Source organism: Tamandua tetradactyla, chromosome 16, assembly GCF_023851605.1.
Source record: "Tamandua tetradactyla isolate mTamTet1 chromosome 16, mTamTet1.pri, whole genome shotgun sequence".
Lineage (NCBI taxonomy): Eukaryota > Metazoa > Chordata > Mammalia > Pilosa > Myrmecophagidae > Tamandua > Tamandua tetradactyla.
The window spans coordinates 3,810,426-4,054,566 of record NC_135342.1 but is presented as its reverse complement, the minus strand read 5'-3'; the positions used below and the strand labels follow the sequence as shown (position 1 = coordinate 4,054,566).

Here is a 244,141-nt window from a genome sequence, read left to right as displayed (position 1 = left end):
GTCTCTGTTCTTGCCTGAGCTGGGCCCTCCCGACAGGCGGTGCGGGCCATTGTGTCTGCGTTGATGGTGGATGTGGGCCTTGTGCTCGGCCTTGTGAAGCCCATGTCCGCTGGACACACTTTCCCTCCTGCTGGGGCAGTTTCTCCTGTCATTCTTGACTGCTGGATTTGTTCCTTCAGCCCAGATTCAGCAGCAGAACTCAGAGCTTGTGCTGGGGTGGGGACGTATATGTCAGGAAGTTTCGTTGTTGCTGGTTTTGCCTAGGAGCTGCGTTCGGGTCTGGGTACTGCGGGATAGACAGGGTCAGCCCATCGAGTCAGGAGCCCGGAGCAGGCCCTGAGCCACCTGGTCCTGAGGGGAGATGTGCTTCCTCCCACGACGCGCCACCTCCCTGTGCCAACCCTGAGAGCCCCGCCTCTCCGTTGAGCAGGGTGGCTGTGTCACCCGTGGGACATAGCATCCTCGAGGGGCTGTGGCCTCCCAGCCTGCGAGACAGCCACGGGGATGGCTGCCCCCAAGGGCAGGATAGCAGACGTCCACGTGGGGAAACCGTGGTTGGATTCCCTGACGCTCGCTGTGACTGCCCCTAACTCACTCGACATCAGTGTTGTCCTGCTGTCCCGAGACTGGCCTGGCCGCCTCCTGCAGACAAGGCTCGTATTGGAGGGTTGTAGGGAGCTGGGTGGGCAGAAGTGTCGGCAGTACAGCCCCTTAGAAGAGGACAAGGGCCTGGGGTGCCGGGACTGCGTCTGGGGCCCACTGGTCCAAGGGTGCAGGCCCGCACGTGCCTCATGGCAGACGCTGAGGCTCTTGTTTGTGCTGCATCTCTATTTTTTTCCTTAGAGCGTCAGAGGAGTGCACAGTGTACCAGGGACCTCGGCTTTCCTCCTGTCCCTTCCCCAGGTATTACAGTCACCACTGCTCTCTGGGAGCTGACATCTGAGAGCTACCCCCCAGGTCAGCCCTTACGCCAGCGCCTGGTTTGTCACGCCCTGCCAGAACTGAATGTTAAGTTAATGGATTCACTTGTTAACAGCTCATTTATTCATCCTCACTCAGTGAATTTCACCAATACAGGAGTAAACATCCTGAGGCCCACGAGTGAGGTGTGGTGTGGGGCGTTTCCCTCCTGGGCGGCTTTGTCCACCTTTGGACTCCGCTTAGGCGTGGGGAGCTGGCAGCGCAGGGTCTGTCACCAAGTGGATTGCTCCAGGGGAGGAGGCCTGGACCTGGGTCTGGGAGCTCTTCTGGTTGACCCAGGCTGCTGCTTGGGACCTCCAGCACAAACCCTGAGCACGTTTTCTCAGCCTCTGACCTTCGCACTCTCAACAGTTTACTCGCGTTGTAGACAAGCCCTCTCATTCACTTTCTTACACACACACTCTGTCAGACCTCTCTCACGTGCGTGCTCTAGAAATTCTGCTCGGCGTACGTTCTTAGACCTGCAGGCTCGTAAATGTGCACACGCTTTGGAGTTGATGCCTCATCGCTGCATGTGTACCCTTAGTCTCAGATTTCCTTCTAGTGTAGTCCTTCCCGGCTCCACATGCCTCGCCTAGCTGAAGGGAATCCCTCCGACACAGTCACCTAATGCTCTTCTTACTTGGGGCTTGACAAACTGGGGGCCTGCAGGCCACCCCTCTGGTTTGTAAATAAAGTTCTACTGGAACCCAGCCACGCTTGTTTCTTTACGCATTGTTTGTGGGTGCTTGCTAGCTGCAAAGGCCAGAGGGAGTGATTGTGACAGGCTCTGTGGCCACAGTCCAAGAGTATTTACTCTCAGGCTCCTTAAGCAAAAGTTTGCTGAACCCTGCAACTCCTTGTACTTGGCGGGACTGCTAGTGCCTGCACCCACGCCACCTTGAAGGCAGTGGGGGCCCACCCCTAGGACAGCACGCCCTGCCTCTCCAAGATACTCCCCGCTGAGCAGCTGCTCTGGCCTGCCATTTTGTAATTGCTATCTGTATTCTACTTTCAGGGGTAATATTTTAATTTTTCCTTTGGTCACGTTTTCATTGTTCTTTTTTAGTTTGCGTATTTATAATTCCAAAAGTACTATCTAATGATTCTTCCTTAAATCCAGTTTTTTTTTTTTTTCTCTTGTATGCTGTATGGCGAGGGTCACATTTCATTCTTTTTCCATGTGACTATCCCCTTTATTGCAGCACTATTTGCTGAATTTTTTGTTTGTTTTTCATTTTGTTTGTTTGTTTAGGGGAAGTGCATGGGCCAGGAATCAAACCCAGGCCTCCTGCATGGCTGGTGAGAATCTACCACTGAATAGCCCTTGCATCCCTTTAAATCCAATTTTTAAAAACGTTTTATGGTGGTTACATGTATTTAACTCAAACTTTGCCATTTTAACCACTTTCAAGTGTTCAGTTGAGCAGTATTGCATTCACACATTGTGCTACGCTCACCTCCATCCATTACCAAAAATTTCCATCACCCAGACAGAAACTGCCTTGTAAGCAGAGACTCCCCATTCCTACTCCAACCCCCCACCTCCCGATCCTTGGTAATCTGTATCCACTTCCTGTCTCTGAATTTCCTTGTTCTAGGTATTTCATGGAAGGGAAATCACACAGTATGTGTCCTTTTGTGTCTGGCTTATTTCACTAAACATGATGTCTTCAGGGCTCACCCAGGTCCTGGCCTGTATCAGAACTTCCTTCTTCCCAGCTGAGTGATGTCTCACTGTATACGCCTCATTTTGTTCATCCCATCCTCTGTAGGTGGACTCTGGGGTGCTCTTATCTTTTGGCAATTGTGAATGATGCAGTCGACATTGGTGTGCACATGTTTGCCAGAGTCCCTGATTTCCCTGTTCTAGGCATTTACCTGAAAGTGGGATTGCTGGGTCATATCGTAATTTTTGGTTATACTTTCAGAGGAGCCGCCAAACTGTTTCCACAGCAGCTGCCCCATTTTTCATTCCCACCAATAATGTACAAGGCTTAGAAGTTCTCTCATCGCAGACACTTTTTTTTAAAAAAAATTAGTAACCATTCTTGTGGGTACGAAGTGGTATATCATGGTTTTGATTTGCATTTTTTTGACAATCAATGAATAAGAACATCTTTTCATATACTTAATAGGGTTTGTGTGTTTTCTTTAAATTCAAGTTTAAAAAAAATTTTTTAAACATAATGATAGACACACACAAACATTCTAACCACTGACAATAAATAAGAACATCTTTTCATGTACTTAATAGGGTTTGTGTGTCTTCCTTAAATACAAGTTTTTAAAAATTTTTTAAACATGACAGATACAAACATTCTTACCATATGATCATTCAGTCTACATATATAGTCAGTGGTTCACAGTATCATCACATAGTTCTGTATTTATCATCATCATCATTTCTTAGAACATTTGTATCAATTCAGAAAAAGAAATAAACAAAAAAATTCATACATACCATATCCCTTACCCCTCCCTTTCATTGACCACTAGCATTTCAATCTACCAAATTTTTAAATACAAGGTTTAACAGACATTTGCAAACACACAAACTGTAGACGACAGTAATATAGCTCCTCTCTCCCCAGGCCTGAACACCTCACCTAGTTGAAATATGGAGCCAACCTTGTTTCTGTCCGTGTCCCCTTTGTAGTCTCCTCCTTTGGAGCATTTCTTTTAAATGAAAAATTTATTTTTAAATTATTTTTGGTAGGTTTATTGAGGTACGGTTTACATATACTAAAATTTACTCTTTAGTGTTTAGTTCCATATGTTTTGGCAAAAGCATACTGTTGGGTAACCACCCGCATAATCAACATAGAACAGTTTCATTACCTCCCAAAACTTCCCTGTGCACTTTTATAGTCCACTTCTCCCCTCACCCCCTCACCACTGATGCATTTCCTGTCCCTAGACTTCCTCTTCCAGAAAGTGTCTGTCACATTCAGATTTAGTGTGTAGGTAGCCTTTTGGGTCGGATACGTCATAGTCAGTATAATGTTTGAGATTCCTCCATGTCATTGCATGCATCAAGAGTTTGTTTCTCTTTATCGCCAAGTCTTCCACCGTCTGATGTGCTCTCTCCCTTTATATACCAGTTGAAGGACATTTAAATTGTTTCTAATTTTTGTGACATAAAGAAAGCTGTAAACATTTGTGGACTTTTGTGTGTGTGTATATAGGATTTCACAAGACCTCGGGTTTAAGATTTTAAAAAAAATTGATTGTTTTAATCATTTTTAAGTATATAATTCAGTGGGATTAATTACACTCACAATATTGTGCTACCACCACCACTATCCATTACCAAAACTTGTCACCCCAAAAGGAAACTCGTGCACTTTAAGCAATAACTTGCATTACCTCCTCCTGTAGCCACGGAGAAACTATTTTCAGTCTCTAAAATTGCTTATTTTAGATAGGTCATATAAGTGTAATCATACAATATCGTCCTTTTTGTATCTGGCTTAATTTGCTTTGCATACTATTTTCAAGGTGCGTCCATGCTGAGGCACATATTGTGTTCTTTGAAGCACAAAAGTTTATTTTGATAAGTCCAGTGTGTATTTTTTCTCGTGTTGCTCATGTTTCTGGTGTCATATCTAAGGATCCTTTGCCAAATCCAAGGTCATGAAGTGTGATTCTCTATTTTATACTCTGGCTTGAACAGTTTTTACTTACGTGGTGTGAGATGAGGGTCTAACTTCCTTTTGCATCTGGCTGTCCTCTTGACCCAGCACCACTTGGAGAGACGGAATGGCGTGGGCGTGGCACCCTGGCTTCCCTAAATCGCCCGTGGCTGTCGGGGCTCCCCCCGAGCTCTGACTTCTGTACCGTGGGTCCGAATGCCCACCCTGTGCTCGCGCAGGTCTTCCTCACTGCGATGCCGGAGTGAGCTTGAAATCCGGAAGTGTAAGTCTCCAAAATCGTACTTCATTTTCAAGATGGTTTGGTTTTACATGTGGATTTGAGTGTTGGCTTCTCCATTTCTGAAGAGAAAAAGGCCATTGGAAATTTGATAGGAATTGCAATGAGCCTGTAAATTGCTTTGGGTACTGCGACTTCTTTTTTTTTTTTTTGCATGGGCAGGCACGGGGAATTGAACCCGGGTCTCCCGCATGACAGGTAAGAACTCTGCTCACTGAGCTACTGTGGCCTGCCCTCTTTTATTTTTTTTTTAAGGGATGATTGTTTAATTATTTTAGAGGAGTCAAAATTCAGTGTAAGTATTGGTATCTTGGTGTCCAAAAGCAAGCATTTTACCATCTGCCTTTAATTTCATTCAGTTTTGTTGATGGTTAATTAAAAAACTGACTTAATCAATGTTGTCTTCAAACACTATCACAATGTTACTTTGAAGCTTTGTATGGTGGCACCAACCATTGGATTTTCTCCTCGGCTCTTGTTCCCTCCCTTTCTAAATTGGTCTTGACAAACCAGAGTTCCCATTTGTCTGGAGCCTCCAGCGACTGCTGATGTTCTTTCTGCCTCTCTCCTGACACTTGTTTTGCATTTTATTTCAGAAAGATTCTAGAGTAAACCCATTACCACAATATTGCTTTGACTCCCCAGTTCTCTTTTGGTTATTATTTGTATGGAATTTTATTCCGTTCTTTCACTTCCAAACTGTTTGTGTCTTTGAATCTAAAGTGAGTCTCTTGTAGACAGTGTGTATTTGGATCACGCTTCTTTCCCACTCTGCCGACGACCACTGTTTGATTGGAAAGTCGATTTCTAGGTAAACAGTTGCTTACACCTCAGGACTTGTACTTGGCGTTTTGCTGTGTTTTGGTGTGCCGACATCTTTGCCCCTCATGCCCTCCGTGCTGCCCACGGTAGAGCCTTCTGGGCTCCCACTTACCTCCCTGGCCCTCAAATGTGCCCAATGGTTCCTGTGGAGCCGCCCGTAGCCTCGTAGACCTCCAGCAGTTGGGTCCAGATCGACACCATTGACCTTCAGTGACCTGCAAAGGCTCGGCCCCTGCACCTTCTGTGGACCCCTGTACTGGTCTGCATCCCATATGTAGGCGCTGACCGAGGGAAAGGTTTGACCACTAAGGGGAGTGAGCACACAAGCCACTTTACAGTAAGCGGTCTGACAGGCTTGCGTGAGAGGAGGTCACTCACAGCCGGATGCTTCTCTGAGGCCACCCGAAGGGAAACAGGGCAGGGGAGCTCCTGAATTCCTGAAGGAGAGGAGAGAAGAAAGGGGGTGGGGTGCATGTGTATCAGGGTGTGACGGGAGCCTCTGACCCGGAGCTATCAGGGTGCAGCTCGCCCAGCGAGAGCAGATGTGGGCGTTTGGTGGGACACAAAGCAGGTTAACTCCTTGCCTAAAAATGGCAGGGTGGGGCTGTTTTTAAAACGGCTCGATGTATAAGAATTTGAGTTTGGCACCTGCAGGCTTTTCTGAAATGCCCAGGCAGATGTGAGGAAGTAAAGGACCCAGAGGACCAGGGCACAGGGGCTCCTTGCCTCCTTCAGAAGACTCCCCTTCCTGTCGGTACTGCCATGCCACATCTCCAAGCAGCCTGTGTCCTTTGCCAGAGTTTTATAAACACTTGTTTTGTGAATTTGTCTTTTAAATCATGGAAGAATCAGAGGACTTACAAACCAAAGATTCTGGGTTTCATATTTACCTTTGTAGTTATTATTATCTGAGTCTTTTATTTCATCGTTTGTCTTCCAGTTACTGTCTACTGTCCTTTATTTCAGCCTGGAGGACAGCAGGTTTCCCTCAGTCAGTTTCTTTATTAGAGAAGTTGTGAGTTTACCAAATCATCATGAGTAAACTATGGGATTCCCATATACCACTCTATATTAACACCCTGCATCCGTGTGAAACATTTGTTATAATTGATGATAGCACTTTTTATAATTGTACAATGAGCCATAGTCCATCTTTGGACTTACTCTGTAGTGTAGTTCCATGGATTTAAAAATTTTTAGTGTTACCATTTCTACAAAAATGAGATACAAAAAGCCCCTACCATTTCCCCCTTTAATATTCAGTTATGTATTTCAGTGCAGTTAATTGCATTCACACTGTCCCACCATCACCAAAACACTTCCCTCATTCCAAAAAGGTGCGCTGTACCTTTCAAGCTCCAACTTCCCATTCCTTGTCCCCACCCCCTCCACTGGTAACTTTTATTCTAGATTCTGACTCTAACTTTCTGATTCTAATTGTTTTAAATCAGTGAGATCATTCAGTATTTGTCCTTTTTGTGTCTGGCTTATTTCACTTAACATGATATCTTCAAGATTCAACCATCTTGTCACATGCATGAGGACTTCATTCCTTTTTATGGCTGAATAATATTCCACTGTATGTATAGACCACATTTCATTTATCTGTTTATTGTTTGATGGATGCTTGGGTTGCTTCCATCTTTTGACAGCTGTGTGTAAATGGACATTGGTGTGCAAATATCTGTTTGAAACCCTGCTTTCAATTATTTTGCATAAAAAAAAACCTAGTTTTTAAATTTATTTCTTTTTCCTTAGCTAGTGTTGAAAAGAGTTTTACTGCTACTGAGAAAGTTAAATATACATTTGCTCTATGGCCCCACAAATTCATATATGTTTACTCAGAAGATATAAAAAAAATTGACATGTGGAAATTTGTCCATGAATGTTCATAGCCATGTTTCTCAAAATAGCTTCAAGGTGGAAAGCACCTAAATGTCCATCAACTTGTAACTAGAAAAGAAAAAGTGGTATTTATGTATGATGGAATACTACTTGACAGTAAAGTGGAATTAAGTATGAATACCAGAAACAATATAGATGAATCTTTAAAATATATGAAGTGAGACTAGTAACAGAAAACATTACATACGATTTCATTTATGTGAAATTCTAGAAAAGGCATAACTAGTGACAGAAAACATTAGTTATAGATTATGGCTTCAATTGGGTGGAGATTGCAAAGAACTTTGTCACGTTTTACTGCATCAATTGATATCATTGTATAGTTTTTTATTTTTAGCCTGTTGATCTAGTCAATTACATTGAATGATTTTCTAATGTTGAACCAGCCTTCTTGTCACTGGATAAAACCCGTCTGTTCAGAACGTATTATCTCTTTATATATATATTCCTTAATCAGTCTTCTGTATATTGTGTTAAGGGAGTTTGCGCCTATGTTCATGAAAGATGTTGGTCTGTACTTCTCTTTAATGCCTTTCTGTGTTTTTGGCATTAGGGTTGCTGAATGTATGGGTATAATGTTCATGATATTCAAAGGTAACTTTCACTGTAGATCTGTGTAAAGCTCCCTGGTGATTTGTATCTTTGCTTTTCTTGGTCAGTCTGGTAAGAGGTTCCTCATTTTTGATTTGCATTTCCCTAATAGCCAGGGAAGTTGAACATCTTTTCATGTGCCTTTTGGCCATTTGTATTTCCTCTTCTGAGAAGTGTCTGTTCAAGTCTTTTGCCCGTTTTGTAATTGGGTTGTCTGTCTTTTTGTTGTTGAGTTGAACAATCTATGTATTCTGGATTCTAGACTTATATTTGATATATTGTTTCCAAATATTGTCTCCCATTGTGTAGGCTGTCTTTTTACTTTCTTAACAAAGTTCTTTGATGGCACAAAAGTGTTTAATTTTTTTTAAAGTTTTTTTATTAATTAAAAAAAATTAACAAAACATTAGGATATCATTCCATTCTACATATACCATCAGTAATTCTTAATACCATCACATAGTTGCATATTCATCATTTCTTAGTACATTTGCATTGATTTAGAAAAAGAAATAAAAAGACAACAGGAAAAGAAATAGAATGATAATAGAGAAAAAAAAGATTATACATACCATACCCCTTACCCCTTGCTTTCATTTACCACTAGCATTTCAAACTGATTTTATTTTAACATTTGTTCCCCCTATTATTTATTTTTATTCTGTATGTTCTACTCTTCTGTTGATATAGTAGCTAAAAGGAGCATCAGACACAAGGTTTTCACATTCATAGAGTCTCACTGTGAAAGCTATATCATTGTTCAATCATCATCAAGAAACATGGCTACTGGAACACAGCTCTACATTTTCAGGCAGTTCCCTCCAGCCTCTCCACTACATCTTGAACAACAAGGTGATATCTACTTAATGCATGAGAATAACCTCCAGGATAACCTCTCAACTCTGTTTGGAATCTCTCAGCCATTGACACTTAGTCTCATTTCACTCTTCCCCCTTTGGTCGAGAAGGTTCTCTCAATCCCTTGATGTTAATTCTCAGCTCATTCTAGGGTTTTTCTCAGTCCTTTGATGCTGAGTCTCAGCTCATTCCAGGATCTTTGTCCCACGTTGCCAGGGAGGTCCACTCCCCTAGGAGTCATGTCCCATGCAGAGAGGGGGAGGGTAAGTGTTTAATTTTTGAGGAGTTCCCATTTCTTTCTTTCTTTCTTCAGTGCTCGTGCTTTGGGTGTAAGGTCTAGGAAACCGCCTCCTATTATAAGATTTATAAGATATTTCCCTACATTTTCTTCTAACAGTTTTATGGTCTTAGATCTAATGTTTAAGTCTTTGATCGATTTTGAGTTAACTTTTGTATGGGGTGTGAGATATGGATCCTCTTTCATTCTTTTGCATTTGGATATCCAGTTCTCTAGGCACTGTTTATTTAGGAGACTGTTCTGTCCCAGGTGAGTTGGTTTGTCTGCCTTATGAAAGATCAATTGTCCATAGATGAGAGGGTCTGTATCTGAACACTCTATTCGATTCCATTGGTCAGTATATCTATCTTTATGCCAGTACCATGCTGTTTTTTTTTTATTTTTTATTAATTAAAGAAAAAAAAGAAATTAACACAACATTTAGAAATCATTCCATTCTACATATGCAATCAGTAATTCTTAACATCATCACATAGATGCATGATCATCATTTCTTAGTACATTTGCATCGATTTAGGAAAAGAACTAGCAAAACAACAGAAAAAGATATAGAATGTTAATATATAGAAAAAAAATAATAAAAAGACACAAACGAACAAAAAAAAACTATAGCTCAGATGCAGCTTCATTCAGTGTTTTAACATAATTACATTACAATTAGGTAGTATTGTGCTGTCCATTTTTGAGTTTTTGTATCTAGTCCTGTTGCACAGTCTGTATCCCTTCAGCTCCAATTACCCATTATCTTACCCTGTTTCTAACTCCTGCTGGTCTCTGTTACCAATGACATATTCCAAGTTTATTCTCGAATGTCAGTTCACATCAGTGGGACCATATGGTATTTGTCCTTTAGTTTTTGGCTAGACTCACTCAGCATAATGTTCTCTATGTCCCTCCATGTTATTACATGCTTCATAAGTTTATTCTGTCTTAAAGCTGCATAATATTCCATCGTATGTATATACCACAGTTTGTTTAGCCACTCTTCTGTTGATGGACATTTTGGCTGTTTCCATCTCTTTGCAATTGTAAATAATGCTGCTATAAACATTGGTGTGCAAATGTCCGTTTGTGTCTTTGCCCTTAAGTCTTTTGAGTAGATACCTAGCAATGGTATTGCTGGGTCATATGGCAATTCTATATTCAGTTTTTTGAGGAACCGCCAAACTGTCTTCCACAGTGGTTGCACGATTTGACATTCCCATCAACAGTGGATAAGTGTGCCTCTTTCTCCGCATCCTCTCCAGCACTTGTCATTTTCTGTTTTGTTGATAATGGCCATTCTGGTGGGTGTGAAATGATATCTCATTGTGGTTTTGATTTGCATTTCTCTAATGGCCAGGGACATTTAGCATCTCTTCATGTGCCTTTTGGCCATTTGTATTTCCTCTTCTGAGAGGTGTCTGTTCAAGTCTTTTTCCCATTTTGTAATTGGGTTGGCTGTCTTTTTGTTGTTGAGTTGAACAATCTCTTTATAAATTCTGGATACTAGACCTTTATCTGATATGTCGTTTCCAAATATTGTCTCCCATTGTGTAGGCTGTCTTTCTACTTTCTTGATGAAGTTCTTTGATGCACAAAAGTGTTTAATTTTGAGGAGCTCCCATTTATTTATTTCTTTCTTCAGTGCTCTTGCTTTAGGTTTAAGGTCCATATAACCGCCTCCAATTGTAAGTTTCATAAGATATCTCCCTACATTTTCCTCTAACTGTTTTATGAGTACCATGCTGTTTTGACCACTGTAGCTTCATGATATGCCTTAAAGTCAGGTAACGTGAGGTCTCCAACTTTATTTTTCTTTCTCAGGATACTTTTAGCTATTCGGGACACCCTGCCCCTCCAGATAAATTTGGTTATTGGTTTTTCTATTTCTGAAAAGTAAGTTTTTGGGATTTTAGTTGATATTGCATTGAATCTGTAAATCAATTTAGATAGAATTGACATCTTAACTATATTTAGTCTTCTAATCCGTGAACACAGTATGCCCTTCCATTTATTTGGGTCTTCTGTGATTTCTTTTGGCAATTTCTTGTAGTTTTCTTTATATAGGTCTTTTGTATCTTTAGTTAAGTTTATTCCTAAATATTTTATTCTTTTGGTTGCAATTGTATATGGAATTTTTTTCTTGATTTCCCCCTCAGAATGTTCATTATTAGTGTATAGAAATACTGCAGATTTTTCAGTGTTGATCTTGTAACCTGCCACTTTGCTGTAGTCATTTATTAGCTGTATTAGTTTTGCTATGGATTTTTCAGGGTTTTTAACATACAGTATCATATCATCTGCAAACAGTGAGAGTTTTACTTCTTCCTTTCCAATTTTGATGCTTGTATTTCTTTTTCTTGTCTAATTGCTCTGGCTAGAACTTCCAACACAGTGTTGAATAACAGTGGTGATAATGGACATTTTGTCTTGTTCCTGATCTTAGGGGGAAAGTTTTCAGTTTTTTCCCATTGAGGATGATGTTAGCTGTGGGTTTTTCATATATTCCCCTTATCATGTTGAGGAAGTTCCCTTCTATTCCTATCCTTTGAAGTGTTTTCAACAAGAAATGATGTTGAATTTTGTCAAATGCCTTTTCCGCATCAATTGAGATGATCATGTGATTTTTATGCTTTGATTTGTTGATATGGTGTATTACATTAATTGATTTTCTTATGTTGAACCATCCTTGCATACCTGGGATGAATCCTACTTAGTCATGGTGTATAATTTTTTTAATGTGCTGCTGGATTTGATTTGCAAGAATTTTGTTGAGGATTTTTGCATCTATATTCATTAGAGAGATTGGCCTGTAGTTTTCTTTTCTTGTAATATCTTTATCTGGCTTTGGTATGAGGGTGATGTTGGCTTTGTAGAATGAGTTAAGTAGCTTTCCCTCCACTTCAATTTTTTTGAAGAGTTTGAGCAGGATTGGTACTAATTCTTTCTGGAATGTTTTGTAGAATTCACATGTGAAGCCATCTCATCCTGGACTTTTCTTTTTGGGGAGCTTCTTAATGATTGATTCAGTTTCTTTGCTTGTGATTGGTTTGTTGAGGTCATCTATTTCTTCTCAAGTCAGTGTTGGTTGTTGTGTGTTAGATTCAGTTGTCAACTTGGCCAGGTGAGCATACCTAGTCTTGTTGCTGCGGACATAAGCCAACGGTACGTGAACCTCATCTGTTGCCAATTACATCTGCAGTCAGCTAGGAGGCGTGTCTGCTGCAATGAGTGATGTTTGACTTAATTGGTTGGTGCTTAAATGAGATATTGCAATGTAGCACTGCTAGGCAGCTTGGCATTCCTCATCTCAGCACTTGCAGCTCAGCCCAGGCCCTTGGAGATGCAGAAAGAAGTCACCCCGGGGAAAGTTGTTGGAACCCAGGGGCCTGGAGAGAAGACCAGCAGAGACCATCTTGTGCCTTCCACGTAAGAAAGAACCTCAGTGGAAAGTTAGCTGCCTTTCCTCTGAAGAACCAACAAAATAAATCCCCTTTTTTAAAAAGCCAATCCGAGACAAGAAGCAGAGGAAGACATAAGAGAGGAGGAAGAAAGAAAAAAGGGAGAAAGGGGAAAGGAAAGAAGGGGGCATGAGTTGATATCTGTTCACAGTTGATGCAGCCAAGGATAAATTATTGGCATCTTTTCAGAGATCAGTTGAAAACCCAGCACACCTAACACGACACAAGTTTCTGTGGCCCCTTCAAGTGTTTTCTGAATTATTAACCATCCATAAAAAAAAAAAAAAAAAAAAAAAAAGCCAATCCGTCTCTGGTGTGTTGCATTCCAGTAGCTAGCAAACTAGAACAGTTGTTTTTTCCTTTCTTAGGAAGTTGTCCGTTTCATCTACATTGTCTAGTTTATTAGCATAAAGTTGTTCAAAGAGTCCTCTCATTACTTCCTTTATTTCTGTGGGGTCAGAGGTTATGTCTCCTCTTCCATTTCTGATTTTATTTATTTGCATCCTTTCTCTTCTTCTTTTTGTCAACCTCTGTAAGGATCCATCAATCTTACTGATTTTCTCATAGAACCAACTTCTGGTTTTGATGATTTTCTCGATTGTTTTCATGTTCTCAGTTTCATTTATTTCTGCTCTAATCTTCATTATTTCTTCCCTTTTGCTTGCTTTGGGGTTAATTTGCTGTTCTTTCTCTAGTTCTTCCCAGTGGACAGTTAATTCCTCGATTTTTGCCCTTTCTTCTTTTTTGATATGGGCATTTAGGACAATAAATTTCCCTCTTAGCACTGCCTTTGCTGCATCCCATAAATTTTGATATGTTGTGTTTTCATTTTCATTTTCCTCAGGATATTTACTGATTTCTCTAGCAATTTCTTCCTTGACTCACTGATTGTTTAAGAGTGTATTGTTTGAGCCTCCACGTATTTGTGAATTTTCTGGCCCTCTACCTATTATTGATTTCCACCTTCATTCTTTTATGATCTGAAAAAGTGGTTTTATGATTTCAATCTTTCAAAATTTTTTGAGACCAGCTTTGTGACCCAGCACATGGTCTATCCTTGAGAATGATCCATGAGCACTTGAGAAAAAGGTGTATCCTGCTGTTGTGGGGTGTAATGTCCTATAAATGTCTATTAAGTCTAGCTCATTTATTGTATTATTCAAATTCTCTGTTTCTTTATTGATCCTCTGTCTAGATGTTCTGTCCGTTGATGAGAGTGAGGAATTGAAGTCTCCAACTATTATGGTAGATGTGTCTATTTCTTTTTTCAGTATTTTCAGTGTTTACCTCATGTATTTTGGGGCATTCTGGCTCAGTGCATAAATATTTATGGTTGTTATGTCTTCTTGTTGAATTGTTCCTTTTATTAATACATAGTGTCCTTTGTCTCTTTTAACTGTTTTACATTTGAAGTCTAGTTTGTTGGATATTAGTATCGTTATTTGCATGGAATATCTTTTCTGATTGTTATTTGCATGGAATATCTTTTCCCAACCTTTTGCCTTCAACCTATGTTTATTCTTGAGTCTAAGATGCGTTTCCTGTACACAACATATAGATGTGTCCTGTTTTTAAATCCATTCTGCCAGTCTATGTCTTTTGATTGGGGAGTTTAATCCATTAACATTTAGTGTTATTACTGCACGGGTAGTACTTTTTTCTACTATTTTGACTTTTGGATTTTATATGTAATATCTAATTTTTCTTCTTTTTATCTTTACTGATGGTCTTCATTTCTATACTCTTCTCCACACCTTTCTCTTCTGTCTTTTCTTATCTGTCTCTAGTGCTCCCTTTAGTATTTCTTGCAGAGCTGGTCTCTTGGTCACAAATTCTCAGTGATTTTTTGTCTGAAAATGTTTTAATTTCTCCCTCATTTTTGAAGGTCAATTTTGCTGGATATAGAATTCTTGGTTGGCGGTTTTTTTCTTTTAATAATTTAAATATATCATCCCATTGTCTTCTCGCTTCCATGTTTTCTGCTGAGAAATCTACGGTCTTATTGGGCTTCCCTTGTATGTGATGGGTTGCTTTTCTCTTGCTGCTTTCAAGATTCTCTCTTTCTCTTTGACCTCTGACATTGTGATTAGTTAGTGTCTTGGAGTACATCTATTTGGATCTATTCTCTTTGGGGTATGCTGTACTTCTTGGATCTGTAATTTTAAGTCTTTCATAAGAGTTGGGAAATATTCAGTGAGAATTTCCTCCATTAGTTTTTCTCCTCCTTTCCCCTTCTCCTTCTGGAACACCCACAACATGTATATTCATGTGCTTCATATTGTCATTCAATTCCCTGAGCCCCTGCTCATATTTTTCCATTTTTTTCCCTATATATATTTTTTTCTTGTCGGATTTCAGATGTTCCGTCTTCCAGTTCACTAATCCTATCTTATGCCTCACAAAATCTACCATTGTAGGTTTCCATTGGTTTGTTCATCTCTTCTACCTTGCCTTTCATTCCTATAAGTTCTGTGATTTGTTTTTTCAGACTTTCGATTTCTTCTTTTTGTTCATTCCTTGCCTTCTTCATATCCTTCCTCAGTTCATTGATTTGATTTTTGATGAGGCTTTCCATGTCTGTTTGAACATTCTGAATTAATTGTTTCAGCTCCTATATGTCATTTGAATTGTTGGTTTGTTCCTTTGACTGGGCCATATCTTCAGTTTTCCTAGTATGATTCATTATTTTTTGCTGGCATCTAGGCATTTAAATACCTTAATTAATTTATTCTGGAGATTGTTTTCACTTTTTTTTTCCCTAGGAATTTCTTGCTGGATGACTTTGTTGTCTATCTGTTCTTTGACATTCAGTTTGGCTTATTCTAGACCTCTAGCTGAGGTTTTGTTTAATAGATCAGAATTTTTCAGTTCTTGTTGTTTTGCTTCTTGCCCTGCTTGTATGGTGCCTTTCCCTCATCCCTTAGGAGGGTCTACTTAGGTATTGTAGACCCCAGTAAGATTTTCCCAGACCAAACTGGTCTCCTATCAGGAGGAAAGAGTCATCTATGTCAGTTTTCCCTGAGGGTGAGACCCAACAGGTTGAAAGACTTTCCTGTGAAGTCTCTGGACTCTCTTTTTCTTATTCTGTCCAGTATGTGGTGCTTTTCTGCCTGTGGGTCCCACCAGCACAAGGTGTTGTGGTACCTTTAACGTTAGCAGACTCTCCCTGCTGAGGGCATGGTGGAGACAGAGGAGAGATTATAGGCTGGCTTTAATAGCTTCCCTTTTCCAGACCCTGGGGTCTGAATTCCATGAGGGAGTGATCCACCTGGGGCAGTGGAGCCCAAGAGGGCTTGCAGCGGTATCCAAAAAATAATCAATCTGTAGAAACATAGCCACACAAGAGAAAAAGAAAAATCCTTTTCAGAGCAGGATCCCGGTCCTCAGGTTTGCCAATCAAGTGCTTAAGTTGGCACGTTGCTCTGTGTATCTTCAGGTCCTGTGTGCCTCCTCCTTTCCTGCAGGCCCAGACCTTTTCAGATCCAAAAAAAACCTGTTTTGTTTTTCTTTTTTCCGTTTCTGTCAGCCCTGCCCCCTCTGCACCAGGGCAAAAACCAGGGACCTCTGCTTTTACTCGAGGTTCAGCTGAGCTGGGGGCCTGTTTTTAGTAGTCAGAATTTGTTAAATAATTCCACAATTGGTGTTTGGTTGTGCTGAGCCCCTGCTGCTAGTAAAGTCTCTTTCCTTTCCCCTCTGGGAAGCAGCCTGTGGGGTAGGGGTGCCGGCCACTGTGGCTTGGGGGACTCATGGTTCTGGGGGGCTCACAGCCAGTCCAGCTGGTCAAGACTGGGGTACGCTGTGTGTCCGGTCACTGACGTGGCCCCAGCAGTTGTTCTGTACTGTTCCTGATTATTTACTAGCTGCTCTGGAGGACGAACTAAATCCCACTCCTCTCTAAGCCGCCATCTTGTATCGGACCAGGAGTTATTGAATTCTGAAATTCTGGTTGGAATGAGGACAGGGTCCATCATTCAGCTTTAAGTTGAGGTGTGGAAGGGTCCAGACTGGGTTCTCCAGTAGGGGGGCACCAGAGATGAATGAGGCTTTGCTGAATTAAAATGTGCCTAAAGTGTAAAATATGCCTGGGTTTTGAAGATTTAATAAGAAAATGAATGTAAAATCTTTCATTAAAGACTTTAAAAATTGATCACATGCTGACATGATGATATTTTAGATGTGAAAATTACGATCACCTGTTTTTTAAACTGACACCATGTGGCTACTGGAAAAGTTACACTTCCATGTGTGGGTCACACTGCATTTCTCTCGGGCATCGTTGGTCTAGACTTAGAGATGCTCCAACCCCCCGGCTGGTCCAGCCCAACTGTGGTAAAAACCCTTAAGAATGTCTGAGAGATTGAAGAGGTCAACAGTGGAAACTCTGTTCACCTCTGGTAAAGCATCCCAGATTGGGGTTGATTACAGAAAATGAGAAATACTCACTTCCACCTGAGACTGAGATCTAGATTCTGCATACTGCTCCTGGGCAGGGGGCCCGAGTGTCCCTAAGGTACACCCTGTACCTGGCCTTGAGTTGGCAGAATTAATAATTTCTCCATTCACTGGACCTTGTTTTCTCTGGCTTCATAGAAATCTGAGAAGTGAGAAAAAAAAAAAAGAAATTACAGAAGTCTAGACTCACCTCTTCTTAGGTTGGTTTTCCTCTGGCGTCCACCTGCCGCCAGTGACGGCTCAGGTCTGGAGAGAGATGGCCCCTCACAGGGCTCTTATATGGAGGGCACCTCCCTCACTCCACATCCTGCTGCTCCTCCTTAATTCTATCGCGTGTTGATCTAATCCTGGCAGAAAAGAGAGTTTTCTGAAAATACAGAGGTACCACAAAACAAATTGTTTTATCCTGAGGATTTTTTCCCTTTTAATATAAACAAAACATTGCTGTATTAGCACTCTAGGTTAGATATGGAATGTTATATCTCTTTTTTTAATTCAACATAAGAACAAATAAACCAAACGTTCTTACCTTTTGATCATTCTATTCTTGATATTTAATCAGTAACTCACAATATTATTACAGTTGTATATTCATTATCATGATCATTTCTTAGAACACTTTCATCAATTCAGAAAAAGAAATAAAAAAGACAGAAAAAAATTCATACATACCATACCCTTTACCCCTCCCTTTCATTTTCACTAGCATTTCAAGCTACTAAATTTATTTTAACTGAATGTTATATCTCTTGATAAGATTTAGAATTAGGGCATAAATTTTTTTTTTTTTTTTTTTTTTTTTTTTTTTTTTTTTTTAGAGAGAGGGAGGAAGGGAAGGAAAGACAGAGAAGGAAGGAAGGATGGAAGGGAGGAAGAAAGGGAAACATCTTTAAACATTTTCTTGTTTTATTATATTTTGTTTGTTTGTTTGTTTTTTACATGGGCTGGGGCCGGGAATCGAACCGGGGTCCTCCGGCATGGCAGGCAAGCACTCTTGCCCGCTGAGCCACCGCGGCCCGCCCTAGGGCATAAATTTTTAATACCAAATATTTGGCATCAGTATTAATCTTTATGAAATAAATGGAGGTAGTTTCAAATACTTTTCTTTCCCCAAGGTAAAACCGCATGTTCAGATGAAGGAAATTAATTAAACCTACTCAGAAGTTCTTTCTAAAATCACACTCGCTAGTCCATAGTCACATCTTCAAAAGGGCTTTTTCTCTGATGGCTGAAGTCCAAGTTTAGAACTTTAGCGAATCCCCCTTCAATGGACCCTCAAGAACCAGCCAGCTAGTCAAGGGGTTGCTTTTCCTGAGTTACAAAATTAAAAGTCAAAGACGTTTCTTATCATCTTACAATTTCCTTTATGTGACATGTTATAAAAATGATATATTTCCTTCAAACATTTTTGTTCTCTTCATAAAGGATTCCATATGGTGTTAGATGACTCAGAGGTGGTCATGATTTCTGGAGGGAAAATGAAGAGTAGGGAGAGCGTGACACAGGGAGTGAGGGGGCAGGCTAGGAAACATTTAGGTGATTAAATTATTTCATTTCCATGGCTGACATTTGCTGGGTTTTGCTGGGTACTCTCATTGTTTCAAATCCAAAGCACAGGGAGTTAAGTACTCTTGTTTCATGAAGGTGAACTAAAAGCAGCACAACTCTAGAAATTGTGACCCATTTGACAGCGTTTCATAGTCAGGTCCTGTGTCCTGTACCCTGGATGGCTGTGTGGAAGAACGTGCTCCACAGATGAGATGGCCAGAGTCTGCACTGGACGTCAGCCCAGGGATACGCCATACCTTCCCCTTCCAGTCCTCGGGTAACATCATCAGGTGGGTCACCAGCAGCCCCAGTGCACAGAGCCAGCTGCCACCAGCAATGGAGGGGCTGGGGGTGGGCAAGGAGGACAGCAGGCATGGCCTGTGCCCACCTCATGGATTTGGGTTATTAAATTGCCTAATTTTTTGAATTATGGATTTACCAAAGAATCACTGTGGTTGAAAGTTGGCCTTTTTTAGTCTGTTATTATGTACATATGATGTTATTTTTTAAAAAAGCTTTTTATTTTGAAATAATTTCAAACTTACAAGGCAGCTGCAAAAACAATATAAACCCATAAAGACAATTTCCACAAAGTCCTCTTCCAGATACCCAGTTCCACCAAACTTTAACATTCTTTATTTTTATTTTTATTTTTTTTAATGGCTCACAATTCTTTATTTCAGTTAAAGTCAACTGTACTCATTACAACCATGTAATTTATCATAGCTCAGAGAGTCATCCACTAGACATTTTGTTGTCATTAGACACTAAAAATGAGGAAGAGACCAGAGGTGTTTAGAATGGGCTAAGAGGAGGAGAAAAGGCTCTCAGGGGGAACACGAGGCCCTGCCCATCCAATTACAGGAAATGAGTAACCAGATCAGATCTCACTTAAACATCAGCCTCCCCAAAGGTTTTCAGAAAAAGGCCCATAACAATTATTCACTGGACAAAAAAACCGTCGTTCTTTCTAGAAGAGATCTCCTTGACACGAAAGACCCTATTTAGGGAGCAGCTATACATAGCACCATGACAGAGCTGGGATCACTACCACCCGGCAACAATTAACATGTTACTGAGGACAAAGCAATCTCTAGGGCAAGCTCTTGTTCACAGACGTGTGTTGTTTTATGGCGCAAAAATGGTATAGACAGTTCTCACGTACATGTCATCGGGGGGTGGCTTCTTCTTGCTGCCGGGTTCGAGGAATTTCTTAATTGTAGGGACCTTACTTACTTTCACGGTGAACTCCTGGAGGTGAGGAAATGCAGAGAGGATATTAGGAACTTTCTCTTCTAGAGCCAAGATGGTTTGGAGTAGAATCACATCTGCAAGACTCAGCTGGTTACCAACAAGAAAGGTTTGTCCATGATCTTTTAAAATCTTTTCAAACACAGGAAAGTACCTAATGACAGCCTTCTGGGTCATGCTGACCACTTCCTTTTGTTGATCATCTGGTTTTAAGAAAGGATGCATGATAATCAGTTCCAGCAGATCGAGCGTCCCCTCTACATACATGTCAATCCATTCTGCAACTTCAGCAACTGTTCTTTTGTTTCTAAAAATTCTTCATCAAACTCGACTCCAGCGGCAGCTAAAGCCCATCTGACGGATTCCATCCGGCCTCTTCCGTTGGGATAGTGGAGCTTGGGCTTCGCTGCCATGATCGCTTTTCAGGCTTTCTGGAGTTGGCTCGCAAAGCCCAGAGCTACACAAAGCGCACCGCCTGCACTCTGCAGCCAGGCGCGAGCAGGGGCGGCTAGAAGCCGCTAGAGGTAGGCCAACATTCTTTATTTTCATAATAGTCTTTAAAAAAAGATTATCCCAAATCTGTTACATTTTTAACTTTTTTTATTGTATAGTATAACATATATACAAACAAAGAAATGAAAAAGCAATGGTTTTCAAAGCACTCTTCAACAAGTAGTTACAGGACAGATCTGAGAGTTTGCCATACAATCTTCTCAGATTTTTCCTTCTAGCTGCTCCAGAATGTAGGAGGCTACAAGGCTTAAATATTTTTTTAATCATCACAATTGACTTTTTTTTTGCTTGTTTTTATTTTAATTAAAAAATAGCATATGTACAAAAAGAAACCAATAAATTTCAAAGCATAGCACCACAATTATTTGTAGAACATATTTCAGAGTTTGACATGGGTTAAAATTCCACAATTTTAGGTTCTTCTACCTGCTCTAAGATACTAGAGACCAAAAAAGATACGTTTAATGCTTCAGCATTTATATTCATTTGTTAAATCCTGTAACTCCACCATCACCTTTATCTTTCCATCCCTCTCTTTAGGGATGCTTGGGCTATGGCAGTTCCTAATTTTTCATGTTGGAAGGGTCTGTCACTGATATGGGGTAGGGAGATGAAACTATCTGATGTTCTGGAGAGACTGGGCTAGGTTTCAGGACTTATCTGGATCAAGGACCCTTCTGGAGGTTGTAGGTTTCTGGGAAGTTACTCTAGTGCCTGGAACCCTTGTGGAATCTTACATATTGCCCTAGATGTCCTTTAGGATTGGCTGGGATGGTCCTGGTTGGGAGTCGGCAGGTTATGATAGGTAGCAAGGTCTACCTGAAGCTTGTGTAAGAGCAACCTCCAGAGTAGCCTCTCGACCCTATTTGAACTCTCTCTGCCAATGATACTTTATTAGTTACACTTCTTTCCCCCTTTTGGTCAGGCTTTAATTGTTGATCCCACAGTGCCAGGGCTGGATTCATCCCTGGGAGTCATCTCCCACATTGTCAGGGAGACTTTCACCCCTGGATGTCATGTCTGGCATAGGGGGGAGGGCAATGATTTCACGTGCAGAGTTGGGCTTAGAGAGACTGAAGCCACATCTGAGCAATAGCAGAGGTCCTCCAGAAGTAACTCTTAGGCATGTTTATAGGTAGTCTAAGCTTCTCCGCTACCTATATAAGCTTCACAAGAGTAAGCCTCATGATCGAGGGCATGGCCTATTGATTTGGGTGTCCCTGAAGTTTGACACAGTATCAGGGGATTCCCTAATGGTAAGGTTTAACAGTTGCATATTCTTTCTCCCATCCCTCTTGGGACTTTGCGAATACTTTTTGATTATCTGCTTAATATACTCTAGGATGTATCCAGACATTACAATAATCTATATAGGATTAAAGGGCCTCTTTCTTATTCTGTGCTCCCTGAGTTACAGTTGTTCAAATGAACTGTACAAATGGGTTGAGTTAGATTATGCACTACAGAAAATTTCCGTTCCAGACCAAATAAACCTTTGTTACTTTGGTCTCAAACAGTATGTGTGCTTCTGAAATATAGGCACTGTCTTCCTCCCTGCTGTATTCTGAATTACCTTAACCCCAACCTGATTGGCTTCGTTCTTATCTCTAAATATCAAATTAAGTATATATATGTATATTTATGTATACATTATATATATATATATCTTACTGCCTTTCAAAATCCAGAAATAATAACCACCACTCTGGACTTAATATGTCTACAAAAAAAGCTTACAGTCCAGGCCCCTGTTCTCTTATAAGCATTTTCTAAAGGAGACCACACCATTGCTGTTCTTTTGTTTCTGGCTTATTTTGCCTCACGAAGTGTCCTGTGTGTTCATTCACACCCTTGCATGCCTCATGACTTTGTTCATTTTTTTTTTTTGCATGGGCAGGACCAGCAATCGAACCCGGGTCTCTGGCTTGGCAGGTGAGAACTCTACCTGCTGAGCCACCCCCGACTTTGTTCCTTTTTGTAGCAGCACAACCTTTATTCATAAGTATACACCATCGTTCACCAATCTACTTCTCCATCAGTGCATCCTTCAGCCACCTGCATTCATCGGGCATCATGTAGAGGGCCCAAAGTCCACAGTCCATCAACATTCTCAATTTTACATAATTTCTTTGTTCCCAAGAGAAAGAAAACCAATAAACACACCCTCGTGAAACAGGAAATCTGAACCTCCTCTTAACTCTTGTCCCTCCCCCCATCATTTCCCTCTGCTGTAGCTGTGGTAGTGCTCATGGTTTCTTTTTGAACACAGCCCATAGCATGTAATAGCAGTTTTCCCCCTGCACCCTGGACGTGAACTCTCTTTGTACGTGAATCATATCTTTGAAGTAATACTTGCAAGAACTAATTCATATTTCTAGTGTTAATCAGTGGAATACATAGGCCTGTACAACCCCTTTCAGTCTTATTCATCCTCAATATGATAATGTTACCTACAGACTCACTAGAAAATCACCTTTGCTCCTATCCCCTTACATTGGAGTTCAACCTCATTAGCTAACAGTTCACGCATCTCAAGCTTCTATGTATCTCTGAGTCCCCTATATTCTGTACTATAAGCTTTTAAAAAAAAATTTTATTAATAAAACCAATCAACATACAATATGAACATTCTTTTTTACATGGGCAGGCACCAGGAATCGGACCCAGGTCCTCGGGCATGGCAGGCGAGCACTCTTACCTGCTGAGCCACCGTGGCCCACCCATGAACATTCTTTTTTTATCACATAATTGCATATTCATCAGCATGATCATTTCGTAGAGCAGTTGCATCAATTCAGAAAGAGAAAACAAAAAAAATTCATACATACCATACTCCTTACCCCTCCCTTTCATTGCTCACCAGCATTTTAATCTACTAAATTTATTTTAACATTTGTTTCTCCTATTATTTATTTATTTATTTATTTTTCTTTTCTTTAAAAATTTTTTATTAATTGAAAAAATTACAAGAAACAAACATTCCCAACACATACACTCAGCAATTCACAATATCATCATATAGTTGCATATTCATCATCATGATTATTTCCCAGAACGTTAGCATCAATTCAGAAAAAGAAATAAAAAGACAACAGAAAAATATAACAAACAGAAAACAAAATTTTTTACAGGCCATACCCCTTACTGATCCCTTTCATTGATCACTAGCATTTCAAACTAAATCTATTTTAACATTTGTTCCTCCTGTTATTTATTTTTATTCCATATGTTTCTCCCATCTGTTGACAAGGTAGATAAAAGGAGCATCAGACACAAGGTTTTCACAATCACACACTCACATTGTGAAAGCTAGATCATTATACAATCATCTTCAATAAACATGGCTACTGGAACACAGCTCTACATTTTCAGGCAGTTCCCTCCAGCCTCTCCATTACGTCTTGGATAACAAGGTGATATCTACTTAATGCATAAGAATAACCTCCAGGATAACCTCTTGACTCTGTTTGGAATCTCTCAGCCATTGACACTTTGTCTCATTTCACTCTTCCCCCTTTTGGTTGAGAATGTTTTCTCAATCCATTGATGCTGGGTCTCAGCTCATTCTAGAGTTTTTCTCAATCCCTTGATGCTGAATCTCAGCTCATTCTGGGATTTCTGTCCCATGCTGCCAGGAAGATCCACACCCCTGGTAGTCATGTCCCATGTAGACAAGGGGAGGGTGGTGAGTCTGCTTGTTGTGTTGGCTGGAGAGAGAAGCCACATCTGAGCAACAGAAGAGGTTCTCTTGGGGGTCACCCTTAGGCTTAATTTTAAGTAGGCTTGACCTATCCCCTGTGGGGTTAAGTTTCATATGAACGAACCCCAAGACTGGGGGCTCAGCCGATAGCTTTCCAGTCCACACTGCTTGTGAGAATATCAAGAATTCAACTTGGGGAAGTTGAGTTTTCCCCTGTTCTCACCATTCCCCGAAGGGGACTTTGCAAATACTTTTCCACTCACTGATCAAATCACTCTGGGATTCATCAGGGCATCACCTAGACAAACCAACAAAATCTCATGTCCTATACAAAGTTCCATGTACCTAAGGTGTTCAGTCAACTATCTACATAAGTTATATTAGGAGATGCATTAGTCAAAATATAGATTTGTACCAAATAAACATTTTTTGCTTTAGTCTCACACTCAAGTTGAAATTTTAAAATATTAAGTACCATCTATTTTCAGTACACTGCAGTAATGACATTCTTCCTCATGCAAAAACATTTTTTAAATTTGTACATTGTCACTATCATTATACACTCTAGGCGTTCCTAGATTACACCATCTCAATCTTTATCGTCTATCTTTCTTTGTGATTTCATTTATGCCCCAGCCCTCCTCCCTCTATCATTCTCACATGCAGCTTTATTCAGTGTTTTAACATAATTGTATTACAGTTAGGTAATATTGTGCTGTCCATTTCTGAGTTTTTATATATAGTCCTGTTGCACAATCTGTATCCCTTCAGTTCCAATTACCCATTATCTTACCCTATTTCTATCTCCTGATGGTCTCTGTTACCAAGGAAATATTCCAAGTTTATTCACTAATGTCAGTTCACATCAGTGAGACCATACAGTATTTGTCCTTTTGTTTCTGGCTAATCACACTCAGCATAATGTCCTTAAGGTCCATTCATGTTGTTACATACTTCTTAACTTTGTTCTGTCTTAAAACTGCATAATATTCCATCGTATGTATATACCACAGTTTGTTTAGCCACTCTTCTGTTGATGGACATTTTGGCTGTTTCCATCTCTTTGCAATTGTAAATAATGCTGCTATAAACATTGGTGTGTAAATGTCCATTTATGTCCTTGGCCTCATATCCTTTGAGTAGAGACAGCATATAGATGGGTCCTGTTTTTTAATCCATTCTGCCAGACTATGTCTTTTGATTGGAGAGTTTAATCCATTAACATTCAGTGTTATTACTGCATGGGTGGTAGTACTTTCTTCTACTATTTTGCCTTCTGGATTTTATATGTCATATCTAATTTTCCTTCTTTTTACCTTTACTCATAGTCTTCCTTTCTACACTCTTCTTCACACCTCTCTCTTCTGTCTCCGTATCTGTCTCTAGTGTTCCCTTTAGTATTTCTTGCAGAGCTGGTCTCTTGGTCACAAATTCTCTCAGTGATTTTTTGTCTGAAAATGTTTTAATTTCTCCCTCATTTTTGAAGGGCAATTTTGCTGGATATAGAATTCTTGGTTGGCAGTTTTTCTCTTTTAATAATTTAAATATATTATCCCACTGTCTTCTTGCCTCCATGGTTTCTGCTGAGAGATCTGCACATAGTCTTTTTTTTTTCTTAAGCCTAATTAAAAAAAAATTTTTTATTAAATAAAAAAAAATTACAAGAAACACAAACATTCCCAACACATACACCCAGCAATTCTCAATATCATCACATAGTTGCATATTCATTATCATGATCATTTCCCAGAACAATAGCATCAATTCAGAAAAAGAAGTAAAAGGACAAAAGAAAAACAAAACAAACAGAAAAAAATTTTTTTACATACCTTGCCCCTTACCCCTCCCTTTCACTGATCACTAGCATTTCAAACTAAATTTATTTTAACATTTGTTCCCCCTATTATTTATTTTTATTCCATACGTTCTACTCATCTGTTGACAAGGTAGATAAAAGGAACATTAGACACAAGGTTTAAACATTGGTGTGTTAATGTCCATTTGTGTCCTTGCCCTCGTGTCCTTTGAGTAGAGACAGCATATAGATGGGTCCTGTTTTTTAATCCATTCTGCCAGACTATGTCTTTTGATTGGAGAGTTTAATCCATTAACATTCAGTGTTATTACTGCATGGGTAGTACCTTCTTCTACTGTTTTGCCTTCTGGATTTTATATGTCATATCTAATTTTCCTTCTTTTTACCTTTACTCATAGTCTTCCTTTCTACACTCTTCTCCACTCCTCTCTCTTCTGTCTTTTTATCTGTCTCTAGTGCTCCCTTTAGTATTTCTTGCAGAGCTGGTCTCTTGGTCACAAATTCTCTCAGTGATTTTTTGTCTGAAAATGTTTTAATTTCTCCCTCATGTTTGAAGGACAGTTTTGCTGGATATAGAATTCTTGGTTGGCAGTTTTTCTCTTTTAATAATTTAAATATATCATCCCATTGTCTTCTCACCTCCATGGTTTCTGCTTAGAGATCTGCGCATAGTCTTATTGGGCTTCCCTTGTATGTGAGGGATTGCTTTTCTCTTGCTGCTTTCAAGATTCTCTCTTTCTCTTTGACCTCTGACATTCTGATTATTAAATGTCTTGGAGTACATCTATTTGGATCTATTCTCTTTGGGGTACGCTGTACTTCTTGGATCTGTAATTTTAAGTCTTTCATAAGAGTTGGGAAATTTTCAGTAATAATTTCCTTCGTTAGTTTTTCTCCTCCTTTTCCCTGCTCTTCTCCTTCTGGGACACCCACAGCACGTATATTTGTGCACTTCATATTGTCTTTCAATTCCCTGAGTCCCTGCTCATATTTTTCCATTTTTTCCCCTATGTTTTCTTTTTCTTGCTGGATTTCAGATGTTCCGTCCTCCAGTTCACTAATCCTATGTTCTGTCTCTTGAAATCTACCATTGTAGGTTTCCATTGTTTTTTTCATCTCTTCTACCTTGCCTTTCATTCCCATAAGTTCTGTGATTTGTTTTTTCAGACTTTCAATTTCTTCTTTTTGTTCATTCCTTGCCTTCTTTATATCCTCCCTCAGTTCATTGATTTGGTTTTTGATGAGGTTTTCCGTGTCTGTTCGTATTTTCTGAATTAATTGTTTTAGCTCCTGTATGTCATTTGAATTGTTGGTTTGTTCCTTTGACTGGGCCATATCTTCAATTTTCCTAGTGTGATTTGTTATTTTTTGCTGGCATCTAGGCATTTAACTAGTTTATTCTGGAGATTGCTTTCACTTCTTTTACCTAGGGTTTTCTTGATGGATGAATTTGTTGCCTATCTGTTCTTTGACATTTAGTTCAGCTTTATCTGGACCTCTAGCTAAAGTTTTGTTTAACAGGAGAATTTTTCAGTTCTTGTTTCTTGCCCTGCTTGTATGGTGCCTTTTCTCCCCCACCCTGAGGAGGGTCTATGTAGGTATTATAGACCCCAGCTGGATTTTCCCAGACCAAACTGGCCTCCTATCAGGAGGAAAGAGTCACCTGCGTCGGTTTTCCCTGAGGGTGAGACCCAGCAGGTTGAAAGACTTTCCTGTGAAGTCTCTGGACTCTGTTTTTCTTATCCTGCCCAGTATGTTGTGCTTATCTGATTGCAGGTCCCACCAGCATAAGATGATGCAGTACCTGTAACTTTGGCAGACTCTCCCTGCTGGGGGTGTTGTGTAGACAGAGAAGTGGTTGTAGGCTGGTTTTAATGGCTTCAAATTACCAAGCCCTGGTGTCTGAATTCCTTGATGGAGGGATTCCACCTGGGTGGGGCTTCACCCCTCCCCTGGGGATGGCACAAGCTCCAGATAAACCCCCAAAAGAGCTCACTTCTGCCTATGTTTGGGGCAGTTGCAGCCTCAAAAGTCCTGCTGCTGTATCCAGAGGCAGTCAAGCCTTTGTAGAAACACAGCCACAAAACCCCCTGTTTCCTTTTTTTCCCCTCCTTTTTCTGTCAGTCCTGCTCCCTTGGTGCCGGGGCAAAAATGAGCAACCTCCGCTTTGATCAGGTTCACCTAAGCTGGGGGCCTATTTTTAGTAGTCAGAATTTGTTAATTAGTTCCACAATTGGCATTTGATTGTGCCACGTCCCTGCTGCTGGTAAAGTCCTTTCCTTTCCCCTCTGGGAAGTGGCCTGTGGGGGAGGGGTGCTGGCCACTGCAGCTTTGGGAACTCATGGTTCTGGGGGAGCTCGCAGCCAATCCAGCTGGTCCAGACTGGGGTCCGCTGTGTGTCTGGTCACTATTGTGGCTCCGGGAGCTGTTCTGTACTGTTTCTGGTTATTTAGTAGTTGTTTTGGAGGACGAACTAAAATGCGCACGTTGTTAAGCTGCCATGTTTACCTGGAAGCCTGCCATGCTGTTTTGACCACTGTGACTTTATAATAGGTTTTAAAGTCAGGGAGTGTTAATCCTCCCACTTCTTTTTTAGGAGGCTGTTAGCTATTTGGGGTCTCTTTCCCTTCCTGATGAATTTGGTAGTTAGTGTTTCCAAATCTTCAAAGTAGGTTGTTGGAATTTTTATTGGTTCTGTGTTGAATCTGTAGATCAATTTGGGGAGAATTGACATCTTAAGTGTATTTAGCCTTCCTGTCCATGAGCAGGAATGTCTTCCTACCTATTTGGATCTCCTTTTATTTCTTCTAGCAATGTTATGCAGTTTTCTGTATACAAGTCCTTTACATGCCTAGTTAAGTTCATTCCTAAGTACTTGCTTCTTTTAGTATATATTTAGTATTTTTGATTGTTTTTTCGTTAATGACTCTTCAGCTACGTCATTGCTTATGTATAGAAACATTACTGATTTTTGCACATTAATTTTATATTCTGCCATCATGCTGAATTTGTTTGTTAGCTCAAGTAACTTTGCTGTAGATTTCTCAGGATCTTCCAAGTATGGTATCATGTCATCAGCAAATAATGAGAGTTTTACTTCTTCCTTTCCAACTTTGATGCCTTTTATTTCTTTGTCCTGCCTCGTTGCTCTAGCTAGAACTTCTAGCACCAGTGTTGAATAATAGTGGTGACAGTGGGCATCCTTGTCTCATTCCTGATCTCAGGGGGAAAGCTTTCAGTGTTTCTCCATTGAGTATGATGCTGGCCAATGGTTTTGCATATATTCCCTTTATCACATTGAGGCAGTTACCTTTGATTCCTATCTTTTGGTGTGTTTTTATCAGAAAAGGGTGTTGAATTTTGTCAAGTGCTTTTTCAGTATTAAACGAGATGATCATGTAATTTTCCCCTTTCAATTTGTTAATGTGCTGTATTATATTAACTGATTTTCTTATGTTGAAACATCCTTGCATTCCTGGCATAAATCCCAGTTGGTTGTGGTGTATAATTGTTTTAATGTGTTGTTGGATTTGATTTGATAATACTTTGTTGAGAATTTTTGCATCTATGTTCATTAGGAAGATGGGCCTGTAGTTTTCCTTTCTTATAGCATCTTTACCCGGTTTTGGTATTAAAATGATATTAGTTTCATAAAATGAGTTAGGTAGAATTCCTTTTTCCTCAAATTTTTGGGAAAGTTTGAGCAGGATTGGTGTTCTTTTTGGAATGTTTGATAAAATTCCCCTGTGAAGCCATCTGGCCCTGGGCATTTCTTTGTAGGAATATTTTTGATGACTGAATGTATCTCTTTCCTTGTGATTGATTTGTTGAGATCTTCTATTTCTTCCTGAGTCAGTGTAGCTTCTTTGTGTGTATCCAGGAATTTGTCTATTTCTTCTAAGTTGTCTAGTTTGTTGTCATGTAACTGTGCACAGTATCTTCTTATGATTTCTTTTATTTCTTCACAGTCTATGGTTACGCACCACTTCTTAGATCTGATTTTGTATATTTGCATTGTCTCTCTTCTTTTCTTTGTCAGTTTTGCTAGTGGCCCATCAATTTTAGTGATTTTTCTCAAAGAACCAACTTTTAATTTTATTGATTCTTTCTATTGTTCTCCCATTCATTTATCTCTGTTTTAATCTTTGCTATTTCTTTTCTTCTGTTTGCTTTGGGGTTAATTTGCTGTTCTTTCTCACGTTCCTCCATGTGTACTGTTGAGTCCTTGATTTTTGCAGTTTCTTGTTTTTTTTTAATATAGGCATTTAGGGCAATAAATTTCCCTCTCAGCACAGCCTTTGCCACGTCCCATAAGTTCTAATATGTTGTATTCTCATTTTCATTAATCTCCAGATAGCTACTGATTTCTCAGGCAACTTCTTCTTTGACCCACTTGTTTTTTAAGAGCATGTTATTTAATCTCCATATATTTGTGAATGTTCTCATTCTTTGGTGGTTATTAAGATCCAGCTTCATCCCATAGTGATCAGAGAAAGTGCTTTGAATGATTTCAATGTTCGTTTTTCACCTTCAAGAGGATTTATGTTACACAATCCCATGTTTCATCCAAATAAATTTGTTTTAGTATATTGGGGTTATTGTTGTACCTTGGGTGTTGCTGAAGAATGGGATGCTTGGATTCTCGGGGAACCTTTGTCACTATTACTTGGATTTGAAGGAAAAAAGAGAGGGCACAGTGGCTTAGAAGCTGGAATTTTGGTGACTGTTAAGATATGGGATCCATCATTAATGTTGCAAAAGGAAACATTTCCAATATCCATATCCAGGAAAATCCCCATGTGGTGCAAATGGGGGATTTACTCAGAGGGCAGTAGCAGGTGTGCAGGCCCAAAGGTTGCTTCCATCTCCTAAACTCAGTGTCCAGAATCCAGCTTTGGTAGATAATCAGATCTCTTCTTGTCAGAGTATAGGTTCTTTGCTAACACCCAGATCCTACTCTTCTTTTTGTTCTCACGTTCATCTCCCAGTAATGGTGACCAGAGGTAAATCGAAAGGAGCCCAGGATACAAATTGCATAGCTGAATCTCTGAGCTGATTCTTTCAGCTTCTGTTTGCTAGTCCCACATCGGACACTCCTCAGGTCATTAGAAATGATGAGGAATTCATCGGCTGTGTCAATGTCCAAGGTTATATCCACTGTGGGAAGAAGAGTAAGAATTCAGCAAGTGGATAGAGTAAAGGTCCCCCCTTCACTTCTACTGCAAAGGCCCATGCATCTCATTCACTTCAGCCTCTTTAAATCTGCACTTTTCTGGAGAAATGTCTCTAGTTTCCTTTACTAGGGAAAATTATCCTATTGTGTTTTTAGCACATGAGCCTCTTATCATACTTGGAATTCTGTTTAGAGTAAGTAATGTGGTTATCTGAATAAAGATTTTTCTTTTCTTTAATATATGAAATTCATTAACACACAGAGTAGAACAGTGACCTGTTCTAAACTTTAATATATATGTTAGCATGCATCCTATCAAATATAAAAATCATATAGATATTTTGAATGAAGAAAAATATATTTAAAACAGGAGAATTATAAAACAGTAAACTTTTCTTTTTGCAATACTCTTCCCCATTTCTTGTTTTTGGCTAGGTAGCTGCGTTCTAGGCTTTTGTTTTCCCAATATGAGAACAAAATGAGGAGATATTGCTACGAGTCCTGAGACTGGATGGGGTACCACTTTGGAAGCCAAGGTGAAGGAAAGGATCTCTTGGGCTTGAGTCAGGATGTCTTTGCATCTTGGCAGCAATTTTTTGCTTGGTTTAGTGTCCAGAGAATGAGAAGAGCTGGAGAATAATGGCCTTGTGTAAGGCCAACATCTCCAACTAGCCCTGTTTGTCAGGATCACATCACAGAGCTGTGTGTCCTAATGTGATCATGTGGATTGAGCTAATGGGAATCTCAGAAGTGAAGCTTCTGGAAAAATAACTAATTACTTCACTTGGATACCTTCTGACTTTGCCCACACGAAGATGCTGTGACGTGTGACCCCAGGTGTCATTAAGGTCAGGAAAGATCTTGGACTGGTTTCAGCATCGCAAACCAAGTTTCCAGGTTGCAGAAAGTCCACTCACTGAGCAAATGCATTTTTTCGTAATTGATGTTGAAGGCTGGGATGCCTGCCACAGCAAACTCATCATACTCCAACTCAACAGGGTCACTATTGATTGTATGACACATTGTAACAGACAGAGACCAAGGAAGGACTTGGCACCTTGGAAAGAGCTGGTGGTGATCTAGTTATGCTTTCTGCCTGTAGAGCCAGTGTACATGTAGTTGAGCTCAGATAATCCACTTAGAACATGGACGTTTTCCAAAATGAATCCCAAGAATACTCAGAGTTAAGCTATGGTATTGAATCAAGCATTACTTCCTGTAGCCTCCTGTCGATGGGGGAAGCACACGCTGCCCTGCTCAGATCCAGAGACTGCAGCTGAACCCAAATCCTCAGAAACAACCACCACTTCTGCATCCACACCCTTTGCTTGAGGTCTGAGCCCTGGGATAAATCCAGTCACCAGAGTGGAAGTCTTCACTCACTGTGGATTAGAATCACCTGGGAATTCTTTCTTTCTTTTTTTTTTTTTGGCATGGCCAGGCTCAGGGAAATGAATCTGCATCTCCAGCATGGCAGGCGAGAATTCTGCCACTGAGCCACCATTGCCCACCCACACCTGGATTTTAAACATTGCAGATTCCAGGTCCTACCAGCATGAGGTCAGATTCAGTGGGCACAGGGCCTTGATTCCCAGAGTGTGGTCCAGGAACCAGAAGCATAAATAACAACTGGTCTCAGGACAGAAATATACATTTCCAGAAAAGCCCAGCTTTGTAGAAGCGGGCTCTGCATTGTAACAAGATCCTCAGGTAATTTAGTGCATATTCAAGTTTGAGAAGCCATGGCTTAGGCCAATGCTGCCCCATGGAAATATAATGTAAGCCAGTTGTATAACTGTAAATTTTCTTGTAAACACATTATAAAAAGTAATTGGAAACAGGTAAAAGTAATTTTGGTAACATTTAAACTCAATATATTAAAAATATTAACATTTGCATATGTGGGCTCTCTCACATTTCAAGTGTTCAGCAGCCACCAGTGGTGATGGTATTGGACAGCAGAAGTATAGGCTATGACCTAAATGATAAAACCTAGGGTTTCTCAACTGTATTCAGAAATGAGAAACAGCTGGGCTTGTAGCATAGCAATTTTAGTTGCCAGAATATAACTGGTATTGAGCAGAGAGCCTTTGGAACAATTGGTTTTCAAGGGCTCTCTGTGCTGGTTTGAAGGGAAGTATGCCCCCTAAGAAAAGCCATGTTTTAATATGGATCCCATTTCTTAAAGGTAGAATAGTCTCTATTCAATGCTGTGTATTTGGGACTGTGATGGGATCATCTCCCTGGTTGATGAGATTTAGTTAAGAACGGTTGTTAAACTGGATTAGGGGATGACATGTCTCCACCCATCTGAGTGGGTCTTGATTAGTTTCTGAAGTCCTATAAAAGAGGAAACATTTTGGAGAATGAGAGATTCAGAGAGAGCAGAGAATGCTGCAACACTACAAAGCAGAGAGTCCACCAGCCAGCGACCTTTGGAGATGAAGAAGGGAAATGCCTCCCGGGGAGCTTCATGAAACCAGAAGCCAGGAGAGTAAGCTAGCAGATGACGCCGTGTCTGCCATGTGCCCTTCCAGCCGAGAGAGAAGCCCTGACTGCATTCGCCATGTGCCTTTCCAGATGAGAGAGAAACCCTGAACTTCATCGGCCTTCTTGAACCAAGGTATTTTTCCCCAGATGCCTTTGATTGGACATTTCTATAGACTTGTTTTAATTGGGACATTTTCTCGGCCTTAGATCTGTAAACTAGCAACTCATTAAATTCCCCTTGTTAAAAGCCGTTCCGTTTCTGGTATATTGCATTCCGGCAGCTAGCAAACTAGAACACTCTCTAAGCATTTGGGAGAGGTTGTGCAGGCTCCTTACCTTGGAACTTCAGCATCCTTGGGCTCATCTGGAGAACATCTCTCAGGTGGGGCTCCAGGTCCTTGACTTTGGAAGCCAGCTTCTTCATCTGCCCACTGGGCCCAGTGTCATTCTTCTGAGAGACCACAGGGCAGGAGGGGCTCAACAGGCCCTCCCCATGGGGCTCCTTCTGCAGGGAGTTGATGCAGTGCAGGCAGCAGACATATCCACATTTCAGATACATTGATTTTCCAAGATCATCTAGTCACGTAGGACATCTAGTTACTTCTTTAAAGTGCTCTGCCAAGGCCACTGCTGGGGAGAAATGTGCATAATAATGGAGTCTCTATGAATTGAATGACTGGGTCTCTTTCACCTTTACATGAGTAGAATTTTCCTGTATCTTTCATATGCAATCATTAGCATTAGGTAGTGAAGATACAATATAAATTCAAATATGAAAGAGTCATGACCCTGACCTTCTGATATTTGGAATCTAGTTGGAATGAAGGGCTTTGGCATGAAGGAAGTTGTGAGACTAGAGCTGGGCTGTTCAGGTGGTAGCCTCCAGCCACATGTGGCTACTGACCACCTGACATGGAGTTTATCTTAATGGAGTTGGGCTGTGAGTGTAAAATACGCACTGGATTTCAAAGACCTCATAAAAGAAAATACTACATGAGCTTTCTGGTTAAGAACTTAAAAAAATTGATGTGGCAAAACATTTCATATATTAAGATTATTTTGACATGTTCTTTTTTTATTTTAAGTGAATAATCACATTCGTAGGTCACATTACATTTCTGTTATTTAGCACTGATCTACATTCAGGGACACTCAAACTTTCCCAGCTTGTTCAACCTGTCTGAGACCAAATCCAGAGTAGCAGCTAAGCCAGTAGTTGGGGAAATTTTCATTCACTGACTTGCAAAATTGGCCAAGCTATGATTTGATTAAGGAGAAATGAAGATACGCTGATTCTTCAGTCTGAGTATTGAAATTCTAAGTTATGACTCCTGCTCCTAAGCCATGAGTCCAGATTCCTCATTGTGCCTAGAAATGAGATGGCCCCAGAAAACACTGGCTGATTTAATAAATCCTTCCTTCCCTGGACCTTGCTCCTCAAACCTGCCCTTTGTGGAAATATGAGATGTAAAAAAGAAATTGCATAATAAGGGGCTCACCTGTACTTCCCTAGATTCCCCTCTGACCTCCAAGAGCTTTTGAAGGTAGCTTAGTTCTAGAGTGAGATTGACTGATAAGGGATTTTATAGAGGGAGCTCTTTCTCCCTTCTTATTCACACCGGCCATACCTCTTTAATCCAATCAGATCTTGGCCTTTATTATGGCAGAAGCAGGATTTTTGTTGATGGCATAAATAGCTGACTACAAACATTCTACTCAACATGGAAAGCCAAACTGATTGTGTATTGCATTTTCAGATGTTTCTCATTTGAGTGTTTATAAATCTCAATGGTTTGCTTCTGATTAATGTTTATAAATGTTTTTTTTACTCCCGGGTTTTAGACAAGTTAAACCTGTATCTTTAACTTCATTTCTATTATGTTATATGTATTAATAAACCTTCTTGGCTTAATCTGTTAACAATATGATGCTATTTAACTTGACCTGGGATTTTACTTTTTATGTAAATTTTATTTAAATATATTCACAGAGTATATAGCAACACATTAAAGGTATACAATCAGTGGCTCAAAATCATCACATAGCTGTGCAGGCATCACCACCATCAATTTTAGACCTTTTTCGTTACTCCAAAAGAAAAATAACAAATAGATATTAAAAAAAGCACCCAAACACCTTATTCCCCTTCTCACCCCCTATTGATGATCCTAGTATTGGTGTAGTATATTTGTTAATGTTGGTGAAAAAATATTAAGATATTACTGTAAAAAAACAGTCCATATTTTGCAATGGGATTTTAAAAATTTTTATTGAGAAATCTTCACACTATACAGTCCACACATTTTTAAATTTATTAATTAAAATAATTAACAACAAATAAACAAAAACATTAACATATCATTCTGTTCTACATATATAATCAGTAATTCTCAATTATCATCACATAGTTACATATTCATCATTTCTTAGAACATTTGCATCAATTCAGAGAAAGAAATAAAAAGACAACAAAAAAAGAAATAACAGAAAAAAAAGATTATACATACCATACCCCTTACCCCTCGCTTTCATTTATCACTAGCATTTCAAACTAAATTTATTTTAACATTTGTTCCCCCTATTATTTATTTTTATTCCACATGTTCTACTCATCTGTTGACGTGGTAGATAAAAGGAGCATCAGACACAAGGTTTTCACATTCACAGAGTCACATTGTGAAAGCTATATCATTATTCAATCATCATCAAGAAACATGACTACTGGAACACAGCTCTACTTTTTCAGGCAGTTCCCTCCAGCCTCTCCGCTACATCTTGAATAACAAGGTGATATCTACTTAATGCGTAAGAATAACCTCCAGGATAACCTCTTGACTCTGTTTAGAATCTCTCAGCCATTGAAGCTTTGTCTCATTTCACTCTTCCCCCTTTAGGTCGAGAAGGTTTTCTCAATCCCTTGATGCTGAGTCTCAGCTCATTCCAGGATCTCTGTCCCACGTTGCCAGGAAGGTCCACACCCCTGGGAGTCATGTCCCACATAGACAGGGGGAGCGTAGTGAGTTTGCTTGTTGTGTGGGCTGGAGAGAGAGGCCACATCTGAGCAACAAAAGAGGCTCTTTTGGAGGTGACTCTTAGGCCTAAATTTTAAGTAGACTAGACCTATCCTTTGTGGGGTTAAGTTTCATATGAATGAACCCCAAGACTGGGGGCTCAGCCTATAGCTTTGGTTGTCCACACTGCTTGTGAGAATATCGAGAATTCAACTTGGAGAAGTTGAATCTCTCCCTGTTCTCACCATTCCCCAAAGGGAACTTTGCAGATACTTTTCCACTCACTGATTGAATCACTCTGGGATTCATCGGGGCATCACTCTGGACAAACCAACAAAATCTCATGTCCTACCTGAGATTCCAAGCACTCACGGTGTTCAACCAAGCCATCTACATAAGCTATATTAGGAGATCGCTAGTCAAAATATAAATTTTGTACAAATAAACATTTTTTTTGCTTTAGTCTCACACATAAGGTGAAATTTTAAAATATTAATTGCCATCTATTTTCAGCACCCTGCAGTAATGGCATTCCTTTGTTCTTCCTCATGCACAAACATTTAAAAAATTTTTACATTTAGTCACTATTATTATACACTCTAGGCATTCCTAGATCATACCATCTCAATCTTTAACATCTATCTTTCTTTTCTGATTTCATTTATGCCCCCAGCCCTCCTCCCTCTATCATTCTCACTGGCAGCTTCATTCAGTGTTTTACCATAATTGTATTGTGCTGTCCATTTCTGAGTTTTTATATTCAGTCCTGTTGCACAATCTGTATCCCTTCAGCTCCAATTACCCAATATCTTACCCTATTTCTATCTCCTGATGGTCTCTGTTACCAACAACATATTCCAAGTTTATTCACTAATGTCAGTTCATATCAGTGAGACCATACAGTATTTGTCTTTTTGTTTTTGGCTAATCTCACTCAGCATAATGTCCTCAAGGTCCATCCATGTTGTTACATACTTCTTAACTTTGTTCTGTCTTAAAACTGCATAATATTCCATCGTATGTATATACCACAGTTTGTTTAGCCACTCTTCTGTTGATGGACATTTTGGCTGTTTCCATCTCTTTGCAATTGTAAATAATGCTGCTATAAACATTGGTGTACAAATGTCTGTTTGTGTCTTTGCCCTTATGTCCTTTGAGTAGATACCTAGCAATGGTATTGCCGGGTCATATGGCAATTCTATATTCAGCTTTTTTAGGAACCGCCAAACTGCCTTCCACAGCAGTTGCACCATTTGACATTCCCACCAACGGTGAATAAGTGTGCCTCTTTCTCCACATCCTCTCCAGCACTTGTCATTTTCTTTTTTGTTGATAATGGCCATTCTGGTGGGTGTGAGATGATATCTCATTGTGGTTTTGATTTGCATTTCTCTAATGGCCAGGGACGTTGAGCATCTCTTCATGTGCGTTTTGGTCATTTGTATTTCCTTTTCTGAGAAGTGTCTGTTCAAGTTCTTTTCTCATTTTGTAATTGGATAGGCTGTCTTTTTATTGTTGAGTTGAACAATCTCTTTATAATTCTGGATACTAGACCGTTATCTGATATGTCATTTCCAAATATTGTCTCCCATTGTGTAGGCTGTCTTTCTACTTTCTTTTTTTTATATATTTTTTTTATTAATTAAAAAAAGAATTAACAAAACAATTAGAAATCATTCCATTCTACATGTACAATCAGTAATTCTTAATAACATCACATAGTTGCATATTCATCATTTCTTAGTACATTTGCATCGATTTAGAAAAAGAAATAAAAAAATAAAAAGACAACAGAATAAGAATTAAAACATTAATAGAAAGAAAGAAAAAAAAAACCTATACCTCACATGCAGCTTCATTCAGTGTTTTAACATAATTGCATTACAATTGGGTAGTATTGTGCTGTCCATTTCTGAGTTTTTATATCCAGTCCCGTTGTACAGTCTGTATCCCTTCAGCTCCAATTACCCCTACTCTTTTTTTTTTTTTAATTAACGGAAAAAAAGAAATTAACCCAACATTTAGAAATCATACCATTCTACATATGCAATCAGTAATTCTTAACATTATCACATAGATGTATGATCATCATTTCTTAGTACATTTGCATCGGTTTAGAAAAACTAGCAACATAACCGAAAAAGATATAGAATGTTAATATAGAGACAAAAATAGAAGTAATAATAGTAAAGTCAAAACAAAACAAAACAAAGCAAAACAAAAACCTATAGCTCAGATGCAGCTTCATTCAGTGTTTTAACAAGATTACTTTACAATTAGGTATTATTGTGCTGTCCATTTTTGAGTTTTTGTATCTAGTCCTGTTGCACAGTCTGTATCCCTTCAACTCCAATTGCCCATTGTCTTACCCTGTTTCTACCTCCTGCTGGACTCTGTTACCAATGACATATTCCAAATTTATTCTCGAATGTCTGTTCACATCAGTGGGACCATACAGTATTTGTCCTTTAGTTTTTGGCTAGACTCACTCAGCATAATGTTCTCTAGGTCCATCCATGTTATTACATGCTTCATAAGTTTATCCTGTCTTAAAGCTGCATAGTATTCCATCGTATGTATATACCACAGTTTGTTTAGCCACTCTTCTGTTGATGGAGATTTTGGCTGTTTCCATCTCTTTGCAATTGTAAATAACGCTGCTATAAACATTGGTGTGCAAATGTCCGTTTGTGTCTTTGCCCTTAAGTCCTTTGAGTATATTCCCAGCAATGGTATTGCTGGGTCATATGGCAATTCTATATTCAGCTTTTTGAGGAACTGCCAAACTGCCTTCCACAGTGGTTGCACCCTTTGACATTCCCACCAACAGTGGATAAGTGTGCCTCTTTCTCCACATCCTCTCCAGCACTTGTCATTTTCTGTTTTGTTGATAATGGCCATTCTGGTGGGTGTGAGATGATATCTCATTGTGGTTTTGATTTGCATTTCTCTAATGGCCAGGGACATTGAGCATCTCTTCATGTGCCTTTTGGCCATTTGTATTTCCTCTTCTGAGAGGTGTCTTTTCAAGTCTTTTTCCCATTTTGTAATTGGGTTGGCTGTCTTTTTGTTGTTGAGATGAACAATCTCTTTATAAATTCTGGATACTAGACCTTTATCTGATATATCATTTCCAAATATTGTCTCCCATTGTGTAGGCTGTCTTTCTACTTTCTTGATGAAGTTCTTTGATGCACAAAAGTGTTTAATTTTGAGGAGCTCCCATTTATTTATTTCCTTCTTCAGTGTTCTTGCTTTAGGTTTAAGGTCCATAAAACCGCCTCCAGTTGTAAGATCCATAAGATATCTCCCAACATTTTCCTCTAACTGTTTTATGGTCTTAGACCTAATGTTTAGATCTTTGATCCATTTTGAGTTAACTTTTGTATAGGGTGTGAGAGATGGGTCTTCTTTCATTCTTTTGCGTATGGATATCCAGTTCTCTAGGCACCATTTATTGAAGAGACTGTTCTGTCCCAGGTGAGTTGGCTTGACTGCCTTATCAAAGATCAAATGTCCATAGATGAGAGGGTCTATATCTGAGCACTCTATTCGATTCCATTGGTCGATATATCTATCTTTATGCCAATACCATGCTGTTTTGACCACTGTGGCTTCATAATATGCCTTAAAGTCAGGCAGCGCGAGACCTCCAGCTTCGTTTTTTTTCCTCAAGATGTTTTTAGCAATTCGGGGCACCCTGCCCTTCCAGATAAATTTGCTTATTGGTTTTTCTATTTCTGAGAAATAAGTTGTTGGGATTTTGATTGGTATTGCATTGAATCTGTAAATCAATTTAGGTAGGATTGACATCTTAACTATATTTAGTCTTCCAATCCATGAACACGGTATGCCCTTCCATCTATTTAGGTCTTCTGTGATTTCTTTTAACAGTTTTTTGTAGTTTTCTTTATGTAGGTTTTTTGTCTCTTTAGTTAAATTTATTCCTAGGTATTTTATTCTTTTAGTTGCAATTGTAAATGGGATTCGTTTCTTGATTTCCCCCTCAGCTTGTTCATTACTAGTGTATAGAAATGCTACAGATTTTTGAATGTTGATCTTGTAACCTGCTACTTTGCTGTACTCATTTATTAGCTCTAGTAGTTTTGTTGTGGATTTTTCCGGGTTTTCGACGTATAGTATCATATCGTCTTCAAACAGTGATAGTTTTACTTCTTCCTTTCCGATTTTGATGCCTTGTATTTCTTTTTCTTGTCTAATTGCTCTGGCTAGAACCTCCAACACAATGTTGAATAATAGTGGTGATAGTGGACATCCTTGTCTTGTTCCTGATCTTAGGGGGAAAGTTTTCAATTTTTCCCCATTGAGGATGATATTAGCTGTGGGTTTTTCATATATTCCCTCTATCATTTTAAGGAAGTTCCCTTGTATTCCTATCTTTTGAAGTGTTTTCAACAGGAAAGGATGTTGAATCTTGTCAAATGCCTTCTCTGCATCAATTCTTTCTACTTTCTTGATGAAGTTCTTTGATGCACAAAAGTGTTTTATTTCGAGGAGATCCCATTTCTTTCTTTCTTCAGTGCTCTTGCCTTGGGTGTAAGGTCTGTAAAACTGCCTCCAAGTATAAGATTTATAAGATATTTCCCTACATTTTCTTCTAACTGTTTTATGGTCTTAGACCTAATGTTTAGGTCTTTGATCCATTTTGAGTTAAACTTTTGTATAGGGTGTGAGATATGGGTCCTCTTTCATTCTTTTGCATATGGATATCCAGTTCTCTAGGCACCATTTATTGAAGAGACTGTTCTGTCCCAGGTGAGTTGGTTTGACTGCCTTATCAAAGATCAAATGTCCATAGATGAGAGGGTCTATATCTGAGCACTCTATTCGATTCCATTGGTCACTATTTCTAGCTTTACACCAGTACCATGCTGTTTTGACCACTATGGCTTCATAATATGCCTTAAAGTCAGGCAGTGTGAGACCTCCGGCTTCATTTTTTTCCCTCAGGATACTTTTAGCAATTTGGGACCCCCTGCCCTTCCAGATAAATTTGCTTATTGGTTTTTCTATTTCTGAAAAGTAAGTTGTTGGGATTTTGATTGGTATTACATTGAATCTGTAAATCAATTTAGGTAGAATTGACAGTCCACCCATTTTTTTTTACAATCAATGACTCACAATATCATCACAGAGTTGCGTATTCATTACCATAATCGTTTTTAGAAGATTTGTATCACTCCAGAAAAAGAAATAAAAGGAATAAAGGTAAAACTCATACATACCATACCCCTTACCTCGCTCTCACTAACTACAAGTATTTCAATCTTGCCAATATTTTACCCTTTATCCCCCCTATTATTTATTTAACTTTTAATCCATATATATTTTTTTACTCATCTGTCCATACCCAAGATAAAAGGTGCATCAGAAGCAAGGTTTTCACAATCACACGGTCACATTGTAAAAAAACAGTTCTCTTCAAGAAACAAGGCTACTGGAACAGATTTCAACAGTTGCTGGTACTTCCTTCTAGCCATTCCAATACACCATAAACAAAAAAGGGATATCTTTATAACGTGTAAAGAAACCTCCAGGATAACCTCTGGACTGCTTGAAATCTCTCAGTCACTGAAACTTTACTCTGCCTCATTTCTCTCTTCCCCCTTTTGGTCAAGAAGGCTTTCTCAATCCCATGATGTTGGGTCCTGGCTCTTCCCCAGGATTCAGGTCCCACCTCACCAAGAGTTTACACCCCTAGGAGTCATGTCCCGTGTAGCGGGGAGGGCAGCGCATTCACCTGCCACGTTGGCTTAGAGAGAGAGAGGCCACATGTGAGCAGAAAAGAGGTTCTCTGGGGATGATGCTTAGGCATTGTTGTAAGTAGGCTTAGCTTCTCCTTTGCGGGAATAAGCTTCACAGGGGTGAGCCTCACGATTGAGGACCTGGCCTATTGAATTGACCATCCCCACTACTTGTGAGAATATCAGGGGTTTCCCAGATGGGGAAGTTTACTATTTTTTCCTTTCACCCCCATCCCCCTAGGGGAATTTGCAAATACTTTTTTATTCTCTGCCCAGATTTTCTAGGGTATATCAGGGCTTCACACTAACCTGTACAAACTAATAAGATCACATGCCCTATTCAAGATTCCATGTAATTATGGTGCTCATGTAAACTGACCATACACATTAAATTAGATAATGCGCTACTCAAAATATAAAATTTGCGAGAAATAAACCTCTCTTCCTTTGATCTTGTGTAGAAGTTGAAGTTTGAAAATATGGGCTATTTCATGCTTTATCCAGTATTCTGATTTTCACATTTTACATTTTAACATGTTGTTATAGATCAGATTTTAAATTTGCTATGGGTTGCAGTTCCTTGATTTTTCATTTTTTACTTCTAGCTACTCCAAGACACTGGAGACCAACAGAAATATCAATATAATGACTCAGCAGTCATGCACATTTGTTAAATCCTATCTTCTCTGTTATACTCCTTCTCTTTAAATAACATATATACATAAAGACAGTAAATTTCAAAGTACTTCACAACAATTAGTTGTGGAACAGATTTCAGTGTTTGGTATGGGTTACAATTCCACAATTTTAGGTTTTTATTTGTAGCTGTTCTAAGGTACTGGGAGTTAAAAGAAACATCAGTAAAATAATTCAGCACTCATCCTCATTTGTTAAACCTTATCTTCTCTGTATAACTATACCATCAACTTTGATCTCTCTCCCACTCTTTAGATTATTTGGGCTATGCCCATTCTAACTTTTTCATGTTGGAAGGGGCAGTTGTTAATATGGGATTGGGGGATGGAACTAGTTGGTGTTCCGGAAGGGAAGACCCTTCTGCATTTCAGAACTTATCTGGTCCAGAGACCCATCTGGAAGTTGTAGGTTATGGAGAGTTACTTTAATGTATGGAACCTTTATAGAATCTTATATATATTGCCCTAGGTATTCTTTAGAATTAACAGGAATGGTTTTGCTTGGGGTTTGGCAAGTGATGATAGGTAGCAATGTCTAACTGATGCATGCATAAGAGTGACCTCCAGTGTAGCGTCTCAACTCTATTTGAACTCTCTCAGCCACTGAGACCTAATTTATTACACTTCTTTCCCCCCTTTTGGTCAGGATGGCATTGTTGATTTCATGTTGTCAGGGCCAGGCTCATCCCTGGGGACCATCTCCCACCCCACCAGGGAGACTTTCATCCCAGCGTGTCATGGCCTGTGAAGGAGGGAGGGCAGTGATTTTACTTGCAGAGTTGGGCTTAGTTGAGCAACAAAACAGGTCCACTGGAAGTGACTCTTAGGCACACCTATAGGCAGGCTAAGGTTCTTCAATACATACATAGGCTGCACGAGAGCAAGCCTCAAGATCAAGGGCTTGGCCATTTGATTTGGGTGTCCCTAACATTTGGCACAGTATCTGGGGTTTCTCCAGTGGTAAAGTTTAATAGTTCCATAATTTTTCTCCCATACCTCAAGTGCCTTTGCCAATCTTTTAGATTATGTGCTTAATATACTCTAGAATGTATCCTGGCATTACCTTAAGCAATACAAGATTAAAGGCTCTCATTCTTATACTTTGATCACTGTGATTAGATTGTCAAAATGATCTATCCAGACAGGTTGAGTTAGATTATGTGCTAAAGGAATCCTAGGTTGTGGGCATAATAAACCTTTCTTCCTTTCATCTCAAAGAGTAGTTAAGTTCTAACATACAGGCAATGTCTTCCTTAACCCCATATTCTGAACACCTTAATCCTGACCCAACTGGCTTCATTCTTATCTCTAAATACCAGCTTATACATGTTTAAACCAGCCAGTCAAAATCCATAACAATTACCACTCCAGACTCAGTGTGACTGCTAGAAGAGTTTACAATCTGGGCCCAAATTTTCTTATAAGGATTTTCTAAATGAGATTCTACAATATTTGTTCTTATGTTTCTGTCTTATTTTGCCCCACCAAATCTCCCACAGGTTCATTCACATCGTTGCGTGCCTCACAACTTTGTTCCTTTTTGTTGTGGTACCATGTTCGATCATATGTTTACACCATCATTAACCTATCTATTTATCAGTCAGTGCATCTTTCAGCCACATACATTTAGTGGGCCTCATATATAGTGTCCAAAGTCAACAGTCTATCAACACTAAATTTTAGAGAATTTCACTGTTCCCAAGAGAAAGATAGCCAATGAACACATCCTCACAAAATAGTAAATCCAAACTCCCCCTAATTCTCCCTCCCCACATGATGTACACCTAGTATTGCTGCAGTGCTATTGATGTTGTCCTATTAAACATAGTCTGTGGAATATCATTTTCCCCTATATCCCAAAATTATACTCTCTTTGTTCAAGATCCATACCTTTGCAGTAGTTCATGCAAGAACTTATTTATATTTGTAGTATAATTGGGAGACACATGAGTCTAAACAACCTCTTTCAATCATGTTCACCTTCAATATGGTTATATTACTTATAGATCTGCTGATGTACCACCTTCACTTTTGCCTACTCCATTACAATTAAGTTCAACCTAATTTAGCCAACTGTTTATCCATCTTAAGATTCTGATTATCTCTAGGTCCACTATATTCTGTATTATAAGCCTTGGATTTTACCCTTACCATGTTCATAAAAGTGGAATCATACAGTATCTATCCTTTTGTGTCTGGCTTATCTCACTCAGCATTATTTCCTCAAGGCTCATCCATCTTGTCATGTGGTTCAGGGTGTCATTTCATTTTACTGCAGCATAATATTCCATCATATGTATGTACCACATTTTGTTAATCCACTTGTCTGTTGAAGGTCACTTGGATTGTTTACATCTTTTATTGATTGTGAATAGTGCAGCTATGAACATCAGTGAGGAAATCTCTGTTTGGGTCACTGCTATCAGCCCTTCTGGGTATACACTGCATAGTGATATTTCCAGGTCATAGTCACCCTCGTTGACCACTGTAGATTTTGTGATGTTATAGAGTTAAGTCTTTATCTTTTCTCTTTCCTTCTGGTGTCATACATGCCCCTAATCTTCTGCTTTCAGTCACACTCATACTCATCTTTGTTTAGTGTACTTATGATTGTGCTGCCATGAGAGAGAATTGTGCTATCCATCTCTGTATCTACACAATCTATCCTAGTGAATATTCTGTACCCTTTTAGCATCAAATGCCTGATCTCTACCTTCTGTTGATCTCCTTGTATCTTGTGTTTTCAAGTTTAATTCTCAAAGTTCACTCTTTAATATTAATTCATGTTAGTGAGTCCGTACAATATTTGTCCTTGTGTTTCTGGTTAATTTCACTCAGCATAGTGTCCTCCAGGTTCACCCATGCTGTTACATGCTTCATAGCCTTATTCTGGAGTGAGATTGACTGATAAGGGGTTATTCCCAACAGAAGTGCATTGGTGTTCCTATTTCTCCACATCACCTCCAACACTTGCAGTTTTTTGTTTTTAATAGTGCCCATTCTAGTATGTACAAAATTATATCTCATTGTGGTTTTGATTTGCATTTCCCTAATAGCTGGTGACATTGAACATCTCTTCATGTGCTTTAGCAATTTTAAAAAATTTATTTATTAATTAAAAAAAATTAACAAACTAAAACATTAACATACATAATCAGCAGTTCACAATATCATCACTTAGTTGCATATTCATCATTTCTTAGAACATTTGCATCAATTCAGAAAAAAATAAAAAGGCAACAGAAGAAGAAATAAAATGAAAACAGAAAGAAAATTATACATGCCATACCCCTTACCCCTCCCTTTCATTGATCACTAGCATTTCAAACTAAATCTATTTTAACATTTGTTCCCCCTATTATTTATTTTTATTCCATATGTTCTACTCATCTGTTGACAAGGTAGATAAAAGGAGCATCAGACACAAGGTTTTCACAATCACACAGTTACATTGTGAAAGCTATATCATTATTAATCATCATCAAGAAACATGGCTACTGGAACACAGCTCTACATTTTCAGGCAATTCCCTCCAGCCTCTCCATTACATCCTGAATAACAAAGTGATATCTACTGAATACATAAGAATAACCTCCAGGATAACCTCTCGACTCTATTTGGAATCTCTCTTGTCTCATTTCACTCTTCCTCCTTTAGGTCGAGAAGGTTTTCTCAATCCCTTGATGCTGAGTCTCAGCTCATTCTAGGATTTCTGTCCCACGTTACCAGGAAGGTCCACACCCCTGGGAGTCATGTCCCACATAGACAGGGGGAGGGTGGTGAGTATGCTTGTTGTGTGGGCTGGAGAGAGAGGCCACATCTGAGCAACAAAAGAGGCTCTTTTGGGGGGTGACTCTTAGGCCTAAATTTTAAGTAGACTTGACCTATCCTTTGTGGGGTTAAGTTTCATATGAACAAACCCCAAGACTGGGGGCTCAGCCTAAAGCTTTGGTTGTCCACACTGCTTGTGAGAATATCAAGAATTCAACCTGGGGAAGTTGAATCTCTCCCCGTTCTCACCATACCCTGAAGGGGACTTTGAAAATACTTTTCCACTCACTGATCAAATCACTCTGGGATTCATGGGGGTATCACTCTGGACAAACCAACAAAATCTCATGTCCTACCTGAGATTCCAAGTACTTATGGTGTTCAATCAAGGTATCTACATAAGTTATATTAGGAAATGCACTAGTCAAGTATAAATTTTATACCAAATAAACATTTTTTGCTGTAGTCTCACACATAAGGTGAGAGTTTAAAATATTAATTACCATCTATTTTCATGTGCTTTAGCAGTTTGTATATGCTCTTTGGAAATCTTTGCAAAAATGTGTAGTCAAGTCTTTTGCCCATTTTTAATAGGGTTGTTTGTCTTTTTATTGTTGAGTTGTATTATTTCTTTGTATATTCTGGTTATTAAACTCTTATTGGATATATTAAACCACATAGCTAATAAGGGTTTAATATCCAGAACATATAAATATATTTTATCCCATTGTGTAGGCTGCCTTTTCACCTTATTGACAAATTCCTTTGAAGCACAAGTCTTCAATTTTGAGGAGGCCCTATTTATCTATTTCTTTCTTTTCTTGCTTGTGGTTTGGGTGTAAGGTCTAAGAAGCCACTTCTTACCACAAGGTCTTAGAGATGCTTTGCTCTACTTTCTCCTGTGAGATTTATGGTCTTTGATTCATTTTGAGTTAATATTTGGATAAGGTGTGAGATAGGGGTCTTCTTTCCTTCTTTTGGATACAGATACCCAGTTTTCACAGCACCATTTATTGAAGATACTGTTTGGTCCCAGTTGAGTGGACTTGGCATCCTTGTGAAAGAGCAACTTACCATAAACGTGGTGGCCTATTTATGAACTCTCACCTTAATTCCATTGACCAACATCTATATCTTTAGGCCCGTACCATGATGCTTTTACCACCATAGCTTTGTAATATGCTTTAAAGTCAGAAAGTATGAGTTCTCCAACATCGTTTTCATTTTCAAAATGTTTTTGGCTATTTGGGGCCACTTTTATTTCCAAATAAATTTGATAATTGGCTTTACCAGATCTTCAGAGAAGGCCATTGGAATTTTTTTTCTTTTTATAATTATTTTATCTTGTTTTTTTAAATACTAAAAAACACCAAATAAATGCAAACATTTCTATTTTGATCATTCTGTTTTACATATATAATAAATAATTCACAGTATCATCACATAGTTGCATATTCATCATCATGATCATTTCTTGGAATATTTGCATCTATTCAGAAAAAGAAATGAAATGAAAACAGAAAAAAAAATTTATACATACCATACCGCTTACCCCTCCCCCTCACTGATCACCATCATTTCAAACTAAATTTATTTTAACATTTGTTCTCCCTATTATTTATGTTTATTCCATATGTTCTACTCATCTGTTGACAAGATAGATAAAAGGAGCATCAAACACAAGGCTTCCACAGTCACACAGTTACATTGTGAATGCTTTATCATTATTATACAATCATTTTCAAGAAACATGGCTACTGGAACACAGCTCTACATTTTCAAGGCCATTGGAATTTTGATTGGGATTATGTTGATTCTGTAAATCAATTTGGTTAGAATTGACATCTTAATGATATTTAGTCTTCTAATCCATGAACACAGAAATTCCTTCCATTTATTCAGGTCTTCTTTAATTTCTTTTAGCAGTTTTTGTAGTTTTCTGAATAAAGATCCTTTGCATACTTGGTTTAGTTTATTCCAAGGTATTTGATTCTCTTGGTTGTTATTGCAAATGGAACTTTTTTCTTAATTACCTCCTCAAATTGCTTATTACTAATATTTAGAAACACTGCTGATTTTTTAAACTTTTTATTCTTAAATATATATTTATTCATATATATATGAAGCCAGAAAGTTCCAACAACACTTTAACAAGTAGTTATAGACAGATTTTAAAGTTTGGTATGGGCTAAAGTTACATGATTTTTTTTTTTGGGTATGTGACCCGGGAATTGAACCAGGGTTTCCCGCATGAAAGGCAAGCAAGCATTCTACCACTGAACTACCCGTGTATCCCTAGTTCCTTGATTTTTCGAGAACTGATTTTTTAAAATACAATTTTATTGAGCTATATTCACATACCATACAAAGCATTGAAAATATACTATCACTTGTTCCCAGTATCATCACATAACTGTGCATGAGCCAAAGGCATGGGAACCTCATCTGTTGCTGATTATATCTGTGGTCAGCTAGGGGGAGTGCCTGCTGCAATGAATGATGTTTGATTTAATTGGCTGGTGCTTAAATGAGAGAGCTCAACACAGCACAGCCCAAGCAGCTCAGCATCCCTCATCTCAGCATTTGCAGCTCAGCCCAGGCCTTTGGAGGTACAGAAAGGAATCACCCATGGAAAGTTGTTGGAACCCAGAGACCTGGAGAGAAGGCCAGCAGAGATCACCCTGTGCCTTCCCACGTAAGAAAAAACCTCAGTTGAAAGTTAGCAGGTGGGCCACGGTGGCTCATCAGGTGAGAATGCTCACCTGCCATGCCAGAGGACCCGGGTTTGATTCCCGGTGCCTGCCCATGTAAAAAAAAAAAAGGTTAGCTGCCTTTCCTCTGAAGAACTATTCATTAACTAAATAAATCCCCTTTTATTAAAAGCCAGCCCGTCTCTGGTGTGTTGCATTCCAGCAGCTAGCAAAGTAGAACACCCCTCTATTATTAATTATTTGTAATACTGTGATACATTTGTTCAAATTCATGAAAGAAAATTTTAAAAACTGTTATAGTTAATTATGGACATAATTCACCACAAGGTTTACTGTGTTATGCATTCCCATGTTTTAACCTCCAGCATTCCTTCTGGTGATACACATGACTGCAAACTTTCCCTTTCCACCACAGTCACACACCACCCAGCACCGCTAATTATCCTTACAGTAACATGTTACATTCACTTGAAACACGATTGATTTTTGCATGTTAATCTTATATCCCGCCGCTTTGCTGAACTCATTTAATACCTCTGGTGGACTTTGCACTCAACCCTGCTGTTGTAGCCACCATCACCCCATCCATTTCCAAACATTTGTAATCAACCTTATTACATATTAGACCATAAGGAAAAGAACAAGTGGGACAATGTTCCAATGAATCTTTATATACAAAACAGGGAGCAGGTGGATGTGTCCCATGGGCCAATGTTTCCTCACCTTTATTTCAGAGCAGGGGTGTCTAGTAGGACTTTCAGTGATGGAAATGTCATGTAGTGGAGCTGTTTAATTTGGTATCATGCCATCAGCTATGTAGAACTACTAAGCACTTGAAATGTATCTAGAGCCATAGGTAGAAATAAAATAATATTTTGGATAGATCATGTAGATATAGGACAGAATTCAAATTAAATTAACCCATTTTGTTTCCTTTCTACATTGTTAATATTGCTACTACAAAATTAAAAATGACATATGAAAAAAATGACATACGAGTCATTTATTATATTTCTATTGGAAAGTGCTGCAAGTTGTGAGCAGAGCTTTGTGCTACCCTTGACTCAGACTTCTCAGTGTTGTTGTGGGTTAATGGCTCAGCTGTGCCCGGAGTAGCTTGGAACATTCCTCTACCTCATTGGAAAGCCCAGTGATCATTCAAATCTTTCATTCCGCATCACGCTAAATATATCTCTAAATTTGGCTTATTTGGCCTTTCTTCTCTTGTGCTTATTGCTGAAAAGCAGGAATAACACACAATTAGGCCAAATGAAGAATTATAAAATCTGTGTAGCCCAATATCAGGTAAATGAGTGAATTATTGATTTTTTGTAGTTAAAAATAGAAGTCTGGTCCAGATGGCTTCACTGGTAAATTCTGTCAAACATCTAAGGAGGAAAATCTACTGAACTCATTATATGAGGGCAGAATCATCCTAACACCGATGCCAGGTAAAAACATTAAACAGTGGAAAAACACAGAACTATATCCTTCATGAATGCATGTTCCACACTCTTTAAGAAAATATTAACAAATCAAATTCTGCAATCCATAAATAATAAAATATACCAAATCAAGTAGGGTTAATTTCAGAAATGTAGAGTTGTTTTAATATCAATATGGCAATTCTTCTCTTTGTCAATTTTGAGAAGAGTTAATTGTTATTTAAAAAATTAAATATGGGGGTGCAAGGGTAGTTCAGTGGTAGAATTCTTGCCTGCCATGTGGGAGACCCAGGTTCCATTCCCAGCTCATGTACTTCCCAAACAAACAAGCAAACAGACAAATAAAAAACCAACCAAACAAAATTAAACAAATAATGTTGTAATAAGGGGATACTCACAAGAAGAAAGAATGAAATGTGACCCCCCCCACCATACATGTCATGGTCAGGTTCATGTCTCAAATTGGCCAAGTGGTGGTTGGGCAAGTGCTGGCTTGTCTGTTGCGATGAGGACATTTCATAGAATTACATCATGATCATGTTAGCTGCATCCACAGCTGATTCCATTTGTAATCAGCCAAGGGGGTGTCTTCTGCAACGAGTGATGCTCAATTAATCACTGGAAGCCTTTTAAGGAGGATTGAGAAGAGACAGGCTCTGTTCCTGCTTTGGATGGTGAGCCTCTCCTGTGGAGTTCGTCCAGACCCTCCATCGGAATTGTTGGCTTCACAGCCTGCCTTGCAGATTTTGGACTCTGCATTCCCATGGTCACGTGAGACACTTTTATAAATTTTATATTTGTGAGTGTTCCCTGTTGATTCTGCTTCTCTAGAGAACCCTAACTAATACACCCACCAAGCCATAAAGTTGGGCATGCCAAGACCCACTCCATCATAAATGGAAACAGTATATTGCAGACAGGGCTCGAGCAGGTCTTGAGGGTACAAGTAAAGTACATGAAGTAGTGGCCCCAGTGCCCATGGCTCCCAGTCCTACCGTGTTCCCTTCTTTTTCCCAGACCAGAGCTATGGGCTTCTGGGGAGTTTCTTACAGTCAGTTGTCTGAGGGAGAGAACATTGAAGCCTGGCTTACAGATGTTTCTGCTCAATATGCAGGGACCACCCAGAAGTGGACAGCTGTAGCACTACAACCCTATTCTGGGATGTCCTTAAAAGTCAGTGGTGAGAGGAAATCCTCCCAGTGGGCAGAACTGCAAGCAGTGCACCTGTTTGTTCATTTTTCTTGGAAGGAAAACTGGTCAGAGGTGCGTTTGTATACTCACTCATGGCCTGTTGGTAATGTCTTGGCTGGATGGTCAGGGCCTTGGAAGGAGCATAATTGGAAAACATAATTGGTGACAAAGAGGTCTGAGGAAGAGGCATGGGGGTAGACCTTACTGAGTGGGTAAAGAACTTGAAGATATTTTTGTCCTATGTGAATGCTTAGTAGAGGGTGACTTCAGCAGAAGAAGGTTGTTCTAGTTCGCTGCCTGCTGGAATGCAATATACCAGAAACAGAATGGCTTTTTAAAAGAATTTAATAAGTTGCTAGTTTACAGTTCTAAGGGTGAGAAAATGTCCAATTAAAAAGAAGTCTATAGAAATATCCAATCAAAGATATCCAGGGAGAGATACCTTGGTTCAAGAAGGCCTATGAAGTTCAGGGTCTCTCTCTCAAATGAGAAGGCACATGGTGAACACAGTCTGGGCTTCTCTCTCAGCTGGTAGAGCACGTGGTGAACACAGCATCATCTGCTAGCTTTCTCTCCTGGCTTCTGGTTTCATGAAGCTCCCCAGGAGGCGTTTTCCTTTTTCATCTCCAAAGGTCACTGGCTTATTGACTCTGCTTCTCATGGTTATGTTGTTCTTCTCTGCTCTCTCTGAATCTCTTATTCTCCAAAATGTTTCCTCTTTATAGGACTCCAGAGGCTTATGAAGACCCACCCCAATGGGTGGAGACATGTCATCACCTAATCCAGCTTAACAACCACTCTTGACTAAATCACATCTCCAGGGAGATGATCTGATTACAGTTTCAAATATACAGTATTAAATAGGAATTATTCTTCCTTTACGAAATGGGATTTTGATGAAACATGGCTTTTCTAGGGGACACACATCCTTTCAAACCCACACAAAGGTTTTAATAATCAAGTGAATGAGATGAGCCATCCTGTGGATGCAGGTCACCCTCTTTCCTCAGCCACTCCTGCCATTGTTCAATGGGCTCGTGAACAAAGTGGACATGCTGGTAAGGATGGAGGTCATTCATGGACTCAGCAACATGGACTTCCACTCACCAAGGCTGACCAGGCTATGGTCACTGCTGAGTGCCCAGTCTGCCTGCAGCAGAGACCCATACTCAGTCCTCAATATGGCATCATTCCCTGAGGTGAGCAGTCTGTTACCTGGTGGCAGGTTGCTTAGATTGGATGACTGAAGGGAAAAATAAGAGAAGTCAAAGCAACAGCTTTGCAAAACATCTGCAGACTCAGAACACTGAGACCTGTGGGTTATGATGGAATGTTAATTTTAGAACACTAAAGTTAGTCAAAGTTGAGAAACATCCACTTGGCTATCATTCCAGTAAAGATAGAGCAAAAACATGCTCTTTGTCCCGTAATCATTACCCCGTTAATGAAGGAACAGGCACTGTCTCTGTCTGCACGTACTGTTAGAGAACAAACAGAAACAAAAAATTATTTCTGTGCACTCCATGCTTTACTGAGAAAATAAATACGTTGCTGAGCAAGTGCTCAGGGCTCTTGTCCTTTGAGACATGAGTCCCTGCTCTCATCTTAAAAGAGTCTTCTGCATGAGTGTCTTTATTTTTCAAATTCGTGGTGCCTTCCTCAACCTCTTGTACTGAGATAGTCTCAGCAGATGACTTCAATCATGGAAGGGGCATGCTTATGCAAAAACTACCATCTGTGGATCTGTGGACACACAAAATGCATTAGCCATTGTCATGTTATTCCACATAGCTTTGCTTCTAATCAAGGAACACACTTGACAGCAAATGAAGTGCATGAGCTGGCACATGTGCACGGAATTCTTTGATCTTTACTATATTCTCCATCATCCAGAGGCAACTGGGCTGATAGAAAAGTGGAATGGCTTTTGAAGATCCAATGACAATGCCAACTAGATGGCAATATCTTCCAGGGCTGAAGCAGTGTTCTCCAGGAGGCGTGTCTGCTCTTACTCAGCATCCACTGAATGGTGCTGGTTCTCCCATAGCCAGGATTCATGAATCCAGGAACCAAGGGGTAGAAATGGGAGTGGCACCACTCACTATCAACCCTAGGGATCCAATAGGAAAAGTTTTACTTCCTGTCCCTGAGACCTTAAGCTTTAATGGTCCAGAGATCTTAGTTCTAAAAGGAGGAATGCTCCTTCCAAGAGATACAACAATGATTCCATTGAACTGGAAGTTCAGGCTGCCATCTGGCCACTTTGGGCTTCTTTTTCAATGGAATCAACAGGCATGAAAGAAGATTATTTCTGTCTGGGGTGATTGATCTTGATGACCAAGGGGAAATAGGACTGCAAGTACACAAAGGAGGTAAAGAAGAGTTTTCCTGGAAAACAGGAGATTCCCTAGGATGTCTCTTAGTCCTACCACCCCTGTGAATAGAGCCAATGGAAAACAGCAACAACCCAATCCTGGCAGGAAAACCAATGACCCAGAAACTTCAGGAATGAAGGTCTAGGTCACCCACCCAGAGTAAAACCAGGAGCTGCTGAAGTGCTTGCTGATGGCAAATGGAACACAGAATGGGTAGTAGAAGAAGGTAGCGATAAATGTGAACTATGAGTATGTGATCAGTTACAGAAATGAGACTGTGATTGTATGAGTATTTCCTCCCTGTTTTGTTATGAGTATGTTTGCATTTGTGCATATTTTAATATCTCATTTTCTTCTTATCAAATGACATAAGTTGTTATTGTTCACGTTATACTATTTAAGTCATAGCACATGAAGTTTAAGAGTGAATGTTATGTAAGGACTAACACCCTCTTCTGGAGATATGCGGTGCATTCCTGGTTGTACACAGGACAGTTGAGTATTGTTAGCAAACCTGTCTGTTATTGTGTTCTATTTGGAATTTAAGCCTGTTTCAAGGTGATGTGTAGAGCTGCCAAGTTGGCAAGGGGTAGATGGTGATGGTTGGGTTCTGGTGTCACCTTGACCAAATGATTATGCCCAGTTGTCTGGTCAGGCAAGCACTTGCCTGTCCAGTGCTACAAAGATATTTTGTGGTTGGTTGATTAAATCATCAGTCAGTTGATTGCACCTGTGACTGATCACATCTGTGATCAACTAAGCCATGCTGCCCCCACAAGATAATCCAATCAGTCGACGGCTTTTAAAGAAGAAGAGACACTCCCTGCTTCTTCAGCCCATGAGCCTCTCCTGTGGAGATCATCCAGACCCTTCATTGGAGCAGCCAGCTTCCACCATGTGCCCTGTGGATTTTGGATTCTTCCATTTCCACAGTTGCATGAGACACCTTTATAAATATTATATTTACAGATCTCTCCTCTTGGTGGTTTCTCTACATAACCCTAACTAACAAAGGGTCAGATGGCAGCATATTACTGGTTTTATTTTTTCTTAAAGAGCTTTCACTTGCCCATGTTTTGAAGTATAATTTCACTAGATAGGTGTATTAGTTAGGGTTCTCTAGAGAAACAGAACCAACAGGGAACACTTGCAAATATAAAATTTATGAAAGTGTCTCACGTGACCGTAGGAACGCAGAGTCCAAAATCCACAGGGCAGGCTGCGAAGCCGATGACTCCAATGGATGGCCTGGACGAACTCCACAGGAGAGGCTCACCAGCCAAAGCAGGAATGGAACCTGTCTCCTCTGAGTCCTCCTTAAAAGGCTTCCCATGATAGGATTTAGCATCACTAATTGCAGAAGACACTCCCCTTTGGCTGATTACAAATGGAATCAGCTGTGGATGTAGCTGATGTGATCATGACCTAATCCTATGAAATGTCCTCATTGCAACAGACAGGCCAGCGCTTGCCCAATCAGATGAACAGGTACCACAACTTGGCCAAGTTGACACCTGTCCCTAACCATGACAATAGGATTTTACCTAAAATTGTAACTTGTATTGATGTCTCCCTCTTCCTTCCCCTGCTTCCACCACTTCTTCTGTGGTTTTTTCTGGGAGGACAGGAATTCTGGTCTCAGCTGAGCTTCTGGGACCCTGACTCTGATACCTGCCACTGTTGTTGGTGTCCTGGACTTCCCTGTCCCTATTGAAAGGGACCTTTGCATTATTAATAAGCTCTCACATATTTCCAGCACATTCTTGTTACCATGAGGAGGGTCTCTCAGCTCAGCTCACACTGCTGATGAACCAGACTCTCAAACACCTTCAAATATTCCTAAACATTCATATGTGATGTGGTTAATGTGTTAAAAGCAAAGGGAGCTCCTTGAACACGCTGACTGGCTCGGTGTATCCTAGGTGTGAGCATCAAGAACTGGCGCACAGCATTCGGCTCTCACGGTCCCCAGATCTGCGTCAGGAGGAGCAGGGTCCAGGCCAGTGCTGACAAGCAGATGCTGATGAAGCCACATGTGTCATGTTCAATGTTCTAGAGCCACATTGGCAGACAGGAAAGGAAGCAGATGGGATTAATCTTGCTTTTTACTTAGCCCAATATATCAAAAATATAATCATTTCCACATGGCAATGGTGACATTTAAGAGCTCAGTATACACTAGTGGTTACCATGTCGGATGTCATAAGTCTAAGAAATGAAGACTAAATATTATCTCTCTTTAAATTTCTCCTTGTCATTCCAATCTGCTCTCAGGGTTAGCAAGCACTGCTGTTTAAAATGCATTATAAATTTAGGTGTCAAATTTCATCGAGTTCCTTTATTGTATGGGAACTTTTTCACACAGATGCTTTTCAAAGATCAAAATAAGTGAGTGAGAAATCAAACCATTCCAAAAGCAGTCATAAAATGATTTTTATTTAAAAGTATTAAAATAGCAAAAGAAATAACTTAAAATCCACTAAGTTTGACTATGACAACATTTAATGTTTATCAACCAGCCACAAAATATCCTTGTGTCAATAGTCAGGCCAGTGCCTGCCTGCCCGGACAGTTGGGCATAATCCTTTGGCTGAGTTGACACCACAGCCTACTCATCACACCTCTTCTCCAGGAGATCCTCTTCTGGCCCACAGCTGCTTCCCAAGATTCTTGAGGGAAATCCACTGACTTTTATATAGAGGGTTCTTTCTCTTTTCTTATTTGTGCCAGACCACACCTCCTTAACTCAATCATATTTTGATTTCATTGCGGTAGCAATAGGATTTTTACCAATGAGAAAGAAAAACCATAAATGGTTGTGATGTTTAGGTTCATGTGTCAACATGGCCACGTGTTGGTGCCCAGTTTTCTAGCCAAGAAAGCTCTGGCCTGTTACTGTGAGGACATTTCATGGACTTAAATCATTAATAAGTTCATTGCATTTATGGCTGATTACATCTGAATCAGCTGAGGAGACTGTCTTCAGTAATGAGAGACATTTCATCCAATCAGCTGTAGGCTTTACAAGAAGTGACGACTTCAGCAGGCAGAGGCAGAATTTTCATCTCTACTTCAGCGAGCCAGCCTCTCCTGGGGAATTCGTGGTAAACCTTCATCAGAGTCCCCAGACTGCAGCCCGCCCTATGGGATCTGGACATGTGCATTCCCACCATGTGTGAGATACTCTTATAAAATCTCACAATATTTACAAGCATCTCCTGTTGGTTGTTTCCCTAGGGAACCCTGACTAATACAATGGTTTTACTCTACATTGTAATTCAATTTCAAAATGAATTGTATTTTCAGAAATTTTATATTTGAGTGCTTATAAATCTCAAGAGGATTGTCCCTAGTAAATATTCAGAAATGTTTACTTTTTCCTTGACTTGTAGAAAAACTTAAACCTGTACATTTATTTTTGTGCTCTACCTTTTTATGATCTAAAGTGTTCATCCTCATTAATATCATTCCACATTAATACATAATATATATTCTATTCGAATTTACTTTTTTTTTTTGGCATGGGGAGGCTCCAGGAATTGAACCTGGGTCTCTGTCATGGCAGACGAGAACCCTGCCATTGAGCCGCCATTGCAGCACCCTATATACCAGTTTACTTGCTTTTTTAATTCAGGGAATTTTGATTAGATTGACACAGTTGAGACCAAAAAGATAAAGCAGACATAGCTACCTTATTTTCAGCATCTGCCTTTGAATAGGCTGAGGAACACCTATTGAAACCCAGGTGAACCTTGCTCTGTTCTATGAGACAGTGAAGGGATTTCCCTAGTATTCAAATATTTTCATAACATCAGTTATAAAATCTAAACATAAAACCAGTCTCCTATAGATAGAGTCAGCATTCACCATCTCTGTGAAAAGTTGAATATTACTAATTCAGCCTAGCCTCAGTCCAATTATGTCTTTACAAAGGAGAAATAGTGATAGCAGTTTCTGAACCATAATTATATCAACATTTAAAAAGCTTGATCATATTCATTTAAGTATAAGCTAATCTTATTTAACTCTGGGCTGTCCAACAAAAACATACTGTCAGCCATTCTGATTTGAATTCTGGTGTATGAGATCAATTTAGATATGATACATTAAAAAAGTCACAAGACATCTATCTTATAATAAGTAATGGAGTGGCCAACTATTCCTCATTAGTAGCTGTTTTGAGATAAGCTATCAAGTGTGTCCTTTCTGCCTTGTTTTTTAAAAAGCTTTTTTTATTGTATTGTTTAGCATATATACAAAGCAAAGAAATAAAAAAGCAATAGTTTTCAAAGCACTCTTAAACAAGTATTTACAAGACAGATCCCAGAGTTTGTCATGGGCTACCATACAGTCCTCTCAGGTTTTTTTCCCTCTAGCTGCTCCAGAATATAGGAGGCTAGAAGGCTTAAATATTTTTTTTTATCATTGCAATCGACTTTTTCCTTCTTTTTTGTTGTGAAAAATAACATATATACAAAAAGCAATATATTTAAAAGCACAACAATTAATTAATTAAATCAATTATAAAACATATTTCAGAGTTTGACATGGGTTATAATTCCACAATTTTAAGTTTTTACTTCTAGCTGCTCTAAGATATTGAAGACTGAGTTATCAATTTAATAATCCAGCATTCATATTCATTTGTAAAATCCTATATTCTCTGTATAACTCCACCATCAACTTTGATCTTTCCATCCTTCTCTTTAGGGCTTTTTGGGCTATGGCCATTCTAAATTTTTCATATTGGAAGGGTCTGTCACTAATATGTGGTGGGGAAATGGAACTATCTGATGTTCTGGAGAGGCTGCGCCCTCTAGGTCTCAGAATTTATCTGGAGCAGGGGCCCATCTGGAGGTTGTAGGTTTCTGTAAAGTTATTCTAGTACATGGAACCATTGTGGAATATTATATATTGCCCTAGGTGTTCTTTAGGATTGGCTAGAATGGTCCTGGTTGAAGGTTTGCAGGTGTGATAGGTAGCAAGGTCTAACTGAAGCTTGCATAAGAGCAACCTCCAGAGTGGCCTCTCAACTCTATTTGAACTCTCTCTGCCACTGATACTTAAGTTACACTTCTTTCCCCCCTTTTGATCAGGATGGAATTGTTGGTCCCATGGTTCCAGGGCTGGATTCATTCTTGGGACTCATCTCCCACATCACTAGGTGGACTTTTACCCCTGGATGTCATGTCCCATATAGAGGGGAGGGCAATGATTTCACTTGCAGAGTTAGGCTTAGAGAGAGTGAGGCTACATCTGAGTAACAAAAGAAGTCCTCCAGAAGTATCCTATATGCAGGATAAGCTTCTCCACTACCTACATAAGCTTCACAAGAGTAAGCCTCAAGATCAAGGGCATGGCCTATTGATTTGGGTGTCCCTAACATTTGACACAGTATCAGGGGATTTCCTGATGGTAAAGTTTAATAGTTCCATATTTTTTCTCCCATTGCTCAAGAGACTTTGCCAATACTTTTTGATTATCTGCTTAATATACTCTAGGATGTATCCAGGTATTACATTAAACTATATAGGATTAAAGGGCCTCTTCCTTATTTTGGGCTCCCTGTGTTTCAATTGTTCAAATGAACTATACAGATACGTTGAGTTAGATTGTGGGCAACAGAAAATTTCAGTTCCAGACCAAATAAACCTTTCTTCCTTTGTTCTCAAAGAGTATGTGTGGTTCAAAAATATAGACATTGTCTTCTTTACCCTTGCGTTCTGAACTAGTTTAACCCCAAACTGATTGTCTTTGATACTATCTCTAAATATCAGGTTATATATACATATTTACCAGCATTCTTAGTTTTAGATAACACTCTCAATTTTAGAATATTTAATTGTTCCCAAGAAAAAGAAAACCAATAAACACACCCTTGACAAGTAGGAAATCCAGACCTCCTCTTAACCCTTGTCCCTCTCCCCATTATTTACCTCTACTGTTGCTGTGGTAGTGCTGATATTTTCCTTTTAAACGCAGCCCATAGCATGCAATAGCATTTCTCCCTGTACCCTGTACTTAAACACTTTTTGTACACAAATCATACCTTTGAAGTTCTTGCAAGAACCAATTTATAATTCTAGTATAAATCAGTGAGACACATAAGTCTATACAATGCGTTTCAATCTTGTTCATCTTCCATATGGTAATATTATTTATACACCCACTATAGAATCATCTTCACTTCTTTTTATTCCCTTACATTGGAGTTTAACCTCTTTAGCTACCCATTCACCCAACTCTAGCTTCTATTTCATCTCGAGATGAAAATTCTGCCTCTGCCTGAGTCCCCTATATATTATAAGCACCTGCTTTTACTTTTACCATGGTAATAAAAGTGGAATAATAAAGTATTTATCTTTTTGTGTCTAGCTTATTTCACTCAGCATTATGTCCTCAAGTCTCATCTATCTTGTCATATGCTTCAGGATGTCATTTCATCTTACTGCAGCATAAGATCCCATCATATGTATATATCCACATTTTGTTAATCCACTCATCTGCTGATGGGAATTTGACTTGTTTCCATCTTTTGGAAATTATGAATAATGCTGCTGTGAACATCAGTGCGCAAATGTCTGTTTGTGTCATTGCTTTCAGCTTTTCTGGGTATATACCAAGTAGTACTATTGCTGGGCCATAGAGCAATAAGATATCTAGTTTCCTAAAGAACCACCAAACAGGTTTTCCATTGTGACTGCACCATTATATATTCACACCAGCAGTGCATAAGAGTCCCAATTTCTCCACAATCTTTCCAGCATTTATAGTTTCCTGTTTGTTTAATAACAGCCATTCTTACAGGTGTGAGGTGGTATCTCATTGTAGTCTTCATCTGCATTTCCCTTATAGCCAATGAAAATGAAAATTTCTTATTTTCAGCATTCATATTCATATTCATTTGTTAAATTCTATCTTCTCTGTATAACTCCACCATCACCTTTGATCTTTCCATCCCTCTCTGTAGGGCTTTTGAACCATCTGTATTCATTCTTCAGAAAAATGCCTATTCATGTTTTTAGCCCATTTCATAATTGTGTCATTTGTTCTTTTGTTGTTGAGTTGCATGATGTCTTCGTATATACAGGATATCAAGCCTTTGTCTGATATGTGATTTCCAAATATTTTCTCCCTTTGAGTTGTTTGCCACTTCACCTTTTTGACAAAGTCCTTTCGGTTGCAGAAACATTTGATTTTGAGGAGTTTCCATTTATCTATTTTTTCTTTTGTTGCTTGTGCTTTAGGTGAAAAGTTTAGGAAGCTATCTCCTATAACTTGGTCTTGAAGATGTTTCTTACATTTTCTTCCAGAAGCTTTATGGTGCTAGTTCTTATAATTAGGTGTTTGATCCACTTTGAGTTAATGTTTGTGTAAGGTGTAAGATTGGGGTCCTCTTTCATCCTTTTGGCTATTGATATCCAGTTATTCCATGCCCATTTATTGAAAAGGCTATTTTTTTCACAGTTCAGAGGATTTGGGGGCTTTGTCAAAAACCAATCGACCATAGATTTGTGTCTTTCTGCAGTCTCAATTTGATTCCATTGGTCAATGCTTCTATCTTTGTGCCACTACCATGCTGTTTTGACCATTCTGGCTTTATAATAGATTTTAAAGTCAGGGAGTGTTAATCCTCCCACTTCATACTTTTTTAGAATGCTTTTAGCTATATGGGGTCTCTTTCCCTTCCAGATGAATTTGGTAACTAGCTTTTCCAAGTCTTTAAAGTAGGTTGTTGGAATTTTGATTGGTACTGTGTTGAATCAGCTGATCATTTGGGGTAGAATTGACATTTTAACTATATATAGCCTCCTATCCATGAGCAGGGAATGTCTTTCCACCTATTTAGGTCTTTGATTTCTTTTAGCAGTGTTACATTGTTTTCTGAGTAGAAATTCTTTACATCCCCATTAAGTTCATTCCTAAGAACTTGATTTTTTAGTTGTTATTTTGAATGGAATTTTTTTCCTTAACTGACTCCTCAGTTAGGTCCTTACTTATGTATAGTAATGTTAGTGATTTTTGCACATTAGTTTTTTATCATGCCACCTTGTTGAGTTTATTAGCTCAAGTAATTTTGCTGTAGATTTCTCAGGATCTTCCAAGTATAGTGTCACATCATCAGCAAATAATGAAGTTTTACTTCTTCATTTCCAATTTGGATGCTTTTTGCTTATTTGTCCTGCCTGGTTGCTCTAGCTAGAACTTCTAGCATAATGTTGAATAATAGTGGTGACAGTGGGCATCTTTGTCTCATTCCTGATCTTAGGGGAAAAGCTTTCAGTCTCTCTCCATTGACTACCATGTTGACTATCAGTTTATCATATATTCCGTTTATCATATTAAGGTAGTTACCTTTGACTCCTATCTTTTGGAGTGTTTTTATCAGAAAAGGATGCTGAATTTTGTCAAATGCCTTTTCAGCATCAATTGAGATGATCATATGATATTTTTCCTTTTAATTTGTTAATGTGCTGTACTACATTAATTGATTTTCTTGTGTTGAACCATCCTTCCATTCCTGGTATAAACCCCATTTGGTCATGGTGTATAATTATTTCAGTGTGTTGCTGAATTTGATTTGCTAAGATTTTGTTGAGAATTTTTGCATCTATGTTCATTAGGGAGATTGGTCTGTAGTTTTCCTTTCTTATAGCATCTTTACAATTTTAGTATTCAAATGATATTAGCTGCATAAAATGAATTAGGTAGAGTTCCTTTTTTCTCCATTTTTTGGGAAAAGTTTAGTCAGAACTGAAAGTAGTTCTTTTTGAAATGTTTGATAAAATTCCCCTGTGACATCATCTGGCCATGGCATTTTTTTTGTATGAAGATTTTTGATGACTGATTGAATTTCTTTCCTTGTGATTGTTTTTTTGAGATCTTCTATTTCTTCCTGAGTCAGTGTAGCTTGTTGTCCTGGTTTTAAAGGATGTATGCCCCCTAGCAAAGCCATGTTTTAATCTAAATCCCATTTCATAAAGGCAGAATAACCCCTAATCATTGTTGTATGTTTGAAACTGTAATCAGATAATCTCCCTGGAGATGTGATTTCATCAAGTGTGGTTGTTAAGATGGATTACTGATGATATGTCTCCACCCATTTGGATGGTTCTTGATAAGTTTCTGGAGCCCTATAAAAGATGAAACATTTTGGAGAATGAAGAGATTCAGAGAGAGCATAGAGTGCTGCAGAACCATGAAGCAGAGAGTCCACAAGCCAGCTACCTTTGGAAATGAAGAAGGAAAATGCCTCCTGGGGAGCTTCATGAAACCAGAAGCCAGGAGAAGAAGCTAGCAGATGATTCCATGTCCTCCATGTGCCCTTCCAGATGAGAGAGGAACCCTGACTGTGTTCACCATGTGCCTTTCCAGATGAGAGAGAAACTGTGACTGTGTTCACCATGTGCCTTTGCACTTGAGAGAGAGACCCTGAACTTCATTGGCCTTCTTGAACCAAGGTATCTTTCCCTGGATGTCTTTGATGGGACATTTCTATAGACTTGCTTTAATTGGGACATTTTCTCAGCCTTAGAACTGTAAACTGGTAACTCATTAAATTCCCCTTTTTAAAAGCCATTCTGTTTCTGGTATATTGCATTCTGGTACCTAGGAAACTTGTTTTAGTGTTTCAGGAATTTGCCCATTTCATCCAAGTTGTCTAATTTGTTGTCATATAGTTCTTCATAGTATCCTCTTATGAGTTCTTTTATTTCTTCAGGTTCATGGTAAGACACACTTCTTATTTCTGGTTTTGTTTATTTACATCTTCTTTTTTCCTATGTCAGTCTTGCTAGTGGCCCATCAATTTTATTGATTTTCTCAAAGAACTGACTTTTGGTTTTATTGACTCTTTCTATTGTTTTTTTGTTCTCTTATTTATCTCTGTTTTGATCTTTGTTATTTCTCTTCTATTTGCTTTGGGATTAGTTTGCTGTTCTATCTCGAGTTCCTCCAGGTGTGCTGTTAAGTCCTCAATTTTTGCTCATTCTTGTTTTTTAATATAGGTATTCAGGGCAATAAATTTCTCTTCAGCACAGCCTTTGCTGCATCCCTTGTATGTAGTAAATTGTTTTTCTTTTGCTGTTTTCCAAATTTTCTGCTTCTCTTCAACATTTGACAGACTGATTTAGTATGTTTCTTAGGGAAGGCCTATTTAGATTTACTCTGTTTGGAGTTCATTGGGCCTCTTTGAGTTGTATATTCATGTGCTTTATAAGGGTTGGGGAGTTTTCCCTCATTATATCCTCAACTACTCTTCCTAGCCCTTTAATCCTCTCTTCTCCTTCGGGGACACCAATGATTATTATATTTGTGTGCTTTGTTTGTCTATCATTTCCCAAGTTCCTATTTAATTTTTTCCACCCTTTTCCCCCCCATTTTTTGTTTTGAGTCTTTGAAGTTAATTATCCTGTGCTCTATATCACATACTCTTTCTTCTTTGTCTTCAAATCTGGTGTTGTGTGCCTCTAGTATGTTTTTTATTTGGTCAACAGTCTTTCATCTCTATGATTTCTACTGTTTTTCTACTTATTCTTTCAAATTCCTCTTTGTGCTCTTCTACTGTCTTCTTGATCTCCTTTATATCATTAGTCATTCCACTTATTTTATAAAGTAGAGTTATATGAACATCTCTGATTAGTTGTTCCAATATCTGTGTCCACTCTGGTGTTTTAATTTGGTCATTAGGCTGGGCAATATCTGTCTGCATTGTGATATGCTTAGTGATCTTCTGTTGTTTTGTTGCTACTGGGATGGTTGTGTCATGGTCAGAGGTGGCTTAGAAGGGGTCATGTCTCCTCACCTTCTCCTTCCCTGCCTCTGGCTCCTTGGAGATGAGAGGACTGTTGTGGAAGTCACTTATTGAATAAGGCACAGACACAAAAGGAGAGAACCTGGTCCTTGAACCACTGCTTCAAAAACACTGCCCAATCAAGAAACACAGATTAGATTATGTGAGCAAAAGACAGCATTTTAACATGTAAGATCTAGAAATGCTGATATTTGCATCTTAGAGAGACTAACATGATTCTGCCCTGCTCTGTCTGATGTGGTGAGTTGCTTATTCTTTGGGGAAACAGTTGCTTTCACTCATCAGTGCTTGTGGGTCTGTCCCTCTGCTCTGCCCTCCCCACTGGGTCCACAGCAGGAGCTCAAGTCTCAGTAGTTGAGTTCTCCATGACTTTGGTTGCATGCTCTTTTCTTGGATGAGGTGATGATCAAACTGGGCCAATCAGGGTCTCTTTAGACTCAATAACGAACTGTAGGGAACAGTGTCACCTTCTTTTGGACACCTGCATGGTGGGGAACCTTGTCCGGTGCTGGGGATCCAGTTGGCTGAAGAATTAGGACAATAAAGGGAGGAGGGAGGAGACAGAGCTGGAGAGAGAGGCAAAATCCTGATGTCACGGATTCTGTGAATCTAGACATGCACAAGTCAGTGGCTGCATCTACTGGTTAGGTGAAACCAAATGCCATTACCATTATTTTAGTTAAATTTCCATTCATTTATTTTACTTAAGCTAGCTACACTGGATTTCTGTCTCTTGCTGTCAAAGCAGTGGTGACCAAAACTCTGCCCCACAATAATTTACCTCCTAAATGAGGTGGGCCACCCCTTAACAGAAATAGCCTCTTCAAACATCCTACCTTCAATATCTGCACACCCACAGGTGTGGATTAGAAGTGAGAACATGTTTTTCTGGGATGCATACAGCCACAAGCCACCACTCCAGGTCTTCGTGGATTGGTTCTGGCTTGCAGCACTCCTTCACCTTTAGCCAGGCCATTACCACCCTGCCCTACCCTTCCTTTCCTGTGGGGAAAGCGCATCACTCTCAGGTCTTTGCAGAGCATGCCTCCTGCCCTCAGCACAAGGGCTTTCTACATTTTCCGGTATGTAGGAGCTAGTCAAAGCCCTTATTCTTCAGATGATCTTATCCCCAGCTCTTTGTCCCAGGCTTCCCACTGCCTATTGTCTGCTGCAGGCAGAAGCAGCTTTTCCCTGTGTGGAGGAGCCTCCTTGTTCTCCTGGCTCCTTCACCACGGGAGAGCTCCATGGTATGGGAACAGAGGTGAGCCCCTCGCGTCCGACCTTCAGGGAACCCACACCCCGGGCAAAGCAGACAAACTCAGTTCTTTGGGAACAAGGTCCGCTCTGTGCCATCTGCCTCCAGCCACCCACTGTGGGAATGAGCACTGCCTTCTTCACACCTGCCCCTTGGCAGGAGTGGGTCCAGGCAAGAGTGAGTTAAACCCAGCTGTCCTCTGTGTCAGTGGCTTCCTCCTGCTTAAGTGTGCATTTAGTGTTTGCAAACCTTTGACTATTCTACAGATCTCCAGTTAGGTTGATTTGACCACTTTTGCCAGGATTTTTGTTTGTTTGTTTGTGTTTTGGAGTTTCCTTTGAGGGTCAGGCCTGCAGACTTTATGATTCTGCAACTTTCATCGAAATCCCACCCTACAGTTAAAGATTGGGGAAAAAACATTCTCAAATATTGATAAAATAATTACCTAAAATAAGTAAAAGTATTCCTGATTTTTAAAAAAGTTTTCTTTTCAAAACAGCTTTGACATATAATTCGCATATCATACTACTGAACAATTGAATGTGCACAAATCAGGGCTTTTTTGCATATTCACAGATATGTGCAACCATCACCACAGTCTACTTTAGGACATTTTCTTCATTTCTAAAAGAAACCCTGCTCCCTTTAGCTATCACTCCCATTCCTCTGTCCCATCCTGCCTGGAAGGAAACAGAAATCAACCTTTATCTCTGTAGAGTTTCCCATTCTGAGCATGCCATAGGAATAGAATCATAAAATAGTTTCCTTTCTGTCTGATTATTCTACTCAGCATAATATCAAATTTCATTTATGTTGTAGTGTGTATCTGTAATTCAATCCTTTTAATGGACAAATACTATTCCACTGTATGAGTATGCCACATTTGTTCATGAATTCATCAATTGATGGATATTTGTGTTGTCTCCACCTCTAGGCTTTATGATTAAGGCTGCTATAAAATTCCGGTATGAGTTTTTGCATGGACATATGTTTTAAATTCATTTGGGGCATATACCTTAGAGGGGAACTGCTGGGTCATATGGTAGCTCTGTACTTGATCACTGAATTATTACCAGACTTTTCCAAAGTGCCTGGATTATTTTACATTCCCACTCGCAGCATATGTGGTTTGTGATTTCTCCACAGCCTTGTTGTCCTTCTGCTTATCTGACATCTGGATTCTCCCCATCGTAGTGGGTGTAAAGTTGTATCTCACTGTGATTTCATTTGCACTTCTCTGATGATTAATGATATTGAAAATCTTTGCATATGTTTATTGGTCATTTGTATATATCCTTGACCCATTTCTTAGTAGATTTACTTATTTTTTTAAAATTTTGTAACATTTAACATAACATTTCCCATTTTAGCCTTTTTTACATGTACAATTTAGTGACTTTAGTTATGTTCGAAAGTAGTGACACCATCATCCATTCCAAAAGGTTTTCAACACACCGAAGAGAAACTCTGTTCCCATCAACCTCTAGTTTACATCTCTATGAATTTGATTATTCTAGACATTTCAGATAAGTGACATCATACAATATTTGTCCTTATGTGTCTTGCTTACTTCACTCAACTTAATGTTTTCAAGGTTCACCCATGTTGTAACCTTTATCGGAACTTCAATTCTTTTTATAGCTGAATACTATTCCATTGTTTGTGTTTGCTTATCCATTCATCTGTTGGTGGACACTTGGGTTGTTTCCACCTTTTGACTTCTGTGAATAATGCTGGTGTGAGCATTAGTGTACAAATACCTGCTTGAGTTCCTATGTTTGATCCCTTTACTTGGATAAGTAGGGTGGAGTTTCTGGATCATATGATCCTTTATATATTTAACTTTTTTATTTTAATTTTTTATTAATTAAAAAATACTACAAGAAAGAAACACAAACATTGTTAACATATGTTCATTCAGTTCTACATATATAATCAGTAATTCACAATATCATCACATAGTTGCATAGTCATCCTTGTGATCATTTCTTAGATAATTTCCATCAATTCAGAAAAAAATAAAAAGACAGCAGAAAAATAAAATGAAAACAGAAAAAAAATTATACATACCATACCCCTTGCCCCTCCCTTTCATTGATCACTAGCATTTCAAACTAAATTTATTTTAACATTTGTTCCCCCTATTATTTATTTTTATTCCATACATTCTACTCATCTGTTGACAAGGTAGATAAAAGGAGCATCAGACACAAGGTTTTTAAAATCATACAGTCACATTGGGAAAGCTATATCATTATACAATCATCTTCAAGAAACATGGCTACTGGAACACAGCTCTACATTTTCAGGTAGTTCCCTCCAGCCTCTCCATTACATCTTGGATAACAAGGTGATATCTATTTAATGTGTAAGAATAACCTCCAGGATAACCTCTTGACTCTGTTTGGAATCTCTTAGCCATTGACACTTTGCCTCATTTCACTCTTCCCCCTTTTGGTCGAGAAAGTTTTCTCAATCTATTGATGCTGGGTCTCAGCTCATTCTAGAGTTTTTCTCAATACCTTGATGAGAGTCTCAGCTCATTCCAGGATTTCTGTCCCACGTTGTGAGGAAGGTCCGTACCCCTGGGAGTCATGTCCCATGTAGACAGGGGGAGGGTTGTGAGTTTGCTTGTTTTGTTGGCTGGAGAGAGAGACCACATCTGAGCAAAAGAGAGGCTCTCTTGGGGGTGACTGTTAAGCCTAATTTTAAGTAGACTTGACCTATCCTTTCTGGGGTTAAGTTTCATATGAACAAACCCCAAGACTGGGGGCTCAGCCTATAGTTTTGGTTGTCCACACTGCTTGTGAGAATATCAAGAATTCAACTTGGGGAGGTTGAACTTTCCCCTGTTCTCACCATTCCTCGAATGGGACTTTGCAAATACTTTTCCACTCACTGATCAAATCACTCTGGGATTCATTGGGGCATCGCTCTGGACAAACCAACAAAATCTCATGTCCTACCCAAGGTTCCATGTACTTATGTTGTTCAACCAACTATCTACATAAGTTATATTAGGACACGCACTAGTCAAAATATTAATTTTGTACCAAATAAACATTTTTTGCTTTAGTCTCACACATAAGGTGAAATTTTAAAATATTAATTACCGTCTATTTTCAGCAATCTGCAGTAATGACATTCCTTTCTTCTTCCTCATGCACAAACATTTTTTTAATTTGTACATTTAGTCACTATCAGTATACACCCTAGGCATTCTTAGATTATACCATCTCAATCTTTATTGTCTATCTTTCTCTCTGATTTCATTTATGCCCCCAGCCCTCTTCCGTCTATCATTCTCACATTCAGTTTCATTCAGTGTTTTACCATAATTGTATTACAGTTAGGTAGTATTGTGCTGTCCATTTCTGAGTTTTTATATTCAGTCTTGTTGCACACTCTGTATCCCTTCAGCTCCAATTATCCAATATCTTACCCTATTTCTATCTCCTGATGGTCTCTGTTACCACAAAATATTCCAAGTTTATTCACTAATGTCCGTTCATATCAGTGAGACCATACAGTATTTGTCCTTTTGTTTTTGGCTAATCTCACTCAGCATAATGTCCTTAAGGTCCATCCATGTTGTTACATACTTCATAACTTTATTCTGTCTTACAGCTGCATAGTATTCCATCGTATGAATATGTCACCATTTGTTTAGCCACCCATCTGTTGATGGACATTTTGGCTGTTTCCATCTCTTGGTAATTGTAAATAATGCTGCTATAAACATTGGTGTGCAAATGTCCATTTGTGTCCTTGCCCTCATGTCTTTCGAGTAGAGATAGCATATAGATGGGCCCTGATTTTAATCCATTTTGCCAGTCTATGTCTTTTGATTGGGGAGTTTAATCCATTAACATTCAGTGTTATTACTGCATGGGTAGTACTTTCTTCTACTATTTTGCCTTCTGGATTTTATATGTCACATCTAATTTTCCTTCTTTTTACCTTTACTCATAGTCTTCCTTTCTATACTCTTCTCCACACTTCTCTCTTCTGTCTTTTTGTATCTGTCTCTAGTACTCCGTTTAGTATTTCTTGCAGAGCTGGTCTCTTGGTCACAAATTATCTTATTATTTTTTGTCTGAAAATGTTTTAATTTCTCCCTCATTTTTGAAGGACAATTTTGCTGGATATAGAATTCTTGGTTGGCAGTTTTTCTCTTTTAATAATTTAAATATATCATCCCACTGTCTTCTCGCCTCCATGGTTTCTGCTGAGAAATCTACACATAGTCTTATTGGGCTTCCCTTGTGTGTGTTGGGTTGCTTTTCTCTTGCTGCTTTCAAGATTCTCTCTTTCTCTTTGACCTCTGACATTTTGATAGTAAGTGTCTTGGAGTATATCTTTTTGGATCTATTCTCTTTGGTGTACACTGCACTCCTTGATCTGTAATTTTAAGTCTTTCATAAGAGTTGGGAAATTTTCAGTGATAATTTCCTCCATTAGTTTTTCTCCTCCTTTTCCCTTCTCTTCTCCTTCTGGGACACCCACAACATGTATATTCATGTGCTTCATATTGTCATTCAATTCCCTGAGCCCCTGCTCATATTTTTTCATTTTTTCCCTATATTTTCTTTTTCTTGTCAGATTTCAGATGTTTCATCCTCCAGTTCACTAATTCTATCTTCTGCCTCTCAAAATCTACCTTTGTAGGTTTCCATTGTTTTTTTCATCTCTTCTACTGTGTCTTTCATTCCCATAAGTTCTGTGATTTGTTTTTTCAGACTTTCCATTTCTTCCTTTTGTTGATTCCTTGCCTTTTTTATAACCTCCCTCAATTCACTGATTTGGTTTTTGATGAGGTTTTCCATGTCTGTTCACATATTCTGAATTAATTGTTTTAGCTCCTGTATCTCATTTGAGTTGTTGGCTTGTTCCTTTGGCTGGACCATATCTTCAATTTTCCTAGTGTGATTTGTTAATTTTTGCTGGCCTCCAGACATTTAATTACCTTAAAAACTTACTTAATTAGTTTATTCTGGAGATTGCTCTCCCTTCTTTTACCTAGGGTTTTCTTGCTGGATGAATTTGTTGTCTATCTGTTCTTTGACATTCAGTTCAGCTTTATCTGGACCTCTAGCTTAGGTTTTCTTTAACAGAGGAGAATTTTTCAGTTCTTGTTTTCTTGTTTCTTGCCCTGCTTGTGTGGTGCTTTTCCCCCACACACACCTAGGAGGGTCTACTTAGATATTATACACCCCAGTCGGATTTTCCCAGGCCAAACTGGCCTCTTATCAGAAGGAAAGAGTCACCTGCATCGGTTTTCCCTGAGGGTGAGACCCAGCAGGTTGAAAGACTTTCCTGTGAAGTCTCTGGACTCAGTTTTTCTTATCCTGCCCAGTATGTGGTGCTTGTCTGCCTGCAGGTCCCACCAGCATAAGATGATACTGTACCTTTAACTTTGGCAGACTCTCCCTGCTGGGGGTGTGGTGGAGACAGAGGAGAGGTTGTAACCTGGTTTTAATGGCTTCAAATTACCAAGACCTGGAGTCTGAATTCCTTGAGGGAGGGATTCCACATGAGTTGGGCTTCACCCCTCCCCTGGTGAATGCACAGGCTCCAGAGAAGCCCTCAAACAAGCTTGTTTCTGCCTATGCCTGGGGCAGTTGCAGCCTGAGAAGTCCTGCCAGTGTATCCAAAGGTAGTCAAGCCTTTGTAGAAACACAGCCACAAAAACCTCTGTTTCTTTTCTTTTTTTTCTTTTTCTGTCAGCCCTGCCCCCTTGGCACCAGGGCAAAAATGAGCGACCTCCACCTTGACCAGGTTCATCTGAGCTGGGGGCCTATTTTTAGTAGTCAAAATTTGTTAATTAACACCACAATTGGTGTTTGGTTGGGCTCAGCCCCTGCTGCTGGTAAAGTCTCTTTCCTTTCCCCTCTGGGATGCAGCCTGGAGGGGAGGGGTGCTGGCCACCATGGCTTGGGCAACTCACAGTTTTGGGGAGGCCCACAGCCCATCCAGCTGGTCCAGACTGGGTTACGCTGTGTGTCTAGTCAGTGACATGGCCCCTGGAGCTGTCCTGTACTGTTTATGGTTATTTAGTAGTTGTTCTGGAGGATGAACGAAAATGCACACATTGGTAAGCCACCATGTTGGCACCAAATCTAGCTTTTTTTCCCAGCCGCATTCTTGCATAGGGAATAATCTTGTCCTATTCATAATTCCTAATAAAAACTGATGTCTACTCCATGCCTGATGTGTTCTTTGGTCTTGGGGCTGCGCCAACCCATAATCTCCAAGAGCTAGGCCGGAAAACATGCTAAAATATGTATAACTCTTGAGAAACTATGTTGAGTGAGATAAGCCAGATACAAAAGGACACACATGTTTTCATTCACATAAATGAAAGACCTACAATAAGTTTAAGTCATTTTAAAAACTTGCTGTATAGAATTTTCAGCCATGTCACTCAAAAACAAAGAAAGTTTCATATCTTTCTCTCCAATCTGCATACTTAAATAGTTTTTGTTTCCCTGCCTTATTTATTGCATCAAAAACCACTGGCACAATGTTGAATGGGAGGAGATGTCCTTGTCCCACACTTGGGGAGAATTCAGTCTGTCATAATTAAATATGAAAGACATAGAATCATTTTAGGTGTCCTTTGTCAGATTGAGCATACATCCTTGTATGCCTGGGTTGTGATACTTTTTATCATGAGCGGATGTTGAACTTTTCAAATGTTTTTCTGCACCCACCAATATTATCTTTAGTTTTTCTTTTTTAGCCTTTGATATGGTGAATTACACTGACTGATTTTTCTAGTGTTGAACCAGCTTTGTATTGCCAGGATAAATCCTATCTTCTCAGGATGTATTGTCTCTAATGTTTTGTTAGATCAATTTGCTGTATATTTTATTGAGGATTTTGCATCTATGTCCATGAGAGGTGTTTTGTATCATCTACTTTTCTCTAATATCTTTGTCTTTGGTATTAGGGATCTTGAATCAATGGGAATTCCATTATTCCTGTCATTCCAATAGTTTCCTTCTAATATCTGTAGTTCTGCTATGAAGTGAACTTCTTGTAGTGGTGCTTTGTGTCTTCTCTCTTCTTGGTCAGTCTGCTGGGCATTCATCATCCCATTGATCTTTTGAAAGAAGTGGTAATGCCAGTGGCGTCAGGTCTAGTTTCTCAGCATAAATGCAGTCAAGGAGGAAATGATGAGTCAGCAAGTCTGATGATACCATGAGCATTAGCAAGACGGAGAGTGAACAGTTCAATTTTTATAGCGCCTCAACTACAGAGTAGATGAACACAAGACCAAGAATATATTAAATCCAATTTTTTGTGATGGTGAAAATGTGTCTTTAGAACTCTGAATACATAATGTCATTGATCTGTTTATTTTCAGTATGCATACATGTATGTATTTTTATTGTTTGTACCAGTTCTTGCTTCTTTATGTATGAAACATAATCCATCAAATCACAATCAAATATTTAGTTTACTATGTCCATAACACACTGGTCTATCTTACAGGGAATAAAATAAAAATATTTAGAAATTCATTTGAAAGTTCAGGACATATTTTTGTATCATAAATATAAACATAAAACCCAAAGACAAACATGCCAATAAATAATATTTTAGATATAATTTTTCCTAATCTATCTATTTAATTTACATTCATATTTCGTGAAATGGCCATGCTTTTCTGCTGTAACTTTGAGCCATGAATGTACCAACCAGAAAATATTTTAGTTATGAGATGTTCTAGTTTGCTAGCTGCTGGAATGCAATATACCAGAAACGGAATGGCTTTTAAAAGGGGAATTTAATAAGTTCTAAGGCTGAGAAAATGTCCCAATTAAAACAAGTCTATAAAATGTCTAATCTAAGGCCTCCATTGAAAGATATCTTGGTTCAAGAAGGCCGATGATGTTCAGGGTTTCTCTCTCAAGTGAGAAGGCACATGGCAAACATGGTCTGGTTTTCTCGGCCATCTGGAAAGGCATGTGGTGAACACGGTGTCATCTGCTAGCTTTTTCTCCTGGCTTCCTATTTCATGAAGCTCCTTGAGAGGCATTCTCCTTCTTCATCTCCAAAGGTCACTGGCTGGTGGACTCTCTGCTCTGTGGGGCTGCAGTGTTCTCTGCTCTCTCTGGATCTCCTGGCTTTCTCTTTTGTCATTCTTTTATAAGATGCCTGTAATCTAATCAAGACCCACCTGAAAGGGTGTGGCCACATCTGCACCTAATCCAGCTTAACAACCTTTCTTGATTGAGTCACATCTCCAGGGTATTGATCTAATTGCTGTTTCAAATGTACAATACTGAATAAGGATTAGAAGAAATGGCTGCCTTTACAAAATGGGATTAGGGTTAAAACATGACTTTTCTAGGGTGCATACATCCTTTCAAACCAATACATGAGGGTAAAGTAATTAAGTTTCAATAAATGTTTTGTGGCCACAGATTTATTTGCCTTGCTCACGGTAACATGGAGAAGTGGAAGTGCCCAGACTCATCATGGGCCAATACTCAGGGAGCCCTGACCATCGTTAACTGGATTTGCAGGAGCAAAGAATGGGCGCAGTGGCTCTGTGACAGAAATTTTGGTGAATGTAAAGACATGGGATCTATCTCTAATGTCACAAAAGGAAACAGTTCCAATATCCATGTCCAAGAAAAGCCCTACTCGGTGTAATTGAGGGCTCACCCGGAGAGGAGTCAAGGGTTCAGTGCTAGCTGAGTAGAGGTCTCCATCTCTCAAACCCACAGTCCAGAAGCCACGCTCTGAAGACAGCAGAACTTCCTCCTGTCGATTCACAGAGTCTTTGCAGACGCCCAGGTCCCATTCTTTGCTTGTTCCTGTGTCCACCTCCCAGTAATGGCGGCCAGAGGTGAACCGAGGGGTGCCCAGCACACAGATTGAGTTGAATCTCTCAGTCCGCTCTTCCCGATCCTGTTTGAAAATCCCACACTGGACGCTCCGCAGGTCATCAGAGATGATGAGATAATTATTGGCTGTGTCAACATCCAAGGTCACATGCACTGTGGAAGAAAATACAAGTAGCTCAGCCAACCCTCAGATTCTAGGCCCCCTCCCCACCCCATCACTGCTACTGCAGAAGTCCACATTTCTCATTCATTTCATATCTATTATTTTTCCCTAAATCAGATTTTTTTGGAGTAACTTCTCTGCATTCCCTGACTAGTCAAAATTTATGTGTAGTATAAATATAATTGTAACAAGCTCTTTTAGTCATAGTAGGAATTCTTCTATATTGTTTTTTAATTATTTGTTTAAAGATGTTTCTTCTGCTTAGTCCATAAAGCACATGAAGGCAGAGACCATGGCTGTTGTTTGCTCTAAGAATTATATAAGCACATTTTCTGTCAAAATATAGACATCCAGTAGATATTTCAAATAATGATGAAATGTTTGAGTTTACTTCTCCTTGCAAACACCATCCCATCTAGTCTTGATGACCAGGCAATTACATCCCAGCATTTTGTTTTCCTAAAGTTACAATGAAATGAGAGGTAATGAAGACAGAAGAGGATTTCTTGCATAGGAGTAGTGATGTTTTTGGAACTTGGCAGCAATTTAGACCCTGAACTTGCACAGTGCAGAGCTCAGAGTGGTGGGTAAGCCTAGAGTGGTGGCTTCCTGGGTTTCCCACATCTCCAACTGTCTGAGTTGGTAAGACCTGGGTACAGAACTGCTTGTTGTCACACGGGAGTGTGGACGAGCTAACGTGAGCCCCAGAAGTGAAACCTCCTGGACCAACGACAGGTTCTTCACTCAGCCACACCTGGCTCATGCTAGAAATCCAGATTCTCAGTCCAGCCAGTGCGAGGGGATCAGAATCCGCATGTGGAGAAGACCACTGAGAGCTTAGTGCATGTGGAAATGTGAGAATCTAGGCCAGTGCTGCCTCACTGAAATATAATGATGATCACATGAGCAATGTTGAGAATTCCAATAGACGCTTTTTAAAAAGTGATAAGAACACTGTGAAAATATGTTTTATTTAATCCAATAGACCTATAAAAATTATAATACCTATATCTGTATCTCACAGGCCACGTTTAAAATGCTCAATAGCCAGCAGTGACAACCATATTAGACACAGGTCTAGGTATCACCTATATATTAGATTTACTTTGAAATCTCCAGGTGGATTGGATCTATACTCAGAGGTGAGAAAATCTCTCTCTTGGGAAGCATAAAATTTAAGATGCCAGAATCCAGCCAATGCCCATATTTAATAAAATTGTTCAAAATGCCATTATATGCCAAAAGGAGAGTCTTTTGAACAGTTGCTTTTCCTCCTGCCTTTTGTGTGAAGGAGGAGCAGGTTGTACAGATTCCTTACCTTGAAATTTCTGCATCCTTGGGTTCATGTGTAGAATATCTCTCAGGCAGGGTTCCAGTTCTTTGATTTTGGAAACCAGCTTCCCCAGCTGCCATTTGCACCTGATGTCATTCTTCTCAGATAGCACAGAACAGAGGGGACACAGTATAACTTCCCTGTGGTGCTTCTTCTTCAGCGAATTGATGCAGCTCAGGCAGCAGACATATCCACACTTCAGGGACATGGGTTTTTCAAGATAAGCCATGCAGATGGGGCATGTACTTCCTTCTTTAAAGTGTTCAGCCATGATCAGAGTCTGGGGGACAATGTGCATGATAATGGAATTCAATTTCTGTGAATTGAATTATCACTCATCTTGGACATTTTTCCTCTTACATGCCTAGAGTAATTGTCTACCCTCTATGTGCAATCCCTTGTAGTAGGTAATGAAGACAGTATACAAACACAGATTCAAGGCCCTGAACTCTGATATTTGAAGCGCTAGTTCAAGTGAATGCACAATGCGTCCTCTGACTTTAAATTGATGTGGTGAAAGGTTTAGACCTGGTTCACCCAATAGTGTAACCAACAACAATGTAGCTACTGAACATCTGAAATGGGCACATCTGAATTGAGTGTAATGTGCATTCAAAATGCACACTAATTTTTTTCAATGTGGATTTTTTTGTTTGTTTTTGAATAAACTTTTAGTTTTAGAAAAGTTTAAGATTTATAGAAATTTTGCCCATATAGTACTGACAATTCTTATACACCTCACTCCCAGTTTCCCCTCTTAAGATCTTATTTTAGTCTGGTACTTTTGTAACAATTAATGAGCCAAAACTGATATATTATCAGTGGCTAATAATATGCTTTTTTCAGATTTCCTCATTTTTCAAAATTAATTTTTTCATTTTTTTAAATACCAAAAAATACCAAACAAATGCAAACATTCTGAACTTTTGACCATTTCATTCTACACATATAATCAGTAATTTACAATATCATAACACAGTTGTATGTTCATCATCATGATCATTTCTTGGAACATTTGCATCTATTCAGGAAAAGAAATAAAAAGAAAACAAAAAAATTCATACATACCATACCCCCGACCCGTCCCTGCCACTGATCACCAGCATTTCAATCTAAATTTATTTTAACATTTGTTCCCCCTATTATTCATCTTTATTCCATATGTTTTACTCATCTGTTGATAAGGTAGATAAAAGGAGCATCAGACACAAGGTTTTCACAATCACACAGTCACATTGTGAAAGTTTTATCATTATACAATCATCATCAAGAAACATGGCTACTGGAACACAGCTCTACATTTTCAAGCAGTTCCCTCCAGCCTCTCCACTACATCTTGACTAACAAGGTGATATCTACTTGATGTGTAAGAATAACCTCCAGGATAACCTCTTGACTTTGTTTGGAATCTCTCAGCCATTGACCCTTTATTTTTTCTCATTTCACTCTTCCTCCTTTTGGTCAGAAGGTTTTCTCAATCTGAGAAAACCTTGATGCTGAGTCTCAGCTCATTCTAGGGGTTTTCTCAATCACTTGATGCTGAGTCTCAGCTCATTCTAGGGGTTTCCTCAATCCCTTGATGCTGAGTCTCAGCTCATTCCAAGATTTCTGTCCCACATTGCTATGAAGGTCCACAGCCCTGGGAGTCATGTCCCACATAGACAGGGGGAGGGTGGTGAGTTTGCTCGTTGTGTTGGCTTGAGAGAGAGGCCACATCTGAGCAACAAAAGAGGTTCTCTTTGGGGTGACTCTTAGTCCTAATTTTAAGTAGGCTTCACCTATCTTTTGTGGGGTTAAGTTTCATATGAACAAACCCCAAGACTGGGGACTCAGCGTATAGCTTTGGTTGTCCAGACTTGCTTGTGAGAATATCAAGAATTCAACTTGGGGAAGTTGAATTTCTCCCCTTTCTCACCATTTCCCCAAGGGGACTTTGCAAATACTTTTTTATTCACTCAAAATGCACACTAATTTTTAAGACATAATGAGAAAAATGTAAATTATCTCCCTCAAGATAACTCTGAAAATTTGATTATATATTGAGATAATATTTTGCTTATCAAAATGGACTTGTTTCTTTTTTTTCTTTTAAAAAGTGGTTCCTGGCAGGGCACATGTAGCTCCATGTTAGAATTCCTTCCTGTCATGCCAGAAACCTGGGTTCGATTCCTGGTGCCTGTCCATGCATTAAGAAAAAAAAAAAAAAAAAAGCCCATGGCAGCAGCCGAGAAGTTAAATAATTCACCTTCCCCAGAATTACTGGCAAAGCTATGATATGGTTAGTAATGAAAGGAGCTCCTGTCATTTCTTCAGCCTGGATATTGATAACCCAGGTTCCGCCTACTGCTCCCAGAACAGAGGGCTCAGAAGTCCCTGAGTGAACACACAATGGGTGGTGTCGGGATGGCCTCAGGCAGTATTTGCTGTTTGTATTTTTCTCAAGGATTTGGATCTTGCTCTATCATATCTTCCATTTGTAGAAATATGATAACTAAAAATAGGCATGACAAGTTTGGACTCACCTCTCCTCCACTAGGGTCTCCTCTGGCCTCCAGCTGCTTCCACTGACAGCTCAGTTCTGGAGTGAGAGCCACCGACCAGGGGTTTATACAGAGGGCCCCTCCCCCCACCTCATTCACGTCTTGCCACTCCTCTTTAATCCAATCAGGTTGTGATTTAATTTGGCAGAAATGAGTGTTTTACTAAGGACATAGAGAGGGTAGGACAAAGGAGGACGTTTTCTCCTGAGCATGTTTTTTTCTTAATGTAGACAAAATATTGCCACATTATCATTGTCGATGACATCTGTTATTTTTGTTTTGATAACATTTGGAATTAGTACAGAAACTTTCTAGGCAAACTATTTGTCCCCATGATGAATTCTAATGTACTGGATGGGTTTAAAAAAAGCTTTTTGCTCACAAAGTAAAACCTCCTTATATTTAGATTATGAAAATTAATAATGATAAGAAAATTAATTATATCTTCTCACAAAATCAAATTCGGGTCTTCAAAAGGACTATTTTTCCATGATTGCCAAGATCCACCTTTTGACATTTGTTAAATAAAATACCAGATTATTCCTTCACAATCAGACAGCCAGTGAGGATCGTGTTTAGGCTAATCAAATTCAGAGTCCAAAACATACGTATTTTATAGTCTTTCCATTTACCTCACATGTTATTAAATGACACAAATTTTGCTTTTAACAAATTTGTTTCTTCAAAATAAATCCTCGTGATTTTCGAAAACTAATAGATGATAGCGTTTGAGGCATGAGAATGGAAAACTGGATCATGTGGGGGGGGAGTGTGGGAGGTTAGATCTTATTTAGGAGATTAAGTTAAATTGTCTTTCATTCCCATGATCATCATTTGCTGGGTTTGCTGTATACTCATCCTTTCAAATCCAGAGCAGATACATCAAGCAATGTTTTCTCGTTTCGGCAAGCTGACAACCACACAACTCTAAAAATGTGGACAATTACAGTTTTAGAATTTCGGTAAATAAAATACCAGAGACAATGAGATCGTGTTTGTTGTTTGTTTGTAAGGATTGCCCTCTCATTTCTGATTTTATTTATTTGCAACTTCTTTCATTTTTCTGCCCATCTAGCTAAGAAATCTTCTAAAATAAAACAAATTTTGGTTTCATTTACTCTGTTTTTTTGTTCCCTCTTTCATTTATTTCTTTCCTTCTCTTCAGATTTGAAGGGCAACTTTGCCAGAGAAAGAATGCATTCCCGACAGTTTTCCTCTGTCGCTGTCTTGACTATATCATACCACCGCCTTCATGCCGCCATGGTTTCTGATGGGAAATTGGAACTTCGTCTTAGTTTGCTTCCCTTCTACGTGGTGAATGGCTTCTCTCTTGCTGCTTTCTGAGTTCTCTCCTTATCTTTGGCACCTGCAATTCTGATTATTATATGCCTTGGGGTCAGTCTGTTTGATTATTCTGTTTGGAATTTGTTGTGTTTCTTGGATATGCATATCTATATCTTTTATATGAGTTGGTAAATTTTTGGCCATTATTTCATAAAATATTTTTTCTTCCCCTTTCTCCGTTTCTCCTTCTCTTGGGATACCCACGATCTATGATGTGTACATTTGTTCAGTTCATATTTTCTATCATTTCCCCGAGACCCTGCCCCAAATTTCCCCGTTTTCTCCATCTGTTCTTTTTGTCTGTTTGAATTAAGTTGCTTTGTCTTGTTGCTTATAGATCCTTTTTCCGCCTGTTCAAATCTGCTGCTGCATACCTCCTTGTATTTTTACTTTCATCTATTGAGACTTTCATTCCCATAAGATCTGTTTTCTTTGCATGCTTTCAAATTCTTCTTCATGTTCACCCAGTGTCTTCTTAATATCCTTTCACTTTTTAGCCATCTCCTTGAATTGATTTAGGAGATTTGTTTGAAAATCTTTGATTTAGTTATTCCAAATTCCTTACCTCCTCTGGGTTTTAATTTGTTCCTTTTTTTCATTTTTAAAAGTAGCTTTATTTGTACATCATACAATCCAACCAATTTAAATACATATACCTTGGCCACCATAATCAAAAGGAAACGTATTTCCTTTTGCTCCGTGTAGAATCCACACCCCTCCACCAGCCCCTCCACCTGATGACATTCAGTTTTGGCATTACACCTTTGTCACAATCAGTGGAAGCGTGCCATGATGGTCCTGTTGACTCTGCACCCCAGTTTGCATCGACTGTCCATTCTCCTGCTCACCATTCATTCTCAGTACCTTGCAAAGTTGGCATTCATTTGATCTCCATCATGCAAAGATGTTTATTTGTACATTTAATCACAATCACTGTCCACTCTGGGCATTCTATTAAGTTCTACCAGCTCCGTCTTTATCCTCTATCTTTCCTTCTGGTATATATGTGCCCCCAGCCATTCTCCTTCAATCATATTAACATTCAGCTTCATTCAGTGTCTTTATATTATTGTGCTACAATCAGGTTGTATTGTGTCATCCATTTCTGGATTTTACAATCAGTTATGTTGCACAATCTGTAGTCCTTCATCACCAAATGCCCAATCTCTACCTTGTTTCTGTCTCCTGATAACCTGTGTTCTTAACTTCAGCTCTCAAAATTCACTCATTAATATTAGTTCATATTAGTGAGACCAAAAAGTATGTGTCCTTTTGTTTCTGGTTAATTTCTCTCAGCCTAATGTCCTCAAGGTTCACCCCAATTGTTATATCTGTTTATCTGGATTGGCTTACTGTGAAGCTGGTTTCTCTCTGTTGTCTAGGATTTTGTTGTTGATTGGATTTGTGTTAAGGCTTTTCTTTGACGCTTGTTTCATCAGTATTTTCCTGCTAGACCAGGGCCTGGTATCTGTGCAGTAGGCAATACTGTTGCTTCCTATGAAACGGAGCTCGAATGATATTAAGGAATGATAAGAAAGAAAGAAAGCCAGAAAGGAAGAAAGCAACAGATGGGTTCAGGGGGTCTGAAGCTTAGCCATAACAGACAACAGACAATTTTATTCTTAACTAGTTCCTGCTTATATACTGCAGGGTTTACATGACTAAAAGCATGCATACATTTCGCGATAAAATGGAGTGCCTACTTCTCAGTATATTACTCCCTACACACAAGAGATAGCTAACAAGACCTTGGGGCTTAAGAAAAAACAAATATTCTCTCCCTCTCAGACTGTCCTCCAATTAAGCAGATAGCAGTCTCCACAGTTTATTGCTGATGCCACTTTGAAGCCAGTTGCTCCCAATAAATTCCGCAGGTTTTCCATTAACCCTGGCTCCTACACAATACCAGATCAGAAGGTCCCTTTTCATTTTTCACAAATTGTGTGCATGTGTAAATATAGAGATCCCATTAGTATCTCATCTGTTGTATCAGTGACTATGTCTACATAGAGAATAGGTGTATCTCCTATGTGGGACAAATTTTAACTGCAGTGCAAACCACCATCAACTAAATCTTGTGATTAATGACAATTTCTAGCACAAGTTCCAAACAAGCAACTAAAAAAACTGGCACAGAAACTTAATTTTGGAGCTTATGGAATAATCTAAGTTCAGAGTCAACTGGGAATGCAGTTGAGACAGTAGAAATACTCACACTTCTGACACGTGGGTTTCTCAACATAGGCTGGTTGGATTGTGCATTTCCTTGCTTCTTGCAGGGGTTCAGCCATGTCTTCTACCAGGGTGAAAACATACATGTGAGTGAGTTTCCAAGAACTGAATGATTATTATTTCTGACCCCTGACAGAAAAAATTTTCATTCACTTATGTATGTTTGCTTTGGAAAATATGATCATTCATATGAGTAAATTATCAGTGTGAAAAAGAGCCATTACCCTCTTCATCCATATTAGACACTTCATGTAGCACCAGGATGCAAGGCAAGGTGGAAGAATAGAGATGGTTCTCAAATACAGATTCTGGCTGGTGCTCCCTTTATCCAGTTCATGGAAAGATGAGTATAAAAGTAATGAAAAAAATAAATAATAACGGTAATAAAGAAAGTGGGATATTTTGGGTATTCTTTTAAAATTTTATTTGTATTCTTAGTTTTATTTATTTATTTATTTTTTTTTTTAAGAGAGAGGGAGGAAGGGAAGGAAAGACAGAGAAGGAAGGAAGGATGGAAGGAAGGAAGGGAGGAAGAAAGGGAAACATCTTTAAACATTTTCTTGTTTTATTATATTTTGTTTGTTTGTTTGTTTTTTTTTTTACATGGGCTGGGGCTGGGAATCGAACCGGGGTCCTCCGGCATAGCAGGCAAGCACTCTTGCCCGCTGAGCCACCGCGGCCCGCCAGTTTTATTTTTAATAGTAATGAAAATGTTCAAAATCTTACTGTGGTGATGAATGCACAGCTATATGATGAAATTGTGAACCACTGGTGGTCCACTTTGGATGATCATATGGCGTGATGGTTAGGTCCTGATGGCAGCTTGGCCTGGTGAGGGTGCCCAGTGGTCTGGTCAGGTCAGCAGAGGTCTAACCATTACTGTAAGGATAGTTCATGACTGCTTGATAAACCTGAAGGCTGGAACATTAAATCATTACTGATGATTTAATAATGCAGTAAGTTAATTGCACGCATAATTGATTACATCTATGATCAGCTAAGGGTGCATCCCTTGCAAATGAAATAAACCGTTCAGTTGGATTAGATCTGATCTGTCGAAGATTTTTAAGGGAGAGGAGAGATGTTCACTGCTTCTTCAGCCAGCGAGACTCTCCTGCGGAGTTCATTCAGACTCTTCATTGGAGTTACCAGCCAGGTGGCCTGCCCTGTGAATTTTGGGTTCTTACATCCCCATGGTTGTGTGAGATGCTTTTATAAATCTCATATTTACAGATATCTCCTGTTGGTTCTGTTCTCTAGAGAACCCTTAGTATTACTATGGTGTGTTAATACATCTCCTTAAAATTTCATTAAAAAAACAAAAGCAACTAAACCTAAGGTACTGTCATCAGTAGAAAGAACCATTCCACATGAATGCAAGGTGGTGGTGGGGGGTGTTGTATGGAAGTGTGTGCTTTATGCATGATTGTTTTGTAAGCTCACAACTTCTCTAATGAAAAAAGAAAGAGAAAGAAAAAAGTGTATGAAATCATGGTAAGACCACTATAGTTGTTCTAGCTTTTAAAAAGTTTCAATTTTGAAATACAAACCCATATATGTTCATTATAAAAAGAAAATGCAGTACATATAAAGTAAAAAAGTTAAAATTGTTTTTCAATGTCCTCACCACAATTCAATTTAATAGACGGTGATTGCTTAACTGCTTGCGAGGTGTGTGTCCTTTCCAAAACTTTTCTATGCACATATGGGGGTGTGTTCTGTGTTTTTGGACTGTAGTAATACTCAATTTAAGCTATAAAGAAAAATTGCTCCAAAGTGGAAAAACACCTCAATGTCCATCATGGTGTCAATGGAAAAGAAAAAGTAATATATACATATAATAGAATACTACTTGGCAATCAAATTGAATTAAATATGGGGAAACCAGAAAGAACATGGATAAATCTTAAAAATATCATTCTAAGTGAGATTAGTTACACAGAAAACATTATGCTATGATTTAATTTATAGGACATTCTAGAAAAGGCAAAACTATAGCGCCAGAAAACATCAGGTACAGGCTATAGCTTCAGTTGGGTGTAGAATGCAAAGAAATTGTGATGGTGTCTGCCTCTAAATGTGATTGTGGTGTATATTGTATAAAATTTGCATAAATTTTAAATAAAGTACTTAAAATAGATGAACTTCATATGCACGTAACATATACTATGTAAAACTGTTAAAAAAATTCTTCCCTCTGTTGAGATGATGTTTACTATACATTCATTTTTCCTTGAACATTATCCACTGCAAACCTACTATGTGCCAGGCACCCTTCTATCTGCCTTGCCATGAAGCTTGTTTCAAAATTCATCAGCATCTCAGCCCTCAGAGCTGGTGGTGGGACGCTTCAGGTTTTCTCATGCAGTTTTGGAAAAGTCTGAGATGGTCATTGGATCTCTGCATCTTGCTTATTCAATGAAGCTACTTCCCTCTTACCCACCTACCTTCTTACTGCATGACCTGCACAAGTCAGCCTCCCTGAGCCTCAGCTTCGTCTTCAAGTACAGATAATAAAATATTCAGTTTCTAGGGGTTCTGAAAACTAAGTTAAAATTTGTAAAGCTTCTAGATCAGGTTTGTCACATAAGAAGCCCTGTGTGAGTGTATGTTGCATAAAATAACACTGAAACTGCCTCCCCACTGTCCTTTCTACCAGATGCCAGTGATTGCAATACTTAGAACATGTTCAATATTGAACCAAGGGGCACCGTTTCACTCAGTTTAAAACAGTTCTTCACTATCTTTACTTTCGGGCTTAAACCTAAACCCATCATCATATACATGAACTTCTTTGACCTGGCTCATTTCCATTTCTTGGTCTCAGTCAGTCCACCAGCAAACATTCTATGGACAGGCACTGTGTCTAGCTCCTGTGCTATGTACCCGGGAGGTATTTTAGTGCTTCTGTAAATAATAGAGATTTTCCTCTCCTGTTTACTCAGATGTGGCCTCTCTCTCTCTAAGCCCAAGTCTGCATTAAAATTATTACCCTCCACCCACATGGGTCATGATGTCCAGAGGTGTGAGTCTCCCTGGCAACATGGGACATGACTCCCAGGGATGAGCTGGGCCCTGGTTCTGTGGGATTATAAATGCCTTCCTGACCTAAAGAGGGAAGAGAAATGTACAAGATAAGTTATCAGTGGCCAAGAGAGTTCCAACAGAGTCAAGAGACTATTCTGTAGGTGATTCTAATGCAAGCTTCAGCTAGATGTTGCTAATTGCCATGGTTTACCAAACCCGAACCAACATCATTCCTGCTAATGTAAAGAGCACCCAGGGCTGTATCTGAGATGCTATGTAAGTTGGAAACCTAAAATCTTCAGATGGTTCTTAGGCCAGATAAGTCCTGAAACCCAGAGGTGCCAGTGTCTCCAAGACATCAACCAGTTCCACCCCCCACCCCATATTCTCAACAGCCCTTTCCAACACCAAAAAAAGTTAGAATGGGCATAACCCAAATATCTGTGAAGATAAGCAGAAAGATCAAAGGAGAGGAAGGAGTTATAACAGAGAAGTTGCGATTTAACAATTGAGTATGACTACTGAATAATTATAGTGATTCTTTTCTTCGTCTTCAGTGAGAAAGCTAGAAGGAAACACTGAAATTGTGGAACTGTGATGTATACCGAACTTTGAAATCTCTCCTGTAACTACTTGTTAAAATGAACTATGAAATTTATTGCTTTTCTGTATAGATATTTCACTATGAAAAATGCTTAAAAATTGATTTTCAATTTTCAGTTTCCAAATGTTTATTGTTATATGAAGACACATAATTGATTTTTGTATATTGGTACTACTTGTTGTAGCCTTGCTTAACTCATTAGTTCTAGAAGTTTATAAAATTGATTTAATGGGATTTTCAGTTGTGTCATCTTAAAATTCACTTTTATTTTTTATTTTCTGCGGGGATAGCTTCAGCCGGTTGCGCAGCCGGGCGGTTTCGGCTCCAGACTTCGGGTGGTTCGGGGGGCGAGCTCGCTGGGATATAACCTGTGGTAAGCCGGGCCTGCTCGCCTAGTGCGGCGAGGGGTCTAAAGGACTTGAGCCAGAGGCCAATTAATCAGTACAAAGCGTCTTTATTGTTACAGGGGACAAGCTTAGGTACCGAAGCGGCTCAAGTGCACTAAAGACCCCAAGGCTACAGGGAGCTTAGGTTAAATACAGTTGCACAAGGGGGGGGAGTAGGGGAGAGGGTAGGGGGTTCGGAGAGCCAATTACACAAGCTAAAAGGTAGTTGCTAGGCAAGGGCGGCAGAAGATAGCTAGAGGCAAGGACAGAATAACAAGAAGGCTTGTAGTCTTGAGATAAGCTACTGAGACGGGAGGTTTCTGACGAGGGGGGGAAGGGAGAACAGTGAGTTAGGCTACAGACATGAGAGACAGGGAGAGAAGGTAGAAATGATTGAAACTTTTTAAGTATGACTAGGCTCCAATCCCTGAGAAATATGCCACAATTTTCAATCATTTAACCTTTTTTTTCAAACATTGTTAGTACAGTGTTACATAAGAACAGCTATCCTTGCCTTGTTCTAACTCTTAGGGGGAAATAAGTTACTCTTTGAAGATTAAGCTGATTATAGATGCAGCATCAGACAAAAGGAAAGAAAAATGTACATTTGGACAAAGAAAGCATTGTGCCACCCAATCTGGCCAAAATCCAGGGCAGAAGAGGATTGTCTTTGTGCCAGGGAATAAAATTGGCTGTATCCAAATCTCAGAGCTTAAATAAAGCCTTTGAGGTGGCTCAAGGAAAAGATAGCTTAAACTATGTACTAATTTTTAGTCCTTAAAAGGGACTTGGAGAATCTACCCAGAGTTACTGATGTTCTGGTAATTTTAGACTTTTTGAAATAGAACTATTTCAAAATGGCAGGTGACAACTTGATACAGAGTCTGGGTTTCTCTATAATAAATCCCTTTGCCAAATCCAGGAAGTGCAGACTTGCTACTAATAAGAGTGAATCAAATGAGTGAATAAAACTATCTCTCTCTTAATAAACTTAATAAATAAACTTAAATAAAATTTTAATCTCTCCCTCAATTTTGCAGGACAGTTTGGCTGGGTACAGAATTCTTGGCTGGAAGTCTTTCTCTTTCAGAATCTTGAATATATCACACCACTGCCTTCTCACCTCCAGGATTCTAATTGAGTAGTCTGAACTCAGTCTTATTTGATTTCCCTTGTATGTAGTAGATTGGTTTTCTCTGGCCACTTTCAGTATTTTCCACTTTTCTTCAACATTTGACAGATTCAAAATCCAAAAACTCCAAATCCAAAGACCACTTTTACTCTCCCAACCATTGTCTCTTTAATGTGAGCTTAAAGTGTCTGAAGTTTGAGTTATTTCCCAGGAATTGTGGTGTTGGGTATTTATGGTCCAGCTTAGGTATTGGTCCCTTCACTTGTGTATAGTGAGTCGAGTCTTTCTGTGCTGTCCAGATGGCCATTTCAGTTGTCAACGTCCTTCCCAGGCCAGTTGGAATTTGAAGTCTTGCCACAATTTGATGAAGACCCAACTGCTGGGTTGATGTTGATGATGATGGCATGTGAGAACTTGAGATGCAGTCTGGGTTTCTCTAATAAATCCCTTTGCCAAATCCAGGAAGTACAGACTTGCTACTAATAAGAGTGAATAAAATGAGTGAATAAAACTCTCTCTCTCTTAATAAACTTTAAGAGAGAAAAAGTCATGAAAGAATTTGTCAACAAGAGACCAGCCCTATAAGAAATAGTAAAGGCAGTTCTTCAAGCTGAAAAAAAAAAAAAGAAGACAGGAGAGGGAGGTCTGGAGGAAGGCACAGAAGTGAAGAGTGCCGCTAAGTGTGATTTAAATAATACAAAGAGAAAGAGGGAAAAGAACACATAGAACTAACAAATAAAATAGAAAAGATAAGATGGTGGAATCAAGAAACACAGTTTCAGTAATAACTTTGAATGTTAATGAACTAAACTTACCAATTAAAAGATACAGATTGGCAGAATGGATTAAAAAACACAATCCACCTATATGCTGCTTACAAGAGACACATCTTAGACACAAGGATGCAAATAGATTGAAAGTGAAAGGATGGAATAAGATTTTCCATGCAAGTTCTAACCATAATAAATCAGGAGTAGCTATATACTAATTAAGGGGTCAATTCACCAAGAAGATATAAAAATCATAAATGTTTATGCTCCCAATCAAGGAACTCCAAAGTACATGAGACAGACATTGGCAAAACTGGATAAAGTGATAAATATTTCAACAATAATAGTAGGAGATTTCAATACACCACTCTCCTCTATAGGTAGAACAACAAGACAGAAGATCAACAAAGAAATAGAGAAGTTAAATAGCTTGATAAATGAATTAGACAAAACAGACATATATAGGTCATTGTACCCCAAAGCACAAGGTTATACATTCTTCTCTTGGGTTCATGGAGCATTCCTCAGGATAGATCATATGCTGGGACACAGAACAGGTCTTTATAAATTTCTAAATATTGAAATTATTCAAAGCATTTTCACTGCTCATAATTTTATGAAGCTGGATCTCAATAAACACCAAAGAATGAGAACATTCACAAATATAAGGAGATTAAATACCACGCTCTTAAAAAACAAGTGGGTCAAAGAAGAGATTGCTAGAGAAATCCGTAACTATCTGGAGATGAATGAAAATGAGAATACAATATATTAGAACTTATGTGATGCAGCAAATGCTGTGCTGAGAGGGAAATTTATTGCCTTAAATGCCTATATTTAAAAGCAAGAAAGAGCAAAAATCAAGGACTTAACAGCACACCTGGAGGAACTTGAGGAAGAACATGAAACTAACCCCAAAGCAAATAGAAGAAGAGAAATAGCAAAGATTAAAGCTGAGCTAAATGAATGGGAGAACAATGGAAAGAATCAATAAAACCAAAAGTTGGTTTTTTGAGAAAATCAATAAAATTGATGGGCTACTAGCAAGACTGCCAAAGAAACAAAGAGAGAGGATGCAAATAAACAAAATCAGAAAGGAGAAGGAATGCATTGCCACAGACACTGAAGAATCATTAACGACAAGAAATCATTAGAGGATACTATGAACAACTATACCCCAACAAACTAGACAACTTATATGAATTGAACAAATTCCTGGAGACACACAAACAACCTGCACTGACTCAGGAAGAAATAGAAGATCTCAGCAAACCAATCACAACTGGAGAGATTCAACCGGTCATCAAAAATCTTCCTACAAAGAAAGGCCAAGGACCCGAAGTCTTCACAGGGGAATTTTATAAAAAATTTCAGAGATAACTGAAACCAATCCTGCTCAAAGTTTTCCAAAAAATTGAGGAAAAAGGAACTCTACCTAACTCATTTTATGGTGCTAATATCGTTTTAGTACCAAAACTGGGTAAAGATGCTATAAGAAAGAAAAGTGACAGGCCAATCTCCCTAATGAACATAGCTGCAAAAGTTCTCAATAAAATAGCAAGTCGAATCCAGCAGTTCATTCAAAGAATTCTACACCATGACCAAGTAGGGTTTTTATTAGGAATGCAAGGATGGGTCAAAGAAAGAAAATCAATTAATGTAATACAAGACATTAACAACCAAAAGGGAAAAAAAATCACATGATCATCTCAATTGATGCGGAAAGTGCATTCGACAAAATTCAGCATCTTTTTCTGATAAAAACACTCCAGAAGACAAGAATCAAAGGTAACTACTTCAATATGATAAAGGGAATATATGAAAAATGGATAGCCAGCATTGTCCTCAATGGAGAGAGACTGAAAGCCTTCCCTCTAAGATCAGGTACAAGACAAGGATGCCCACTGTTGCCACTATTATTCAATATTGTGCTATAAGTTCTGGCTAGAGCAATCAGGCAGGACAAAGAAATAAAAGACATCCAAATTGGAAAGTAAGAAGTAAAACTCTCATTACTTGGAGATGATATGATACTGCACTTGGAAGATCCTGAGAAATCTACAGCAAAGTTACTTGAGCTAATAAACAAATCCAACAAGTTTGTGGGATATAAAACTAACATGAAACAATCAGTAATATTTCTATACGCAAGTAATGACCTACCTGAGGAGTCAGTTAAGGAAAAAATTCCATTCAAAATAGGAACTAAAAAAAATCAAATACTTAGGGATGAACTTAACTAGGGACGTCAAGGACTTGTATACAGACAACTATGTTATGTTGCTAAAAGAAATCAAAGGAGACCTAAATAGGTGGAAAGACAGTCTCTGCTCATGGATAAGAAGGCTAAATATTGCTAAGATGCCAATTCTCCCCAAATTAATCTAGAGATTCAACACAGTACCAATCAAAATTCCAAGAACCTACTTTGAAGATTTGAAAAACTTAATTACCAAATTCATTAGGAAGGGAAAGAGACCCTGAATAGCTTAAAGCATTCTAAGAAAGAAGAACAAAGTGTGAGGATTAACACTCCCTGACTTTAAAATGTATTATAAAGCCACAGTGGTCAAAACAGCATGGTACTGGCACAAAGACAGAAGCATTAACCAACGGAATTGAATTAAGAGTGCAGAAATCGATGACCAAATCTATGGTCAGCTGATTTTTGACAAGACTCCCAAATCTTCCTAATTGGGACAAAATAGTCTTTTCAATAATTGGGCATGGAAGAACTGGATATCAATAGCCAATAGAAAGAAAGAGGACCTCTATCTTACACCCTCCACAAAAATTAACTCAAAGTGGATCAACAACCTAAGTATAAGAACTAGCACCATAAAGCCTGTAGAAGAAAATGTAGGGAAACATCTTCAAGACATAGTAATAGGAGGTAGCTTCCTAAACTTTTCACCCAAAGCACAAGCAACAAAAGAAAAAACAGATAAATGGGAACTCCCCAAATTCAAATGCTACTGCACATTAAAAGACTTTGTAAAAAAGGTGAAGAGGCAGTAACTCAATGGGAAGAAACATTTGGAAATCACATATTGGATAAAGGTTTGCTTTCCTGTATATACAAAGAAATCATACAACTCAACAACAAAAGAACAAAGAACCCACTTATAAAATGGGCTAAAGATATCAATAGGTATTTTTCTGAAGATCAAATACAGATGGCTCAAAAAGCACATGAAGAGATACTCATTTTCACTGGCTATCAGGGAAATGCAGATCAAGACTACCATGAGATACCACCTTACACTTATAAGAATGGCTGCTATTAAACAAACAGGAAACTAAAAATGTTGGAGAGGATGTGGAGAAACCGAGACACTTATGCACTGCTGGAGGGAATGCAGGTTGCAGCCACTATGGAAGGTTGTTTGGCGGTTCCTTAGGAAACTAAATATCGACTTGCCCTATGACCCAGCAATAGCATTACTTGTATACCCAGAAGAGCTGAAAGCAATGACACAAAGAGACATTTGCACACCAATGTTCATAGCAGCATTATTCACAATCACCAAATGATGGAAACAAACCAAATGCCCTTCAACAGATGAGTGGATCAACAAAATGTGGTATATACATACGATGGAATATTATGCAGCAGTAAGACAAAATGAAGTCCTGAAGCACATGACAAGATGGTTGAGCCTTAAGGACATAATGGTGAGTGACATTATCAGACACAAAAGGACAGATACTGTATGATTCCACTTCTATGACCAGCATCAAGTTATAACCAGAGGCTTTTAATACAGAATGTAAGGGATTTAGAGATACATAGAAGCTAGAGATGGGTGAACCTTTAGTTAATGAGGTTGAGTTCCAATGTAAGGGAATAGATAGGAGTGAAGGTGATACTTTAGTGGGTCTAGAAGTAATATTACCATATTGAAGATGAACAAGATAGAAAGGGGTTGTATAAACCTACGTGTCCCACCAACTCACAGTAGAAATATGAATGAGTTCTCATAAGAATTACTTCCAAGATATGATTTTATAAAGAGTGTCTAAGTCCAGGGTACAGAGGGAAAACTGCTATTGCATGCTATGAGGTATGTTCAAAAGGAAACCATCAGCACTACCACAGCAACAGCAGAGCTAAATAATGGGGTGAGGACGTTTAGATTTCCTATTTGGTGAGGGTGTGTTTATTGGTTTTCTTACTCTTGAGAAAAATGAAATTATCTAAAATTGAGAATGTTCATGGACTGTGGACTTTGGGCCCTCTACATGATGCCTGATGAGTGCAGGTGACTGAAGGATGCACTGATGGAGAAGTAGATTGGTGAACGATGGTGTATACTTATGAAAGAGGTTGTCTGCTACAAAAAGGGACAAGGTCATGAGACATGCGGCGATGTGAATGAACATGTGGGACATTTAGTGAGACAAAATGATCCAGAAACAAAAGAACAAGAATGATATGGTCACCTTTATAAAATGCTTATAAGAAAACAGGGTTTTCTTATCTTAGATCGTAAGCTTATAGAGCAGAGAGATTAAGTCCAGAGTGGTGGTTATTATGTCTGGATTTTGAGAGGCTGTTTTATGTATGTAACCTGATATTTAGATCTAAGAAGGAAGCTGAACAGGTTGGGGTTAAAGTAATTCAGAACATAGGGGTAGGGAAGACAGTGTTTATATTATAGAACCACACATACTCTTTGAGACCAATGGAAGAAAGGTTTATTTGAACCAGTACTGAAACTTTTCTGCAGTGCATAATCGAATTCAACCTATCTGTATAACTCATTTAAACAATGAAGCACAGAATAAGAAAGAGGTCATTTAATCCTGTATAGATTATTGTAGTGCCTGGAAACATCCTAGAGTATGTTAAGCAGATAATCAAAAAGTATTGGCAAAGTCCCCTGAGGAAGGGGAGAAAGACTATGGAACTATTAAACCTTACCATCAGTGAATCCCCTAATACTGTGTTAAACTTTAGGGACACCCAAATCAATAGGCCATGCCCTCATCATGAAGCTTACTCTTGTGACACTTATGTAGGAGTAGAGAAACTTATACTACCTATAGGCATGCCTAAGAGTTACTTCTGGAGGACCTCTGTCATAGATGTGGCCTCAGTCTCCCTAAGCCCAACTCTGCAAGTGAAATCATTGCCCTCCCCACCACGTGGGACATGACACCCAGGGGTGAAAGTCTCCCTGGTGATGTGGAAGAGAACTCCCAGGGATGAGTCCAGATCTGGCTCTATGGTGTCAACGATTACATCCTGACCAAGAGGGGAAAAAGAAGTGTAATTAATAAAGTATCATTGGCAGAGAGAGTTCAAATGGGGTTGAGAGGCTACTCTGGAGGTTGCTCTTACGCAAACTTCAGGTAGACCTTGCTACCTGTCAATGCCAAACCAGGACCATTCCAGCCAATCCTAAAGAACACCTAGGGCAATATATAAGGTTCCACAAGGGTTCCATTCACTAGAATAACTTTTCAGAAACCTACAACCTCCAGATTTGTCCCAGTCCAGATAAGCCCTGAAACCTAGCCCAGCCTCTCCAGAACATCAGATAGTTCCATCTCCCTACCCATATCAGTGACAGACTCTTCCAATATCAAAAACTTAGAATTGTCATAGCCCAAACAACCCCAAAGAGAGGTATGGAAAGATCAAAGGTGATGGTGTTCTTATACCTAGAAGATAGGACTTAACAAATGAATATGAATGCTGAATCATTAAGTTGATATCTCTTTTAGTCTCCAGCATTTTAGAGCAGCTGGAAGTAAAAATCTGAAATTGTGAAATTGTAACATATGTCAAAGTTTGAAGTATTTTTTTATTAATTAAAAAAATTGACACAACATTTAGAAATCATTCCATTCTACATATGCAATCAGTAATTCTTAATATCATCACATAGATGTATGATCATCATTTCTTAGTACATTTGCATTGATTTAGGAAAAGAACTAGCAAAACAACAGAAAAAGATATAGAATGATAATATAGAGAAAAAATAATAGTAATAATAAAAAAATAAAAAATATATATATAAAAAGGAAAAAGAAAAGAAAAACAAAAAAACACAAACAAACAAACAAAAAAAACTAAGATGCAGCTTAATTCAGTGTTTTAACATAATTACATTACAGTTAGGTAGTATTGTGCTGTCCATTTTTGAGTTTTTGTATCTAGTCCTGTTGCACAGTCTGTATCCCTTCAGCTCCAATTACCCATTATCTTACCCTGTTTCTAACTCCTGCTGGTCTCTGTTACCAATGACATATTCCAAGTTTATTCTTGAATGTCAGTTCACATCAGTGGGACCATACAGTATTTGTCCTTTAGTTTCTGGCTAGACTCACTCAGCATAATGTTCTCTAGGTCCATCCATGTTATTACATGCTTCATAAGTTTATCCTGTCTTAAAGCTGCATAATATTCCATCGTATGTATATACCACAGTTTTTTTAGCCACTCGTCTGTTGATGGACATTTTGGCTGTTTCCATCTCTTTGCAATTGTAAATAATGCTGCTATAAACATTGGTGTGCAAATGTCCGTTTGTGTCTTTGCTCTTAAATCCTTTGAGTAGATACCTAGCAATGGTATTGCTGGGTTGTATGGCAATTCTATATTCAGTTTTTTGAGGAACCGCCAAACTGCCTTCCACAGTGGTTGCACCATTTGACATTCCCACCAACAGTGGATAAGTGTGCCTCTTTCTCTGCATCCTCTCCAGCACTTGTCATTTTCTGTTTTGTTGATAATGGCCGTTCTGGTGGGTGTGAGATGATATCTCATTGTGGTTTTGATTTGCATTTCTCTAATGGCCAGGGACATTGAGCATCTCTTCATGTGTCTTTTGGCCATTTGTATTTCCTCTTCTGAGAGGTGTCTGTTCAAGTCTTTTTCCCATTTTGTAATTGGGTTGGCTGTCTTTTTGTTGTTGAGATGAACAATCTCTTTATAAATTCTGGATACTAGACCTTTATCTGATATGTCACTTCCAAATATTGTCTCCCATTGTGTAGGCTGTCTTTCTACTTTCTTGATGAAGATCTTTGATGCACAAAAGTGTTTAATTTTGAGGAGCTCCCATTTATTTATTTCTTTCTTCAGTGCTCTTGCTTTAGGTTTAAGATCCATAAAACCGCCTCCAATTGTAAGTTTCATAAGATAGCTCCCTACATTTTCCTCTAACTGTTTTATTGTCCTAGACCTAATGTTTAGATCTTTGATCCATTTTGAGTTAACTTTTGTATAGGGTGTGAGATACAGGTCCTCTTTCATTCTTTTCCATATGGATATCCAGTTCTCTAGGCACCATTTATTGAAGAGACTGTTCTGTCCCAGGTGAGTTGGCTTGACTGCCTTATCAAAGATCAAATGTCCATAGATGAGAGGGTCTATATCTGAGCACTCTATTCGATTCCATTGGTCGATATATCTATCTTTATGCCAATACCATGCTGTTTTGACCACTGTGGCTTCATAATATGCCTTAAAGTCCGGCAGCGTGAGACCTCCAGCTTCGTTTTTTTTCCTCAAGATACTTTTAGCAATTCGGGGCACCCTGCCCTTCCAGATAAATTTGCTTATTGGTTTTTCTATTTCTGAAAAATAAGTTGTTGGGATTTTGATTGGTATTGCATTGAATCTGTAAATGAATTTAGGTAGGATTGACATCTTAACTATATTTAGTCTTCCAATCCATGAACACGGTATGCCCTTCCATCTATTTAGGTCTTCTGTGATTTCTTTTAACAGTTTTTTGTAGTTTTCTTTATATAGGTTTTTTGTCTCTTTAGTTAAATTTATTCCTAGGTATTTTATTCTTTTAGTTGCAATTGTAAATGGAATTCGTTTCTTGATTTCCCCCTCAGCTTGTTCATTGCTAGTGTATAGAAATGCTACAGATTTTTGAATGTTGATCTTGTAACCTGCTACTTTGCTGTACTCCTTTATTAGCTCTAGTAGTTTTGTTGTGGATTTTTCCGGGTTTTCGACATATAGTATCATATTGTCTTCAAACAGTGATAGTTTTACTTCTTCCTTTCCAATTTTGATGCCTTGTATTTCTTTTTCTTGTCTAATTGCTCTGTCTAGAACCTCCAACACGATGTTGAATAATAGTGGTGATAATGGACATCCTTGTGTTGTTCCTGATCTTAGGGGGAAAGTTTTCAATTTTTCCCCATTGAGGATGATATTAGCTGTGGGTTTTTCATATATTCCCTCTATCATTTTAAGGAGGTTCCTTTGTATTCCTATCTTTTGAAGTGTTTTCAATAGGAAAGGATGTTGAATCTTGTCAAATGCCTTCTCTGCATCAATTGAGATGATCATGTGATTTTTCTGCTTTGATTTGTTGATATGGTGTATTACATTAATTGATTTTCTTATGTTGAACCATCCTTGCATACCTGAGACGAATCCTACTTGGTCATGATGTATAATTCTTTTAATGTGTTGTTGGATTCGATTTGCTAGAATTTTGTTGAGGATTTTTGCATCTATATTCATTAGAGAGATTGGTCTGTAGTTTTCTTTTTTTGTAATATCTTTGCCTGGTTTTGGTATGAGGGTGATGTTGGCTTCAGAGAATGAATTAGGTAGCTTTCCCTCCACTTCGATTTTTTTGAAGAGTTTGAGGAGAGTTGGTACTAATTCTTTCTGGAATGTTTGGTAGAATTCACATGTGAAGCCGTCTGGTCCTGGACTTTTCTTTTTAGGAAGCTTTTGAATGACTGATTCAATTTCTTTACTTGTGATTGGTTTGTTGAGGTCATTTATTTCTTCTTGAGTCAAAGTTGGTTGTTCATGCCTTTCCAGGAACCCATCCATTTCATCTAAAGTGTTTTATTTATTAGTGTAAAGTTGTTCATAGTATCCTGTTATTACCTCCTTTATTTCTGTGAAGTCAGTGGTTATGTCTCCTCTTCCATTTCTGATCTTATTTATTTGCATCCTCTCTCTTCTTCTTTTTGTCAATCTTGCTAAGGGCCCATCAATCTTATTGATTTTCTCATAGAACCAACTTCTGGTCTTATTGATTTCCTTTATTGTTTTCATGTTCTCAATTTCATTTATTTCTGCTCTAATCTTTGTTATTTCTTTCCTTTTGCTTGCTTTGGGGTTAGCTTGCTGTTCTTTCTCCAGTTCTTCCAAGTGGACAGTTAATTCCTGAATTTTTGCCTTTTCTTCTTTTCTGATATAGGCATTTAGGGCAATAAATTTCCCTCTTAGCACTGCCTTTGCTGCATCCCATAGGTTTTGATATATTGTGTTTTCATTTTCATTCACCTCGAGATATTTACTAATTTCTCTTGCAATTTCTTCCTTGACCCATTCGTTGTTTAAGAGTGTGTTGTTGAGCCTCCACGTATTTGTGAATTTTCTGGCACTCCGCCTATTATTGATTTCCAACTTCATTTCTTTATGATCCGAGAAAGTGTTGTGTATGATTTCAATCTTTTTAAATTTGTTAAGACTTGCTTTGTGACCCAGTATATGGTCTATCTTTGAGAATGATCCATGGGCACTTGAGAAAAAGGTGTATCCTGCTGTTGTGGGATGTAATGTCCTATAAATGTCTGTTAAGTCTAGCTCATTTATTGTAATATTCAAATTCTCTATTTCTTTATTGATCCTCTGTCTAGATGTTCTGTCCATTGATGAGAGTGGTGAATTGAAGTATCCAACTATTATGGTATATGTGTCTATTTCCCTTTTCAGTGTTTGCAGTGTATTCCTCACGTATTTTGGGGCATTCTGGCTCGGTGCATAAATATTTATGATTGTCATGTCTTCTTGTTTAATTGTTCCTTTTATTAGTAGATAGTATCCTTCTTTGTCTCTTTTAACTGTTTTACATTTGAAGTCTAATTTGTTGGATATTAGTATAGCTACTCCTGCTCTTTTCTGGTTGTTATTTGCATGAAGTATCTTTTCCCAACTTTTCACTTTCAACCTATGTTTATCTTTGGGTCTAAGATGTGTTTCCTGTAGACAGCATATAGAAGGATCCTGTTTTTTAATCCATTCTGCCAGTCTATGTCTTTTGATTGGGGAATTCAGTCCATTAACACTTAGTGTTATTACTGTTTGGATAATATTTTCCTCTACCATTTTGCCTTTTGTATTATATATATCATATCTGATTTTCCTTCTTTCTACATTCTTCTCCATACCTCTCTCTTCTGTCTTTTCATATCTGACTCTAGTTCTCCCTTTAGTATTTCTTGCAGAGCTGGTCTCTTGGTCACAAATTCTCTCAGTGACTTTTTGTCTGAGAATGTTTTAATTTCTCCCTCATTTTTGAAGGACAATTTTGCTGGATATAGAAGTCTTGGTTGGCAGTTTTTCTCTTTTAGTAATTTAAATATATCATCCCACTGTCTTCTAGCTTCCATGGTTTCTGCTGAGAAATCTACACATAGTCTTATTGGGTTTCCCTTGTATGTGATGGATTGTTTTTCTCTTGCTGCTTTCAAGATCCTCTCTTTCTCTTTGACCTCTGACATTCTAACTAGTAAGTGTCTTGGAGAACGCCTATTTGGGTCTATCCTCTTTGGGGTACACTGCACTTCTTGGATCTGTAATTTTAGGTCTTTCATAAGAGTTGGGAAATTTTCAGTGATAATTTCTTCCATTATTTTTTCTCCTCCTTTTCCCTTCTCTTCTCCTTCTGGGACATCCACAGCATGTATATTTGTGCATTTCATATTATCATTCAGTTCCCTGATCCCCTGCTCAAATTTTTCCATTCTTTTCCCTATAGTTTCTGTTTCTTTTTGGAATTCAGATGTTCCATCCTCCAGTTCACTAATTCTAGCTTCTGTCTCTTTAAATTTACCATTGTAGGTATCCATTGTTTTTTCCATCTTTTCTACTTTGTCCTTCAATCCCATAAGTTCTGTGATTTTTTTTTTCAGACTTTCTATTTCTTCTTTTTGTTCAGCTCATGTCTTCTTCATGTCCTCCCTCAATCTATTGATTTGGTTTTTGAAGAGGTTTTCCATTTCTGTTCGTATATTCAGAATTAGTTGTCTCAGCTCCTGTATGTCATTTGAACTATTGGTTTGTTCCTTTGACTGGGCCATATCTTCAATTTTCCTAGTTTGATCTGTTATTTTCTGCTGGTGTCTGGGCATTTAATCAGATTTCCCTGGGTGTGGGACCCAGCAGGTTGAAAGATTTTTCTGTGAAAGCCCTGGGCTCTGTTTTTCTTATCCTGCCCAGTATATGGCGCTCATGGCGCTCGTCTGTCTGCGGGTCCCACCAGTAAGAGATGCTGTGGCTCCTTTAACTTTGGAAAACTCTCACTGTGGGGGAGAGTCACCAGCCGAAGCGGCTTGGGGGAGTGCCGATCCAAATCTCCCAGCTGGCCCGGGAGGCCGTGCGTGGGGGTGGGGGCGCCGACCGCCGCGGCTTCGGGGAGTGCCGGTCCAAATCTCCCAGCCGGCCTGGGAGGCCATGAGTGGGGGGGCAGCAGCCACCGCAGCTTGGGGGAGTGCCGATCCAATTCTCCCAACCGGCCCGGGAATCCGCGCATGGGGGGGGCGCCGGCCGCCACGGCTTGAGGGGACCACCTGTTCAATTCTCCCAGCCGGCCCGGGAAGGAGGGAGGGAGGGACTCTGTCCGCCAGCCGCCCCAGCCTGGGGAAGCGCACGCCCCTCGGTGATCTCACCGTAGCGGATTCTCTCAGCCAGTTCAGCCATTCCAGAATGGGGTATGCTGTCTTTTTGGTCTCTGTCGTGGCTCCGGGAGCTGTTCTGTACCGTTTCTATTTCTTTAGTAGCTGTTCTGGAAGAGGAACTAAGACCCGCGTGTCTTACTAAGCCGCCATCTTCTCCGAAAGTCAAAGTTTGAAATATTTTATGCAACTAATTGTGGTGTTGTGGTTTGAAATTTATAGGTTTTTCCACATATATGTTATTTTTTACAAAGAAAGAAGGAAAAAAAGTTAATTTTGATGATAAAAAAGTATTTAGAGCCCTCTAGCCTTCTATATTCTGGAGCAGCTAGAAGGAAAAATGGGAGATGATCATATGGTAGCCGATGACAAACTATGGGACCTGCCATATAACCACTTTTTTTTCCCTTTAACTTGTTTTATTGTATAAGTATAACATATATACAAAGCAAAGAAATAAAAAAGTGATAGTTTTCAAAGCACTCTTCAGCAAGTGGTTACAGGACTGACAGGCATGTAGCACTTTACCGCATTTTGTAAGGAAGCCTGAGAGTGGGGATAGATGCACTCAGCACAGTGAATGCTCTCGCTCACTGTGGATGAGAATCACCTCGTCTTTTAAACCTGGCAGTTTCCTGAGAGAGCCTAGGAGGGGTAGATAAGTTAGCTCTGGGACCCAGTATCCTCGGCAGCAGCTGAGCTCTGGCAGAAATCTAGATTCTCAGGGCAGACAAGGGGCACATGATCCACCCATAAAGAGATACCCAGGTCATTTAATGCAGCTTCAAATTGAGAAACCATGAGCCTGGCTTTCGCTGTTGAATAGAAACATAATGTGAGCCATGTATAGAATTTTGACATTTCTTTAGATACATTCAAAAATAAGAAATGTTAAAATAGTTTTTGAAATATTTTAATAACCCATTTACCCAAAATGATCAGAATTACTTCATCTCACATTAACCCCATTTGAAGTGCTCAATAACCATAAGTGGACTACCATATTGGAAAACACACACCTACACATGACCTAAGTATTATATTTACCTCAATATCTACAGGTGGCTCTAATTTGTAGTCAGAGGTAAGAACAACTGTTGCTTGGGGAGAATGAAATTTGAGGTGCCAGAATTCAGCTCATGTCTATTCCTAATAGAGATCCTTTTGAACATTTCTTTGTTCAGTGGCTCTTTGTGGGTTGGGGACAGGTGGTGCAGATTCCTTACCTTGGAGCTCCAGCATCCTTGAGATCATCTGTAGAGCAGCTGTCAGGTGGGGTTCTGGGCCCTTGACCCTGGAAACTAGCCTCCCCAGCTGCCACTGGGCCCAATGTCATTTTTCTGTGAGAACATGGAGGAGAAGGAACACAATACACCCTCCCCATCAGACTCCTTCTCTGGGGAGTTGATGCAGTGCAGGCAGCTGACATATCCACATTTTAGGTGCATCGGATTTTCAAGATAAGCCAGACAGACAAGACATGTACTTGCTTCTTTAAAGTATACAACCATGACCAGTATCTGGGGGTGGGGGTGGGAAATGTGCATGATAATGGGGTTTCCAAGACTTAAATGATAATATACTTTGTGTGTGTTACGTGCCAAGAGTAATTGTATATCTTCTACATGCAGTCCCTAGTACGAGGTAATGAAGATAATACATAAATACAAATGCAAAGTCTGAACTTCTGAGATTGGAAACGTTAGTCCTCATGAACACCATCATTCCTCACTCAGGTTTAGGTTTAGGTGGTGAACAAAACTTAAAAAATGTAAATTAGACTAAAATAGGAAACACAAGTTTAGGTGTTGAGAAGCCTATACCTGGGCTGTCCAATATTTGCCACCACACGTATATGTCTGTTGAGCATCTGAAATGGGGCATGTCTGAACTGAGGTCTGCTGTGAGTACAAAACACACACTCATTGAAGAAAGAATGAGGATGAGAATGCAAGCTCTTTCATTATGGACTGTAACATTTTTATTCCATGTTGAAATATTAATATTTTGCTTATTAAAGTTAATGTGACCTGTTTTTAATGTCTTTAATGTAGCTACTAAAATATATAATTATAAGTAAGCCTTATTATGCTTCTCTTGCGTATTGCTTTCTAGATGCAGAGTCCATCCATGTCCCCAGATGGTCCAGCCTGACTGGCAAAGGCCCATGGATGCCACTGGGAGGGTGAAGAAGTCAATGGAGAACTGAGATCTCCATCCTGTAGAGTTGGCCAAGCTCTGACTTGACTAGGGATAAAAGACTATGTCATCTCTTCAGCCTGGATGCTGGTAATCTAGGTTCTGTCTACTGCTCAAGCATCCCTAAGGGCACAGAAGGTGTGGCATTGAGTTGGACTCAGACAATATATGCTGAGTTAAAATTTTTCTCAAGTATTAAAACTGGGTCTATCATGTCTTCTATTTGTCGAAATATGATAAGTTAAAATGAAAATGACAAGTATGGACTCACCTCTCTTCCACTAGGGTCTCCTCTGCCCAGAGCTCCTTCCCCTGACATCTCGTTCTGGAGTGACGTCCACACACCAGGGGCTTCATATAGACGCCCCTCCTCCCACCTCCTTCACATCCTGCCACTCCCTCCTCTTTAATTCAATCACATTTTGATCTAATTTGGCAGAAATGAGTATTTTACTCATGATTTAGGAAAAACAAAAGAGAACATTTTATCCTGAGAATATTGTTTTCTTAATATAGACAAAATATTACCATTCTATCATTGTAGAGAGCATCTAACTGCTAGTTCTGTTGATGAGAACATTTAGAATTAGGACAGTAATTTTTAAGCAAAATATTTGATATCATTACTAATTATGAGTAAAAGGATGGCAGTAGTTTTAAATACTTTTTGCTCACAAATAAATCTTCCTTGTCCTTAGATCTAGGAAATCAATTTAACTTTTCCAGAAGTCTTTCTTAAAGACACATTCACAGGGCCACATTCATTACTCAAAAGGTTTTTTCCTCCACAGTTGTCATTATTCAGCTTTAGATGTTTGATAAATAAAATCGGAGACTGTTTCTCAACAACCAGCCAGTCCAGACTGTTTTTTTTTTAAATGTGCATATAAAATATAACTGTTGCCATTTTAGCCATTTTTAAGTATACAATTCAGTGGAATTAATTGCTTGTACAATGTTGTACTACTATCACCACCACCTGTTCCCAAAACTCTTCATCTCCCCAACAGAAACTAGTAGCTGTTAATTGATAACTCCCCATTCTCCTGCCCTCCCACAGACTCTGAAACCCTATAAGTCTTCTTTCTCTCTTTATGAATTTGCTTATTTTAGGTACTCTATATTAGCAGAATCATACCATATTCATCCTTATATGTTTGGGTAATTTCACTCAACACAATGGCTTCAAGTTCATGCTATAGTATGTGTTAGAACATCATTCTTTTTATGGCTGAATAATATTCTGTTGTATGGGTAGACTAGATTGTGTTTATCTATCCATCTGCTGAGGCTACTTGAGATGTTTCCACCCTTGGGCTATTGCAAATAATGAGGTTATAATCATTGTTGTACACATATCTGAGCTCTTGCTTTCCATTCCTTTGGGTACACACAGAGAAGTGGAATTGCTGCGTCATTGGGTAATTCTATGTTCAACTTTGATGAACTAACAAACTGTTTTCCACATTGCCCGCAACATTTCACATTCCACAAAACAAGCATAAGTTTCCAATTTCTCTGCATTCTCATAAACAACTATTTTTTCATATTTTGTATTATTTATAATAAGGCCCATCCTAGTGCATTGAAATAGTATCTCATTGTGGTTTTGATTTGCATATCTTGAATGACTAATTATGTTGTGTATTTTTCACTTTCTTACTGGCTACTCATATGTCTTCTTTGGATTAATGTTCAAGCCATTGGCCCCTTCTTCAGTTGGGTTGTTTGACTTTTGTTTGTTGAGTCGTAGCAGTTCTTTATATAATTTGGATATTTTACCTTTATCAGTTATATGATTTGGAACTGTTTTCTCCCATTATATAGAAAGTGTTTTCAAGATTTTCACTGTCTTGATAATGTTCTATAAAGCATAAAATTTCATAGTTTTAACGAAATCGAATTTATCTGTTTTTTATTTTGTTGCTTATACTTTTGGTGTCATATCAAAAACCTACTGCCAAATCTAAGGTCATGAAAATTTGGCGCTTTGTTATCTTTACAAATCTTATGGTATTAGCTCTTATATTTAGGTCTTTGATACATTTTGAATTAATTTTGTGTAAGTCATCATATAGGGATCCAACTTCATTCTCCTGCATGTTGCTGACAAGTTTTCCTTTTACAACTTGTTGAAGTGACTGTTTTTCTTCATTGAAAGGACTTTGCATTCCTATTGACATGCAAACTGGCCATAGATATGAACTTTCCTTTTAGTCTCATATTTATTCCATTGATCTCAATGTCCATCCTTATGAGAGTAGCACATTATTTTGAGTACTGTAGGTCTGTCATAAATTTTGACTTCAGGAAGACTGAGTACTCCAACTTTGTTCTTTTTCATGATTGTTCAGGTTATTTGGAGCCTCTTGTGATACCATGTGCATTTGTTGACAGCTTTCCCATTTCCGTGAAAAAAGGTTGCTGGTATTTTGACAGGGAGTATGTGAAATCAACATATTGCTGTGGGTAGAAATGACATTTTAGCAATATTAATTCTTCCCATGTCTGAACAAGGGATGCCTTGTCATTTATTCAGGTCACCTTTCAATTTTTTCAGGTGCATTTTATAATCCTCAGTGTTTACAACTTTTATCTCCTTAGTGAAATGAATTCCTAGACATTTTCTTCTTTTAGATGCTATAGCAAATATAATTGTTTCATTAATTTCATTTTAAGATTGTTCATTGCTGGTGCATAGGCCTGGTATTGGCACCATCTTGCTAAATTGGTTTATTAGCTCTGGTAGCATATTATGGATTCTCTTGGGTTTTCTATATATGGGATCATGTCATCTGTGAAAAGACATAGTCTCATTTCTTTCTTTACACTTTAGTTGTCATTTCTTTTTCCTTTTTCTCTTTTTCCTTTCCTCCCCCCTTTCTCTCTCCCTCTCCCTCTCTCTTGCTGTCTTGGTCTGACTTTGGTATCTGAGCACTGCTGTTCTCACAGACTGAGTGAGGAAGGAGTACCTCATCTTCAGTTCTTTTGCAGAAGCCCTTGAAAGACTGGTGTTCATTCTTCTCTATTTGGTAAAATTCACCATTAAGTTGCCTACTCTGATATATTGCGTGATGTCAGGTAGGTCCTGAATTTGTATTTAGTCATAGAAGAAAAAAGAACTGATATTTAAAAAAATTACCATTTACTTTACCTCAAGTGTTATAAAAATTGGCACACATTTACTTTCTTAAAACAAATTATAATTGGTTTCATCAAAAAGTATTTTTCTTGGTTTTAGGTGATTCATCAGTGATCAGAGGTTTTAGAAACGAGAATGAAAAATTGGGAGCTGTGGGGGAAGGGTGAGCATAAGGGACAGATAACTTTGAGGTGATGAGATTAAATTGTCCCTCACTACTGTTTTTTTCTGTATAATATTGTATTTCAAATGCAAAGCAAAAACTCACCTCATCAAGGCAACTGAAAGTCCAATAACTAAAATTGTGCCCAAATAATTTGGAGCTACAATATCGTTCTCTCTCTCCATATATATATATATATTAAATTCTCATCTTAATATTTACCTATTTTAAATGATTTTATGACTCATTTTGCAGTGTCCTCAAACTTTTGGAGTGGTGACCCCCATGTGTAGTTTCACTGACTTGCTCATGGAGGTCTGAACCTAGTTGCCCATTGGCTGAGCTACTTGTGCCCGTGGCTCTGAGCTTAGATGTGGACACAGCAAACACCACCTCATTGTGTCTGATGACCTGAGGATGACCCAGTGTGCTGACATCACTCAGCATTGGAAAGAACATTCGGGGAGAGTCAGCTACTCCATGTGCATCATCGTTGCATCTTTTCATTATGATACCCCTGTCATACCTCTCTATCCTGTATGTATTAATTGGGATCTTTACAGCTTTGTTTGCAAAATTTATATACTTTGAGTGTAATTCTGCTATTACTCCTACCTCAAAACTTATTATGTATTACATGATTGTTTTTCATTTCTTTATATATTTTGAATAGATTTTTCCTCTTTAAATATTTCTTATGGGGTTTGATGACTCCCCGTGATTCAGTGTTTTGGTAAGGGGAATGCAGAATCGGGAGAAAAGGTGAAGAAGCAGATTACTTTTGTCATTAAAATTATTGTATTTGTGTGTTTGTTGACACAAATACACACAGAGAGAGACAGTGAGGGGGGGAGCAAAAGACTGCTGAACCTCCAGTGAAATTTGAAGAATTTCAGTCCTGTAAAATGTTGTCTCCCTTATTTTGGTCTCTATTCTCCAAGTATAAGAAGCACGCACACAGACAGTGTGACAATTGCAGACACTTTAACAGCATTTGATTAACGGAGTAACAGTAAAACCTGCATCTGGGCATCTCATATCAACCACCAAGTTGGTGCTACATTGATGTCTACAGAGGAATCACCTCCAAATCTCTGAGTCAGGCTTCCTATGTTCTGAAAAGCCCACCAGAGAACCTGGACTCACCTGGTCCCATGACTGTTCAATCGCAGGAACCTTTAAATTTCTTGGTACCTAAGGACGTCTTACCTGCTTCTCGAGAGAATATTTTAAGTTTCAGCAGTGTAAATTCATAGATAAGTGTTCAGCTTTTCCTTCTGCCTGGAAAATTTTAAGCCTGGTTTACTTGGCAAAACTCCACTAAACACATGGCTTCCTTCAACTTTTCCTCCCTATAGCAAGAAACCTTTCCTTTGGTCCACAAAACACATAATGTCTCTGTTCTAGTTTGCTAGCTACCAGAATGCAACACAGCAGAGATGGATTGGCTTTTAGCAAACGGGGATTTATTTCGTTAGTTCTTTCTTTCGTGAGGTTTCTTTCTATTTGGTGAGGTTCTTTCTTGCATGGGAAGGCACAGGATGGTCTCTGCTGGCCTTCTTTCCAAGCCTCTGGGTTCCTACAGCTTTCCCTGGGGTGATTCCTTTCTGCATCTCCAAAGGTCTGGGCTGAGCTGCGAGTGCTGAGATGAGGTATGCTGAGCTGCTTTGGCTGTGCTATGTTGCGTTCTCTCATTTAGGCACCAGCAAATTAAGTCAAACGTCACGCATTGCAGCACGCATGCCTCCTAGCCGACTGCAGATGTAATCAGCAACAGATGAAGTTCATGTACCATTGGCTCATGTCCACAGCAACAGAACTAGGTGCCTTCACCTGGCCAAGCTGACACCTGAATGTAACCACCACAGCCTCCATCCGTTTTCTTAGACATTTTAAACACTTCTAATAGAATTTGCCACTGTAGAGTTTCGTGTTCTCCAAATTGGCCTTAATGAGCCAATCACACTTGAACACTTGAACTGTGCCCTTGATTTGGGGCGTGAAATCTAAGGAGTATCTCACACATCACTACATTGAGGAAGTAAAACTGAATTTAATCATTTGAACTTTAGTCCAATCATTTAAATTGGATCACTTAGGGTTAAATGACTAAATTCGATTTTAAAGTTAATCTGATCACTGGTATGGTTTTTCCTGATATTTCCGTTTCCCAGGACAATCCCTGATCACGTCCGGGACACATGAAACAAAACCTATACCACAGATGGACTAAAGGAAAGATTCCTTTTCAGATCATTCATAAGTGCACAGGACGTTTCTCTGATTTGTGGCAAAACATGGGAAAGAAGAAATGTCAGAGCTTTTGCAAATTATTTGTGATTCTTCTCAGATGTAAAAATCACAATTGACGTGAGGAAAAGGAAGGGCTGTGAAAAAATTCATGGATGTCACAAACTGCAGTTAATATGATGTTGGATGATATTCAGTAGGTTTTGAATGAGAACCTAAACTCTATGAGAACAAAGACCTAGCTGTAAATTTCTTTTAATGGCTCGTTTTCTTCATATAAATTATATGTGTGCACTTGCAAAAAATCCCATACCTGGAATAAATAAAGAGAATATGAAACAAGTAAATGCCATCAAGCAGAAACAAAAACCAGTTCACATTTTTCTTTGATGTATATTATTCTAGTCTATTACAGATATGGGTTTTCTTAAAGTATTATAAAGCAAAAAAAAAAGAAGAAAAGAAATCAAATTATGCACTGTGTTAGGGTCATAAGCGACACCATATTTCCATAATGTATTTCTTATTTACAAATGGTGAAAATAATCTCTGAAGCAATTTATGAAATAATAATGGTACATACTACTAGTTTTAGGCTTTGCTACAAGATAAGCATCGTTCATTAGAAATTTAAATATCTTTCATTTTTGTTACTATTTCTGGCAAGAATTAATTTTAAAGAAAGTCTTTTATAGTTTACAGTTCATTTCAGAATAGTTTCTAGTTTGTTTAAGAAATCTCTGGAAACAAATCTCTACAATAACGTGGAAAAATATATATGAAGACATGATTTTGACAGTAGAAGGGGCTTTAGGGAATACTTCTGAGGAAGCTTTATTAATTTTCTTTATCGAAATATGAGGAGACATATTTTCCATTTGGTCAGCAAACAGGCCTATAACTGCATATTTTCTTAATTGTGCACGAGATACAATTTCCAACTATTTCCCTTAGACTTAATAGGTGTGGTCTAATATAATGAGTCTGGTTGGGAAATTTCATTTGCTTCTAGAATGAAATAAAAAGAATATTGGATTAAAGAAGAGTGGCAGGGTGTGAACAAGGAGGGAGGGATTCACTCTCCAATAAAAGCCCAGACATTTGTGCATTTCGCACCAGAACTGACAAACCTGTGTAGCTTCAGAGATCAGAGGAGACTCCACCACTGGGAAACGTAAGGTAAAAATCAAATAATGTCTTAAATTTCCTCGAGTTGTATAAAGGGAAGGTGTGAGACAGCTAGATGAGGAAAATTTTGTCATCACTAATTAAATCATTACTGGTTGAATTTCGCCAAGCAATATGTATACAAGTTTTTCACAAGGTGGCTCTCCCTGTTAGGAGGAGTGGACATGGATTTGATTTTAAATAACCAACAGAGGTGATGAATTATTCATTATTTTCAAATCAAGGTATTGTCCTGGGATACTCTCGAATAAGGGTCAGTAAACTTTCTCTGTAAAGGACCAAATATAAATTGTTTTCAGCTTTTTGGATCACAAATGCTACAGTTATATTACTTAAAATCAGCCATAGCCTGTACAAAATTGAGTGGCTGCAGCTGTGCGCCAGTGACACGGCATTCGTAAAAAGGCAGCATGCTAGATTTGGCCACTTGTCCACAGTTTGCCAACTTCTTCAGAAGAGAGGTTTCCAGAAAATCTATGATGGAAATGTTCTACATCTGTGCTTTCTAACATGGCAGGCTCCAGCCTCATGTGCCTACTGAGAATGTGCAATGTGGCTAGTGCCACATGGAGAAATGATAGTAGTTGGGATATATTGGATCAAAACATTAAAACTAATTTCAACTTTGAAAACTTTTTTTATGAAGCTATTACAAAATCTGAAATTACACGTGTGCCTTTTTAATTTCCATTGGACAGCACTTGTATTGAGGATCTGCCTTGATCTTTAAATGTCACTGAGCTGCTCTTAGAAAAGCCGTTGAGGGGAGCTGAGGCCCTAATTAGTGTGGACCTGATTCCACTTCAGCTCAAAGCCAAGTAACCATTCCAATCTGTCGTTCCAACGTGCATTTCAAATGTTCCCTGAGTTAGACCAAGCGCCCTTTATAGCTGGTTGCTCCTTGCTTAGCACCAGGAATGGCATCTAACTAAGGCACTTGAGCTATTTGCATGTGCAGGGTGAAAGGCTCTCAGGAAACAATAACATTTGTTTCACCTGTATGATATTTTCCTCCAGACCGTGGGCATGGCTGAACAATTTCTAAGGGTGAGCAGATGTGTTATCTGCCTGTCCTATCTTGAGAAACCCAAAGTCTTAAAATGTGGATACAAGTGCTGTTTCCGATGCATCAACTTGCTGCCAAGAAACCCGCACGAGGGAATCCTATTGTGCCCTGAGTGCCAGGAGATCTCTCCAGAGAATGAGATCAAGTTCAGTTGGAACCTTGGGGGGCTGGTTTCCAAGGTGAAGGATCTGGAGCCCCAAATGAGGGGAACTCTTTGCATGAATCCAAGGATGCTGAAGTTGCAAGGTAAGGAAACTGCCCTGCCTGCTCCCTTCCCCACTAAGATCTCAGGGATAAATGACATTGACTGCCCATCCAGGGGGGAGTTACCCAAATTCTGACATGCGCACATCTGTGCTTCTCCTAAACACTGAGGACTGTCACACTGTGATCTGCTCTAATGACGGATGACTGCCTTCTGTCCTGGGTCTCAGGAGGCACCTGGCAGAGTGGGTCATGAGCAGTGAGTGGCTTCCTCCCATCATTCGGGGGGACACTGGCCCCCACAACCCCACCTACCCAGTGTCTCTCCACTTGCTCTGGGCTCTACCTGTGATCAGGTGTGGGTCTCATTGTCTGCCACAGCCAGAGTTTTTCCTTCCCATGCCCAGGTCTGAGAACAGTATTTTAGACAGGGGAAGGTACCTCTCTTTCTTTTCTTAATTTCCTTCAAGATTTTTCTCTCATATCACATGACTCGACAAAATCCTTTCATTTGCTTAGATACAAGTTAAAACAAGTCTGTAATGCACAAGTGTGGCTAAATGGTTAATTTGGGAAGGAAGAATTAGATACATAGACAAAAAATGTTATATATTTTAAAAATTTACTACCACACATATCATATCACTTCATCATATGTATTCAGACTAATTACTAATAATCCACCTTGTTAAGGGTCCTGTACTAGAATAGATAATAAAATGAAAAGAATGTAGGTGCCTTCACTGACCACATATAGTGAACCTGTAGAAGAAAGGAGATGTGCTTTTTTAAAAAAGAGCACAACTTAAAGGAAAAATAAAAACAAATATTATGAATGAGATGAATGTACTGCTACAAATCAAATGTGGATCAGCTGACCTAGTCAGGGAGTTGGGAAAGATTTCCTTGGAAAAGTTCTATAAAGCAAACAGAAAGAAACAGATATGGGTTCCTTCTCATACAAGTGAAGGTCACAGCAGTTGCTCTGTCCAGTTGATAAATTCCTTATATTCTCTCCCCCAGTGGATGTGACCATGGATGTTGACACAGCCAATGAATTTCTCATAGTTTCTGATGACCTGAGGAGCGTTCAAAGTGGGCATATCAAACAGAAACAGCAAAAGCGTGCTGAGAGATTCACCCATGCCTTGTGTGTCCTGGGCTCCTCTCGGTTCACCTCCGGCCGCCATTACTGGGAGGTGGACGTGGCAGCCAGCAAAGAATGGGCTCTGGGTGTTTGCAAAGACTCTGTTAACCGGAAAGAGAGGGTCCAACCGTCTTCAGAACTTGGATTCTGGACTGTGAATTTAAGAAGTGAGATCTGCTTCTCTGCCAGCACTATTCCTGAGACTGTCCTCTGCGTGAAACCCAAATGCCCCCGCATGGGGATTTTCCTGGATGTGGAGATGGGGAACATTTCCTTTTACAATGTGAGTGCTGGATCCCATATATTCACGTTCACTGAAATTTCTGCTTCTGAGACTCTACGTCCATTCTTTGCCCCTACAAGGTCAAAATCAGAGATGTGTACTCAAGACTCCTTGTCTATCTGTCTTGTGAAACATTCAGGCATTGCAATTCCTCCAGTATAACCTAGAGAAGGCAAACAAAATTGTTCAAAATATGAATATACATGGAAATAAATGTTCTTAAGATTAAAGAGATTCCTGTGTTATTTGCGTATCATGAAAAGTAAAAGGAGAAAAAAAAGAGATCCTTTTAAACCATTACTATGAGTTTAAATAATCAACAGATTTTTAAAATAAATTACATGTTGGCTATTAAATATTTGTGCAAAAGACTCCTTTGACACTTAAGATTTCCCTTCTTTGATCTTTTTTGAACTTTCAAGCCAATTCCCACCATTTAAAATTTTTATTTATTTAAACAGCACATGTTTTACTGAATCCATGAACTAAATAAAAATCCATTTGTTTGCCCAATCAAACCTCTAGCAAAATAGAGACCAAATTTTATGTGTCCAACCTAGGAAAGGATAAATGCATGGATAATTTCTGAAGTCGGAAAGAAGTTTTTATTATCACTGCACTTCGGAAAATGGCCCTAATGTTTCACTGGGCCTCTTATGTAGGTTAACAGTACTTCATGCATCATAGACATTAACCTTTACCTATGATAACATTTGACATGGTCAGTCATTCTATCCACACTCAATGCTCTCCTCTTCTTGACTACCACCTGCTGTGATTTTCTCAGCTGAATAGGTATGGACAAGTAGAGCGCCAACTAATATTTCTGCTGATCAATCACAGAGAAGAGTTCATTTGAAGGGCATTGATGGGCTTGTAAGATGGTACAGAACCTGTGGAAAACAGCTTAGCTCTTCCTCAAAAGTTGAGCTGAGAATTACAACACGACACATCAATTCCACTTCTAGGTATACAACAAAAAACAACTGAAAAGAGGAGCTCAGATTACTTTGGCTCAACGTACACAGCAGCATCATTCACAAAAGCCAAAAGGTGGGAACCACTGAATGCCTGTCAATAGATGAATGGATGAATGAAATGTGGCCAATACATTCAATGGAAAATTATATAAAAAGGAACAGATCTTGATGCACGCTAAGATGTGGTTGGACCTTGAAATCATAATGCTGACCGAAATAAGCCAGACGAAAAAGGACAAACATTGTGAGACCCCACTCTTATGAAATGTGAAGAAGTAATAAATCCATAGAGTCAGAAAGTAGATGAGATGTTACCAGGGGCTGGCAGGAAGGGAATGGGGTGCTTATTGGGTACAGTTTCTGCTTGGGTAAAGAGACAGTTTTGGTAATAGATGGTGGTGACAGTAGAAACACTACTGAATGGAATCAGTGTCTCTGAACCTAAAAATCGCTAAAATGGAACATTTAGTGTTATATAAATGTTATCACAATAAAAATGTTTGAAGAGTTGCTCGAAAACATTTTAAAGAAGGACATTGATGGTTAATAATTTCATAATAAAATTGGGAAGGCATATAAACAAGGAATGTGTTCTACTACAAATAGCTTAGCAGTTGTCTGGTGCTGTGTCTCCTCCCTTCCCACTCGAGAGGCCAGGAAGACATGACACACACAAATTCCAACAGGTGATGGGGTGTGAACAGTGGAAATCAGTGTGTGTGTTGCACTAGGTAAGCGAACCCTCTGTTCTCCCAAGTACTTGCACTGAGCTCCCAGCCCTGCCTGGTCCCGAGGTGCGTGGAGGGTGCTCCTTGGCACCAACCAATCCTTGGATGTCTCTTATTCACTTCCAGCCTCCCAGGAGTGACCCTCATCTGGCCATGTGCTCGCACCAGCCTCTATTCTCCAAAAATGAGTTCGTGGTGGGTTGTGTCTTCCCCGAGGAACAAAACCTTCCCCACGTAGCTGACTGCAATTCCCTTGTCGCTTTGGCTGCCTCTGCCTAGAAAGCACTTCCTCTGCTTCTCTAGAAGTGATCAAGCCTGGTTTCAGGTTTCTCTGACTTTTGAGATATTGCAGGGAAGGCAGTTTCCCCCCCTGAGCTTTGTGTCCTGGGCTGAGCCTTCTCTAAGTGCAGCCAGATCACCTGGCCCCTGCTTGAGAGAGTCCAGGAAACACATCCAGCGCAAGCTGGTTTCTGCTGCAGGGCAGTCACAGAAGCCCTTCCAACAGGAGACACTCGTGGTTTCTGGTGTGAAAGTAAACATGAGGCCCCCCTGAAGACATGTGGGAAACTCCTTCCCTGCACCCCACAGCTTCAGCCTCAGGTGAACGGAACCACAGAGGGCCCAGAGCTCAGGCCACACTGGCCAATACGCGGTCACCTTGGAGGGCAGGACAATTCACCCACTCCCCCCTGGCCACCACTCAGAGTGAAATAGGTGTGGTTTCATACCGATCTCTTCTGTAAACATTCATTGCTTAAAAAATTACTTCCCAGGTGGTGCAATGGTGGCTCAGTGGTAGATTTCTCAGCCTGTCATGCTGGAGACCTGGGTTCAGTTCCCCGAGCCTGCCCATGCCAGAAAAAAAAGAGTCACTTCCCATTTGTCACACTCCTTTGTTTTCTAAACCATCAAAAGCGTGAATGAGTTCCATGGCTCATCAGAGATTTTTGTAAGTAATTCAATTTATTAATAAAGCACATTTCTTTGAATTTCAAATCCAATTGCACTCAATTTCATTTTCTTTATGTAAGAAAAGAACATCATGCTCAAGTTTTCCAAGCCTGTATAGGTCATCTGATCATTTTAATCTCTTGATTCCTGATGGAACTTGAGGAAACCTACCTATTAGCACAGTGATCAAAGTTCTTAAAAAACCTCTGAGTTCAATTTTTAAGTGGTGATAGAGACAGATGTTTTCTGAAGTCTCCATGCACAAATCCACACATTTCTTCCTTCCAGGCTATGCTAAACCTGCTTGTGTTGGCTCAGATGTTCCTTTGAAGTGTTTCCTTATAACTCAGATGAATTATTTCCACCATCAAGATCCCAATTCCCCAGGCTGAAAAAGTGATGTATTTTTATGTTGTTCTAGATCAAATGACAGCCTTTGTAACTCCAAGTCAGTGTTTTTCAACCTTAGCATTATTGGCATTTTTGGCTGGATCACAATTTTCTTGGAGGGCTTTCTATGCGTTGTTGGATATTTAGCAGTGTCCCTGGCTTCTAACTCCTGACCTTCTCGAGTGTGAAAAACCAATGTCTCCAGACATGGCCAAATGCCCCCTGAGGGCAAAATATCCACAAGTGGAGAACCACTGCCCTAGGAGTAGCAAATGGAGAGCACCCCTTGCCTTCTTCCACATCTTGTTTCCTTTCCCATTCTTGTTTCCCCACAGGCGTGGGTGTAGGGTCCACAGTGTCTGCACCCTTCCCCCAACTCACCTCAAGGCCAACCATTAGCCTTTGTTTCACATTACAATTAGCGTTTCAAATTTCGGAAGGTTTGGGTCATGGGTCCTATTCCCAGTTGACAGACAAGTGCACAATGCTTTGCATGTAAAGGACAAGAAAAGTATAGAAAGTAATATGCTTTCAACTCACAAAGTGTTTTTTTTTTTTTTTCTTTTTTTTTTTGTAGCCAAGGCATCACTTTATTCTTTACACTTTACTTCTATGTATCAAAAAAGCACATTATTTGAATTTTGTGGTTTTAATTTTCATTTGAGTGCTGAACTGGAAAACACTGAGAATTTTGGAACAAGTCATCTCTGTGTTTTAGTCTTAGGGCAACTTTTATTGGTAAAATGGACAAGTTACTAAACTAGCTTTCAATTTGGTCATCAATAAACAATAATGATAATGTATAGAAATACTAATAAAGCTGTTGTCTGTGTTATTCGGTCCTCCAGATAGGAAATAGGATCTTTATTAATACATTTCAAATATTTAAGGTGGTAATTCCACAGAGTCCATAAAAACTTTTACTAAAATTTCCCCTCCTCTCTTCATTTCTATAATTATGGTAGTCTTGGGAAATTCTCTCTATAGAGTCACAAGAGTGGCTTTGATCAGAAATAATAATTCTCTCTGTATTTTGAAAGTAGAGACAAAAGAAATACTGGTGCAGGATATGTGAGTATGACTTGAATCCTTGTTAGCCAAAGATGATGCAAGTTTTTGCTAAAATAATTTAAAAATTAGAGGTGTTATTCAATGAGTAGTAATGTGCAAGATGCAAGCTTGGGAAGGGTCTGCATATTAGTAGCTAAGTTTGGGCAAGCTAAGTTATTGATACTATATATATTTAACTGGAGAGTTCAACTATGCAATTGGATATAGCTATGTAAACTTCAAGAGAAAGGCTTCAGACTGGAGGCAAAATATTTTAAATCATCATGTTATAGATGACATTTGAGATCTCCTTGGGAATGATTATAGGAACACATCCTAGGATTAATCCCTGAGTATTGTCAATATTCATTGAGGAGATGAGAAACCACTACAAGGTAATAATAAGAACTGATCAGAGCAATATAGCAGAATGAGAAACTCCCAGTTTCCGTCCCACTACAGTAACATTGAAACACTTGCACTGGAAGTTGGCAGAGCCAAGTTTCTCAGACCTCTGAAAAACAGTTAAAGGGTTTCAGAGATTGGGAAAATGCCAAATAAATAAATGGACAACTTAAAAAGGATAGAAAAACCTCTTGACACTTTTATTGGTCCATCCTCTACCCCACCCTGGTTCAGTGTAGCACCAGCCTGGACTTCCAGATGGGTACATGGTTATAGGTTCCATTGTGATAGAGAAACCCTTATGCACATAATGGAGTTCATGTATGTCTGTACCAATCAAAAAGATGGCAGCATGAAAGACTAATCCAGAGTACTGGTACTTGTCTGGCCAGTCCAAGAATTTACTCTGTATGAAAAAGCAGCTGGCAAAGCCACAAACATCATAAGAAAGCAATCAAACCAAAGCTACCTAGGGCATAGGATTATAGGTTGTGGGACATAAAATAGAAATCTGGGGACTACTGGGTGCATTCCCAATATTTGCATAAATGGGAGAATTGAAAAAGCCAAAAGTTCATGCCTAGGAAGGACAAGAGGCATACACAGAAAATACCTGAGAGGACCTTAGGCATTCCCAGTGAGCTGTTCATTAGGCTCACTGGTAAACTGGCTATGCATTAAAGGAAAGCACCAGCACAGAATCAATCTACAGAAACTGGGAAAGATCTTTTCTTTCTCTCTCTTTTAAAAATTCTGATTTTGGTTTGTTTTGCTGTTTTTGTCATCTCCTGGAATTAAAAGAAATCTCAGTCATAACCCTAACTGAAAACAAGCATAAGGAACAAAAATTTCAGTAAACAAGTAGACTATTTTAGCCATCAACAATAAGAAGGGAAAATACCCAGGATATTCTGGGGAAGGGGAAGAATCTGATTTTCAGAGTTAACACATTGAAATAGTCAAATGTCAGATTACAACAAACAATTGCAAGGCTTAAAGAAATAGGAACATATAGCAAACTCAAAGGAAAAAAAGAAAATCTCAATAAGGAAGCCCAGATACAAAGTCTGTTTTGATTATCCTGTTTTCTCTATAGCCATGGTGAAAAATTTCAAGAAGCAACATTCCTATCTGTCTAGGCCAACTTGAGAAACCCATGTGCTTGAAATGCAGATACATTTGCTGCCATCACTGCATTGCTGTCATTGAGAAAGAACTCCAGGGGGAGGCTCATTGTACCCCAAGTGCCAAAAATGAGATCAGGCCCAGGAAGAAGCTGAAGAAGCTGGTTTTGAAGATCAAGGAATTGGAGCCCCCCTGAGAACTATTCTATACATGAGCTGGAGAATCCTGAAGGCCAGGTAAGGAATCTGTACTTACACCTCTCCCCGCTCTAATCTGACAGGAATAGTCAGCATTGCCACTGGCTCTCCATTCAAAGGGAAGATTATCTGGCTCTTAAACATCTGTGCTGTAACTGCATCAGTGGTTCTCAGCCCTGACCACCAAGTAGAATCACCTGTATGGACATTTGCTTAGTCTTGGATGGACCACCTAATTCAGAATGTTCTATCCAAACTTTCAGGTGAGCAAGTAGAAAATTGCTCCAAGCATTTTGTCCTTGCTGCTACCACCCCGCCCTGTGTCAGACGCAGCCCTGGGCCTTATACTGAGCTCACCGTCAGTGACTTTGGAATAACTGGTCATCAGCGCAGATGGACAGCCCGTTGTCTCAGGACTGGTGGTCATGATGGGAAGGGGAGTCCTGGGCCTCTATATCCCGATGTCATTTGTTGAACTGTGAATACACAAAGCCCTTCCTCTCTAAATTCCTCATGTCTCTTCCAGGAGCAGGGCTGGCTGCCAGGTCTCTCCCCCAATCAAAGACTGCCCTGTCCTATCGCAGGACACACTTGTGTCCGGGGAAGTGGAAATAAATTTCCTCACTATTTTCATCAATCATAATTAAAGTTCCACATTCAATAAAGGTAAGTAAACAAGGAGTTCGGGTCAGAAACAGAATTGACGGAGGGCGTCTTGTTTAGCCACTGATTAAGGTATTAGAGAGAATTGATTGATTCAGTCCCTGGCTCAGTCTCTCCAGACAAAATCAAGCTCCTCCTGCCTCATGAGGATCAGCACGGTCTGGGAGGAAGCACAGTGGGGCAGTTAAAAGTTTGGGCTGATGGACTAGGAAACTTTTCAAACCCAGCCTCTAAGCTGATGGCCTCACGCATCTTTGAAAAGGCAGTAACAATACTACCTATTTCAGTGGGCTGTTGAGAGAACCAAGTCAGATCTCACATGAAGCACTGTTAGCAGTGGGTCTTCTATATAACACCCTGTTATTAACCTCTTGCATCAATATTACACATTTTTTAAAATTATGTCCATGCTATTCCAAATAAGGTGTCATTTTTCACTTAACCAAACCATTTTCAATGTGCTTTTTAACTAGCCATGACTTTTATGCTTCTGTCCCGTTTTCTTATTGTCTTTGTTGAATGAGACCATGATGCCTGTTTCCAAGTTAGGCTTTCTTCGTGTCTAATATAAGGACAAGCTTAGTAAAGTCCCATGTGCATTTGAATAGAATATGCACAATCAATTTGGAATCAAAACATTTTCTCTTTACAAAGCATAGATATAAATTTCATATACGCATGCCATGAGCTTGTTTGGGGAACTGAGAATGAGCTCGTGCAAGCCCAGGCTGGGACTGCTGTGAGACCAAAAAACACGGCAGGAACAGAAGTAGACACAGATGTATTGGGACTTAGCAACAGGAGAAGGTCTACGATGGCAGTGGTTCCAAATGTCTACTGTCCCGTCAGGAAGAGGAGTCCAGGGAAGGATCCTATGTGCTTTAGAACAAAGACATTCCATGTAGTGGGAGGACATCAAGTCTTATCAGAATCTTTAAAAGGGCCTAAAATCTGTTGTTTGCTAAGATTAGTCTTTAAGACTAAGATATGACAATGCCATTTTTACATCTGTGGTTACAATTAGTAAGACTCATTTCAGTTGTTGCTTTGTTCCTTTGACTGGGCCATATCTTCAATTTTCCTAGTGTGACTCATTATTTTTAACTGGCATTTAGACATTTGATTTCCTTAATTAATGTATTCTGGAAGTTGTTTTCACTCTTTTACCTAGGATTTCCTTGTTGGATAGCATTGTTCTCTATCGGTTCTTTGACATTCAGTTCAACTTGCTCTAGATCTCTAGCATAGGTTCTGTTTAACTGACCAGAACTTTTCAATTCTTGTTTTTCTGTTTCTTGCTCTGCCTATATGGAGTCTTTTGTTTTTAGGAGGTTCTGTTCAGATGTTATGAACCCAAGTCAGATTTTCCACGTCCAGGCAGGCTCACACCTCAGATGGAAAGAGTCACCAGCATCTGTTTTCCACGAAGTTGAGACCCAGAAGACTGTCAGACTTCCCTAGGAAGCCTCTAGATTCTGTGCTTTACCTGTCCTCACTGGAAGGCAGCTCTGTCTATCTGACGCTTCCCACCAGAGTAAAGTGATGTGGTGCCTTTAATTTCAGCAGACTCTCCCTGCTGGGAGTGTGGCTGAGACAGAGGTGAGGTTGTAAATTGGCATTAATTGCTTCAGTATTCCAGTCCCTGGGTCTTAATCCCTTGAAGGAGGGATTGCACTTGAGCTGGGGCCCAACTTTCTCTCGGGGAAGATACACCCTTTAGGGAATGAACTCCTTTCACCTCTCAGACAAGCTTAATTCTGCCCTTGCCTGGGGAAGTGCTGGAGCCTGAGAGGGTTTCCAGTTCTATCTAATGAATTATTAAGAAGTAGAGAAAAAGCCTTTTCAAAGCCAGGTCCCTGCTCCTTGGGTTTGTTAATCAAGAGCACAAGTTGGTCCATGGCTCTTTGTATCTCCAGGCTCTATGTGCCCTCTTTCCTTGGGGCACAGCCCTTTCCCAGTATTTTGTACTGTCTGACTCAGCCCTGCGTCCTCTCTGTCAGGATAGAAACTCCTAGTGCCTTTATTGCTTATTCCAGGTATATCTGTGCTGGGGGCCTCTTTTCAGTCATCAGAATTTGTTCATTGATTCCACAATTGGAGCTTGGTTGAGCTAAACCCTTGCTGCTAGTAAAGACTCTTTCCTTCCCCCTGGGGAAACCAGCCTGCCATATCCATGGGAGAGGGGCACCACCCTCCTGTCTTGGAGTATGCAATGTCCTGTGTTGGGTCTCAGCCTGCCCACCTGGTCCAGGCTGGTGCCCGCTGTGTGTCCAGTCACTGATTTTCCCCAGTAGTTGTCTTGTACTGCTCCTGGCTATTTACCAGGTACTCTGGAGGAAGAACTAAATTTCACACCTCACCAAGTTGCCATCTTTTCCCCTACCATCCTACTTGTTATTTTTAGTTTATTGATCCAGTAAATTACATTACCTGATTTTCTAGTGTTGAACTAGCCTTCTATTCACAGGATGAACCCATGTGTTCAGTGCATCTTATCTCTTTATATATATATTGCCAAATCAGTTGGCTATATAGTATCTTGAGGAATTTTGCATCTATGTTCAAACATGTTGGTCTGTAATTTTCTTGAATGCCTTCATATGTTTTTGGCATTAGGGCTCTTGAATGTATGGGTATAATGTTCATAACGTTCTCATAATATCCTTCGGTATCTGTAGATCTGGTACAAAGTTGCCTATTCATTCCCAATTTTGATCATTTGCATCATCTCTCTCTTTTTTATGTCTTCTCTCAGTTTTTATATTCTGTACAGAATTTCTGATTCTCTAGACCCATCTAAAACAATCATATACCATTATTGAAGAAAGCAAAGTAGATTGTACATAATATAAAGAAGAAATCAAAGGACATTCTTCTAAGTTGTGATTCCACACTGAGAAGGGTAAATACTAAGATTATACAGAAAGTATTCATGATTTCCTGTCTGAGATGGAAAATTCACAATTCCCATTACATAAAATTATACTTCTGCATTTTCAAAGGTTTTCAAATTGGAGATAAGCAAATTAAAGAAATATGAAACAAACTACGAATAAGGAGAATCATTGCTTAGTTTGATTTGAGTCATGTAATTACAATCCACTGCAAGTGCACGGGCCTCACACATTTGTGAAGCCACCAGTGGAGTGGAAATGCACAATACACTCTGTTAGGACTATGCAGTGATGGAGAAGACTTGAAGTGGGTTGATGAAGCAAATGGTTCTCTACGGACATGTGTTATGGCGTGGATCAATTGCACAGGACACGTTTTATTGTTCTCTTTCACTGTGGAATTAATATAACTATTGTTTTGGAAGATTTTTTCTTAAAGAAAGGTGATTTTCCAGCTTGATATGGTCCCAAGACAGTTTTTATTTCATTTTAAATATGAACTTCTGAAAATACATATTTACAATCACGGAGAAAATATTGTGTAAGTAATGATTATTTCCACAGGGGTAGTTTTTGAGGAAATCTTCTGAGTAAGGTTTATGACATTTCTTGATTTAAGTAAAAGGTTAGTCCTTCTTTTTCAGCCTGGGAGTTGGTAAATCATGCCATAAGGATAGACGTAGTCCCCTTAATATTTGCGTGACAGAGAAGAGTATGCATCCCCAGAATCACAAACACCTCTAAAGGGCCTGATCAGAGCTGGAGTATCTCAATATTGTCTTTAATGACAGTTACATCTTTGGGATACACAGTTCTTTGTTGTATGGGCCGCAATGTACATTGTAAGACTTTTGGCTGCTCTGGAAGATGGCACATCTAAGTGCTGAAATTTCATGAGCAATTCAATGTAGGAAATGAGGCAGGAGATTTAAAACAAAACAAGCAATTTGGGGCATTGGGTATATGGTTGCAATGTGAAGTCACTATTTTAATGGAAACATTTTTGAAAAAGGAGAGATATGATCTGGTATAGAGAGAATTATGTGTCTGGGTCATTCTGAAAAAGACCTTAAAAATTAATAATAACATAATATTTTGGGGGTGGTGCAATGATGGCTCAGCAAGCAGAGTTCTCGCCTGCCATGCCGGAGACCCAGGTTCAATTCCTGATGCCTGTGCATGCAATAAATAAACAAATAAATAAAAGACCATAATATTTTTCAAGTCAAAGGAGTAGAGTTTGTAGAATTAAAAAGAGATGCTATCATGGTCAGAAACTCATGGGATGAGTACCACATCCACTTTATCCCCACCTCTTACAATCCATAGGATAATGTCATTGGGGGTTAACAACACTCTCTGTATTAGCTGTATCTGGGAGATTTGAAGAAATTAATTTTATTAGAGAAGTACAGGTCTACAGAAGACTCTTACCTGGAAGGTTTTAAACATTTTGTTCCCTTATCTCTGACCCAGAGAAAGATGCAGATTCAGTTGTTCTATGTTCTCACTACTCAAAGTGTGTTTCCTGTACTTTGGGACCACCCTTTCATTGTGGTCAAATCTCATCTCAGAAACACTCCTGAAATCTCTTGTTCAAAATCTGAGCTCTAACAAGATCCCTAGGGAATCCTAACACATGTTAAGATTTGAGGGCGCCTTCCCTAGGACAAGTTATAGCCACGTCAGTAGTTTTCATTAAAGATCAGCAGGTGACTCTACGTGTCCTTAGTGCACTGAACTATGAAAATTTCGTGTTCCAGAACTCGGCTAATCCCGATAGAGCATGGAGAGCCCATTGTGCAGTGCTTATTCCTGGTCTGTGAGTGCATGTGGTCAGGTGGTGCTCATTCCTTTCCTAGGAACGTCAACATCTTCAGGCTCACCTGGAGAACTGCATTCAGACAGGGCTCCAGTTCCCACACCTTGGAAACCCATTTGGCAGCTTCCACCTGGGGCCTAATCGCTATACTAAGAGACTGCAGGGCGGGAGGGCAGGAGAAGCCTCCCCATGGACATCCTTCTGCAGGGAACTGGTGCAGCCAAAAAGAATGTCCATCCTCACTGCTGGGACATTCCCTAGCACAGGCTGGGCTGATGGGACATTTGCTTTGCTTCTGGCAGGAATTTCTCTGTGGCCACCATGAGGGAAATGCACATGAGAAGCAATTTTTCCTTAGTTTATTGACCATTGGTTCTCACATGCAACGACTGTAGCATGCATGGGGTTCTTGCGTTCCAGCTGTTCCCAGGCAATGAGCATAACAAGGGAAAGCATATTTGAGGCAAAGCTAAAACATCCTCAATTGCTTGGAGATGAAATAGAGGAAGGGTTCATGTGTGTGGGGAACCATAGCTCTGGTGGCAGGGCTAATGGGCCATGTTACCTGATAGCATCTGGATGAGAAGGAGCTAAGGGGATTGTCATTTCATCATCTCCCCAATTGATAAAGCTGTAATTTTTTGAGAACATGAATAGTTTAATTAGGATATGAAATACAAATCATAAGAAGATTGGATATTCAAAGAGAAGCACGGGTTCATCTGCAAGAAATGTCATTTCAAAGACATGGTTTCATATTTTCTGTGAAATACTGATTCCACTATGAAGCATACTCATGTAAGAATTTTGTGAATTTTTTCAAAAGGAATATCTAGCCTGACATTTTTAGAAACAACTTTCTATATAAAATTGTGTATGCCTCTGATCAATATAGAGTTCAATGTTGGGGTAAATTCTGACTACAGGTGCTTTATGTAATACAAATCTTCACATACCCAACTAGGGAAAACTGAGCTTGCTATCCTATCAAAATTTTTACTTTAATCATAAATAGTAAATGTTTTGTTAATATCACTTTGGGAAGAATTTTGTTCTCACGATCAGATTCTGCCATTTATTCTATCGCCATTGATTATTGTAGGTGTTCATTAATTGGATAACATCTCTGATTTTCATTCTAATCTAGAGAGCTAAAATGGCAGAACTGGGAGGAAGGATGGCAGCTCTAGCAGCTCATATGTGGTCCCTTAGAAGGGTGATAGCTGGTGCACTTCAGGCCTCAGGTACAGGAAGAAAGATATTATAGTCTGGTAGAGTTCCACCTGGTTGGGGTTTGTTTCTGGTGGTGACAGTTGTGAACATGCTTCAAGGAATGTTCCTTGAAGACAATTAAAGACAATATTGAGATACTCCAGCTTCAAGTCCCTTGATTTGTAGTTGTACCGGCCTCTTGAGATTTGGTTTGTCCCACCTACCCCTTGGGTCATGGGCTTCTTGCTCAATAGAAAAGCTAGAATGCATGCCAGGATTTGACACATTCTCCATTGTACCTCCCTAGTGCAATCACAGTGGTTCAAGCATCTAGATACCACCCAGCCAGATGTGTAGAGTCTGTGATACCTCATACCACTTCTGAACTCTCAGAAGCAACACAATGTTCATGAGGTATGGAATATGACTTCTTTAGTGGCTGCCCAGAGAGGCTGGGGAACAGCATGTAGCATAGTTATCACCACATGGGACTAAACTTCGTTGGAGAAAGGAAATGAGTGGGACTCATCTCTTGACTTCTTCCTGTCTCTCATGTTTTATTAAGTAGATTCATTATGAGGCAAGAGGATTTGTTTTACATGGAATGCAACAACTGGTTCTACTTTATTGAGAAGTTGTTGTAGGCTTGGTAACATACCCCCTCTTATAGGCTTGTCAGTTCACTCTTGCTGCCCATCTCATTAGAATTAAACCAGTAATTTGAAAATAAGAAATCTGCCTTTCCTTTAGGCTTTGACTGAAACCAAATGTGCTGTTAGCTCTCCCAGAGTGGCAGGATGCGGTGTGGTGAATTTCATACAGTGAGCCTGATGTGGAGCCAGCACTCAGACAACCTTTGTGGAATTAAACTAATTACCAAATTCCCATTATCTTCCTAGACCATGACTGCCAAATTCAGACATGTGAGAGATATAAATAAATTATATAAGATTGGATCCCTCTCTCCTGCCCTGGCCTCTACTCTGCCTCTGGCTGCGTCTACCAATGTCTCAGTTTTGTGGGAAATGGACACAAAATGGCCTTTTATTGGGGAGAGTCCCGCCTACCTCCCTGTCCACACCTGACACACATTTTAACCTAATTAGAAGCTGATTTAATTCTCGGAATAAGATTGTCATTAATGATATAACTAGAGTTCACAGTAACCTTAAATTAATCTTTATGTTTGAGAACATCTACTTCTTCTTCAATACAAAGAAAACATCACATTGCTTTTGCCTTAATTAGGTTTAATCTAACTAATGTCACAAGCTTATTTTGGAGATGTTTTACCATTAGTTAAAACAGGGATGGCTCTATATACTGTATATACATAAGTCTTTGCTTATATTCTTAAAACAGATTATTTCATATATTTGCATCTTCATGATTACAACATAGTACAAATTCATGTTATAATACATTAAAATAAAAGGAAATTTGTGCTTATATCTGGTTAATGAACCTTTAAGTAGTTTTAATTTACTTTGGAATACGTATCAATGGTTTCAAAAATTTTGATAACTCACATGAATAATTTATAAGTGTGAGAAATGAGCCATCAGACTCTTGATCTGTGTGGACACTTTACCTGGCAGCAGAACACAAGCCAAGAGGAAGAAAAGAGATTGTTACCCATCAAGTTTACATTTTCTCCTTCAATTTACAACACCCCTGAATCTTCTCTTAATAATTCCTCTCTAACACCTCTCTTTCCTCTATTTGTAGATCAGGGTCTTTATAGCTTTGTTTCCAAATTTCAAATAATTTGAATATAACATAATATCAAAATTCATATTAAATGAATGTCCTTGCTTTATATTAATATATAAAATATTATAACATATTTATATTTTAAAGACCTAATTTCTATCGTCTAATATAGTTTCTTGTATTACATGAACATTCCTAGGGATTCAGAGTTTGAGCAAGGGGAATGAAGAATCAGAGAAAGGGTGGATGATGCCATGTTAAATTTCAGTGATCACACTTTAAGTGATCTTCTATTGCTGAGGAATAGTCATTGTATGGGCATAACACAGGAATTTTTTTATCCATTTACCAACTGAAGAACATTTTAGTTGCTTCCAACTTTCAGCAATTATGAAAGTGTGCAGGTGTTTCTTGGACATAGTTTTCACCTCATTCAGGTAAGTACCCAAGAGCGCAGCTGCTAGAGCATGTGGTCAGGCTATGCTCGGTGTGCAAGAAACTGCCCCACTGTCTTCCAAAGAGGCTGCGCCACTTTGCATTCCCACCAGCAATGAATGACAGTTCCTCTGGTCCACATGGTCGACAGCATTTGGTGTTGGGAGTGTTGCTTTTAAATTATTTTGCCCCTTTTCCAACTATAAAGCATCTGAGCAGATTTCCCATTATGAATGACCATTGCACTTAAGGATATTTATTAATGAAGAGATAATAAAACGTTCCTCGCTCATTGCACAGCAACACGCCAGGGGCCGCCATGGCGACATTTCCAGAGACTTTGACTTCCCAGTTCTGACCCAAGCCCCAGCCTCCCTTCTGCTTTCTGAAAGCCCACCAGAGTTCCAGGACTCACCTCATCCCAAAACTCTTCATTTCAGTAACCATTTGTGTCTCCTGACACCTGAGGACCTGTGATTAATGCTCCTTATGAGATGTTGTAAATTTAAAGCAGGTCAGACCTACATGTAAATGCTCAGTCCTGCTCTCTTCTTGGAAACCTTGAAGCCTGATGGACCTCACAGAAGCCCACCAAGCCAAGGGCCCCTCAGTTGTTTCTCCCTGTAGGAGCCTTTCCTCTATCTGCAGGTGTATCATTTATTCATCTTGTTATCCTAGGGCCATCTGCACACACTTCTGAGAGACCCATTATTATTTTATCATAGATTTAGGTCTTCTTCAATGTTCGCTTAATGAGACAAACCAATGGGAGTGAGGTCCTAATTTTTGATATGGCATGCAAAGAGTATCTAGCAAGACGTAGACAGTGAAAACTTACAATTAAATTTATAAATTTGAAACCATTCTGGTTTCTTTCATGTTTTTTTTTTCCTGATTTTCATCTTTTCTACATAATGCCAGATCTTCTGTGGATCATGTAAAACAATTATATATTGTAATTGAAGTGTAAAAAATTGATGATGCATCAAACAAAGAAGAAAACAATGGGGATAAACTGAGTTGTGAGATGCCAATCCAGAAGCAGAAATATTAAGATTTTATAAAATTATTCATGATTTCATATCTGAGCCATAAATATCAGAATTCTTACTAGGTAAATTACATTTGAGCATTTTCAAACATTTCTAAAACTGAGATAAGCAAAATGAGAGTAAATGTGGCAATGTGTAGCATTCCAATAAACGGAAACTGTGGTTCTGTTTCAAATTGTAGTCTGTCCTTCCAAACTACCGTTAAATTCAGTGTTTGAGGATTTCCCTATCTTCATGGAATGAGACATATTTAAATTATGACTCAGACACTGGGTTATTCATAGGTTGGCTGACATTGTATGATGAAACGAACTCTTAAATCTTTCTTCATTAACTCTTAAGAAATTTAGTAAAAATGTTCTTCTTTTAAATTGCAGAGAAACTCTTGCAAATCCAACAGTGGGTTTGATATATCCTTGGCAAAAGGAAATGACTTGTGAGAAACACATCCATACCAGCACAAAACAGTGTTCAGGTATCAGGAGAAGGTAGCGATCACAGCTTGGAGAGTGTCAAATGGGAAAAGCAAAGGAGGAAGGGATGGGTGGGCCCACCAGCCTTACCAGTTTTAGTTTGTAAGCTGCCAGAATGCAATACACCAGAAATGGAACAGCTTTTAAAAAGGGAATTTATTAAGCTGCAATTTACAGTTCTAATGCCATGAAAATGTCCAAATTATCGCACCAACAAGAGGTCACCTTCTCTTAAGAAAGACTGATGCTGTCTGGAACTCTCTGTCAGCTGGGAAGGCACCTGGCTGGCATCTGCTGGGGTGCTGGCTTCTGGACACCTCTCTTAGCTCTCTTAGCTGGGAGGGCACAGGCTATGTCTGCCAGCTTTCTCACCTCCTTTCATAATCTTCCCTGGGGTGTTTTCCTTCTGCATCTGGAAGGATGGCTGTCCGGCCCTGTTGGCACTAAGCTTCATCCAAAATGGTTCTCTCTTAAAGGGCTCTAGCAAGCAACCCCGCCTTGAATGGGTGGGTCACATCTCCAAGGAAACAATGAAAAAGGTCCTGTCCAGCAGTACTGAATGAGGAATGAAGAGCACGGCAGTTTCAACCCGGCATACCAGAGTGCCCTTGGGACCAGCTTCTCCATTTCTTCACTACGTGAAGCTTTGTGGTTGACCTGAGCAAGCACAGGTCCAAGGACATCTGAGCCAAACTGTACCACGATGGTGAAAAGACATCTTCTCAGTTCTGGATACTATACACGCATTTACCCAGGTCTCTACATTCAAAAGGGCACGTGTAAAAAAAAAAATGGCACGTGTATTTTACTGCGAATAAAAGGTATTATTTTTCTATCATTTAGAAAATCACATAATCCATAGTCAAATCCTGGTGTTTATGTAATGTATAACTTCCATAACAGGCCAAGTTGATCTTTAAAAAGAGAAAGAATAATATTTGGAAATCGAACAGGGCGTTTTGGATGTAGTTATAGGCAGAGAAATGTAAACAACCCCACCCAAGAATTTGATAATGATATTTAATATTTTAAAATTCAATTTGTATTCTGATTAATCTAAGTTTTGTATTTGTGGATGATACAGTAGTCCATATTTTTGTATTATTTGTATAATTTGTGTATCAGTTAGAAGACTCTGTAGCTTTGCACAGAAAGTAGTTATCAATGATTTAAAAGGCAGTTTTATTGAGATAAATTCACATACCGTACTATTCTAGTTTGCTAGCTGCCAGAATGTAATATTGCAGAAACAGAATGGCTTTTACAAAGGGATATTTATTAAGTTGCACGTTTATGTTCTAAGGCTGTGAAAATGTCCAATGTAAAACAAGGCTATAGAAATGTCCAATTGAAGGCATCCAGAGAAAGAAACTTTCATTCAAGAAGGCCAGTGATGTTCAGGGTTTCTCTCTCAACTGGAAAGGCATATGGTGAACACAGCAATGCCTGCTAGCTTTCTCTCCTGGCTACTTGTTTCATAAAGCTCCCCTAGGGGCATTTTCCTTCTTCATCTCCAAAGGTCTCTGGCTGTGTGGGTTCCCTTGGCTCTAAAGCTTTTTCCAAAATGGTTTCTTCTAAAAAGACTCCAGTAAGCAAACCCATCTTGAATGGTTGGGAAACACCTACATGGAAACCATCTAATCAAAAGTTGCCACCCACAATTGGGTGGGTCACATCTCCACGGATAATAAAAAAGCTCCCATCCAGCAATATTGAATGAAAATGGAAGGACATGGCTTTTCTGGGGTTCACCACAGATCAAACCAGCACACATACTGTCCATCTAAAGTGTTCAGTCAATGTCTCTTAGTTTGTGCATTCATCACCACAATGGATTCTGGAATATTTTTCTCCTTCAAGAGGATTTATGTTGTACAATCACATGTTTCATCCAAATAACTGTCTTTCATCACGTTGGGGTTACTGATGTACATTAGGTGTTGCTGAAGAATGGGATGCTTGGATTCATTACAGGGAGATTCTCAGGGAAACTTTGTCACCATTACTTGGATTTGAAGGAGAAAAGAAAGGGTGCAGTGGCTTAGAAGCTGCAATTTTGGTAAATATAAAGATATGGCATCCATCACTAATGTTGCAAAAGGGAAGATTTCTAGTATCCATATCCAGGAAAATCCCCACGTAGTTTAAACAGGGGTTTACCCAGAGGGCAGTAGGAGGTGTGCTGCAGGCCCAAAGTGGCTTCCATCTCGTAAATTCAGTGTCCAGAGTCCAGCTTTGGTAGATAGTCAGATCTCTCCTTGTCAGAGAGCAGAATCTGTACAAATGCCCAGATCCCTCTCTTCATCTGTTCCAACGTCCACCTCCCAGTCATGGCAACCAGAGGTGAACCGGAAGGAGTCCAGGACACAAATTGCATGACTGAACGTCTCAGCAGATTCTTTCAGCTTCTGTTTGCTAGTCCCACGTCGGACACTCCTCAGGTCATCGGAAATGATGAGAAGTCATGGGCTGTGTCAATGTCCAAGGTCATGTCCACTGTGGGAAGAAGAAGAGCCCAGTGAATAGATGGAGCAGAGTTCCGGTTTTACTTTGGTGTGAAGGCCCCTGGATCTTATTCGCTTTAGTTTCTTTGATTCTGCCCTTTCCTGGGGAAACATCCCTAGGCTCCCTGAGTAGGGAAAACCATCTTCTTATCTTCGTAGCAACATGGCCTAGTATTCATACTGGGAATCCCCCTTACTATAAGGAATGGGGTTATCTGACTAAAAATTTTTGTTTCATGTGTTTTTTCGCAAGTGAATTATCTGAGCTCAGCTATTTGTACAATGTTTTATAGGCACAAAGCCTAACTAGGTCACAGCCAGCTTATGCTAAGGTGCCAGGCCCTTCCTTGCGCTCTGTTACAATGTGTCACACAATCAGTGGTGACACGGTGGGTTTGAGTACGATGAGTTTGTCCTGGCAGGTCATCACAATCAAGTCTGAAACATATGCGACATTATTTGCTCTGTGATGGGGCTTTCATCAACGTGCAAACTTGGTTTGGGGTGCTGGAACCAGTCCCTAACCTTTCCTGACCTTAATAATGCCTCTTCTGGTGTCACACACGCTCAGTATCTTCCACTGGGACAAGTCCTATGGGACCCAAGTGAAGTAATTAATTGTTTGTCCAGAAGACTCACTTCTTAGTTCCAATCGGCTTAGTCCAAATGAGCACAATAGGACACACAGCTGAGTGCTGTGATCCTGATAATTAGGGTTAGTTAGAGATGTTGGCCAGCCACAAGGCCATTTCTCTCCACGTTTCCTCCCTCTGTGGGCACTACACCAGGCATGCTCTTGGAGAAGTTGCCAAAATTTGAAGACATTCTTACTCAAGCCCAACTGATCACTTCCTTTATCTTGGCTTCCAAGTGGTAAGCCACCAAGTCTCAGGATGCCTAGCATTATCTCATCATTTTGCTCTCACAGAAGGAAAACAAATGCCTGGAATGCAGCTGCCGAGATAAAAACAAGAAATGGGGAAGGGCATTGCAAAAAAAAAAAGTTAACTATTTCTTAATTATTCTATTTTAAATATAAGTATTTTTCTTCGTTCAAATTATCAATATGATTGTTATATTTGGTAGCCTATGTGGTAACATATATTAAAGTTTAGAACAGATCCCAGACCTACTCTATGCATTAATGTATCAATTAAACGTAATTAATTTCCAACCTGGATGACAAGAATCCGGATACTTACTCTACGATATTGAATCAATCTCCTGAAGCTCCATATCAGTGGACGAAGCACATACTGCAATGCTCAGACCCACAGAGCCTTTGGAACGGTTGGTTTTAAAGGCTCTTTAAGCGCTGGGGAGAGTTCATAAACACCCCTTTCCTTGGAACTCCAGCATCCTTGGGTTCATTCACAGAGTGTGTCTCAGACACCAGCTTCCTTAGCTGCCAACTGGGCCTGATGCCGCTCTCCTGAGAGACCACAGGGAAGGAGGGGTGCAAGAAGCCCTCCCCAGGGGGCTCCTTGATGCAGTGCAGGCAGCAGACATATCCACACTTCAGATACAGGGATTTCTCAAGATCATCCAGTCATGTGGGACATCTAGTCACATTCTTAAAATGCTCAGCCATGGCCATTGTTGGAGAAAATGTGCATGACAATGGAGTTTCCGTGAATGGAATGACTGGGACTGTTTCGTCTCCGCATGCACGAGTTATCATACACATTCTTTCTGCAATCACTAGCATTAGATAATGAAGATATCACATAAATGCAGACATAAAAGAGTCATGGCCCTGACCTCCTGATATCTGGAATGTAGTTAGATGAAGGTCCTTGGAATGAAGAAAGTGGTGAAACAGACTTGATCTGGGCTATTTGATGTGGTAGCCACGAGCCACACATGGCTCTTGACCACCTGACATTGAGTTGTGTGAATGTAAAATACACACAGGATTTCAGGGTGGGCCACGGTGGCTCAGCAGGCACAGTTTTTCACCTGCCGTGCCGGAGACACGGGTTCAACTCCTGGTGCCTGCCCATGTGAAAACCAAAAAAAATACACACTGGATTTCAAAGATCTTATAAGAGAAAATACTACATGAGGATTTTTATTAAGAACTTAAAAATATTAATGTGGTATAATGTTTTGTATATTAAAATAATTTTGACATGCTTCTTTCTAGTTCAATGTGGCTACTTGAAAGTTTAGAATTACATGTGCAGAGCACATTATATTTCTGTTGTTTAGCACTGATCTAGACTCAGGGACCCTCCAACTTTTCCAGCTTGTTCCACCTGTCTGAGATAAAATCCAGAGTAGCAGCTAAGCCATTAGTCAGGGGGAAATAGTCAATCCACCACCTTGTGGAGTTGGCCAAGCTATGATTTGATGAAGGAAAATTGAATTATACAGCATATCTTCAGTCTGAGCATTGAAATTCTAAGTTCCAACTACTACTCCTAAACCAGAGATCCAGTAATCCTAAATACAACATTGTGATTAGAAATTACATTGCCTCAGAGAACACATACTGAACTAACAAATTCCCTCATTCCTTGGACCTTGTTATCTCAAACCTGCCATTCGTAGAACTACGAGATTCAAAAAAGAAATTGCATAATAATGGACTCACCTGCACTCTACTAGATTCTCCTCTGACCTCCAGGTGCTTAGTTCTGGGTGAGATTGACTGATAAGGGGTTTTATAGAGAGGGCTCTTTCTCTCTCCTTTTATACACCAGACCACACCTCTTTAATTCAATCAGATCTTCCGCCTGGAAGAAATAGGATATTTGCTAATGGCAAAAATAGGTGACTACAAACATTTTACTCACCATGGAAATCCAAATTGACTGAATTTCACTTCCAGATATTTCTCATTGAGTGTTATAAATCTTTCCAGCATTGCCTGTGGCTGATGTTTATAAACGTCTTTTTACTCTTCGACTTTAGGCACAATTAGACCCGAATCTTTAATTTCATTACTATTACATCATCTATATTTTTAGCTTAATCTGTAACAATACGATGTTATTTGACTGAAATGTCTCTTTTTTGCAAATTTTATTTAAGTATTTTTGCAGACCATATAGTCCAACTAGATGTACAATCATGAGTCAGAGTCATCACAGAGCTGTGTGATCATCACACCAATTTTAGAACTCTTTTTATTATTCCAAAAAATGATAAATAGACATAAAAATAAGCACCCCATACCCATTATCGTTCCCGTGCAGGTCTGAATCTATTAAAGCCATGTTTGAATTTTGATCCTGTCTTATCGGGGCAGCCTTTTCTTTTAATCCCGATTCAATATTGTAGGGTGGGAACTTTGGATTAGATTATCTCCAGAGAGATGGGGCATGCCGAATTGTGGGCATGCCTTTGTGAGTAGATGGAGCTATGGCTCCACCCATTCCAGGTAGGTCTTGATTAGTTTACTAGAGTCCTTTAAAAGAGGAAACATTTTGGAGAGCTCTGAGCTGACTGCCGGACTCACAGAAACAGCCGGAACCTGAAGGAGGCAGTATTGTCCTAACACCGAAGCCAGACAAAGCTATTAAACAATGAAAACTACAGAGCTGCATTCTTCATGAATATAGAGTCCACAATCGTTATCAAAATAATAGCAAATCAAGTTCTGCAATCCATAAATAGGAAAGTACAGCAGGACCAAGTAGGGTAAATATCAGGGATGTAAAGTATTTTAATATCAGTATGGTGATCATTCTTTTATTCAATATTGAGAAGGGTTTAAGGGTTTGCTTAAAAATGTAAATATACACTCAGTATATGACTCAGAAATTTCACTCTGTTATTTACCCAAACAAATAACAGATATGTCCACAAAAGAATTTTCCATGGGTGTTTAAATGAATTATTTTTTGGTGTATATTATATATTCGCATACCACGTCATCATCCAAAGTGTGCAATCAATGGCTCACAATATCATATAGCTGCGCATTTATTATCAGAATTGACCTTTTGTGGTGAAAAATAACATATAAAAAAAGCAAGAAACTTTTATTCCCTTGTGGGACATGGCATCCAGGGGCGAAAGTCTTCCATGAGTTTTTATATCCATTTTATACCAAACACCCCAAAACTGAAAACCACCAAATGTCCACCAACTAGTAAACGAAAAAATAACATGTGATTTATACATACAGTGACATACTACTTGTCAATAAAAAATAAGAACCAGCTTTCAGCTCCCAGACATCTGCCCCAGTGTGACGTGGAGCTTGGAGGTTGAGGAGCTGAGCCCAGTGGTTCCTGTTTTGAACCAGGTGTCCTACCTCCGGTCCAACTATTCAAATTCAACTGTTTTTTTGAAAATATTCTATGCTACATCACCGTTTCTGGGCAATTTCATATCCTCAGTGGGTCATCTAAAACTCACATACCATAACTGAAGAGAGCAAAATGACCGTCCATCAAAAATTGAAAAAAGGAAATTGTTCTGAATTGTGATATGGAATTGAGGAGAACTATTAAGATTGTATTACAAGTTATTTGCAATTTCATACATTAGATTATGTATCTTGTGCGTACTTGTGCATTAGCAATATTTGAAAATCTCTGATAAGCAAATGAAAGAAAATATGACATTTGAAACTGCCCTTCCAAAGCACCAAAGTGCCAAGGTTTTCACTTTCATCAGCCCACTATGGAATCACAACGCCTGTCCTCTTAGGTTAACACGGGATGAAAACACCTTTGGAATAAGCTGATGAGTCGCAATTTTTTGTGTATTTCTGAGTGTTAGGCTTGGTTAGAACGCAGAGGATATTTGTTGGTCTTTAGATGATTTCTTTTATTTATATTTCCTGGATTATTTTTTAAGGTTATTGTCCAGCTCTACAAAAAGTCTTTGGGCAGTTTCTAGAATTTTTTCCACAATTTTCTGAGAAGACATTTTTGCAATCAGGAGGATAAATATTTTGGTAGAAACGATGGTGGCCTTTTAAGTGAGAGTTTAAACAACCCTATGAGGAGGTTTCATGACTTTTATTGGTCTAAATAAGGGAGCCGCGTTGTTCCTTTCTCAGCAGCTGCATACGTGACTCCTTCCTGTCCTAGAAGTTGTTAAAAGAACCCAGTAGGAATCCCCAGTTCTCCCAGACACACTTGTAGGCTGAGCCTGAGCCAGGGTCTCTCGCCCTGGCAGTGTTGGCATTTAAGGTGGGGGTCCTTTGTTGGGGGGGTGTCCTGAGCGTTGTGGGATGCTGTGCAGCCCCCGTGGCCTCTCCCCACGAGATGCCAGCAGCATGCCCTGCTGCAGCGGTGGAAGCCAAAACTTCACCAGAAGTTACTCAAGGTCCCTAAGCAGCAAAATCATCCATGGGGGAGAAGCCCTGGAAGTCAAACAGTGTTTCCATCCAACCAGATCATATTCATTCTAGGGCACAGCCTTCCTCCCGGTCCCTTATTAAATCAAAACCAGGGCTGCGTGAAGAGGCGCAGGGAGCGCGGGCAGGGCGAGAACTCCCCGGTGACAAGCGCGTCCCGGTGCGCGTCAGCCCGGAGCCGCCACAGCACCGAGGGGGAAGCCCGGTGAGGTCCGGGCGGTGAGTCCCGGCGGCTGGGACGCGTCGTCCCCGAGACCTGAGCACCGCGCCCCGGGCGCCGACAGGGTCAGGCCCCCGCGCACGCGAGCCCAGCACCCCCGGCCGCGCTGCGGCCCCGGCACCTCCGACGGCGTCTCGGCGCTGGGGGTCCGTGTCGCCTCGTACCCACAGGCTGCGGGAGGAACGGCTTCGGGACGGCCACGGGCCCCACTGCGGCCGCGGAGCTGCTGGCCAGCCCTGCCCAGAAGGGGCGCCCGGGAAGGAAGCGGCCGGGCCCGGCCCGCCCAGTGCCGCAGCTGCCCGAGCCTGTGAGAGCTGAGCGCGGGGAGGGGACGCGCGGCGGGGCGGGGATGAGGCCCAGGGGTGGGGCCGGAGCGTGGGGCGGGGCGGCTCCACCTCCCGGACCCTGACCAGGGGCCTCCGCAACGTTCACGGCCCGACGCCCCCGGCCCGCCCCGACACACCCAGCCCCGCCCCGGCCCCGCTCTGCCCCGCCCCCGACCCACCCAGCCCCGCCCAGGCCCCGCCCCGGCCCCGCTCGGCCCCGCCCCGCCCCGGCCCGCCCTGACCCACCCAGCCCCGCCCCGACACACCCGGCCCCGCCCCGGCCCGCCCTGACCCGCGAGAGTCTCACCGTGGTCTTTTCTTTGTGAAGGGCACTTCCGAGGTCCGGCAGCACGGGAGGAAAGTCCAGCCAGGTGCCTGCAAGTGCGAGGACAACGGGAGGCGAAAGGGATTTGTGCAGAGTGAGGAAGGATGTCAGACCTGCCTGGAGCTCCGCAGAGGGTGCGGCTCTCCAGAGGCAGCTGACCGAGCAGTCAGCACCAGTGTTTTCTCCTTTTCCTGAGAAGGAGCAGGTGAAGCTTTGCACCTGCTAAAGGGAAAGAGGGTGACCCCGATAAGGGGGATGTCCAATTTGTACCTTAAGCGGTAACCTAAGTTGAGAATCAGTTCTAATCACGGCGAAACGGCTCTTGATGCATCAAGGGCTCCCTTCACTTTACTTCCATTAGGGAATGCAGTTGAGACAGAAGAAATGTTCCCGCCTGGGATGTGTAGGTTTCTCAACAGACAGTGGTCGGATTGTGCATTTCCTTGCTTCTTGCAAGAGCTCAGCCGTGTCTTCTACCAGGGTGAAAACATACATGTGAATGAGTTTCCAGGAATTGAATGACTATTTATTCTGACCCCTGACAACCTTGACTTGCTTAGAGTTATTATGTCTCAATTCTTTCCATCCTTAGATCAAAGCAATGGGATACAAATAGTACAGCTGGGATGGTGCTTTATATATTTACCCTTAGCACTTTGCTGAAACTGATTATTCAGCAGAATTGCATTTGCATTTTTATAAATGGCACAAAATCATTTTATATACATCAGAAGTAGAGTTTCAGTGCTTATACCCACTTACTGAGGTTTTAGGTTGCATTTTACGTTCGCTTATGTACGTTCACTTTGGAAAATATGATAATTCATAGAAGTAAATTAAAAGTGTGAGAAAGAGCCATTACACTCTTCATCCATATTGGGCACTTCATATAGCAGCAGGACACAAGCCAGTGTGGAAGAATAGACACTGTCCAAAAAAAGACACTAACAGTCAAGAAAGGTGCACTTACTCTTTTTGCATCATTCCTGCACTTTTTCATTAAAATACCTATATCTTGGGCAATGTGATGATGATGGCTCAGTGACAGAATTCTCACCTGCCGTGCTGGAGACCTGGGTTTGATTCCCGGTGCCCATGGCAAAAACAAAAACAAATAAGCAAAAAACCCCAGCTCTATGTTACCTCTCTGTGTTCTATTCTTTAATTAGGATCTTTTATTAATGACCCAGCAGTTCCATTCCTGCTTATTATCCAGAAGATATAAAAATATCTTTGCATTTGAAAAACTGTCCATAAATCTTCATAGCTTCCTTCTCAAAAGAGCCCCAAAGGCCTCTCTAAAGGGGCAGGTAAACCCACTGCCTGCTCTGCTCTGTGGGACACGACTCCCAGGGGTGTAAATCTCCTAGAAATGTGGGAAATGACTCCCAGGGATCGCTTGGGCCTGGTATCATGCAATTGAGAAAGCCTTCTTGACCAAAAGGGAGAAGAGAAATGAAAGAACATAAAGTTTTAGTGACTGAGAGACTTCAAATAGAGTGGACAGGCCATTCTGGAGGCTATGCTTATGCATTATAGAGATATCCCTTGTTAATTTTTAGTGTATTAGAATAACTGGAAGGAAATACCTGAAAGTGTTGAACTGCAATTCAGTAGCCTTGATTTGGGAAGACGATTGTATAACTGTACAGCTTTTACAGTGTGACCATGTGATTGTGAAAAAGGGCTGGCACTCCCTTTATCCAGTGCATGGACAGATGTGTTCAAAAATAAGAACAAGAAATAAATGAATAATAGGGGGAATAAGGTATATGGGGCATTTTGGGTGTTCTTTTATAATTTTATTTGTATTCTTATTTATATTTTATTATAGTAATGAAAATGTTCAAAAACTGCCTGTGGTGATGAATGCACAGCTATATGATGAAATTGTGAACCACTGGTGGCTCACTTTGGATGATCACATGGCGTGATGCTTAGGTCCTGATGGCAGCTTGGCCCGGTGAGGGTGCCCAGGGGTCTGGTCAGGTCAGCGCTGGCCGAACCATTACTGTAAGGATATTTCATGGCTGGTTGATAAACCCAAAGTCTGGTTTATTAAATCATCAGTCAGTTGTTTGTGTCTGTGATTGATTACATCCATAATCAACTAAAGATGCATCCCTTGCAAATGAAATAAACCATTCAGATTAGATCTGAGCAGTTGAATATTTTTAAGGGAGCGGAGAGCATGTTCACTGCTTCTTCAGCCAGCGAAACTCTCCTGTGGAGTTCATCCAGACCGTCATCGGAGTTGCCAGCCTGGTGACCTGCCCTGTGGGTTTTGGACTCTGACATCCCTGTGGTTGCATGAGACGCTTTTATAAATCTCATATTTACAGATATCTCCTGTTGGCTCTGTTCTCTAGGGAACCCTCACTAATACATATGGTATGTGAATATACCTCAACAAAATTTCATAAAGTGTTGATTGTGGGATGCAAGGAAGTTCACAACTTGTCTAATAAAAAAAAAAAGAAAGGAAAAGAAAAAAGTTTATGAAATCATGGTAAGATCACTACAGTGTTTCTAACTTTAAAATGTTCATATTTTGGTACTACAAACCAATGCATCTTCATTATAAAAATAAAATGTAGATATGTATAACGTAAAGAAGTTAAAATTCTTTTTTTAATGTCCTCACCACAATTCCGTTTCATAGGTGATTGCTTAACTGCTTTCTAAGAGTGTATGCTTTCTAGTTTTCTATGTGCATATGAGTATGCGTTCTGTAGTTTTGAACCATGTTAATACTCAATTTAAACTATAAAGAAAAACTGTTACAAAGTGGGAAAACACATAAATGTCCATCAACTTGTAAAGAAAAATAAAAAGTGATATGTACATACTTGGCAACAAAATGGAATTAAATATGGAAACCAGAAGCAACATGGATAAATCTTAAAAATATCATGCTAAGTGAGAGTAGTCACAGAGAAAACACTATGCCGTGATTTAATTGATAAGAAATTCTAGAAAAGGCAAAACTCTAGCGCCAGAAAACATCAGTTACAGGCTGCAGCTTCAGTTGGGTGTAGAATGCAGAGAGATTGTGAAGGTGTTGGGCTCTAAATGTGATGGTGGTGCACATTGTATAATTGCACATATTTCAAATACAACACTTAAAAGAGACGAACTTTGTGCATGTAATGTACACCACATAAAGCTGTAAAAAAATCTTCCTTCTGTTGAGACAATGCTTATTATACATTCTTTTTTCCTTGAACAATATCTATTGCAAACCTACTATGTGCTGGACACCCTTCTGTCTGCCTTGCCATGAAGCTTGTGTCAAAAATCATCAGCCCCTCAACCCTCAGAGCTGGTGGTGGGACGCTGTGGTAGTTAGATTCAGTTGTCAACTTGTCCAGGTGAAGGCACCTAGTTCTGTTGCTGTGGACATGAGCCAATGGTACGTGAACCTCATCTGTTGCTGATTACATCTGCAGTTGGCTAGGAGGTGTGCCTGATGCAGTGAATGATATTTGACTTAATTGGCTGGTGCTTAAATGAGAGCGCGCAACGTAGCACAGCCCAAGCAGCTTGGCATACCTCTTCTCAGCACTTGCAGCTCAGCCCAGGCCTTTGGAGATGCAGAAAGGAATCATCCCGGGGAAAGTTGTTGGAACCCAGAGACCTGGAGAGAAGGCCAGCAGAGATTACCCTGTGCCTTCCCACACAAGAAAGAACATCAGTTGAAAGTTAGCTGCCTTTCCTCTGTAGAAGTAATGAAATAAATCCCCCTTTATTAAAAGCCAATCCATCTCTGGTGTGCTGCATTCTGGCAGCTATATAACTAGAATAGACGCCTCAGGATTTCTCATGCAATCTGGGGAAAGTCTGTGATGGCCATTGAATCTCTGCATCTTGCTTATTCGATCCAGCTACTTCCCTCAACCTGGTTCACTCGATACTGCATGACCTGCACAAGTTATCCATCCTGAGAATCTGCTCCCTCTTCAAGTGCAGATAATAACAGAAAAATAGGATTTTTCTGAAAATGAGTTCACATTTGTAAAGATTCTACAACAAAGGCTGGCACATAAGAATCCCTGTATGTTACATTAAATAATAGTGAGAGAGTCTCCCTATTGTTCCTTATCCCAAATGTCAGTGTTTGTAATACTTAGAACAGTGTTCAATAATCAAGGAAGGAACACCATTTTACTCAGTTTAAAACAGTCCTTCACTTACCTTTACTTTCAGGTTAACCTGAACCCATCATCATATACAAGAACTTCTTCGACCTGGTGTTCATTTCCCTTTCTTGGTCTCAGTCAGTCAGTAAACATTTTATGGACATACACAGTGTGCTAGTTCCTGTAATACGTGCCTGGGATATATTTTAGTGTTACTGTAAATAATACTGATTTTCCTCTTTCATTGCTCAGATGTGGCCTCTCTCTAGTCCCAACTCTGTATGGAAAATGATTTCCTCTTCCCTACATGGGACATGACCCCAGGGATGGGCCTGGCCCTGATGTATGAGACTGACAATACCTTCTGACCAAAAGAGTGAGAAGAAATGTAACAAAATAAGGTATCAGTGCCTGTTCTAGTTTGCTAGTGGCTGGAATATGATACACCAGAAACATGATGGCTTTTAAAAGGGGGAATTTATTAAGTTGCATGTTTACAGTTCTAAGGTCATGAAAATGTCCCAATTAAAGCAAGTCTATAAAATGTCCAAATTAAGGCACCAACAGGAGGTTACCCTCACTAAAGAAAGGCCGATGAAGTTCAGGATTTCTCTCTCAACTGAAAAGGCATGTAGTGAACATGGCGACATCTGCTAGCTTTCTCTTCAGGCTCCTTGCTCTTTAAAGTTCCCCTAGGAATGCTTCCCTTCTTCATCTCCAAAAGATCTGTGGGCTCTGTGGCTGTTGTGGCTCTCTTCAAAAAGGTTTCCTCTTTTAAAGGATTCCAGTAAACTAATTAAGACTCACTTGGAATGGGTTCAGTCACATCTCCTTCTAACCAACAGTTAGTACCCAGAGTTGGGTGAGTCCCATCTCTGTGGAGATTATCTAATCAAGTTTCCAACCTAAAGTACTGAATAGGGATGAAAGGAAATGGCAGCCTCCACAAGATGAATCAGGATGAAAACATGGCTTTTCTAGGATACATAATCCTCTCAAACTGGCACAGTGGCTAAGAGACTTCAAATAGAATCGAGAGCCTATTCTGGAGGCTGCTCTTAATGCAAGCTTCAGCTGGATATCAGTAATTGCCATGGTTCATCCTGCTAATCCTAAAGAACACACAGGGCTCATTCTGAGTGAAAGCCTACAGAAGTTACACGTGCGTTTTACTTTTCAGAAACCTAAAACTTTCAGATGGTACCCAGGCCTGATAAGTTCTGAAACTCAGAGGTGCCAGTGTCTCCAAGACATCAACCAGTTCCATCCCCCAACCCATATTGTCAGCACCCCTTTTCAACATATTTATTTTTACTGTTTACATTAGGTCTTACTTTCTTATTTATAAGATGACATAATGTGTTAAATTGCATTGAAATGCTTATTTGTCTACCATTTCCAGAATACATTAGTTTATCTTACAGAAAATTAAAAGGGAAACATTTGGAAATTGATCTGAAAGTTCATGACCTTTACTCAAATGGAAATGCATACATAAGATCCAAAGAAGACAAGCATGCCAACATTTGAAATGAAATCTTTCTTAATTTATGTTCAGTATTTGTGAACTATTCCATATTTTTCTCCTGTAACTCTGTATCAGGTATGAAACAAGCAAAAGGTTTTATCTATGAGCACAACATAATTTTTTAGAAATTGTTCTGCTCCAAGTCAAATTGACCTTCCTCAGGGTAATCTGCAGGAGTGGCAATGTCCAGACTCATCCCAGGGCAGATACTCAGGGAGCCTTGGTCATCATGCAGTGGGCTTGAAGGAGCAAAAAATGGGCGCAGTGTCTCCACAGCAGGAATGTTGGTGAATATAAAGATGTGGGATCCATCGCTAGTGTCACAAAAGGAAAGGCTTCCAATATCCATATCCAGGAAAATCCCTACCCGTTGTAATCGAGGGCTCACCCAGAGAGGAGTCAGAGGTACAGTGCTGGCTGAGTAGAGGTCTCCATTGATCAAACCCACAGTCCAGGAGCCACGTTCTGAAGACAATGCAATTTCCTGTTGTTGAGGAACAGAGTCTCTGCAAACGCCCAGGTCCCATTCTCTGCTTGTTCCCACGTCCACCTCCCAGTAATGGCAGCTGGAGGTGAAGCGAGGGGTGCCCAGTACACAAATTGGGTGGAATCTCTCAGCACGTTCTTCTCGATTCTGTGTGAAATGCCCACATTTCATTCTCCTCAGTTCATCAGAGATGATGAGGTAGTTGGTGGCTGTGTCCATATCCAAGGCCATGTCCACTGTGGGAAGAAGAGTAGTTCAGCAAATACTGGCCCCCCCTCATTTCTACCAATATCTCATTCACTTCTACCTCTTAAATTTTACCCTTTCTCCCTAAATCTGAATTTTTCTGGGAAACTTCCATGACCTCCTTGATTGGGTTTAATTTTGTATCTTGAATAAATGAATATAATTCCAACAATCCCTATCATTGTAACAATTCCTCTTATACTGGGGATGCTTTTTACATTGTTATATGTCATTTGATCAAATATTTTTCTTCCTTTCAATGTGATTTCCATGAAGGAAGGGCCCTTGACAGATTACTGATCTCAAAATTTTATAAATTAGTGCTGTCCCTATAAAATATATATCTCATATAGATATTTTGAAGGCTGGAAAATGATTTGATAATTGCAGGATAATAATGAACTATTAAAATTTGATTTTTCTTTGCATTAACACTCTCCTTTAGTCTTGTTGACTGCATAGTTGCCAACATGTAAGGGTTTGTTGTCTTAGAGTTGATGTGAGTAGTCCTGGGTTGAAATGAGTAATTTCTGTGGAAGTCAAGATGGTAGGAGGGATTCCTTTGGCCATGAGCAGGGATGTCTTTGTTTTCTGGAAGCACCTTAGACCCAGAACTGGCATGGCCTAGTGTTAGCAGAGTGTGGAAATGTGTGTATGAATCCCAAATGTGAAGCTGCATGGTGAAAATGCATACTTATTGAGAAAATAAAAGAATTCCCATTTTCCATGATTGCTATGTACATAAGCACTTTCTTTCCACTCCCACCTGGCACAGCTACTCCTGATGATTCCACATTAACACACCTGGGACTAGAGATCGCCCACCAGAACCAGCTTGGGATCTGATATCTGCTATGTCTGAGTTGGCATCCTGACTTGCATGCATTTGCATATAGATGAGCACAGATAATTCCTTTAGACAAAAACCTGCTTCAAAATTCGATTGCAAAATACTCCAGAGTTCAGCGGTGACATGGATTCAAGCAGTATATTCTGTGGCACCAGGTCAGTGGGCAGCCCTGACTCCCCAAGTGGACACATTGTGCAGCGCCAACTGCCATGCACCATTTTGCTAGCTCTCCTTTAGGGGCCTGTGTGCTGTGATACATCACTGTGGGTTAGCATCATCTGAAGACTTTTTAAGGCCTGATAATTGAATTAGAGTTCAAATTTTCAGAAGCCATGGTTGAGGCAGTGCTGCCCAGTGGAATCCAGAGAGCCATATATCTAAGTGGAAACTTAAGTGGCTGCATCTTTAACAAGGTGACAAATGTAAAATTATTTTAACTTTATTAATGCAGTAACTCCAAAATTTCACTTCTACATGTGGCCATAGCCATATTGTAAGGGCTCTGCAGTCAATGCAGGTCACACTCATGACTTAAATGGTCTCATTCATTTAAACCTCTGGGTGGATCTAATCTACATATAGAGGGGAGAAGCTCTGTGCCTTGGGGAGGAGAGGAGATGTCCATATTTAATGGAGAGCCTTTGTGGGAAGGGGACAGAACGCACGGGCTCCTTACCTTGGAATTGCAGCATCCTTGGGTTCATTTTCAGAAGAGCTCTCAGGTGGGACTCCTGGTCCTTAACCTGGAAATCAGCCTCCCCAGCTGCCAGCTGGACCTGATGTCATTCTTCTGAGAGACCACAGGGCAGGAGGGGCACAGCAAGCCCTCCCCACAGGGCTCCTTCTGCAGGGAGTTCATGCTGTGGAAGCAGCAGATGTACCCACACTTCAAGTACATGGGTTCTTCAAGATAAGCCAAGCAGAGGCGGCATCTACTTATTTCTTTAAAGTAGAAAATGCCCCTGTCTGGGGGAAAATGTGGATGATTATTAGTGGAGTTTCCATGATTTAGTCTTTGGGCCTCATTCATCCTTACATACCTTGAGAAATTGTGCCATCCCTTATACCAGGTATTGAAGGTAAAGTACAAATACAAATGTGAAAGTCTCATGACCCTGAGTTATTGAATTCTGAAATGCTAGATGGAATAAGGACAGAATCCATCATACAGCTTTAAATTGACGTGAGGAAGGGATTTCAAATAGGGCAGGGGGACACCATTCCATGGGGCCATCAAACACCAGAGATTGGGCTTTGCTGAATTAAAATGTGCTGAAAGGGTAAAATACTTTCTGGTTTTGAAGATCTAATAAGAAAATGAATGCAAAGTATTTCATTAAAAACTTTAAAAATTGATCACATGATCATATTTTAGATATGAAAATTACTATCACCTGTTGTTCTAGTTTGCTAGCTGCTGGAATGCAATATACCAAAAACGGAATGGCTTTTAAAAAGGGGAATTTAATAAGTTGCTAGTTTACACTTCTAAGGCTGAGGAAATGTCCCAATTTAAGGAAGTCTACAGAAATGTCCCATCAAAGGCATCCAGGGAAAGATACCTTGGTTCAAGAAGGCTGAGGAAGTTCAGGAGAAGGCACATGGTGAACACAGTCAGAGTTTCTCTCTCAACTGAAAGGGCATAAGGCGAACATGGCGTCATCTGCTAGCTTTCCCTCTTGGCTTCCTGTTTCATGAAGCTCCCCAGGAGGCATTTTCCTTTTTCATCTCCAAAGGCCGCTGGCTAGTGGACTCTGTTTCATGGTGCTGCAGCATTCTCTGCTCTCTCTGAATCTCCTTCATTCTCCAAAATGTTTCCTCTTTTATAGGACTCCAGAAACTTACCAAGACCCACCCACATAGGTAGAGACATGTTGTCACCTAATCCAGCTTAACAACAACTCTTGATTAAATCACATCTCCAGGGAGATGATTTGATTATAGTTTCAATCATACAGTATTGAATAAGGATTATTCTACCTTTATGTAATGGGATTTGTTTAAAACACGGCATTTCTAGGTTACATACATCCTTTCAAACCAGCACATTGTTTTCTAAATTGTTGCCATGTGGCTACTGGAAAACTTATACTTCCATGTGTGGGTCACACTGCATTTCTCTCGGGCATCGTTGGTCCAGACTTAGAGATGCTCCAACCCCCCGGCTGGTCCAGCCCAACTGTGGTAAAAACCCTTAAGAATGCCTGAGAGGTTGAAGAGGTCAACAGTGGAAACTCCGTTCACCTCTGGTAAAGTAGCCCAGACAGGGGTTGATTATGGAAATTAAGAAATACTCACGTCCATCTGAGCCTGAGATCTAGGTTCCCTAAGGTACACCCTGTTCCTGGCCTTGAGTTGGCAGAATTAGTACTTTTTCTTTCCCTGGACATTGTTTTCTCTTATCTCAGCCTCACAGAAATATGAGAAGTAAAGTAAAAAATTACCTAATTCTAGACTCATCTCTCTCAACTTGGCCCTCCTCTGGTGTCCAGCTGCTGCAAGTGATAGCTCAGTTCTGGAGAGAGGTGGACCCTGTATTAGTTAGTGTTCTCCAGAGGAAGAGAATCAGCAGGAGATTTCTGTAAATATAAAATTTATAACAGTGTCTCATGTAACTGTGGGGATGAAGAGTTGAATATCTGTAGGGCAGTCCCCAATCTGGCATCTCCAGTGAAGGTCCTCAATGAACTCTCAGGAGAGGCTGGCTGGCCAAAGCAGGAAGAAAAGTGGTCTCTTCTGAGATCTTAAAAGCCTTCCAGTGATTAGAATAAGGATCATCATTATAGAAGACACATGCAATCAGCTGTGGCTCCTGCCAACATGGACATGATTTAAGTCCATGAACTGTCCTTATAGCAGCAGACAGGCCAGTATTTGCCTGATCAGACAATCAGGCACCACCACTTGGCCAAGCGACTCATAAACCTGACCTTGACATACCCTCGAGGAGCTTTTATGTAGAGGGTCCTTTCCCCACTGTTCACATCCTGCTGGTCCTCTTTAACTCAATCAGGTATTGATCTAATTCTGGTAGAAATGAGATTTTTTTCTTAAAATATAGAGAGTTTACCTCAAAGCAAATAATTTGATCCTGAGTATTTTTCCCTATTCATATAAAGAAAATATTGCTATATTAGCATTCTAGGTTAGACAGTGAATATTATGTCTGGTTGATTTAGAATCAGGACAGAAAAATTTTACACTAAATATTTGGTATTCTAGTTTGCTAGCTGCCAGAATGCAATATACCAGAAACAGAATGGCTCTTAAAAACGGAAATTTAATAAGCTGCTAGTTTACAGTTCCAAGGCTGAGAAAATGTCCCAATTAAAACAAGTCTATAGAAATGTCCAATATAAGGCATCCAGGGAAAGATACCTTGATTCAAGAAGGCCAATGAAGTTCAGGGTTTCTCTCTCAGGTGGAAGGGCACATGGCAAACATGGTCAGAGTTTCTCTTTTGGCTGGAAGGGCACATGGTGAACATGGTGTCATCAGCTAGCTTCCTCTCCAGCTCCCAGGGAGGCGTTTTCCTTCTTCATTTCCAAAAGTCCTTGGCTGGTGGACTCTGCTTTGTGGTGCTGTAGCGTTCTCTGCTCTCTCTAAATCTCCACCTTCTGTAAAATGTTTCCTCTTTTATAGGATTCCAGTAAACTAATCAAGACCCACCTGTAATGGGTGGATACATGCCTCCACCTAATCCAGTTTAACAACCACTCTTGATTGAGTCACATCTCCATGGAGATGACCAAATTAAAGCTTCAAACATACAGTACTGAATAGGAATTAGGAGAAATGGCTGCCTTAACAAAATGGGATAGGGATTAAAACATGGCTTTTCTAGGGTACATACATCCTTTCAAACTGGCACATTTGGCATCAGTATTAATACATAAGACATGAATGGAGGTAGTTTCAAATACTTATTTTAAAAAATTTATTTATTAATTAAAAAAATTAACAAGTGAGATACAACATTAACATAGATAATCAGTAATTCACAATATCATCACTTAGTTGCATATCATCATTTCTTAGAACATTTACATCCATTCAGAAAAAGAAATTAAAAGAAAATAGAAAAAGAAATAAAATGAAAACAGAAAAAAAGATTATACCTACCATAACCCTTACCCCTCACTTTCACTGATAACTAGCATTTCAAACAAAATTTATTTTAACATTTGTTCCCCCTATTATTTATTTTTATTCCATATGTTCCTCTCATCTGTTGACAAGATAGATAAAAGGAGCATCAGACACAAGGTTTTCACAATCACACAGTCACATTGTGAAAGCTGTATCATTATTCAATCATCTTCAAGAAACATGGCTACTGGAACACAGCTCTACATTTTCAGGCAGTTCCCTCCAGCCTCTCCATTACATCTTGAATAAAAAGGTGATATCTACTCAATGCATAAGAATAACCTCCAGGATAACCTCTCGACTCTGTTTGGAATCTCTCAGTCATTGACACTTTGTCTCATTTCACTCTTCCCCCTTTTGGTCAAGAAGGTTTTCTAAATCCCTTGATGCTGAGTCTCAGCTCATTCTAGGACTTCTGTCCCACATTGTCAGGAAGGTCCACACCCCTGGGAGTCATGACCCACATAGACAGGGGGAGGGTGGTGAGTTTGCTTGTTGTGTTCGCTGGAGAGAGAGGCCACATCTGAGCAACAAAAGAGGCTCTCGTGGGGGTGACTCTTAGGCCTAAATTTTAAGTAGACTTGACCTCTCCTTTGTGGGGTTAAGTTTCATATGAACAAACCCCAAGACTGGGGGTTCAGCCTATAGGTTTGGTTGTCTACACTGCTTGTGAGAATATCAAATACTTTTTTTATTTCCAAATCCTCATGTTTATATCAAGGAAATTAATAACCTACCCAAAATTCATTTCTAAAATCACATTCACTCATCCATCCTCACACTTCTTCAAATGGGTTTTGTCTCAGTGATCGAGGTCCAGGTTTAGAAATTTGGTAGATCAACCCCTCGTGGGCCCACTACAATCAGTCAGCTGGTTAGAGAACTGTTTTTTGTATAAAACTCAATTATGTTTCTAATAATCTAACAGCTGCTTTTTTTCTGATATATAATAAAAAATGATCCTGTTTCTTCATTTAAACATTTTTTTAAATCTCTTCAAAAAAGACTCCACATGGTTTTAGACGACTTATAGGGTTTGCTGATGGAGAATGAAAAATGAGGAGAGGTGTGTGGGGGAGGGTGAGTGGTGTATTAGTTTACATTTAGGTGATTAATTTATCTAGTCCTTCAATTCCAGGGTCATCGTTTGCTGAATGCTCTTATCATTTCAAATCCAAAGCACAGGGACTCAAGTACTCTTGTTTCATCAAGGTGAACTTAAAACAGCACAACTCTAGGAATTGTGACCCATTTGACAGCGTTTTATAGTCAGGTCCTGTGTCCTGTACCCTGGATGGCTGTGTGGAAGAACGTGCTCCACAGATGAGATGGCCAGAATCTGCACTGGACCTCAGCCCAGGGATACGCCATAGCCTCCCCTTTCAGTCCTTGGGTAAAGTCATCAGGTGGGTCACCAGCACCCTCAGTGCACAGAGCCAGCTGCCACCAGCAATCGGAGGGGCTGGGGGTGGGCAAGGAGGACGGCAGGCATCGCCAGTTGTGCCCATTTCATGGATTTGGGTTATTAACTTGCCAACATTATTGAAGTATATAAATAATGATGACATCATCATAAAAATCACTATAGCTCAAATTTAGTCTTTTCTAAGCACATCTTTTCTTTTCTTAAATAAATATTTATTTTGAAATAATTTCAGAATTACAGGACAAAATAATACAAACCGCATACAGAGACTCCACCTTACTCCTTGCCCCAGATACCCAGTTCCACCAACTTTTAACACTGCATCTATTGTTTAAAAAATCATCCAAAGTCCGTTATTTTATCAATTTGGTATCAAGTAAAAATAGATTGCATTTTCATAAATTTCTTTTTTGATTGTTTGCTAATCTCACAAAGTATTGCTTGTGGCCAATGCTTATTAGTATTGCTTTTACTGGTGGGAGAAAATTTCCTGCGTGTAGAAAGTTAAATCTGGACATTCTATTTTGTTAGTATTAATTTTAATATGTAGCATTATGAGTACAATTCATGTTTAACTTTAAGAATCTACTGGTGGTTTTTTAAAAACAGTTTTATTCACATGAAGGTCAGAACAGGCATTGCAAGGTCCCTAAAAGTTGGAAGAAGTGAAGGGAAAAATAAGAGAAGTCAAAGCAACAACTTTGCAAAACATCTGCAGACTCAGAACACTGAGACTTGTGGGTCATGATGGAATGTTAACTTTAGAGCACTAACTTTAGCCAAAGTTGAGAAACATCCACTTGGCTGTCATTCCAGTAAAGACAGATCAAAAACACGCTCTTTGTTTCGTAATCATTACTCCAGTAATGAAAGAACAGGCTCTCTCTCTGTCTGTACGTACGTTAGAGAACAAACATAAACAAAAAGTTATTTCTGTGCACTCCCTGCTTTACTGAGAAAATAAATACGTTGCTGAGCAAGTGCTCAGGGCTCTTGTCCTTTGAGACATGAGTCCCCTGCTCTCATCTTAAAAGAGTCTTCTGCGTGCATGTCTTTATTTTTCAAATTTGTGGTGCCTTCCTCAACCCCTTGTACTGAGATGGTCTCAGCAGATGATTTCAATCGTGGAAGGGGCATGCTTATGCAAAAACTACCATCTGTGAATCTGTGGACATACAGAATGCATTACCCATTGTCATGTTATTCCACACAGCATTGCTTCTTATCAAGGAACAAACTTCACAGCAAATGAAGTGCAGGAGCAGGCACATGTGCATGGAATTCTTTGATCTTACTATATTCTCCATCATCCAGAGGCAGCTGGCCTGATAGAAAAGTGGAATGGCCTTTTGAAGATCCAATGACAATGCCAACTAGATGGCAATATCTTCCAGGGCTGAAGCAGTGTTCTCCAGGAGGCTGTGTCTGCTCTTACTTAGCATCCCCTGAATGGTGCTCGTTCTCCCATAGCCAGGATTCATGAGTCCAGGAACCAAGGGGTAGAAATGGGAGTGGCACCACTCACTATCAACCCTGGGGATCCAATAGGAAAAGTTTTGCTTTCTGACCCTGAGACCTTAAGCTCTGATCTAAGAGATCTTAGTTCCAAAAGGAGTAATGCTCCTTCCGAGAGATGCAACAATGATTCCATTGAACTGGAAGTTGAGACGGCCACCTGTCCACTTTGGGCTTCTCTTTCAACTGAATCAACAGGCATGAAAGAAGATTACTTTTGTCTGGCAGCGACTGATCTTGATGATCAAGGGGAAATAGGACTGCAGTTACACAAAAGAGGTAAAGAAGAGTTTTCCTGGAAAACAGGAGATTCCCTAGGATGTCTCTTAGTCCTACCACCCCTGTGATGAAAGCCAATGGAAAACAGCAACAACCCAATCCTGGCAGGACTACCAATGACCCAGAAACTTCAGGAATGAAGGTCTAGGTCACCCACCCAGAGTAAAACCAGGAGCTGCTGAAGTGCTTGCTGATGGCAAATGGAACACAGAATGGGTAGTAGAAGAAGGTAGCGATAAATGTGAACTATAACCATGTAATGAGTTACAGAAATGCAATTGTGATTGTATGAGTATTTCCTCCCTGTTTTGTTATGAGTATGTTTGCATTTGTACATATGCAAATATCTCATTTTCCTCTTACCAAATGACATAAGTTGTTATTGTTCACGTTATACTATTTAAGTCATAGCACATGAAGTTTAAGAGTGAATGTTATGTAAGGACTAGCACCCTCTTCTGAGATATGCGGTGCATTCCTGGTTGTACACAGGACAGTTGAGTATTGTTAGGCAAACCTGTCTGTTATTGTGTTCTATTTGGAAATTAAGCCTGTTTCAAGCTGATGTGTAGAGCTGCCAAGTTGGCAAGGGGTAGACAGTGATGGTTGGGTTCTGGTGACACCTTGACCAAATGATTATGCTCAGTTGTCTGGTCAGGCAAGCACTTCCTGTCCATTGCTACAAAGATATTTTGTGGGTGGTGGATTCAATCATCAGTCAGTTGATTGCACCTGTGATCAACTAAGGCATGCTGTCACCAGAAGATAATACAATCAGTTGAAGGCTTCTAAGGAAGAAGTGACACTCCCTGCTTCTTCAGCCCATGAGCCTCTCCTGTGGCGATCATCCAGACCCTTCATTGGAGCAGCCAGCTTCACCGTGTGCCCTATGGATTTTGGATTCTTCCATTACCACAGTTGCATGAGACACATTTATAAATATTATATTTACAGATCTCTCCTCTTGGTGGTTTCTTTATAGAACCCTGACTAACAACGGGTCAGATGGCAGCATTCCTAGTTTTATTTTTTCTTAAAGAGACTTCACTTGCTCATGTTTTGAAGTATAATTTCACTAGACAAAGCATACCTAGTTTTTACCTAAAATGTAGCTTTTATTGACTTATCCCTCTTCCTTCCCCTGCTTCCACCACTTCTTCTGTGGTTTATTCTGGGAGGACAGGAATTCTGGTCTCAGCTGAGCTTCTGGGACCCTGACTCTGATACCTGCCACTGTTATTTGTGTCCTGGACTTCCCTGTCCCCATTGAAAGGGACCTTTGCATTATTAATAATCTCTCACATATCCCCAGCACATTCTTGTTACCGTGAGGAGGGTCTCTCAGCTCAGCTCACACTGCTGATGAACCAGACTCTCGAACACCTTCAAATATTCCTAAACATTCATATGTGATGTGGTTAATGTGTTCAAAGCAAAGGGAGCTCCTTGAACACGCTGACTGGCTCGGTGTATCCTAGGTGTGAGCATCAAGAACTGGCGCACAGCATTCGGCTCTCACGGTCCCCGGATCTGCGTCAGGAGGAGCAGGGTCCAGGCCAGTGCTGACAAGCAGATGCTGATAAAGCCACATGTGTCATGTTCAATGTTCTAGAGCCACATTGGCAGACAGGAAAGGAAACAGATGGGATTAATCTTGCTTTTTTCTTAGCCCAATATATCAAAAATATAACCATTTCCACATGGCAATGGTGACATTTAAGGGCTCAGTGTGCACTAGTGGTTCTAGTAGTTACCTTGTCGGATGTCACAAGTCAAGGAAATGAAGAACAATTATTATCTGCCCTTAAATTTCTCCCTGTCAGTCCAAGCTGTTCTCAGGGCTAGCAAGCACTGCTGTTTAAAAAGTATCACCAATTTAGGTGTCAGATTTCATCCAGTTCCTTTTATGGTATGGGGACTTTTTCACACAGATGCTTTTTCAAAGATCAAAAATAAGTGAGTGAGAAATCAGATCATTCCAAAAGCAGTCGTAAAATGATTTTTATTTAAAAGTATTAAAATAGCAAAAGAAATAACTTAAAATTCACTAAGCTTGGCTATGACAACATTTAATGTTTAAAATTCAAGTATACTCTAATTAAAATTTGGTGTTTGTGATTCATGAAATACTTCACATTTTTCAAGTACTCTGGGATATGTAGACCAAGTAGAAAGGAGCCCAAAGTAAATTCCAATGAGTGAGTTTTGTGTCTTGGCTTCACTGCTCTATTTTTGGTTGTGCTGGAGGAAAGGGGCACTTGGAGTCATTGCAGAACAGACACGCAAGAAGCTTGCATCATCATTTCTTGGATTTGCTGGAGAAAAGAATGGCCTCAGTGGCTCAGAAGCACAAATTTTGGTAAATGTGAAGATATGGGATCCATTGCTAATGTCACAAAAAGTGATGCTTCCAATATCCATATCCAGGAAAATGCCCACTTGGTGTAGCTGGGGGTTTACCCAAAGAACAGTCCTTGGTTTAGTGCTGACTGAGAAATATTTTCTTTTTCTCAAATTCAGCATCCAGAATCCAAGTTCTGTGGTCATCAAGACATTCCCTTCTCACGGAACAGATTCTTTGCAGATGCCCAGATCCCATTCTTTGCTTATTCCCACGTCCACCTCCTGGTAATGGAGGCCAGAGGTGAACCGAGAGGAGCCCAGCATGCAGACTCCGAAGCAGAATCTCTCAGCGCGCTCTTCCCGGCTCTGTCTGCTGTGCACACACTGCACACTGCTCTGGTCCTCAGAAATGAGGAGGTAGTTGTGGGCTGTGTCAGTGTCCAAGGTCATGTCCACTGTGGGGGAAAAATACGTCACTCAGCAATAAGGCAAACCACACCCACAACTCACTTTTACTACAAGGTCCTAAGCAGCCTCCCATATTTTCTTAATTTTGCTTTTTTCCCTAAGTAAAAAATTTCCTGGGGAGACAAAAATATCTGGATATTTTTCACAACACAAAACAATGGTTTGTGTGGAGTAAAAAGAAGAACAGTAGGAAAATAAATAAATCCATTATTTTCGAAGTAGAATGTGTGTTCTGAGACATACACTAAAGCACACTCATCTTCACACCCCAAACAGCCGCCATGAATTTCAGGCACCCTGTGACATGGGGAGTAGAGAAGAGCCTGCATTCTAGCACCTCACAGGTCTGCTCTGGGAACTTACTTTAGTGCTATTATCCATGCAGCTGACTTCAGAGAATTCATATCTACCGTTTACCTCTCTCCATGTGGATCACAAAAATAACTAAGATTTCAGCTGGAAAGTGGAATCTGGTCCTATTTCCTGTAGCATTAGGTCAGTGAGTGGGGGGAGGGCATGTTGCCGGCTCAGCTCCAGATTCTGCAACTGGACCTCATTCTATAGGAATCACCATCCCCTCCCCTTTCACCAGCCTTTGCCTGGGGGTCTGACCCTGGACTACATGCCTTCACCCTCCTGGTTGTCTACAGTGACAGGCGATTAAAATCACCTGGGAGCTTCTTAACATGGCAGGTTCCTGGGGCTCACAGCCAGTGAGGTGGTCAGATTCAGTGAGTGCAGGGCTGTGCCGTTCATGAACTAGCAGCTTTAGCAACACCTGGGCTCAGGACTGAAATCCAGATTCTCAGACCAGACCTGTGAAAGAACATGAATCTGAATTTTAATGAGGTCCCCATGTAGCTTAGCACATATTCAAGTCTGAGAAGCTGTGAATAGGCAGTGCTGCCCAAGAGAAATATGATGCAAATCATGTGTTTAATTGCAACTTTTCTAACAGACACATGAAGAAACAGGTAAAATTAATTTTAATAATATATCTTATTTAACACAACATTACCTGTATATTATATATTCCATTGGGGCACTGTCCCCACTCCCAGTTCTGGGTGGCCACCTGTGGTTCTAGAGTTGGACAGCATCAATCTAGGGCATGGCTTAGATATTTGATTTCCTTAAGAATCCCCAGTTCATCTAAGTTATACTCCCATATGCTCTGGGAGCATGGACATTTTAAGTGCCCAACTTGTGGAAATATCTAATGCAGACTGTTTGTCCAGTTCCATATTGCAGGGCCCTTTGTGGGAGGAGTGGGTTGTCCAGATTCCTTACCTTTGCATTTCATCATCCTTGGGTTTATCTGTAGTGCAGCTCTCAGGTGGGGCTCCAGGTCCTTGGTGTTGGAAACCAGCTTCCCCAGCTGACAGTGTGCCCTAATGTCATCCTTCAGAGAAACCAAAGAGCAAGTGGGATGCAGAACACTCTCCCCTAGGGTATCCCTCTTCAGGGGATTGATGCAGTTCTGGCAGCAGATGTATCCACATTTTAAGTACATGGGTTTCTCAAAATAAGCACGACACACAGGACATTTGATTGCTTCTTGAAAGTGTTTAGCCATGTCTCCTGCTGGAGAAAGAATGGACATGATGCCTTCACATGTCATATAAATGTGATAATTTATAAGATGGAGGTTCCATGAAATGAATTAATTGGGGTTTGATCATCTATAAGGGTGTAGAGCTATTGTGCATATGCCGCATAGATCTCTACTACTAGGAGATCATGATGCAAATCAAAGACTCACGGTCCTGATCATCTGAATTTGAAATTCTAGGTTGAGTGAAGAGCACAATTCAACATTCAAGTCTGAATTGAAGTGGTGAAAAAGTCTGGAGCTGAACTGCTCACGGGGAGCTATTGATCGCCAGCAATGGGACTGGTCTGAATTGAGTTGTGCTGTGAGCATAGAATCCACACAGGGCAAAGACATCACAAGGACAAGAGAACGTAAACTTTCTCAGTGATAACAGTGTTGAAATAAATAAGATAAGTAGAGTTACTATGGCTAAGAGATTTAAAATGGAGTTGGGAGCTGATCCTGCAGGCAACTCATCTGCAGGTCTCACCGTATGTCACAAACTGTCACAGCATTCAAAGCCTCAGGCAATAGTTCCTCAAAACCCCAAGTCATCCGGACCATAAAACAATCCACAAGAAAAATAACTGTTTGCTGTCTAACTCGAAGGACAGGTAGAGCACCCGAGATATCCACCAACCACAAACAAACTTGTCTCATCTTCTTTGAGAAACCTTGGAAATGCCAGGACGGGACGTGATTTGGGTTGCTAACTGAGTCTGAGCTCCCAAATTGTTATTCTAAGACCCCAATTCAATGCTTTTGCCGCCTTGGGGCTTCATTTGTTATTTCTTGATTGACAAGAGTTTCAAATTCATTACAAGGTAATATGGTGATATTTAGACTATTGAACTAATTTGACTTCTTTCTTTTTACTTTAATGTGGCTACTAGAAAATGAAAAATTACACATGTGGGCCATATTATCTTCTTATCAGACAATACTGGTCTTAACTCAAAGACCCTCCAGTTCCTCCAGTCCATGTGACCTGACTAGCAAAAACCCAAAACACAACCTGTGATACTGATGAACTCTATGGTGGAAACTCAATTCATCACTGGTAGAATAGCCCAAGGTATTATATGATTAAGTAAAATGGTGAAAATCCATTTTTCCTGCCTGAAAAATGAAAGTCGAGGTTCTGCTACTGCTTCTTGAGTTGGGATCCAAGTGTCCCTAAGAGCACACCCTGTGTGTGTCATTGAGGGGACTCAACCCACACGAGCTCAATTTCTGACGTATTCACTTCCCCAGATCTTGCTTTCTTACATATACCACTCAAGGGATCTGAGAAATGAAAAAAAATTCATAAAATTAGACTCTCCTCTTGTGTTAGTTGGATTCTCTAGAAAAACAGAATCAACAGGAGAATCTGTTAATTATGCAATTTATACAGTTGTCTCATGCAACCACAGGGAAAGAGACCAAATTCTGTAACGTAGGCTGTGAAGGGTCTGGATGATCTCCACAGGAGTGGCTTGCTGGCTGAAGAAGCAGGGAAAGAGTCTCTCATCTTCCTTAAATCCTCAACTGATTGAATTATCTCATTGTGGCAGGCACACCTTAGTTGGTCTCAGATGTAATCGGCCACAGATGCAATCAACAGACTGATGACTTAATATACAAGTCTTCCAGTTTATCAACCAGCCACAAAATATCCTAGTGGCAATAGTCAGGCCAGTGCCTGCCTGCCCAGAAAACTGGGCATAATCCTTTGACAAGTTGACACCACAACCTACTCATCACACCTCTTCCCCAGGAGATCCTCTTCTGGCCCACAGCTGCTTCCCAAGGCTCTTGAGGGAAATCCCCCAACAAATGGCTTTTATATAGAGGGTTCTTTCTCTTTTCTTATTTGTGCCAGACCACACCTCCTTAACTCAATCATATTTTGATTTCATTGTGGTAGCAATAGGATTTTTACCAATGAGAAAGAAAAGCCATAAATGGTTGTGATGTTTAGGTTCATGTGTCAACATGGCCACGTGTTGGTGCCCAGTTTTCTAGCCAAGAAAGCTCTGGCCTGTTACTGTGAGGACATTTCATGGACTTAAATCATTAATAAGTTCATTGCATTTATGGCTGATTACATCTGAATCAGCTGAGGAGACTGTCTTCAGTAATGAGAGACATTTCATCCAATCAGCTGTAGGCTTTACCAGAAGTGACGACTTCAGCAGGCAGAGGCAGAATTTTCATCTCTACTTCAGCGAGCCAGCCTCTCCTGGGGAATTCGTGGTAAACCTTCATCAGAGTCCCCAGACTGCAGCCCGCCCTATGGGACTTGGACATGTGCATTCCCACCATGTGTGAGATGCTCTTATAAAACCTCACAATATTTACAAGCATCTCCTGTTGGTTGTTTCCCTAGGGAACCCTGACTAATACAATGGTTTCACTCCACATTGTAATTCTAGTTCAAAATGAATTGTATTTTCAGAAATTTTATATTTGAGTGCTTATAAATCTCAAGAGGATTGTTCCTAGTAAATATTCACAAATGGTTACTTATACCTTGACTTGTAACTAAACTTAAACCTGTACATTTATTTTTGTGCTCTACCTTCTTATGATCTAAAGCATTCATTCTTATTAATATTGACTCCACATTAATAAATAATATGCATTCCAATTTGCTTTCTTACTCTTATGTATTTATTTATTTTTGGCATGAGGTGGCACCAGGAATTGAACATGGGTCTCTGGCATGGCAGGCGAGAACCCTACCACTGAACCACCATTGCACCACCCTATATACTAGTTTACTTTTTTTTAAAATTAATTCAGGGAATTTTAATTAGATTGACCCAGTTGAGACCAAAAAGATCTCCTATAGATTAAGAGCTGGCATTCACAATCTCTGTGAAAAGTTGAACATTACTAACTCAGCCAAGCCTCAGTCCAATTATATCTTTACAAAGGAGAAATAGTGATAACACTTCCTGAACCATAATTATATCAAAATTTTAAAAGCTTGATCATATTCATTTAACTATAAGCTAATCTTATTTAACTCTGGGCTGTCCAACAATAATATACTATCAGCCATTCTAATTTGAACTCTATTGTATGAAACAATTTAGATATGATACATGTAAAAAAGTCATAGGACCTCTATCTATAATAAGTAATGGGGTGGCCAACTATTACACATTAGTAGCTATTTTGAGATAAGCTATTAAGTCTGTCCTTTCTGTCTTGTTTTTTTAAAAAATTTTCTTATTATATAGGGTAACATATATACAAAGCAAAGAAATAAAAAAGCAACAGTTTTCAAAGCACTCTTCAACAAGTAGTTACAAGACAGATCCCAGAGTTTGTTATGGGCTGTCATACAGTCCTCTCAGATATTTTTCCTTCTACCTGCTCCAGAATATAGGAGACTAGGAGATTTACACATTTTTTTTAAATCACAACCAACTATTTTCCTTCTTTTTTTGGGAAAAAGAACATATATGCAGAAAAAGCAATACATTTCAAAGCACAACAATTAATTAACAATTTAATTAATTGCAAAACATATTTCAGAGTTTGATATGGGTTACAATTCCACAATTTTAAGTTTTACTTCTAGCTGCTCTAAGATATTTGGAGACTCAAAGAGATATCAATTTAGTAATTCAGCATTCATATTCATTTGTTAAATCCTATCTTCTCCGTGTAACTCCACCATCACCTTTAATCTTTCCATCCCTCTCTTTAGGGCTGTTTGGGCTATGGCCATTCTAAATTTTTCATGTTGGAGGGTCTGCCACTAATATGTGGTGGAGAAATGGAACTATCTGATGTTCTGTAGAAGTTGTGCCCTCTAGATCTCAGGACTTATCTGGACCAGGGGCCCATCTGGAGGTTGTAGGTTTCTGGAACGATACTCTAGTACATGGAACTTTTGTGGAATCTTATATATTGCCATAGATGTTCTTTAGGATTGGTTGGAATGGTTCTGGTTGAGGGTTTGCAGGTTGTGATAGGTAGCAAGGTCTAACTGAAGTTTGCGTAAGAGCAACCTCCACAGTGGCCTCTTGACTCTATTGGAACTCTCTTTGCCACTGATACTTTATTAGTTACACTTCTTTCCCCTCTTTTGGTAAGGATGGAATCATTGGTCCCATGGTGCCAGGGATGGATTCATTCTTGGGACTCATCTCCCACATCACCAGGGGGACTTTCATCCCTGGATGTCATGTGCCTTATAGTGGGGTGGGCAATGATTTAACTTGCAGAATCAGGTTTACAGAGAGTGAGGCCACATCTGAGTAACAAAAGAAGTCCTCCAGAAGTAACCTGTGGCAGGCTAAGCTTCTCCACTATCTAAATAAGCTTTACAAGTATAAGCCTCAAGATCAAGGGCATGGCCTATTGATTTGGGTGTCCCTAACATTTGACACAGTATCAGGAGATTTCCTGATGGTAAAATTTAATAGCTTCATATTTTTTCTCCCATCCCTCAAGAGACTTTGCCAATACTTTTTGATTATCTGCTTAATATACTCTAGGATGTATCCAGGTATCACATTAAGCTATACAGGATTAAAGGACCTCTTCCTTATTTCGGGCTAACTGTGTTTCAATTGTTCAAATGAACTATAAAGATAGGTTGAGTTAGATTGTGTGCTACAGAAAATTTCAATTCCAGACCAAATAAAACTTTCTTCCTTTGGTCTCAAAGAGTATGTGTGGTTCAAAAATACAGACATTGTCTTCTTTACCCCTGTGTTCTGAATTAGTTTGACCCCAAACTGATTGGCTTTGTTCTTATTTCTAAACATCAGGTTATATATATACCAACATTCTTAATTTTAGATAACACTTTCAATTTTAGATAATTTAATTGTTCCCAAGAAAAAGAAAACCAATAAACACACCCTTGCCAAATAGGAAATCTAGACCTCCTCTTAACCCTTGTCCCTCCCCCCCATTATTTACCTCTAATGTTGCCATGATAGTGCTGATATTTTCCTTTTAAACATAGCCCATAGCATGCAATAGCAGTTTTCCCCTGTACCCTGTTCTTAACCCCTCTTTGTACCCAAATCATACCTTTGAGGTTCTTGGAAGAACCAATTCATATTTCCAGTAAGAAACAGTGGGGCACATAAGCTTATACAACCCTTTTCAATCTTGTTCATCTTCAATATGGTAATATTATGTATACATCCACTAGAAAATCATCTTCACTTCTTTCTATTCCTTTATATTGGAGTTTAACCTCTTTAGCTAGCCATTCACCCAACTTTAGCTTCTATGCATCTCTGAGTCCTCTATATTCTTTATCATAAGCATCTGCTTTTACATTTACCATGGTCATAAAGGTGGAATCATACAGCATCTATTTTTTTGTGTCCAGCTTATTTCACTCAGCATTATGTCCTCAGGTCTCATCCATCTTGTCATGTGCTTCAGGATGTCATTTCATCGTACTGCGGCATAATATCCCATCATATGTATATACCACATTTTGTTAATGAAGTCATCTGTTGATGGGCATTTGGTTTGTTTCCATCTTTTGGCAATTGTGAATAATGCTGCTATGAACATCAGTGTGCAAATGTCTGTTTGTGTCATTGCTTTCAGCTTTTCTGAGTATATCTCAAGTAGTACTATTGCTGGGCCATAGGGCAATTCAATATATAGTTTCCTAAGAAACCACCAAGCAGTCTTTCCATAGTGGCTGCACCATTTTATATTCACACAGCAGTGCATAAGAGACCCAATTTCTCCATAATCTTTCTAACATTTATACTTTGCTGTTTGTTTAATAGCAGCCATTCTTATAGGTGTGAGGTGGTATCTCACTGTAGTCTTCATCTACATTTCCCTTATAGCCAATGAAAATGAAAAGCTCTTCATGTGCTTTTGAACCATCTGTATTCATTCTTCAGAAAAATGCCTATTCATGTCTTTAGCCCATTTTATAATTGTGTTGTTTGTTCTTTTGTTGTTGGGTTGTATGATGTCTTCGTTTATACAGGATATAAAACCTTTGTCTGATATTTGATTTCCAAATATTTTCTCCCTTTGAGTCGGCTGCCACTTCACCTTTTTGACAGTCTTTTCAGTTGTAGAAACATTTGATTTTGAGGTGCTCCCATTTATTATTTTTTCTTTTGTTGCTTGTGCTTTGGGTGAAAAGTTTAGGAAGCTACCTCCTGTTACTTGGTCTTGAAGATGTTTCCTACATTTTCTTCTAGAAGCCTTATGGTGCTAACTCTTATATTTAGGCGTTTGATGCACTTTGAGTTAATGTTTGTGTAGGGTGTAAGATTGGGGTCCTCTTTCATTTTTTTGGCTATTGATATCCAGTTATTCCATGCCCATTTATTGAAAAGACTATTTTTTTCACAGTTCAGAGAATTTGAGGGCCTTGTAAAAAATCAATTGATCATAGATTTGTGTCTTTCTGCACTGTCAATTTGATTCCATTGGTCAATGCTTCTATCTTTGTGCCAGGACCATGCTGTTTTGTCCACTCTGGCTTTATAGTAGGTTTTAAAATCAGGGAGTGTTAATCCTCTCACATCATTCTTTTAACAATGCTTTTAGCTATTTGGGATCTCTTAAGCTTCCAGATCAATTTTGTAACTAGCTTTTCCAAGTCTTTAAAGTAGGTTATTGGAATTTTGATTGGTACTGTGTTGAATCAGTCAATCATTTTGGGGTAGAACAGACATCTTAACTTTATCTAGCTTCCTATCCATGAGCAGGGAATGTCTTTCCACCTATTTAGATCTTTGATTTCTTTTAGCAATGTTATGTAGTTTTCTGAGTAGAAATTCTTTACATCCCTATTAAGTTCAATCCTAAGTACTTGATTCTTTGGTTGTTATTTTGAATGGAATTTTTTTGCTTAACTGACCTCCTCAGTTAGGTCTTTACTTATGTGTAGAAATGTTACTAGTTTTTTCACATTAGTTTTATATCGTGCCACCTTGTTGAATTTATTAGCTCAAGTAACTTTTCTCTAGATTTCTCAGGATCTTCCAAGAATAGTATCATGTCATCTGCAAAAAAGGAAAGCTTTGTTTCTTCGTTTCCAATTTGGGTGCCTTTTACTTCTTTGACCTGCCTGGTTGCTTTAGCTAGAACTTCTAGCATGATGTTGAATAATAGTGGTGACGTGGGCATCTTTCTCTCATTCCTGATCTTAGGGGAAAAGCTTTCAATTTCTCTCCATTGAGTATGATACTGGCTATCAGTTTATCATATTGGGATAGTTACCTTTCATTGCTATCTTTTGGAGTGTTTTTATCAGAAAAGGATGCTGAATTTTGTCAAATGCTTTTCAGCATCAATTGAGGTGATCATGTGATTTTTTCCCTTTTAATTTGTTAATGTGCTGTACTACATTAATTGATTTTCTTGTGTAGAACCATCCTTGCATTCCTGGTATAAACCCCATTTGGTCATGGTATATAATTATTTTAAGGTGTTGTTGCATTTGATTTGCTAAGATTTTGTTGAGAATTTTTGCATCTATGTTCATTAAGGAGCTTGGCCTGTAGTTTTCCTTTCTTATAGCATCTTTACGCAGTTTTAGTATTAAAATTATATTAGTTCCATAAAATGAGTTAGGTAGAGTTCCTTTTATCTCATTTTTATGGGAAAAGTCTAGGAAGGTTTCAGGTTAGTTCTTTTTGGGATGTTTAATAAAATTCCCCTGTGATGTTATCTGGCCTTGGCATTTCTTTGTATGAAGATTTTTGATGATTGAGTGAATCTCTTTCCTTGTGATTGGTTTGTTGAGATCTTCTATTTCTTCCTGAATCAGTGTAGCTTGTTTTTGTGTTTCCAGGAATTTGCCAATTTCATCCAAGTTCTCTAGTTTGTTGGCATATAGTTCTTCATAGTATCATCTTATGATTACTTTTATTTCTTCAGCTCTGTGATAAGACACGCTTCTTATTTCTGATTTTGATTTTCATCCTCTCTCCTTTTTTCTTTGTCATTCTTACTAATAGCCCATCAATTTTATTGATTTTCCCAAAGAATTAACTTTTGGTTTTATTGATTCTTTCTATTGTTTTTTGTTCCCTCATTTATCTCTATTTTGATCTTTGTTATTTCTCTTCTTCTATTTGCTTTGGGATTAGTTTGCTGTTCTTTCTCGAGTTCCCCCATGTGTGCTCTCAAGTCCTCAATTTTTGCTCATTCTTGTTTTTTAATATAGGTATTCTGGGCAATAAATTTCCCTTAAGCACAGCCATTGCCACATCCCTTGTATGTTGTGGATTGTTTTTCTTTAGCTACTTTCAGAATTTTCTGCTTCTCTTCAACATTTAACAGACTGATTTAGTATTTGTCTTGGATAAGGCCTATTTGGATTTATTCTGCTTGAAGATCGTTGGACCTCTTTGACTTGTATATTTATGTCCTTTATAAGGGTTGGGGAGTTTTCCCCCATTATATCCCCAACTACTCTCCCTAGCCCTTTACTCCTCTATTCTCCTTCTGGGACCTCAATGATTCTTCTATTTGTGCGCTTTGTTTTGTCTATCATTTCCCTGAGTTCCTATTTAATTTTTCCATCTTTTTTTTTACATTTGCTGTTTTGAGTATTCAAAGTCAATTTTCCTGTTCTCTATATCACTTACTCTTTCTTCTTTCCCTTCAAATATGCTGTTGTGTACTTCTAGTATGTTTTTAATTTGGTCAACAGAGTCTTTCATCTCTGTGATTTCTGCTGTTTTTCTATTTACTCTTTCAAATTCCTCTTTGTGTTCTTCTACTGTCTTATTGGTCTCCTTTATGTCATCAGCCATTCCACTTATTTTGTCAAGTAGAGTTATATGAATATCTTCTATTAGTTGTTCCAATATCTGTATGCAGTCTGGTGTTTTAATTTGGTCATTAAGCTGGGCTATATCTGTCTGCATTGTGATATGCTTAATGATCTTCTGCTGTCTTCATCGCATGTATGTATCTTGATTGATTTACTTTGGGACGTGATTTCCTTCAGTGTTCTAAAGCCTTGTGTTTGCAGGGTGATGTGTAGCAGGATGCAGGGCACTGGCTGGGGCACAACAGCGTGGCGATGCATTGCAGCACAGGTATATGTGCAGATTGGGGATGTTATGCTGGTGCGTGTGAACATGGATGCCTAGTGGCCAGGGAGGAGGTAGCTGTGCAGATGCATAGGCGTGTGGGTGTCATAACCCTGGTGTACACTGGTCTAGGGCATGGGGCCCTTTGTGTGCATGCATAGAGCTATGACAGTAGGTTGGCATTATGCCTTCATGGGCTGGGGGCAGATGTGACCCAGGTGCACAGGTCAGTGCTTTCTCAGATATCTGTACATTTTCAAACAGTTTTAATCACATATCATAGAATCCAACCTAAGCAAACAGCCATGCCTTCACCACCATAATCTCTACGAAGACATTTCCTTTTCTTCTGCCAAGAATCCATTAAGTAAAAGCCCCATGGTCACTATGAGAGCCTCCTGGAGGCCCCTGGCCTGGAGAGTGTGCACTGCACTACCTTCCTCCATGCAGGGCTGTGGGCACTGTGCACAGGCCACCTCTGTCCACCAGCCTGTGCCCACATCTGTGCACTCCCCTTCCAGAGCACACAATTCCCAGGTAAGTGGCAGCTCAGTCTGGGCTACCTTTCCAGCCTCCCTTACTGTGGCTGCCGCCACGGAGATGGTTGTGTGTCATGGTCAGAGGTGGCTTTGATGGGGTCATGTCCTCTTCACCTTCTCCTTTCCTGAATTTGGCTCCTTGGAGATCAGAGGACTGTTGTAGAAGTCACTTAGTGAAGAAGGCACAGATAAAAAAGTGGAGAACCTAGGTCCTTGAACCACTACTTCAAAGACACTCTCCAATCAGGAAACACAGATTAGATTATGTGAGCAAAAGACAGCATTTTAACATGTAAGATCTAGAAATGCTGAGATTTGTGTCTTAGAGAGACTAACATGATTCTTCCCTGCTCTGTCTGATGTGGTGAGTTGCTTATTCTTTGGGGAAACAGCTGCTTTCACTCATCAGTGCTTGTGGGTCTGTCCCTCTGCTCTGCCCTCCCCACTGGGTCCACAGCAGGAGCTCAAGTCTCAGCAGTTGAGTTCCCCATGATTCTGGTTGCATGAAATGTTCTTGGATGAGGTGATGACTCAAACTGGGCCAATCAGGGTCTCTTTAGACTCAACCAATGAACTGTGGGGAACGGTGCCACCTTCTTTTGGACACCTGCATGGTGAGGAACCTTGTCCAGTGCTGGGGAGGCAGATGGTTGCAGAATTAGGACAATACAGGGAGGAGGGAGGAGGGAGGAAGGAGGAGGGAGGAGAAAGAGCTGGAGAAAGAAGCAAAGCCCTGATGTCACGGATTCTCTGAATCTAGATATGTCCAAGTCAGTGGCTGTGTTTACTGGTTAGGTGAAGTAAAATGCCATTACCATGATTTTAGTTAAATTTCCATTCATTTATTTTGCTTAATGCACTGGACTTCTGCTTCTTGCTGTCAAAGCAGTGGTGACCAAAGCTCTGCCCCACAACAATTTACCTCCTAAATGAGGTGGGCCACCCCTTAACAGAAATAGCCTCTTCAAACATCCTACCTTCAATATCTGCACACCCACAGGTGCGGATTAGAAGCGAGAACATGTTTTTCTGGGATGCATACAGCCACAAGCCACCACTCCAGACCTTTGTGGATTGGTTCTGGCTTGCAGCACTCCTTCACCCTTAGCCAGGCCATTACCACCCTGCCCTACCCTCCATTTCCTGTGGGGAAAGCGCATCACTCTCAGGTCTCTGCAGAGCATGCCTCCTGCCCTCAGCACAAGGGCTTTCTACATTTTCCGGTATGCAGGAGCTAGTCAAAGCCCTTATTCTTCAGATGATCTTATCCCCAGCTTTTTGTCCCAGGCTTCCCACTGCCTATTGTCTGCTGCAGGCAGACGCAGCTTTTCCCTGTGTGGAGGAGCCTCCTTGTACTCTTAACTGCTTCACCACGGGAGAGCTCCATGATATGGGAACAGAGGTGAGCCCCTCGCGTCTGACCTTCAGGGAACCCACACCCCAGGCAAAGCAGACAAACTCAGCTCTTTGGGAGCAAGGACCACTCTGTGCCATCTGCCTCCAGCCATCCACTGTGGGAATGAGCACTGCCTTCTTCACACCTGCCCCTTGGCGGGAAGGGGTCAGGGCAAGGGTGAGTTAAACCCAGCTGTCCTCTGCGTCAGTGGCTCCCTTCTGCTTAAGTGTGCATTTAGTGTCCTCAAACCTTTAACTATCCCACAGATCTCCAGTCAGGTTGATTTTGACCACTTTTGCCAGATTTTTCTCTCTCTCTCTCTTTTTTTTTTGGGTTTTCCTGGGAGGGGTAGGGTTGCAGACTTTGTGATTCTGCAACTTTCGCTGACATCCCAGCCTGAAGTTAAGGATTGGGAAAAGAACCATTCTCAGAAATTGATAAAATAATTACTAAAAATAAGTAAAAGTGTTTCTCATCTTTTAAAAGTTTCTTTTCAAAACTGCTTTGACATATAATTCACATATCATACTACTGAACAGTTGAAAGTGCACAAATCAGGGCTTTTTTGCATATTCACAGATATGTGCAACCATCACCACAGTCTACTTTAGGACATTTTCTTCACTTCTAAAAGAAACCCTGCACCCTTTGGCTATCACTTCTATTCCTCTGTCCCATCCTACCTGGAAGCAAACAGAAATCAACCTTTATCTCTGTAGAGTTTCCCATTCTGAGCATCCCATAGGAATAGAATCATAAAATACTTTCCTTTCTGTCCGATTATTCTACTCAGCATGATGTCAAGTTTCATTCATGTTTTAGTGTGTATCCATAATTCAGTCCTTTTAGTGGCCAATACTATTTCACTGTATGAATATGCCACGTTTGCTCATGAATTCATCAATTGATGGATTATCTGTGTTGTCTCCACCTCTAGGCTTTATGATTAAGGCTGCTATAAACATTCTCGTATGAGTTTGTGCACGGACATATACCTCAGAGAGGAACTGCTGGGTCATATGGTAGCTCTGTACTTGATCACTGAATTATTACCAGACTTTTCCAAAGTGCCTGGATTATTTTACATTCCCACTCGCAGCATATGTGGTTTGTGATTTCTCCACATCTTGTTGTCCTTCTGCTTATCTGACATCTGGATTCTCCCCATCGTAATGGATGTTAAGTTGTATCTCACTGTGATTTCATATGCATTTCCCTGATGATTAATGATGTCAAAAATCTTTGCATATGTTTATTGATCATTTGTACATATCCTTCACCTAATTCTTAGTGGATTTACTTGTCTTTCTAAAATTGCATAACATTTAACATAACATTTCCCATTTTAGCCTTTTTTACATGTACAATTTAGTGGCTTTAGTTATGTTCAGAAGTAGTGACACCATCATGCATTCCCCAGAGGTTCTCAACATACCAAAGAGAAACTCTGTTCCCATTAACCTCTAGTTTATGTCCCTATGAATTTGATTATTCTAGACATTTCAGATAAGTGACAGCATACAATATTTGTCCTTATGTGTCTTGCTTACTTCACTCAACTTAATGTTTTCGAGGTTCACCCATGTTGTAACCTTTATCGCAATTTCATTTATTCCTATAGCTGAATAGTATTCCATTGTGTGTGTTTGTTTATCCATTCATCTGTTGGTGGACACTTGGGTTGTTTCCACCTTTTGACTCCGGTGAATAACACTGCTATGAGCATTGTGTAAAAGTACTGCTTGAGTCCCTATGTTTGAACCTGATGCTTGGATAAGTAGAGTGAGTTTTCTGGATCATATGCTCCTTTATATATTTAACTTGTTAATGAATTGCCAAACAGCTTCGACAGTGCTTATACTATTTTACATTCCTACAAAAAATGCAGGAGGGTTCCAATTTCTTTCCATGTTTCCAACACTTATTATCTTCTGTTTTAATGTTTAAACAATGAACATGCCAGTGGTTTGAAGGCTTAGTTTATTATTTTGGTGTGCATTTCCATCCTGGCTAATGAGTTAAGCATATTTTCATATGCTTGTTGGCCATTTGTATATCTTACTTGGAGAGATTTTCAAGTCCCTTGGCTCATTTTTCAATTGGTTTGTCTTTTGTTGTTCAGTTTGAAGGGTCCTTTATATATTCTGGATACTACCTTCTGGTCAGATTCATGATCTGCAGCTATTTTCATCCTTTTTTGTTGTCTTTTCCCTTTAACAGCTACAAAGAAAAGTAATAAATGGTTTTAGTCTACATTGAAACTAAATGAAATGAACTGCATTTTTAGAAATTTCATATTTGATTATTTATCAATTGTAAGAGGATTTTTTCCTGGCAAATATTAATAAATATTTTTATTGTCTTATACAAAATATTAGGTCTATACATTTATGTTCTTGTTGTACTGTGATAAGACCTTACACTTTCAGCTTTATTAATATTCCCTCTACATTAATACACGATGTGTACTCTCATTCACTTTAGCTGAAATATTGAGAGCATACAGGGGCAGTATGATGGAAAACAGTGTATCTGCTAAGAGCTGTACTAACATATACACAAAGGTATGGTGGGAATTTTAGCCATGCTATATTCTCATCCTATGAGATAGATTTCTTGCTTTGATTTTATTTCCAATCAATGATTTTACTGCCAAAAAAAATGACTAGTAAGGAGAAATCTTAGTGTCATGTTGTTTTACTGCTCATATAAATATAAAAGTGTAATTGTGCCCCAAATCCTAAAGCATGTTTTCATTTTTTTTGAGATTCAAAACATGGGACAAAGTAACTCTTCATATATTCTACATATTTTAAATACTTGTATTTTAGTATCCTCAATAAAATTTGAGATTTTTTTCTTTTTAAACATTGGCCTTTATCCTCTTTGACAAAAAAGCCCAGACAGGTCTATTTTCTGTGTGACACCTGCCATCATTTCTAACTGCATCTGGGTCAGGAAAGATGAAGCCTGCATCTGGTCGTCTCCCAGCAACCCCCCAGGTGGTGCTCTATTGATGTTTTCAAAGGCTCCCTTCTCTCCTCCTCTCATCCAGGCTTCCAGCCCACATCACACTTTCTGAAATGCCCATCAGCAGGTGGGGCTTATCCCATCCTGTCACCTGCAGGAATGGGCTCAAATTCAGGCTTAAAAGTTTTCCTAGCAGGAAGGAGTGCATGTGCTTACCCTAGAGACATCCCTTCAGCACTGGCTGTTTATTTATGTAAAGTTTACCTTGTAGGAAATGCAGGGTCCTTGATGTCCATGTGAAGCGGCAGGTGGGCAGGAACTCCCGTAGGTCTCAAGAAAGACAGTGTTCTTGGAGCTGCGGGGTAATCTGAGTGGTTTGTGTGCTGTCCTCCCTGCTGTGAGGTGATGGACTTTCCTGGTGTCGGGGACTAGCTAGGTGTCCCACTAGGATGAAGATAGCAATGTTTCTGCAGAAATAAAAATGAGTAAATGCTCTTCCAAGTAAAAACTCTTGGAACAATTATGGGTAGAGCTGGCAGTTGTGTGTCTGCTGCAGATCCACATGGGCTCAAGGTAGGTGGAGTGGGGGCAAGGACCGTTTCCACCTCGGGGCTCGGGAGGCAGTGGCGTAGCCAGGGGATGGTGGCTCCAGCTGTGACGACACGAGAACCTGCAAAGAGGAGGGTGGAGATAGGGTGGACCTGCAGGGACAAGGATGAAGAGAGGGTGAACTGCCAGAGACGAGGATAAGACAAAGTGGACCTGTAATGACCACGATGAAGACAGGGTGAACCTGCAGAGAGGAGGGTAAGGACAGGGTGGATCTCCAGAGATGAGGGTAAAGGCAGGGTGGACCTGCAGAGACCAGGGTGAAGAGAGGGTGGGCCTGCGGAGACCAGGGTGAAGACAGGGTGGGCCTGCGGAGACCAGGGTGAAGAGAGGGTGGGCCTACAGAGACCAGGGTGAAGACATGGACCTGCAGAGACCAGGCTAAAGACAGGGTGGGCCTGCAGAGACCAGGGTGAAGACAGGGTGGGCCTGCAGAGACCAGGGTGAAGACATGGACCTGCAGAGACCAGGGTGAAGAGAGGGTGGGCCTGCGGAGACCAGGGTGAAGACAGGGTGGGCCTGCAGAGACCAGGGTGAAGACAGGGTGGGCCTGCGGAGACCAGGGTGAAGACAGGATGGGCCTGCGGAGACCAGGGTGAAGACAGGGTGGGCCTGCAGAGACCAGGGTGAAGAGAGGGTGGGCCTGCAGAGAACAGGGTGAAGAGAGGGTGGGCCTGCAGAGAACAGGGTGAAGACATGGACCTGCAGAGACCAGGGTGAAGACAGGGTGGGCCTGCGGAGACCAGGGTGAAGACAGGGTGGACCTGCGGAGACCAGGGTGAAGACAGGGTGGGCCTGCGGAGACCAGGGTGAAGACAGGGTGGACCTGCGGAGACCAGGGTGAAGACAGGGTGGACCTGCGGAGACCAGGGTGAAGAGAGGGTGGGCCTGCGGAGACCAGGGTGAAGAGAGGGTGGGCCTGCAGAGACCAGGGTGAAGACAGGGTGGGCCTGCAGAGACCAGGGTGAAGACAGGGTGGACCTGCGGAGACCAGGGTGAAGACAGGGTGGACCTGCGGAGACCAGGGTGAAGAGAGGGTGGGCCTGCAGAGACCAGGGTGAAGACATGGACCTGCAGAGAGGAGGGTCAGCAGTGCAGTGTTCCCTGGTGAACGTCTAGGCTTCTGCTGCATGGTGCAGGCTGACAGAGCAGGGCTGAGGTGTGGCCAAGTCTCCTCTGTCCAGAGCCAGCTTCACTGCAAAGGACAGGCTGGAGGTGGGCAGAGGGTGGGATGCCGGCATAAACATCAAGGGTGCCCACCTGATAGATTTTGGTTACTACCATCTAACTTTTGGAATTATGGGGAAAAAGTAAAAACGAACTGCATTTTCAGAAACATCTTTTGTTCAGTGTTTGCAAAGCTCACAAAGCATTGCTCTGACCAATGCTTCTTAATGTTGCTTTGACCTGTAGGAAGAGATTTATTTAACATATGAATGAAATCTGGGTATTCTACTTAGTTTCATGCATATCTGATACAACTCATGCTTAATTAATAGTCAATCAATCACGTGTAAAAATGTCCCATTTTAAAATAACTGTGACAGCTTCCTAAAATCCCAGACTATCAGTCTTTTGATTGGAGAATTTAAGGTATTTACATCTAAATTGATTACTCATATGAAAGAACCTATCTCTGCCATTTTGCTGTATTTTCTATTTCTTCTTTTTGGTCTTCATTTCCTCCAATATAGCCTTTTGGTTTTGAAAGATTTTGTTTCTAGTGTAGCTTTGATCCTTTTTCATCTTTCCAGTATCCATTTCAGTCATTTTCTTAGTGGTTCCCATGGTGATTACCAGTTACATCCTAAGTTGATAATAAGGTAGTTTCAATTAAAACATGTTATCTTCAATTACATACAGGTGACTATTTCTTGGATGTTGTCATGAACTACATATCCATATGTGACTACCCATGTCCTTAGTCTTATAATTTAAGTGTATTTCTAATTTAAATCCTATGGGGATAAAAAAGGAGTTACAAACAATAATACAGTAATATTGGCTTTCATGTCCCCTAAGTAGTTATGTCTACTGGAAAATGAGTATCTTCATAGTGTCCCCTCATTATGGCCTGAATTGCTGCAGGTCTTTCTCAGCCAGATTTGTAGAGTTTGACAGTTACTTAAAAAGTCCAACAAATACACACACTATATGAGCCAGCAATTCTTCTCTGTTCACAAGAAATGCAAAAACCTATATCCACAGATAGAATTTGAATGAATTCTCATAGCCATGCTATTCAAAATAGGCCTGAAGTAGACACCACCTAAATGCCGATCAATTTACAAACAGAAAAGCAAATGTGATATATATATATAATGAAATAGTCCTTGCCAACAACAAAAAAAGAATTAACTACTGATACTGGCAACATGGGTGAAATTCTGTGATACCATGCTAATTGAAATTAGTCTGACTGAAAATGTTGTATAACTTCATAATTGCATTTATATGAAATTCTAGAAAATGCAAAACTGTAGTGACAGAAAATATCAGTTGCAGCCTGTGGCCATAGTTAGGTCAGGGAATGGGGAAGATTCTAAGGAAATTGGGGGGCATAATACCCTAAAACCTGTTGGAAAAGGTGTTGCATAACTACATATTTACCAAACTCATTGAATCAAAACACCTAAAATATGTGAATGTTATGGAATGGAATGCCTTCCTTATAAAGATGTTAAAAAAAAGGATAACTTTCCTTCTGTTGATACAATGGTAACTATATTTTCATTTTCCCACCACCAACATCTGTCATATAACTTGCCATGAGCTGGGCACTCTTACCTGCCCTGCCATGAAGCCACTGGAGATAGGATCCTTCTAGCCAGGTAAGCAGGAAGTGGGACACCTAAGGACTTCCCTCTGGTGATGTGGTGAGAAGTCTGAGATGACCCTTTGGATCTCTGCATCTAACACTTTCCCTCCAGCCTCTTCCTCTCACCAAGATATCAGCCTATCATAACCTGCGCAGGTTAGTTTCTCTGAATCTCAGGATCCCTTTCTTTAAGTGCAGATTAATAACAGAGCCTACCTCTAGGACTATGATGAATACTAAATGAGTTAACATTTGTGGAGATTTTAGAACAATGTCTTGCACTTAATAAGATCAATACATGTGCCTGTTAAATCCTGGATTAGCATCCCCACTGTTATCCTAACTGTCTATGTTTGTAGAACACAGAACCATGTTCAATACTGTAGGAAGTGACACTGTTTTACTCTTCAGTTCAAAAATACTCATCAGCTTTCCATTATTTTCTGGCAGATATCTTAATTATTATCTATAAAGTCTTCTTTGATGTTGCCTTTATCTCCCTCTCTGGTCTCATTAAACCAGCCAACAAACACTGATGAGATATCCACTGTATACTAGTCTCTGTGCTATGAACTGAGGATATGTTTTACTGCTACTATAAGTAGCATTTTTCAAATTTCAGTTTCCAGTTGTTCATTGTCAGTAAGTAGACACATTATCAATTATTTATTTATTTATTTATTTTAAAATTTTAAAATTTTTTTAAATACCAAAAAAACACCAAACACACACAAACATTCGTAACTTGATCATTCCGTTCTACATATATAATCAGTAATTGACAATATCATCACGTAGTTGCATATTCATCATCATGATCATTTCTTGGAACATTTGCATCTATTCAGAAAAATAAATAAAAAGAAAACAGAAAAAAATTCATACATACCACACCCTCCTCCCCCTCACCGATCACCAGCATTTCACTCTAAATTTATTTTAACATTTGTTTCCCCTATTATTCATCTTTATTCCATATGTTTTACTCATCTGTTGAGAAGGTAGATAAAAGGAGCATCAGACACAAGGTTTTCACAATCACACAGTCACATTGTGAAAGCTATATCATTATATAATAATCTTCAATAAACATGGCTACTGGAACACAGCTCCACATTTTCAGGCAGTTCTCTCCAGCCTCTCCACTACATCTTGACTAACAAGGTGATATCTATTTAATGCGTAAGAATAACCTCCAGGATAACCTCTCGACTCTGGTTGGAATCTCTCAGCCGTCTCATTTCACTCTTCTCCCTTTTGGTCGAGAAGGTTTTCTCAATCCGTTGATGCTCAGTCTCAGCTCATTCTGGGGGTTTTCTCAGTCCCTTGATGCTGAGTCTCAGCTCATTCCAGGATTTCTGTCCCATGTTGCCAGGAAGGTCCACACCCCTGGGAGTCATGTCCCATGTAGAGAGGGGGAAGGTGGTGAGTTTGCTTGTTGTGTTGGCTGGAGAGAGAGGCCATATCTGAGCAACAAAAGAGGTTCTCTTGGAGGTGACTCTTAGGCCTAATTTTAAGTAGGCTTGACCTATCCTTTGTGGGGTTAAGTTTCATATGAACAAACCCCAAGATTGGGGGCTCAGCCTGTAGCTTTGATTGTCTGCACTGCTTGTGAGAATATCAAGAATTCAACTTGAGGAAGTTGAATTTTCCCCCTTTCTCACCATTCCCTGAAGGGGACTTTGCAAATACTTTTTAATTCACTGTTCAAATCACTCTGGGATTTGTTGGGGCATCACTCTGGACAAAACAACAAAATCTCATCTCCTACTCAAGGTTCCATGTACTTATGGTGTTCAATTAAGCTGTCTACATAAGTTACATTAGGAAATGCACTAGTCAAAATATAAATTTTGTACCAAATAAACATTTTTTGCTTTAGTCTCACATATAAGGTAAAATTTTAAAATATTAATTACCATCTATTTTCAGCACCCTGCAGTAATGACATTCCTTTGTTCTTCCTCATAAAGCAGGAGATTTAGAGAGAGCAGAAAAGGACAATGAATGACACAGTCATGAGAAGCAGAGAGTCCACCAGCCAGCGACCTTTGGAAATGAAGAAGGAAAACACTTCCTGGGGAGCTCATGAAACAGGAAGCCAGGAGAGAAAGCTAACACATGATGCCATGTTTGCCATGTGCTTTTCCAGATGAGAGAGAAACCCCGGTTGTGTTCGTCATGTGCTTTCTCACCTGAGAGAAAAACAAGGAACTTCACTAGCCTTCTTGAACCTAGGTATCTTTCCCTGGATGCCTTATTGGACACTTCTATAGACTTGTTTTAATTGGGACATTTTCTCTGTCTGAGAACTGCAAATTAGCAACTTAATAAATTCCCTTTTTTAAAAGCCATTCCATTTATGATATTTTGCATTCCAGCAGCTAGCAAACTAAAACAGCAAGAAAATGACATTCTCACTTAAAGGTTGTCTCAAGTCTATTTTACCATCTAGTCATGACACCCTTAAATTAATTCCAGTAGAAAGTCTACAGAATGCATGGATCAAACTGCTAAGCACATCAGGGAAAGGCTAATACACTGGATAGTTAGAAAAACAGAGACAGTATGACATCTTATTTGAACTTTTGAGATAATAAAACAATATAGAAGTGAAAACTGCTGAATTTTTTTTTCATGTTGGTAACAAGAGCATTAATACTTTATATTGGTAGATACTGTGAAGTTTAAAGTATAAAATAAGCAGGAAATCTCAATAATTCACTTGAAATGAGAAAGACTGTGCTATAATTTTTATAGGCATTAAGGTCCCTCAGTTTCAAACAAATCTGGTCAACCCTCCTTATTAATCAGGACTACTTCAAATATGCCAGTTTGCAAACAAGCAGCCCTCTACATATGGCTCTGGGCTATGACATATGACTTAGGATAAACATGCTTATACTTTGACTGAACAGTCACAAAAAGACTATAAAGATAGCGATCGTGCAGCACTATTCGGTGAAACTTCTTGCCTTCTTTCATGATTTCTTCAATAGTTTTTTCAGTGGATAAATGTTTTTCTAAATAGTCTAAATCTTCCATGTATAGCTCATCACCTGGATAAAGGTTGAGTGTCCCATCAGCAATTAACAATATGATTGGCATCCATCTTTCCCTCCCTTCTACTGCACGATCCAAACAAAATTTGTGCAAGTCAGAGAGAGAGGCAAAGTTCTCGAGTCTTCTTATTTCATAGAACTGTGGAGGTGCCAACCAAATTTGTTTTGATATGAAATTTTCAGTTGCCTCTGATGGAGATAATAACTGGCAGTCCACCACCTCGGTCTTGTCCGGGCTGATGGACGGTGCCTCAAGCAGGCAGCACAGGAAAAAGGCTGTGACAAAGCGGCGTCCGCCGGGTCGCAGGAAGGGCGTGACCCAGCCGCTCCAGTCGTGCAGTGCCCAGATGTCGGGCGTGCAGTCCAGGTGCGTACACAGGTCCAGGAACTGGCGAGGGTCGCGGCGGACGCCGGCGCGCCAGTTGGCCAGGCCCGGAGGCGGCTAGAGCGCGCGTCCGAGCTCCGGCCAGGCCCCGGCTGCCGGCGGGGCGCCGCGAGGCCGCAGCAGCACCACACCTGCCTCCTCGAAGGTCTCCCAATTTTTTTTTTTTTATATTATTCTTGTTTCATGTAACTTTGCTTAACTCACCTTTTTTTTCTAGAGGTTTAGAAAAAAACACTTGTGGTAACATATATATAACAAAACTTCCCATTTAACCATTTTAATTGTATAATCCAATGGTATTAATTACACTCCCAATATTGTTTTACCTCTACCAATCATTACCAAAATTTTTTGAACATCCCAGACAGAAACTTTACCTTTTGAGCAATAGCTCACCATTTTCCCCCTGCCCTGGCCTCTGAAAACCTTTTATCTACTTTCTGTGTCTGTACATACAATGGACTGTTTCCTAAACCCTAGAAAGGAATGAAGTTCTGATACACACTGTGGAGACCCACGCCCAGAGCTGCCCCTCCATACTGAGGGTGAATTACTGCATGTAGCCACTCACATGAAACGGACACAAGCTAAAGGTCAACTGACCTTCTCAAGGATGAAAGATGGTACAGATGGAATCACAAATGACTTATCCTGTAAGCATTGAGACTCCTCTTCCCTGATATGTTAATTACAAATCTCCTAACCCCATGCCATGAGACCCTGCAGAAATTCTGCTCTCATGCCCCATGCAGTGTCCTTGACCTAAACCCTTGCAACCTGCCCTTTGCACCTACCCAGCCCCATCCTTGCATTGGGAAGAATCTTGTCCTGTTCATAAATCCTAATAAAAATTGAAATATACTCCATGCCTGATGTTCTTTGGTCTTGGGGCTGTGCCAACCCATGCTCTTCAAGAGCTAGGCTGGCAAACATGCTAAAATATGCATAACTCTTGAAACATTTTGTTGAGTGAGATAAGCCAGATACAAAAGGACACACATGTTTTCATCCACATAAATGAAAGACTTACAATAAGTTTAAGTCATTTTAAAAACTAGCTGTATAGAATTTGCAGCCATGTCACTCAAAAAGAAAACGTTTGATATCTTTCTCTCCAAGCTGCATACCTAAATGGTTTTTGTTTCCCTGCCTTATTGCATCAAAATCGCTGGCACAATGTTGAATGGGAGAAGATGTCCTTGTCCCACACTTGGGAAAATTCAGTCTGTCATAATTAAATATGAAAGACGTAGAATCATTTTAGGTGTCCTTTGTCAGATAGAGCATACCCCCTTGTAAGCCTGCGTTGTGATACTTTTCATTTGAGTGGATGCTGAACTTTTCAAATGTTTTTCTGCACCCATCAATATTATCTTTAGTTTTTCTTTTTTAGCCTTTGATATGGTGAATTACACTGACTGATTTTTCTAGTGTTGAACCAGCTTTGATGGCCAGGATAAATTTTATCTGGTCAGGATGTACTGACTCCAATATTTTGTTAGATCAATTTGCTATATATTTTATTGAGAAATTTGCATCTGTGTCCATGAGAGGTGTTGTTGTATCATCTACTTTCTCTAATATCAGTGTCTTTGGTATTAGGGGTCTTGAATCAATGGGTGTTCCATTATTCCTGTCATTCCAATAGTTCCCTTCTAATATCTGTAGTTCTGCTATGAAGTGAACTTCTTGTCATAATGCTTTGTGTCTTCTCTCTCCTTGGCCAGTCTGCTCGGTGTTCATCATCCCATTGATCTTTTGAAAGAAGTGGTAATGCCAGTGGTATCAGGTCTAGTTTCTTAATGTAAATAGAGTCAAGGAGGATTGATGAGTCAGCAAGTCTGATGAAACCATGAGCAATAGCAAGACAGAGAGTGAACAGTTCAATTTTTATAGTGCCTCAACTACAGGATAAATGACCGTAAGACCAAGAAAATATTAGATCCAATTTTTTGTGATGGTGAAAATGTGTCTTCAGAATTCTGGATATATAATATCGTTGATCTATTTATATTCAGGATACATACATATGTGTATTTTTACTGTTTGTACCAGGTCTTGCTTCTCATGCAAATGTTTACTTTATCACCTCCATAACACACTGGTCTATCTTACAGAGAATAAAATAAAAACATTAAGAAATTGATTTGAAAGTTCAGGACATACTTTTGTATCATAAATACAAACATAAAACCCAAAGGCAAACATGCCAATAAATATTTTATATATAATTTTTCCTAATCTATTTAATTTACATTCATATTTCATGAAATGGTCCATGCTTTTCTACTGTAACTTTGAGCCATGAATGTACCAAGCAGAAAATATTTTAGTTATGAGATGTTCAAGTTTGCTAGCTGCTGGAATGCAATATACCAGAAACGGAATGGCTTTTAAAAGGGGAATTTAATAAGTTGCTAGTTAACAGTTCTAAGGCTGAGAAAATGTCCCAATTAAAACAAGTATATAGAAATGTCCAATCTAAGGCATCCAGGGAAAGATACCTTGGTTCAAGAAGGCCGATGAAGTTCAGGGTCTCCCTCTCAAGTGAGAAGGCACAAGGCAAATACGTTCAGGGTTTTTCACTCATCTGAAAAGGCACGTGGTGAACACGGCGTCATCTGCTAGCTTTCTCTCCTGGCTTCCTGTTTCATGCGGCTCCCCGGGAGGTGTTTTCCTTCTTCATCTCCAAAGGTCGCTGGCTGGTGGACTCTCGCTTCATGGTACTGCAGCATTCTCTGCTTTCTCTGAATCTTCTGGCTTTCTCTCTTGTCATTCTTTTATAGGATTCCAGTAAGCTAATCAAGACCCCCCTGAATGGGTGGGGACACATCTCCACTAATCCAGCTTAACAACCACTCTTGATTGAGTCACATCTCCAGGGAGATGATCTAATTACAGTTTCAAATATACAGTACTGAATAGGTATTAGAAGAAATGGCTTTCTTTACAAAATGGGATTAGGATTAAAACATGGCTTTTCTAGGATACTCACATCCTTTCAAACCAGCACATGAAGGTAAAGTAATTAATTTTCTACAAATGTTTTGTGGCCAAAGGTTTATTTGCCTTGCTCAGGGTAAAATGAAGAAGTGACAGTGTCCAGACTCACCACAGGTCAATACTCAGAGAGCCCTGACCATCATTAACTGGATTTGTAGGACCAAAGAATGGGTGCAGTGGCTGCCTAACAGAAATTTCGGTGAATGTAGATATGGGATCTAGCTCTAATGTCACAAAAGGAAACAGTTCCAATATCCATGTCCAAGAAAAGCCCTACTCGGTGTAACCGAGGGCTCACCCGGAGAGGAGTCAAGGATTCAGTGCTGGCTGATAGAGGTCTCCATCTCTCAAACCCACAGTCCAGAAGCCACGCTCTGAAGACAGCAGAACTTCCTCCTTTCGATTCACAGAGTCTTTACAGACGCCCAGGTCCCATTCTTTGCTTGTTCCTGTGTCCACCTCCCAGTAATGGCGGCCAGAGGTGAACCGAGGGGTGCCCAGCACACAGATTGAGTTGAGTCTCTCAGTCCGCTCTTCCCGGTCCTGACTGAAAATCCCACACTGGACGCTCCGCAGGTCATCAGAGATGATGAGATAATTATTGGCTGTGTCAACATCCAAGGTCACATGCACAGTGGAAGAAAATTCAAGTAGCTCAGACAAGTACGTTTGACAAGTCTGGACTCACCTCTCCTCCACTAGGGTCTCCTCTGGCCTCCAGCTGCTTCCACTGACAGCTCAGTTCTGGAGTGAGAGCCACCGACCAGGGGTTTATATAGAGGGCCCCTCCCCCCACCTCATTCACGTCCTGCCACTCCTCTTTAATCCAATCAGATTGTGATTTAATTTGGCAGAAAAGAGTGTTTTACTAAGGACATAGAGAGGTTAGGACAAAGGAGGACATTTTATCTTGAGCATGTTTTTTTCTTAACATAGACAAAATATTGCCACATTATCATTGTCGATGACATCTGTTATTTCTGTTTGGATTAACATTTGGAATTAGTACAGAAACTTTTTAGGCAAACTATTTGACCTCATGATGAATTCTTATGTAATGGATGGGTTAAAAAAAAAGTTTTTTGCTCACAAAGTAAAACCTCCTTATTTTATGAAAATTAATTATGATAAGAAAATTAACTGTATCTCCTCACAAGATCAAATTCGCGTCTTCAAAAGGACTTTTTTTCCATGTTTGCCAAGATCCACCTTTTGATATTTTTTAAATAAAATACCAGATTATTCCTTCTGTGGAGGGCCAGGAGCAATCAATCAGGCCCAAGCAGGGAAAGTCCCCACACCAGTGGGGCGGAATGTCCCCGAGAGTTAAACAATAACCAATGCTAAGAAACTGTGGGAATGGGATAGGTTTTGGCAACGGCTAACAGCATTCTTCTGCTTCTATGAACCGCTTGCTTGCTAGCAACTGCAAAAAAAAAAACACAGCATGATTTTAGCCTTTATAAGTACCCCTTGAAAACCTCCGGGGGCTGCTCTCTGAATCCTCTTTCTTGGAGGTTTCTGAGGCAGTTGCCAGCTGGCTAATAAAGACTCCAAACTGGCTTGCAGTCTTGAATTGTGTGGTCTCTCTTTTGGTGTGCTCCACAACATTTGGAGGCCTCAGCAAGATCATCCCTAATGGGACATTTGGTGACCACAGGTCCTGGGGATCGCCCCCGGAACTGAGGTCCGGCCTAGGGGAAGGCCTTGGAGAGACGTTCCTCCACCCCAGGAAAGGACCAGGAACCAGACCGGTTCTACAGGACCCTCCAAAATTATACAAAATCTGGTGGAATCATTTGTTTCTGGAAACCTCACCAGTGACTACAGGTCTGTTACTGGATCCAGTGGGGACCTCTGGAAGGCTGGATGCAGCATTACTTGCAAGGTCCGGTCCCGGAGCAAGACGTTGCCTGGGATTCTATTAGGAATCTATTAGGGATAAGGCATTTGTTTGTCTTAGTTTCGTCCCTCCTCTTAATTGTTGGTCTCGTCACATTTTGTGTTGTTTTTGTTGTAATTGTCATGGGCCAGTCAAGTTCATCTGTCTGTTCTCCGCTTCAATGTTTCTTGAAACATTTCCAGGAATTTCGGCGGAAGGCCAGAGACTACGGAGCCCCCGTTGGTGTCTCCGACTTGGAAAATTTCTGCTCAAGGGTGTGGCTGACTTTTGGTTCTGGGTGGCCTCCTGAGGGAACCAAAGACCTATCTATAGCTTATAAAGTCCAAAGGGTGATTTTTGGTAACCCAGACCACCCTGACCAAGTCCCCTATATACTAATTTGGATTGAAATTTTAACAAAAAAACCCAAGTGGTTACGGTCTTGCCTGGAGTTCAGAAAAGAAAGGCCCCGCAGAGCTAAAACGGCCCTCTTAATAAAAACCTCTCAAAAAGAAAAAACTAATGGGATCCCAGCATTAACAGGACCACCGAAGGATCCGCTCTTAATAGACCCTCCCCCATACCCAAGAGCCCCTCCACTCCCGGAGGGGAGAAACGGCCAAGAGGTGGCAACCAGCTCCTCTAATGGCCAGGAGGTGCCCTTCAGCACCCACCATACCAGAAGTGGCTCTGCTTACCACCCTTGTTCTTGTTCACAATCACCAGATTCTTCTGGAGTTCCAATTTTAGCCTTAAGGCAGGTTGGCCCTACCCTGGGGGACGACCGCCCACCTTTCATGGTCTATGTCCCCTTTTCCTCTAGTGATCTGTATAGTTGGAAAAACCAGAATCCCTCTTTCTCTGAAAAGCCCCCAGGGCTCATATCCCTCTTGGAGACTGTCTTTTTTACCCACCAGCCCACCTGGGAGGACTGCCAACAGCTCCTCCAGGCCCTCTTCACCTCCGAGGAATGAGATCGAGTCAGGAGAGAGGCGAGGAAGTTAATTTTTGGACCTGATGGACAGCCTGCTACTGAATCAACCCGATTAGAGGCTGTTCTAGTTTGCTAGCTGCCGGAATGCAACACACCAGAGACAGATTGGCTTTTAATAAAAGGGGATGTATGTTGTTAGTTCTTCAGAGGAAAGGCAGCTAACTTTCCACTGAGGTTCTTTCTTACGTGGAAGGCACAAGATGGTCTCTGCTGTTCTTCTCTCCAGGCCCCTGGGTTCCAACAACCTTTCCTGGGGGGACTTCTTTCTGCATCTCCAAAGGCCTGGGCTGAGCTGCTAGTGCTGAGATGAAGAATGCCGAGCTGCTTAGCAGCGCTACGTTGCAATCTCTCATTTAAGCACCAGCCAATTAAGTCAAACGTCACTTATTATAGCAGACACGCCTCCTAGCTGACTGCAGATGTAATTGGCAACAGATGAGGTTCACGTACCATTGGTTTATGTCCGCAGCAACAGGACTAGGTATGCTCACCTGGCCAAGTTGACAACTGAATCTAACTAACACAGAGGCTGTGCTCCCCTCCACCCGCCCCGAATGGGACCCCAACACTGATAGAGGTAAGGGGGCTCTCAATCGGTATCGCCAGACTATGCTCTGGGGGATATGAGCAGCAGCCAAGAAGCCAACCAACTTGTCTCGGGTGAGCAAAACCATATAAAAACCGGATGAATCTCCAGCCACTTTCCTTGAGCGCCTCCTTGAGGCATACCGCTTGCACACCCCTATAGATCCAGAGGCACCCGAAAATAGGCGAGCTGTCAATATAGCATTTGTCACCCAGTCGGCCCCAGACATAAGAAAAAAATTACAGAAGCTAGAAGGATTTGAGGGTAAAGTGCTGTCTGAACTGATAGAGATTGCCCAAAACACTTTTAATAACAGAGATGACCCCGTGACCATGCAGTCCAAAAACGTAGCCAAAATTTTAGTATCCTCAATGGCTGAACAGGAAAAACAAAAAGAAAAATGGGAACTATTGAAAAAAAAGGAAAACCAAGGAAAAAGGTTGGGCCTAGGTGCAAACCAATGTGCCTACTGCAAAGAGAATGGACATTGGAAAAATGAATGCCCTAAAAGAGGACTTAAAAGAATGAAACCGGCCTCTGTTCTGGTTGAAGAGGGGAATTGACGGGGCCGGGGCTCCATTCCGTTGAGTCCCCGGGAGCTCAAGGTCACCTTAGAAATTGGAGGCAAGCCTATAAAATTTCTTGCGGATACTGGGGCGACCTTCTCTGTCCTCCAGCAGGCATAAGGGCCCAGATCTAAGGAGAAATTCCCCATACAGGGAGCAACGGGAAAGACAAAGTCTTACCCATGGACTAAGACTAGGATCACTGACCTTGGGGAAGGAACAGTCACCACTCATTTCCTGTAATGCCAGAGTGTCCATACCCCCTTTTGGGGAGAGACCTTCTCCAGAAATTCCAAGCCACCATCTTTTTCAAAAATGATTCAGCTGAGCTCTCCTTCAATACAAACCCCTTGGCAATCCTCCTCACTTGCCCCTTATCAGAAGAGTACTTACTTACTGCAGAAGTGGCAGTGCCAGCCCCAAGTCCATATTTGTGGGAGTTTAAAGAAAAAAATACCAGGTGTATGGGCAGAAACTAACCTACCAGGATTAGCTACCTACCGGCCCCCCATCATTGTCCAGCTAATTAGCACCGCTACCCCAATCAGAGCCCGACAATACCCAATAAGCTTAAAGGCTAAAAGAGACATCGCGTCCATATCAAAAGGCTCCTGGAGGCAGGTATTCTGGTCCCCTGCCATTCAGCCCGGAACACCCCCCTTCTCCCGGTCCAAAAACCCAGGACTGATGATTACCAGCCAGTGCAAGATCTCCGAGAGGTAAACAAAACAATTGAAACTATTCACCCCACTGTGCCTAATCCATATATGCTTTTGAGTCTGTTACCTCCCAGCCTGCAGGTCTACACTGTTCTGGACTTAAAGGATGCCTTCTTTTCGCTTCCCCTGGCTGTGGTAAGTCAACCCATCTTTGCTTTTGAATAGACTGACCCAGAGGGGGGTTCTCTGGACAACTAACCTGGACTTGGTTGCCACAAGGTTTTAAAAATTCTCCCACCCTGTTCAATGAGGCCTTAAGCCAGGACCTGGCTCGTTTTAGACAAGAGCATCCAGAAATAACCCTCCTACAATATGTGGATGACCTCTTACTGGCAGTTAATGATCTGTCAAACTGCAAAAAGCCAACCAAAAACTTGTTACAGGAACCAGCCCAGTTGGGTTATCGGGTCTCAGCCAAAAAGGCCCAACTCTGTACCAGCTCAGCAACATACATAGGGTATGAATTAGAAGGGGGAAAAAGAGCTCTATCTTCTAGTAGGATTGAAGCTATCCTAAAACTACCCCAACCAAAAACAAAAAGGCAGGTACAGGAGTTTTTAGGAGCAGTTGGATACTGCCGGCTCTGGATTCCTGGATTTGCAGAAATAGCAAAACCCCTGTACACTAGCACAGGGGGAAAGGAGGAAGCTCTAACCTGGACCAAGGCTGAGCAAAGAGCTTTTAAAATGTTAAAACAGGCGCTTGTGAGCGCCCCTGCCTTGACTTTGCCTGACATGTCCAAACCTTTTCAACTACATGTTGCTGAAACCCGAGGAATAGCAAAAGGAGTCCTCACCCAAATGTTAGGACCATGGAAAAGGTCAGTTGCCTACCTGTCCAAAAGACTAGACTATGTAGCTACTGCGTGGCCAAGCTGTCTCTGAGCCACTGCAGCCACTGCCATTTTGGTAAAAGAAGCATCTAAATTAACTCTGGGACAGGACTTACACATAGTGGCCCCACATTCAATAGAAACATTACTAAGGAGCCCGCCTGAGAGATGGCTCTCAAATGCCCGGATAACTCAGTATCAGGTATTGCTACTGGATCCCCCAAGAATCCGCTTCCTAAAAATGGCGGCTCTTAACCCCGCCACCTTGTTTCCGGATGAAGACTCGTCCGAGCCCATCCATGACTGTTGCGAGATCTTGGAATCTTTCACAAACCTGAGAGCTGATCTCACCTACAACCCCTGGCCAAATCCTGATGAAGAATTATATACAGACGGGAGCAGTTACGTCTCAGAGGGCATCAGGTATGCAGGGGCAGCGGTGGTAACTGTGGACTGGGTCATCTGGGCTCAGGCCCTAGGACATGGGACTTTGGCCCAGAAGGCTGAACTAATAGCTCTGACTCAGGCTCTAAGGTGGGGAAAGGGGAAGGTTGTCAACATCTACACGGACAGCAGATACGCCTTTGCAACTGCGCATGTCCATGGGGCACTGTATCAGGAGCGGGGACTTTTGACATCGGGGGTAAAGGAAATAAAAAATATACCAGAGACACTCGCCTTGCTAGAGTCTATCTGGTTACCAAAAAGGGCAGCCATTATACATAGCAAAGGACATCAGACTGCCAAAACTCAAATTGCCAGAGGAAATGCCCTGGCTGATAAAATGGCAAAAGAGGTTGCCCAAAAACCAGTGGGGACGCTGCAGATACATCCTGTTTCACCGGGGTGAGTGCTGCCGAGTTCTCCAGAATATACCAGGGAAGAAATTAAACTAGGTGAAACACTGTGCACCAAAACAGATCCGGACGGTTGGAAAATTCTCCCGGATGGGAGAATCCTAGTGCCAAAGCGCCTGGGGTACAATTTGGTTGCCCAGGTTCACCAAAGTACACATCTGGGCAGTACAAAACTAACTGAACTCTTACAAAAGTATTACTACATTCCCCGATTGCAACAACAAGCCTGGCAGATATTTTCCAGATGCCACATCTGCGCCCAGGTAAATTCCGGCCAAGGGAGACAAATGCCCCAAGGAACCAGGCTGAGAGGACAAGCCCCGGGGGAACGGTGGGAAATAGACTTCACAGAAATATTACCTGGTCCATATGGATACAAATACCTGCTAGTCTTCATCGACACCTTCTCCGGATGGACTGAGGTGTTTCCTACCAGAACTGAGACAGCACAAATAGTAGTAAAAAAACCAGTTTCTGAAATTGTCCCCCGATTCAGCCTCCCGACTGCAATGGGGTCTGACAATGGGCCGGTGTTCATCGCCCAAGTTACCCGATTGTTAGCAAAAATATTAAATATCAAATGGAAATTACATTGTATTTATAGGCCACAAAGTTCAGGGCAAGCTGAAAGAATGAACAGAACAGTAAACTTTAAATAAACTAAAGCTTGAGACTGGCGAAAACTGGGTGAGTCTCCTTCCATTTGCCCTTCTAAAAACTAGATGTACTCCCCATGTTAAGGGAATTACCCCATATGAAATCATGTTTGGATGACCACCTCCACTAATCCCTAAATTGGGGGAAGAAAAAATAGCTGAATTAAATAACCATTCTCTTCTAATATCATTACAGGCCCTGCAGTCTACCACTCAGCGAACTTGGGAACTGGTGAAGGCAGCCCATCCGGGACCAACAAATCCTGCCCCTAAAAAGGATATATTTCAGGTGCAGCCCGGAGACCTGCTCTGGATAAAGAAACTTCAGCCAGCCACCTTGGAGGCCCGGTGGACAGGACCCCTGCCTGTGATCCTTTCAACTCCAACAGCAATGAAAGTTGCAGGAGAAAGGCACTGGATTCATCACACCCAGATAAAAAAGGCCACCCCAGACCAGATCCCCCAAAAATGGACCATCCAGTGAACTGAGGATCCACTAAAGATAAGACTTTCCAGAAATCCCTCTGGATCCTCTTAATATCCCTGGTGGGGGTCGCGGGGAAAAACCCTCACCGGGTTATAAACTACACCTGGGAACTCACTGAAACGGTGGATGGAGTACTGGTGGCTACACCCACCACTCCCTCCCAACCAACCCTCCACTTTGATCTCTGACAGCTGTCTGGACACCTAGGGAAGGGGAGTTATGGTAACATGCTCAGATATGGGTGTGCTACCCCCAACAAGAAAAAGGCTTATGGCATACCCAGTACTATGCCTGCCCTGCAGAGGGAAGTTCTAACTGCCAAGGGGGAGGCCAATACTACTGTGCCAACTGGGGTTGTGAAACAATTGCAGAATGGACTAACCGAGACCCATTCATAACTTTAAGGGCACCAGCCCATAACCCCAACAGTTGCACCCGAGGCACCTGTCACCCGATGACTATTACTATCCCTTCTTGGCATAGCCAAACCTGGGTGGGTGGAAAAACTTGGGGACTGAGATTATGTGTCTCAGGTCACAACCCGGGCACCATTTTTACAATTCAAAGGTTCCATCCCCATAAAGTGGACAATCCTATAGGACCTAATCGAGCTCTCAACCCTGGCATAAAACTGATAAATTCCTCTCCCTCCCCTAAGAAACCTCTGCTTGACATGTTAAATTCAGTTTTCCAGTTTATGAATCAAACCAATACACTTATTACTAAAGACTGTTGGCTTTGCTTAAACCCTGACCCCCCTTATTACATCGGAATAGGAGCTAATATCTCCCTAGGCCCCACAGATACCTGTATCAGAAACCTCTCAGTCCAGGAAGCACAAGGCCAGCACCTATGCAAGTGGGGACAGGAACCGAAACTCACCCTAGGAGATCTCCAAGGGCAGGGAACCTGTATTTATTCTGAGAACTTTAATCTAGCTAAATCTCCCTATAGTGACTCCTGCGGTCTCATCATGTCACTAAAGGGCATTTTAACTTCAACCCCAGGTGGATGGGACCGCCTCCTTGCAGCCCCTGATGGTACTTGGTTTGCCTGCACACCCGGCATTACCCCCTGTATAACTCACCCACTAAAGACAGTCGAGGAGTTTTGTATTTTAGTTATATTAACCCCCAAGTATATTATTATTCTGGGGAAGGAGGTAGGGAACATTTAAAAGCCACTTACTGGTCAAGTGAGCCCCAATCTTAGTGCCCCTCCTTGCTGGACTGGGCATTGCAGGATCAACTGCAGTCGGGGCTTCAGCCCTTATCACCGGGGACCAAAATTTTAAAACTCTTAGTAAACAAGTTGATCTGGATCTTAGTGAATTAGAAAGCTCCATCAGTCATTTGGAAAACTCCTTAAATTCATTGGCTGAGGTCGTCCTCCAAAACCACGGAGGCTTAGACCTCCTGTTTCTGAAACAAGGTGGGGGTGGTGGTGGTTATGCATGGCCCTCGGAGAAACCTGCTGCTTCTATGCCAATCATTCTGGAATAATTAGAAATAGTCTATCCCTAGTCCGTAGCAGGTTACGAGAGTGGGAAGAACGCTGACAAACTGAAATCAACTGGTATAAAAACTTATTTTTCTGGTCTCCATGGCTAACCACGCTCTTGTCCGCTGCAGCAGGGCCCCTAATTCTCATATTATTAGGCTTAATGTTTGAACACTGTGTAATCAACTGTCTAACTTCATATGTGCAAAGAAAAATACAAACTGTTAAACTGTTAGTTCTTGGAACCCAATATCAACAGATTTATAATCAAAATGAAGAAACAATGATTTGATTCTCTCATAAAACCAGTGGGGAATGTGGAGGGCCAGGAACAATTAGAGGGCCAGGAACAATTAATCAGGCCCAAGCAGGGACAGTCCCCACAACACTGGGGTGGAATGTCCCCAGGAGCTAAACAATAACCAATGTTAAGAAATTGTGGGAATGGGATAGGTTTTGGCAACGGCTAACAGCATTCTTCTGCTTCTATGAACCGCTTGCTTGCTAGCAACTGCAAAACCACAACATGATTTTAGCCTTTATAAGCACACCTTGAAAACCTCTAGGGGCCGCTCTCTGAATCCTTTCTTGGAGGTTTCTGAGGCAGTCGCTGGCCAGCTAATAAAGACTCCAAATTGGCTTGCAGTTTTGAATTGTGTGGTCTCTCTTTCAGTGCGCCCCACACTTCATAATCAGACCAGGATCGTGTGTAGGCAAATAAATTTCAGAGTTTTGCTGATGATGTTGGTTAGGCTAAAGGAGAATGCTTCACCTTGAGAATGTTTTTTCTTAATACAGACAAAATGTTGCCATATTCTTGAAGATGACATGTTATTTCTGCTGATGATAACATTTGGAATCAGGACAGAAATTATTTAGGCTAACTGTTTTACCTCATGATTAATTCTTATGCAATGGATGGAATCAGTTTCAAATACTTTTTGCTCACAAACTAAAATCACATATTTAGATCAATAAGATTAATTATGATCAAGAAAATTAATTATATCTACCACAAGTCCAATTTCAGTTCTTCAAAAGGACTTTTTCTCCATGATTGCCAAGATCCACCTTTTGATGTTAAATAAAATACTAGATTATTCCCTCATAATCAGACATTCAATCAAGTTCCTGTTTAGGTTGGCCAATTAAAAAACCCAAAGAAAAATTCCTCCTCATAGTCTTACTATGTACCTTTCATGTTACAAAAATGATATACATTTTGTTTTTTAAATAATTTTTTTCTTCAAAATAAATCCTTTTGGTTTTAGATGACTTAGAGGTGATCATGTTTTGAGAAAGAATGAAAAACTGGAAAATGTCTGGAGGGGTGAGTGTGGGAGATTAGATCACATTTAGGCAATTAAGTTAAATTGTCTTTCATTCCCATGATCATAGTTTGCTGGATACTCTCATCATTTCAAATCCAAAGTAATACACACAACAAGCAATGTGTTCTCATTAAGGCAAGCTGACATCCACACAAATCTAAAAATGTAAACAATTACAGCTTTAGAAGTTTGATAAATAAAATGCCAGATTGGTCCCTGGAAATCAGGCAGCCAGTCAAGGTCTTGTATTTTTTTTTTTTCCTATGGGGTCATTACCACTGACCCCACTCTTATAGCTTATTTTTATTTATTTGCATCTTCTTTCATTTTTGTCAGTCGAGTTAAGAGATCTTCTCAAAGAACCAACTTTGGGTTTTATTCTGTTTTTGTTTTCACTCTCCATTTCATTTACTTCTGTTATTTCTTTCCTTCCACTCCATTTGGGATTAGTTTCCTGTTCTTTTCTCTAGTTTCTTCAAGTGTTCAGTAATGTCTTTGATTTTACATCTTTTTTTTTTTGATATGGTGTATTCTTATTTTCATTCTTCTTGAGATATTTGATTTTTTTTGCAATTTCTTTTAATCACTGATATAAAAGTATTGTCTAACCTCAATAAATTTGAAATTTTCTAGGTCCTTGCTTGTAAATGATTTCTAGCTTTGTCCCACTGTAATCAGCAATAGCGCTTTGTGTAATTTTAATGTTTGTAATTCATTAAGACCTGTGTTGTGACCCAACCTGAGGTGCATCCAGAGAATGATCGATGAGCACTTGACAGAAATGTATATCCTGCAATTTTGGAGTGCAATGTTCTAATATGTCTGTCTAGTTCATTTATATTATTTAAGTTCTCTGCTCCCCGATAGATTCTCTATTTTGATGTACTATCTATTGATATTAGATAGTGGTATGTTGATATTTCCCTCTATTATTATAGAAACATCTATTATTCCCTTCACTTTTGCCAATGTTTGCCTCATGTACTTTGCAGCATGTTTGGTATACAGATATTTAGGATTGCTAATTCTTTTTGGTGAATTGCCCTTTTGATTAATACATAATGTACTTATTTGTCTCTTATAACTCTTTTATATTTAAAGTCTATTTTGTGCAATGTTAATATAAATGCCCAAGCTACTTTGTGGTTACTGCTTTATGGAATATCTTTTTCTATCCTTTCCCTTTCAACTTATTTGTATCATTGGGCCTAAAACGAGCCTGTTGCAAATAGTGCACAGGTGTATTATATATCTTGTATCCTATCTGCCAATCTGTGTCTTTTGCTTGGGTGGTTTACTCTGGTAACATTCAACGTTATTTCTGTAAAGGCAGTATGTACTTCAACCACTTTATTCTTTGGCTTTTTCTGACTTTTTTTCTCTCTTTATCCTTTTAGTTAACCTTACTCATAATCTTCACTTCTATATTCTCATCCAGGAATCTCTCTCCTGTCTTCTCTTTTCAGCCTGCAGACTTCCATTTAGTTGGGTTTTTTTTCTTTTTTCTTTTGTAGGGCAGGTCTTTGCTAATTAACTCTCTCAGCTTCTGTTTATCTGTGAATATTTAAAATTCTTCCTCATATTTGAAGGATGGCTTTGCTGCTGTTTAGAGAATTCTGGGATGGAAATTTTTTTCTTTTAGTATCCTTATCATATCACTGCTTTCTCACATCCATGGTTTCTGATGAGAAATTGGAATTTGTCTTATTTGGCTTCCCTTATATATGGTGAATAGCTTTGGTCTTGCTGCTTTCAGAAATCACTCTTTTATCTTTGGCATTTGACATTCTGATTTAGTATGTGTCTTGGAGTGTGTCTATTTGGATTTATTCTGCCTGAAGTTCATTGTGCTTTTTTTGATTTGCATGTTTATGTCTTTTACAAGAGTTGGAAAACTCATGGCCATTATTTCCTCAAATATTCTTTCTGCTCCTTTTCCCTTCTCTTCTTTTTCTAGGAAACAAATGACATGCATGTTTGGTTCTTTCATGTTTTCAATCATTTCCATGAGACCATACTCAAATTTTTCCTTCTTTTATCACTGTTCTTTTGTCTCTTTGAATTCTGTGGCTCTGTCTTCTAGCTTGCTGATCCTTTCATCTGCCTCTTCAAAACTGCTGTTATATGCTTCTATTAGTATTTTTAATTTCATTTATTGTGCTTTCTCATAAGATCTGTTATTTTTCTATGCTTTCCAATTCTTCTTTATGTTCCCTAGAGTCTTTTGACTCTATTTCTTTATCCACCTGCTTGAATTGATTTGGGAGATATGTTTGAATATTTTTGCCTAGTTGTTCCAAATTCTGTATCTCCTCTGGTTAAAATGGGCAAAAGATAAAACAAGGCAAATGTGGTTTTCACACAGGTGCTACAGGTACGACAACAGGTGCTACTGAGATTTATCAACTGTGGTTATTTATTCAAGGAATTAGGACCTGAGTGCTGAACTGCAAGGGACTGAAAAATCACTTAGTGCACTATTCAACTAACTACAGTTGAGAACATTTTCAAAGTGGCTGATAGAAGGCTAAATTGGTAAAACTTGAAGTGGAGTTTGCTAACGTGTTACAACTGATGGTGATAAAAACATGTGGAGCAGGAAAGCGTATTTAGACAAATTCACACAGCTGATGAAAATGTAAGGCATTCATAGCATGTTTTTTTTATTAGTTGTCAAGTATTTGTGGGAAATATTTGAATCTATCATATGTCAATGAAGCAGTGGGGTCACTGTGAATTTTCATTGCTCTTGTACACACAACCAGTATTAACAGATGCACATTTGCAATCAATTTTCATGATAGGGAACACTTACTCTGAAACTCAAGTGAAATGGATGTATCCATACTTTACAATTATATATCTGTTTTACAAAGAAAAAGTACACAATTATTACTACACTTTTGGTTTTGTGAATAAAACTGTAATTCTTAGTTTTAATTATATGTAGTTCATATACATCTTACCACAACAAGACTGAAATGTAAATGAAATGTGAGGAAATTGGAATATCCTGAACTATTTATGAACAAGTTCTCTGTTAACCTAACACTGCTCTACAAAAATGTATTTTTAAAAGTAAATGTGTTAAAATACATTAGCAAGAAGAATCAACAAATTATAATACACTGTCTCATTCATTTACTAAACACCCAATTTATTCTAGGTTCCATTCTAAGCGTTTAAACTACAACAGAGGGGACAAAACAGAAAAATCGCTTACTTCCTGAAGCTTATGTCTTTTTTTTTTTTTTTTTTACTTTTTTATTAATTAAAAAAATTAACAAAACATTAAGATATCATTCCATTCTACATATAAAATCAGTAATTCTTAATATCATCACATAGTTGCATATTCATCATTTCTTAGAACATTTGCATCGATTTAGAAAAAGAAATAAAATGATAATAGAGGGAAAAAAGATTATATACACCATACCCCTTACCCCTTGCTTTCATTTACCACTAGCATTTCAAACTGAATTTATTTTTTTATTATTTTTTTTATTAATTAACGGAAAAAAAGAAATTAACCCAACATTTAGAAATCATACCATTCTACATATGCAATCAGTAATTCTTAACATCATCACATAGATGCATGATCATCGTTTCTTAGTACATTTGCATCGGTTTAGAAGAACTAGCAACACAACAGAAAAAGATATACAATGTTAATATAGAGAAAAAAATAAAAGTAATAATAATAGTAAACAAACAAACAAACAAAAAAAAAACTATAGCTCAGATGCAGCTTCATTCAGTGTTTTAACATGATTACTTTACAATTAGGTATTATTGTGCTGTCCATTTTTGAGTTTTTGTATCTAGTCCTGTTGCACAGTCTGTATCCCTTCAGCTCCAATTGCCCATTATCTTACCCTGTTTCTAACTCCTGCTGGTCTCTGTTACCAATGATATATTCCAAGCTGATTCTCGAATGTCGGTTCACATCAGTGGGACCTTACAGTATTTGTCCTTTAGTTTTGGGCTAGACTCACTCAGCATAATGTTCTCTAGGTCCATCCATGTTATTACATGCTTCATAAGTTTATCCTGTCTTAAAGCTGCATAATATTCCATCGTATGTATATACCACAGTTTGTTTAGCCACTCTTCTGCTGATGGACATTTTGGCTGTTTCCATCTCTTTGAAATTGTAAATAACGCTGCTATAAACATTGGTGTGCAAATGTCCGTTTGTGTCTTTGCCCTTAATTCCTTTGAGTAGATTCCCAGCAATGGTATTGCTGGGTCATATGGCAATTCTAGATTCAGCTTTTTGAGGAACCGCCAAACTGCCTTCCACAGTGGTTGCACCATTTGACATTCCCACCAACAGTGGATAAATGTGCCTCTTTCTCCGCATCCTCTCCAGCACTTGTCATTTTCTGTTTTGTTGATAATGGCCATTCTGGTGGGTGTGAGATGATATCTCATTGTGGTTTTGATTTGCATTTCTCTAATGGCCAGGGACATTGAGCATCTCTTCATGTGCCTTTTGGCCATTTGTATTTCCTCTTCTGGTAGGTGTCTGTTCAAGTCTTTTTCCCATTTTGTAATTGGGTTGGCTGTCTTTTTGTTGTTGAGTTGTCAAACTGAATTTATTTTAACATTTGTTCCCCCTATTATTTATTTTTATTCCATATGTTCTACTCTTCTATTGATATAGTAGCTAAAAGGAGCATCAGACACAAGGTTTTCACATTCACAGAGTCTCATTGTGAAAGCTATATCATTGTTCAATCATCAACAAGAAACATGGCTATTGGAACACAGCTCTACATTTTCAGGCAGTTCCCTCCAGCCTCTCCATTACATCTTGAACAACAAGGTGATATCTACTTAATGCATAAGAATAACCTCCAAGATAACCTTTCGACTCTGTTTGGAATCTCTCAGCCATTGACACTTAGTCTCATTTCACTCTTCCCCCTTTGGTCGAGAAGGTTCTCTCAATCCCTTGATGTTAATTCTCAGCTCATTCTAGGTTTTTTCTCAGTCCCTTGATGCTGAGCCTCAGCTCATTCCAGGATCTCTGTCCCATGCTGCCAGGAAGGTCCACACCCCTGGGAGTCATGTCCCATGCAGAGAGGGGGAGGGTGGTGAGACTGTTCATCATGTTGGCTGGAGAGAAAGGCCATATCTGAGCAACAAAAGAGGCTCTCTTGGGGGTGACCCTTAGGCCTAAATTTTAAGTAGACTTGACCTATCATTTTTGGGGTTAAGTTTCATATGAACAAACCCCAAGACTGGGGGTTCAACCTATAGCTTTGGTTGTCCACACTGCTTGTGAGAATATCAAGAATTCAACTTGGGGAAGCTGAATTTCTCCCCGTTCTCACCATTCCCTGAACGGGGCTTGCAAATACTTTTCCAGTCACTGATCAAATCACTCTGGGATTCATTGGGGCATCACTCTGGACAAACCAACAAAATCTCATGTCCTACCTAAGATTCCAAGTACTTATGACATTCAATCAAACTATTTACATGAGTTATATTAGGAAATGCTCTAGTCAAAATGTAAATTTTGTAACAAATAAACATTTTTTGCTTTAGTCTCACACATAAGGTGACATTTTAAATTATTAATTATCATCTATTTTCAGCACCCTGCAATAATGACATTCCTTTGTTCTTCCTCATGCAAAAACACTTTAAAAATTTGTACATTGTACATTTCACTATTATTATACACTCTAGGCATTCCTAGATTATACCATCTTGATCTTTAACATCTATCTTTCTTTCTGATTTCATTTATGTCCCCAGCCCTCCTCCCTCTATCATTCTCACATGCAGCTTCATTCAATGTTTTAACATAATTATATTACAGTTAGGTAGTATTGTGCTGTCCATTTCTGAGTTTTTGTATCCAGTCCTGTTGCACAGTCTGTATCCCTTCAGCTCCAATTACCCAATATCTTACCCTATTTCTATCTCCTGATGGTCTCTGTTACCAACGACATATTCCAAGTTTATTCATTAATGTCAGTTCATATCAGTGAGACCATACAGTATTTGTCCTTTAGTTTTTGACTAGTCTCACTCAGCATAATGTTCTCAAGGTCCATCCATGCTGTTACATACTTCAAGAGTTTATTCTGTCTTAAATCTGCATAATATTCCATCGTATGTATATACCACAGTTTGTTTAACCATTCGTCTGCTGATGGACATTTTGGCTGTTTCCAGCTTCTTGCAATTGTAAATAATGCTGCTATAAACATTGGTGTGCAAATGTCCGTTTGTGTCTTTGCCCTTATGTCCTTTGGGTAGATAACCTAGCAATGGTATTGCTGGGTCATATGGCAATTCTATATTCAGCTTTTTGAGGAACCGCCAAACTGCCTTCCACAGTGGTTGCACCATTTGACATTCCCACCAACAGTGGATCAGTGTGCCTCTTTCTCCACATCCTCTCCAGCACTTGTCATTTTCTGTTTTGTTGATAATGGCCATTCTGGTGGGTGTGAGATTATACCTCATTGTGGTTTTGATTTGCATTTCTCTAATGGCCAGGGACGTTGAGCATCTCTTCATGTGTCTTTTGGCCATTTGTATTTCCTCTTCTGAGAAGTGTCTGTTCAAGTCTTTTTCCCATTTTGTAATTGGATTGGCTGTCTTTTTGTTGTTGAGTTGAACAATCTCTTTATAAATTCTAGATACTAGACCTTTATCTGATATGTCATTTCCAAATATTGTCTCCCATTGTGTAGGCTGTCTTTTTACTTTCTTGATGAAGTTCTTTGATGCACAAAAGTGTTTAATTTTGAGGAGCTCCCATTTCTTTCTTTCTTTCTTCAGTGCTCTTGCTTTAGGTGTAAGGTCCATAAAACCGCCTCCAATTATAAGATTTATAAGATATCTCCCTAAGTTTTCCTCTGTTTTATGGTCTTAGACCTAATGTTTAGATCTTTGATCCATTTTGAGTTAACTTTTGTATAGGGTGTAGATACGGGTCCTCTTTCATTCTTTTGCATATGGATATCCAGTTCTCTAGGCACCATTTATTGAAGAGACTGTTCTGTCCCAAATAAGTTGGCTTGATGCCTTATCAAAGATCAAATGTCCATAGATGAGAGGGTCTATATCTGAGCACTCTATTCGATTCCATTGGTCAATATATGTATCTTTATGCCAGTACCATGCTGTTTTGACCACTGTGGCTTCATAATATGCCTTAAAGTCAGGCAGCATGAGACCTCCAGCTTTGTTTTTTTTCAAGATACTTTTAGCAATTCGGGGCACCCTGCCCTTCCAGATAAATTTGCTTATTGGTTTTTCTATTTCTGAAAAGTAAGTTGTTGGGATTTTGGTTGGTATTGCATTGAATCTGTAAATCGATTTAGGTCGAATTGACATCTTAACTATATTTAGTCTTCCAATCCATGAACATGGTATATCCCTCCATCTATTTAGGTCTTCTGTGATTTCTTTTAACAGTTTCCTGTAGTTTTCTTTGTATAGGTCTTTTGTCTCTTTAGTTAAATTTATTCCTAGGTATTTTATTCTTTTAGTTGCAATTGTTAATGGAATTCATTTCTTGATTTCCCCCTCAGACTGTTCATTACTAGTGTATAGAAACATTACAGATTTTTGAACGTTTATCTTGTAACCTGCCACTCTGCTGTACTCGTTTATTAGCTCTAGTAGTTTTGCTGTGGATTTTTCCAGGTTTTCGACGTATAGCATCATATCATCCGCAAACAGTGATAGTTTTACTTCTTCCTTTCCAATTTTGATGCCTTGTATTTCTTTTTCTTGTCTAAATGCTCTGGCTAGAACTTCCAACACGATGTTGAATAACAGTGGTGATAGTGGACATCCTTGTCTTGTTCCTGATCTTAGGGGGAAAGTTTTCAGCTTTTCCCCATTGAGGATGATATTAGCTGTGGGTTTTCATATATTCCCTTTATCATTTTAAGGAAGTTCCCTTATATTCCTATCCTTTGAAGTGTTTTCAACAGGAAAGGATGTTGACTCTTCTCAAATGCCTTCTCTGCATCAATTGAGATGATCATGTGATTCTTCTGCTTTGATTTGTTGATATGGTGTATTACATTAATTGATTTTCTTATGTTGAATCATCCTTGCATACCTGGGATGAATCCTACTTGGTCATGATGTATAATTCTTTTAATGTGTTGCTGGATTCGATTTGCTAGAATTTTGTTGAGGATTTTTGCATCTATATTCATTAGAGAGATTGGTTCGTAGTTTTCTTTTTTTGTAGTATCTTTGCCTGGTTTTGGTAGGAGGGTGATGTTGGCTTCATAGAATGAATTAGGTAGCTTTCCCTCCACTTCAATTTTTTTGAAGAATTTGAGCAGGGTTGGTACTAATTCTTTCTGGAATGTTTGGTAGAATTCACATGTGAAGCTGTCTGGTCCTGGACTTTTCTTTTTGGGAAGCTTTTTAATGACTGATTCAATTTCTTTACTTGTGAGTGGTTTGTTGAGGTCATCTATTTCTTCTTCTTCTTTTTTAAACATGTGCAGGCACTGGGAATCAAACCCGGGTCCTCAGGCTTGGCAGGCAAGCATTCTTACCTGCTGAGCTACCGTGGCCCACCCATCTATTTCTTCTTGAGTCAAAGTTGGTTGTTCATGCCTTTCTAGCAACTTGTCCATTTCATCTACATTGTTGTATTTATTAGCATAAAGTTGTTCATAGTATCCTGTTATTACCTCCTTTATTTCTGTGAGGTCAGTGGTTATGTCTCCTCTTCCATTTCTGATCTTATTTATTTGCACCCTCTCTCTTCTTCTTTTTGTCAATCTTGCTAAGGGCCCATCAATCTTATTCAATTTCTCACAGAACCAACTTCTGGTTTTATTGATTTTCTCTATTGTTTTCATGTTCTCAATTTCATTTATTTCCGCTCTAAGCTTTGTTATTTCTTTCCTTTTGCTTGCTTTGGGGTTAGTTTGCTATTCTTTCTTCAGTTCTTCCAAGTGGACAGTTAATTCCTCCATTTTTGCCCTTTCTTCTTTTTTGATATAGGCATTTAGGACAATAAATTTCCCTCTTAGCACTGCCTTTGCTGCATCCCATAAGTTTTGAGATGTTGTGTTTTCATTTTCATTCACCTCGAGATATTTACTTGATTTCTCTTGTAATTTCTTCCTGGTTGTTTAAGACTGTGTTGTTGAGCCGCCACATATTTGTGAATTTTCTGGCACTCTGCCTATTATTGATTTCCAACTTCATTCCTTTATGATCTGAGAAAGTGTTGTGTATGATTTCAATCTTTTAAAATTTGCTGAGACTTGCTTTGTGACCCAGCATATGGTCTATCTTTGAGAATGATCCATGAGCACTTGAGAAAAAGGTGTATCCTGCTGTTGTGGGGTGTAATGTCCTATAAATGTCTGTTAAGTCTAGCTCATTTATTTTAATATTCAAATTCTCTGTTTCTTTATTGATCCTCTGTCTAGATGTTCTGTCCATTGATGAGCGTGGGGAATTGAAGTCTCCAACTATTATGGTAGATGCGTCTATTTCCCTTTTCAGTGTTCGCAGTGTATTCCTCACATATTTTGGGGCATTCTGGTTCGGTGCATAAATATTTATGATTGTTATGTCTTCTTGTTGAATTGTTCCTTTTATTAGTAGATAGTATTCTTCTTTGTCTCTTTTAACTGTTTTACACTTGAAGTCTAATTTGTTGGATATTACTATAGCTAGTGCTGCTCTTTTCTGGTTGTTATTTGCATGAAATATCTTTTCCCAACCTTTCACTTTCAACCTATGTTTATCTTTGGGTCTAAGATGTGTTTCCTGTAGACAGCATATAGAAGGATCCTGTTTTTTAATCCATTCTGCCAGTCTATGTCTTTTGATTGGGGAGTTCAATCCATTAACATTTAGTGTTATTACTGTTTGGGTAGTACTTTCCTCTACCATTTTGCCTTTTGTATTTTATATGTCATATCTAATTTTTCTTCTTTCTACACTCTTCTCCATATCTCTCTCTTCTGTCTTTTCATATCTGTCTCTAGTGCTCCCTTTAGTATTTCTTGCAGAGCTGGTCTCTTGGTCACAAATTCTCTCAGTGACTTTTTGTCTGAAAATGTTTTAATTTCTCCCTCATTTTTGAAGGACAAATTTGCTGGGTATAGAACTCTTGGTTGGCAGTTTTTCTATTTTAGTAATTTAAATATATCATCCACTGTCTTCTTGCCTCCATGGTTTCTGCTGAGAAATCTACACATAGTCTTATTTGGTTTCCCTTGTATGTGATGGATTGCTTTTCTCTTGCTGCTTTCAAGATCCTCTCTTTCTCTTTGACCTCTGACATTCTGACTAGTAAGTGTCTTGGAGAACATCTACTTGGATCTATTCTCTTCGGGGTGCACTGCACTTCTTGGATCTGTAATTTTAGGTCTTGTATACGAGCTGGGAAATTTTCAGTGATAATTTCTTCCATTAGTTTTTCTCCTCCTTTTCCTTTCTCTTCTCCTTCTGGGACACCCACAACACGTATATCCATGTGCTTCATATTGTCATTCAATTCCCTGAGTCCCTCCTCATATTTTTCCATTCTTTTCCCTATAGTTTCTGTTTCTTTTTGGATTTCGGATGTTCCATTCTCCAGTTCACTAATCCTAACCTCTGTCTCTTGAAATCTACCATTGTAGGTTTCATTGTTTTTTTTCATCTCTTCTACTGTATCTTTCATTCCCATAAGTTCTGTGATTTATTTTTTCAGACTTTCCATTTCTTCTTTTTGTTCATTCCTTGCCTTCTTCATGTCCTCCCTCAATTCATTGATCTGGTTTTTGATGTTTTCCATTTCTGTTCATATATTCTGAATTAGTTGTTTCAGCTCCTGTATCTCATTTGAACTATTGGTTTGTTCCTTTAACTGGGCCATATCTTCAATTTTCCTGGTGTGATTTGTTATTTTTTGCTGGTGTCTAGACATTTAATTACCTTAATTAGTTTATTCTGGATATTACTTTCACTTGTCTTATCTACGGTTTTCTTGCTAGATGAGTTTGTTGTCTATCTGTTCTTTGACCTTCAGTTCAGCTTTTTCTGGGCCTCTAGCTTAAGTTTTGTTTAACAGAGGGTAATTTTTCAGTTCTTGTTTTCTTGTTCCTTGTCTTCCTTGTAAGGTGCCTTTTCCCTCCCCACCCTTAGGAGGGTCTACATAGGTATTACAGACTCCAGCCGGGTTTTCCCAGACTAAACTGGCCTCCTGTCAGGGGGAAGGAGTCACGTGCATCAGTTTTCCCTGAGGGTGAGACCCAGCAGGTTGAAAGACTTTCCTGTGAAGTCTCTGGGCTCTGTTTCTCTGGGCTCAGTATGTGGCAGTTATCTGCCTGCAGGTCCCAGCAGCAAAAGATGTTGTGGCTCCTTTATCTTTGGAAGGCTCTCCCTGCTGGGGGCGTGGTGGAGATGGAGGAGAGGTTGTAGGCCGGTTTTAATGGCTTCAAATTGCCAAGCCCTGGGGTCTGAAGTCCTTAAGAGAGGGATTCCACCTAAGTTGGGCTTCACCCCTCCCCTGGGGAAGGCACAGGTGGGAGAGACCCCTGAAAGCAGTCTGTTTCTGCCTATGCCTGGGGCAGTTGCAGCCTGAGTAGTCCCATGGCTGAATCCAGAGGCAGCCAAGCCTCCGTAGAAACAGCCACAAAAACCTCTGTTTCATCCCCTTTCCTCTTTTTTGGTTAGCCCAATTAGCGACCTCCGCCTTAACCAGTTTCGCCTGGGCTGGGGACCTATTTTTAGTAGTCAGAATTTGTTGCTACAATTGGTGTTTGGTTGGACTCAGTCCCTGCTACTGTTAGAGTCTCTTTCCTTTCCCTCCCGGAAGCCGCCTGTGGGGAGGGGCGCTTGGCGCTGGCCGCCGCGGCTTGGGGAACTCACGGTTCTGGAGACTCGCAGTCAGTCCAGCTGGTCCAGACTGGGGTACGCTGTGTGCCTGGTAACTATCGTGGCTCCCGGAGCTGTTCTCTACTGTTTCCGGTTATTTAGTAGTTGTTCTGGAGGGTGAACTAAAAGGCGCACATTGCTAAGCCACCATCTTGGCCCCTGAAGCTTATGTCTTAACACTAATATAAACAGATTACAAAAGTAAACAATTTGGTATATTAGAAAGTAACATCCTGGAGTGGGGGGAGGGGATAACAGGGAAGGATAAAGGGGTGGATGGGGCACAAATTGTAAATTGTGTAACATTTTTAAAAAACAGGATCTGTCGGCCACATTGGTTCACTCCTCCACAGGGGGAGGAGTGAACAGACCAGGCTAACATGTGCAAAGACCCTCAGTAGCAGTGCTCGGTGCCTGGTAAAATCCCCCAGGACATCAGTGTTGCTAGGGAAAACAAGCAGGGCAGAGAATATTAGGAGTAAAATCTGCAAAACAGGATGAGGAGCAGAGTCAGTGTCAGCCTGGGAGGCCCCATGAGGCCTTTAACTTCTACTGGCTGAACTGGGGAACCTCTGAAGGTTTCTAAGCAGAAGACTAATGTGATCTCAGTTAGGTTTGAGGCCCTGAAGCTGGGGTCGGGGTGGAAGCAGGAGCCCGGTCAGTTACTGCCACTGCTGAGGTTTGGCCCCCAAGATGGGCTGAGGAGCATCTGGATGCTATATATATTCATGGATGGGAAACTGGGGCGTGACTTGGGGTGGGTGGGGATGGAGCTACTATCCGGGAAGCGGGAAGGCACGTGGGACCCACCTTGCAGCTGATGTTATACCAGAAGAGGCAGGTTTGCAGGTAAATGAACCACAGTACACAACCTCAGCCATCGTCAGTACATCCCCTCAGCCAGCCAGAAGAACAACATGGCGGCCGCCCTCCCGGCAGCCCCGCCCTCCCGGCAGCCCCGCCCTCCCGGCAGCCCCGCCCTCCCGGCAGCCCCGCCCTCCCGGCAGCCCCGCCCTCCCGGCAGCCCCGCCCTCCCGGCAGCCCCGCCCTCCCGGCAGCCCCCGCGCTCTCACCCTCATCTTGGATTGGTGCTACACGGCCTTCCGGGAAGGCGCGGTCTGGCCTTGCGTAACCTGGCGGACACCAGATGAGGAAGGGCGACGAGGCTCCGTAATTCCTCAACCAGCGGTTCGTTTTCGCAGCCGGGGTACAAAAGCAGCTTGGTGGCGGCTGCAAAGCACTGACTCTCAGCCCGCCTCCAGCTTCCGTTGGTTCTGGACAGCGCTCCGCGCGCGGCCCACAGTAAGCACTCCGATTACCGAGTGCCGGAGGGCGCTGCCGCAGGGTGTCCCGCTTCTCCGCGTCAGCCTGGCCGCCCGGCACTCCAGGCGCACCCGAGAGCTCGCTCAGTCCGCCGGGTGCGGGCCCGCCCACACGCGCTCCGCCAAGCCCCACCACAAGCTTTGCGCTGGGAACGCGGCTGGCATGCCGGCTCAGCCTGTGGGAGACTTGGGGGGGAGGGAGGAAGGGACAAAGACGTGCTCTCCTGTCTGAGAGTCCAGACTGGGGTACTCACCAGGGTGCTGCAGGACCACCAGTCTCTGATTGACCCTTCCAAGTGCGCGGGGGTGGGTATGGCTCCCAGCCTGTTCAGCCTCGGGCTATGACCCTCCCTGTCCAGGTGCTGGTGAGGCCTCGGAGACCCAGAGGGCTGACGAAGGCACCTCCGAGCACGGTGTCCACCCGACAGTCTGCCTAGCTGTTCAGTTTAGATCACCCCGCCCCTTCACCATTCCAAGCAGGTTCACGGAGACCCCAGGAGCTGAAGGGAGCCTTTGCACATTTTTTTTTTTTAGAAGGACATTAAGACCACCAGATTCTCGCAGGGATAGGTACTGATCAGAAGACACGCCGACAAAGGCCTCCCTGACAGACGCTGGCTTCTATAATACCGATAATTATTTAGTAAGAATTTACTGAGTAGCAATTTTTTAGATGAAAGTCCAATATGACCTTAATTCAATACTAACCGCATTGGGGAATGTGACAGTCTATTGATCAAATTTTAAGTTCAAAAAAGATCCATAACATTTGAAAGGACACTATTTTACCCCCTGAAAGCTGGAGTATGTGTTTTTCTACAGTATGGTGTGTCATTATTACATTAATATTTCTTCCAAAAAACTGGGGTGTTTGTAGTGGGTTGAACAGCACCCCCCAAAAGTACATGTCCACCTGCAGCCTCAGAATGTGACCTTAGTTGGAAATAAAGTCTTCACAGATGTAAGTAGTTAAGGTGAAGTCGTAACGGATTACTAAATCCAATGACTGGATTTTGAGAAGAAAAGATACATAGTCACACACACACACACACAGAATGCTACGTGACCACGGAAGCAGAGATTGGCGTGATGCATCGACAGTGCAAAATGACAAGGATTGCAGGGATCCACCAGAGACCAGTGGAGGGACAGGATCCCAGATATCTCTTATCTACAATTTTCATGGGCATCACCCCAAAGTTAAAGACTTTAATACCACTCTCAACAATTGATAGAATAATTAGGCAAAATACCTAAGGACATTGGTGATTTTTTTGTTACTTTGTAAAAAATGCGGTACTGTGCTATAATTCCCTACCATACAATTCTAAAAATGTAGTGACATAAAAAACAAAAATAGAATCCAACATGTGGGAATCTAAAGTGTCAGGACGGTGTTCATGGACCTGGGAGGTCTAGGAACCCCATATTTGTAACTATGGCCTCAGGTGTCCTGGGCTCGTCCTAATTGACACTTCCCTGAACAGAGTTTCTAAGCCAGATCCAACCAGGTGATTGTTTCTTTTTTTTTTTTTTTTTTTTTTTTTTTCACATTTTTTCATTTTATTTTTAATTTTTTTTTTTTTTCTGGAAGTTATTCTTTTTTTTTTTTATTAATTAAAAAAAGAATTAACAAAACAATTAGAAATCATTCCAATCTACATGTACAATCAGTAATTCTTAATAACATCACATAGTTGCATATTCATCATTTCTTAGTACATTTGCATCGATTTAGAAAAGGAAATAAAAAGACAACAGAATAAGAATTAAAACAATAATAGAAAGAAAAAAAAACAAAAAAAAACAAAAACAAAAAACCTATACCTCACATGCAGCTTCATTCAGTGTTTTAACATAATTGCATTACAATTGGGTAGTATTGTGCTGTCCATTTCTGAGTTTTTATATCCAGTCCCGTTGTACAGTCTGTATCCCTTCATCTCCAATTATCCCTTCTCTTTTTTTTTTTAATTAACGGAAAAAAAGAAATTAACCCAACATTTAGAGATCATACCATTCTACACATGCAATCATTAATTCTTAACATCATCACATAGATGCATGATCATCATTTCTTAGTACATTTGCATTGGTTTAGAAGAACTAGCAACATAACCGAAAAAGATATAGAATGTTAATATAGAGAAAAAAATAAAAGTAATAATAGTAAAATCAAAACAAAACAACACAAAACAAAACAAAAACCTATAGCTCAGATGCAGCTTCATTCAGTGTTTTAACATGATTACTTTATAATTAGGTATTATTGTGCTGTCCATTTTTGAGTTTTTGTATCTAGTCCTGTTGCACAGTCTGTATCCCTTCAGCTTCAATTACCCATTGTCTTACCCTGTTTCTAACTCCTGCTGAACTCTGTTACCAATGACAAATTTCAAGTTTATTCTCGAATGTCCGTTCACATCAGTGGGACCATACAGTATTTGTCCTTTAGTTTTTGGCTGGATTCACTCAGCATAATATTCTCTAGGTCCATCCATGTTATTACATGGTTCATAAGTTTATCTTGTCTTAAAGCTGCATAATATTCCATCGTATGTATATACCACAGTTTGTTTAGCCACTCTTCTGTTGATGGAGATTTTGGCTGTTTCCATCTCTTTGCAATTGTAAATAATGCTGCTATAAACATTGGTGTGCAAATGTCCGTTTGTGTCTTTGCCCTTAAGTCCTTTGAGTAGATACCTAGCAATGGTATTGCTGGGTCGTATGGCAGTTCTATATTCAGCTTTTTGAGGAACCGCCAAACTGCCTTCCACAGTGGTTGCACCCTTTGACATTCCCACCAACAGTGGATAAGTGTGCCTCTTTCTCCGCATCCTCTCCAGCACTTGTCATTTTCTGTTTTGTTGATAATGGCCATTCTGGTGGGTGTGAGATGATATCTCATTGTGGTTTTGATTTGCATTTCTCTAATGGCCAGGGACATTGAGCATCTCTTCATGTGCCTCTTGGCCATCCGTATTTCCTCTTCTGAGAGGTGTCTGTTCAAGTCTTTTTCCCATTTTGTAATTGGGTTGGCTGTCTTTTTGTTGTTGAGATGAACAATCTCTTTATAAATTCTGGATACTAGACCTTTATCTGATATATCATTTCCAAATATTGTCTCCCATTGTGAAGGCTGTCTTTTTACTTTCTTGATGAAGTTCTTTGATGCACAAAAGTGTTTAATTTTGAGGAGTTCCCATTTATTTATTTCCTTCTTCAGTGCTCTTGCTTTAGGTTTAAGGTCCATAAAACCGCCTCCAGTTGTAAGATCCATAAGATATCTCCCAACATTTTCCTCTAACTGTTTTATGGTCTTAGACCTAATGTTTAGATCTTTGATCCATTTTGAGTTAACTTTTGTATAGGGTGTGAGACATGGGTCTTCTTTCATTCTTTTGCATATGGATATCCAGTTCTCTAGGCACCATTTATTGAAGAGACTGCTCTGTCCCAGGTGAGTTGGCTTGACTGCCTTATCAAAGATCAAATGTCCATAGATGAGAGGGTCTATATCTGAGCACTCTATTCGATTCCATTGGTCGATATATCTATCTTTATGCCAATACCATGCTGTTTTGACCACTGTGGCTTCATAATATGCCTTAAAGTCAGGCAGCGCGAGACCTCCAGCTTCGTTTTTTTTCCTCAAGATGTTTTTAGCAATTCGGGGCACCCTGCCCTTCCAGATAAATTTGCTTATTGGTTTTTCTATTTCTGAAAAATAAGTTGTTGGGATTTTGATTGGTATTGCATTGAATCTGTAAATCAATTTAGGTAGGATTGACATCTTAACTATATTTAGTCTTCCAATCCATGAACACGGTATGCCCTTCCATCTATTTAGGTCTTCTGTGATTTCTTTTAGCAGTTTTTTGTAGTTTTCTTTATATAGGTTTTTTGTCTCTTTAGTTAAATTTATTCCTAGGTATTTTATTCTTTTAGTTGCAATTGTAAATGGGATTCGTTTCTTGATTTCCCCCTCAGCTTGTTCATTACTAGTGTATAGAAATGCTACAGATTTTTGAATGTTGATCTTGTAACCTGCTACTTTGCTGTACTCATTTATTAGCTCTAGTAGTTTTGTTGTGGATTTTTCCGGGTTTTCGACGTATAGTATCATATCGTCTGCAAACAGTGATAGTTTTACTTCTTCCTTTCCAATTTTGATGCCTTGTATTTCTTTTTCTTGTCTAATTGCTCTGGCTAGAACCTCCAACACAATGTTGAATAATAGTGGTGATAGTGGACATCCTTGTCTTGTTCCTGATCTTAGGGGGAAAGTTTTCAATTTTTCCCCATTGAGGATGATATTAGCTGTGGGTTTTTCATATATTCCCTCTATCATTTTAAGGAAGTTCCCTTGTATTCCTATCTTTTGAAGTGTTTTCAACAGGAAAGGATGTTGAATCTTGTCAAATGCCTTCTCTGCATCAATTGAGATGATCATGTGATTTTTCTGCTTTGATTTGTTGATATGGTGTATTACATTAATTGATTTTCTTATGTTGAACCATCCTTGCATACCTGGGATGAATCCTACTTGGTCATGATGTATAATTCTTTTAATGTGCTGTTGGATACGATTTGCTAGAATTTTATTGAGGATTTTTGCATCTGTATTCATTAGAGAGATTGGTCTGTAGTTTTCTTTTTTGTAATATCTTTGCCTGGTTTTGGTATGAGGGTGATGTTGGCTTCATAGAATGAATTAGGTAGTTTTCCCTCCACTTCGATTTTTTTGAAGAGTTTGAAGAGAATTGGTACTAATTCTTTCTGGAACGTTTGGTAGAATTCACATGTGAAGCCATCTGGTCCTGGACTTTTCTTTTTAGGAAGCTTTTGAATGACTAATTCAATTTCTTTACTTGTGATTGGTTTGTTGAGGTCATCTATGTCTTCTTGAGTCAAAGTTGGTTGTTCATGTCTTTCCAGGAACCCGTCCATTTCCTCTAAATTGTTGTATTTATTAGCGTAAAGTTGTTCATAGTATCCTGTTATTACCTCCTTTATTTCTGTGAGGTCAGTAGTTATGTCTCCTCTTCCATTTCTGATCTTATTTATTTGCATCCTCTCTCTTCTTCTTTTTGTCAATCTTGCTAAGGGCCCATCAATCTTATTGATTTTCTCATAGAACCAACTTCTGGCCTTATTGATATTCTCTATTGTTTTCATGTTTTCAATTTCATTTATTTGTGCTCTAATCTTTGTTATTTCTTTCCTTTTGCTTGCTTTGGGGTTAGCTTGCTGTTCTTTCTCCAGTTCTTCCAAATGGATAGTTAATTCCTGAATTTTTGCCTTTTCTTCTTTTCTGATATAGGCATTTAGAGCAATAAATTTCCCTCTTAGCACTGCCTTTGCTGCGTCCCATAAGTTTTGATATGTTGTGTTTTCATTTTCATTCGCCTCGAGGTATTTGCTAATTTCCCTTGCAATTTCTTCTTTGACCCAGTCGTTGTTTAGGAGTGTGTTGTTGAGCCTCCACGTATTTGTGAATTTTCTGGCACTCTGCCTATTATTGATTTCCAACATCATTCCTTTATGGTCCGAGAAAGTGTTGTGTAAGGTTTCAATCTTTTTAAATTTGTTAAGACTTGCTTTGTGACCCAGCATATGGTCTATCTTTGAGAATGATCCATGAGCACTTGAGAAAAAGGTGTATCCTGCTGTTGTGGGATGTAATGTCCTATAAATGTCTATTAAGTCTAGTTCATTTATAGTAATATTCAGATTCTCTATTTCTTTGTTGATCCTCTGTCTAGATGTTCTGTCCCTTGATGAGAGTGGTGAGTTGAAGTCTCCAACTATTATGGTATATGAGTCTATTTCCCTTTTCAATGTTTGCAGTATATTCCTCACGTATTTTGGGGCATTCTGATTCGGTGCGTAAATATTTATGATTGTTATGTCTTCTTGTTTAATTGTTCCTTTTATTAGTATATAGTGTCCTTCTTTGTCTCTTTTAACTGTTTTACATTTGAAGTCTAATTTGTTGGATATTAGTATAGCCACTCCTGCTCTTTTCTGGTTATTATTTGCATGAAATATCTTTTCCCAACCTTTCACTTTCAACCTATGTTTATCTTTGGGTCTAAGATGTGTTTCCTGTAGACAGCATATAGAAGGATCCTGTTTTTTAATCCATTCTGCCAATCTATGTCTTTTGATTGGGGAATTCAGTCCATTGACATTTAGTGTTATTACTGTTTGGATAATATTTTCCTCTACCATTTTGGCTTTTGTATTATATATATCATATCTGATTTTCCTTCTTTCTACACTCTTTTCCATATCTCTCTCTTCTGTCTTTTTGTATCTGACTCTAGAGCTCCCTTTAGTATTTCTTGCAGAGCTGGTCTCTTGGTCACAAATTCTTTCAGTGACTTTTTGTCTGAGAATGTTTTAATTTCTCCCTCATTTTTGAAGGATAATTTTGCTGGATATAGGAGTCTTGGTTGGCAGTTTTTCTCTTTTAGTATTTTAAATATATCATCCCACTGTCTTCTAGCTTCCATGGTTTCTGCTGAGAAATCTACACAAAATCTTATTGGGTTTCCCTTGTATGTAATGGATTGTTTTTCTCTTGCTGCTTTCAAGACCTTCTCTTTCTCTTTGACCTCTGACATTCTAACTAGTAAGTGTCTTGGAGAACGCCTATTTGGGTCTAATCTCTTTGGGGTGCGCTGCACTTCTTGGATCTGTAATTTTAGGTCTTTCATAAGAGTTGGGAAATTTTCAGTGATAATTTCTTCCATTAGTTTTTCTCCTCCTTTTCCCTTCTCTTCTCCTTCTGGGACACCCACAACACGTATATTTGTGCGGTTCATATTGTCCTTGAGTTCCCTGATCCCCTGTTCAAATTTTTCCATTCTTTTCCCGATAGTTTCTGTTTCTTTTTGGAATTCAGATGTTCCATCCTCCAAATCACTAATTCTATCTTCTGTCTCTTTAAATCTATCATTGTAGCTATCCATTATTTTTTCTATGTTTGCTACTTTATCCTTCACTTCCATAAGTTCTGCGATTTGTTTTTTCAGTTTTTCTATTTCTTCTTTATGTTCAGCCCATGTCCTCTTCATGTCCTCCCTCAATTTATCGATTTCATTTTTGAAGAGGTTTTCCATTTCTGTTCGTATATTCAGCATTAGTTGTCTCAGCTCTTGTGTCTCATTTGAGCTATTGGTTTGTTCCTTTGACTGAGCCATATTCTCAATCTTTTGAGCGTGGACAGTTATCTTCTGCTGCTGGCGTCTGGGCATTTATTCAGATTTCTCTTGGTGTTGGACCCAGCAAGTTTGTAATATTTTTCTGTGAAATCTCTGGGTTCTGTTTTTCTTATCCTGCCCAGTAGGTGGCACTCGTGGCACCCGTTTGTCTGCGGGTCCCACCAGTAAAAGGTGCTGTGGGACCTTAAACTTTGGAAAACTCTCGCCGTCCTGGGGGTTCGCTAGCCGAAACGGCTTGAGCCGGCCCAGGGTCCGAACGCAGGGAGGGTTGCTGGTCGCCGCAGCCAGGGAAAGAGCCCGTCCGAATTTCCTAGTCGGCCCTGGGCAACAAGCGTGGCGGGAGGGCGCCAGTGGCAGCGGCCCGCCCGAGAGAGTGCACGTTCCCCGGGAGTCACGGGTTTGGAAGGGGCCTCCCCCACACGTCACCGTTCTCCGCGGCCTGGGGGTTTCCGATCCAATTCTCTCAGTTGGTCCGGGGGCTGCGCGTGGTGTGGGCGCCAGTCGCCTTGGTTTCAGGGGACCGCCTCTCCAATTCTCCCAGCCGGCCCGGGAAGGGGGAAGGGAGTAACTCCGGCCGCTTGCCACCCCGCCCGGTAAGGCCCGCGCGCCTCGGCGATCTCACCCGAGCTGCTTCTCTCAGCCAGCCAGCCGTTCCAGGATGGGGTACGCTGTCTTTTTTATCTCTGTTGTGGCTTTGGGCGCTTTCTGTATCGTTTCTACTCCCCTAGTAGGTGTCCTGGAGAAGAAACTAAGATCCGCGCGTCTTACTAAGCCGCCATCTTCCAGGAAGTTCCCCAGGTGATTGTTTCTTGATGGTCAGGCTCGGCTAAAAACACAAAAGAAGTGGTCTTTAACTGGAATGGAGTTCAGAGTCGTGGTGTGTAATAACCTCAAGCAGGAGATGCAAACCCTGCCTTGCATCCCCATCTGCACTGTGACTAGCGCAGGTGAGGGAAAGGTGAACATCTGAGGAGTATCAGAGTCTCCAGAATGGTGAGGTTCGCTGCAAAACAATGTGCCCAAGAGACCCTGACTGACACTGAGAAGATGAGGGACAGGGTCTATTTGGAATATATGCCAAGTTTAGGATAGACAAAGCCTGCTGAGCTCCTCAGTAATGCAAAGAAGAGTCTGCTTATTTTCTCAAACCTTAGAGAATTAGGCTTGGGTGTGAATAAAAGTGGACAAATCGATGTGCAGACTCTAGGTTGGGACTTAAAACTCCTCAAACATTAAAATCCAGTTGAAGACCACTTCTTTTCTGTTTTTTTTTTCTGTTTTTTCCTGAGCCTGACCATCAGGAAACAATCACCTGGTTGGATCTGGCTTAGAAACTCTGTTCAGGGAAGTGTCAATTAGGACGAGCCCAGGACATCTGAGGCCATAGTTACAAATAAATATGGGGTTCCTGGACCCGTTCTCCCCACAGAGATCCCATCAACATGTCATCTGCAACATACAACTTTTGGAAATTATTGAGAAGATCCTCATAAGAAGCATGAACAGTGAGCAAAGAAAGTTTTCTTTGCTCCTTATGGAAGAATCTAAGTTCAGAATCAAAGTTGGCATTGAGGGTGAAAGAGAAGCTCAGAGGTAGGTCTAGGGTTCCAGTAACAATGTTTCCACTAGTTTCCTCAACGGCTCTTTCACATTTGCAAGATCATCCTGATACCGAATCAGCCCACACTACTTTTCACCATTTAACCAGGAGTCTGTTCTCTGCCACGTCTTGACAACAACTCTTGCTTTGTGTCACCTTGGGTCTTTGATTCCTAGAATGTCTGCCAAAGGTCATGATTTGCTTCCAAGTCATTCACACTGCACTGCCTTCTTGCACCTCCGCTTAGATCACTGGACTGACACTGTTATTCTGGAGGATTTTCATTGGGAAGAAGCATTGCTGGATACAAGGAAAAAACTTAGGGAAAAGCAATACGTCTGAAAAGGAGGACTAAATTCAGAATTCTTTAAAATCGAGAGGAAACGACCAAAAGCCTAACAGAGATTTGGGCAAAAATCATGAAGAAAAATTCACAAAATGGATATAAAGATGACCCTGAAACATATGAAGGTCAGTGTTCTAGTTTGCTAGCTGCCGGAATGCAATATACCAGAAACAGAATGGCTTTTAAAAGGGGGAATTTAATGAGTTGCTAGTTTACAGTTCCAAGGCCGAGAAAATGTCCCAATTAAAACAAGTCCATAGACATGTCCAATTTAAGGCATCTGGGGAAAGATACCTTGGTTCAAGAAGCCCAACAACGTTCAACGTTTCTCTCTCAGCTGGAAGGGCACATGGCGGCGTCTGCTGGCTTTCACGTGACTCTCTGCTTCGTGGTGCTGCAGCATTCTCTGCTCTCTCCGAATCTCCCATTCTCCAAAGTGTTTCCTCTTTTATAGGACTTCAGAAACTTCTCAAGACCCACCCAAATGGGTAGAGATGTCGTCACCTAATCCAGTTTAATAACCACTCTTGACTAAATCACATCATCCAGGGAGATGATCTGATTACAGTTTCAAACATACAGTATTGAATAGGGATTTAGTCTACCTTTATGAAATGGGATTTTGATTAAAACATGGCTCTTCTAGGGGACATATATCATTTCAAACCAGCACAGTCAGTTGGGAAATCCATCCAAGTATGCTTTTCTTTTCCAAGATAGTTTTGGATATCCTTAATCCTTTCATTTTCATACAATATTTAGAATAAAATTTCCAACTTCAACAATAGCAACTAAAGTCTGCTGGGTTAATGTTTGTAATTGTGTCAACTCTTTGATCAAATAGGGAAATTTTGTAACATAATAGCATTGAGTGTTTCTATCAATGATCAAACAATATATCTGCATACGATTGCCTTTAATTCTCTCAGGAAAGTTTATTTTTTTCATTGTGGAATTCATTGTAAAATACTTGGGCATCTTTGGTTAAATTTCCTCTACAGTGTGCCATATTTTTGATGCTATTATAAATGGAAATTTATTTTATAATATTTCCAATTGTTTGCTGCTAGTAAGAAGGCAATTCATTTTTGTTTGTTAATATTGTATCCTGCACTTTTACTCATTTCCAGGGTTAGTTCTAGAAGTTATTTTGTAAAATCCTTACATTTTTTAAATGTAAACAATCATGTCATCTCAATAATAAGACAGTTTTATTTCTTTTTTCAATCTTTTAAAAATTTCTTTTACTTGCCTATTTTCAATGGCTAAGAAATCCTGTACAATATGAAATATGAATGATGACTATGTCTTATTACTGATCTTTGGGGGAAAAAACCTTTAGGATTTCATGATAAAGTGTGATGTTAGCTATGTTCATGTGTAGAAACTTTTATCATATTGTGTAAGTTTCCTTCTGTTATTAACTAGCTTCACGTTTCATCATGACTGGGTGTTGAATTTTGACAAACACTTTTATTGCATCTACTGAAATCATTATATGTATATTATACTTTTTGTTAATGTGGTGAATTACCTTGAGTTTCTAAATATTTTCATTATAGTTAATACACATACACCCTCAAAATTTACCATTTGCAGTTGGACAATTTGGTGGTATTACCCACACTCACAAGATTGTTCTACCATCACCAGCGTCCACTACCAAAACTTTTTCATCCCCTTAAGGGGAAACTCTGCAGTCCTTGTGCAATAATGCCACATTCTCCCTGGTAATATCTGTAATCTACTAGATGTCCCTATGAATTTGCATGTAGGTATTTCTTATAAGCAAGATCGTACGGCATTTGTCTTTTTGTGTTTGACTTATTTCATACAATGTGGTGTCTTCAGGGTTCATCCAGGTCGCAATATGTATCAGCACTTCATTCCTTTCTATTGCAGACTAGTATTCCATTGTGTATACATGCCATATTTTGTTTAACCACTCATCTGCCAGTGGACACTTTGGTTGCTCTAACCTTTTGGCTATTGTGAATTAAGCTGCTGAGAACATTGGTGTGTGTATATCTGTTCAAGTCCCTGCTTTTGATTCTTTGTGCATACATCAAGAAGTGGGTCATAAGGTACTTCTGTACTCAACATTCTCATGAACCACAAAACTGATTTCCATAGTGCCATTGACAATGTATAAGTGTTCTAATTTCTCTATATCCTCTCCAGCAATTGTCATTTTCTACTGTTTTAATAATATGTTAAAATAATATTGTTGGGAGGTGTGGTGGTGGCTCAGTGGCAAAGTTCTCACCTGCCATGAGGGAGATCCAGGTTCAATTCCTGGTGCCTGCCCATGAAATAAATAATAAATAAATAAATAAATAAATAAATACATTGTAGTTTGTTCATGATGACTTTTCCATTTATATTTAAGAGAGTAAATTTTGCCAAGCATTATTGTGTCTATGTTCATGCGGGACCTTGATCACTAAATTTAATTTAGTAATGTTTTTTTCAGGTTTGGTATTAGGATTATGCTGGCTTGATAAAATGAGTCGGCATGTGTTTTCTCCACCTTTATTTTCCTAAGTAATCATGCAAGTGTGGTATTATTTTTTTCCTAAAATATCTTGTTTAATTCAGTAATGACACCAACTAGGACTAGACTTTTCTGTGTGGGAATATTTGATATAAATAAAATTGCATTTATTATTTTTTGTATATATACCAAGAAGTGGGTCATATATATATTGGTATATATAATGTATTTAAGAATTAGAGCTATTCAAAGTTCTATCTCATTTTGTCAATATTGGGAATTTTTTAAATGAAACTATCTATTTCTTCTAAGTTGTTAAAATCCTTAGCATGAAGTAGTTTATAATATTCTCTTGTCCTTTTTATGTCTGTGGGCCTATAGTATTTAGGCTTCTTTCATTTCTGATTTTGGCAATTTGTGCCGCGGTCCAGCCGCAGCAGAGGGAACGGGCTTGAAGGTGTGGAGGGTCGTCGGCGCGAGAAGAACACCAAGAGACAGCTTAGAGAATTTTGAGAAGAGTCGCTTAGATTTATTTTTGCTTAACTGATTTTATACCCTTATTCTTGGCAAGGAAACAGGTATCACAGGATCATGGTTGTGTCATGGCTTACGTTTTAGGTAAAGTTACAGGTTCAGGGAAGCAAAGCGAAAGTACACGTTCTGATTTTCTTAGGAAAATTTACACAAGATTTCAATAGCAGCAAGATATTGGCTTAAACCGCAGACATTGTGTTTGCAGTTTTCTGAGTTTAGACTTTCTTTTCCTATTATTCTACAGGTGAGGCAATATGTCAAGACCTATTTTAATCTGGTTAAAGGTTAGCTTGTTTTGATTAAAAGGTTACATTGTTTACTTAAGATTTTTTATTGTTTTATAGCAATGGACCGGCGCCGTGGTGGGGAGTAAATTTCTAGGATGGCTCAATGCAGGGTTTTTTAATTGTAAGTGTTTACTCTCTATGGGGTACTTTTCTGTGACTTGTTCTAAAAGCACTTCTGCCTGCTGCATCTGCAGCATGACTTGCTTAATGGGGGCGTCCCAACCTAATTTTTTCCAAACAGTCATTAACAAGGTTTTGCAATTTGTACAATTTGTATCATTTTTTTCCAGTTCTTAATACAAAATTTTTTGCTTTCTGATTCGTTTTGATATAATGCTTGGAGAACAACCAGCAACAAGAAACACACAATTAGTGTCGTTAATCCCAGTATTTTTCTATTACACCATTTTATGCCTCGTTCTCTTTTGGGGCGTTGAAGGCCTTGCCACCGCCCTTCCTTCCAGGGAACCGTGTCAAACCGGGGAGGAAAAAGAGGACGCGGCAAATTTGTGTGCTCTTTTTCCCCCTTATTCTAGCTAGCATTTTATCTATCCAGATATCATTTCAAAGAACCAAATGTTGATAATGTTGTCTGTTTTGTCTCTTTTCTGTTTCATTGTGTTCTCTCCTTTATAATTCCCTTTCTTCTACTTGCTTTTGTTTTTCTTTTCCCTTCCTTTCCTAGTTTTTAAATTGGAATTTAAGGTCATTAATTTTTAAAAAATTCTCCTTCTTTTTTTTATTTTTACTTTTTTCAAATTTCAAAGTGCATTTCAACAAGTAGTTACAAAAGAGATTTCAAAGTTTGGTATGGGTTACAGTTCCACAATGTCAGGTGTTTCCTTCTAGCTGCTCACTCCAAGACTCTAGAGACTAGAAGAAATATCAGTATAATGATTTGGCAATCATACTCATTTGTTAAGTCCTTTCTTCTCTGTTGTAATTCCTCCTTCTCCTTTGATCCTTCTGCCAATCCTTAGGGGTATTTGGGTTATGCTCATTCTAACTTTGTCATGTAGGAAAGGGGTGTTGACAATATGGGATAGAGGGATGGAACTAGTTAATATTCTTGGAGAGGCTGGCCTCTCTGGGTTTCAGGATTTATCTGGCCTTGGAACCATCTGGAGATTGTAAATTTCTGGAATGTAATCTCAGTAGTGAAACATTTGTAGAATCGCAGATAGAGCCCCAGGCATTCTTTATGAACCACAGGAGTGCTGTTTGAAGTTTAGCAAAACATAGCAATTAGCAATATCTAGCTGATGCTTGCATAAAAGTAGCCTCCAGAATAGCTTCTCAACTCTATTTGAACTCTCTTAGCCACTTGTATCTTATTTCTTTTTCCCCTTTTGGTCAGGAAGGCGTTGATCCCACGGTACCAGGGCCAGGCTCATCCTTGGGAGTCATGTCCCACATTGCTAGGGAGATGACTCCTGGACAGCAAGAGTCATTAATTTTCTACCGTTTCCCTTTCTAATATAAAATTTAAATCTAAATTTGTTATGTACTTCTTTAGCTCATTACCACAAATTGGAACATGTTCTATACCCATTATCCTTCCAAGTTAATGTATTCTAATTTTTCTTTTGAGATATTTGACTCATGGATTATATGTAAGTGATCATGTAATTACCAAATTTGGGAGGGGGTTCTTAAATATTTTCTTATTTGGTGGTAGTTTGGAGGCTGTATTCACTGCAGAATGTCCATGATTTTCTAATCTTTCTATGGGTGTGTACTGTTGTGGGTGGGACTTTTTGATGAGGTTAATTTATTTGAGATGTCATCCACCCAATTCAAGGTGGATCTTAATCCCCCTACTGGTGTCCTCTATAAAATGATAAAGGGCACAGAGCAAAAGCCCAGAGAGCTCAGAGACGCTGCAGAGAAGCTAAAAGATAAAATTAAGAGAAGCTCACAGATAAAGGCCCAGAGAAGTTGGAGGAAGCCACAGAAGTCAAAAGCTGAAATAACGAAACCAGGGAGAGAAGTACCAGCAGACACCACCATGTGCCTTGCTATCTCACAGAGGACCCCAAGCTTGCCTGTAACTGGTCTTCAGAGAAGGTATCATCCTATTGATGCCTTAACTGGGACATTTTCATGGTCTTGAACTGGAAATTTGAAAGCTAATAAATTCCCATTGTAAAAGCCAACCCATTTCCGGTGTATTACATTTTATCAGCTTTAGCAAACCAAAACATTATTGAATTCTAGTTTAATTCCTCTGTAATTAGGAGCCATATCCTGTATTACATTGTAATTTTATGGGACTTGTTAAGTATACAGGATATAATGTATTTGGTGACAGTACCATTTCCTTTTGAATAGAATTTTTATTTTTTAGTAGTTTGATGTTAGTTCTCTAAATATTAATTTGATGATATGAGTTAATAACTTTGTTTAGATAAGTTATGTCTACCCTTTTTCACCTAATTATTCTATCTTTTGCTGAGAATAGTCTAAAAATCTTCAGCTACTGTTGTGGAGCTGTCCTTTTAATTCCTTATTTTTGTCAGGTTTGTTTCATATAATTTTTGGCTCTATTTGTCATGTATATATTTATGATGTTTTTTTTCTCTTTGATGAATTAACCCTTTTTCATAAAGAAAATTCCCTTCCCTCTTTATCTGCAAATATTTGCCTTGACAAGTATATTTTAAATTGTGTTTTTCCCCCATTCTCTTTATGTGCTGTATTACATTGATTGATTTTATGTTGAACCACTCTTGCATTCTTGGAGGAAATCAGACTAGTTTATTGTGTATAAGCATCTTACTATGCTGATTCTGTGAGACAGTGATTTGTTGAACATATTTAAATCTATATTCATAAAGTATATTGGTCTGTAATTTTCTTATAACAGCTGTGATATCAAGTTAATGTTGGCCTCATAGAATGAGTGAAGAATTTTTGTCTCTTCCATTTTTTGGAAGTGTTTGAGAAGGATTGGTGTTAATTCTTCTTTAAAGTTTGGTAAAAATCATCAATGAAGCCATCGATCCTGGGCTTTTCTTTTGGGGAGGTTTATGGCTACTGATTCACTTTTCTTGTTAGAGATCTATGCAGACTTTCTATTTCTTCTTGAGTTAATTTTGGTGATTCAAGTGTTTCTAGGAATTTTTCCCCTTCTTCTAAGTTATCTAATTTGTCATCAATTTTTCACATTCTCTTATAATCCTTTGTTTATTAATATCAGTAGTTATGTCCCTTTCATTTCAGATTTTAGTAATTCCAGTCTATTTAACAGTTTTGCTGATCTTCTGAGAGAAGCATTTTTTTTTATTTTGTTGATTCTCTCTACAGTCCTTCAGTTCTTTATTTCATTTATCTCCTCTCTAATCTATATTGTTTCCTTCTTCTTATCCCTGGGTCAATTTTTATACTTCCTTGAAGTGTACAGTTAGGTTACTGATTTAAGATCTTTCTTATTTTTTAGTGTAAGCATTTACAGATGTAAATTTCCCTCTGAGAACTGATTTCTGTGCTTCCCCAAAGTTTTGCTATGTTGTATTTCGTTTTCATTCATTTCCAAGCATTTTCTAACTTCCTTTGTGATTTCATTATCTTCTAGATTGTTTAAGAATGTGTTAATTTCCACATATTTGTGATTTTTTCCAGGTTCCTTCCAGATACTGATTTGCAGTTTCGTTCCATTATGGTCAGAGAAAATACTCTATGTGATTTCAGTCTTTTAAAACTTACGGAGACTTGTTTTGTGGCTTAACATATAGCCTATCTGGAGACTGTTCCATGTGTGGTTGAGCACAACGTATATTCTCTGGCTGGGTGGAGTGCTCTGCATTACGTCTGTCAGGTATAGTTGCTTGATAATGGGATTCAGGTCCTCTTATCTTCGGTCTAATTTTTCCATCCATTATTGAAAGTGAGGGATTGAAATCTCCAACTATTCTTGTAGAACTTTCTAATTCTTTCTGTTCTGTCAGTTTTTACTTCATATATTTTGAGGCTCTTCTGCTAGGTACATACATGTTTATAATTGTTATATCTTCTTGATAGACCATTTTATCAATACATATATTATCCTTTTTTGTCTCGTAACAATTTTTTTTGTAAATACATAGTTTGTCTAATATTAGTATAGCCTCCTAATCTCTACTGGTTGCTATCTTTTGTTCATCAATTCCTCCATTACTGCTTTCTCTTATGTTTAATTTTTGGTTAGTATACTGTTTTCATTCTTTTCTCCCACCCTTTCCTGCATGTTTTTAAATATATATTCTTTGTTATTATCCTGGGGTCACAATTAACATATTAAATTCAAAAACCTAGCTTGAATTACAAACTTAGCCTCAAATATAAAATCTCAGAGAATACAAAATCCCTGCTCCTATATGGTTCCATATCTCCCCCTTTATGTTGTTATAGTCACAAGTTACATCTTTGTTCTTTTCATGCACATTTACATGGATTAATTATAATTGTTTTATCTACTAGCCTTTTAAATCATATAGGAACAAAACAAGTTACAATAAAAATAGACAAATACTGATTTTTATATTTACCTATGTAATTATCAGTGTTCTTAATTTCTCTGTATGGCTTTGAGTTACTGCTATGTCCTTCTATTTCAGCCTGAAGAAATCCCTTTAGAATTTCTTATAGGTCAGGTCTGCGAGTGATAAATTCCCTCAGTTTTCACTTATCTGGGAATGTTTCAATTTCTCCTTCACTTTTGAAGGACAGTTTTTACAGATACAGAATTCTTGGTCAACAGCTTTTATTTTTTTTCTTTTAACACTGTAAGCCATTCCACTAGATTTCCCCACTGTTAAGTTCTTCTTTTTTCTACTTGACGTACTGTTCTCTTTGGAAGGAATTCATGTGATCAACTATGTCTGCTTTGAGTGTAAGTACAGATAACTTTTTGCATGTGCAACTCAATCTACTATGTCAATTATGAAAAAAGATGAAATGTACAGACTGGGTCAGATGGTCTGTTCATTGATAAAGCTCCATCCGCTTCTCTTTACTGGGTATGACCGTTAGACATCGACACAGCCAATCAATTTCTCATCAGAAATGATGGCCTAAAGAATGTCCAAATTGGTATTTCAAACAACATTGACAGCAGTGTGATGAGAAATTCAACTATACATCATGTGTCCTAAGCTCATCTTACTTTAGCCCTGAATGGGCTGTCATTATTGGGAGGTGAACATGGACAAAGCAAATCTTTTTGCTTTGTGTTTATCTTGGTGTTTGCAAACAATGTATTAACCAATAGGGAATGATACACTCAATTCAGATACTGGATTCTAGACACCAAGTTTGAGAAACAGGAAGGATTTCCTTGTCAGAACTATGCCCAGAACTGCCTTCTACTAGGACCTAGAATTATGCTTCTTGAGGATTTTCTCACATGCAGACATTGGAAATGTTTCAGTTTTCAACCTAAGTGATGGCAGCCATATCTTTACATACTAAAATGTCCCTTTCTGAGACATGGAGTCTGTTCTTTGCTTCTTAAAATCTAGGTCACAGTGATCAAGACATCCTAGGTATTTAAGAATCCAAATATTGCAGTTCTTCATTTTTACAGGACTTTGAAGTTATAGACCCAGGTAATTAGAATTGAGTTTACAGTATAACTTAGCTGCTGTAAGTTGCTTTTATGTTTTATATCAATTATATTAAAATAAAAATTCTATATGATGCCAAAAATCCATGCATACTTTATTCTAAAGGATATGGGGAACAAGAGAATGAAAATTATGGTAATGAACTGTTTATGTACATTTGAAAGTGATATTGAATTAGGTAGCTTAGATACATTTGAAAAACAAGATATTCAACTTAAAGGCTATTGGAGTAGCATTTACTAAAGACAAATCAAGTTTTGGGAAGACATATTTTTAGACCAGAAAACTGATAAACCTAAACTTTGACAGTCAAATTAGAAATAGGAAATTCAGGTGAATGTTAGATCTAGTAGATTTCAATACAATCTAAAGGCATTCTAGCATCACTTCCAAATCGGAAGTGTTGGAGGACTGTAGTTTCTTCAATCCAAGAACCTATCCTCCAATACATTCATTAATAAAATGTAGGATTTCCAAAGTGTTTAATATTCATTTCTTTGTCCTTCTAAATGTCTTTATGAAGTAGGATGGGAATTCTAAAGATAAGAGCATAGAAGACTTAGGCAAAAAGAAAATCTCAGACGAACACTGAATCACATTCCCCAATCATATTACAAGGACACTGTATGGGGTAGTCCTGAAATCACCATCCCAAGGCCATGCTGCGTGACTGTAGGACAGGATGTGCTGGAAGGAGAAACACCCACTGTGACCTATAAGAAGCCCTTGTGAGAGGATTACTCCAGTGCATTCCCCATCAGAAGGGCACATCCTTCATCTTGCACTCATTATCAATCCAAGGATCATGTAAAATGATCAGTTGGGGATTTTTCTCTTCAGAAGATGCCAGCAGCATCTGAGTTTCCTCATCAAAGGAAGACATGTCCAGCCTGGGAAAACAGATACAATTTCCTTTACCTCACACATGAATATGTGCCTCTTTACATCCCAGTGCCTACTTCTGTTTCATTCTAATTGAGTAGGGACTAGGAGAAGTATACTAAATTTGAAGAGAAAGCACAATTCTTTCCAATAGAATAGGACTACTCTGATTTATACGGTGTGATGACAGATCTATATAATGCATTTGTCAAGGAGTCAGGGTTTTAGTAAAAAAAAAAAAAGTTAGGTAAAAATGACAACTTCCATTAATTGGATGTTTATAAGCCAAGGTTCACTATCCACTGCTACCTATACATATCTTTGCTTTTGAAAAACTTAGGTACTGAATTGTGTTCTATTCTAAAACATAAAGAGTAGAGAGGTTAGTATGATGAATCCCATATACCCATCACAGCTTCAACAATTAATTCATAGTCAGCCTGTTCCATCTACACTCTCACCCACTTTTTGTGAGACAATTTAAATGCTAGGCATAATTTCACCAATACTTAAGACAAGAGACATTCTTGTCTATTCTTGCTGTTTCCAGTTCCTTCCATGTAACTGTCTCTAAACCAGCTTCATCAAAGATGGTTTCCATGGTCACCAATAATTTATCAAATCCTTTTGTAAATGCTGTCTTACCCAGTCAGCATGGGATATCATTAATTATACCTTATTCTTGGAAATATTTCCTTCCCTTAGCTTTTGGAACACTGTTCCTTCCTGGTTTTACTGCTCTCTCTCTGGTTGATGCTTCTTGTCTTACATGTTGTGTCTCTCTCTTAACTCTTTATGACCTCTAAATTTCAGGTCTGTGGCTCTTCTACTATCTCATCAGTCAAACCTTCCCCCACCCCAAAAGCTTCCACCTGCCTTGCCCCATTCTGTTCACCTAACCCAAGTACTTCTCAGCATCTCACACATCATTGTGAGATTGGTATATGTATTCTTGGTATACAAGAAGATGCATGAGGGCAGGGATGTGAAACGTTTTGTTCATAGCCACATCCTCAGCACGTCACTCAGGACTTGGCATACAGCATGTGTTCAAATATTCATTCTACAGATATTAAATATTTATACTCCAAAAGCAAATATGATGTTCAGAAAAAAATCAACTGCTACTCTTCAGTGGCTCCATTTCTGGGTTGAGACTCTGCTTCAGGCCTTCATGAACTCTCCCCAACTCTGAGCTGGGGCTGTGTTTTATGGTTGGTAAAAGTAGGAGATGGTGTTTATAAGAAAGCAGTGTTTCCCACCTGGGGATGATTTTGCCCATCAGGGGACATTTGACAATGTCTGGAGGCTCTACTGGCTTCTACTGGGTAGTGGCCAGGGATGCAGTTCAACATCCTACAATGCCCAGCATGGTCCCACTCCAAGGAGCTCTGCAGCTACATGTCAGTCACGCTGAAGCTGTGCAGAATGGTCACAGATGACTCATCCCCAGGGCAAACAGCATCCACTCACCCGAGCACCTGCAGGGAACAGTCTGGGTGGTTCAAGGCCTCACATAGCACCAGAGCCCCATCGTGGTCCAAGGGGATGGAGTGTAGACTCAGATGCCTCAGTGTTTTGCAGATGGTGAGAGCAGAGGCAAAGTCCTCACAACAGGCACTGGTGAGCCTGCACCTGTCCAGCCTGCAACAGGGAAGCACACCAGAGAAATGACCTTGGCTTTGGGCAGGCTGGAAAGACTATGGTTTGTGTCATATCCAAGACCCTGGGCAGGAGATTTTATTATTTAGGCCAATTGTTCTCAACCATGGTGACTGTTGCTCTGGGGGATACGTGGCAATGTCTGAAGGCACCTGTTTGTGTGTGGGGGGTGCTAGTGGCATCTCCTGGGTTGAGGCCAGGGATGCTGCTAAACTTCCTAGGATGCATAGAACAGCCCTCCACACTAACAACTGTCCAAACCCAAATGTCAACAGTGCTGAGGCTGAGGAACTACTGAGACAGCACTTTAAATATCAGTTGTCCCTGACAGACCTTGCTTATGAACCAGCTTCCCTTCAGCCCTATTAATCTTCCACCACTGTCTACTGGTAACCTAGGGAACCCTCCCCAGAAAGAAATCCAGTGGGTACTCACCCAAGATCCTCTAATTTACAGTTAGGATGCTTCAAAGCTTCGCACAACTGTTTGACACCATCATCTCGTATTTCATTATGCCCAAGTTTCAGGGTTTTTAGTTTTTCATTACTAATAAGAACAGAAGAAATGTCCCTACAGCAATCTGAAGTGAGGTAACAACCCACCAACCTAGGAGGGAAACACACACACACACACACACACACACACACACACACACACACACACTCATGAGATCCAATCTTAATGGCTTACCTTATTTCTATTTATTCATACAAAACAAGAAGCATCCAAATACTTCTGCGATGACAGTAAAGATTCAATTATTTCTCAGTTCACTCAGAATGGAAGTGAAAGTCTCACAAGACTCTAAAATCACTGCCCTTCCTCCCCCATTACCTAGTATTCTTCACCTCCTCACCCTGCTCCAGATTTTGGTCTCCCTGACATTCTGCCTTGCCTGGCGTGCCCTCATCAGATGGCCTCTGCCCCAGGACTTTTGGCTTGGGATGCTTCCTCCCAGGTATCAGCAGGACTATTCCCTTACCCCTTCAAACACCTGCACAAATGCCACCTTTTCAGTGAGGTCTACTCTGGTTATTTCATATGATATTGTGTCCTCCATCCTTCTCCTTCACCACAGCACCTGTCACCTTAAGAAGTATTTAGGTATATGTATATGTGTGTAAGGATGTGTGTCTATTTGTATTTATCAGTGATTCTCAAGCAGAGATGATTTTCCCCCACAGGGGACACTTTTGGTTGTCAGTCTGGGGTGGGGGGTTACTACTGGTATGTAGTTCGTAGAGACCAGGGATGCTGCTAAATGTCCTGTAATACACACAACAGCTCCCCAAACAACAAAGAATAATCTGGCTCCAAATGTCAATAGGGCCAAATTTAGGAAACTTGATATATGCACATGTACACACAGGCAGCATCCTACACACATGTATGCATGTATATGTGTATGCATATACACGCATATGATGCTCCATGGAATGGAAGTCCATGGGACATGGGTACTGGAGTGTTAAATTTGATAATTTATCTTACCCACTTGGAGTTTCTTATACCCAGTAGAAGGAATGAATCATCATGATACATCTCCTACTATCATTGATTGGGTGGTGGTTATGAGCCATTCATTGATCATAGCTCTTTATATGCATCATTCTATCTGGCTGCTTCAATTCTTTACTGTACTATAATTATTCTCACACTTGTGCAGGTTGCCCAGAGTCAGTCAATATAACTCAGGACTCTAGTTCATGTCTTTCAGGGTCAGAGATTCAACTCCATAGTGGCCTTCTGTAATATCTCTGTCCTAGCACACTCTTAATCAGGATGCAAGTCAATGAACCTACTGAACATGCCTAGAAAAATCATGTAGGGCAAACATTTGACCTCGTTTTCTTTAGCAGCCACAGTAGTCTTTCTCCTTCTTGCTTTATTCTCAGGATGCCAAATCTAAAAAGGAAACCCTGATAATAAAACAAACCAAGGCAGACATACCACAAATTCTGTATGTTACAGTTTGGGTGCTTCAAGCTTTCACATAGAGTCTTGATTCCATTATCTTCCAGGAAATTAGACCCCAGATCCAAAAAGGTCAGTGATGTGTTGCACAAAAGGAGTTGGGAGATGTAGTTACAGGAGTCGGAAGTAATACAACAGTGCATTAACCTGCAAAGACACACATACAGACACACAGTTGTCAGCCTGTTTAACCTCTATATAGCAATATTCTCATGACGCCCTATGAAGCAATGTCAAGTCGTTCCTTGTACCCTCCTATCCCAGATTCTTTCTCCCACCATTTTTTTTCACTTGATGAAATAAGAACATGATAACTTGGGGCTGCAGAAATCCAGAAGATGTATTATGGAATACCTTGTTCTAGACAGAGAAACAGAATCCCAGATTCTAGTTCTACCTCAGATCACAACTGCTGGATGTACATGGACAAATCCACCCATTCTTTTTAATATACTTACTGTTAATGAGACATATTGAACAACATCCTATTTTTTGTTTTTAAAAATATTACTTGACACTAATTTTATGAGTATAAAATAACTATAAAATGAATGCTTGCATACTTAAAAATTTGGAAAATAACAAGAAGTCTAAGATATGAGTCACAAACTGATGGCTAATGACTGAGTGTGTCCCTTGAATGAACATGGTTTAGCTGACATTGAATTTAACATATTATCAGTCAGTATTTAACCCAATGAAGATATTTTGCATATAACCCACAATCCAGCTACTGGCAAGAAGCCATACCTGGAACCTTGCCACACATTGCCATATGGTCAAATGAATAGCAGCCTTCCCCTTGGGCAGGCAGATACTGCCCCACCCAGCTCACTCACTCATTTCCTTCACCTGCCTGGCCCCTTTGGGGCATCTGAACAGGTGAGCCTTGGGAAGAAAGCACAAGTTCTCGATAAGCCAAATACTATTAGGTTTGGGTGGATTCCCTTCCAACTTTATTAATTTTTGAGATCAGACAATAGGCACCTAATTTGCATTTTTTCAATGAAATAAGCATTTTCCAATCTTTTGAAAATTTGTTAATACTTTATAGGTTGCATAATGTTCTTCTGTAGTTATGTCACTCCATAATTATATACTCCCTGAGTATCTCCACCTATTTGTATTTCCTGCCATTTTAAATTATAGTAGAGTTTCTACTTTGCATCAATTCTTTGAAGTACAAAGGATTACTTTCTGGTGAAATCTATGAATATAGATTTTCCCATTTAAGTTTCTCGGTATACCAGCCAGCTTATTTTGTAAAAGACAATACATCAGTACACTGATCCGAGTATAAAATGTGCTTATTTTACAGAATCCTGGGCTGGCAGAGTATATTTAAAATTATTGCATATATTTTGAATTGGTTATCGCTTTGTAGAATGTGTTTTGCATTTTTAGTTATTAGCAACCATCTTTCATGTTCAGTAGCCTTTTATTTTTATGGAATATTCAGATATAAAAAACATACTAAATGACATTTTTGAAAGAGCTCTTCATATATATAACACATTTTACATTAGCTTTACACTTTAATTCTATTTATCATAATATCTGGCAGTTACAAGTCAAATCTATTCAGCTTTCCATATGCCATTTCTTTTTTTACCTCTAAAGATATTTCATTCTAATTTTTAATAGTTAAGCCTTTTCCTCTTTCTATTTAATAGAATGCTTCATTAATGTTCCTGGACTTCATTTTACTATTGACATTCTTCTACTGTCTAATCATCTCAGTGATAATGTTTTAGTCCTCCTCCATTTTATGCCATTTTGTGTGCCATATTTATATATGTATGTTTATATATAAACACAATATATATTACATATATAACAACTTTCACTTGTGTATGTGTACATGCCTAGATACATGTACTTATATACACAAATATGCACATATACATGCATTTATGTGCATACACAAACACAAACTGTGTTTCTGACCTGCACATTCTCTTCCAGACTTGGGTGTGCTTTTACTGTCCCCAACTTTAAAAGCACTGCAGCACTCTGCTTGCATTAACACTACGTTTCTGGTGTGGTTTTGCTGGGTACACAGAGAATCCACTATGCTACTGCACCAGCCAACGCCCCCAGCAAAGGAAGACGGTTGCTTCACATATTAGCAACAAGTAAGAAGCAGAAACACTGCCCAGAATAGCCTAGAAAATATAAAGTCTCCTACCTGGAAGGAATCAAAGAAATTCCTTTTTTTTTTATTACTTATGTTCTGCTCCATTTCTGCCACTCTTAGCACCCAGTATACCTCTAAGGGTTTCACCTTTCTTTCTGACAATGAAGATTTATTGAGTTCCAATTAGGTATGAAATATCTAAGGGCCAGTCTTACATCTTCTGAGCTCAACTTCATGGTACCTCTCTGGAACAAATGTTTATATTAGCTCCATTTTACTGAGAAGGCAACTGAGCATGACTCAGATTCTGAGCTTTCAAACCCCATTTCTGCTGCCAGCCACAGTGAGCATTTGACTGCTTCGGTAACGGATGGGTTAGTGGGCACACTTCTGCATTCTCCTGCATGGGGCTTATTCCCTGCACCAACTTACGCAAGTGAATCCAGCACACAGTTTGGCTGCTTCAATGCATCGCACAGTAACATCACTCCTTCGTTCATCAGGGGATTTTCTAACAGGGAGAGATGCTTCAGCTTGTTGTTGCAGAGGAGAGCAGAGGCGATTTCTTCACAAGCGTCACTCGTGATGTCACATTTTTTCAATCTACATGTGAGATACATGCCATGGGGTGTGACTGGAGGATTTACATAGCTTTTTGCAAGAGCATCCCAGAACCAAACAGATACTGCTGCCCCGACGTGCACCCTCCCATCCATTCTCTTCATACCAGTCTTCTCTAAAACACACATGTAATTGCGTGACTCTCCTCATTACTCACTTATTCCTTTCCACTGCAGTTAGGAAAAGTCTAAGCAGGAGGTTCTCGACTGGGGGAGAATCTACCTCCTCTCCCCTTCCTTAGGGTGACTTCTACAATGCGTGGAGACCTTTTTTGGTTCTTAGAGCTCAATGAGGTGTGAAATCAGCATCTACTGGGCAGACGCGAGGGAAGCGGCTCATCACCCTAGAATGCACAGGACAGATCCTCACAGCAAACGACTACCTGGCCCCAATTTCTCAACAGTGCCATCTGTGAGAAAACCAGGTCTTTAATGTGACTTTTTAATGTGGCTTAAAAATAACAGTTGGTCAGGCCCCTGCTTCTTTCTTCCAATCATTCTCAGCATTCCCTTCCATTTACCCTAGTTACAGAGCGGCCTTCTAATTCCTCTTCTTCAATCTATTCAAAGGTCAGTGCACATGAAACTGTTGACATATGTAATCCTCTTAAAGCAGATATGAAGAAAAACATTTTCAGAACATGAAATAGAAAGGAATGAAAGCATGGTATTTGATTATTTGATGAATAGAGAGAGTAAAGCTCAAATCTAAGAAAGAACACTTGCTAAATGCAAATGGGTTAATTTCCCCCCACATCTCAGAAACAAATCAAGTTGTGTGAACGAGGTTTTGTAGAAAGTCTATACAATGAATAAACAGGTCCCAGACCCCCTCTTCCACACTGGATCCTTGGAACCACCTATATCTAATTCCCAGCAGAGATGGGAGCCTTGTCCTATAGATGCATCCACTGGGAGTGCTTCCAACTTGGGCGCCCCAGGAGCCACTGAGGGCAGAAGTGAGGCCAAGAATGAAAGAGAAACCAGCAAAGCATTTGACAATCCCACAGACTGGCATGACAAACTAGAAATTTGAGGGGCCACAAACACATGGCTTATTTTTCACAGGGATGTTTTGAGATCTAGGACTATGCAGGTGACTGCAGCTAGGCCAACAGATTTTAAATAATGGAGTAAATCTCAGAATCACATAGTGCTCAGGAGTCTTGCTGAGGATGGAGACGGCTCCTCAAACACCTGGCTTGTCTCTTTCTCAAGACATTTCCCAACATTGAAGTTGCATGGGAAAAGAGGCTTAAGAAAAAAGATATAAACCTCTGAAACCAAAATAATCTCTAGTCTCACTGGTCTAAGGAGACACATCCCCACCATACGCTCAGTTGAAAGTGCAGTTGGACTACATTAAGGAACAGGAGGTGAACTGATTCTCATTAAACTGCAACTCGGTCCCAACCATCTGCAATCATCGATTCAACTGAGGGATAAACATCCTACCTTTTTTTTTGCCTGAAAGGTGGAAGTAGGAAACTTTTTGGTGGAAGATATCATTTAGAATCTCAATGATTTTTATATAAAAGTGTTCTCAATACAGTCAAAAGATGTAGACAAAAGATATTCCAATAATGAAGAGAAAATACAAATATTTGTAGACAGAAGGATGGTTCATATACTCAGGTTAACAGAAATATTAAACTGATAAGTGTTCTAAACAAGTATTCTTTCTTAGATTTGAGCTTTACTCTCTCTGCTCATCAAAATAGAATAAAATAAAGATGCAGAATCAGGAAATTTGAATTTAAAAGAAGAAATAAATGGACATTCTATAATTGAAAAATGCAATTTCTGAAATTAAGAGCTTATTGGATTGTTCAGTAGCAGAGTGGACACAAAAGACAAGATTAGTAAATATAAAGATAGAGCAATAGCAACTTGCAAGGTTGAAACACGAGAAGATTGAATAAATAGGTACATAAGAGACATACTGGACACAATCAAGATATCTAATAAATAAATAATTGGAGTTCCAGGAGGAAATTAGAGAGAAAATATGGCAGAAGTGATATCTTAAGGGACATCACAGGAACCTAAGCAAGGCATTACTCCACAAATTTAGGAAGTTCAGTGAATTTTAAGTAGGATAATTACAAAGAAGCACAAAACCTATATATAATAAAAAACAAAAACCCACACATACACAGTGGTCAACTAACTATTATCATTTGATTGAAGAAAAAGTGGTCTTTTCAACAAAGGGTTTTATGTCAACTGGAAATCCATCAGTGAAAATGACCCCTACTTAACAACTACAAAAAAATTCATTCAGAATTTATCATAGCACCAATTTTGCATGAAAAGATAATGGTTTTAGAAAACCATGTCCATTATCATTTTGACTCTGTGTAGGAAACAATTTCTTCAATGGACCAAAAGATGGATAAATTTGATTTAGATGAAGAGATATTCTTCATCCAAAGGCAGCTGTAAGAGTGTGAAAAAGCTCTTCATTTATAGGGAGAAGATATTTTCAATCCATATATTTGACAAGTTATTTATTCCATAATATAGAAAGAACACAAAGTCAATTAAAAATACACATAACCCAACAAAATAATGGACAAAATACTTAAGCAGTTACATTACAACAGGATGCGTAAGAAACATCTGAAAAGATGCTTAAATTGTTGGTCATTGGAGAACTGCAAATTGAATCCACTGTTAGATATTGTGCCTCAGACAGAGTAGCTATCATTTAAAAGTAAGCCAACAATAAAAAGTGTTGACAAGGATGTGGAGCAAATACAATGCTTGTGCATTTCATAGGAGTAGAAATTGGCACAGCCTACTGTGAAACTGTTTTGTAGTATCTGCTAAAGCTACATTCCCTATAACCCAGAAATTCCACTTCTGCTATATGCCCCCAATAAATGTTTGTTTATGCTACTACCTAACTTAAACCTGTCAATGGCTTCCTGTTTCTCTTTGAATGTTATTTGAATTCTTTACAGAAATCTATGATGCGCTGTATAACCCAGCCTATGCCTGCCTCTCTCATGTAATCTCCTACCTACTTCTTATCTACTGATGTTCTTAAGATGCCAGTATAATCATTGTTTCATAGCTTTTTTCACTTCTCTCCTTCAACTGAAATATACAGATTTAGAATTAAGTTTGAGAAATAGTAAGTAACAGAGAGAAGTAAAATCTCACAAGCAGTCTCATGAAATTATCTTAAAGAGTTTTCAGCATTGCATTAATTAAACAGAATAAATTTCTTAGTTTTGATAACATGATAGACCTGTAAGATGTTACCATTGGTGGAAGCTGAGTGATTTGTACAACGACCTCTCTGTATTGTTTCTGTAATTCCTACTGAGCCTATATTTATTTACAAATAAAAGTTTAGAAACAGAGTAGAACAGTTGACTTTACAAAACAGATGTTGGTCAGAAAGATATGAGGACATTTGTGAAATAAGGCAATGGTATGCACTTAGACGACTGTGCAGGGCCACTGTACATTACTACATAGTTTGTGCCTGATACAAGGGTCCCCAGCCCAGGGCCGATATAGGCAGATATCTAGTCCACTCTGTGAGCCAAGATGATTCCCCCCACCTACCCGAGGATGAGAATCATTTGGATTTGCCTTACAGCACCCCATGTATCAGCACAATCGACATTCTAGATCAGATAACTCTTTGTCGTGGGATTGTTGAGTACATTGTGGGATGTTTAGCAGCATCCCTGCCCTTCACCTACCAGATTTCAGTCATAGCAATAAAAATAAAGTCTCCAAACATTGACTTCCCCTAGATGGGTAAATTGTCCCCCATTAAGAACTACTGGACTAGAGAAACTGGTTTTCATGACTTCCCACCCCTAACATCAAACCGAAGTCAGTGAGAGGGAAAATTTTTCCAGCTATGAATAGATTTTACAATTGACTTCTGGTTGCCCACACCTGTTACCCAACTCTTAAGTTAACACATAATGCATAAAATTCTGTAAAATAATAGAACAATGAAATGGAACAAAATACTTAGTACTTTTGTAAGTTCCCACCACTTAGAGAGAGCTGAAGCAGAAGAAAATAATTGTCATAACATGGCTTGAATGATAAAGATCTATAGCAAGTCTGTATGTTAAAATAATTCTTAGGCATGGAATCTGCTCTTTCTCCTGAAGCTTCATCTTGTTAAGTGAAATTAACCAAGTTTATGTGAATCTTCTAGTCTTACTTGCAATCGCATATCATAAGGAGACACTCATCTAGGAGACAGAAGAGCAGATTTTCTTGACGGGGTTAATGAGTTGGTTTTGTTTATTGCTACTTCTCTTTTGTCCTCAATTACTTCTCTTTGTCCTTTCTATGGAAAAATGCATGGAGCTGGCAGAGAAATGATCTCATCACACCACCCAGACAATTTAAGAGGAAGAAATGACTCAGTAAGTCACTTTCACTCTTACACTGGCTTCAGTGCTGTAATCTACCAGATGAAAGACCACAGATGATTAGTATACTTTCTAGTTTTATGTTTTTGTGCCAGGAAAAAAATGGAGTTCTAGATGTAGCATATTTGTAGAAGAAAGAACTGAGAAGCATCAGGTTAAGCTGTCAACACTAAGTAAAGTGAACACTTGCTCTTTAGGATTCATCTTCACCTTACTGGGAGGTCTGGAGAAACAGATTGAAATGTTGAAAAACATAAGCTACAAAGGCTGTTTCCCTCACCTCTGAGGAAGTAAACAGGAATATTCAAATGGCAAAGTCCACATTGGAAAAAAAAAAAACCTTCATCCAGGATAACCCAAGACTTACATCAACTGTTCTATGTTGCACATGGGGTTTTTCAGTGTCTCACACAGCTGCCTGACTGCAACATAGGAGAGGTTTGTGCCCTGCAGGATCAGGTGTTTCAGGTGAGCGTTATGAAGAATGGCCTTAAAGAAGTGTGGACCATTTCCAAGGTTAGAAACAAAATGAATCCTGTAGAAAATAAGGAAATTTGGAGAGTCATGTAATAAAGCCTAAGCACAAAGCAAGAGCAGATCTTAGACACTTCTTCCTGCCTGCCATATTTAACCTCACAACACTCTTTTTAGGTATCTGGTTGCCCCCACCCATAAATGATTTCTCTCTGTGTTCCTCAGACACCAAAGACTGTCACTGAAGCTGCGGGGATCTATTACCTAAAAAAAAATACAGATTGAGGCTAAAGAGTATATGTGTGAGTGTGGGGGCTGCTTACCTTGAGGGGGGTAAAGAAGACATTTGAAAGAGCTTGCCAAGTGAAAGACTAGGTGAAGACCACCCAGAAATGAGAACAGCTACAACAAAGATGCCTGGTCAAGGGATTGAAAGAAGATTACGAACCTTGGGTCACAGTGTACAACGGGGGAAGCCAGAGAGTAGGAAGGGACCAGATCCAATAGGACAATAAGTAATAGCTTTAACACCTAAAGTTCTTAGCTCAGGGCCCAGTAAGTAACATTAGGTTCACTTTAAGTGACAGAGACAATATGGCGGTGGTATGTTTTGCCATTTATCCCCCCCAAATGTCTAGCAATATACCTTATACCTGAGGAATGTTTATCCTTATTTTTCCTCTTCCGTACAAGGGGAAAGACCTAGAAGCCTGGGTTCATCTCCTCACTTTCAATTCTAATGCCTTTTAAGCTTGGAGTTTAATTTGATGGTGAGAATATTAGGATATATACCAATCTATTCATGATTTCCTTGGGTTACAACTCTAAAATAACCCAATAAATACATCCACTGCTCTGAATATCTACTTCTATTCTTGTCCCAGACCCCATCATCACTCATCTGGAATGATTACTTCTACAGCCTCCGTTGGCTCATTGGCTTCTTTTTTGCCTTCTTTCAATACATTTTTCCCATATGGAAGCCTGAGCTATTTTTAAAAATTAATTATGCCTTGAAAAAAGTAAAATAAAAATTTAAAATAAATTATATGTCTTAAAAGCCTTTCCATGATTTCCCATCACACGTTAAAAAAACCTCTCCCATGACATTTCAAGCTAATAGAATTCAATTTAACCTGAAGGCTATAAGCTGGTGGAGGTTGAAAAGAATAGCACAGCCAAGGAAAAGCAAAATGATCAGTTGATAACCATATGCTACTCTATACTTCTGAGGCCTCATTTATAAAAAATGATAATTTTTATGGGGATGAATGAAAATGAAGAAATAATGCACTAAGCAAACAACTTAGTGCTAAAGAAGTGTTTTATAAATGCTGCCATTCTCTATACTTATTCTCATTATTTTCTCCTATGATTTTAAGGCTATTTTCCCATCTGCCCTTAGTACTCTTCATTCTTCTTTACCTGGGAATATATTCTTGGGACATTAACATCCAAGAAAATGTCTCTTATTACCAGGACTGCTCCCTCTTTGGTTCTCCAAACAAAATTTATTTTATATCACTACTTAACACATTGGATTTCTGTTTTATGCTCATGCACTGGCTTTCTCCAAAAAAAAAAAGAAAGCCAACGTAGAGGGGAAAAAACTGCTATTTCCAAGGGATTAGAAAACAGGTTAATATCCAACTTACTCGAGCCTTTGGAGTTTACTCATGGGCTGTGCCAGTGCTTTACAAAAAATCGTCAGGGAGGCATCATCTAGGCTACAGCTGTCCAATTGCAAATCTTGCAGGTTCTTGTTGGTGCTGAACACTGAACAAAGTTTCTGCCATGAGAGGAGACTCTCTTGACTACAAGAGAATGAAGAATGATTCTTAAGTGGACAGATTCCATTTAAGACATGCTCACAAAAAACAGAATAACATCCCCAAATCTCTCAAAGCTGCTGAACACTCAGGCCTAAGCAGGGAGAAATTCATCCAGGTAAACGGACTCAACATGGCATCAAGTTAAGAAAGCAGACAGTGGGGCCAGAGTAGCTGGAATGAAATCATGGTTGAATCACTTATTAGTTATGACTTTGGGCAAGCTATTCAACTTTATTATACCTCCATTTCCCCCTTTTTAGGGGAGGTTATTTGATGTTCTGTGATTAAGTGTTATTTGGTCATCCGTCAGTGACTGTGAATCTGAATCCAAAAGGTATTATCCTGAAAGGTGGTATGCATTTGAGAGCTAAAGCATGAGCTGATAATCTGAATCTGATGGCTATGGAATAAAAAGCACAACCATGAAAACAATAAAAGTACTTGCTTTTCAACCTCATGTTGTCCCTATGAAGTAATTAGAACTTCTACCCCTCTGAATGCAGTGGAAAACCTCTGAGAAATTAAGTCAATGCTCATGGTCACACAGTTAGTAACAAATTCCAGCTCCAGAACTCAAAACAAAGTCTCTCTTGCTACAAAAGCCATACTCTTAATCACAAAAGCATAAGGATCCATGAAATACTCATGGGACAGGAGCAAACTACAAGTATGGTTGGGGAGCAGATGATTGTTAGATGGACTCACCTTGAGGTGAATTCAAAGTCATCTGAAAAGACGTTTTCTACACACAGCCTAAACTTCTGCAAATTATGGCACTGCTCCAGGCAAAATGAAGATATCATCAATTCCTCCATATTAGTTATATGAATGTTAACTTCTTCAAAGAAATCCATTACTTGTGCTATAAATTCTTTATCCTGAGTTTCAAATATATCAATAAACAATTCCTGGAAATCTACCTCTCTCTTCTGGTGTCCACATTGACTTAAAGTTTTTAAGAATTGGGTTATTTCCTGCCTTATATCTCTTAACAGTCGAAAACCAAAGCTTGTCTCCAGAATTTTGGTTACTTTTTCTGTTGAAAACCCGAACACGAATAGCCCCATTTGAGACAAGTGATCTTGTGCTTGACACACTCCTGCTGCTACAAGCTGGGTCACACTCCCAATGGCTGGGTTAGGGTTGTCTTTGGGTTGCTGCAGCAAATAGAACATGGCAGCACAAAACTCTTGGATACGGACATGGATGAAAGTGAAACAATCACCACTTCTTAGAAGGAGGCTCATGCCCACCCACATCAAAACATCAGATTCAGATACCCCATTTCTCCTGAGATCCCCATGGCAAAACACAAATGTCTGAGTCCAAATTCCTTCGGCAGCCAAAGAACACAGGCCTTTTAGCCGGGTTCTGTTTTGCTTAGGTGAACACGTTTCACTTCTTGGTTTGAATATGTCTATAAAAAAGGATGCATACAAACAGGTGATGTTACGCCAGGCAATATTTAAGTCTTCTCCCCTCTCTAGCTGAAATTTCAGACAAGTACAGACCAACCAACATAGAAAGGGATTTTGGCACATGGAGACTAGGGGTCTGTGGTGTCTCACAAAACTAAGGACTTTCAAAACATTCTTCTTCTCACAGAAGAAGTGGGTGAAATACAGCTCCATTTCATGCTCAGAAAGTCCTAGCAGATAGATGTATTTGGGATGCTCTAGCAAGAAATGATTTTTTTTCATACCCACAGCTCCTAATGCGATAAGCAGAGAGGACTCTGGAAGGAGTTTTTTCTGCAACAAACTGCTCAGGATAATGGGGATTGGCTGCTTCTGTGTCCACTCATGGCACAAGTTAGTCTTAAGTTCCAAATCAAATTTCAATTCCTCAAGGCCATCAATGATGAACAGAATTTTCTGTGGTTGGGAAAAAATGTCTTCAATTGGCTCTGCAGACTCAGGCCAGTCCCCGGAGATGAGCTCCACCAAGCTTGCTTCTTTAATATTGTTCATTTCATGGGCAGTGAGAAAGAAAACAAATGTGAATCTGTCTTTACAGAAGTTTCCCTCTGCCCATTCCAACATTATTCTTCTCAAAAGGGTCGTTTTTCCAATTCCTTGAGGACCATGCAAGACCACAGTACGTGAACACTCTCTAAACTCCTCAGCAGTATATGCGTTATTCACTCCTTCATAGTCGTTGTTTGTGACCTCTTTGTAGAGCCTCTCAGGGACCTGAAGACAAGTTTCCTTTGTCCAGACAAGATGGAACTTTTCCTTCATGTGTTTTCTGTATGGGTTTATCTCTGAGTCAATGAGGACAGAACATAAGACAGTTAAAAAATGCATGCATCTTTTTATACGTCTCAGAATGACTCCTCCAAATTTACTTGAATGTGTGCATGGGGAATTAGGCTGATTAGTTTTATTAGAATCATAATCTGTCGAAAATTACAGCCTTGGAAACACATGATCAAAAGTGGAAGCCTACCACCACAGAGTTACAGGCAACACAAAGTGTACCTACTAGAGAATCGTATTCCACACTGGAATGAGGCAGTGGTATCTCCTGAGTAGAGAATCCATCAGGACTGCCCTTTAATGAGTGTCTGCCAGGAGTCAGAGCTGAAAATGGTTCTAATGATACTACAACTTTCATTGGCTCAGTGAGAATTAAGATTCATTCTACTTCCACTCTACAAAGAGTGTTGGGAGAGCCTGAGTTACTTGATTTAAATTAACAAATAAGGATTAGGGCCAGGGGTCCATCTCTTTTGATTGATTTGAAAGCATAGGGTCTAGGTTATTTTTATTATTCCATGTTGACCAGAGTTGAATTTCAGAAATGCCCTCAGGGCAACAAAATTAGGGGTGGTTAAAAATATATATATATATATATATATATATTCCTTGATATTCTTATGCCTTCCCACCTCTGCCAGGGCACAGTTTGTCCTGATGTCAAAGTTATATTTTTAAATACATTTCTAACTTTCCTTGCAGCTAGGAGTAACCATTTGACTGAGTTTTAGCCAATGGATTGTGAGCAAATGAGAAATGTATCACTTTCAGGCCTGACTGCTAAAATTCTCCTGAGCATGACCCCCATATTGCTTTCCCTGACACCAGCTTGATGCAGATGAGCTCAGCAACCAGAACAGTCACACGCTAAAAAATGGGACATAAAAAACAGATAAAGGGGCCAGATTTCATGCTTTTGGAGATAAATTGCCCACTGAGGATAACTGTTGTAAAAATTCATGTGCTCTAAACTATACATCTATCTTGTTCACTTGATTATGGCCAATTTAACAGTAACTGAGTGTTTCTAGCAAAACATCGGGGCTTTGCCCAACTATCAAAGACTGTTTGAGCTGACAAAATTCTACTCTACCCTCTATTCACAGCTACTTACGCCTTCCTTATAAGAGGGAAATGAAGGTCTTATGCCTCTCCTTTATTCTTCCATGGTTGGTCATGCATGCTGCTTAGGTAAAAACAACATTGTTGTCTCTCTCAGGATAGTGATTGTTAAGAGAAGAAAGAGAAAGAAACTCCCAAGGGACCCTGTAATTGCACACATGGACACTAGCAACAGTAAAAAAACAGCATGGTACTGGCACAAGGACAGACATATAGACCAAAGAAATTGAATTGATAGCTCAGAAATCAATCTCTGCACTTATGGGCAACTGATACTTGGCAAGGTGGCAAAGTCCACTCAGTTGGGAAAGAATAGTCTTTTTTAACAAGATGGTGCTAGAGAAACTGGGTCTTTATTGCAAAAAAAGAAGAAGAAGAAAGAAAAGGAAAACCCTACCTCACACCATATACAAAAATCAACTCAGAAAGGGCCAAAGACCTTAAGATCTAGAACAATCCATCTCCTAAAAGAAAATGTAGGGAAGCATCTTCAGGACCTTGTGTTAGGCAGTGATTTCTTAGACTTTACACCCAACACACAGGAAAACATAATAAATGGGCCCTAATGAAAATTTTTAAAAAAATTTGCTCTTCTAGGAACTTTACCACAAAAGTAAAATGACAACCTACACAATGCAAGAATATATTTGGAAACCAGACATCTGATACAGGATTAATATCCAGAATATTCAAGAAATCCTTCAACTTAACAACAGAAAACAGCCCAATTTAAAAATGAGCAAAATACTTCACAAATATTTCTCCAGAGATGATATACAAATGGCCACAAAGCCATGAAAACATGAAAAAATGATCAAGCTCATTAGCCAACAGGGACATGCAAATCAAAACCACAATGAGCTACCATTTCACACCCATTAGAATGGCTCCTATTTAAAAAAAAAAAAGGAAAATCTGGGGGCCCAGTTGGTTCAGGTGGCAGAATGCTCACCTTCCATGTGGGGGAACAGATTCAATTTCAGGACCATGCAAAACACACACACACACACACACCCAAATAAAAGGAAAAGAACAAATGTTGGAGAAGATGTGGAGAAATAGGAACACTCATTCATTGCTGGTGGCAATGTAAAATGGTGCAGTCACTGTGGAAGACAGTTGGTCAGTTAATCAGAAAGCTAAGTATGGAACTATCATGTGACCTGGAAATCCCACTACTAGGTATATACCCAAAGGAACTGAAAGCAGGGACTTGAACAGATATTTGCGCACCAATGTTAATAGTGGTATCATTCACAACTGTCAAAGGATGGAAGCCACCCAAGTGCCCATCACCAGATGAATGGATAAATGTAGTATATTCATGCAATAGAATATTATTCAGCCATTAAAAGGCATGAAGTCCTGATATATGTGACACCATGGATGAATCTTGAAGACATGCTGAGTGAAATAAGCCAGACACAAAAGACAAATATTTCATGATCTCACTGATATGAGATAATTAGAACAAGCAAACTCATACAGTTATAATCTAGAATATAGGCTACCAGGGGATGGAGTGGGAAGTAGGAATTAAGGCTCAAAATGCACAGCATTTCTATTTGGGATGAAAGAAATGTTTAGGTAATGAATCATGGTGATGGTAGCACATTGTGAGTGTACTTAACAACACTAAGTTATACATTTGAATGTGGTTAAAAGGGGACATTTTAGGTTGATACGTGTTATGAGAATATTAATTTTGAAAAATCCATGGAACTCACAACACAAACAATGAACCCCAAGTTAAATCACAGAGTATAGTTTATAGTACAATTGTAAAAATGTGCTTTCATTAATTGTAACAAATGCACCAGAACAATGCAAGATGCTAATAGTGGGGTGGCATATGGGAATCCAGTATTTTATGCATGACTTTTCTGATTAAAAAACCAAAACAAAAAAACGACAAACAAAACAGAAAAATGGGATTAAAAATCCGTGAAACTACACGACACTGCAGACCTTAAGTAAAACTATGAACTTAAATAGTGTGATAAAAATGTGTTATCATCAAGTATAACAAAGTTCCTTACCCGTGCAAAGTGTGGGTGATGGAGTAATAATGGGAATCCTGTATTTTATGTATGATTTTTCTGCCAAACCCATAACTTTTCTAATAAAAAAAACAACCAACATAAAAAAAGATTAAAAAGTAAGAAAAAAAGGGATTTCAAAAGTCCATGGAGCTTCACTACACAAGCAGTGAGCCCTAAGTAAAATCATGGACTTTAATTAACAGTACAATTACAAAAAGGTGCTTCCATCAATTGTAACAAAAATACCAAAACAATGCATGATGGTAATAGGGTGTATATGGGAATCCCGTATATTATGCATGATTTTTCTGTAAACTCAACTTTTCTATTAAAAAACAAAAAATACTGACAAAAATAGTAACAAATAAGGGATTAAAAATCCATGGAACTACACTATAAGAAATACTGAACCCTAAGTAAAGGCATGACTTTAATAATACAATTTAATAATACAATTATGAAAATGTGCTATCATCAATTGTAGCAAATGTTCCACACCAGTGCAAGATGTTGGTGATAGCGTGGTATATGGGAATCCTGTATTTTAAGCATGATTGTTCTGTAAACCCATGACTTCTTTAATTTAAAAAAGGATTAAGGGCACTATACAAAAGTACTATACTAGATAACTAGACTGAAAATATAAACCTTCCTAAACTCATTTAACAATTTTAAAGCAAAGAGGACACATCAAAAATAGAGAAAGGAACAGTAAATGTAAGTAAGGCACACAGTAATTTCATCTTAAGATGACAGAATTGAAACCAAATGTCATCTAGAAATTGTGAATGGATTGATCTATTGAGTGAAAAATCCTTTCAAGTTGGCTTAAAGCAAAACCTAACTCTATGCTTCTTTAGAAACACATTTAAAATATAGGATTCAAAAACTGCTAAAAATAAGGGGATGGATAAAGATTTATCAGAAAAATGGCAATGATAGGAAAGCAAAGGCTGTAATCTTAATAACGAAGTAGACTCCTAGCAAAAAACATTAGATGAGACAAAAAGAACACCTCAAAATGTTAAAACCTCATTTCATGAAGATATAGCAATTATGAATATTTATGAAGCAAATAACACAGCAGCTACAAAAGATACACTGAGAAATATTATACATACTTATATTGACTAACAACATATTCAGTAGACAAAACATATCTTAACAACAAAATCTTTAAAAAGATCTCTTGGTTATATGTGGATCACAACATCCTGACAATGTATATTCTTCTCAAGTACACATGGAATGTTCAAAAAGTGTTTCCTATATTATAACCCAAAGGGAACACCCAAGAGTTTCATAAAGTAGTAATATTACAAACAGCCCTCTCTGATCACAGGGCAATAAAACTGTATCGTTTGTCCTTTGCCTTTGCTTAATGACTTAACATTAACAAAATATCCATGTCAGCTATGCAGGGCTTCGTTTCTGCCTCAGCCATTCTGTAGGATTTGATCCATCTGATGGGAACCCATCCTAACTATTCTTCCTGATATCATTCACTCTAGTTTTTCCCTTTCCCATCCTGCATACTGAACTGAAGTCAACCTATGTTCTAAGGGTATGAAATCAGAGGTTGAGCAGGTAATCTTTCCTTCAACATTTTACTCTTCACACATGTAAGCAGAGTGGTCACCTGACTTCAGCTAGCAGTTCCCGTCACATGATCTCCAGCAGCAACCAGCCACAAAGGGCAGAGCTAACAAGAGCCAATTCTGCAGTAAATTCTGTGTAAATGCGTAAATGGAAAATGTTTCCATTCTGTGAGGTTTTGGATTAGAAATCTAAAGGAAATAAAACCTCATCCTCCATCAGCCAGTGCTTTCCAGCCACAGCACACACTCCGTTGATAGAGGGTGTACTTACACATTCAACAATTGTATCATCTTCATTATTAGGGTTCGTGGCAAATGAACCTCCCCCAATAATTCCCTTTCCCCAAATTCCACACTCACTTCTAATCTCTTCCTGAGCCTTCAGCCAGAGGTCTCTTCGATCCATCTGAAGAAATATGCTCAATGTTACCTCCCATGCCTTTTGTCCTGGGTAATGCTTGTCTAACAGCTTTGCTAGGTCTTCTCTTGAGGCCTTCTTTAGCTCACTCCAGGGAATTGGCTTGAATTCAGACTTCACAGGTTGTTGCTTGAGCAGCTCCTTAAATTTCCAGAACTCTTCCCTTTTGAGCTCCTCCAGGTACCACAACAAGCCAAAATCAGAAAAAAAAGATTCAGCCATTGTGCTCCAGGGTCCTGAGCTCACCTGTCTCCAGAAGAAAATCTACAGAAACAAGAAAAAGGTGGGATCTGGGGTAGGGGTGGGGGGAAATTAAGTTATTAGAATGTTAAATCTCAGTAAAGTATTAATATTATATATTTAATGCCAAAAATAGTGCTAATCATCTTCATCTGGGTACAAAGTGCCATCTTTTTCCAATTTTCCATAATAATGCATTGGAAAAGGAGAAAACATGAATTAGGTGTTAGCAACTAAAACATAGTTAATGCTAATCAAGACGTCAAGGAGAATTGTAACTCCCTAAAACTCTAATAAAGCTTTGGTATTTATTAGTGGGGTCAGGTAAGTTACTTCTACCCTTGTCCCCTCAACTATATATCGCTGCAGATCTTGAGGCCACTTCTGGGGGAGTAGAACATTGACTTTGCATCATTTGGGAAGCTTCCAAGTTCAAAAGCTCATGTCACACTCAACTTCTTTGAGGGAGGACAACTTCTGGTCTAAGTTGACTACCTAGCGAAGACATTTTGGTGTTCATAAAAAACATAGAAATAAATGTTCAGTACAGGAAAATTTGGATGAATCCCTGAAATACATATTACAAAGACTTGCAACTGAAAAGAAGTCCAAATTTCAAAACAAAAGCAGGAGACAGTC

The 244,141-nt window shown here is 39.7% G+C and overlaps 2 protein-coding genes and 4 pseudogenes across 4 annotated transcripts; 1 reads left to right on the top strand and 5 right to left on the bottom strand.

Moving 5' to 3' along the window:
* Nucleotides 1-19,459: 19,459 nt before the first annotated feature.
* On the bottom strand, nucleotides 19,460-20,569 carry LOC143658587 (glutathione S-transferase A4 pseudogene; annotated as a pseudogene).
* Nucleotides 20,570-30,684: 10,115 nt separating this feature from the next.
* LOC143660105 (ret finger protein-like 3) lies at nucleotides 30,685-34,311 on the bottom strand (annotated as a pseudogene).
* Nucleotides 34,312-75,181: 40,870 nt separating this feature from the next.
* On the bottom strand, nucleotides 75,182-203,330 carry LOC143658590 (ret finger protein-like 4A). Of its 2 annotated transcripts, XR_013163256.1 has the most exons (3): nucleotides 203,224-203,330; nucleotides 202,408-202,535; nucleotides 75,743-75,798 (listed from the first exon to the last, which is right to left on the bottom strand). XR_013163256.1 is itself a non-coding variant. In XM_077130684.1 (2 exons), exons 1-2 carry the CDS (start codon nucleotides 77,437-77,439, stop codon nucleotides 75,272-75,274), a joined length of 840 nt encoding a protein of 279 aa, XP_076986799.1. In that variant the 5' UTR covers nucleotides 77,440-77,558; the 3' UTR covers nucleotides 75,182-75,271. The 2 variants fall into 2 exon arrangements, 1 of the variants encoding a protein (XP_076986799.1); XM_077130684.1 differs by lacking the exons at nucleotides 202,408-202,535; nucleotides 203,224-203,330 and adding an exon at nucleotides 77,127-77,558 and having other exon boundaries at nucleotides 75,182-75,798.
* LOC143660035 (ret finger protein-like 4A pseudogene) lies at nucleotides 110,818-112,653 on the top strand (annotated as a pseudogene). The gene is made up of 2 exons (XR_013163818.1): nucleotides 110,818-111,103; nucleotides 112,085-112,653. The product of XR_013163818.1 is annotated as a ret finger protein-like 4A pseudogene (transcript).
* On the bottom strand, nucleotides 154,119-156,279 carry LOC143660115 (ret finger protein-like 4A; annotated as a pseudogene).
* An 18,581-nt stretch (nucleotides 203,331-221,911) lies between the features above and the next one.
* Nucleotides 221,912-243,522, bottom strand: NLRP9 (NLR family pyrin domain containing 9). The gene is made up of 9 exons (XM_077130679.1): nucleotides 243,205-243,522; nucleotides 236,530-238,087; nucleotides 235,648-235,806; nucleotides 233,886-234,053; nucleotides 228,919-229,089; nucleotides 226,326-226,496; nucleotides 224,811-224,981; nucleotides 224,187-224,357; nucleotides 221,912-222,721 (listed from the first exon to the last, which is right to left on the bottom strand). The coding sequence occupies exons 1-9, from the start codon at nucleotides 243,482-243,484 to the stop codon at nucleotides 222,589-222,591; spliced, it is 2,982 nt and encodes a 993-aa protein (XP_076986794.1). The 5' UTR covers nucleotides 243,485-243,522; the 3' UTR covers nucleotides 221,912-222,588.
* Nucleotides 243,523-244,141: the final 619 nt, after the last annotated feature.

What these genes read in the sequence shown, in the direction of transcription:
- LOC143658590 (XM_077130684.1), bottom strand. Translation starts at nt 77,439, where the DNA reads ATGCACATTGTCCCCCAGACTCTGATCATGGCTGAACACTTTAAAGAA. An exon ending in AAGGATGCAGAAATTTCAAG is followed by an intron (nt 75,799 to 77,126) that starts GTAAGGAATCTG and finishes TTTCTTCCACAG; the next exon opens with TGCATGTGACCTTGGATGTT.
- NLRP9 (XM_077130679.1), bottom strand. Translation starts at nt 243,484, where the DNA reads ATGGCTGAATCTTTTTTTTCTGATTTTGGCTTGTTGTGGTACCTGGAG. An exon ending in GACTTTGAATTCACCTCAAG is followed by an intron (nt 235,807 to 236,529) that starts GTGAGTCCATCT and finishes ATTCTCTTGTAG; the next exon opens with TCAAGAGAGTCTCCTCTCAT. An exon ending in TGTAAATTAGAGGATCTTGG is followed by an intron (nt 224,358 to 224,810) that starts GTGAGTACCCAC and finishes TCCCTGTTGCAG; the next exon opens with GCTGGACAGGTGCAGGCTCA.